At 39.7% G+C, this 285,471-nt stretch overlaps 16 protein-coding genes and 2 non-coding genes across 29 annotated transcripts in view; 12 read left to right on the top strand and 6 right to left on the bottom strand.

The window, feature by feature from the left end:
* Positions 1-17,966, bottom strand: part of LOC144521123 (uncharacterized) — a 26,324-nt gene extending 8,358 nt beyond the window's left edge. Inside the window, exons 1-40 of one of the 2 annotated variants that reach the window (XM_078255454.1) lie at positions 17,678-17,966; positions 15,571-15,777; positions 14,309-14,325; positions 14,118-14,150; positions 13,303-13,335; positions 13,045-13,098; positions 12,583-12,675; positions 11,839-11,916; positions 11,515-11,559; positions 11,328-11,381; positions 10,859-10,912; positions 10,190-10,243; positions 10,032-10,085; positions 9,862-9,915; positions 9,698-9,742; positions 9,487-9,540; positions 9,297-9,341; positions 9,096-9,149; positions 8,552-8,650; positions 8,367-8,411; positions 8,159-8,257; positions 8,002-8,055; positions 7,776-7,883; positions 7,615-7,668; positions 7,366-7,464; positions 7,172-7,225; positions 6,524-6,622; positions 6,235-6,288; positions 6,068-6,121; positions 5,928-5,981; positions 5,663-5,716; positions 4,548-4,592; positions 4,302-4,400; positions 2,927-3,034; positions 2,215-2,268; positions 2,043-2,096; positions 1,900-1,953; positions 651-704; positions 442-549; positions 182-235 (exon numbers count right to left, since the gene is read on the bottom strand). In XM_078255454.1, coding sequence (XP_078111580.1) covers positions 182-235; positions 442-549; positions 651-704; positions 1,900-1,953; positions 2,043-2,096; positions 2,215-2,268; positions 2,927-3,034; positions 4,302-4,400; positions 4,548-4,592; positions 5,663-5,716; positions 5,928-5,981; positions 6,068-6,121; positions 6,235-6,288; positions 6,524-6,622; positions 7,172-7,225; positions 7,366-7,464; positions 7,615-7,668; positions 7,776-7,883; positions 8,002-8,055; positions 8,159-8,257; positions 8,367-8,411; positions 8,552-8,650; positions 9,096-9,149; positions 9,297-9,341; positions 9,487-9,540; positions 9,698-9,742; positions 9,862-9,915; positions 10,032-10,085; positions 10,190-10,243; positions 10,859-10,912; positions 11,328-11,381; positions 11,515-11,559; positions 11,839-11,916; positions 12,583-12,675; positions 13,045-13,098; positions 13,303-13,335; positions 14,118-14,150; positions 14,309-14,325; positions 15,571-15,777; positions 17,678-17,771 — 2,679 coding nt within the window. In that variant the 5' untranslated portion in view covers positions 17,772-17,966. The remainder of the gene's footprint in view (positions 1-181; positions 236-441; positions 550-650; positions 705-1,899; positions 1,954-2,042; positions 2,097-2,214; positions 2,269-2,926; positions 3,035-4,301; positions 4,401-4,547; positions 4,593-5,662; positions 5,717-5,927; positions 5,982-6,067; positions 6,122-6,234; positions 6,289-6,523; positions 6,623-7,171; positions 7,226-7,365; positions 7,465-7,614; positions 7,669-7,775; positions 7,884-8,001; positions 8,056-8,158; positions 8,258-8,366; positions 8,412-8,551; positions 8,651-9,095; positions 9,150-9,296; positions 9,342-9,486; positions 9,541-9,697; positions 9,743-9,861; positions 9,916-10,031; positions 10,086-10,189; positions 10,244-10,858; positions 10,913-11,327; positions 11,382-11,514; positions 11,560-11,838; positions 11,917-12,582; positions 12,676-13,044; positions 13,099-13,302; positions 13,336-14,117; positions 14,151-14,308; positions 14,326-15,570; positions 15,778-17,677) is intronic. The other variant, XM_078255453.1, reaches the window with a different exon arrangement.
* Positions 17,967-25,202: 7,236 nt separating this feature from the next.
* LOC144521125 (glutaminase liver isoform, mitochondrial-like) lies at positions 25,203-39,664 on the top strand. Its single transcript, XM_078255457.1, has 18 exons — positions 25,203-25,476; positions 26,410-26,497; positions 28,726-28,847; positions 30,771-30,900; positions 30,978-31,057; positions 31,192-31,355; positions 31,829-31,887; positions 35,974-36,006; positions 36,101-36,159; positions 36,236-36,302; positions 36,414-36,464; positions 36,912-37,088; positions 37,204-37,335; positions 37,426-37,518; positions 37,659-37,720; positions 38,342-38,418; positions 38,530-38,593; positions 38,723-39,664. Exons 1-18 carry the CDS (start codon positions 25,271-25,273, stop codon positions 38,874-38,876), a joined length of 1,818 nt encoding a protein of 605 aa, XP_078111583.1. The 5' UTR covers positions 25,203-25,270; the 3' UTR covers positions 38,877-39,664.
* Positions 39,665-40,116: 452 nt separating this feature from the next.
* spryd4 (SPRY domain containing 4) lies at positions 40,117-42,949 on the bottom strand. 2 transcript variants are annotated; one of them, XM_078255455.1, is made up of 2 exons: positions 42,793-42,949; positions 40,117-41,272 (listed from the first exon to the last, which is right to left on the bottom strand). In XM_078255455.1, exons 1-2 carry the CDS (start codon positions 42,923-42,925, stop codon positions 40,731-40,733), a joined length of 675 nt encoding a protein of 224 aa, XP_078111581.1. In that variant the 5' UTR covers positions 42,926-42,949; the 3' UTR covers positions 40,117-40,730. The 2 variants fall into 2 exon arrangements, with proteins under 2 accessions (XP_078111581.1, XP_078111582.1); XM_078255456.1 differs by lacking the exon at positions 42,793-42,949 and adding an exon at positions 41,388-42,394.
* Positions 42,950-48,874: 5,925 nt separating this feature from the next.
* Positions 48,875-93,828, top strand: LOC144520337 (acid-sensing ion channel 1-like). The gene is made up of 10 exons (XM_078254008.1): positions 48,875-49,236; positions 56,155-56,350; positions 90,657-90,807; positions 90,988-91,115; positions 91,647-91,797; positions 91,895-91,951; positions 92,122-92,275; positions 92,709-92,800; positions 92,892-92,971; positions 93,715-93,828. The coding sequence occupies exons 1-10, from the start codon at positions 48,875-48,877 to the stop codon at positions 93,826-93,828; spliced, it is 1,485 nt and encodes a 494-aa protein (XP_078110134.1).
* A 7,727-nt stretch (positions 93,829-101,555) lies between these two features.
* On the top strand, positions 101,556-108,897 carry LOC144521122 (glycerol-3-phosphate dehydrogenase [NAD(+)], cytoplasmic). The gene is made up of 8 exons (XM_078255452.1): positions 101,556-101,692; positions 102,960-103,137; positions 103,820-103,960; positions 104,171-104,309; positions 104,830-104,942; positions 106,022-106,258; positions 107,582-107,688; positions 107,801-108,897. The coding sequence occupies exons 1-8, from the start codon at positions 101,649-101,651 to the stop codon at positions 107,895-107,897; spliced, it is 1,056 nt and encodes a 351-aa protein (XP_078111578.1). The 5' UTR covers positions 101,556-101,648; the 3' UTR covers positions 107,898-108,897.
* A 1,046-nt stretch (positions 108,898-109,943) lies between these two features.
* g6pd (glucose-6-phosphate dehydrogenase) lies at positions 109,944-121,001 on the bottom strand. 2 transcript variants are annotated; one of them, XM_078255449.1, is made up of 13 exons: positions 120,934-121,001; positions 118,953-119,074; positions 115,320-115,357; positions 115,084-115,192; positions 114,481-114,698; positions 113,171-113,329; positions 112,578-112,703; positions 112,215-112,308; positions 111,908-112,094; positions 111,574-111,809; positions 111,374-111,450; positions 111,036-111,128; positions 109,944-110,942 (listed from the first exon to the last, which is right to left on the bottom strand). In XM_078255449.1, exons 1-13 carry the CDS (start codon positions 120,977-120,979, stop codon positions 110,852-110,854), a joined length of 1,596 nt encoding a protein of 531 aa, XP_078111575.1. In that variant the 5' UTR covers positions 120,980-121,001; the 3' UTR covers positions 109,944-110,851. The 2 variants fall into 2 exon arrangements, with proteins under 2 accessions (XP_078111575.1, XP_078111577.1); XM_078255451.1 differs by lacking the exon at positions 120,934-121,001 and adding an exon at positions 120,747-120,895.
* Positions 121,002-124,965: 3,964 nt separating this feature from the next.
* spmip11 (sperm microtubule inner protein 11) lies at positions 124,966-129,215 on the top strand. The gene is made up of 4 exons (XM_078255448.1): positions 124,966-125,148; positions 126,059-126,235; positions 126,345-126,468; positions 126,578-129,215. Exons 1-4 carry the CDS (start codon positions 125,058-125,060, stop codon positions 126,624-126,626), a joined length of 441 nt encoding a protein of 146 aa, XP_078111574.1. The 5' UTR covers positions 124,966-125,057; the 3' UTR covers positions 126,627-129,215.
* On the bottom strand, positions 128,269-169,783 carry LOC144521119 (adenylate cyclase type 6-like). Of its 2 annotated transcripts, XM_078255446.1 has the most exons (24): positions 169,693-169,783; positions 165,475-165,743; positions 164,410-165,349; positions 144,367-144,516; positions 141,582-141,703; positions 140,903-141,014; positions 140,473-140,600; positions 140,194-140,352; positions 139,600-139,741; positions 138,016-138,144; positions 137,898-137,926; positions 137,663-137,810; positions 137,083-137,180; positions 134,809-134,896; positions 134,597-134,713; positions 134,343-134,501; positions 134,019-134,194; positions 133,713-133,739; positions 133,563-133,592; positions 133,323-133,455; positions 132,835-133,098; positions 132,523-132,727; positions 132,293-132,417; positions 128,269-131,056 (listed from the first exon to the last, which is right to left on the bottom strand). In XM_078255446.1, the coding sequence occupies exons 2-24, from the start codon at positions 165,492-165,494 to the stop codon at positions 130,928-130,930; spliced, it is 3,630 nt and encodes a 1,209-aa protein (XP_078111572.1). In that variant the 5' UTR covers positions 165,495-165,743; positions 169,693-169,783; the 3' UTR covers positions 128,269-130,927. The 2 variants fall into 2 exon arrangements, with proteins under 2 accessions (XP_078111572.1, XP_078111573.1); XM_078255447.1 differs by lacking the exon at positions 133,713-133,739.
* A 5,531-nt stretch (positions 169,784-175,314) lies between these two features.
* Positions 175,315-194,817, top strand: cacnb3a (calcium channel, voltage-dependent, beta 3a). Its single transcript, XM_078254007.1, has 14 exons — positions 175,315-175,395; positions 176,177-176,269; positions 185,793-185,912; positions 186,589-186,711; positions 186,810-186,925; positions 187,005-187,084; positions 187,200-187,219; positions 187,986-188,063; positions 189,081-189,139; positions 189,244-189,344; positions 189,437-189,588; positions 189,672-189,767; positions 191,512-191,682; positions 194,285-194,817. Exons 1-14 carry the CDS (start codon positions 175,315-175,317, stop codon positions 194,702-194,704), a joined length of 1,710 nt encoding a protein of 569 aa, XP_078110133.1. The 3' UTR covers positions 194,705-194,817.
* A 4,213-nt stretch (positions 194,818-199,030) lies between these two features.
* ddx23 (DEAD (Asp-Glu-Ala-Asp) box polypeptide 23) lies at positions 199,031-206,429 on the bottom strand. The gene is made up of 17 exons (XM_078255445.1): positions 206,291-206,429; positions 205,119-205,270; positions 204,803-204,922; positions 204,274-204,367; positions 204,117-204,182; positions 203,891-204,029; positions 203,674-203,807; positions 202,972-203,084; positions 202,723-202,866; positions 202,314-202,539; positions 201,906-202,051; positions 201,600-201,777; positions 200,726-200,968; positions 200,459-200,610; positions 200,247-200,355; positions 199,732-199,906; positions 199,031-199,564 (listed from the first exon to the last, which is right to left on the bottom strand). The coding sequence occupies exons 2-17, from the start codon at positions 205,268-205,270 to the stop codon at positions 199,341-199,343; spliced, it is 2,415 nt and encodes an 804-aa protein (XP_078111571.1). The 5' UTR covers positions 206,291-206,429; the 3' UTR covers positions 199,031-199,340.
* An 11,420-nt stretch (positions 206,430-217,849) lies between these two features.
* LOC144521117 (rho-related GTP-binding protein Rho6-like) lies at positions 217,850-226,145 on the bottom strand. Its single transcript, XM_078255444.1, has 5 exons — positions 225,821-226,145; positions 224,794-224,881; positions 219,512-219,621; positions 218,773-218,907; positions 217,850-218,636 (listed from the first exon to the last, which is right to left on the bottom strand). The coding sequence occupies exons 1-5, from the start codon at positions 225,938-225,940 to the stop codon at positions 218,391-218,393; spliced, it is 699 nt and encodes a 232-aa protein (XP_078111570.1). The 5' UTR covers positions 225,941-226,145; the 3' UTR covers positions 217,850-218,390.
* A 5,058-nt stretch (positions 226,146-231,203) lies between these two features.
* On the top strand, positions 231,204-236,932 carry prim1 (DNA primase subunit 1). Its single transcript, XM_078255443.1, has 13 exons — positions 231,204-231,430; positions 231,614-231,771; positions 232,025-232,131; positions 232,216-232,289; positions 232,381-232,517; positions 233,275-233,333; positions 233,495-233,606; positions 234,467-234,556; positions 234,676-234,808; positions 234,903-234,972; positions 235,060-235,172; positions 235,563-235,661; positions 236,521-236,932. The coding sequence occupies exons 1-13, from the start codon at positions 231,322-231,324 to the stop codon at positions 236,538-236,540; spliced, it is 1,281 nt and encodes a 426-aa protein (XP_078111569.1). The 5' UTR covers positions 231,204-231,321; the 3' UTR covers positions 236,541-236,932.
* A 968-nt stretch (positions 236,933-237,900) lies between these two features.
* naca (nascent polypeptide associated complex subunit alpha) lies at positions 237,901-246,007 on the top strand. 5 transcript variants are annotated; one of them, XM_078255439.1, is made up of 9 exons: positions 237,901-237,987; positions 238,580-238,654; positions 240,492-241,250; positions 243,782-243,867; positions 244,110-244,187; positions 244,289-244,435; positions 245,281-245,409; positions 245,507-245,629; positions 245,891-246,007. In XM_078255439.1, the coding sequence occupies exons 2-9, from the start codon at positions 238,585-238,587 to the stop codon at positions 245,903-245,905; spliced, it is 1,407 nt and encodes a 468-aa protein (XP_078111565.1). In that variant the 5' UTR covers positions 237,901-237,987; positions 238,580-238,584; the 3' UTR covers positions 245,906-246,007. The 5 variants fall into 5 exon arrangements, with proteins under 5 accessions (XP_078111565.1, XP_078111566.1, XP_078111567.1 ...); XM_078255440.1 differs by lacking the exon at positions 240,492-241,250; XM_078255441.1 differs by lacking the exon at positions 240,492-241,250 and having other exon boundaries at positions 238,577-238,654.
* LOC144521423 (small nucleolar RNA SNORD59) lies at positions 243,942-244,015 on the top strand. Its single transcript, XR_013502322.1, has one exon. It is a non-coding gene; the product is annotated as a small nucleolar RNA SNORD59 (small nucleolar RNA).
* On the top strand, positions 245,744-245,817 carry LOC144521422 (small nucleolar RNA SNORD59). Its single transcript, XR_013502321.1, has one exon. It is a non-coding gene; the product is annotated as a small nucleolar RNA SNORD59 (small nucleolar RNA).
* Positions 246,008-250,225: 4,218 nt separating the features above from the next.
* ptges3b (prostaglandin E synthase 3b (cytosolic)) lies at positions 250,226-254,804 on the top strand. The gene is made up of 8 exons (XM_078255436.1): positions 250,226-250,402; positions 251,819-251,932; positions 252,100-252,169; positions 252,290-252,388; positions 252,558-252,647; positions 253,406-253,474; positions 253,649-253,676; positions 253,783-254,804. Coding segments are annotated over exons 1-8 (492 nt in total). The 5' UTR covers positions 250,226-250,400; the 3' UTR covers positions 253,803-254,804.
* A 2,567-nt stretch (positions 254,805-257,371) lies between these two features.
* baz2a (bromodomain adjacent to zinc finger domain, 2A) lies at positions 257,372-274,938 on the top strand. 4 transcript variants are annotated; one of them, XM_078255435.1, is made up of 31 exons: positions 257,372-257,462; positions 258,804-258,927; positions 259,070-259,957; positions 260,886-262,367; positions 262,476-262,829; positions 263,047-263,316; positions 263,412-263,780; positions 263,918-263,981; positions 264,764-264,872; positions 264,980-265,081; positions 265,256-265,478; positions 265,616-265,677; positions 265,768-265,833; positions 265,944-266,333; positions 266,423-266,677; positions 266,771-266,985; positions 267,088-267,162; positions 267,282-267,456; positions 267,541-267,603; positions 267,689-267,833; positions 267,934-268,544; positions 268,653-268,992; positions 269,245-269,400; positions 269,537-269,697; positions 270,169-270,234; positions 270,372-270,655; positions 270,788-270,923; positions 271,077-271,223; positions 271,686-271,918; positions 272,067-272,210; positions 273,339-274,938. In XM_078255435.1, the coding sequence occupies exons 2-31, from the start codon at positions 258,804-258,806 to the stop codon at positions 273,496-273,498; spliced, it is 7,869 nt and encodes a 2,622-aa protein (XP_078111561.1). In that variant the 5' UTR covers positions 257,372-257,462; the 3' UTR covers positions 273,499-274,938. The 4 variants fall into 4 exon arrangements, with proteins under 4 accessions (XP_078111561.1, XP_078111557.1, XP_078111559.1 ...); XM_078255431.1 differs by having other exon boundaries at positions 260,886-262,829; XM_078255433.1 differs by having other exon boundaries at positions 257,404-257,570; positions 260,886-262,829.
* Positions 274,939-279,891: 4,953 nt separating this feature from the next.
* Positions 279,892-285,318, top strand: LOC144520335 (aquaporin-4). Its single transcript, XM_078254005.1, has 6 exons — positions 279,892-279,906; positions 280,443-280,634; positions 281,883-282,044; positions 282,165-282,329; positions 283,112-283,192; positions 285,103-285,318. The coding sequence occupies exons 1-6, from the start codon at positions 279,892-279,894 to the stop codon at positions 285,316-285,318; spliced, it is 831 nt and encodes a 276-aa protein (XP_078110131.1).
* Positions 285,319-285,471: the final 153 nt, after the last annotated feature.

The following is a 285,471-nucleotide window of genomic DNA, read 5'->3' as shown; positions in this document are numbered from 1 at the left end:
TTATCTTAACTCCTAAATCAAGTCAAGTCAATAGATTAATTAAGGAGTGAGAGACTCAATCAATCAAGGCCCAGGACTCTGAACTGTCTATGTATTGCAATGCGTAGTCTGTATCTGCTTTCAGCAGAAGTATTGTGCGATGGATTATTCACAAGATTGAGTAAAAATAGGAGTTACTTACAGGAGCTCCCTGAGCACCACGTGCTCCTTTAGGTCCAGTCACACCAGTAGGACCCTGAAAAAGAGGAACAACAATTAATCATGTTGATGTTACACTACAGTGACTTTAAAGCACTCTAAAGATCAAGAAATGTGACCTAAGATATATAGACCTGGTTCCAGGACTTTTATATAGTGTTTTATATATAGTGTGTACTTTTATATATGTGTATATATATATATATATATATATATATATATGATAAGAATAAAAGTACCCACCACAGGTCCAGGAGCCCCAGATGGTCCCTGAGGTCCAGAAGAACCAGCTTCTCCCTTCTGTCCAGTCTCACCAAGCTCTCCCTTGGCACCAGGCTGACCATCTGCACCCTGGATATGTTTTAAACCGAATGGTAATATTATTATAATAAATACATTTCATTTTGCAGTTATTTCATTTGAACAAAAGGCACTGTGGTGACTTTACTTACAGGAGGTCCAGCGAAGCCAGCCGGCCCAGGAGGACCACCCTCCCCGCGGTCACCCTGCAGGGGGACACAAGATAATGCTGGTCAGGGCCAGCTCGGGGGGAAGGTATTGATGCTGTTTTTATTATCAGTTATTTTTTTATTTAGAAATGTCTTCTTTGACACTGTTCATTGGTTTTTGTTCATTTAGAATAAGGAGAACACGTTTAAACATATATAAAAATATTAAATATTAATAGGTAATTACAGAGGGGGAAATTAAATGAAAAATTGATAAATAGGATAATGTGATACATAATTAAACAAAAATGTGTGCATCTCCCAAGAACAACCCAGCCACAAGAGTTCTACCTTTTCCAATTAATTAAAAACATTTAAAAAAAAGAATATAATGTGATGTACTTTATGACATGTATATTTTGTGGTAATATTTATTTTATTTAATATGATGTACTATTCGGTACATATATATCATGTAGAATATGTGCTATATACAGTATAATGTTCTACCTCTGTCATTGTCTTGTTCCTGTTCTTATCCTGTCTTAGATGTAGTTTGCTGTGATATTTTGATGTGTGATACATTTTATAGGCTATGTATGTCTGTTTTTAATTTTGAAAAACCAATAATAATAATAATAATAATAATAAAAAAAAGAAAGACCCAGCCAGAAATGAAGTATTGTGCAATCCAGTCATCATCCTATTCTCCCTAAATATTCACAACCATGTAACTCTTGCTGCAATACAAGTGCAGCAAGTGGCATGACAGCAGCAGCTCCAATCTTTGTCTGATTTTAAGCATCAACACAGTCAAGTCCTATACAATTCCTCATTTTAATCTCTTACTATAGAAGTCAGTTTTTCTAAAGCCAAACTGAAAGACCTCTCTTTTTACTGTAGATCAAAAATATAAAGGGACACTTTCAGAGGGAAGCAATGTCTCCAATCAAAAGTCTCTACACTGTCAAAGTTCAGCTTAGTGATCCCCTCTTTTATGTTATTGTTATGTAATGAATGTGTGAGCAGCAGCATTATACTCTGTCCAGGTTAAGGATGCTATACAATTTGAGACTTGATTAGAAAAGACGCAACACATAATGCTCTTTGCACCAGTGTTTCTACCAACGTATACATGGGACATTTTGGAGGAAAGTATTTTTTTAACAGAAGAAGCTTCATTATTTCAAGCCCTGGACAAACACACCAGCTGATCAACTTGTGGTGTATACACACAAAAAGAGGTACTTACAGGAGCACCACGAGCACCAGCAGCACCAGTTTGGCCAGTGGGTCCAGTCTCACCCTGGATAGGAGAAAACCAGTCAAACCAACCAACCAACAAAAACAATTCATCTCAATTGATAACTTTTCAGCTAACCCTGTTATTCTCACCTTGGCGCCGTTGGGTCCAGATGGGCCAGGAGGACCAATGGGACCAGTCAAACCCTGAGGGAAGAAAACAGAATGGGTACAGGTTATAGAGAATAAAGTTTGGGTGGGATTGAATTTTTTTTTGTGATGACACAAGATTTAATCTGAGACCAAGGATTTGTTTTGAACTCACTCTACCACCATCCTTTCCAGGAGCTCCCTCAGGTCCTTTCTGTCCGTTGTCACCCTGTTGGACAAAGAAGAAAGACGCATGTTAATCACACAGGAAACTACAAGGCCTCTGGTCATTACAAGTGCTCTTTTATATGCAGTGGTGGAATGTAACTAAGTTCATTTACTCTTAATACTTAAGTACTTAAGATACTCATACTTTACTTGAGTCTTTTCTTTTCAAGCCACTTTCTACTTCTACTCGACTACATTTCAGAGAGAAATATTCTACTTTGTACTCCACTACATTAATCTGACAGCTTTAGTCACTAGTTACTTTACACATTAAGATTTTTCCACACAATACATGTGTAGTTTATAAATATATGATGTTTTATTAAAAATTAAACTACCCAACAATATAACGGCCTACAAGTAGAGCTGAAATAATTAGACCTTTAAACACACAACTGTTTGGATCGTTTCCAGTTTCTAAAACGTGAGGATTTTTCTGCATTAAGTACTTTTACTTTTAATACTTTAAGTACATTTTCCCGATGATACTTACATACTTTTCCTTAAGTAACATTTTCAATACAGGACTTTTAGTATTTTTACTTAAGTAAATAATCTGAATACTTCTTCCACGACTGATCATATGTACTATTTAACTCGTGAAATAATCCATAATATTAAAATAAAAATCCATTTTGACAAAAGAATCCGCTACTCACTCTGTCTCCCTTGGGTCCTGGGATGCCACCATTTCCTCTCTCTCCGGGCATACCCTGCAGGCCGGGGGGTCCCTGGGGTCCAGCAGCACCAGCTGGTCCAATGGCTCCCTGAATTAGAATTAGGAGATAACTTGTCAGTACAATTCTCTCATGTCTACTAGTTTCCTATGAACTAATTGAACCTGAGTGGGGACCCTAGAAATAGCATCAGAGTAGAACGGACATTGAACTGTTTGCAGTGGTCATTTGACTATTTCCAAAGAAAATTTGCCGTGTGCTCAGCCCTGTGCATTGACCATAGGAATAGAATGAGTTAGCCTGCTACAACAGTCACGGTTCTTTGCGATGGCAATGCTCTGACCATCCTGCTATGGTGATTTGAATTGGAATGTCTGTTCTTCTGTCATTTTATTTCCATGGTGTTAATATGCTGGTCCTCTTTTTCCTGAAAAAGAATATTTTATAAATATTTATTGAAAATATATATTATTTAAATTTCATTATTAATCTAAAATTCCTCATAATTTCTCAAAAAATGAGAACTTGACCAAAGCTGCAGGTTCATGTCCATCATGTCCACCAAGGAATGAATAAAACAGATAGGTTCTCATTACTTTTTCTTAATTCATTTTAAGGAGTAGTTTGATGTTTTGGGAAATACGCTTATTGTTCTCTTGCCGAAAATTAGTTGAGAAGGTTAATACCACTTTTATGTCTGTACGGTAAAATATAAAGCTACAGCCAGCCAGTTAGCTTAGCTTAGCATAAAGACTGGAAACAGGGGGAAACAACTAGCCTGGCAAAACAAAGGTAACAAAATGGACCTACCAGAACCTCTAAAGCTCACTAATTAACATGCTATATTTTGTTTGTTTAATCCCTACAAAATCCAAAGTGTTAAAACAACACATTGCGTTTTACAGGGGGTTATGTGCCGGATGCCATATTTTTTTTCCAAGGATGGTGAAGGTATCACCTGCCCTACTCTGCCTTTGATTGGCTTACCCTGATATTCTAACCCTAACCCCTAACCAATGTCACTCCTCTTGCCTAAACCTAACCAACCCAACCAACAAAGGCAACAAGTACTAGCCAATCAGAGGCAGAGTAGGGCGGGTCATGACTTAGCCATCCTTGGAAAAAGAAAATTGGCATGCTGGACTACTATATGTGTTGGCCGGGCGCAGCAACTTCCTGGAGCCCTGTCTCACTGTGAGGTTGCCAGGCAACCAGCAGAGACTCCAGGAAATCAGCCAGGCATGGTATGGAAGTCCACCTTGAACAAATTTTTTGATACGTTCTTCTGGAATCAGAAACGCCTCAGAGCGCCAATTTGATTCTAAACATAAAAATGGTATCAAAGTCATACACTAACCTTGGGTCCATCTGTTCCAGGTGTTCCAGGAAGTCCACGAGGTCCCTGAAGACCCTGAGCTCCAGCACCACCCCGCTCACCAGGGAAACCACGTTCACCCTGTTAGGAGATAAAGAAACAGAATCAACAGGAGAAACAAGGAATGGTAGCAATAACTCAGAGGAGTGCTTGTTGGGTCAAATGTTGTACCAAAATGATAAAATCCAGGTCTCAATGTATGAATGAAGCTTTAACATGGAAACTCACTCTGGGTCCGACAGCACCAGGAGTTCCAGCCTCTCCAGAAACACCCTGCACAGAGAGAAGACACAGTTTTATTCCTGTTTTTGAAAGTTACACTTATCTAAACTTCTGTATCGTAAAACTTCTGAGTTTTTATTGTTAGTCCTAGTAGAAAAAGCCAAAACAATCAATCACATAGCTAAATATAACTTCAATCGCAAATGTTGCAATGTAATGAAAGTCACTTATCTGGGCTCAAAAAACTGCAGTGAGCAATGAGGCTTTTTACAGAACTGTACTTAAGAGAGGTCCTTATTCACAAACTTTAAAATAAATTGCATTTTCAGCTTTTAGTTTGATTTCCTCTCTATGACAACAGAGCAACTTAGTTATATTCATTTGAAAAAGCGGTGCAGAAATGAAATACAAAAAGTAAGAAATCTTAACTGATTAGATTTAGATGACCAAGATATTTACCTTGGCATATTGTTTTTAGATATTAGAATGCATTGTTACAGCAGTTACACTTCACATAAATCACAAAAACAAATGAGGCAGGTAGGAAAAGGCAACCAGTTGGTGATTAACACTTAGCATTAGCACTGGGATATATCTTTTATATATATATATATATATATATATATATATATATATATATATATATATATATATATATATACACCAAGTTATTTTTACCGTCTTGAACCAGAGACTGTTTTAGCTTGTCTTTTACTCTTTCACTCCCTTCATTTCTACATAATGCTGTTCTTTCCAGGAGTGGGTTGAATACTTAAAAAAACATAATTTGGCATGTGGGTTGTACTATACAAGCTGGTACCTGAACGATACTTTTTTCAATACCAATTTTATAAAATCCATTTTAACAAAAAGCAATTACAAAGCCTTCTTTATGTAAGGTATTCTAGGTATTGGTAGAAGCATGCCGATGCTTATTGGCTCACTGACTGATGAGATTTACTCCTTAGGTATTGAAATTGGGTATGGAATGACGAGGCATTTTTCGATATTCAAGACTTTATAGGCAATTCGGTCTGTGCCTAAAAAGTATTGAATTCGGTACCCAGCCCTACAGATACAACACATCCCAAGTAACAGGTTTGTTAGTAAGTCTCGCTCACCATGTCTCCAGGTTTTCCAGCCTCTCCTGGGGCACCAGATGGTCCAGGCAGACCCTGTCCAACAACAGCAAAAGGATTAGTTATATCATATCTAGATAATTACTTATAAGTCTGCTGTCTTCCTTAATGATTGTCTGTCCAACACTTTAACATGTCCAAAGTTTGAACTCATACTGGAAATGAATCATACTAATATGATACTGATTTTTTTTGTTTTGTTTTCCAGACTGGTGTATGTGGGATTTGATGAGAAAAATAAACTCACCTGGAAGCCAGGGGGTCCAGGCTGTCCTTGCTCTCCTCTCTCTCCAGCAGGTCCCTGTGATAGACCAAACACAGGCAATCAGTCCAAGACTTATCTCACAAGACATATCTCACAACATGTGATCACACTGAAATACTCACAGCAGGGCCAGGAGGTCCAGCAGCACCAGTCTCACCATCTTTTCCAGACAGACCCTGTTCAGAGAGAGAGTATTTCAATTATGAAAAAGTGATCTGGAGACAAAGAAATGATCAATCATCATATAAGTTGTAAGAGTGTAAAGTATTTATGGAGAAAATGTACTCACTCTCAGACCAGGGCGACCCACAAGACCTTTCTCTCCTGTCTTTCCAGCTTCACCCTGTTGGAGAGAAATCACAGTAAATGATCCGTAGTAAGTCTCTCTCGATTGCAGTGCTACAAGGTAAACAACAGTAGTGCTACTGGTAGTGATATTTGGCTACAAAAAAAGCTGGAATACTTATTTGTCTTATCTAGACATGGATGCATTTAGACTGTATATTATCAGGTTTTCATTATGCTGTATGAAGACACCCCTTGTATTCCTACTCTACTCTTATAAAAACAAAACTCACATTGGCTCCCTTTGGTCCAGGGAATCCCATCACACCTGGCTGTCCACGGGCTCCCTGAGGGCCGGGTGGGCCTGGGCGACCGTCCTCACCAGAAGCACCCTGTCAAAGGCACAAGGTAAAAAATCAGCACTGAAACCCAGAGATAACAGATATTAACTTGTGAGTTGAAACTTGTGTGTGCTCATCATATATGCTAAACTTGCACATAATAATATTATTATACTAGGATGCACACAAAAAAAGGCTCAATACAAGGCTTTCATTTCAGAACTTTAGTGTTGTGTGTTTGTTTCTTGTGTTCGTAAGCACATGTGCTGTAGTTTTGTCATATTTCAAAGTACTGTTTTGTTTAAAATGTGGCTGGGAAGCCACTTTGAATGTGTCAACTGCTCTATTTTTTCATTTCAAAGTCTCTAATTATGAAAGTACATTTGTAAAGTACATTTTTACTTTTTGTGCATGTTGCTGTTTATAAAAATGTATACAATTTGTGACGCCAGCATTTCATAACAAAGCAAACTGCTACTAATAAGCATTTTTTTTGCTTGTGATCTTTTAAAATGCCTTGTATTAGTTCAGAACCGAAACACTCGTTACCTTTCATAAGCATGATAGGAAGCACCACCTCAGGATTATTATTGTACTCACAGAGGGTCCAACTTTGCCTTGAGGACCAGCATCTCCGGGACGACCGGTAAGACCCTATGAGAGGCACACACATCATTCAAGAGGTGGGACAAATCTCGACAAAATCAATCAGATCAAAGCAACCACACTAAACATTTGGGGTTTGAGATTTCAGGTTAAGATTGAGATTTCACTGTCTGACTGTTCTGACTCACTCTGGCTCCGGGGAGACCTGACTCTCCTGTGCGTCCAGGGTCTCCAGTAGCACCTTTGGGCCCAGCAGCACCAGGAACACCACGGTCACCAGGGGCACCCTGAAGAAGATAAGACATCAGTCAGTTCAATATCAGTCTGGTAGAAATATGGCAGCTCGTTTTATGACCAAAGCAGCATCTTTCTGGTGCTGCAGTGCTTAGATTAAATCAACATGTTGACGGTGTCAGTGAGCTGAAACCAGGACCCACCTTAGCACCAGCAAGACCATCCTGACCTGGGAAACCACGGTTACCAGGAGCTCCCTGGAAAGAATCACAGAGATATATGTGATTAGATTGAGCATACAATAGCAACAACTACTTCCTAATGTCACTTTTTACCAATGTTATTGTACATCCTGATGACTTACTCTCTCTCCTGGAGGTCCGAGTGGTCCAGCAGTTCCAGGCTCTCCTCTTGCACCTCTCTTTCCTTCTTCACCAGCAGGGCCAGGAGCACCTTGGGGACCAACGGGGCCCTGGGAAAATGAAGATATGTAAGTAAATCTTCTCTGTAGTCTAATTCTAAAAGATGTATTACAGTTGTTATGGAATATATGGTCAAAAATCACTGAAAAACAAGTCAAAACAACTCACAAGCTCTCCCTTTGGTCCAGCTTCACCTTTGAATCCAGGAAGACCAGGGTCTCCCTAGGTATGGCAAGAAAGAAGACAGTCACAACAATGAATAATCATAACACAAACAGAGTATTGAGGTTTTCACAGAGTTTTAGATTATTCCCAAGTGACTTACAGACTGTCCCTTTGGCCCCAGAGGTCCTGTAGCTCCCTGTGGTCCAGGTGGGCCACGGGGGCCGGGGAATCCAGGAGCACCAGCAATACCAGAAGCACCCTTCAAGGAAGAAAGAAACAACAACATATCAGAATAAAGTCAAACTGTAATTTTAATGAATTATAAAGAATCACAAGGTAGTTGAGGACTCTACAGAGAGAGGACTTACAGCAGATCCTTTAGCTCCAGGAATACCATCAGTACCGGGGTTACCCTACACGCACACAGAAGAAGAAGCAATGCGTCACATTGTGTCGACAAAATATTAACAGAAAACAAGCATAGTGTAAAAATGGTACTCTTGTATGAGTAAATTAAAATCTGCATGATTGGGATTAGTGATGGTAAACGAACCGATGCTCCGGCAGGTCCGGGAGATCCTGGGGTACCGCCCTCTCCGCGGGGTCCCTGTGCTCCTTCAGATCCACGGGCTCCAGTAGGACCAGCTTCTCCCTGACAGGACACAATTCATTTACCATTAAAATAGAAAAAAAGGAACATGTGTTCCTTCATATAGCACAGATGTGCTGTATGTTCTTATATGTTCCCATATGTATTTAAGGACAATTACTTTTATTCTAAGTTCAATATGACATAACTATTAATGCATATTTGTCTTTCTTGAGAAGATTGTAGAGTAGTTTGTAGAATATACTCAAATCGATCATTTGTGTATGAAAAACAAGAACCTACAAGAACCAGGCAGGAGTTTGTGTGTCTTTATTCCATGAACCCAGACTGAATAAAAAAAGAGATGTCTAAAAGTACTGAGCGATAAAGTAGAACCTGTAGCTGCAGTTAAATGACAATCACCAGGCTTTTTTGTTGTTGCTCATTTTACTACATAAGGTATGCTACAAAAGAAGTAGTAGTTTATGATAATGTGATGTGCACAAACCTTGGCTCCTGGAGATCCTGGGAAACCGGGAGCTCCAGCAGGACCAACAGGCCCCTGTAGACAGAACAATGATCTGCAGGTTAGGGTGCATGTCTCATCCCTTTGATGCTTGTGTTATCAAAGGCCCAACACCCTAAACAACATTACAAAAGAAAAATCAATTGAATGAATTGGATGCAAAGTGGGAACTATGATACTCACAGGTGGACCAGCGGGACCGGGCAAGCCATCATTTCCACGGGCACCCTGAGGAGTAAAAAGACAGGATAGTCAGTTGTGTAATGAAGAGACCATAACATATGCTTCTTAAAAGTTGTTACAAACATGGTAGAGAAAACTAAAAATATATCGATGCTCAATAGATTGAAGCAGCCATGAGTTTGTTACTCACTGCAGCTCCAGCAGCTCCAGAACGCCCCCTCTCACCAGGCAGACCACGTGGGCCCTACGACAGAAGATACAACTGCTCAGTTTGTCTTGATTATTATGGAACATATAGCTGTAATTTACAAAACAATTATTTATTTTCCCTAGCATCCCATATGGTTACTATTTTATGTTTGAATTAATTTGACAGATAAGATAAAGCCCTGGAGACTCACCATGGGTCCAGGGGCGCCGTTCTCTCCTGCAGAACCAGACTCACCCTGATGGGAACAGAGATCAGAAAAATTAGAAGAAGTGAGCAGAAAACAATTGAAGAAATTGCTAATCAATTAGAATCTGGTTATGTTATTGCAAACAATTATACATGTGGTGGTCTTACCTTGGCTCCTGCAGCACCAGTTTCTCCCTTAGCTCCATCCAGACCAGGATGACCCTACAGGGAAACATAATAGGACTCATCAGGACCTCACACATCAGTCAGTCTTCAGGTGTAATCAATGAGCATGATTTATTCTTCTGCTTCTGTTTAGCTGTGAAGGTTGAACTCACTCTGTGTCCTTTGATTCCAGGAAGTCCAGGAGTTCCAGGGAATCCACGAGCTCCCTGAAAATACAAAACCACCACATTTTTTACATGAAGGAATCTCATCCTCATCTCTATTTTCTTCTCCTGACTTTGACATGTGCTGTAATCCTGAAGTTAGTCACCTGAGGCCCTGCAGGTCCACGCTCACCAGCTTTTCCAGGTTTGCCAGCCTCACCCTAGAAACAAACAGGAAGTGGAATGAGTATTTCTTCAAGCAGTGTACAGCAGCTGCTTGATACGGTGTAGCTGCACTGTACTGCACTGTACAGGGAAGATATGCACACAGCCATTATTCTCACCAGTATTGCTAGGAGATAGAGAGTGCCCCCTAGTGGTACATTTGGTTTAGGGGGTAGGGAGCTTATAAAAAAGTTGTTTATATGTTAGTATAAAAGTAGGGCAATAAAGTAAAATAGTAACATTGTTACTTGGGTCATAAGAGAATAAGTGAAAACATTATAACATGAAATGTTTCACTCTGTTATAAAAAATGTGGTTTACTTTGACCTTTGTGTAGGTTTTGCACTTATGTTTTAATATGCAGTGGGTACAAAGATAATAATACTAATAATAAACTTTATTTATACAGCACTTTACAAAACAAAGTTACATTAGTTAAAACAGGAACAAAAACATTTCAGGAGTGCAAAGACATCAACTCAGACAAACACAACAATGCAAATTAAAATGGAAATACAATACCCAAAAGTAATACAAAAAATAGAAAGCAATAACATTCATAAGATAAGAAAAAGTGGACAATAAAATAATAATGAAGCCTCGACACTTACATCGCTTCCAGGTTTTCCAGAAGGTCCAGGTGGTCCACGAGGTCCCAATGCTCCCTGTCATGAAAACACACACAGATTAACCCTTAGTTGCAGTTATCTAATTGATCCAAAGATAATTACAAAGTTACAGTTACAGACGTGCCGCAAAATGCAAACACTGCCTTTACGCTGTCCAGCCGTTGAACTAAATTTGTGGCTAAATTTGGTGACGGTATCAATGATTTTCACTGTGTGAGAGAAGTCAAACAGCGATAGACTTAAATATGATAAATAGATAGATATTTATGGATGTATTGATTGTGATATGTATTTATTTAAATAGGTTTGTGACACTGTTTATTATGAGCATCTGTTTCTGTGGAAGTAGGTGCAGTTGGTAAACCCTAAACATTACAGCAAATGTGAGCAGTACAGTATGAAATCAGTCTGTTGGACACATAGATGCATTCTGGGATATGTTAATACTTACAGCTGGACCAGGCTCTCCAGCCTCTCCAGGGCTACCTTGGAAACCCTGTGGTCCCTATAGGTACAAATAAAAATGCAAAGAATGTATTCATTTATGCCAACAATTCTCCTCTACATGTTTGTACAGTAGCTGTTTGATTGTAATGATCAATCACATAACGATGTAGTGCTGTAATGAATGTACTTACAGGAGCTCCACTAGGTCCAGGGGGGCCACGAGGACCCATAGGACCCTGAAAGAGAAACACAAGACATTCAGAGAAAGTTTACATAGTGTGACAAATTAATCTAATAGGTAGCTTGAAATCTCTGTGTTGGAGTAAAACTACTGGACCACAAGGTGGCACCATTGCAATGATTATTGTTTATCACTTTACTTCAGCAGCAACTCTGAGACAAGCTAAATGTTATAATGAGGTTTTGTCATTATGAGAGATGAACTGTTTACATACCAAAAACATACACATACACTCATCCTGTAAGATATATTCACTGTACACAGCGCTACGTACCATTGGTCCCTGCATCACACCCATCTGAGCACCTCCGGCCTTCTCATCAAAACCTCCAGCCATCTGAGCAGCAAAATTCTGTAAAACACAAAAAAGACAAACGATTGAGAGTCAGTTAGGGTTATTTATCCTGGCTGAGCTGCTTGGGCTAAGTGGGTCATTACACACAGCAGCAAGTGAAGGACATTAACTGAATTAAATACTTTAATGGTAGTTCAGTTACCATGAAAGAAAATAGGAAGAATACATTTGCCTGCTAAAGTAAGGCACTATTTTCACCCTTCATGATTCTGTGAAAGCATACTATACAAGTATACTGAAGTCCATGTAGGACAGTAGTGTGCCTTCACATTCTTCCCTCTTTCTTCTTTGAATCAAAAATGAATAAATCTATGGACTCATTTTGGGCTGTTTCCTCTATTGATCAAGACAAATATATCAGAAGTGAAGTCTCAAAGGAAGCACAAACATTCATTCATTCATCAATTCAATTCACCCTGTACTTTGCAATAATAGAGAACACAATGGGTTTAGTGATGCTAAAGACAGAAATAATGCTTGTGATTTATATCAACAATTTACCATTAAGTCCTCTCTATATATTTCGACCTCTGTTTTAAATGCTTCTTCCTACCATTGTGTTATGGGAGTAACACTGTGGTGTTTCGACTTAAATCTGAGGAAGAAAAGGTGGTTTTGTTAAACTGTTTATGCCATGTGTTACAGAAGTTCCCTCAGACTCACCCCTCCAAGTCCTGGTGGTCCGGGTGGGCCAGGGGGTCCAGGGTTCCCAGGGGTGCCAGGCTCACCATCTCTTCCACGAGGTCCTGCATTTCCCTAGGGAAAAATAGAGAAGGTGATTTTCTCTAAGTTCATCAGGAGTACTAAAGAAGATTTCAGGTCAGATCTGTTTTTTTTTCATCAATGCCTTTTACAACCAAACATTTACAGAAGAAGTCTCATATCTGTGTCATGATGATTAGATTTAGATGTTCCTACACACGAGTAATTAAAACACTGCAATCTCACACTAAACAGAACTCTGTTAGTTCAATTATTAGAATGATCAGAACTGTTGCTTAAACTAATATTTGCTAGACCGATTCTGAAATCACACATTAATAGGAGACAATTTCTTCTGAATGATATACTGAATAGATCGGTGGAGTAGATGGTGTTTTTTGGACACAGTGTGTTGTCTCTTACCTTATCACCCTTAGCGCCAGCTTCTCCACGGACTCCCTGCTCACCTGGGGGGCCCTGCAAAAACAAATCTATTTGTCTCAGTAAGATTCCCAGGATGGACAAAACTCCTATTCAGAGCAAGAATCATATTATTATCTACCAAAAAACAACCTCATCAAGCAATACTTGGATAAGTGTAGAATTAATATAATAAACAAAGAAATGTCCCCTTTTTTATCTCAGTAAAATGAATAAAAATGTATAATATATAATATTTACCATAGGGCCTGGTGGTCCTTTTGGTCCTACAACCTGCACAAAAGGAACAAAAAAGATTTTGCAAATGACATCTTTATTACAAGACCAATCTTTCATGTTGTGTCCAGTTGTACCCGTTTCTGAACAGCTAAAATTAGAGAACATTCCAGCTTTGTAGGAGGTGGACATCAAGCTAATCTGATGAAGATTAAGTTTGACAGGGCAAGTTTTATTAAAAACATCACCTCCTCTTAACCTCTGGAAATGGACTGACTTTGTTCACCTGACATGTGCACTTGCAGCAAAGTTGCTGATAGGATCTAAGGGGATTTGATAGGGTTCATTATGTCCAAGGAATGTGGGGTCTTTCCTAATGTAATAGAAAGTTCAATGAGGGATTGTTGGACATTGTAGTTAGCCAGCGAGAAACTGCCACTCTAATGATCAAAAATGTTTAAAACTCAATAACAAGTGGGACAATCAATACATAAAAATACTACACTTTTTCAGGGTTTGAGAATAACTTGAAAGGTCAAGAGAGAAATGTCAAATTCAACAAACCAAGAACTTGAGAAATGTGTGTATTGTATAGGTAAGTATTATGTAAATGATTGGGCACAATGAAGGACATATAAAGGTACCAAATAAGAAAACAGAAGTCTGTAATTATTTATTCCAAATAAAAGCAACAGAGAAGAAAAGGTTTTGTTTGATAATTTGTTCTCTGAGCAAAATGAACACTCGGGCAAGTAATGAGTTTGTGTTAAAGCAGTTTAGAGTGGAAGTTTTGTGTACAGCCATGAGACATTACTTCACTGCAGAGGATTTATACTTACATCTGCAATCTCTCCTGGTTCCCCTTTCTGGCCCTGATTGATAACAGAAAGAAGTGATATCAATGGGCTAAACAACTTTACTGAGAAACAAACTACTTCAAGCTTCAGATTTTACAAGAAAATGTTATTGTTTAATGTTTTCATACTGTTACTTGTTGAGTGAATGGATATCAGTCAACCTACTGCCTCACCTTAGCACCAATGGTTTCTGATGTTCAGATGGATGTATGAAGGGGAGGAAAAAGAACAAAACATTAAAAGTGTACAAGTATAAACAACTCAGACACTTGATTGATTTGAATCCTAGTTTGTGATTCTTAGGAAAGGAGACCTGCAAGCAAATCTAACGATGCTGAAGTGATCAAAAACCATTCACCAGACCCAGAGGCAAAGAACCCATCCAGATTATATAAATGGTGAAATGTGATTCCAAGAGGGATGAAGCAGAAGCAAACATGGACTAGGAGATCAGAATGAAGTATTTATATCCAATCATTAAAGCAAAAAAGTGAAAGTAAGTAAAAGGTAAGCAAGCTGCACCAGCCAAGCTTAGCTAATTAAATAAAGCATGGCAGCTAGTGCCAGTAAGCTTTTTGATAATGTTGTATATTGTGTATATTTATATCAAATTTGAGGGAATGAATTTATGTTTAAGTAATCTTAAACGTATTCTATTTCTGATGGCCTGGACAATCCACTACTGAGCAAGAACTCAGATATCAGCAAATGTTGTGATTTGGGTAAATTAACCTCTTTTTAAATATAAAAAAACACCTGTACATGTTGTCTTTTTAACAGCTTTGTATCTATTTGGTTAGATAAATCAGTCAAATCATTGTCATTTTCATATACCAGGAGGTCTCTTAGGACGCCACAAGAATACAGTTGCTCTTGACAAGGCCTTGAACCTTTGGCATGAGGCCTTATTCATAAAAGGTGAGGAAAACTTTGGTCCCTCTCTGAAGACACCTTCATTTTGTAGAAGACGTCCAAATGAGTCAATTAAATCATTGAGTTGAGGCTCAGTGTGGATGTAGGCTTCATCTTAGTCATGAGGTAAAAAAGCAGAAGGTGTCTCTACAGATTTAGGTGAGGACCAGACAACACATCTCAGGATTCATCCAATTCTTCATGGAATAGGCTTTCATTGGGAATAAGAGATCCTGATAATGTGGCTTATATGGTCTCCATCCAAACCAAGCATGTAGAGGGCCACTTTGGAATCGGGAACATCATTAACGTTATTGACTTATTCCAAATCATAAAACAAAAATGTTTTAGAACAGCCAAAACTATTAAATTAAATCAAGAGATCAGTGACTGCTGCTGCTCCAATCAGGCAGACTATTTAGATCCTAAGGCAGTTCCCCATTCAAAAGTGTTAGCCAGGGTGAGATAAATGCAAGCTAAAAGAGTAATTTATTTATGGGTATTTGAATAAATAAATTACAACCAATGGGGGCACTGGCATCAGCAGGGCAGATGGGACAGCACTCTCCAGATGGGATGAGAGGGTTGGCACATTCTTTGATCTCCTCGCAGATTATCTCATCACACAGAACCGCTCCGCTGTCGCACACACAGATACGACACGGCTCGGGCTTCCACACATCCTTATCATTATACTGCTGGCCGTCCTGGATGCAGCCACCTGCCTCCTCTGTAGGTGGCCAGCAGGGGGCGCGTGGCAGGTGGACAGAGAAGGAAGAAAGAGAGGATGGTTCAAGAGAGAATTAGATAGGAAAAGGTATTGTGGTTTATACAGTGTTGAGGGTTGGTAAAGCAGATGTTGTTAAAAAAGAGGGTAGTGGGAGTAAGAGGATGAAAGGGGGTCAAGGGGCACGGCAAGGAAATATGAGGAGTAATAGCATTGTTGGGGTAAGATGGAGGAGTGGTTAGTGAATAAAGGAGGAAGGAGAAAGATAAAAGTTATCCTGTATCAAATAACAGCTATGAACACTTTGTAAAGTAATGCAGGGTACACAAAAAGTCACATTCAAAAAACAGCATAACACGATAAAACATACAAGTGTGATTGCATGATGTTAATGAATAGAAAGTAAGTGGCTTTGTTCCTTTGATGCTGACGAACAGGTGGTGGGTTGACCCAAAAATACACTTGTACAAATCAGTAGTTGTGTACTATAATTTACAAGTTTTAAAAATAACTCATTGAGCAGGCAAGAAAATGCTCCAAGTTATCGTATGGAGAATTTTATAGCAGCATAAAATGTAATGTCAACAAGAGCCACAGTTAACAGTTGTGTCTGAAGCCCTAGTTGAGGTATTTCGCGTCGGTGGCTGAGTATATTTAACCTGCAGGCCTGCTCTCCTGCTCGTATGAATGAACCTCTCTAACAGGAGTACTGTGTCCAATTGACAAGCTGCTGCCTTAAGTAAACACTGGGTCCTTCTAAATTTCTCCATCTGGATCCCATAGCTGTGTCAAGCGCAGTGCAAACACTTAAGAATGGGTGATTTGTTTAATGTATATATAGCTTAGGGCTGGGCCTACTAACTGCTGTTATTTGTTTTTTTAAGCATATTTGTGAAAGTGATACTTAGCCCAAACATGTAACAAGGAGGTTTAGTTCCTGATCAGACATGAGTTTGGCTACTTTCAACTGAAATATTTGCTTTCTACTTCACCACCACTTCTGTTATTACAATATATGACTTCATGTAATGCTAAAAGCTGATTAATGCTATAAGAGAGGGAATTAGAAGCACTAACGTGAAGTCCATCTTGCTATAAATACAACTATATCTCCATCATCTGTTGACTCCCTGCTGTGCCCTCCCTTCTCGCTACCCTTTGAGCCTGCTAGCCTGGGGTCAAGCACTGTCTGAACCTGTCACTTCACATCATCAAACCCCCTGAATCTGCTCCAGCCAAATCATGTGGGTGAGGTTTACGTATATTTTTACATGTCTTAAAAACAGTTAAACTCCCATTTACTTATCAAGAATCATTTTCAAGAAAATCCTGATTTGTCTATCAATCTTCAGACGTTCAGAAGTGTTTCTGCAACCTAATGGTAGAAAAAAGTAATGCAAAGGCATTTGAGGCAGCAATAAGCCTGGTTAAGCAGATTTACTGCTGAAAACTAGGACTACAGAATGAGCAAACATAGCAGTGAAGGCTGAGCAGCAGGACCCAGGTGAGGACAAACAGACACTTGTTCACCTGGTCCTCCATCCCACACAGATGTGCCTTGACAGCCTCACCTTTCCTACAGAAAGAAATGGACTGGCTTATTTGGAAAGACTATTGGTAGCCAGCTTGACATTATGACACTCATATCATTGGAAACAATCAACAACTACATAACTGTAAAAAGCATGTGATGCTGGCCATAGCAAAAAAAAAGAGTTGTGCTCTTCCTGTTCTTCATTTGACATCAAAACACTGGCATTTTATTTACTTCCCACTATTCTTCTGAGACATCAGGTAGAGAAGATTGGGAAGGAACAAGAAGTCGGTAATATCATCAGAATAAAAATCCGCATTTCTTTTTGCAAGTAAAAAGAAAAGAGTCAAGAAAAACTGTGCAACTTACGGTCGTCCTCTTCCTGACATCTGACCACGGATAGTAAAACAACTTGGAATGCTACAAGTAGCAGAACAGTCCTTGAGTCCACAAAGCTGAACATGTCTAAATATTAGACATGCAGTAGCTTGGGTGAGAAGTGAAGGATGAGACCAGGCTTTCAGTCAGTGGTGTGTTAAGTGTGTGTTCCCAGAGACTTATGGCACCATGCAGTCAAACCCTCCAAAATCTAAGTGGAATCCAACGCGGGGCCCCAGCTGGCACTCTGCACCCACCGCGTCAGGGCAAGCACCGCGGTTTTATGTCCACTGTGCCTTGTATGGATCTTCGTATATTCCAAAATACCAGTCCTTCCCCCAGACCCCCTGTCAGGCTGAAACCTGAACCTCATCTCCCTCCCCTTCAATTCAGCAGCATCTACTCTCCCAGGTTTTTTTTTTTTTTTTTTAACTCAAGCCCTCCTTCCTCCCTTGACCTGCTTGGCCTGGCCAGGCCAAGAGTTGCACCTTCACTTTCACATTAGAAAGACAGCTACAAGCAGCAGAGTACAGGTCAAGCTCTGACTCAGCACATGCCATGGTATCAGCTTATTAAAAAATCTCAAAGCTGACTGAAAAAATAGTGATAGAACTTTTGGATGAATTTCAGGGCAAATAATCTGTGTTACAATGACCCAATATGTAATTTACTTTAATGAAAGTAATAGCTTTCTTGTAAACACAAAGTACACATTACTATCACGGTACATACTGAAAGATAAATATGTTATGGTGTACATACATACATACATACATACAATTATGTTACATTTTTAAAGAAAATTGTGATTTACTGCTTGACCATCTGGATCCTGATTAGACCAACTATAGTATTGTCTTCATTAAATGAGCTAAACTATGTTGTAGTCACAAAACTACAACATCTTCTAGGATAGAACTTTATAAACCAAACCAAAAAATAAATAAAAGAGAAATATACAGTACTTGCAGTCTATTTTTTTACTCATAAAATATTAGACACAAAATCATTGTGTGAGGTGTAACTAAACTGGAAATCCTCTCCCAGATGTGTTAATTAACTGAACATTGTGGCTTTTACCTGACTGCTAGATACAGCTAGACATTTTATTTATATATAAGAGGTCTCAAATACTAGCAAAAAAGCAAGGGCGAAAAAATAAATGCTAATTTCTCGAGAATAATGAGGTGCCATGTGCAGTTAAACTCTCAGGTTATGGGAACTCAAAACTGGGTCAGTGGGGTTGTTTGTTTCGGCCTAGTCTCATGGATTATGAATTAATCTGCAGACTTTAGACAACCATAAAGTGTTGAGCTGACTAACCAACAGTGCAGTTATGTCATGTTCACATGGCCGTCAAACTTTCTGAGAGTCTTGTCTGTTTGGACAAAGACCATTGGCAAGAGGTTGTGACATCCATTTAAAAGAACAATCCAACTGTGGCTCACATAGAAGGACATTTTCCTTGAAATATAATTAAAATGTTTCTGCATTCAGCAAATAAATATTATATTCATGTGTAAGTACCACTTCCCCATATGTACTTTAATTGTCCAGTAGGTCTGTAACAGGATTTGTTTACCTTCATAGAAACATTCCTGACAAAATAGCACATAAATGCCAGAATTATCTATTGTGAAGCTGAGCCAGAAGGGTGATGAAACGTCTATGTGATCTTTATCATGTACCTCTCTCTAGATAGCCCAGGTGAGTGGGCTTGAAAGGGGGTCTTTGTCATGAGGAGAGGCACAGTAATTCCAGGGTCACAACCTTCTACTGAGCCCCCCTCATTCCACATACAGGAAAGAACGATTTAAAGCCACTATTTTAGCTCTCTTCTACCAGATCTATGAACTGTTTGGTATATTAGAATTATGTTTAAGTAAGAAGTTGCTATAAAACTGCAGCATGCTTTTACTCCAATTTCTTGCAGTCCTCATCCTCTGTGACTATAAAGAGTGATCATCATAGGACAGATCAGCACAGTACAGTATCGTGGTTTTGTAGGATCTTCTGGTTTTAGTAATCTCAAGATTACCAGGACACTACAACCAGTGATGATAGTGATGAGTCCAGCAACAAAAACATTTCAGGAATTTAAACAGCCACTTACCCAGCTGAATAAATAATCGAAGGCCCTTAGACAATAGAGGGAGTATACAGTGCCATTCTGCACTAACACTGTGTCTAGTTTGCTGTGTCAGGTCAAGTCTTTGTTGCTGGTTCACGTAAAGAAAGATGAAGTTGCAATACTGCTGGAAGGGGCTTTAACTTAGGGAATGACTGAGAGCCTGTTATATTACAGATGTTAACATAGGTACGCTTTAACAGCTCCTCTTGGAAAAAAGGCAGGATTTTAGTACAGTAAAATAGCAAGAGAAACCAAACCACCCTGAAATCATAGCAGAAAAGAAGAAAAACGACTAGAAATAGTAGAGGATTATGCCTCGTCAGAAGAAGCTACTCTGAGGGCAAACAGAAATCGTCATGAATCTTGAGATGCTAAAGACATGACTGCCACCATTTATAACATCCTACAAGTGCCGAGGATGTATAATCTCAAAACAAGAGCACAGCTGTGAGCTGTGGAGCAATCATTCAACATTAATCTCCCACTGCACTCTTTAAAACCATGTTGCAGCAATGTCACTGAATACCAGAGCAACTACAGATCTGTATCAATGTACAGCAGGAATACTGAGTTCATTTCAGCTCTACACATCCTTTTTTCTCTGGTGCTCTGACTGTATACTGCCTTCTGCCGTCTCCCAGCACACACAATAGGCCTCTGTGTGCACGGCCCGCGGAATGCTGCGAGATGGCAGGGCAGTGGGATAGCTGCATGGTGAGGATGGGGGTTGGTGGGTGAGGAAGGGTGTGTAAGCTAGGAGGATGAAGGAGGAGGGGTTGGTTTGAGGGTAGGGGAAGGGGAAGAGATGGCAGTGACGGAAGGAGGGTGGTCATGGGGGGGGGCTGACCTTTCACAACTGTACGGGTGCACAGAGGCTCCAGGGGTCTAGAGGGTGTCTAGGTTTCGGCACAGTGACCGCAGCAGAGAGGTGGCTGAGGTCTTCTGTGTACACACAAACTGGTGACGGGAGGGTAGTCAGCCCCCACCTGGGGGAGAGGAGAGGACAGACAGGCCCTGAGAGCTGACAGCGTCTCACAATGTATCCTGTCCCTCATGAAAAACTGACTGTGTCTTGATGTTCTGGTTGTAATTAACCAAAAGGGAATCATCAGAGGACAGATAACATGCAAGTGCCAACAGCACGCTCAAAGAGACTTGTCAGTGAAATAAAATCACTGCTGCCATGACAAAAGGAAAAGAAGTACCTTTAGAAAATAATACCACATTTTGATGAGAATATTTAAATACTGATTTATTTACCAAATGCAATGAGGCTAAATAGCCATGCCAGCACCCCCATGAGGCTTTAATGCTCATTGCACACCTGAAAGGAAATTGCTTGTTGGATGAAAAGATATGCAAAACATCTTTGCTACTCATGTCTTATTGCTGGGGCAGAAAATGTAAAGTTTGGCCTGAGGATGGGCCAAGTTATAACCTAAATCAAAAGAGTTTATCCTTTGTACAATTGCCTTTTTAAGACATCTCAGACTCAGTTTGTCAGCCTCAGCTTTGTCAGACTGGACTCAACTTTCAGCTCACGTCCTGAAGGAAATATCTGGCTCTTTACCTGCTAAATGCTGCACTATGTTCATCAGCTAGTCTGTCAGCTATTCATTTAGCAGGTAGAGTACAGCAGGTTTTTAGAGCTGTTTCCTTGAAATCAGCTGCCTGCTGCTATGAAAGCAGCGAGAGTGAACCAAACAGTAGTTTTTCTGTCCGGCCTAACAGTAAGATGAAACTCACTATAAAGCTCTCGAATGACCTGAATCTGCAGCTAGCTTTGGAGCTAAGGAGAATTCACTCTGTCATGACACACTGTTATTATGAAAATATTGATGTAGCTGCTTTAGGTCATTTTGGAATTTGTTTATTAGTTTTAAAGGTAGGATTCATCTTCTGGGGGCCATAATTGTCCCCAGACAATGAGATCTGCTAAAGTGTAAAGTGACTGACAAACACTTTGGACTGACTGTGCCAGCATGGCTAAAATAACTTTATTTACTGTAAAAGATTCCTGTAGTAAAAAAGCTGACATACAGTAACAGCATCATGGATGGATGGCTAGATAGATAGATCCACACAACACACATGCATATGCAACATTATCACCTAAAAAGTGACTATAGGAATGGATAGCATAAATGTAAAATATGATTATTAAGGTTAGCTGATGTAGGCTGTGCTGCTGTGTGGATTGCCGATAAATATTATAGTAAACTTAAAAAAAACACAGAACAAAAGTATGCTAATTGTTAATTGTATTTCTTTTGTTTCATTCAAAGGTAGGGCTGTTATGTCATCAGTCTTATTTTCTTCATTGCTGCATAATTGACCGCATTTTTACTGTCACGTGATTTTGATATTTACTGTCATTTCTGATGTTTTGACATGTTTGAAAACATAATAGTTATTAATGTATCAAATAATGATGTAGTTAATGTAAATGTTGCCTCATTTTTTACATGTGATGAAACGCTATTACTGTAAAAATGTACAACTTACGTAAAAATAGAAATGAATACATTTTGCAGCACCTTCTTTAAGGCACCCCAGGTTGGTTGATAGATAGATAGATAGATAGGTATATATGTGTGTGTGTGTGTGTGTGTGTGTGTGTGTGTGTGTGTGTGTGTGTGTGTGTGTGTGTGTGTGTGTGTGCCACTATGTAGGGTGAGGTTCACTTTAGAGAAGAGTTGGAATTCCTTTCCCCCTGGGTGGCGCAGGGATAATGGCCCTTAACCTTTAATTTGAGAGATGTATTAAATGATGCATAAAATCTCTACAAGCATTTAACAGTTTCTAATAAGGAGCTTAGTTTCCCCATGTACTGTTCTTCTTATTTCATGCCTCTATTATTACCATGCAAACAGTCTTACATAGAACAGTGGAGCAGTTTCAGGCTTAACTGAAACTGGAAATGGATTAAATTAAGGTGTTTTAGGCACTTTGTCTCTGTGGTAATAAAACAGTTAGTCCAACATGAGTGGTGTGTGGTAGTCGGAGTAGTGTTTTGAGGCCCTGAGGGGCTTTGAAGAAAAATAAGCATCAATCCTATAAAAAAGGCAAGTTATTGGTGTAATGTGGATACGTTATGTGTCCAAGTGCTTTAAATTGCTTTAGAACTAATGAATATCTCCCTTACTATGTTTATTACCACACATTTTCTAGCATACACTAACTATTCTAAATAAACTGTGAATAACTAATAATTAATTTATAGTTGCCATCTCTTTTTAAGTTCTAAGATGCTGTAAACCAGTCCATATCATATATTTGTTTTTTTATTTATTCATAAAGCTGTTATAATCACATTTCAGCAACTACTACACCCTTTTCTTCCTAAAGTCCCCAAAACTGGTTGTCCAAAGTGGTTTCTAATCCAGGATCCAGACCTCCAGATTACTGAGCCTGAATCAAAGCACCAGACCCGGTATGTTTCTTTTCCTGTGTGAGGTGGAGGGGGGAAGAGGTTAAGTTTGTGCAGGCTTGGTGAGTGCAGCGAGGGGGGCTTTCTCACACAAGAAGGAGGATGAAGGGACAAAGGTGGCATTCATTGGCCCAGGAATGAAAAACATTTTCGACTGAAAACAGAGAAGCTACAACCGGCAGAGGTAGTGCAGAGAGGCCCTGGGTTAGCATGCACCACTTTGGAGAAGTCGCACACCTAGAAATGCAGAGGACACCATCAGAACCTAGTGAGGCCTTGTTTATTTGGTAATGGAGATAATACCATGTCACGCTCTAAAGTCTGATTGGAAATTAATACTGCACAGTCTGCAAGCACTTGAAGGGTAGAATGTGAATGTTTAGCATGTGTGCTGTAAAAGTGAACATGGGTGTGGTGGGCTATTACCAGTATCCTTGATCTCCTATTTGATTCAAATTGCCTTCATAGGAACCGCCTTGAAAAGAGTAGAAGGAAAATGAAAGATAGTTCAAAAAGTAAGATAGCAAAAGATTTAAATTTCCAACCGATTATAATGTTCTAAAATGCTCCATCACAGTCAGCCACTGTTTTCCTGAGGAGCATCTCACACAGCAGCTGACATCAAAGACAAGAAGCCAGGGCTCAATCTCAAGAGATCACAAATTATACAATAAATTGTGTTTGAAGCACCAGGAAACCTGCCAAAAAAAACTCTATGGAGAGGAAAGATCTCAGACACATGACTGTGATGTGTCCTCTCAACAAAACAACAGTCAGAAAACAGAGACCAACCTGAGCATAGGACCCTGGAGTGAGTATGCCACCTAGAGGATAAGATAGTAAGGTTTCAGTGCATCAGTGTGGGAAACTCACCATGGGGTGTCGCCATCTAGCATCAGTTGAAATTATTCTCTAATGTAAACCTGATTAATTACCTGGCTGTTACCAGTATTATTATTTAGCCTACTGGTATTACATTAGCCTACTAGACTAGACAACAACACATGTTTACACCAGTCAATAGTTAGATCAAATGACTAATAACAGATTAAATCTCTTGAATGACAGGTAAAGCTGACACACTGACGTCATAAAGGGTATTATTCCTGTTGTGATACCGACAACTGAAATTATGAAATATATATTCTTCTTAAGAGCTAATAGTAAAAAATATTATCATCATTATTATTACCACCACCACATCATCATCAATAATCATAAAAACAACAACAACAACAACAACAACAACAACAACAACAACAGCAACAACAACAACAGCATAATAATAATAATGTTGTTTTTGTGGTAGTAGTAGTAGTAATAGTTCACAGCAAATACTTTGCAACACTACATAATTAACAGCAGATATCCAGGCTTGAATGGTCTCATTTCTGTGATATGAGTTAAATAAACTTGCACTGGTATATGTCCACTTGTCCAAGGACAGTTTATCTTAAATGATGCAATGTTTGGAGAAGCTTGTTTGTGGATATTAGAGCTCTTCCAGCCTGTTAACCCAATTTAAACTCAGTCTATAATCAAATATGGGCCACAGTTATCACTACAGTAATGTATATATGTATGTTGATACTGTCCAGATTGACATAATCCATCTGTAACTTTTCTTTGAATTTGGAATATAATACACTGCAAGTTTTTTGAAAAAGCACTAAGTGAAAAAAAAGAAAAGAAAAGCTAAGTACCCTATAATCAGAGACTAGACTAAACCAAATCCAAGTAGGAATATAACTTAAGTATGAACGTGTTTCCCCTTGTTAATCAGCAGCTGCAGTAGAAAGTGATACCTAAAATCAAACACCGGTTTGGTTTCAGAAGCTGCTGGTTACTGACCCCACCGTCTGAACAGCCCCGCCCCCGATCCTGTACTTTATCCATTCTGTAACTGACAGCAGCTGCTATTAAAGCTCTGAGGACCAAGGGGCATTGGTCACAAATATCTCTCTAGATCAGCTACTAGGGAAAAAAATACTGAATTATTAAAGATTAAGCCCTACTTATCACAATGCACTGCCTGAAAAGTCTGAGGACAGCTAACCCGGGAATCTTACAGCTATTTAAAAATGCAGGGATCTCCGCCAGAGTTGGAGCTGACAACATTGTTTTGTCCAGGACGCAGCAACCTGTTCCCTGCTGGGCTGCAGCATCACCCCACACCCATAAAGCCTTTCACTACCAGAAAGACCCTGATGTGGCCCAAGGACACCCCAAGTAGGTCACAGACTGTCTCTAGATGAATAAATCACCATTAATTAGCCGAAACATTCCCACATAATATCAATGAGTGAAATGTCAGGTGTATTGTCTGGTTGTAGTGGTCTCATAATTCATGCTAGTAAAGTTAACTAGCTTGAGTAGCTAACTCCTACTATATCATCATCAAACTTTTATAAGTTTGCAGTGAAATCTTAAAGTTTTTTATTATATCTGAATTGCAGCATTATATAATTATAAGTTCAACTTTTTGCCTTGAATATATTGTGGGAAATACTCTTACCGGCCAGAATACCGTTAAGCTAGTTTAGCTCATGGATGTATTAGTAAGTTTAGCAATCAGGCGGAAACAGCTAACGTTAGCATGTTTCTGTCCAAAGGTCCAAAAAAATAAATAATAATTATTATTATATTAAATTATATTATTCACATGGTTATTGAATTACAAGCACACACATAGGGTTTAAGTAAAATAGCTACTGGCAGTAGTTGGCATTTGGGTGTTTCATTCAAACGTTACCAGTTTACATTTTTCAGCGCTTGTTTATTGTTGTTGTTATTAACACAAAATTATTATATTATATTATATTACTAATATTTTGAAGAACATGTTTGTATGTTTAAGGTATGCTAGATCCAAACAGTAAAGCAAGGGGCCTGAGAAAGCATACTGTATACTACTATATAGCTACTGTAGGAACCCTTAATTGTACGATAGTATTTTATTCATGGCTTAGAGGCGATGACCTCTCTCAAATACACACTGAACTGGGTCAATGGCTGGATGTTGGCCAGTATTTGTCACTACTGGCCATGTTGTCAACATAAACGTTGAACCACTGGTCAAGGTTTTGTCTTGATACATTGGAGCCACTCCAAATAAAGTAAAGATCATAACATACCTATTTTGTGTGTTGTTTGTTTTGGCAGGAGTAGGTTCATGTCCAGTATGGAGGATCTACTTTTCTACACTATCACGGAAGGCAAAGAGATGATCCCCCTGTCCCAGTTCATCTCTGTGAGTCAACACCACACTCACACTTCCCCTGTCATGCCATGGACTGTTTTGACTTTCCATGACACATGGACATACAATCACACTCTGCCCTACAGCAGTAGCAGTATTGTATTCCCCAAAAGCACCTAAGAATTTAGTTACATCAACCGTGGAGAGTGATATAGGAGCCCACAACAGGAATCAAGAGTGTTCCCAGCTGAATGCAGGGTAAAGTTTAAAAGGTGTTTAGGGACTTTCTCATGTAATAGAACTAAATATAGTAGGTGTGACAGTGAGGTAATCACCATCAGATAACAACTTGCATTTTTCATATTAAAGTGTAATTATTTTTTTGGGTTAAATTTACAAGAATATCTTAAAATGTTGAGGTTGTATCAGCAAATGTGATGATGAACCTCATTAGATTAAAGGCACTTCATGTACAGAACCTCTGGGCTTATTTAGTGACTTAGGTAGATTATAAGGCACAGATCTCCCTATACATGCCCCCCCACACACACACACACACACACACACACACACACACACACACACACACACACATTACCGAAGAGATGTCAAGCTTCTGCAATTGTGAACCTGTTCCACAGTACAATACAGTTGTACATATCTCAGAAGATGACCATAACAGACTGTGTTTTTTTTGTGCTCTCACACCCACATTTAGCTTCATGTGGTGTGCAACCTTTTAGACAGTTACATAAAAAAAGGCTGACATGGACATCTGGTGACCTCGGTGCCTATGGCAACTCAGTAATTTTAAAAAGGAGCATGCATTTAGGAGAAGAGACTTGTGTCAACACAAGTGGCTTGTTGTCACACCACAGATGACTGGATGTGTTTGTAGAGGTGCCTTGGTGAGGACATAGACGGTGAAAGTGTCAGTATCAATGTGTGTATATCACTGCAAAAACAGTCATCTGAAAAAGCCACTTAGAGTCATGGTCAGCCTACCAGAGTTAGGGTTTGTAATTCCAGTTACTGTTGTTGTAGTAATAGCAAGATAGGATGGGAAATCACTGTACTAGTTTCAGGAAAATGACACTGAATTACAGAAGGTTTTGGAAACAAGTTGGTGAGGTAAGATTATAAATGTGTCTCTTCCGAAACATTCAAAGTGTATGTATTTATATACTATATAGCACGCTAACACACTATAATTGACAATGTAACTGATGATTCATTATGGTCTTGATTAGTTGCAATAAAACATCAGAACATAGTAAAGAAAGAAGTCATTACAACCTCCCAAAGCCCAAGTTTACTTGTTTACTGTAAATTGCTTGTTCGGTCCGACCAACAGTCCAAAACCCAAAAGTATTTAATTTAGGTCACATAAAAGGCTAAGGGCTTTTTCATACCTGAAAGTCTGAACCATGATCTGGACCAAGGTTCATATTTTTGCTGCATTGTATACATTTGATCAGGTTAGTTTTGGTTTTACACTGCAGTTATGCAAGCAAACTAAAGAACTATACGTGACATAATTATGTCCTGTTGTCATCACATACGTGAGCAGCGTCTCCTGATACGTAATTGATTGGTTTGTAGACAGGTTTCCCCGTCCTCTCATATCTTCTCTCTGCTGTCGGAATACTTGTGAGTTTTTTCCAACTGAGATCTACTCTCACCATGCTACCGCAAGCTATCATTCACAAGGCATATCTATGTTTGTTTTGTGTGGTTATACAAAAACGGCTCACAACCCTAAACAGAAATCTTTCAGTTGATGGATAAAACTCTACTATAAGCACACACAAAACTATAAGGCCAGCCCCAACTTAAGCATTTCCTGCCCTGAAGCTAAGAATCACTCACAGACATTCAAGAACAGCAACAGCGAGCGGTTTGCTCACTGAATGAGTTATGAGATGAGATGACTCTGAGGCTGATCTATGGTCTTGTCGGGAGGGTCGTGCACATGATGTCCCCAAAATAGACACACATGGTTCACATTGAATGTCAGCTTGACGTGTGACTTAAGAGAGGTATTCCAGTGATTCAGTCTATGCCTGTATTTCCTCCTAAATCCCATGTAGCAACTTTAGAGGCTTTGAAGTCCCCTAACTATATCCATCTACACATGTTTGATATCCTGCTAATTGACATTACATTAACACTGCTGTCCATGACCCAAAGTGTTTGATAAAGTCTGTCATCTATGACTCCCCTGTTTTTCTCTCTTGTGGATAAATTGCTCAAAACTCCCTCATCTACCTCTTCTCCAGGTTTTGAGAAAAACAGGTTTGTTGACGTCTGACCCTCGGTTGCGTGACTGTGTCCATCAGATGCGACAATCCTCACGTGACTCTCCCGGGCCAGTCATGATGGACCAGAAGCTCTTCAGAAGGTGGTGAAAGCTATGTTAATTTATGGAGAAGTATTCAACTCCCTTTTTGTATTTGTTTAACTAAACACTCAGCTTTATCTGTTGTTAATTCTAATGTTAGTTTTCCTCTTACTTAGAAATTGCATATTGAATGACAGCGTGCAAGGTAAGGTTATGGGTTTTTCATACTTTTTTTGTGGTTAAGTAATAGAGTAAAAGTATGTGGTCAACGCTATTTCAGTCTAAGAGACTGACAGAGACAGGTGTTTTATAGCTGACAGCTGCTACTAACCAAATTCACATGCACACATGGCAGCCAAAGCAGTAAACGGTCCAGAGTGGTCTCTGGGTCTGTTAATGAAAGGGCATCATTCTGGTTGAGCTCCAGACTGTGGTAATAACATTAGTAGACTCAACAGATCTGTAAGCTCCATGCAGATTGCTGTCCAAACGGTATCATTTCAGAAGTGTAATTCACTCAATCTCATCCTTTGGCCTGAAACAGCATGAGGGCAGTCTAGTAGTCCTCATCAAATTTAATTGGCTGTGTTCGTTTTCTTTGATTTGTAAGGTTATACTTTCCTAAAGAACACTCAAGAGGTCACTATAAATATTCTTCAAGAAATAGAGAGAGCTATCTCCTATTTTTTTTTAAGGAAATGACCCATATGAATAATGCAAGTTCTTTTCACTCTCTTCTCCTGGTGTCCTAAAACCTCACGCTATCATCGCCTTGGATTACTGAGGGCTGCAGACCAGATATTTTGGTTCAGACCAGCTTTGACAGAATGCACATACCTTTCCTTGAGAGCATACCACATTGCTGACCTATGATATAACAATGAAAATATATAATAACTACAGTATTAGGATCTGCTGAAATAGGCAGGTGTGTTTGTTTACCCTTTTGCTGGGTATTTATCGGTCCGAAGCAAGTCACTTTAAATGCAGTGTGATGAAAAAAGAAATGATGAAAGCCTAGTGAGGAGTTGAGCATTTAGATATAAATTGATTGGAGCTTCAGTTATACAAACATTTCTCAGGCAGAACCAGTCTCAGTGATTGAGGCCGTAGTGTCTCAGTCAAAGAAGCCTAACTTTTTCGACAAATGTTTGGACAGAATTCTGGAGAAAAAAGGGAAAGTGTAAGTCAGGAGGCTTATATTACAACACCTTTTGTTTTTGCTAATTATTAAAAAAATTATCAGGCATAATAATAATAAAAACAAAATGTTATCTATCCATATAACTACAACTCAGGGTTAACTAGTTAACAACTGTTAGCTTACTTGCAAAGGTTACATTAGCCATACTAGCCCGTAGCTATCTCTATTAGCAAGCCTAACTTTCTCCTATGAAAGGTTTAGTTCACCCAAATTAAAAAAACACCTATGTTCTCACTTATCTCTAGTGTTTTCTGGACATAAAGGTAGCTTTGTTTTTTACCTGTAGAGGATTGAGATATCAGTCTCAGACAGTATTGCCTCCACACTGATGCAATGGATGTGAATGAAATTTGATTTAAAAAATCTACAGCATGATGTCTTTCTGTAAACAGTGTCCCTGTTACTCTGGATAATCCACAAGACACACTGGCAACAGTTATTATGACGACTATTTTTTCAGTAGAAGGTTTAAATTAAAGCTGTATTATTCAAATGAAGGGAAAAGACTTTGAAATGCACATTTTCAACACCGTGAGCACCAAAAATTAAAATGAAATTCTCTTCTCCTGCATCCGAGCGGCGGCAGAGATCTTAGAGGCTGACATCTCAAAACTTAGATGAATAAAACTGCAATTATCTGTGTGGTATATATAGCACTAGGGGTTCCTTGTTTGGTTTGATTTAGTTTGGGTATTTTTGTGGTTGCACTGCAGGATCTGTATTTGAAGTTGTTGGAAATTCTTCTCATGATGTCGGTTTAATAATGTGTCCTCTTGTAGGTGTGTGGGCAACAACATCATGCTGCTGACTAAGGCTTTCAGAAAGAAGTTCATCATTCCAGACTTTGAACAGTTGACCCAGCACATCAATAGGATGTATGACAATGCGCAACAGCAGGAGGCAGGACAAGTAAGTAATAAACAAACAGACATACTGATTCATTGTCTCCTCATTCTTTACAATAACACTCACGTGTCTTCATGCAGGTAGCTGATTACATTCCTCAGCTGGCTAAATTCAGCCCTGATCTCTGGGGTGTCTCTCTGTGCACGATCGATGGGCAGAGGTACAGTAACATCTTCACTTTAACGTGTGTTTCCATTCTGAAAACCTCCACCGTGTGTATTCCCTTACTAACACTCCTCCATTTTATTTTTTATTTTTTTCCTTCCTTCTCCATTACATCCTCATGTCATGCAGACACTCTGTGGGTGACACCAAGGTTCCCTTTTGTCTGCAGTCATGTGTGAAGCCTCTGGAATACGCCATCGCTCTGCATGAGTTTGGCAGTGAGCACGTTCACCAATTTGTGGGCAAAGAGCCCAGCGGATTCAAGTTCAACAAACTGTCACTAAATGACGAAGGTAAGTGATTAGCGCAATCGAGACTTTCGCTCCAGTTATCCTCTCTACACAAGAACAAGCACTGACAATAGTACAGTGACTAATCCTAGTTTTGTAAAAAGTAAAACTACACAAAAGACGTATTTTCCCCTAGTGTGTAATTAATAAATCTTGGCAACTCTTGATCAGTAATTTCAACAGACTGTGGTTGTTGGCAGAACAAAGTTAATGCAAGAACAAGTTCTTATTTTACTGGGGAAAAGAATGATCCAGATGGACTTTTAGCCAAATTGTGTACCATTTTATCACCTTACCTTTATAGCCATTTGCTATTACATACCCTCTTCTGAAGCAAACAAAATTGTACTTTATGTGTTTAGTTTTAGCTGATGTTTCTCTAAGTTCCTCTGATGAAATATCGCCTGTAATCTCAGCAGTTTATTTCTCTTGTGGTTAGGAGCAAGTGAGTAATAACATGCTCGTTTCTTGTGCAGATAAACCACACAACCCGATGGTAAATGCCGGAGCTATCGTCCTCAGTTCTTTAATTAAGGTAAAATCCAAAGGCATGTCAGCAATGAATACATTGATTTAATGGTAGATGCAGAGTTTTTCATTTAGAATTTACAGAAAACATAAAAGACAGTTGTTAATGACAGTTGTACGATTCCAAGTAGGAATTGGTTCTCGATGCCCAACCCTAATGCTGTGTAAGCTGAGGCAGTGTCTCATTCAGGTCAGTGTCCAACATAACAGCAGTAGATCATAAGCTGTCTGAGGCAGAGTAGTAGTTTAACTCCATGTCTCAATAGATGACAGCAGACATAACAGTTGTATGATAAGACAGTGCTGCCTCAAGCGCTCCCATCCAGCCAAGGTCAGGGTAGGGAGTTACACACCTAACATTCATACACACAGAAACTGCAGTAGTGACGCACACATAGAAACACTGGATAGGATGTTCTTTGACCCAGACAGTCACAGATGAATGTGCTGCATGTGATTTGGGGTACCTACAACGTGACTTGTTAGGTAGGTAAGAATAGTTGTAAATTATCCAATAGCATCTTCACTATTTGGTAATCTGTAATCATGGAGGTCCAGCATGAGTTTAAATACACATTCAGGAGGACAGGAACTTGGACAGGAGTTGGGATGGCATTTAATGACACTACACTGTGTTTGGTTGGTACTGCTTAATCCTAACCCTGGATTTCCACCGAATGCGGAACGGCTGCGTGTCGGCTCCGCTGTGTATCGGCTCCGTGCTCTGCCATCCGTCAATACCCACTAGGTCCGGATTTGTTGCGGTACGGCTGCGGCCATGACTGACAGCTGAAGTCACGAGGACCCACTAGATCTCGCGAATTCAGGTAGAATAGAACCACAAAACCAATAACAGTTTGTTTCCATCCAGAGGAGTAGAGGGGAAACAACTCTGTGCTGTGTTTTCAAGGTTTAGTGCAGGGAAATATGATCCGCCGTGAGCACGGTGTATTTTATTTTGAAAATTAACCGGATGTTTTATTTTGTTTCTGTGCTCGACTTCCTGTCCCGCACTATCTGCCGTGTGCTGAATTTCTGCGGAGCTCTCCGGCGTCCGGCAAAAATAGAAGCTCTGCGTATCTGCTCCGGAGGGCTGCGGACCGCCGGAGCTGGGACGGAGTCATAACGCAGCCTTTCCGCAGTCAGTGGAAATACACACGTTGACTTTAATGGAAACCTAATGACTCCTCCGCCGTTTCAGAGTGGATCCGCAGACGTTCCACAACCGTGGAAATTGGGGGTAATTCTCCTTGATCAAGATTCAAAAAAGGCTTCTACATAAGTCATTATAGTCTCTCCTGGAATTTCTTCAGTCTCCAACGATAATCAGCTCTCCAAAATTCTACGACAAACTTCACCGTGTCATCATAATGTCTTTCCAAAACACTTTTCTGGCAAATCTTCAACACCATAATAACTCAGGAACACAGGGGGAGATTGTGACAGTATTTTACATTTGGTCGGATACTGAATAGTGTTTATCTGTGTTTTAAGCCCCCAGGATTAGGCAATGGTTATGCTTAGGGTTAGAGTTAAGGTTAGGGTTAGGTGCCTTGAAGTCAATGGTCTCCACGCTGCCTGGAAGGAGACGTTGGGGGCTTAAAACACCATCGAGCCTTAATAGTTAACACTAAATTTGTGTGCCCACCTTAAAACTGTGGTGATTGTATAGATCTTCTGTGCTGCCGGGTTGAAGATGTGTGTGAAGATTCCATGTTTTGCCAAAAAATACACTTAATATCTTTGATTAAATTCCTTCAAAGTCTTCACTACATATAATATATATGAGTCTTGACAGATATGGATGTAAACTGCAACTTGACTGGTTTGTGGAGGCATACAACTGCAAGGCGGTAATTCTAATTATTTTTTTTTAAACATTGCTCTTCGCTACATCCTCAGTAGAAGCCAGAAGTTGTGCAAAGAATAGTTCAGGGACCTGTTTCAACAATTTAGCAAAATGAAATCTGCGATGTGCAACCTGAGATCACTTCCTTCTTGTGTTAATTTTGACACATTTCACTTACCAAAACAAATATTGTACCTGTGATCAACGCATGAGCAAGTGACAGCCTGGAGCAGTCACAAATAGGGCTTTGACGGTATAGTTTTTTTCTTACCGCGGTGAAGAAGCAACGCGATATGGCGATTAACCGCAACCCCCTTACGAGAGTAGTGTAAGTTAGAGCGAGAATGGCAGGGCGCTTTAAGTGAGTGATGTCAGTGCCTGTGTGGTCGCGCAAGGAGAGCGAGCGGTAACGGAGAGTAGCGTATGAGCGCCGCGGTGAGGAGGAAAAAGAGTTAGCAAAGTTGATGTGAAGTGAGTTAAAAGTGAATAATAAAACAACAAGCTAGAGCTTCTCAAGACACGGTGGCTTTATCTATTGTCAATACTGCCGGTAAAGTAAATGGCGTCACCCCCGAAAAAACATTGGCTTAAACCTTACAACATATAAAAAAGATTGCAGCACAGTGTTTCCATTTCAGCTCAATGTAAGAGTCTTTACTGAGTTTTGCTGTCATTTAGGGCCGCAATGGTTTCTCTCATCTCCGTTGATCCATTCCACAGACAGTTCAGAAAGCTCTTTTGTCAATAAAGTAAAATATAAATAAAATTGTTTGCCGACAATGCCGAGTGCAGCCCGTCTAGCAGCTGAGCAGACAGAGAGCAGATAGAGCGACTCGGCAGTTCGTTTTATCAGGATAAAGCTATAAACAGAAGGAAACTCCGCTAGCTGCAAGGCTAATGTGCAATGGTAAACACTGCAGCTTGCGGTGATGACGGTGACGAGCTCAGACCCGCGGTAGACGTTACGTGACCACGGTAATGCGGTTACCGTCCCAGCCCTAGTCACAAATGTATTCAAAATGTCCTAACAAAAATCTTTATGAAATGTAACACTGCCACGATTTGCAATCTGTGCCACAGCAGTGCTCACAGATTGCTTTTGTCCTGTGAAACATTAAGCTTTCTGGTTTTTGAAGGCCTAACCGATTGCATCGTTGAGTTCCAGCTCAGTGAGAAGCCACAGAAAGCTACGTTTCTTAAAGCTGAAACTATTGGTGGTGTTGTCTAATCACTCATCAATTTATTGGCTGGTCACATGGTGGCCGTAGCAGCTGAACTATGTTCATCACCATCTGACTGACCAGCCATACAACTTATCTGTGAGCTTTGACCTTATTGTAACATAACAACATTTAGGGTTGGAGTTTAGCCATATATGGTTGTGTATTTTTCCTCTGTGGAGTTTTTGTGACGTTTCCCAGCTGACTGAAGAGATACTCTGGACTTTTTATCATATGTGGGTCAGGTTCAGCAGCGAGGGAGGGTCTCTGTGTGTGGGTCAGACTGCAGGGGCGTCTGTGTGCTTCTGGCCAATTACAGCCCCCAGAAAAGAAGTTGTGCAAACCGCCCTCGCTTGTGTGTGAAAGTGTGTGGAGGGGAACAATATTTGGTTCTATATTTGCATATAATTTGTATACATACTGAGGAGGTTATACACTTAAAAGCTTGATTTCTTACACACACGACAAAGAAAATACAAAACCGATAAAAGCAGTTTTGACTTTTTGGCAATATTCATACCCTAGTGGGAACAGCTATACCTGCAAAAGTTTAAATGTCACAAATGTATATGTTTTGTTCAGAGCACCAGAGAGCAGACACCTGAAAAGAAATTCAGCCAAGTAAATTATTGACCATGAGGTTTAGCGTGAGGTCATTTCTTCAACTCACAGTAGTATTTGATATCATCCTTAACCTTATACCTATACCTATAGGTTGAGTCATTAAATATGAATGGGACTATGGTCCCTATTTAGTAACTTTACAACTCCGTAATATCCCTCCCTGGTTCGTGAAATTCAAGCACAGCCATAAACAGCCCCAGGCCACAGTGTGCATATTGCTACATGGACTGTGTGGCAAAGACATCATGTACACGTTATAGCTCTACGCCCACCAAAGACTGGACTAAAAACTGCTTTGGTGTCAAAGTACTCAAACACTGCCATCTATAGGGAGTCACTGACTGTTTGGCGTACTTAAAACTGGCATCAGAATGTAATTTTTTCCCACCTCTCTTGACAGCCTCATTCAAATAAGGCAGAGAGGTTTGACCATGTGAGTAAATGCTTTTCATTTTCAAACTTTTCTTGATTCCACATATTTATTTGATCTTCCTACTGTACCATGTGTAAATATAATGTTATTGCAGGTGATGGAGTTCTTGAAAAGCTTAGCTGGTTCAGAGTATGTGGGCTTTAGCAATGCAACGTAAGTACTGTGCTTAACCTTATTGTCCTGTGTCACATGAAATGCAACTTTCTGAATACCTGTTATCTTCTTGCAGTTTCCAGTCTGAGAGGGATACCGGTGATAGGAATTATGCAATTGGTTATTACCTCAAAGAGAAAAAGGTGAGTTTTGGCAGTTTAATTACAATCACCTTAAGTACTTGTTCAATGCTCAGGTTTTCAGAACAATTAAACGTCCTGACTGTGTGCTGACTCTGATTTTAACCCGTACAGTGCTTTCCTGACAATGCAGATATGACAGCAGCCCTTGACTTCTACTTTCAGGTATGAATCTTTGTCTTTAACATTGTAGTACTCTGTGGATGAACCTTTCAAGGAAAAGTTCTACATTTTGGGGAATAAGTCTATTCTCTTACCAGTCGAGAGTTACATTAGAAGATTTATAGCACTGTCTGAATGATAAATATGAAACTACCGCCGGGACACGGTTAGCTTAGTTAGGCATAAAACGTCCGCTGGTTTCCTCGCAACCTCACGGTTACGACAGGACTCCAGGAAGTCACTGCACCCAGCCAAGAAATAGTCCGGCACATAACCCACAACTTTTGTTTTCACGGTTTTCGTTTTACAGATTTGTTAATTTGCCAGGCTAGCTGTTTTCTACTATTTCCAATCTTTATGCTTTGCTAAGTTAACCAGGCTGCTGGCTGTAGTGTGATTTTTGGTATCGTTTTTCACATCTAACTCTCGGCCAATGAACTGTTTTTTCAGTTGTGCTCCATTGAGGTGACCTGTGAGTCAGGAAGTGTCATAGCTGCCACACTAGCCAATGGGGGTATTTGTCCAATCACAGGTGAGCGTGTGCTGAGCGCTGAAGCTGTTCGCAACACCCTGAGCCTCATGCATTCCTGTGGCATGTACGACTTCTCCGGACAGTTTGCCTTCCATGTGAGTCACCAGGAACTCGAGGATCTGTTTGAATGAGTTGTTTTACTTGTTGCTCCGAGCACTCATGACATGTTGAATCCAGGTTGAGACTTTTCTGTTTTCTCCTCTTGTTCAGGTGGGCTTGCCTGCTAAATCTGGCGTTTCGGGTGCTGTTCTGCTGGTTGTCCCCAACGTCATGGGTATCATGTGTTGGTCTCCACCTTTAGATCGGCTCGGAAACAGTGTTCGTGGCATTCACTTCTGCCAGGTATGCAGTCTCCGTCACAGTTTTATTGATTTTCTTTTCTGTGTCTGCATGCTTCAAATATTCCATCTTAATCAACTTTTGATTCACTAGGAGCTGGTGTCTCATTTCAACTTCCACAATTATGACAACCTGAGGCACTTTACCAAGAAACACGATCCCAGGAATAGATCAGATGAAGATTCAGTAAGTTCATTGTGACAGATGTAGATGCTGCAATTCTCATTCAGGCTAGTAAGAAACATAGATATTTCTTGGGAAGACTTTTTTATGTAAAATGTTTAAGAAACAATCCGTGCAGTAATGTTAGCCTTTTGATCCATTAGAACAAGTCAGTAGTAAACCTGATGTTTGCAGCCTACAGTGGTGACCTCACTGCTCTGAGGAGGTAAGTAAAGACAAAAACATATTTTCATTTTTCATCACTAAGCTCCGACACCAGACGAATACGCCACAGTTGGATGATGCGATCTTAAAGGAACAGTTTGACATTGACATACTTATTCACTTTCTTGTAGAGAGTTAATTTTAGAAGATCAATATCGCTTTCATATCTGTTTAATATGAAGCTGGAGTTAGAAGCAGGTTAGCTTAAAAAAATAAATCTATTATATTTTGGTTGTTTTTAAAAAAAAGTTTAAAATGAAGTTTAAAAGAAATTAATTGAAAAGTTGTGTTTTTCTAAAGTCACAACCTGACCTTTTTGCATTTAATTGAACAAACAAGATATAACATGTTAAATATTAAAGGCGCTTAAAGGTGTTGGTAGGCAGATTTTGTTACCTTTCGGACAGAGCCAGGCTAGCTGTTTAGTCTTTATGCTAAGCTAACCATCTCCCAGCTGTAACTTCATATTTACCATACAGACCTGAGAGTGGGAACTCTTGGCAAGAAAGCGACTAGGCATATTCCTCCAAATATTGAACTATCCTTTTAAGAGTTAATTCTCTGCTTGTTAAAAGATGTCCTTTCCATGTGTGCTCCCTCACTTCTTTTGTTATCCCTGCAGGTTTGCCCTTTCAGCTGTGAACATGGAGCAGAGGGACTACGACTCTCGCACTGCGCTCCACGTTGCTGCTTCAGAAGGTGACACTTCATTATTAGTTCATTCATTCTTCATTAATCTCAGTTTTGATATTCAAGCAATTATGAGTGAAATATGGCATTGGGGGTTGCTCATGCACTGTTGTCTTTCAGGTCATGTAGAAGTTGTTGTCTTCCTAACTGAAATATGTAAAGTGAATCCCCACATGAAAGACAGGTAGGAGTTTCTAACATATACTTCTGATATTAGATTAAAAATGGTAGAATGGTAGAAAAGTATGCCCATCTCCATATTACTAACCATAATAATCCATCCATCTCCATATTACATTGTGGTATCTATTAGATGGGGGAACACACCTCTAGATGACGCCATGCAGTTTGGCCATGATGTTATTGTTTCAGCCTTGCAACAGTACATAGACAGCAACGCACCATGCAACACAGAGGAGCAGAAGACCACACTGGATACGTACAGTACGTTGAAAAGCATCGTCTAAACTAGAGATTGTCCAATACCATTTTTTGCTTCTCGATACCGATACCTGAACTTGATCCTATACCAGTGTGTCATATATTTTATTATGTTTTAACAGCTGTATACTACTATCCCTGTATGGAAGTGATATGAGTGCTGTCTTTGTTGTCAGGTTTAACTCTTTGCGAAACATGAACAAACACAAACAATGAATGCCATAGAACGTATTTTTATTATCCAGTTTGATAGTGAGTCATAACAGGAAAAGAACATTAATAAACTACTTTAACATCTGGGCTAAATTAGGTGGTATCGGATCGGTCCATAAACTCCAGTACTTTCCGATACCGATACCAGCATTTTAGGCAGTATCGGAGGCTTTTCCGATACTGGTATCGGAATACTCTAGTCTAATGGATATAAATCTATTTTTTTTGAGAGGATTGAAAGGACACAGGATTATTGAGAGACCTGTATGAATGATTGAGTGTATCTTTAATATAGTAATATGTTATATATTTAGACTGTTGAGAAGCTATTCAATGCAATATTAAGTTAATATTAACCCTTTTAATGTATTTCTGCAGACTGGAGACATTGTTCAACAATGTAAAGTAGCAACAAAGCACTATATAATCAGGCAATCTGTTGTTTGTGTGGAAATTACATTAAGCCATGATTTGGCTTGTGTTGCAATTTTAATGAACTGTTTTTGTGCTCAGCTTCTGATAGAAAATGCCACTGTGATGTAAATATCTAATATATTGTGCCTATTTATTGTTTAAATGTTGAAATATATTTTGTTTCATCGGTATGATCAGGGGATTTTATGGCCCTGTGTAATAACTGTATATATATATATATATATTCCCAAAGCTGCTATATTAATTATTCTAACTCAATAGGAGGTGATACCGTTGTATTTGTGCCTGTGACAATGGAAGGACTGTTTCATTGTAGTTCATTGAGACTCATAGGTCAGTTTATTCACTGCTGATACCTTGTGTTGATGTGGTTATTGTTTTCTTTATAGCTCTTTTTATTGGTCACTTGTTATTAGAGAAACATCTGCATATTTCAGGAGCTGAGAACAGTGCACATTTGGGTTACTCTAACACAAAATACATAATTCAATATATGTGAATGAGTGTTGCAAACTAGACATACCAATGTGTTTGAAGTTTGACATAGGGAAATTAAAGCTTTTGCTTGTTAGTATGTGTATGCAGTGTACTACTTAGAAACCAGACACAACAAAGCCATGTGATAAAAATGCAATATTCTACAGTTTAATCATCTCAAATGAATGCATTTTATTCACATTATTTTATTTCATTTAACTCAGTAAAAGGCAGTACAATTATTCCTCCACATGACTTAAGCTTTAGTCTATCACTGTAAATGTGTATAATCTTGCTATATGTAATGTAAAAGCTGTTTCAGTGAAGTTATTTTTATTAAACAACATACAGTATGAACATGAGACTAAAAAAGGTTTTGTTGTTGATTTCAGCTTTGTAACGGTGTGGGTAATGTAAGAACACAGCTTAAAAAAAAAAAAAAACTTGGCAGTTAATGTTCCTCTCAAAAACAACCATACATCCTTTTCACATCAGTTAGTCTGAGAGGTAATACATGAGGTACACACAATAACAGCGTATGTGCTATGATTGCCTGAGATAACACACAAAGTATAAACTTGCATTGATAAGATATTCATTACAATGAACCATCTGGACCACAGAAAATGAACCATCATCTGTAATTAAGCTGTAAATGATTACATAGATATTGCTTTCTTTCCTGTTGTGATAAATGCTGCCACGGTACCAAACACAAGCCCATGACCATCACAATCATCACAGCTCATCCTGCTTCACTTCAGGCCTTCAGGCTCCTCCAGACCAGAGTGTGTAATCAGCTCCCCGTCCCAAAGTCCAAACGCCGGGCAGAGGGGAGTCTTGAACTGGACCTTGAGGGTGTGAATGATTGTGGGTTTTTTGATGTCCACCAGCCCCAGAAGGCCCGCTTGGTAGTCAAGCAGGATGCCTATGCGGTCTGGCTTGCCCACTAGCGTCACAGGAACCATCTTGTTGCTGGTCATAGCAAACCACTTGCGCTGAGCATAGCCAAACACCCAGGAGGAGCTGTTGGTTCCCACACAGTCCTCTCTGGACATCAGGGCCTCGGCCACACCCAAACGAAACTCTTGAGACTTTTTGACCGTCACCTCCCAGTAGTGTCGTCCGCTGCTGATCTTCTCATTGCCAAACACAACGGCCCAGTCTCGGAAACGCTCTGGGTTGTCTGGCACGTAGCTGGGGTCCAGACCCAGCATGCGGTAGATGACGGCAGTGTCTTTCTTGAAGAGGTCCAGACTGCTGTGAGCTGTCTGCTCATCAAGCCTGAACTGAAGATCTACAGAGAAAAAGAAGAAAAATGTTTTCATGATGACTTTAGATATTGACATTTGACACGGAAAGCCTCATTGATGTATCGATTAGTAACCAACTCGGTCTATGCTTGTGCTTACCTGCATCTATAAAAATGTTTTCCTTAGGGTTATTCATTTATTTATTTTTTAAATATCATGTCACTCCATTATGTGGATATTAGTTATGATCAGATCAGGTCCCTCAAAAGGTGGTAGAAACGCCCCTCTGTAATTTGATTGGCTATTTGCCGTCTGGTTGTTATCGTTTGCTCGTAGTCGGCAGCAAGTAGTATTTCATTCTCGAGACAATAACTGCGGTCATGAACGACGTAGATTATTATCTAAAGCACACATATAAAAGTATGTCGAACACCTCGGTGCCCACCAGCCGCGGAATATTGTTATATAAACCAAACCGCTGGTATAAAAAAAACAAAAAAAACAAATCTGATTTAACAAGTGGTTCTCCAGGAAAAAATGGCTAACGTTAACGGCTAACTTTACTTGTCAGATAAGACGTTTTGTTTTGCTTCCAGTGTTAATTATTCGGAGGCAATGGTAGGCTGCCTGGTCAAGAATAGGCTTTCAGGATCTGAAGCATATTTCTGAGAGGATTACCAAACATGAAACCAGCAGGACAACGCAGTAAAGTTGGACTTGCTCGGCAGGGCAAACATACCTGTAACGCTAGCGTTAGCCAAATTGACAGCACGTAACGTTACAAACGGGGAACTGAGCAGTAACGGTATGAGCAAATTGAGGAGAACAGGATGTGCTCAGATTATCACCTGGGGTAAACTGTATGGGAAATGTTAAATAACGCTTTATGTCAAATTGTGTAATTTCCTGATTTTGCATCTGTGTAAAGCATAGCTACATGTATTAAGAGAACAAAGTACGTTGTTGCGCCGAGTTTTGCATCCCTGCCCAGAATTGCATCCACCTCGCGGGCAGCAAGTAGCTTATTGGCTCTCTACTAAAACATTGATGATTCTAAACGTTCAAAATTATAGACTTCATATTATTTATCACCATTGATGAACCTGACAAATAATATATTGTTTTAAACAGTTACGGGTAGGATGAAATTCTCGACAGGCATGCAAAACTCGGTCCAACACCCCACCATTTTTCACCAAAAAAGGACACTGTCGTGATAAACTCTAGCTACCTTTGAGCGAAGACACATTCGCGTTTCAGACTACAACGCCAGCTGTAAATCTGACGATCACCCGACGACAAATAAGCAACTTTTGTTTGCTTATTTGTTTTGCCAGGAAGATGTGTTCACGGTTGTTTCGTTACTATGTCTGAATACAGCCCATTACCGAGTTTGTTGTCGTGATAGGATTAAGTTAGGTTATAACGGGAAAAGTCCTATCAATAACAATAACAAACATCTCATTAACTTAGCCGTCAGTAGCTGCGCCTGTCGGGACGCCGACCTCTGAAGCTGCAGCCCAGAAGCTAACTCTTGCTTAACTTTTACAAAACATGTACTCACTGTTCCCTGTCGAGGTCGATATGTAGCATATCCTCGCTGGTCGACTGACAGCCTGCCTGTGTGTGACTGACAGGGAGGTGACAGTCCGTCCTGCCAGGCGACATAGACGGGCTACTTTAGCGACCATCGCCATGTTGGTTTTTCACTGCTGCTGCTAACTTTCTGGTTATCAAAATGTAGCAGCAGCGCGCTCTGCTGCCCCCTGCAGGCCTGGAGAGGATCCTCTAGACCCACCAAAACATCAGCACCAAGGACAGCAGACAGCCTGTCAAAACCATAGACAGTATGGTCAAAACTGCACAGTCTGAACATTTGCAACTGTGTCACTTCTCAGTAAGTATACCTCTTAAAGCCCACTGATCCACAGCCAAATATGTCTGAATTTTGGGGAAATGAGTATACAATTATCAACAAGACATCTAGAATTTGTTGAAACGGTGCAGCCTTAAAAAAAAAAAAAACATGGAGTATTGGGTTTAAATGTTTCTTCAGTTTTAACATTAGGGTTGCAACAAACTGAAAGATAATCTTTTGGTATATTAAACATCATAAATGAGTGAAAAGTGCCCACCACAATGTTTTTCTTGTCTGTTTTGTCCAACCAACAGTCCAAACCCCAGAAACATTCATTTTAAGACAAAAATAAAGCAGCACATTTTCACAATTGAGAAGCTAGGGTTTGGGAATGTTTGTCGTTTTTGCATAGAAAATGGCAAACGATAATAGTCTGTCGATCAACTAACTCAACAAGGTTTCAACGCCACTAAACCTCATGTCTTCAGTAAAGAGCTTGAACAAGCTGAAACAGAATATACAGTATGATACTATAGTATGATACAGACAGTGTGGAATAAGAAGAACAACCTTAAAGCTACTTAATGGGAATTAAAAAGGGAAAATTGGATGTTAAGGGGCTACATTGATCAATCCTCTGGAAATAACAACTTCTTATAAACTCAACTAACTAAAATAACTGTCTGAGAATTAACATTGTTATTATTTTCCCTATAGATAGTATCTTGTGCTCTATGTATGGTGTAGGTGCACAGCTATGCAGACAGCTAAACAGCAGTAAAAGAAAAAATGCACAAAGTCCACAAGCCTGCAAAAGTAAAAAGAGTAAAATACACAACAGTTATCCCGACAGTTATTCAACAGTTACCTAAAATGTTGTTTTAGCATTACAGACAGCTAGGTTACTATAGTAGCTAGCTTGGTTAGCAGTAAACTCATCATATTAAACAAAATACGACTAAATCTCAAATTAACAACCACAGAACAGCTGTAATAAAATAAGTACCTACAGATATTGCTTCAATAAGTGCATTAATGGACTGTAGAGTGTAAACTCCCTCCAGGTTGCTAAAATCCCCCACATTCCCAGAAGAATACTGACCTCATTGATTTCATTAAAAAAAAACTCAATATCACATAGATTTGATGTTTGGCATTTGGCTGTAAACAAAAAAGCAATGGGGATCCATACTAAGTGCCAGCTTTAAAAGAGGGAACTGTGGGTTAGGACAGCTGTTGAATACTTAAACTTCAAACTCATGTTTGGATTCAATAACAAACAGTACAATTTGCTGATATATATCTAGCACTGAGATCATATATCGCAATCAACTCTCTCGCACCACGCAATTCAAAGTACGTATTACAGCTACGGTAGCCTTCACTCTTCGAAAAGCCGGTCTCTTGCTCTTTTCACTATCCTTTTTCTTTTTCTGGGCGAAGACGAAGACTCCTGTTCCTGAAATTTGGATTTTGAATATGTGTGGTCCTCCTTCTTCAAACTTGCCAGGGCCGGGAAGCTACGATACCCATTAGTAGCATTAGCAGCACCTGTGAGTTCATCATGTGACAGCGAAAACGCGAAAGGCGAGCAGTATGTCCTGTATGTCCCTTAACAGCTAACGTATTTCAAGATGGCGCATGAATATGGAGCGTGTACCCCAGTTCATGTGAATGAAAATGTAAAATTTCAAGCCAAAAGGAATACTTGGAATTGATGGTGGTGGTAAATATTCATGAAAAAGGACAAGTTTGTGAACAGGCAACACAGATTTTGATAATGAACAACTAAACACGTTACACACTACACCTTTAAGTAAAAATACAGGACTTGAGTAAATGTCATATGTCTAAAACCATACACCTTTGTGAAAAGTTTTCTTAAGCTTCATAAATATATCAAGTTTAATACACATCTCTGCATTAGTTATAGCTGTTTATGCTGGATTTGAGATAGCAACTGCTCCTGGGCAATGTGGCAAATGTAGTAGTACGGTACTTTAAATGTCACAGATAAGAATCTTATTTTCCTGCTGTTGCATTTAAGATGGCTGATGCATCTTTCATGACATGTAATACATATTTTGATATATTAACAAAGCTTGATTCAGCCTTGTTGCACAGCCAGGTCCATTATTCACACCAGTATCCAGCTGGGGAATAAATGTCATTGTTTATTCATGGTCCAATCTAAATATGGCACATATCATTATTTTTCCTTTGTGGTGCCTGATGATTACTTTGTTTTGGAGAGTAGCTGTAACTTCAGACACCCGCACCTCACACTTCTGAAAGACATGTTGGGTTGCGTAGAGCCTTCTCATTCAAATCTCTTTCTCAAAGTCACATCTGAATTTAATTAATTCAGAATGTAAGCCAAAAAGACAAGTCATGAACAACATACAGCACTACACTACAACATTACTATTCTATATTATAAGGAAAGGAAAAAAAAAACAATAAATCATTAATGTAAAAAAAATGTAAGCAAAGCCAAAGATTCTCTGTTTTCAACTTCTCAAACGTGAATACGTCCTGATTTAAATTTTTTAGTCTTTTTAGTCTATAATAATAAACGGTTTATCTTTAAGTTTTGGACTGTCGGTCACACAAAACAAGCTTTAAATATGTTAACTTAAGCTCTCACTGTTCTTTATAGTCTTTATAGTAATTTCATGGTTCACATTTTATAGATTTTATTTAGACATTTTATAGACCAAACAATTAATTGATTAATCATAAATATATAAAAGATTAATCAATAATTAAAATAATTATCAGTGGTGGTAGTGTATATTACACTTAGGAGCTCAGTACAGTTTCACGTGTTGTTTTTCAATCAGGCTGTGACATGCTCCGAAATACTATGGCAATATTTTTTTTTCCCAAAGTAAATACTGAATTGGTTTTTGGTCTGACAGTGTGTTGAATTTTTGGTATTTGCATTTTATTCTATGTCTTAATACTGTACAGGCTGCAGGCAGTGCTGCTCTGTCTCCATCTCTTATAGTTGGCATATGTTGACGCAGTCTGTTTATTTTGAGTTGCCAGATTTGTCTGGGCAGTGGTCGCTCAGTCTGTATTTGGTTAAAGGCACACTCCACCCACCAATTGTACACATGAGTTTCAGTTTACTCGTCATGACAGGAGCACTCTTCAGCCTGTTGAAGCAGTATATAGTCTTCTGCACACACAAAACTTAGGCACATGCTTAAATTCCTCAGAAAGACAGAGGAAAGAAATGCTGAATGAGAGATCGCATTGACTTACAAAGCTAGTGGAACAGAGGCTATCCCTGGACGTGACCTAATGACTTTGGATGAAATACGTTATCACGTTGCATTATGGGAAATGTAGGACCCATTGTTTTTGGAGCTTGCCTCATATAGGAGCACTAAAGGTCAGGATACCCTGGCCTCTAGTGCTTTGATTTTTGACCTTTCTTTCTTTAATCCATTTCTCCTGAGACCCCTAACTTTATGGAAGCGTGATACTAAATTGCTGCTGTACCCATTTATGTATTGCCAAATTGTCTACCTCTTGGTGTCTGATTTAATCCAAATATATCACAGTAGAGTGTGGCCTAGACATACTGTATCTGTAAAGTGTCCTGAGGTAACTTCTGTTATTATTTGACACTATAAATAAAATTGAATTGAATTGAAATACAAACCCCAAAGTTGGGACGTTGTGTAAAACGTAAATAAAAACAGAATGATTTACAAATCCTTTTAGTATATTCAATTGAATACACTACAAAGACAAGATAGTTAATGTTCAAACTGATAAACTGATGTTTTTTTTTGCAAATATTCACTCATTTTGAATTTGATGCCTGCAACACGTTCCAAAAAAGCTGGGACAGGGGCATGTTTACCACTGTGTTACATCACTTTTTCTTTTAACAACACTCAATAAGCGTTTGGGAACTGAGGACACTAATTGTTGAAGCGTTGTAGGTAGAATTCTTTCCCATTTTTGCTTGATGTACGACTTCAGTTGCTCAACAGTCCGGGATCGCCGTTGTCAAATTTTGCTTCATAATGAGCCACACATTTTCAATGGGAGACAGGTCTGGACTGCAGGCAGGCCAGACTAGTACTACGAAGCCACGCTGTTGTAACACGTGCAGAATGTGGCCATGTCTTTGTCTGAAATAAGCAGGGACGTCCCTGAAAAAGATGTTTCTTGGATGGCAGCATATGTTATCGAAGGTCACGGGCATTCAATGATGGTTTTCAGCCTTGTCGCTTACGTGCAGAGATTTCTCCAGATTTTCTGGATCTTTTGATGATATTATGGACTGATGATGAAATCCCTAAATACCTTGCAATTGTACGTTGAGAAACGTTTTTAAACTGTTGGACTATTTGCTCACGCAGTTGTTCACAATGTTGTGAACTTCACTCCATCCTTGCTTGTGAACGACTGAGCCTTTTTGGGACGCTCCTTTTATACCCAATCATGACACTCACCTGTTTCCAGTTAATCTGTTCACCTGTGAAATGTTCCAAACAGGTATTTTTTGAGCATTCCTCAACTTACCTAGTCTTTTGTTGCTCCTGTCCCAGCTTTTTTGGAACATGTTGCAGGCATCAAATTCAAAATGAGTGAATATTTGCAAAAAGAAATAATAAAGTTTATCAGTTTGAACATTAAATATATTGTCTTTGTAGTGCATTCATTGAATATAGGTTGAAAGGGATTTGCAAATCATTGTATTCTGTTTTATTTACGTTTTACACAATGTCCCAACTTCATTGGAATTAGGGTTTGTAAATTAAACTGAATTGGTGTTCTTTTTCTTTTCTTTGGCTATAATTTGGATTGTTTCTCCATCAATCTTTCTCCCTCTTATGTAAACATATTGCAGAAGGATGCTTTCCAAACAGTCACTACACTAGAAAATAGGTAGTAGCCTAATGTCTACCACATGCTAAGGAGACACACACTCTCTCTCTCTCTCTCTCTCTCTCTCTCTCTCTCTCTGTGTTTTACTCGGACTGCCAACTACAGTAACTCACAGGTGAACAGCAGGCGTCAGTCCACCCTGCTCTCCTCTCCCGTCCACTGCCGCTGCTGCCATGCAGACACAAACACTAGCGGCGGAAAAGCTCACGACTCACCACGAATAACCAACCGTCTGACTCCCAAACACATTTGATTAGAAAAATTCTCTTGACTTGACCCGAAAATCTGCCGATTTAAAAGGACACGAGTAAAGCGCAGCTACAGAGGAACTCTTAATAAATGAGCTGAAGTGTCAAAAGGATTTCTTTCTCTCTTCGGTCTCCGGGTTTCCTCTTGTTGGCGTGCAGGAATGACGCGTGCTTCACTGGACTCGGCCAGCGAATTCGCAAGCTGATGAAACACTTTGCCAATCCCTTTTCTTCGCTTTACTGCAACCCAGCGAGAAACCTGCTAAACATCACAGTAGTGTAGTGGTGATGGACCTTCGTTTTGACATCTTGGTTATGCATGGGTTTCAATTACCATGCTTTTGCATGCCTGCTTTTGTGAAATGCATCACTTCTACTCGCAATTCCTGCTCGTCTGACTTTTTTAAAGAGCGGCGGATGCTCAAAATGTGTCTCCATCTGTCTGCATGAGGGATGGCGACCAAACCGCGCCAAGTCCAAGAGTGGTTATCTACACGTTCGCACCTGTTCGGTTGGATAACGACAGTTTATGCCACAGGTGAATTCATTTCGGCTCAGTTTCTCCTTACAGTGTTTTGAAGCTGTTTTTCTGACTCCGGCATTCTGATCGAGCTTGTTGCACAGTGGCAATGGATCTCAAAGTAGAAACCGAAGAAATGGACACAAATCAACCTCCACCAATAGAAGTTTTTGCGCACAGCTCGACTCTGCACGGAATCTCTCACATTTTCACATACGAGCGGCTCTGCATCAAACGCTGCCTGTGGGTCGTGTTTTTCTTGGGGTCTCTGACCTTCTTGCTGTACGTGTGCGTGGACCGGATCCACCTCTACCTCGAGTACCCGCATGTCACCAAACTGGATGAGGTCACGACCCCGAGCATGACGTTTCCAGCGGTCACCTTTTGCAACCTGAACGCGTTCCGCTTCAGCCAGGTGACGCGCAATGACCTGTATCACGCAGGGGAGCTGCTGGCCCTGCTCAACCATAGGTAACCACTATAACCACACTGTAAATAATTTCCCTGTAAAATAACAGTAAAGAGCTGGCAGCAGGGACGCCAGCAGTATACCGTTATTTTTACGGTATTCATACGTAAAATGACTTTACGGTATATAGTACTATAATATACTATAAAATACTATAATTTACAGTAGAGCTGGCAGCAAAGATGCCAGCAATATACAGTAATTTTATGGTATCCATAGTCTGTAAACCAGAAATACAGTATATTTCTGTATTCACACTGTTAAATGATTTCACAGTCTAATACAGTAAACAAATAAATGCAACATATTTCTGTGATGTTTTGGAAATTACAATAATATTCTGTTTAGGTTTTACTTTAACTTATCACAGTTTACCGTAGACAGGCACAGTAGATAATACAATAACTAAATTGAACAGTTTCCTAAAATATCAGTCTTCATTGCAATCAGTATTGATTCCAATGGACTTCATTATTCTCAGGGCTATAGACAATTGCTTAAGATATGCATTATTGTGAATATTATGCAAAATAAGCAATAAAAACTTCAAAATCAAATACCTTGATTTCAAAGAGCAATGTCAACATGAATACTGCTACTTTCAAAAAATGGAAAAAAAGAAAATAAACCCTGTTGGAAAACGCTGACAAGAGATTTCTAGTAGCAAACAAAAACAGCCTAGTAATGTCTGCTTTAGTCTATGGCATTAAACTTCAATTCTTAAATTGCTTGTCAGAGACTGTCCCAACCCTTACCAACCCTTAAGACAAGTTTGAACATTTACCAAATTCTTGTCATAAGTGATTTATCTTACCTACAGTAACTTAAGCTTTACCTTGAATAACACAATGGGTCTAAGAAAAGGACCAAGGCAACAAATACACATCATTAGCAATATTTGGTAAACTACATTATTAAGACTATTTAAGGAACATTAAGACCTTTTTGATTACACAAGTAAGAACATTCAGCATACAAGCATCTTTGGCACATTTTGGGGGAAAAAATGCCCACAAGCAAGTGTTTTTCCTCTTAAAATAGTCCTGTGAGTTAGATTTAAATGTCCTCAAAAGTCAATTTAAAAGATTTACATATGGAATCTGCAATATATTCTCTGCTGTCTGTAAAAATATACTTTCATAATAACATTTTGAACAAATGCAGAATTGGCAACATTTGGAAAACAAACTTAAGAACATTTGGAAAATGTGCATTAAGGCCATTTTGAAACTATTATAGTACAGTAGAACATTTTGACAATATGCATCAATAATATGCATCAATAAAAACATTTAGGGATGAAACTGTAAGGTAGGCGCCTGTGCCACTGTGTGCTAGACTTGCAGGTTACCTCTTAAAATGGTCCTGTGAGGTAGGCTTGTGTTTTTACGTCTTAGTTCTTGTGGATCCAGGAGAGATGACTAAAACTTTGGTAGCTGCTGTTCCTCTCTGCAGCATTATTCCAGTGTTGCCACTGTCAAACAACAACAAACAATCATAATCATAATAATAAATATTTTTTACAGTTTTTTTTTAGAATTTACAGTGTAATGCTATTTTCCTGCTGCCTCCATCTGCCGATTGGCCTCTCTTACTGGTTAACAAGTGTTGTTCCTTGGATGCAGACGTTCGGCTAATGTTACCAAAATTAAACAAAAAAACACCCAAAAGTAATATTGTTTTGGCTATGAAAATCTAAGCCTCACTGATAAATGACATGTTCAAATCCCAAGCAAGAGAAGCTCCTGAGCATCAGTTTGATATCAAACATTCTTGGCAATATGAATAAGATTTTAATTACCGTTTAATTTGTAGATGCAAGACCCGATGGATGTTGATGAAGAACACTCGATGATGTGTAGCACGTCATCTAAATTGTGCGTCCTCTTCTGGAAAATCTCCTATCCAAATGATGGTTCCTGAGGTCCCTCCAGGAGTTAATAGCAAATGATTTCTGTATTTTTTTTTAAAGAAAATTGACCAAAAGCAGTAGCCTCAATTTAAAAGACTAACGTATCAAACTTCTGACCGTGCTCCAAATTCCCCAGTCAACACTCAGTTTCCAAAAAATACTGTAGTGTCCTGTAATTTAAAATATCAGTATACTGTTTAGGGCCTCTGTCCTGTTGCTCCAAGTTAAGCAGCCCACAATGCATTGCTAACTACAGTACTAAACTGTTTAACATGAAAACAGTATTTTAGTGTTGAAACTTGGCTGTAAATTTACAGCAATTGCTAGCGTAAGGTATTATAATCGGAGAACGGCAGCCGTCTTGTTGGTGCGATTGAGGGCTCTGGATACTGGAGCTGGCAACCTCATCCACTGTATGCACAGGAGGAAAAGATGCAGAGAGTCTGCTTCCTTTGATTACGTCAAAGTGAAATGGCAGATGCTCTGGGTATCTTTGTCAGTTATGCATTTATATCCTCATGTTTCTGTAACCTCAACAGAGCTGTGGAAAACTCCACTCCTGCACATTAAATCCACTTTGTTTCTGAGCTGTCAAAGATTTTACTTCTTTGGATAGTTTAAGTTGATTAAGATCATGCATAGGGCCAAGAGGCAGACGAGAAAGAGGAACGATCTCGGAGAGGGACTGTGACTAATCCTGGCTTTAAAAGTTCTTTGATAAACATGTTGCTCTCCCCCTAGTGTTGTAATATTGTTCCAAATGTCAACAGAGGCAGCGATAATGAAACAAATCAGCAATGGTGTCATTCGCTACATTTAGTGGCCAGTGTCTGTCATTTGAGGGATCAAAAACTCGGCTCAGATGATGTGAACCTCTGACAGGCTGTCAGTTAAAGAGATCAAGGACAGGGCTCAGTAGCATACAGTGCTGAAGACCTCTGGTGGCTTCGCTTTTATGAGGATATACAGCCAACTTCTATCCTAAATCTTTAATGAAGATCCCAGACTGAACGCTAAAATTATCTTTTTTTTCTGTGATGCTGGTGTGACTGATGATCAACATTTGCCATCTGGATTTTTTTTTTTACTTAATACATATACTAATATCACATTTCCAGGCAGTGGTTCACAAAGAAAACTCTTCAAATTGGGAGACCAAAGCATAAATGGGGCTGAGCTTCCTTCTCCATGTACACATCTCAGATCTTACACTCTGAAGTAGCTCATTATCCTGCCTCCCTTGACAAGGTAGAGAGGCGATGCAATGGCACACTTAGCTGTTATACCCCCGGCCAGAAAAGAAAGTGCTTGTGGCATGAAATCCATTTAAAACTGTTCTCCGCCCACTTCCCATGTTTGGAGTCACTGGTCTGGGAAATGTCTTGTGGCATGATATTTAAGCTGCACACATCCTAAAGTGTAAGCCTTCGCTGATCCCGTCGGCTTGTTCTTATGGGATTTTATCTCATAAGTGCCTTCTTGGCTTGTTTGTCCTCTACACAAACAATGGGGAGCGAGGGCCTCTCCTTAATTAAGTTCTCTTTCAGTCAAACAAAAACACTCCCAGCCTCTGCCATAATGAGGCTTAGTCTAATCTTAATGTCACAAAATAATCTATGAACTAATTTACTAAACCTGAATGAGGCTAGTTATTATTGATTTGATGTTTGAATGATTTCAGTTAGAGTGTTAAAAGTCCCTTTGCCCTCAATGAAAATGAAAAACAAAAAGGGTTGCTGCACCTACTTCCAAGTTTTATAACAAATGTAATAGTGACACTGTAATTATACATCATACATTACCAGCTCTTGCTTAAATAAAAGTGCATCTCATTCTTATTCATGTAATGCATAACACATTGCAGCTATAGTATGTTACACAAAATGATCAATAAAAGACCATATTCATACAAGTGTGGCTCCATTCATATGAGAAAATTTCATTTGAGGCAGTGTTCTGAAAAAATCAGCTTTTTGGTGAGTTCAATAAAATGGTGACATTTTTAATAATAGCACAGTGGGAGATCACAGCGAGGGTAGAGGTTGGGTGCATTTACAGCTATTCTGCTCTGTTTTGATACGACGCAGCGTGGCCAGATCTTTGTGAGCACCATTAAAGGAAAGGAAATTTCCCAGTGCCACTGATAACGCTGGGTGGATTTGTGTTGTCTGGCTCCCCACTCAGTTACTCGCAGGTAATTCTTAAAGTAGTAAAAAGAGAGAGAGAGAGAGATATAATGACTACAGCTGATAATACAGACAAAATGAAATGTCACAGAAGTGTAACTGAATACTAAGCCATCAATAATGTGGTGATATCTGGGGCTTATCTGTTATCATGCAAGAAAACCATTGAGAATGTATCATTAGTAATAAGTCCATGATGAAACATGAGGAGACATTCGTGGTTTGTTTCAAAAAACAATCTAATCAATTTATAACATTGTATTACTTCGCTGTTATACAGCCTTTACTGCAAGATCAGGAAAAGGCAACCTAAACAACTCAAAACAACAATATCATATAGCCAATAATACAATGTGGATACCAAATATCAAAAATAAACCTCACAGTTGCTTCTAAAATGTCTTAATTATACACAAACACGACTAACAGTCTACAGCCATGCTAGCTCTGCTAACATGCTGATGTAATTTTTACCATCGTAGTTTAGCATGCTAACATTTGCTAATTAGCTTAAAGCGGCTCTAATCTATATTTTTATCATAACAATGTATTAAATGACGAAAATAATGGGACAGTGTGAAAAGGGTTGATTGAGTTCAGACTTATTAAAAAGCTCTAAAAGCCCAGTGAACACTACCTGCTCAGCACCAAACAGCAGACGTACAGACACAGTTAGCTGGTGAACATAGTAGAGCATTTAGCTGCTAAAGAGCCAGATATTTTCCTGAGGAGTTGGAGACCAATAACAGAGCCAAAAGAGAGTTAATATTGGACTTGCATTCGCCAGGTGGACAGAAACACGACTCCAAATGATATGTTAATGATAATGTTGCTCCGTAATTGCTGGATGTTTAAATAGGCATCTGTAACAAATTCACCATATTAACCTAAAAAGTGATGATATGTCAAAGCATACCTGCCAACATTTGGTTTTCAAAATCCGGGAGATTTGTGTGGGGGATGGCGGCGCAACCGGGCTTAAGTGTACTGTAAGACGAGCTGTGTTTTAATGTGCTGGGTAATGTCATTTTTCCCGCCGTGTGCTACATTAAAATCAATGCGACACACCTTACAAAAAGCGTGGAGGTTGTCGATATGAGGTAAGATGCATGTAAATTGTTGCGCTCAACACTGTTGCTATATTTTGATTTCTTTGCAGGAACACCGCCTTCACCTGCCATTTTTATCGGCTCGCTTTTGGGTCTGAACTTTCCGCGAAGCTTGCGCAGAGCTCAACTGTGCAACTGGGTTATAGGTTGCCAGGTTGAGGTGACAAACAGGTTGAAAATTGTATGGTGTATAGATTGTGTGAATAGGATGCGTTTCATACAAGATCAGGCAACTGGTCACCATTAGACAAACATATTGGTCCGATTATTTATAAAGGAGTTTGGGCCATGCAAATTACGGGAGTTTCCCGGGAGAAATAACAAACCGGGAGGGGTCCGGGAGATAGGGCTAAAAAAACGGGAGAAACCGGGGAAAAACGGGAGTGTTGGCAGGTATGTGTCAACGTTATAGTTACAGCTTTTTTTTTCGCTGCCCCCAAGTGGCCAAAGAAATCAGTAAGTACAGCAGAGGCAAATGGGAATGGTATTAGTTTTGTAGGTACTTGGTCATGAACCAAAGTACTGGACAAAGAAATTTTGACTTTATTATTGCACTAGAGGAAATTAAATTTGGTAAACACCAAGTGATAACTCATCCTGAGGGGGACATGCATGTCTGTACCAGTTCTTGGAGGTTTATGCCTCGACGCGGAGGTCCAGGGTTCAAATCCGACCTGTGACGATTTCCTGCATGTCTTCCCCCACTCTCGCTCCCCTTTCTCAACTAGCTGTCCTGTCAAATAAAGGCGGAAAAGCCCAAAAAATAATCTTTAAAAAAAATAATAATAATAATGGTGGCAGAGGTAACTAAAGGAAAAGTCAAAGCATCATAATAAGAAAACATTGTGTTGGAAACATAAATGTCTGTACAAAATCTTGTGGTAATCCATAATGTAGATATTGAGATATTTCTCAGGATAAGTGAAAACATTGACCTGCTAGTGGCGCTAGAGGAAGAGTCACGTTATTACCAAAGTCTCTAGGATTCTTCATCTGGGGACCATGAATGTTTGTACCAAATCTCATGTCAATCTGTCACGTGGTCAAAGTCAAAAGTAACATGATTCCCAAAAAAGACTTAGAAATTCCCTTTAGTTTTTACCTTTTAATATTTTAGTCAGACTTGCTTTAAAGTTTTAGAATTCATATGACATTTTAACTAAATGTTCTAATGACCAAAACAATCCAAATAAAACATAAACAAACATGTTTCTTCAAGTTAAGCTAGACTGGAGTTGAAATGTAGCCTGAAGCTGCTGCATCAACAGTGAATGGACGACAAGCTTTATGGGCCCGTACAGCTCTTGTCGGAACTTTATTATGTACTGTACAATAAAGCGTTACACTCTGGTAGTGCTATCAGTTCAGAGCCAGAAAATGGCACAGAACAACCATATTGTACATTTTCACTGTCTGTGTTCTGTCTCTTGTGATTCATTCTGGACTGTATTATTTTTAAGCTTTGGCTGAGAGGGGCAAAAGTTCACAGATAAAGACTCATAAACATTCCTGAAGTGTGCCGAAAAAAATCTTCCATGGCTGAAATTCATTTTATATGAAGTCCACTTTATCATCCGGCAATGATTTTTCACTGTGAAGACGTCCTGTTCAAGTAAATTCATCCATTCATACCAACCTACTGGGTATAACATTTGCGCTTGAAAAGTATGAAATATTTCTTTGACCTCTCTTTCTGTCTGTTTGTTTTTTCAGGTATGAGATCAGGGACATACATCTTGTGGAGGAGAGCGTCCTGGAGAGCCTAAAGGTCAAAGCCGATTTCCATAATTTCAAGCCACGACCCTTCAACATGCTAGAATTCTACGACCGCACCGGCCACGATATCAACGACATGCTGCTCGCCTGCCACTTTCATGGCACCGAGTGCAGAGCGGAGGACTTCAAAGTGGTAAGTTGTTTGCCGAGAAGATTCCATCCGATCATGATTAAAGGATAAGTCTGGTGATTGTCAAAAAATCCCGTTGAAGACCAAAACCAACAATGAATTCATCCTGCTAATAAGTATTGCCTGCGTTGCCAAAGCTTGAAATAGCTTGTTCCTCTTATTCCTATTAAATTCAAACTAACATTTGAATTCTTCAAACTTTTTTTACTTTGGCCTCTGAGTGGCGTTTCCCATAGCAACAGATGACTGACATTTGAGAGCCACCATAGCGCTGTAAAGGTTATTCATGACTTTTGCCTTCTTTTTTCAACAAGCTCATGTAACCATCTGAGGTAGTTGAGTGCAGCACTCCATATAAATATAGCAAATTCATATGAGTCTATCCTCTGAATGAACATGCTAGTTATTGAAAGGCTATTGTAAAGTGTAACAAGTAGATGTAATTCATTTTACAAAGCTAAATTAGTCATAAAAGTGCTCCCGGTAAACAAGCTGCGTCTGAGCCGACCGTGACAAGCTAACTGTTACTGACTGACCAGTACGTATAATCTACTCCTATCCAGACAATAAATGACAGCACATAAATAGACGCAGGCCTCCTGTACATCATTTCTCCACCAAACACATCACAATGTTGCTGAACTCCTTAACATCAATTTACACCACTATTGTTGGTAATTTACTGTTAGCGATTTAAGAAATCTGTCCCTCTACAACATGTGGGAGGACTGGTGTCGTACTGTTATTACACGGGGAAAGATGAAGCTAGTTAGCCTATCCTGGTAACGTTAGCACTGATTCCCACTAGACCCTCCGTACGTAAACCCATGTGTTAAAATCACAGACAGGATAAGAAAGAAGTGTCGGTCCAAATCCGGCACTGAAAAAAGTCCTCAACAAAAGCACAATTTAATCCTGTTTGAGTAATGTTTTCTAAAACATTACAGTGCCCAGGTGTTTTAGGATTTTTTTGAAAAACATATTGTTGTGTCCTGTTTTTAAAGATTTGCATCTACAGTGTATTTTATTCTGTGATTGAAGAGTAGAGTAGAGTGCAGACAATGCACACTGTATAAATCATAGGATTATCTATTTATAGTGAGTTAAAGAATGATGAACCCCCCGAAGCAAAGAGAGCAAACCTCTGAGCGAAGTGAAGAAAAAGACATGTAGTTTTCTAACCTGGGGATACCTGCTGTGTTTTTGTCTGTGGATGCTGCTGGTTTCAATCGAAACCCTCTCTGGCATAAATATGTCACAGTAGGTGTTGTTGTGTGAACATGTATGTCTTTTATCAGGGACGTGCACAGACAGGGCAAGGGGAGGGCTCAATGGATATATGCAAATAATTAATAAATAATTATATATTTAAAATATTGTTTAAACAAAACATTAAACATATTAACACAACTTACTTTTAATGACTTCCTTACCAATTGATTTTAATTCCCTGACACTCACGCAACTGTTTCATACTCAACAGATTTCTACAAAATAATCAGTTCACACAGAGGCCTTGACCTTCTTTAGTATTCACCAGGTTTATCACAAGAGCAGGCAACAGCAAAGGAAACTATGCCACAATGTGCATGTTTTCTATGCTACTAGTTTCACGTATATATTCATAAAAACTGACTGCACCAAGGAGAGGGACATAGTTTCACTAATAATTTGTTTAATTAATAACAAAAAATCTAAACTGAAAAAGGCTGTTGCTGGTATTTTGTAAATTTTACAGGAAAAAACACTGCAACAATAATGAAAAAACAATGTTAGTATTATATGGGGAGCCTACAATCAAAATGATCAAGTTACTTTTTAACGCAGGACACTTTTTTCATGTAGTGGTCATTTTTGAAATTTTGTCTATTTTGCTGTCAAGTCTTCTTTAGCTCTAATGGAAAGAAAACTTCCAAAATACACATTTAGATGGTGTTTATTTTAGGCCTACTACCCTCCATCTGTAGATTTCTTCTGAATGAGCCAAACAAGCTAATGTGCATATTTACATTTGGATATAACATTTCAGGGGAAAAGACTCTTGATGTAAGTCATTAACTGGGGAAATTCTGTGGTTATATGTTTTAGTTATTTTCTTTATCCCATTCACCTGCAGTGCCTTGTCAAATGAATGCAATTTTAATTAATGAACGCCTAATTTTCATATCAAAGGGGCGAATGTGATGACATTAGACACAAAATGTACTATATTCACCTGTAGTGTCTCCATTAAGTACAGTCCATTAGCCTGTATGGCTGTGATATGTTGTCTAAGCTAAACCTTAGCTAACGTATTACATTAGCTAGTAGCTTATGCATGTTAGCAAGACACAAGTTAACTATATTTGCCTTTCTTTCGGCCTGTCTGTGTGTCAGATGTTGTGTGCACTCTGCTGCAGGGAGACGCAGAGGGAGAGAGAGGGAGAGGGAGGGAGAGGGAGAGAGAGAGAGAGAGAGAGACAGAGACAGAGACAGAGACAGAGACAGAGACAGAGAGAGAGGGAGGGCATCGGAACTGGACAAAGTCTCATCTCCCGACATGATATTTAAATTTTTTATCTAATAAATATATTTGTTTGGCTCAAACAGGAATATATATATATATATATCCTTTTCATTCATTTAAAAAATAAAAAAAAAACATTGAGAAAAAGGGTACTTTTCAATACAAAATTAGATTTACACGTCTATGATTGATTCTTCTTTTTCTTGTTTTATGATATATGTTTTGAATCTGTGCCGAGAAGTCCTTGTTAAAATGTATGATCAAACATTCTTTTGAGCTTTTCATTTATTTCTTTGGATCCCCACAGCTCTGTGTAAATATTTACATCTACCTTTTCATCTTTTTATTATAATTTTCTACTTACAAAACAAGGCTACATTGTACAGCAATATCCTTTTGAAATTAAATCCTTGTGGAGAAGAGATGTGAAATAATGCATTGGAGCTGGTCAAAGAAATGTGTTTGAAACATTATACAGTATATATGTGTGAGTGACTGATGCTCATGTGCGTTTTCCCTGCAGCAAAAAGCAGAGGCTGTAATGTCTCTGCCATTAAAGCCTGCTGTTGCTGCTGGCGCACCCAAGCACTGTTGCCAGCGGTCACTGACATCAGACATGGTTTTTAATTTGGAGCTGAACATTGATCATTCCACACAGCAGCCTCACTGAAAAGATTGGATTAAGTTTAATGGTCGTTTATCTTTTCCACGGAAGATTCCTGTTCATCTTCAGTGGACATCTGTGGTTGTAGATCCTCTTGTACATATTATAGCATCAAGTGGTTCTTACTGTGATTTAAACAGGAGAGCTGACTAAGAACAGGCTGGCCTAAGAGATTTATTTTTGGTGTTGGAACATTAATACACACATTCATACACCAACAAGGAGCTCTGCATGCAGCCACTTATTGTAGCAGCTGCACTGTTTTGATATTTATGCTTATGCTCAGAACTGGTTGGTTGTAGCTCACTTCAGGCGTAATAAAGGAGGTTTTGAGGTTGTGGCTCCTATAAACTGTTGAACACATGGACACTGTAAATATGTTTAAAGCTCAAGCCCTACCTGTTTACTCTTTCTTTTGTGTATGTAGTTTTTCATACTTGTATCGTGTTCATAATATATGTCAAGTCAATTTTATTTACAGAGCCCAAAAAAACAGTTTTGCCTCAAAGGGCTTTATAATTTGTACACCCTCAATTTTTAGTCGCTCGATTCAATGTCTCTTGTCTTTTTTCTACTAATAAACGTTTTTTGCACCAGACATTTTGACATGTCACAGTAGGAAAAGCACAGGTGTAAATAATAAAATTAATCATGGCCGAACTCCATTTAGCTGCTTCACTTTCAGGGTCCTGCTACTGTGCATGCTGGCTCACTGACTGGGAACGGAGCCATCGTTAATGAGTTGCTCCTGCTATGACAAGTCAAAATGTCTGCTGTGTAAAAGGTCTATTAAGATTACGTGGACCAAGACCACCTTTCAACCCACCCACCAGAAAAACAACAAGGCCTTTAAATTAGTTTGCTGTCTTCAGAATAAGAAGAGACAAGATGAAATCCCTCAAACAGAACAGTCCCTGAGAGGTGAAGATTGTGGTACTCTGGCACTTCAATGATGCAGTAGTTCTTGGCTCTTCTCCTAAACCCAAACATTGCATTGTGACTTTTTCCCCTGATAGGATTTGAGACAGCCTTCTGGTTCTGAGCACATGCTCCCAAACATTTGGTTAGTGCTGCCTCAATAATTCATTCCAGCAGTGGAATATGAAATGCACACATATTAAGCATGTAAATAGTTGTTTATTGTGTGTGTGTGTGTGTGTGTGTGTGTGTGTGTGTGTGTGTGTGTGTGTGTGTGTGTGTGTGTGTGTGTGTGTGTGTGTGTGTGTGTGTGTGTGGTCCTAACACCCACTCAAGCATCTTATTGACCTTTCCCTGTTTTTGTCTACTTTGAGGGGAATGGATAATTCATGAAGTAGTTAATTTATGTGGCTCACAAGTCCAAGACCGCTTCTTAAACTGTCCCCACCTCCTCTGAGCTCTCTGCTGTAATGTAGCAATTTCTCATCTCTTTGAAGAGCAGTGCGGCATTCAGGAAATTGCATCTGGCCAGAACATGGCAGCAGAGAGGTGTTCCCCCTGGAGAGGTTTAAGGCCTTTATTTCTCTCCTCTCAACTAACCCTTTGTTATCAACATCACCGCAGCTCCAGAAAACTGGAAAATGCACTTCCTTTGAAGACCGTCTTTGATGCATTGCATTGTTAATCGTTTCATTGTTTCATTTGCAAAGTGCGTGATGAATAAGAAAAGGGGTATATCCCAACTGACTGTTCTTTGTGCAAAGATCAAAAGAAGAAAAAAAGAGGCTGATAAGAAACTACTTTATTTCAGGCCAGTTTGTGATAAGAATACAGATTCAGCACTCAACTGAATTGACAGAATCATTTTTTTTTAACAATACTTTCATACGTACTACCTCGAGGGTAGACTTTTCCAATCCATGGCACGTACAGAAAGTTGACAATACGTTGTCATCCCCTGTCATAGAATTACAAATGTTCACATTTTTCCGCATCTTCACAGCTAATGTGTCCTCCTCTGCTCAGGTAGTGTTTAATATTGTACCAGTGTGATGAAAAGTAGCCCCCAAAAGGAAATTAGATACAATATTTGTTTGGACAGTTGCATCCAAAAAAAACAACCTACAACCTGATTGTATCCAATTAAAATTACTGCGTTGTCTTCTAAATAATTCTTATTCTTCCTACCAAATGTTTAAACCAGCCTCTCATGGCACTTGGGGAGATGAGAGCAGTAAGAGCAGCTAAAAAAATCAGCTGAACCTTACTAAAAAGCTGCTTAAAGCTGAAAGGGGCTGCAAATTCAGGTGATAATTCTCTGTCGTTTCATCACGCCGAGTGACTCCTTTCACATTGTCATTGTTATCATAGTAAAAATATATATTATAGCTACTCTAATAGTTCAACGCTTTGGAAAAAATAACATTTATTCGCTTTCTGGCAGAGAGTTAAATGAGAAGATTGATACCACTCTTAGACATGAGGGTGGTGTCATTCTTCTCATCTAACTCTCCACCAGAAAGTGAAATCCCCAACATGTTGTTTTTCTCTCATTGATTGTTATTACATGATATTCCTCTGTTGAGTGATTTAATTGTTGTATAAGGCAGTAAAAAAAGAAAACCAATCAGACTTGTGTTCCTTCGCTCAGAGAGCACTTTGAGAAATGGATAAATGGCATTAGCAGTTATTACGGAGTTATCGAAAGCACCCAGCGCTCCCCTTCTGCTCCTCAATAGTTGCAGAGAATCATCCCTGCTAATTGGACTCAGAGGTATTTCTGAAGTAGACGGAACACTGTGCCTATTCAAAAACCCACTCACCAGTGAACTCCAGTAAAGTAGAACAGAGCTAAGAGCCCCACCCGTGACATGTTCCCTTGGTCTGATGCTCGGCCCTCTTTTGTTTGTCAAACTCAGACTTTGACAGCTCTACCCGGGGAATAGCTGTTTCTGCGAGCTCCCAGCACACTGTCGTGACAGTTGTGTTATAATTTCTGTACCCTGATAGCTGCTGTCATGTCTCAAGAAGGCAACATGCATTTGTAGATTTTGTAGACAAAACGTGAGACATGCTTTGCCTCGGAAAAGAGACAAGACAGCTTTGTGGTATGAGAATCACTGCATTTTGTATCACTTATCATTTGCGAGCTGTTCGGTTGTGAATGTATAAGGAATTCTGTTTAAGAAATACAGATATATAACCCGTAAAAGACCATTTCTGCATGTTTTAGCCCGTTCACTATAAATCCTGTATATCTTAATTACACTTCTAACGACCATTTCCCAAAGCATTACAGTTTTAAAAGCATCACTGCTCACAGTTACATATTGCAGCTGAGATAGAGTAACGTTGACAATAAATAAATAAAAACGTAAAGGTGAATAAACATTTGCAGTGATGGAATATTTTTCAAGTTTCAAGAAGTCTATTTTCAAACTGTACTGCCATGAAATGAATCCAATGGCTGTCTGAAAGGTAGACAATCAAAAATGTATGGTATGAAAAATGGTCAGCAGTAATGTAAAATATACCCTAACCCTCTAGGGGTGGATTAAAACATAAAAAAAAAAAAGTAATGGTCTTAAGCCAACCTGAACTCTCTAAAAGCAACCCAGAGGGTGACGATGAGCTCAGATTTCTCTGACAACTCTGGCCGTGTTGGGAGATGGAAAAGAAACAGAGTCCTGGGGGGCAGGGGGAGAAACAGCCCTTCTTTCCTCTGGCAAGAATATACTTAGGCTTGCATTTCCTCTGGGTTTTGTGGCCTGAAGCGACAGATGTGAAGCACAGCCACCACCCACACCGCCCAGTGGCATGTGGGTCAGCACAGCTGCGCTTCACATTCTGGCTCCTGAACTTGTCGCATCCTCCTGCGCTGAGTCAGCAAAGTTATGTCATCCCCTGGTCACAGTGTTTATCCTCATTTTTTTCATCTCTCCCTCCTTTCTCAAGCAATCTTCTGCATTCCCCCTTCGTCTCAACCCCTGTGCAGTACATCCCTCACATCAGTCCTCTTGGGCATGACAATCCTCATTATGTTTTCATCTCTCTCTCTCTCTCTCTCTCTCTCTCTCTCTCTCTCTCTCTCTCTCTCCTCCCATGACATCCCCTTTTCACCCTCCGGCTTAGGAACCCTGAGATTTCAAAAACAAGACAAAAACAAATCTTGATGAAGAGAGAATAAGGTGGAGATATCACGTACATAGGAAATCACTTAAACAGCCTCTTAAATGTATTCCCACTGGGATAAACATATGAACACACTTTGAGGATTAAATTAATATAACACAGTGCTGAACGCGGGGTATTTAGTGCTGACCACTTCTGAAGACTGATTGAGGGGCCGAGTAACCACATTACCCAGATCAGCAGGTGAATACTCAGGGCTCATAATGGAGAGTAATCCTGTACTCAAGCCAACTGTCAGCAGCGAGACTGCCATACGCAGCAGGAGAGCTCAAGCCAACTTTATCGAGCGCATTTTAATATAGGAACTTCAATAAACATTCACCTACCTTACATCCCCGCAGATTAAACCCATCATGCATACACTTCAAAGCTGTTAAAACACAAGTCTGCCAGCATGTAACTTCAGTTATTATGTGAAACCCCAAACTCAGAGAAGACCTCTGTAGTCAAGTTTCCATCCAAATGTTGCACAAATTAAAAAACAAATTCCAGAAATTGTAAATGAATACACGTTTCCATGTTTTTGCCTGCCACTACTTTTCGTCACGATTTATTAGCTAAGCCTGTTTCCATTACACCTAGTCACATTATTTTATTGATACAACAACTTTTCCAACTCAGCCAAGCGTAAAAACAGCAATGTTTTGCCTTTTTCTCCTTCAAAGTTTTAATGTTTTCACTCTGTTTCGCACTTTTTTTTTTAATGTAAAAATTTAAAATGCACATAAAAACTATTGGAAACGCACTACCTGTCTTTTTTTCTCTCTTTTTCAATTTCTGTCTCTTCATCACTTACTTTGTTTCTTCTTGTTTTATGCCATTAGAGAATCCTTTCCCTTAAGACCAGAGAAACTGAGGGTTTAAAGGAACAGTAGGGGGAAGTGTAGTGTCATTAAGTGCAGATAAAAGTAGAAGGAAGGATGGAAGAAGAGGCTTGACGTTTTGTCACAAAAGGCAAAAATTATATCAGCTTTCAGTAGGAGAGGGATGGCCAGATTGATCATCTGCAATCACTGAGCTTCAAAACATCACCAGTTGTTTTAGCATACTAAGATCTGTTGTGTAGGACTAGATGTTGATATCCCTCAATGAATGCGTACTTGAGGCACAGATGAGACTCCGTGGGATGGTCAATTGAGTGATGGCACCCTTTGGGTTGTCAAGTGGCCACCCTCCTTTTTGGGTGTTTCGTTGATAGGCCCACGACACCTCCAGAGGGTTCAGCAGTGAATCCCAGCGTCCCAGGTTCACCCCTAGATGCCATCAACTCACTTGAAGGCCCAGGCGGAGTCCTTTCTTTTTATCCACAACCACTGGCTCCCCTTTTCAGCAGCCCTAGAGAGGTCTTTGACTGCCTGCCGGTGGGACTTCCCTCGCACTCCCATCTCCCTGAGTAGCCTGGATGTTGAGGTGGCTACGAACCCTCTGCAGCCTACTTCCAGTGGGCGTACCTTCGCATTCCAGCCTTGTTGTTGCGCATCGGCAGCCTTTTCCGTTCGTAGGCCTCCTCCACTGCACCCTCCCAGGGCACGGTGAGCTCGATGATGTAGACAAGCTTGAGTGAGGCTGACCATAGAACAAGGTCTGATCACAGGTTGGTAGCTGCGATCTCAGCTGGGAAGCAGAATGTATTGTCCAAGTCTGCCAGCAGCTTCCAGTCCCGTGTTCTGCCCAGCTGCCCAGTGTCTGGTCTTATGGTGGTGAGGCTGGCTTGACCCTCGCCCTCCCGAACAAATGGTGTTGGCTGCCGGGGGAGGAAGGGCATTCACACTTGTCCGTCGACTTTCCAGCACTGCTGCAAGACACTTTAGCACCTGGTTGTGCCGCCAGGTGTAACAGCCTTGGGTGAGGGTGGTCTTGCATCCCACTAAGATGTGCTTCAGTGTTGCTGGACTTGGACATAGAGGGCATGTGGGGTCTTCGGCATACCACAGACTTAGGTTTGCGGGGGAAGGCAGGACATCGTAGGCAGCCCTGATGGTAAAGATTGCCCTGAATGCCTCCATCTCCCACTGCTCCATCTGCTCAGTTGCAGCCAATGGGGTCCTCCCTTTGCCGTAGAGCCCAATGCTGCTGAGGCACCTGGGAAGGCCAAGCCACTTCCTCACATATGAGCTGACCAGTCTCTCCAGCTTTTCCACCTTTGAGAGTGGGACTTCATAGAGGGTTAGCGGCCACAGGAGACGTGGAAGTAGTCTGATAGCCTAATCATTACTTTCAATGCTTAACTCCCACTTTAATAACCCCAAACAAATCTGCAAATTTTAAACCCCCGAGACATCTTATCCCATGTTGTTAAATGCGGACAGCCAAACAGCGTCTCCATGACTCCAGCTGATTTCGAGACGGACCAGTAATGCTGCTCAAGCACGCTCTATTTGCTCGGCCTGAGAGGAGGGAAACACTTTTTTAGAAGACATTTTGGACCGGGGAGAGGGAGGAAGAAAAAAAAAGAAGCACAGCAGGGCTGAAAATAGCTTGGGTTGTCTGCACTGCTCTGCACATGGTTTATTTATCCTGAGGATTAGTGCAGGTGACTTGAGGGCCGGTCTCAGTGTGGGCTAAAGGCAGGCTCACGTAGGACTGGCTGTGACTCACACTGCTGGATGGAGTTCAAGAGGAGGAATGATGCCGCAGTTCAGACCGCCAAGCTCCTCTGTACTCGTCTGACACCAAATCAGTGTGTTTCCAGAGGCTGGCTGGGAGACACAAAAACCTCTGATAAATGTGACAGGGAGGCTGGTAGTCAGTGGTGGAAAGTAACTAAGTACATTTACTAAATGCTGCTATTTGCAAAGGATACAACAGTTGGGTCCTCCGAATTCTGTAAAAGGAGGCCACATTTGTGGACCGCATTTAAAGAAGCCTTCGAAATTTGACTTTTTGGTCTATGACCCCTTACAAAAAAGGTGTCTAGTTCCTTCCTTCACATTACCCCTGTCCTGGCCTCTTTGCACTGGCTACCGGTTAAATTCAGGATCCAATTCAAGATTCTTGTAATTACCTACAGAGCTATCAATGGTCAGGCAACGGCTTACATAAGTGATCTGCTGCACCCTTATGTTGTCAGCAGATCTTTGAGGTCCTCAGATCAGAGCTTATACTGGCTGTTCCTCGTATTAAGCTGAAAACAAAGGTGACAGAGCTTTTGAAACAATCGCTCCTAGACTGTGGAACACTTTGCCACATGTTTTAAGAGTGACTGCATTTGTTGAAATTTTTAGTCCGGCTGACTGTATTATTTTGTATTTACACTTTTGTGTTTTACTTCAATTTATTATGCTTTTTATGACTATTGCCTGTGAAGCACTTTGTGACTCTGTCTGTGATAAGTGCTATACAAATAAACTTTACTTACTTACTTGTTACGTTCAAGATGTCTATGAGTTGTTAGCAGTTTCACCAAAAAGAAATTTCCCCTCTGTACTTCCCAGATGTTTTCATTTAAATAACATAACATAAGGCACAACATGTTAAATTATCCAATATTTGGATGGAGTATATTTACATTGTTGTATGGGTACTTTTACTCAAGTAAAGGATCTGAGTACTTCTTCAGTGCAGTGTGTTTGTATTAGGTGGATCAGGATGGTTAAAATCTTGATGACATGATGCGCTGTGATGTGCAGGCAGTTATTGTTTAAACTCACTGAACTTTATGTTAAATTAAAAACAGGATTGAATGTTTCTACGGTTACCATGTTTGACTCAATCACAACACTTTTTCTTTTTGATGTGAATGCGGCAGCCATGAAAACATGACATACTGGATTTTATTATTTCTGTCACTATGAATGTGATATTGCTTTAATGAAGCGCAGTAACACACAGATGCAGAATATATGAGTATTGTTAAATAGAGTGGAAAAAATGAAGCTACATAACAGGAATTTAATAGAGACAGGAACATTTTTGTGGTTTAAAATAGGTTATCCAGTCAGGTGCACAGGAATGCACACACACACACACACACACACACACACACACACACACACACACACACACACGTTCCTTATAATCCTGTATTGTCAGGAAACATGCACTGTAAACACAGCTGAATGATAGCAGACAAGGGCTAAACCTGTAAACAATCAAATAATCCTGCCACAGTACTAACAACACTGACAGAGACACAAACAAACAGAGAATGCAGAATAACCTGCTTTTATGTCTTTTTTTTTCCTTTTTGTGTAAACTGCACAAAACTGTGTGCAGACCGACGGGGGCTCAGTGTGTGATAAGGTCAGAGAAATGGACGCAGGGCAGGACAAAGTGAGAAGAGACAGATGGGAGCAGTTGTAATGACAGGTGAGGATGTAGACTGTAGTTAGTCACTGTAGGTGTGAAACACGGTGCAGAAATAAACTGAAAGAGGCAAGGACAAACGGATGAAAGAAAGGAAAATGAGCTGGAGGCATGTTATTGAGAACAAAAAATTAGGGTTATAATGAGGAGGTTTTGAATGGAAGGAGAAAGCGGCGGAAGATGGGAACAAGTAGGGAACATGAAGGCTCTCTCTGCATGTCTTACTCTGACACCACTATAATGACTATGTGTATATGTGTGTGTGTGTGTGTGTGTATATATATATATATATATATATACATTTTTTTTTTTACTCTGCTGTGATTGCTGTCTGTAGTTTGGTTTTTGCTAGTTTAGGTTTAGGGAACATGAAGGCTCTCTCTGCATGTCTTACTCTGACACCACTATAATGAATGTGTATGTGTGTGTGTGTGTGTGTGTGTGTGTGTGTGTGTGTGTGTGTGTGTGTGTATATATATATATATATATATATATATATATATATATATATATATATATATATATTTATTTATTTTTATTTATTTTTTTACTCTGCTGTGATTGCTGTCTGTAGTTTGGTTTTTGCTTCTATTGATTTTCAGGGTTTGACTACATTTATTCATGTCTTGGTTAAAATGAAACTCAATAAACACAGTGTTTAAAAAAAAAAAAATGATCCTGCCCAAATTTTCTCTGCTCATATTAAAATTCTTTTTTATTATTGTCTGAGGGAAAGTAGGATATATTAATTTACTTGCCAGTAAGTTCAGACACAGGTGCACACATGCAACACACACACACACACACACACACACACACACACACACACACACACACACACACACACACACACACAAACACAAACCTACACACAGATAAAGAAGAGGCAGTGGCATTCACAACAACAGTCGCGGCCTCCCAGAGAACAGCCGGGAGACTGATTAGTATTTCCTGGATGTGCTTTTGCACTTTTATATCAACCTTAGACTGGCATTTCCAGCGCAATTACTGAGCTAATCAGTTAACCAGCACTGGCCTGCAGCCTAACTTTAGGCAACATTTCTTTCTGCCGGTTTGCCTTTTTAATGTTTCTGTGGGAAATAACGGCACGTCTGCACCACCGTCTCATGGTGTATTGTTGATTGGTTGAGACCTTGGCTCCTCTGGATGCTGCACTTTCCTGAAAAATTATCATTGTGACATTTTGTGATTATTGCACAGCATACAATGCAGACTCACAGGAGAGTTGGGTGACAGATAGAAAGACATTTACAGGCTGACAGGGAGGAGGAAAGGGGAAAGAAAAAGGACAAAATGGCCAGGCAAATACATAGCAATACACCTGCTATGACATAGTTGCATCCTCTAGCAATGCTAGAGTATGCGCATCATTTGCTAACAGCTAGCTATTTGGGACCAGGCTATTTTCGGATACAAAAGAGTTCACTCTGAAACTTAGCATACATTGCTGATTGAAATGTTTGAGATTGCTACAATGTAACCTCTCCGGTCTCTCTTCCTTCATCTGCTCTTGAATGTTCTGAGAGCAACAGAGAGCAGGCTGTATCCAAAATGCCGTTCGGTGGTGTAACAATTATTGGTGGTCCCGTCTCAATACACCACACAGTGTGTACATGACTCACTACTATCAGTGGCGTAGGCAGAAATAGTATTTTGGACGGGCCAGTACAAAAGTGAGTGGGTCACTCACAGATAAGTCATCTTCTTATTTAATGTGGGCAAAATACAAACGCGTTTCAGCTAGAAGCCATCATCAGTGTTCACCATTTCTTACTAAATAGGAAGGTGACTAGGTTAATTAAATAATAATGCAAGAAGCATGAAACACGTTTTACTTTATGTTACCTCTGTGAGGGCCAGCACTCAAACACACTCCTCTCTCGCTGATGGGCTGTCAGCTCCGCTGGGGAAATGTCTGCACATGCTGTAGAAAAGCTTGTCCTTATTTACACTGTATTCCATCCAAGAAAACTGTCCATACCATTTTAAAGAGAAGCCATTGTTGTCGCGGTAACTTTTAGCAGTGCATTGCTTAACACATGCATGGTACATTGTCTAAAAAGCCAGCTAGCTAACATTAGCTGCTCAAGGCAGCCCAGAGAGTCTGCTTGTTACCATAGCAACCAACTACGTCCCAAGGCTTCCTAATTGTTTGATCCTTGTTCTATGTCCGTTTAAACAGTTTCGTTTTAATCAGAAGAGAAGACACATTAAACACACACAACTAGTTCTGTTACTATTTCTTGACGCGCCTGCTGCTAATAAATATGTCCCGTCAACACTGCACTTCCTTTGGTCCTCAGCAATACACCCGCCAAGTGTAAAAGCGATGAGATGAACGGTTGCCGAGAAAATCGAAAGACAGACAGAGACTCCTTCCATTTTAGTTAGATGTCTGAAGTTTAGACCCAATTTAAAGATCTCCCAAGAAGAATTGTTGAATTAAATTTCTTTTTCATTAAGTGCAGCAGAATTCAAAATAAAAGTTAATAATTTTGACCTGATTAAATCACAGACTTATAGGCACTTAGCAGGTGTCCCACACACTCTCAGAAACTTCTGCTGAAAATGTTAGTATTTATTTTCTTTTGTAGCGTGCAAAATTTGTCTTGGTGTATACTGTATTTAGTGTTGTAACAATGTTCTTATGCTGCCCTCTTGGCCGGGTCTCTCTTGAAAAAGAGATTTTGTTTTAATGAGACTTTCTTTTGCTTAAAGCTGCTCCAATCAGTATTTATATGTATAATATGAAAGTGGCTGCTTGTAGTGACAAATCCACCATTTAATTCTGCATTTCATCTCAGCTCTACAGAGCGTCAACATCTCATTGCCCTGCAACTTAGCTGTTTTTGCTCACCTCTCTCATCAAGGTGGTTTTCGGGATGCAGCAGGTGGATGTTTTCAGCAAAAAAGCTTTAAATGCCGACTGTACACTGTCCAGCACCAAACAGCAGACAGACTAGCTGGTGAACATAGTGGAGCATTTAGCAGCTAAAGAGACAGATATTTCCCTCAGGAGTTGGTGGAGAGAAAAATCTGCACTAAAAGAGAGTGAATATTGTACTTACATTAGTCAGGTTGACACAAACGAGACTGCAAATGAATGCTAATGTTGCTTTGTGTCTGCTGGAAGTGAAAATACTGAATCCCTTCAAAAGAACTCGTAACTATGTGTTTTGTAATTCTGCTTGCTGCCATAGAACCTCTTCTTTGGTCATCTATTGATTACTAATCGTCAGACCCCAATGGAATCTGTAGATTTTTTTAACAGTTTTTTTTAGCAGTGATCCAGAATGAAAATCTGCGGAATTTAGACTGTTTTTCTGCTAGGGATTCTGAGTTTTAATTTATTTTATTTGTTAAAAATCTTTGGATTATGCCTCCACAGATTCCGTGTGGCCCTGCTGATCATTACAAGTACTTGTGTGCGTCTTTCAACAGAAAGATTACACCACAATTTATTCCACTTAACCTCCTTCTGTACAAGATTTTAAGAAAAAAAAGAAAAGGTGTACCTTATTAACCCCTTTTTTCACTCCGTAATTACACACACACACACACACACACACACATAAGCCGCCTCCACATGATCCGCAGTAAAACCACGAGGTTACAGAGCAGAGAGGTGAAGCGCAGCACAGATACGCAATCATTGCTTCTGGAATTGGTTGCACCTTGAAAGGTCACAGTTGAAATTATTTGAACTTTAAGCGCAGCGTTCAACGACAATTTTCTCTCCCCATAGGAAAACAATAGAATGGCCAGCGCATAGCGGTTTTACCGCAGATCATGTGTAGGTTAGCCTACAAATCTAGATGCACCCTAGCGGCAGCAAATGTAATTTGCAGCCAGGGTCAGTCTAGCAACTCTCCGTTGGCTTGCGAGCTGGAAAAACTAAATTCTGGTCAGGCCAGTCACATCGTGTGTAGAGTTGCTGCTGCTGGCGAACAGCGGTCTTTTGAATCGGCTTTGGCGGCGACTCTGGAAGACTTTGAGTTAAGCACTGAAGTCATTCTTAAAAACCTAGCGTTGCTCTGGTTGGCTATGAGTGCAGAGGGAATTTGAAAGACAACCGTTTATCCCGCCCATTGGCTTGCGCCCTGCCAATGGTGAGTTCCCAGACCCAACATCTTGATGTGGGTCTGGCTTGTTAGGCTATGTGTATGTGGCTTTAGGCCCAAAATACACACATGCACACACAGCACATATAGACATGAATTATTGTTATACTGTAGAGAGATGTCGAAGTGATGTGGCTGCCATAGTCAGGCGCTCCGAGCAGTTCGGGGTTGGTGCCTTGCTCAAGGGTAAGAGGTGAACTGGCACCTCTCCAGCTTCCAGTCCACACTTCATTCTTGGTCCGAATGGTCCGAACAGGCCACCCTTCCGGTCCCCCAAGCCAAGTCCCTATAGACTATATTTTTCATTATTCTTCACTTTATACACTACTGGTGTCAGATGTTGAAATGCCTCTGGATTGAAACTGAGGACAAATATGTGGGCTCATCAGAGATGTAAAACAACTGCTTCTTTCATCAAGGTGAGATACATACAGAGAGATGAGAAATAATTTGTCCTTTTTATCTCTGAATAACAAACATCGTTGGCATGAATGAACATTTTTTCTCTGTTTACCTCCCACACAGTCACAGTAAATATGATGCAACTGTCCTCTTTATATAATGAAATGAAATTAAACACATCCCTCATGCCACCATGCATTGACATTAGGTAAAACAGGCATTACCACTTAGTGAGTGATGCTCAGACAACCACCCAGAATAGAGGACATCAGTCTCTGCAGTGAGGAGAATGACAGGTATATCTGGAAAAGTAAATTGGCTTTGCTTTCATTGTTTACTCTCTGCTGGTCATTGTTTCTCTGCTGCTCTGATAAGTGGAGCGGAGCTGATGTTGAGGCCGAGTGGTCAGGCGTGCTGTCTCGTCCGGCTCTCTCTCTCTCTCTCTCTCTCTCTCTCTCGGTGTCCTCTGGTTGACAGGGACACACTTGTTTAAAGTAAGAGCAGCAGAAACTTATTATGCTCGTCCAGTCGTCAGTCCTCGCTGGGTGCAGATGCTGCTGTCTGCCTTGCAGGACCAGCTACTCTCCGTCCTCTCCACCTCAATGATACTTTAGTGCCCAATTAAGGGATCAGCAATATGTTTTCATGTTTTCAGTAGGAACAGCAGAAAAGATAGTTGATGGAACGGTGCGTGACACTTCTTAGACAGCCTCAGGTTGTAATTTTGTTTCTAACCTCTGACATGACTCAGAGCTTCTGCCTTTTAAATCTTGTAAGCAGCCTTCAAAGCCCAGTAAGTTTCCCAAGATCTCTAATTTCTTCTCTTTCATTGGCCTTTCTGAAAAAATTAAGCTTGTTGTTCCTGGGGTTTACTTTCCATATTCTAAGACAAATCCACTGCAGCAGTTGCTTTCAGAAGTTAAAACCTTTGTTTAACGTTGTTGAACTGTTTTACTCACAGGGTGGCAGTGCTGTTAGCTGTAATGTCTGCGTCTAAACCTTCCCCAGCATTCAGATCTCTCTGTGTTAGCTGGTAATCCAGACATGTCTGAGCTGTTGTTGACTATTTTTCTGTCGAGCAGTGACATTTAACCCGCAATGGTCTAGGGCTTATGAGAAATGCTGTTCATTAAAGGCAGCTAAAAAAAACAGGAATATTAAATAAACAATTATTATAGGTATTACATTACCATTCTTATCTAACCACATGGGATTAACTACCCAGCATACTGTTGAGTAAGGTTAGGCCTGATGTCTAGCTTTTAGTATTTAACGGTGTCATTGGGATTTTAAATTAGTTTTTCTTTCTCTGGAATAGAACTAATAAAATCACTTGGGCTCTTCAAAGCTGCAGCCTGCATTAACTGATTTTTTTGGGACAGCAGAAACAAACTATGAACACACTAATATATCAGTGAACTTTTTTACAGTTGTCTATTTACACATTCAGCAGTTACAGAGCAACATCAGCATTCATTTGGAGTCGTGTTTCTGTCAACCTGATGATATAAGTCCAATATTTCCTCTTCTTTTTTGCTCTATTTTGCTTTACACTAACTCCTGAACCAAATATCTGGCTATTTACCTTCTAAATGTTCCACTGTGTTCACTAGCTAGTCGCTAACTTTGTCTGTTTGCCGTTTGGTGCTGAGCAGGCAGTGTACAGTTGGTTTAGAGAGTTTTTTCGTTAAAACAGCTGCCCACTGCACCTAAAAAACGATGCTATGAGAGTTTTGAGAGTGAACCAAAACAGTAAGGAGACCAAAACAATGAGCTGAAAGACACTAAAAAGCTCCTTAAAGCTGAGAGTCATGCTATGTCATTACGAGCGACCCCTTTTGTAGTCACATCATCCTTTGTTAATAAAAAAAATATTGATAATAGCACTTTATATAAAGCATAAGAATAGCTTAAAAATAAAACTTTCTAACCATCATTTGAAATTAGCTACAGCATAATGTAAAGTATGCTTAAGAGAAATTATGTGTGTGTGTGAGCCGGAGGTTTATTAAAATAGTAAATAACTAAGGACAATAACCTACTTATGGAAGGCCACTTGGAAATTAATTTTTGGCCTGGTGGTCTTTCTCATAAATCTATTGTTGCTTGGAGGGAGTAATTGGGTGCATGCATGTGTGTCTTTAAAGAGTTAGCGCCCTGCGTTATCACCTCTGACACCTTATTAAGGACACTGTTGTTTTAATTATACACTGATATCAGCGAGGGGAGATAAATTTGAGTGGCGTTCATTATGTGTTGTATTAGCTTTCAAAGACAGACAAATGAGTTCCACTTTGTGAAAGTGGGCTGCACAGGTTCAGATAGGAAAAGGGAGAAAGGATTGCATAATAAATAGTAGAGGACGACAGAGAGACATCGGGAGAAAGAGGGGAAAAAAGAGAGAGAGGTGAGAGGGGAGAAAAGGTCAGATGGTCCCTGCTGTAAGATGCCGTTTCTACCTTTTAAATAATAAAAGTTGTTTTTCTCTCAGATTCGTGAAAGAGCACACTGGTGAATTTCTTTATTTTTTATTGTTTTCGAACAAAAAAATGAAACAAAGTGTTACAAATAATATGTTCAATCTGTCCAAAAAGTAGCGGGTTGAAGCCGAAGCTTGTTATTTGTCCCCCGCCCCCATTCAACTGTAAATAGTTCTTGTATATATTATATATGTTGTATAGCAAGATAACAAATATACACAAAAAACCTATAATTCTAAACACATACCAAACATTTTGCACCAAACAACCCATCACTCTAATCACCCATCCCAGTACAGTCAGTATACTAACCCACCCTCACAATCATCACTCTTCATCCTCTTAATACTCTTAATAAAGTGTTTTTATACAACTTTTTAAACTTTATTATGTTTGTACAGTGTTTCAGCACCTGGTCCAAACCATTCCACAAACTCACCCCACAGATCGTGATGCACATACTTTTTAGAGTTGTTCTTATTTTGAGCTTTTTAAAGTTTAGTTCTCCTCTCTTAGAGCTGTAAACATAAACTGCAGGTGCTAACAGGCTAACAAAAACGTTAAATTTAACAGCTTCTTATTAAACACTTCCGTCATTAATCTCACTGTCACTGTCCTTTACAATCAAGGGGGTAAGCCAGCTTCCACAAAGCGTACCTCCTATGGCGCCATTTTGATGCTACCTAGCACTCACCCGCCGTTAGCATTCCATTGACTGCCATTCATTTTATGTCACTTTGACAGTGAATAACTTTACATCTGAATTGTTTAAAGACTTTATTTTTCCATTGTTTGTTTCTAAAGAAACACGACAATGTATAAAAGGGTCCATTACCTTGTATCTCACGTTATGGCTACGTAGCAGACGTTTTTGTAAAAATAGGCTAACGATTGTGTCATAACCACGCAACTTACTGTCACATAATAGAGGAATTGCCGTATAGTACAGGAGAAGCTCGCAGGCAGTTTCAACTTACATTAGCTGTTTAAGTTTAATTACTAATGTTAACTAGCATTTTAGTTAGAAATATTTAGCCTGTGCCCATATTATCTCCTTACATATACCTACGCTCTCTGTCTCTGCAAGCATAGGAATGATTGAGATTTCTCTTGGCACAGCTACCAGAAGACTTCCAACTTTCAGACAGGTTGCTCACGTCACATCTACGTCTTCGAGCTCAGTTGGAGGCTGCGCAGTAACGCTCAGCCCTCACCGGAAAAGTAAAAAATAATCTTTTAATGATATCTTAATTGTTGCACACGGGGCTATAGATACCAAAATCATCCAAAATTGACCCATAATCTGAAAGTCAATTTATTTAACATGCAGACTCCTCAGTTTTCTCCCATAAAGTAATCTTTACTTCCAACCAGGTGACCCTAGTGGGGAAAGAGGCACGTAAAAGACTTTTAAGCTCAGTGATTGTATGTTCCTTACCAAAATGCACCTTGGCAGTCGTAACCTTTCATTTTTTAGGTACACAGAAGTAGATATTTTCTGATTCAGTTGATCATCTTCTGTACTGATGATTCCCCAAATGTGAGTCACCAAACATTGTCTATAAAGAAAATGAATTGGACTTCCAGAACCGGAGGTGCCCAAAATATCCCACTCGGCAATTCTATAAGTAGATGGGGTCTGATGTCCTTATGTCACAGCCGGAACAGGTGAAAACATCTGTGTAGGTGTGCAGGGCCTTTAAATTTAAATATTAAGGATTAAAATGAAGGTTAACAGTACCTGAACAATCCTGTATATCCCTTTTTTATACCATCTTATTCTTATTCAGGGTCATAGAAGGGACAGGACATCCCAGCATGCACTGGGATACCCTTAGGACCTTCTTTTTTTTTTTTTTTTTTAAGAAAGAAAGGTTTCCGGTTTCCTTTCAGTTTCTGTAAACAACCAGTCAGATCAGCTCATGATGACCAAAGGTTTAAATGTAATACTGTGATAATGTGATACTGTGCACTGTACCTCTCGAACACTCAGAGAATGTCAATGTGGTAAAAGTGAACAGCAGTTAAGGGAGGAGCCAGTTGTGGCTATGCTGAGGGGAGTTTGAATATGTATTATAGTTTATATGCAGCCAGGCCTATAAAATCACTGATGGTCAACAAATATGTTTCCAACATCTCTCTTCTTTCCTCCTTTTCCCTCAAGAGAACTCATCCAATCATCAGCAGTACTGAGCTTGTTTTCACGCTGCTGCTATTAACAGTATTGGATCCTGATGTTTTCAATAAAAGTTGAATTCAAACTTCCCCTCTATTTCAAACATGCCTCAGTTTAACAGGCAGTTGCAAATTGTCAATATGCAGATGCTGTGTGTTTCTGCCTTCTCTCTGATTTATGCAGCAGCGAGGCGCTCATCAAGTCACCATTTGATTGCATCGTGCATTTCGATAAAAAAAGATGCCATCGCCTTGAATGATGCCTCTCATTACTTGCTCTTCAGACCTGGGCTGTTCCTCCAGAAAAGGAAGACGACTGCAGTATTTGTTTTTCTTGTCTTTCTGTCCCTGTAGGATACCCTGAAAAGATCTTTACTCACAGAAAATGAACAAATAAACACATAGGCTATATGCACTCTCACAATAATCTGACACCTGTTGTAGGATCGGTGAATAGGTTTACAGTGAATCTCTGTCTAAATGAGCTTTTAGCCTCCCCTTAGCTCCTTTTTAGGTCACCATGGCAACCTCAGCCTGTTAAGAGCCTGCACAGACCTGACCCTCTACTTTCACTGGCACTACTCACTTGCTGTAAGCTCAGTGGGATTTCTAAAATGAACCAGTAAAAATGAAAAAAAGTAAAGCACCGCAGCTGAAAGCATTTTTTCATTCACCATTTTTAACTGATAAGAAAAGAATTGAAATCCTTAATAACCATTTGAGGGAGAAAAATAAGGAGAAATAATTTATAAGAGACAATCGTTTACAGATGCAAATCAGTTTCATATCCATTTGTCACAGATTGGTATGCCTCTAATTGCTCCCTGTTCTGCCATTTCCCTCACATCCGCAGTGTTTTTCTGTTTTTTTTAACTTCCTGTCTTGTTAGTGTGACTTCTACATCAGGGTTTGTTTCCAGCTTTAAGCCAAACAACTTTTTTGACTTGCTTTGTGACTCATTTGACAGTGCAGTTGTGATTGTTAGCCTGAATGCACGGCCTTCTATATGTGTGAACTGGTTGTGCTTATTTAAAGTCCAACGCAAATTGAATGTGATCTGCTACAGCAGCATACATATCTGCTCTGTAAATCACTTGTCCTGTGTTCTCCTTTACTTTATGCATTATGCAACATTATGTGCTGATTACGGCTCTGTGACTACCTCCGCTGCCGGCTTAAAAGCGCAACAACTCTGCTCCCCCATTCCGCCTTTGTAACTTTCACATGGATTAAATGCGTTCCGCCGCCTTGAACAGGCTGTTTAAAAGGGGCTACTGACTAACGGACCGCATCCTGCTATACGACACAAGAGGAAGTTACTCATGTTGGTCTGTTTAGATGCTGGTGTGGTCCTTACTCTTCAATACCTCTGCTACACTGTCTGCCCATGGCTTGTAAACTACAACAAGTTTGATAACTTCTTCTGTGCTCCCCTGCTGGTGCTTTGCCTGCCAGCTGCTGTCAATTAAACACAGATACCGACACGCCCCTTCAGCCAATTGAGACGGAAAAAATAGCATTTCAGATATTTCCCCAACAACCTTTTTTTCTTTAAAAATAAAAAACTATTAACTGTACATAAAAAAAAAACATGTTGACATTATTTTGACTGCGGAAAGGGATGAATAAATGTGATTTCAGTTGGACTGAAAGTGTGTGTAGTAAATGTTTGCTGTTTGTGTCTTTGCCTGCTGTCCTTCTCTGACAGGACACAGCAGGGTGGCCTATTCCACCTCTCTGAGTGTTTATTTCCCAACAAAGAAACACATGCAGCGTGAGGCAAATAAAAAAGGATTGATTCTTTGAAACGCTGTGCACAACACAAAAATGAATGGCTAAACTATGGCTTGTACCTCTTGAAAGTAAAACATATTTTCTTCCAGTTCCCTTCAAAATAGAAATAGCTAAAATCATAGGTGGCCAGAGGGTTTTTAAAAATTTAATTGATAAAAGACTCATAGATGGCATAGCATATAGTTATATATGCTGTTTAATGATTGCTGCAACTGCAGTAATGTATTAAAAAATGGTACATTATTGCAATAATTGTTTTGTTCTTTTGGCCACTTGGGGGCAGCGGAAACAAGTTGTGAACACAACATTATATTATCACTTTTAAGTTGATGTGGCGAACATGTAAGCAAACTGTTGCAGGAATGTACTGCATACAGGATTCTTTTGATTTTGTGCGACGTGTTGACCTTTGTGTATGCTGACTGTTATCTTGCCTCCCAGCTAGAATCTTCCCTTGTTGTCACTTTGAGATTGGGCAGGTAGTGACGGCATGAACGTTGCGTGTTTGGGAGTCTGAGTTGCTTACATGCACCATCTGCGAAATGAATTAATCTCTCGGTATTCAGCAACAGCATGTGACAGGCTGGGAAATCTAAAGCCTCAGCGGATTTCTCTCAGCAGAGTGTGAAATTTGTCACACAGAGGAGGTTCACTCCAGGGGAAGAGCTGCAGGGCCTTTTTTCCACCCTGACAGTTTTCCCGCCCTCTAAACTGCACCAAAAAATTACAGGAGACCCGTAATGAATGCATTCATTATTGAGGTTCGTCCCACCTTTGCTGGGTGGTATTTTGGGAATAGCAAAATGAAAGACAGTTGATGGAGAGGGGTTTGTTAGCTGCAAAGAAGCAGAAAGGTGCTCTGCACCAGCAGCACCTCTATCTGTCTTCTGATATTTTCTAACTAATGAGGGTGATGGCTTCCTCCTCATCCTCTGTTGGGATGCAGTCCCCGTTGATCAAAGTGGCCAGTCAACAAAAGCTTGGGGCTACAGTGACTCTTCCTGTGCAGTTTCCATCCCTGGGCATATCTACTGTACGAGCTGGTCCCAGCTAAATCCCCCTGAGGAGCTCAACTACTTCTTCACATCCACTCAGATGTTGCATCATAGCGCTATTTCTAAAATAAATCTATGAGTACTCTATTGTGCAACTGAACTATGTGTGGGTTTTTTTACGAGGGGTTTCCAGAGGGAATGGAGAACATGTATGTCACGCATTATCCATCAGCGCGTCCCCAACGTGCATCTCTGCATGTATGTGTGCTGTTACCCTTTGACATATTACCATATGTCCATACGTACTTACGCTCTTCATCTCACCATAGAAGATATTGTGTTTTACTTATTTATGTGGCTATTTCCGAGGAAGCCGTCTGACTGTTTCACAGCGTGTCTTAAAGGAAGGTTTCCATTTTGTCAAGCTCTCACAGCACACATTAGGAGCACAATGGCATCACTGCAGCTCAGCAGCACTGTGAGAAAAGTGATCTTGGACTTTTGTGAAGCGGACTTGACTTAACTACTTTTGTCTGCTTCAGATGACATAGACAAAAGTAGTTAACAGTCATTTTAAGCATGATTTACAATTTAATTAAGCGAGTGAAGATGGTATCGATTTAAGTTGGTGTAAATTATGAGAATGTCAGGATGAATGTGCAAAGTGAAACATGCAATTTCAAGAGCCTTCTGGGGCCATTAGAGAGTTCAAGCCAGGTGTTAGGTGAAATGCTCAGTGACAGCCTTTTTGGCTTTCCTAAATGAATTTTCCTCCATCCTGCTAGAAGGTGATTATGGCTCATTATTATACAATGCATATTATTAGACATGCACCAAGGAGACATGCACACAAAATTTAAATATTCAAATGATCGCAATTATAGAGACAGACAGACTGACTGATACAGTATACACACACACATACTGTACCTACCAACAAACATCTACCCATTCTAAGCCAGAAATATATCAGCCCCGTATTACAGCTAATAATATGTCATCACAGATGACCTTTTGTCTTGGGCTCTGCAGCCATACGGACATGCAATCATCTGACTCTAGAGACTGCAAGTGTGCTTTAATGGACCTTTTACCAGCGATTTTGTCTCTGAACTTTCAGTAGTCAAAAGTCTCACTCCTGATTGGTTCACAGCCCTATATTATTAATTACTCAAAGTTACAAACACGTTCACATTTTTGAGGTGATATGATGTGACACCACCACATCCATCACAGATATTAAAAAAATTATTTCGGATTGTCTGTTCGTACATCTGTCCCATTCTCATGAACATGATATCTTAGGAGCGCCTTAAGGGACTGTCTCCAGACAGACATGGATGTAAACTGCAACTTGACTGGTTGGCAGAGGCATACAACCACAAGGCGGTAATTGTAGTTTATAATATAATTTGGAAAAATTAGCGTGTTACTCAATAATGAGCCCATGTCCTAGAAAATGTCAAGCTAGAGGCCTTTTTACAGTCGCCGTTCCCGACCTGTCGTGCGACAATGTGACGTCAAAATGACGTAGATCTCGCTGGCGCGCCAGGATTTAAACCACTCTATTTTTTTCAGCGGCGCACCATAAAGTGGAAACAGGAAGCATGGACGAGTTCGAGGGCAAGCTTCTCAGAGTGACTGCAAGTCTCTCCTGTAAACTTACTGGGTTAAGATGAGCTCTTTTATGGTGAATGAAAGGCTTGATCCGACGAAGTAGGTCATCGAATCGTTGTGCAGACATTCTGAAGTATTCAAAGTGCTTCTCTTCATCTATCATCCTCATTTGTTTCACGAGGATATTGAACTCACCATATTTATGTCTGCCGTTATTCAAAGGACGAACATTCCACCTTCTTTTTCTTCTTTTCCTTGCAAGCAGGCTCAAAAGCAGCTGTTCTTCGACTCCAATATCATCTTAGCCACTGTTGACATTGACATCAATGCTGCTGCCAGTTCTGCCATTGTTTACCTTTTTCTTCTTCTTCTAGTCTGTAGAAATAGCAAAAGTCGGTAGCCTTTCCTCAGTTGCGACCACCACGCGCGAGTATAGTTAGGGCGCTCCCATGACGTCACACTGTCGCGCGCCAGGTCGGGAAAGGCGAGTATACTGAACGTTTTAGAGAGGCAGAGGAGAAGTTTCTTTCCTCAGACTGGCAGACATCTTTACATGGACCTTCCATAGAGACCGTATGTTTAGCCACAATATCAGGTCATCTTTATTCAAATACATTTTTTTGTCCCCTCGGCCAGAATGCATCCAATGTGTATGTTTACGTATATCCCCCATTTCATTTTCAGATTTCATGTTCATTATCACCTCATTTATGATCATCATATTGTCGTGTTCAGTCTCAAATTCATGTTATCATGTCTCATTCATTCTTCATTTGGTGCTACTATGAAGAATTCATTTCTTGCTTTATTTTAAACTCTATTATATTCTATTAATGCCTTTGTTTGCATTGCACATACTCATACTACATTTTGTATACATATTTCTTCTTGCATAAGATACACATTGCACACATAAGGATTTAAACCTAGTTAACCCTGCTGTCTGCTTAAAGTGCCCTCAGCCCCTTTGACTGGGCCCGGGGCTATTGATGTTTACTCAGCTATGCATGACGAGGGGGCGGTGCACATTAGAGTTATAGGGCAGCTACTGTAGCTGCTGCTGTGATGGTCTCTCTGCCTGGGTTCTGCACACGACTGGCACAAGCAGGCAGGCAGGAGATTTGTAGGCGACGGTGACGATTGAGACATGGAGAGGAGGTTTTAGCATCCCATATGGAGAGATGGAGAGAGAGGAAGGAGAGTGGGTGATGATGCTGAGATGAATGTCACAATTTGCAAGCAGTGCAAGTACTTTTAAACTGCCATTTCATTTTATATATAATTATATCATTAAAATGAACTGTATAACTGCATCGCATAACTGGCTGATAGTGAATGTTTTCGTCCTCCAAAGCAACCATTTACCATCTCACTCTACTTTTGCTCACTTGGGAGAGAATAAAAGGGAGGCTGCTAACTGCAAGAGCCTCTATAGAAAATTGAACAGCTCTGAATGAATGTGAACTGACAATTCTAAGACATTTACTGTATGTCCCCCATCCAAATTCACAAGACCATTTCCATTATTCACCAAGAGGCTTCTGCACTGGAGGAATTTGAAAGTATCATGTCACTCGCTCTTCATTTTGGTGAATAGAAGGTGGGAGAAATCCTTCGGGGCATTATTTCCTCTCAGTGTGTGGTGCCACTGCACATCCATCTGCCATAGAGACCAGGGATTGCATTAAACCAACAATTAGTTGTCCTCAGAGACAAATAGTGGCCCTGCAGGTTCTGATCGGCTATTATGTTGTGAATCTTCTGTTTTCCTCAGCAAGGGCCTCTCTTTAATTCTCTGCTGATTTGGTTCCCAGTGTGCAACATCCATCTAAATTATATGAAAAACTGGTGTCACATTCTGATATTATCAGATTATTTTCATTGCTAATTAATCTGCCTATTATTTTCTGGATTTATTCATTAATCATTTGGTCTATAAAAGGCCAGAAATGGTGCAAAATGCTCATTGCAGTTTCTCAGAGCTAAAAGGTGACGTCTTCAAACAGTCTAAAACCCAAAGATGTTAAATTTAATATCACAGAAGAAAAATAACTTCAGCAATTTATCAAAATAGTTGCAGATTAATTTTCTGACGATTGACTAACTAATTTAACTAATTGTTCCCGCTCTAAATGGGTCATATGTTGTTACTAATGAAACAACCTCTTCATCTCTTCTCTCACCTGCTGGATGTTGCAGTTTTACATTATGACACCTGCCTGGTTTAACCCCATCTTAAATTCACTCTGCTATGATAGTGCTAAAGTCAGCACAGTCCTGATTTTTAGATAGAGGCAGTTCTCTGAGGCATATATAACTTTACTGAATACACACTTCCATATTTCTTCATACGATATGCTCCCTGCTCTCCTCCGGTCACCTGAGGTGCTCCTTACACGGCGTTATGATACTATCGTCTCTGAAGGTGTACTGAGAGCCCGGACGGTGTCTGAGAATAGGATGAGAGAGGAGGAGGACTGTCTCTACTGGCCTGTGAAATATTCATCAAATGAAGCAGGGGCGGGTAGGGAAGTGGGGCAGGAGATGGAGAAGAGTCCACAGGGGAAAGAACATCATAGTTCAGGAGACACTAGGGAGGGAAGAGCGCTGCAGACCAGGGAGGAAGGAAATGTAGGAGGGAAAGAAATATTTCTATTGTGTGGGAGCTGGTGGTTGAAATCCCAAATATGATAGATAGAAAATCCCCTCACAACAGTGGAGGAGGTGTTTATGATATTTCATCTATAAAGCAGTGGGTAAATCATGATAGAGACTGATAATGGTTTCCTAGAAATATTCAATTCTGACATTCAAACTGATTTCAGACTCATTTTCCTGAAGCACTGGAAAGGTTTAGGTAACATCATGTCCCCGGTTTTCTCCTCCGTTGTCAATAAGGTCAGGAGGACCGGCCGTCCGAACTGATTAGGTGATCATTACACTGCCCTGCCCTGCAGCCTGCACCGCCCCAAGGTGTCACCCAACAGTCATTGCTCTGGACTTGATGGTCTTTATTTGCATGATCAATTCTCACTCTGACTATTCTGACTTTGACCTCCAGAAAATAATACAATTGTTCTCTTCACTTCACAGTTCTGCAGAACTGGTCAAATATTTGAAGGATAAATTGGCTGTGTAGACAAAGCTTCACTTTTAAAAATAATTCCCAACAAATACACTATACTCCTGTTTGGCTACGTTTGCTAAAAACAGCTAAGCAAAAAGCAGTTTTTTATAGCTGAAATTTTTGTGAAGACATTTATGTTAAGCGGAGTAATCCTAATGACTTTGGTAATCCTTTGAAATTTCCCCTGGCACCACCATGAGGTTGACATTTGTGAAAATTTGTGTTTGGTAGATTATTTCTCTGTGGTAACAATGCTTTTTGGCAATAAAACTTATACCGTTGGAAAGCCTGTTTAGTTCCCTTTCAAATGGGCCCCATTTGTAAGGAACATGCATTTGTGGGATGAGCAGCAGCGCTGAGTATGTGGGTTGCACCCATGAAAAATTTGCCAAATCTTCTCTGCCAATGCCAAACAGCTTATTCTGCCATCGACTCGTCGGTGTTTGGTGGATTGGATGATTGAAGTTTGAAGAAACAAGACATATTGGCAATTTAACAATGTATTCATTTCACAAACAGGAGCCTCAGTAGCGTGTGGAAGAACCATACACAGCCACAACAGCCTGGCACCTCCTCCTCATGCTGGTCACCAGCCTGGTCACACACTGCTGTGGGATGGCATCCCATTCTTCGACCAGCATTTGTCGCAAGTCAGTCAACGTGGTTGTGTTGGTCACTCTGGCACGAACAGTACGCCCAAGCTGATCCAAGTGTTCAATGGGGTTGAGGTCAGGACTGCTGGCAGGCCATTCCATCCTCTCCACTCCCACATTCTGGAGGTAGTCTCTGATAAACCCTGCCCTGTGGGGGCGAGCGTTGTCATCTTGGAGGACAGAGTTCGGTCCCAGACTGTGGAGATATGGGATTTCCACTGGTTGCAGAATCTCATCTCTATATCTCTCTGCATTGAGATTGCCTCCAATGATGACAAGCCTCGTTTTTCCAGTGAGGGAGATGCCGCCCTACACATCACACTGCCTCCATCAAAAGGTGTTATTCTATCGGTGCAGTGTTCTCCGCGTCTTCTCGACACTTTGAACCTATGATCCAACTGCCGTAGGCAGAATCATCCAATCCACCAAACACCAAACGAGTCAATGGCAGAATAAGCAGTTTGGCATTGGCAGAGAAGATTTGGAAATTTTTCATGGGCGCAACCCACATACTCAGCGCTGCTGCTCATCCCACAAATTGCATAGCAATATGGAGACATTTAAATAAAACAAAAATGGAAAAGTCAGGGGATCACCACAGTCACTGAGCTTCATCCTCTGGGGACCATGAATGTATGTACAGAAATTCATGGCAATCAGTCCAATAGTTGTTGAGATATTTCAGTCTGGTCCAAAGTGTTGGACTAACCGTTCAACAGACCGACAGCCATCCTTAGAGCTACTCTGCTAATGAAGCTAAAAAAAAAACATAAACATAAAAGATATGACTGTAATGCCATTTATAAACCTACAAAGTCATTTGTAGGTTTTCACTTTCGTGACCATTTTGAAGCTACAGGCACAAAGATGGCAGATATTCATGCAGCTGTTACCTCAGTAGTGTTTTGTCAGTACAGGAGGGCCTTTGGTTTTCTCTCTCTAATTAAGAGATAGAGCTTCTGTATAAAGCCTTTTAGTTATCCATACTCCCCGAGGAGCCCTGTGGTCCACTTCTACCTATTCTTGTGTGCGTCTTGTCTTGACTTCTTTATTTTGACAACCAGTGACTCAGGGTCTGATTCCATGATCAGGGCATCATTATTACACACACACATACACACACACACACACACACACACACACACACACACACACACACACACAAACCCCACTGTGCCTCTGGCTTTCAATCCTCTGCCTATAGTTTATTTTCTCTTTGGAGAGGCTCTTTGTTACCACGCAAGACTGTTTAATAGCGTGGTGAGTCAGCTATTAATTCAGAATTAAACAGAGGAGGGAAATGCTTTGGCTCTGATGCTTTTATTCTTTAATTATTTTTACCTTTGTGCTGCAAACGTAAGTGATCTGACTCCAAAATCACCCATCATAAAGAGTGTAAACTGCAATCAGTCACCAGTCTACGCTGGCTATGTTGGCTTGTAGCTTTGCTGAATTCCTTTGGTTTTAACACTCACGGCAGGCTATCTGAAAAATCATGCTGTCAGTTGTTGACTGAAGTATCTCAACAAATATAGGATGGATTGCCATGAAGTTTTGTACAAACATTCATGGTTCCCAGAGACTTCAGTGATCCCCTGAATTTTCCTCTAGCACCATCACGAGGATGACATTTTTGGTTTTCAGTGAAATCGGATGGATTGCCATGAAATTTGGTACAGATATTAAAAAATCTGATCAGGAGGAGGAGGATAAGGGTTTAAGTGAATAAATAAGACCTCAAGCACACTCTTTGGAAATGTAAACAAAAGTTTTTGTTAGCAGATATCCAAATTCACACCTGCAACTATGATATTGCTCATGTGAGGTTTTACATCATTAAAACATCACCATATTAGCATGTGATTGTCAGCATGTAAGCATGCTGACATTTCTCTTTCTTAAGAACAGCCCCACAGAGCCTCTGGCATGGCCGTAAACTCAACTCTTAGTCTTATTAATATTAATCCCTTTATTTATTTCATAAAGTTTATGCATGTGTAAAGGCACCCAGTACAGTTTTTCCAGGTTAAATTACACAAGCGGCACAATAGAATGCAACAAATGTGGATGTACTTTAGTGCTGGTCACCGTGGGCTGCTGTCTGCTCGCTGTTGCATTTAAATAGCATTTTCCCAGTGATAGCTGTTTAAGCGTACGGCATAATAACAGTGAAAGTGTTGGCACTTAACGGAGACGACTTTAAAGTCTTTGAAAACAATCCCATAAAACAACAGAGCACTAATGGATTGAACTTGCCCTGCTGAGACATCTTTTAGCAGCTCAAGGATTGCAAGACTTTGCTAAGTGGATGGGAAAGTGCACAGATTTGTGATTTAGAGATTCTTTCAAATCTGATGTGGCTCTTAAAACGGATATGTATAATTATATGCATAATGATTAATTACAGCAGAGCTTTGTTGAGTGCTTTTCAATACATGGGGAAATTGTGTGTGAGTGACAGCTTTATTTATCATAGAGCTTTAAAGATTATAGCCTGTGTAAACTGCAGTCAGTAAGTAATGTATTAAATTCCGTGGAATACCTTAATAATGGTAAAAGCGTAAACATGTTACAATTATCAACAGGTAAAGTAAACTTTCACTTTTCAGAAGTCAGAATTTCTCTTTGTCGTAACACAAATCTTCCCTCATGTTCCATATGATCTTTGCTGCAGAAAACCTTTTTCATATGTGCACAATCATTTATTCATTCCTCATCATAACAAGCAGCCGCAATATGCATGCTGTGCAGACTTTGTGCATTATGCATGTTTGATGTTTTCATTCTTGCCACCTCTGTCACATCAGCTATTCAACCCGAGGCAGAGAACAAGTGTCACCTCACTTATGTGTATCGATCAAGATGCTGGGGAACATCATGCTTGTGTCATACACATGGATTTTACATTTATGTAATGATTAATTTATTTATGAAGTACAGTAAGTGCAGCCGCTGTATGATCTGACACATTTATGCTTTCATTTGTGGAGAAAGGGCAGAGCCTCTGTGACAGCTGGGTTAGCTCTTACAGCTGTTTAACAAGCCAGCAGAGTTCACAGATCAATAAGTGTGAATGAATATGCAGTGAAGGCCACCTACAGCAGGTTGATGAAAGAAGAGAAGAAAAGAGGGGCGCCCTGGTGGCTCGCCTGGTTGAGCGTGTGCCCCATACCAAGGCTCAGTCCTTAACGCAGCAGCCCGGGTTCGTCTCCCCTCTCTCTCCTCCCTTTCATATCTACAGCTTTCCTATCAATTAAAGGCAAAAAGCCCCAAACAAATAATCCTAGAAGATAAGAAAAGGAAGAATGGACGGTTTAACCAAGAGTGTAATTACTGGATGATTGTTAGCCATGCTAGCTGCTTAGCTCTAGGAATGGCAAAGTCGTTCTGTCGGCCGGTCGGTCCACCAATTTGCTCCAAACCAAATTATCTTGACAACTACTGAATGGATTGCTATTAAATTTCATTCATGGTCCTCAGAGGATGAATCGTAATGACTTTGGCGATCCTCTGACTTTTAATCTATTGCCACTATGAGGTTCACATTTGTGGTTTGGAGTTAAATATATCAACAGCTATCAGATGGATTGCCATGAAATTTGATGCAGACATACATGTCCCCCTCAAGATGAATTATAAACAAAAATGTTGGTGATTCCATGACTTAATCTTGCACTGGCATCAGGTCAACATTTTAATTTGTCTTTGGTTTATAAAACACTTTGGTTTATGACCAAATATCCCCAGCTATACTTTTGTGTTTAGTGCAATTAGCAAATGCTAAATAGTGGGTAAAATTACCGTAGTTTAAATACTGTAGTGGGTTACCGTCGCACATTTTCAGACAGTCTCTGTGGAAGACATTCACAGTGTTGCCATCAGTTGTTCACATGGGAAATGACAATGATATACAGTAGTTGTGTAACAAATGAAAAAAGAGAGCTTAAGTGACAAGTTCAAACCCTGACTCCTTTCTCACCTCCACACAGCTGGCCAATCATGGTGTGAAGTGGGTGTGAATGTTTGATTGTTGGTTTTGGAAAGTTACAGAAATGGTTGGACACAGCCCCCCCTAATTCTGACGTTGGAAAGGGGGGGATTAAGCCTCACAACGCTGCTACCATACCTGTAGACTCTTAATACAGCACCTTAGTGCTTTTTTGTACAGCATTTTGGTCAGCTTAAACTGTGTTTAAATGTGCTCTAGAAATAAACTTTACTTACTTACTTTACAAGAGACAGGGTTTAGAGAGCAATTCTCAACAAAGTAAACGGAAGTACATAACCCTTGTGTTGTCCTCCGGTGACCCGGTTAAGTCTCGTTCACGTGAAACAAACAATTCCTCTCTAAGAAACACTCACCTACAGGTTCGTCAGTATGTGTCTATATGTGTGCACACATTGTTTGTGGCTTGCCTTGCATTTCATTTGCCATTCTTGATGGTGCTGAATGTTTTTTCCCACTCAGATTGATGTCTTGCTTCTAGAACCAGCAGTCTCTCACTGACTTTACAACATGATAGATAGCCGAAATGTTTAAATTGCCCTTGGCAGGACCCAAACTCTTTCTCAACAATTACTTGGTTGGTTTGTTCTTTCTAATCATAGATATGTCATTCCGTACCATAACACTGAACAATAGCCTGCTCCGAGCGTTAGCAGCTAAACTCCCCCTCTCTCTCCCCCTCTCTCTTTCTGTCTCTTTCACTTTACATCCCTGCTCTCCTTTGCTCCTTGCTCTCCCACTCTCTCCCTGCATGGGCTATGTGACTCATGTGACACTAAATACTCTAATGCAAGATTAACTCTTTGCCAAAGAAAGCTCATTATTCATCCATCTATTAACTATCGTGCACTCATGGCTGTTTAAACATGCTATGTGGGCTTTTGCTGATATCTCACACAGCTTTCAATCTAACATCTGCGTCTTGGCTTTTCTTAAAAATTAAGGCTACATTATTTTTGGCTGGAATGCTTGGTCTCCATGGTAACATCATGTCCATTATAAAGTGCCATAAAGAGGGAATGTTAAATCACCAGTCTGCCGGTCTCCATCACCTCACTGGGTTGCTTGTGTAACCCACAAACCTCACAGGAAGACCTCCTTTTCCCCTCTTCTTTCTGTTTTTTTCTCTTTCACTCTCCTCCTTTAACCTCTTTCTCCTTCTGTCACACATCCTCCTTTTCTCTCATACTCTCTCTGTCGTATACACACATGTTCACACACATATCATAAATAAAGTCAAACACTGACCCCCAGTGGAAAAGCATTGTTAAGAAACCTTTTTGGAGTATTGCAGAGCTAATAAAAAAAAAATCTCTCTTATGATTTCTCTCAGGTCTTCACTCGCTACGGGAAGTGTTACACCTTTAACGCCGGTGGTGATGGACGCCCTCCCCTAATCACCAACAAGGGAGGTATGGGTAATGGACTCGAGCTCATGCTGGACATTCAGCAGGATGAATACCTGCCTATCTGGGGAGAAACAGGTGAGAGGGACATCATTCTCTTCATTCAGAGGCTGGCAAATCTGTCACAGTGTGTTTGGGCAGGTGTTAATGTAGAGTGTGGAACTCAAGAGACAAAACTCTGCTAAGTGTCTGGATTCATTAGTGAGACGCATTTTCCCGATGTGTTTCTCTGATTCAACATTCTTTGACTTCCTGCAGATGAGACTTCATTTGAAGCTGGGGTCAAAGTTCAGATCCACAGTCAGGACGAGCCGTCCTTCATTGACCAGCTTGGGTTTGGAGTGGCGCCCGGGTTTCAGACGTTTGTTTCCTGCCAAGAACAGAGGGTAAAGACTGTTCATCATCTTTATACATGTATATTTGTTAAATAGGTTTACCCAACAGTCTAAAGCCTGTATGATTGGCTGACTGCTTGTGTGTCTTGCCCTGTTGGACTTTTTTTTAGCAACATTGCTTTGTTTCTAGATCTCAGGAATTAACTTGGTGAATAATTTATTTTTTTACTGAGAGGAATAAATAGCCAATACGAAAAATGAGAATGAGCTAAGATAAACCACAATTATCCTTAAAGTCATTTTAAATAGAATACAACTTATTCTTGTATTTGCATGATTTATTTTTTTATTTTTACTGGCAGTATCCTGTTTTTGATTCATGGATGTTTGTTCCTTATTTGCTTTAATTTACTTTTAAACTCCTTCATTTTCAGTTTTTAAAACAACAGTATGCATGTATTTATTTTTTAATTGAATTGAAGTTGAATTATTTTCAACGTAATTTACTTACTAAAAAGTGTCAGTAATACTATATAGAAGTGTGAAAACTGCTTGTGTTTAAGTCATGTGTGTTTGTTGCAGCTGATATATCTTCCCCCTCCCTGGGGAGACTGTAAGGTGACGGCCATGGATTCAGACTTCTTTGACAGTTACAGCATCACAGCCTGTCGCATCGACTGTGAAACACGCTACCTGGTGGACAACTGCAACTGTCGCATGGTGCACATGCCTGGTAGGAACTGCTTTACTTACTGTGTGTTGTATCAGAGTTACATCAGCGATGTTGTGTAAAATGACTGTACTGTGACTGTGTGTTGCTTTGGCTGCAGGCGATGCTCCCTACTGCACCCCCGAGCTGTACAAAGAATGTGCTGACCCAGCTCTTGGTAAGAAAAAGGCTTCGTCCACGTCTGGTCTGGATCTTTAAGGAACAGATACAAAACACACACACACACACACACACACACACACACACGCACACATATATCATCCTATGACATCAGCCGCATTGATCTGTTCAAAAGGTCAAACTGAGCTCTGGTTTTCTTCCCTGCAGACTTCCTGGTGGAGAGAGACAATGATTTCTGTGTGTGTGAGACGCCGTGCAACATGACCAGATACAGCAAAGAGCTGTCTTTTGTCAAGATCCCCAGCAAGGCCTCCGCTAAATATCTGGCCAAAAAATACAACAAATCTGAGCATTATATTAAGTACGTATCAACCAACTGCATTTTTGTAAAATGCAAACGATGCTCTTAAGTATTTATTTTTTAGATACATAAATATAATTTATCGCAAGATTTAGTTAAGTTAAGTTTCCACTTTTTTACATAGCATTATTTCTGTAACCTTATTATATTTATGCAATATATATTTTGATTTAAAGGAATTAAAGAACCATATAAAAGAAAAAAAATTCCCCATACATATTATATATTTAATTCATACAATATATATATATATATATATATATATATATATTTTATTTTTATTTTTTTTTTAAAGGGAACATACTAATAATGCAACAACAATACATTCATTAATCACAGCAAATTTAACTTTAAAGTCTTCTATCATTAGGATAGGGTAAATGTTAACTACAATGGAATATTAATGTTTTGATTTGCTTGCTTGTCTTCACAGAGAGAATATTCTGGTTTTAGACATCTATTTTGAGGCTCTCAACTATGAAACTATTGAACAGAAGAAGGCTTATGAAGTGGCTGGACTTTTAGGTACATTAGTTCCATTATATATGTAGACGGATTATCTTTCTATCTTTATGGTAGATGATGTTTTTCATCAGCTTGCATCTTATTATTCCAGGTGATATCGGTGGTCAGATGGGACTTTTTATCGGAGCAAGCATCCTCACCATTCTGGAGCTTTTTGACTACCTTTATGAGGTGAGGCTTCTTCCGGAAAGTGATTAGATAGAAGACTAATCAGTTATACTTTACTTGAAGGTATCTACATAAGAGTGACATGACAGTCATGCAAACATTTTAAACAAGTCATAAATGTTTATGACATAACGCTTCTTTCAGTTTTTGTCATGACAAGTTATGGTTAGGGTTGGATTAGGGTTCATGTGTCATGACTGTGTCATGACAGTGTCATGTCACTCTTATGTAGATACCTTCAAGTAAAGTGTTACCAAATAATCCTGCTGCATGTAAGTATTTACTTCATGCAGAGCAGTAGCTGCTGGGTCATTAAGGATGCTGAGTTCATGTAGTCTGTATTTTGTCTGGGAATGTGAGTGTTTTCGCAGCTTTAGGGGAGCTATAAAATGAACACGTGGTCATATTTTATAGGCAGATTCCACCAGTTTTAGATGTGACTAGATGTAGACCAACAAAAATAGAGAAACATGGAGGAGACAGTTTTTTTTCCCCAGCAAAGTTGTTTCCTTTGGCTTTGAAACAGCATTTAGACATTCATTTTGGGAAATAAAACTTTCAGAAAATATAATTAAATGCTTAATTGAATAAAATGTGAAAAATCCAAATAATTAGAAACATTTTAAATTGCATTGTGGATACTTGACCTCAATATTTCTATCAGAAACCATGTATCACTCTTTTCCTTTGTTAGGCCATTAAAGGCAGGCTGTCGTGGTGATCTGCTCTGTTTTTAACCCTCTCAGGTGATAAAGTACAAGTTGTGTCGCTGCTCCGATAAGAAGCACAACAACAACAACGACCAGGGGACGGTCCTGAGCTTAGACGACGTCAAGTGTCACGTCAGTAACTTTCATTAGGCCTCTGTAGCCGCGAAGAGGGAGCCGCTGCACTCTCTCGTCTCTGAGCGCTTTTATCGACTTTGTGCGTTGCAGTTTTTCAGACTGCAGGAGCAAACAGAGCAAAGTGTCTTCAACTGTGCCTGGTAACGGTTTGTGAAAACAGCATGTGGCTGAAGTGAGGAGAAGCCACACAGACAGCAGGACAGCAGAACGTGATGAATTCATAAATGTCAGAATAAGTGCATGGTCATCTGTAAACAGCTTCTCAAGACTAAGTAACAGATACAGTAAATGGGGGAATTAACTGAACTGAGGTTTATATGTGTTCAGTAAATCAGCATTAGAAATCCCAGCTGTGTGGTGGTGTTCGTCATTTGTCAATATGAAGGATGTCTTTGTAAAATAATTGATGTGAAAGTTTGTTGTTTTTTTTACTCACAAAATGTTATTTATTATTTTAGTTTTTTAGTATTTGAATGTCAGTGCTGCACATTCTTTTCACTTTTGCATTTGAGGTTTGCTTTCATCACCCTTTTGTTCTCGACTTTTCCACCAACTTTCCATTTTTATATTCATGTCATCCGACTTTATCCATGTCTTTTCTTGTTAAAACCTGAGCATTTTGCCAATATACTGTACTACCTCATCTTGCAGGGGAACAGCACCCTTAATAATTTATAAGCCAAGCAAATTATTAATAAAAAAAAAGGTAATTTCCATGTTTAGAAATGAGCAGAATAGGTTGGAAAAAAACATCTGGCCTTAAAGCGAGTCCACATAACAGTTGCTGAGCAGCAGTCATAGGTCTTTTTAACAGAAGCCATTTTGACATGTCACAGTAGGAATATCAAAGGTGTAAATAATTAAATTAAAGATGGCTGAATTTCATTTAGCTGCTTCAGTTGCAGGGTCCTGTTAATGTGTATGCCAGCTCGCTGTCACACTGTCACAACTTTTACTGGGGCGTAGCACAAAATTCTGGGCCCTGTAGAAAGGCATTTTCTATGGGCCCCTCCCCGCATCCACAGCTATTCATTCTAGCATCATTTTGGGCCCTCCTCACATGAGGGCCATGGGTACTCAGTCCCATTTTTCCCCCCCGACGCCCCTGACTGGGACACTTGAATAGAACAGAGCTATTATTAATTAATTATTATTAATTAATTAATTGTGTTAATAATAACTGTTTTTCTCCTGCTACGACAAGTCAAAATGTCTGCTGAGAAAAGGCCACAATGAAAGGACATGTCCAGGATAATAGTAAATGCTAGTATGTAGTGTAGTGCAGCAGTATCTAACTCAAGTTTGCTAACATTAGCCACCATAAGCTACTAACTATAAGATACCAGATCAAGTCAGGCTGTAGCAGCAAAATCCCTGAGTGTACTAAACTGAATTAAGAAGAGTTTGACTTTTGGGAAATTAGCTTATTAGCTTTCTGGCAGAGAGATGAGAAGATTGATAGCACTCTCATAAAAGAGCGGTATCAATCGTCTCATCTGTCTCCACTAGAGAGCAAAAGGATGTATTTCCCAAAATGTTGAACTTTTGCTTTAAACACTTAGTATTATGAAGAACCTAAAGTTAAATGAGCTACAACAAACTTTAAGATGAAAAAGATGGATGGATACACAGCAACAAAAGTAAATGCACAAAACCCATATCATAAACAAATGTTTTAAAAGCCCTTTTTCCATGTGGTGCTACATACTAACTAATTTGCCTTCAAATTCCCTTATAAAGACAACCACTGTCCCTCATGTATTTACTGACAAGAGTTAAAGGATATTATTTAAGGGACCATCGTACATTTGTTCATGTACGTAGATGCTGTTCATCACATTTAAGGGAATTTACATTCGGTAAGATAAAATAAATGAGAATGTTGAATCTGTTTTGCCATCTTCTGGGGCTCTAAGTTGCATGTATAGTAGCACTAGTAGGTGTCTTAAATGTGGTCCATCGATGAACAAGTTAATCTGCAGTTTGTGTCATCATCTGTCTGTGAGTTTGGTTGAATCCTGTGAGCATGTATTTATTTGTGTCGTGTGTGTGCACCAAATTCAGAAGCTGATGAAAGAAAAATTCAAAATTCTGCCCTCATATCCAAAACACTGTATTTGTTATCAGTGAGTCTGTAAACATGTCGGCTCTGGCGGTGCATGTTTATTCCGTCTCTGATTTGACTCTGTTGACAGAAATCAAACAATATTCTGTTGGCGTTAATCTACTTGCACTTATTCCCATTGAGCTCAATGATATTCTTAGCAGGAAATGGGAATTGTATAGCGTAGCTGTGAAGTGTTATTATCAAGCACAGTCATACCATCAAATGTAATGTAATGTAAATATTGGATAATAATCTTATGATATTAGCATAGTCTGATCTGTGTAATGTTGTACTTGTATTTAGCTGTGTCTCTTTTTCTGTACATATGATTGTAGGTTTATTTATCAAAAGTATATTTATCAAAAATGTAATTATGAGGCTATTTCTATTTTGTTTGTATTGATACAGTCACAACTGCTTCTACTGTATTTGTCAGTAAATAAAAATTAACAGCTGGAGTGTTTTCCAGCGTCCACTGCATGAGCTCATGCATCTCAATATAAGTCCTCTGGCCGCCTTGCTTTCAGGTTTTGTTTTATTTTTGCCTCCATTTTTAAATTTAAATTTAAATTTTGATGTATGAAAGGATGATTATTTTAGTCTGGTGATGTATCAATAAGTAATGAACTTAAAGGAGTTGTTATATTAGAGATTAAATGCTAACTTTACGTTACTTTTATGTCATCATTTATACTCGAGATTAAAGCTAGAAGTATTTTTCTTTTCAATGGATATCATTTCCTGTACAGATATCCACCTGTTTATTATTTTCAGCAACGCTAGCACTTGGCTTTGGGGATGACTGTAATTCCGACATTCCAATTGAAATATTGCAACAACTTTTTGATCAATTTTCATATTTTGTACAGATATTCATGGTTCACAGATAATGTACGGTACTGACTTTGGTGATTCTCTGACATTTGATATTTGTGGATTTGAGTAAAATGTCTCAACTTTTGGAAGGACGTAAGCAGGATTTTAGAAACGACTGCTGAATGTGGAGTTTTGTTTCTTCCTACTCCCCTGGTGATCCAGCTCTTATGCAACAAGTTCCCCTTTTGTTTCAGTCCTCCAGACCAAATCATTTCTACCACAGTGAACTTTCTGTGATGGCTCTCGTGACTTTTAATGTGCTAATTTTTGCACAGTGAAAATCCAACACACCCTAGTGCACTGTGGAGAAAGCAGGGAGAAGACATGATATAGGAAGGCGTGTAGCCGTGTAGGGCATTAGTCAGGCATAGCCACAGTGCAGACGTATTCTGGTCCTTTATTTAAGTAAGTAGCAATACAATACAATAAAATACTGCATTACAAGTAAAAGTCCTGCATTCAAAATTTTACTTAAGCAGTATATTATCAGCAAAATGTCCTTAAAGCATCAAAAGTACTTTTTATGCAGAATGTTCCATTCCATTATAATTATTGAGCTGGTAAAAGTGGAGTTCATTTTAATACTTTACACAGCTAGCATGATTTCCCCATAGGGATCAATCAAATCTTAACCTTTAAATTAATAATACATCACAATGTATTAGTTCATTATATTTTCTATCATTGTGTGAATGCTGATTCAGCAGCATTCTCAGTATTGTTATCCGATTCTTCCATGCGATTTCGGTCGCCTACTACTTCTGCATACTTTCAGCTACAAAAACCATTCAAATATTGAAATGTCGATAAAGTGATGAAACAGTCATAGTATAGTATGTAAATTCCAGCTGGGAGATCCAGGCCTTTCTTATTACCACACTAAACCAACAAGGCTGTCGGTTCCAAGACGGATGTGGGACTTGGAGGTGTCTTCCCCCCACTTCTCACCACCATCACAGACCAACCCCTGCACAGAACCCCTGCATTGATTTATCGTCATAAATCAGGCCAGGCTTTGATTGTATCAGCAAGTCATGCAATCAATCAATTAGTCAGGACCGAGCAGCCCTCACTCTTTCTAAAGAAAGAAGAATGCTCCACCACATCATCCATTTGGTTGTCCATTTACCCATCAAACACGGCTGCTGTTGACTCCCAAGCCTAACCTGCATCCTTTTATCGATTTCTGCAGATTAAACTTGCAAAGTAATCAAAGGACACTTAACTAACTCACCTTTTTCATTTGTAGTGAAGTGTGTTCTGAGCTCTCATTTGATAGTGTTGCCTCATATCAGCATAAAAACAAAGTGTAAACATTAAAATCCAGAATATAGAGCTCCTATGAGTGATCCAGCAGAGTGAAGTAAAGATACAGAGGATAATACTTAAAAGTAACTGGACCCACTCTGAGAAAAATGGGGCTCAATGGGACAAATCATGGATTATTATGAACCAGCCCTACCCAGGTTTATGCTGCAAGGCAAAGGGGAGCGAGGGGAACGTACTATACTATAACTTCTTTATCACTTTTTTGACGTGCTATATACTATGGCTTTTTTATGGCTTTTTTGGACATACTATACTATGACATTTTTAGATATAATATACTGTGACTTCTTTCGACATACTATAGAATACTATGTATACTTTTTTTCGATATACTATATTATGATTTTTTTAACATGCTATATTATGACTTTTTTTGAAGTACTATACTATGACTTTTTTATCACTCTTTGACATACTATACTATGACTTTTTTAGATATACTATACTATGATTTTTTTTAACATACTATACTATGACCTTTTTCAACATACTATTCTATGACTTTTTCCTCACTGTTTTCGACATACTATATTATGACTTTTTTTTATCACTTTTGGTCCATTCTACACTATATTATGACCATTTTATACATACTATTATACTATGACTTTTTAAGCACTTTTTTCGACATACTATACTATGACGTTTTTTGCACTTTTTGACCATTCTATACTATAATATGACCATTTGGGGTGGCAGTAGCTCAGTCAGTAGGGAGTTGGGTGGGGAACCAGAGAGTCGCTGGTTCAAGTCCCCATACGGACCAAAGTATGGTGGTGGACTGGTAGCTGGAGTGGTGTGTTACTACCCAAGTTGAGTGCACATGTGAGTTGTGAATGTGTCACTTTGCAACAAGTGCAGATGTGAGTTGCGCATGCGACAAGTAGCCTACAAGATGCTAATGAGAGACTTCAGTAATGTTAATACAATAAAAACATCACTTGAATAGTGTTTTGAGCTAATGTTAGCAATCAAACAATCATAGATAGCTAAAATGTTTTTGAAATGATTTCCATCTTCTGTTATTGTTTGTAATGAGAAAAGTTTATTATTTTATGGATTTCATAAATTTCAGTATGACACGTTATACTATAAACCGTTTAAATCTGAGCATGCGCAACTCACATCTGCACTCGACTCACATTGGGTAGTGACAAGGTGCCAGTTCACCTCCTGGGCACTGCCAATGTGCTCTTGAGCAAGGCACCGAACCCCCAACTGCTCGGGGTGCCTTTCCATGGGCAGCTCCCTCACTCTGATATCTCTCCATTAATGCATGTAGCATGTGTGTGTAATTCAGGCCTGTGTGTAATGTGTGTAATAACAACAGAGTGAAAACATTGTAATTTCCCCTTGCGGGATTAATAAAGTATAAAAAAAATTAGACATTTTATACTATGACTTTTTAAGCACTTTTTTCGACATACTATATTATGACTTTTTGATCACTTTTTCAACATACTATACTATGACTATTTTTGACTTACTACACTTTGACAATGTTCGACATATTGTGATAAACTATGACTTTTTTCAACATACTATACACTTACTTTTTCATCACTTTTTTCAAAATACCATAGTCTGACTTTTTTCGATGTACTATTAGCAAATAGGAACTGCAGACTCGCCCCAGGTTTGAGTCCCAGTAAGACTTTTTTCAACATGGCTTTTAAATGGCTTTTTTTCAACATAGTACATATACTATGACTTTTTAATGTCTTTTTTTGACATACTTTACTATAACTGTTTTCAACACTTTTTCAACATACTATACTGTGACTTTTTCCATCACTTTTTCGACATACTATACTGTAATATGACTATATTTGACATATTATAGTATTACTTTTTTATCACTTTTATCAACATACTACACTATGACTTTTTAGCACTTTATTGACAAAAAGTCATGGTATAGTATACCATGACTTTTTCATTACTTTTTCGACATACTATACTAAGCTATGACTATTTTCGACATACTATACTAAGACTTTTTTATCACTTTTATCGACATACTACACTATGATAATACTTTTTTTGACATACATATAGCTTTTGTATGACTTTGTCTTTTATGTCTTTTTCGACATACTATATTAAGACCTTTTTCGACATAGTATACTATGACTTTTTTATCACTTTTTTTGACATACTATACTAGGACTTTTTCGATATATTATACTATGACTTTTTTATCACTTTTTTTCAACATACTATGACTTTTTAATGGCTTTTTTTTGACCTACTATGCTGTAACTGTTTTTAATATCTTCTATTTGGTATGAGTGGCTCAGTGGTTAACACTGCTCCAAATAGCACCAGCAAGTACGAACTGCAGATTCTGACTAGGTTCAATTCCCAGTAAGGCTTTTTTGATATACTATACCATCACCTTTTCATCTCTTTTTCAACATACTATACCATGACTTTTTCATCACTTTTTCAACATACTTTACTGTAATATGACTATATTTGACATATTATAATAAGACTTTTTTATCACTTTTATCGACATACTACACTATGACTTTTTTAGCACTTTATTGACATACTATAACATGACTTTTGTATCACTTTTTTCGACATACTATACTACGACTTTTTTTATCACTTTATTCGACATACTATACTATGACTTTTTTGATATACTAGCCTATACTATGACTTTTTCCGATATACTATACTATGACTTTTTTTATAATTTTTTTCTACATACTAGGACTTTTTCGACATACTATACTATCACTTTTTTTCAACAAACCTTCTATATATATTATGACTTTTTATCACTTATTTCGACATACTATACTATGCCTTTTTCGATACACTAGCTATACTTTGACTTTTATATAACTGTTTTCGATATACTATGACTTTTCGACATACCTAGCTATACTATGACTTTTCTTTTTTTTTTTTATTAAAATATTCCACTTTTGTTTAATACTTGATATTATTCAACATTTCAATGAAATTCATACTAATTAAAACCATTCCCACTTTTCCAACTATTTTCACTACTTCACCTTCTGGAATAAAAATCACAATATTTGTATCGGTAGTAACGTTAGTATAAAGTAGCAGAAAATGGAAAAACTCAGTAAAGTACCTCATATTAGTACTTAAGTAGAGTACAGTAGGCTACTTCCCACCACTGTGTATGGTTAATAAGATAACTGGAGCAGCCTCAATAACTTCCCAGGTTGTTTTCTTGTATTTGCACACACCGTGATCACGCTATGAAGCCGATCTTTACACCATAAAATGTTAAGCAATGTCTGCTAGCTAGTTCACATAGAGACTTTTGTCCGATTTACTTTGAGCCTGATAACCTCTAATCAGCTAGATGAATGAATGACCAGATTGGCCCTTCTTTTAAAGGGCGGTTCAGTGTCTCCCCTCTGACAGACCAATAAAACAGAAGTGCTGCTTGCACCTCGCTCGGTTGCATAACCATACTGAGGCAAGTCCACAATCAGTCAGCGTCGGTTCCTATTCATCGATTTACCTCTTAAGAATGGCAGCTCCGAAGAAAGTCTGCATCATTGGCTCTGGAAATTGGCAAGTTCATGTGTTAATGTAGTCAACTATAAACTGTTTAACATGGCTAACTTTAGAGTTCGTTGGCATCTTTGTGTGTTACCAATTGCTTGTTAACCCAGCGAACCGTTGCTAGCCAACTTAACGTTAGCATCACTGAGCAACGTTAGCATCACCGGGCAACCATCCATGGCAACCATCCAGCTAACGTTAACTAGCAGTTAGCCGCATTTTCCATGGTGACGTTAGAGAAGTTTGACTTATACCATTATCTAATTTGTAACATTTAGCTAGCGTTAGTTAGCTAGCTGGTACAAAAGCCAGTTTTAGCCTTGAGTAGTGCTAATAAATCGGCTGAGTATACAGAAAACTGGCCATATGTCAGTCACGATTACGTTAACGTTACTGGGATTTTGCCTGTCAGCCAACAGAAATACTACGTTATATGTTAGATGAAACTCTTCTCAGTACCTCTACAGTAGAAATAGGTTGTTGTTATTTTACAGCCACCATCTAATCACCCATCATCTAATCACCCATCTACAATGTGCATGGTTTTATATTCTTGCCAACAGAAGCCTCCAAAGGGTGGTTTTCTTTGGGTAACGCCAAACGCCATTCAACTGTCTTGTAACCTTGTCTACTTCAAAATCTCAGCGTGCTAAAACATAATTTTAAACCGTGGATGAATCTTAAGTATGTCCTCTAGTAAATTCGGCATACAGCTTTAGTTAGTTTATCAACCAAACAGATTTACTTTAGTTAAAATCTTTGTTTTATACACAACGGGTTGGAAATGAATCACGTTTAAAGTTTAATAAGCTCATTGATGTATTGTCTTTAATTTATGTATTGGCTCCGAATTATTAGACGACTGCCTCAATATCATGTTTAACCCCTATGTAACACTATGGTAACAAACATAAATTCATCAAAGTTTTTTGTCTATGGGGTAGATTAACCACATATTTCATCTTATCTTGAGTACAGCCTTCCAGGTCATTATCTCCAGAAAACGGAAGTTGGTGATTAAAGAGCAGCAACTTCAAAGGGAACTAGTAAAAAACACAGGAGGAGCCATGATTATTAATGACCTGATGATCAAGACTTAAAAGGCAAAATCACTGGATGTTGGATCATTTCAAGCCCCTCTGCTTATATGGACCCACACTGACTGTTTTCCTTCCATTTTACTGTCAATATTCACTGATTTTTTAAATGCAATGTGAATTTTATCAAACATGTTTTATGTAAATGAATAACTAACTTGTAACTATTACCAATACAGGGGTTCTGCAATTGCCAAGATAGTGGGTGCCAATGCTGTTCAGAATTCAAATTTTGACACCACCGTAAAAATGTGGGTGTTTGAGGAGACAGTTAATGGGCGTAAACTGACTGAAATTATCAACACCGACCATGAAAATGTGAAGTACCTCCCTGGTCACAAGCTGCCAGCAAATGTGGTAAGAAACTGTTAGATTCTCACCATTCAAATGTAATTCAGTTTTCTGCCTGTTGCTTTGCTACCTATTCAGTGCATGGATGTAATGGTTATTTTGGTTCCTTGAGGCATTATTTGTACAGACTAGGCCTGAACAATATATTGTATCAACATTGCTATCCCAATGTGAGCACATGCAATAGTGACATCGCGGAGGACGAAATGTGAGTCATGGTGTGAATATGCTCATCATTCAGGTCACGCTGAAGAAATGTTAGCTGCTTAGTAAAACAAAAGTTTGCATTCACCACATCGACTCCTTGTCTGGTAATTTTGACAACATTAAGTCTCATTTATTGGTTTCCTGGTTACACCTGTGCTAAACGCTGGTCCTGTTCTTTAAATTGCAATATACTGTATATCGCAAACAACAAAAGAATCACAATATCAAATGTTTCCAATATGACGTTCAGGCTTAATACAGACACATTATGCCTTGTATCTGCATTTGTTCTTGTTTCCCTAAATAGCTTCCTCTTTCACAATAGAATATTATTAGTCTTTTTATATATATATATATATATATATATATGCATTTATAATATCAGTTTTCTGAATGTGCTCCTAAAGCAGGTCGTTAAACCAGACTTTAATGTATGTCATATCTCTTACAACATCCTCCTCACCCTCCTTTTCCTCCTCAGCTGGCCGTCCCAGACCTGGTGGAGGCGTCCAGTGACGCAGACATTTTGGTGTTTGTGATCCCACACCAGTTTGTTGGGAAAGTGTGTGACACCATAAAGGGCAAGATAAAGACTGATGCACTAGGGATATCCCTCATTAAGGTTGGAAATAGCTCTTTTAATTTGGTCACCTTTTGTCTCTGAATTTATTTTTTGACGCTACTTCATGTTGTATGATGCATACAGTCTGTGTCCAGGTTAAAGCAGCCGTAAAACCAGTTGTGCAGTGTGGTCTTTGACCCAAATACCAGCTAGAGATGGTTTAAAGTAAATACAAATACACTGCTTGTGTATTTGTTTATTTTCCTCTAGGGCGTAGACGAGGGACCTGATGGACTTAAACTCATCTCTGATGTGATCCAGGAGAAGCTCGATATCGCCATGAGTGTACTGATGGGGGCCAACATTGCTAATGAGGTTGCTGATGAGAAGTTTTGTGAGACCACAATTGGTTAGTCTGATTACTGGCTTTCATGTTTTTTTATTTCTTGCTTTTATTTTGTGATTGCTTAGCATTGGGTTGTTGCTTAATTAGGACAAAGTTGAACTTCGCAATCAGCAAGTTTTAGTCTTGATGCAGGAAGTATGTTTGTTATGGTTTGTGTTCCAGCTTTCCGTAACGTCAGCACGAGGGTCACAGTTTAATCTGCTTTGTACGGTAGTCGCTGTGTAAATGGCAGAGTGGGCTGGTTCAGTTTGACATTTGCTTTCTTTACATCTTTGTATGCAGCATATGACTGCATGCTTCATGGGATTTCCTTTAGTGTGTGACAGAATTAATATTTGTTGGATCAGTGCTGGCAAATGTAACTTCTTTGAGGAATTGGAGCTTTACAGCTGTACTCTAAAAGATGCAAAATCACTGTGATTTAATCATGACTCTTAATAAAAGTCTAGCAATGTAAGTGGTGGTGACAACAAGTCATCTTGTAGAGATCCCAAAAGATAACTATGTTTCCTCTTGCTTGCAGGGTGTAAGAATAAAAACCACGGGGCTCTCCTGAAGGAACTCATGCAGACCAACAACTTCCGAGTCACTGTGGTAGAGGAGTATGATGTGGTGGAAATCTGTGGAGCTCTGAAGGTGAGCTTTTATTACGAAACACAGCTGCGTGCAGCAAAAGTGGAGTTCATGGTTGTGTTCAAAATCGTGTACTAACGTATTGCATACTACATACTCAGTCTGTATGTACTGCCTACTGAATTAACGGTTAAGTATGCCATTATGGTGCCATTACATGACCATATTGATTATATTGATATGTTTATCACAAATGTAAATCAACATTACCTCTTCCAATCAATTTAATATTTTCCAGTATTATTTTAAAGGGGAGATATCATGCTCATTTTCAGGTCCATACTTGTATTTTGGGTTTCTACTAAAACATGTTTACGTGGTTTAATGGTCTAATGGGGAGGGGGGCAAGGGGGGTTCTGCAAGTGACATAGGAAGGGGAGCCAAATCTGAATGGCTTGTTGAATCCCATGTTTTCTGATCTAGGCAGCCCACATACTATGCAGTCAACACCCTACATACTCAATTTGATGTCATTGTTAGTATGAGTAGTATGTTAGTATGTGATTTTAAACAGAGCCCATGCCATTTCAGTCTTCTGCTAAATTACCATTATGCAACATGACAGCTGCAAAACTCTCTGCAGCTCTGTGTTTGTACACTGAGCAGAAGTTAGACAAAAAACTAATGTATGTAGTTACATTCCAGCATTGCGGTCCTGTCAAATATAATGTATCTTTGAAAACTACTTTATAATATACACACAGACTATACTGCCAATAAAAGAATGCTGACAAATCACAGAAATTGACATTTAGTTTTGCCTCTAAGCAGCAACTGACTGAATAAATCTTCCCCTGGGATACACTCCAAATGTTTAATGAAACACTGTTTACATTTTTTAAAGGCCCAGCATTTGCAGATTTATAATGAATATATTTTTATTTATACTGCTTTTCTCTGTTTTGACATTATTGTAAATGGAATATCTTGATTGTTTCTGACTGTATGTCAAACAGTACAAGACATTTGAAGGCGTTATGTTAGGTTTAGATTCAGAGTCTGCATCCTGTCCAAGGTATCCAGGTGCGTCTTCAGCTCTTTTACCTGCAGTCTTTGCTAACACTTGCTCATCCGTCCTTCAGAACATTGTTGCGGTCGGAGCAGGTTTCTGTGACGGTCTGGGCTTCGGAGACAACACAAAGGCAGCAGTGATCAGGTTGGGCCTGATGGAGATGATTGCCTTTGCCCGTATTTTCTGCACTGCTGGTCCCGTGTCCTCGGCAACCTTCCTAGAGAGCTGCGGAGTGGCTGACCTCATCACAACCTGCTACGGCGGCCGCAACCGCAAAGTAGCCGAAGCTTTTGTGAAGACGGGGAAGGTGAGTGCTCAGATTTTGAAATATTTGTACCCTTTTTTGAGAAAAGGAAAAAAGTCCAGCTTGTTTGGATTTTAAGAATATTCAGCAGCCAAAGCTGATGATTGCTTTCGATTGGTTGGCAAATGCTAGAAAAGGTTGATATTGTGCACAGAGGCAGCTACCATTTTATCACCATAAAACATAAGAAAATTGTACGAAATAATATATGAAATTCAGCTTTAACCTACTTAGTTTAAACATGATTCACCTTTATATATACTGCAGTTTCTGTACTACACACTTATTAATAATTAGTGCGCGCCATTTCTTGAGACTAGCAAATCCATATTGTGGTGAATTACACATACCAACTTTCAAACTCAGTTAAACTATAGAAATACATTATGTTAATATTAACTACAATATGAAACGAAATACTGACAAGCCTTGTGCCATTATTAGCCAAGGACTAAATAAGGAAAAAGTACATTTTCCGTTGTTTTGAACATGCACTTTTACCAAGACACTCCTGCTGTTTCGAGGCGTTTTTCACTTTCCATCAAAATTTTCAATATTTTTTTTAACTAATAATATAACACAATACAAAGACATTAGACAAAGATGTACAATTAAGACCAGACATAACGAAAACCACAACCAGGTGTTTGTATTGTGTAACTGAATTACTGTTAAAGGAGCTCTAAGTGATGTCACGCATTTTTTAGGCTACAACATTTTTTTTGTCGCATACAGAAAACATCTCCTCACTGTCCGCGAGCTGCCTGTCCCCTGAACACACTGTAAAAAAACGCGGTCTCTGTAGACAGCCCAGGCTCCTAAGCGGCAACAAAAATAAACTGCGCCCACCTGCACCACGAAACATAACAAACAGTGTTCCAGCCAATAACCGACAAGAAGGAGTTGGGGGGTGGGGGGTTGGGGGGGGTTAGTGCGTGGAAGCACGGAAGGGAGGGGACGGATGAGGAGGAGGGAGGGAGGGAGGGGTGAGCTAACCTCAGCTTTGTTTGACAATACTTCGAACGTCAACAAGAAGTGACGTCACCCGACATCGCTTAGAGCACCTTTAAATAAAAAATATTGAAAAATGAAAACAAAATCTTCAGCCTTTTTATATAATACCGAAAGGGAAAAATAACTCATCCTTCAGAAAATACTTAACGTAAAAAAAATATATATATATTTAAGCATGGTGGTCCATAAAGTTAATTTGACTTTTTTTTTTTTAATATAATTTTAAGTGAGAGTAAAATTGAGTGCGTGGACCCATCTCTTTTATCATTTAAAAAAATACTTTACATTTCTGCATGTCATGTTTCTTCTCAGTCCATTGAGGAGCTGGAGAAAGAGATGCTGAACGGTCAGAAGCTGCAGGGACCAGCAACAGCAGCCGAGGTCTATCTCATCCTCAAGCACAAAAAACTAATTGACAAGTAAGTTAGGCAGCAACACAACACATTCATAATCATGTGCGCTGGTTAAAAAGTAGGTCATAGATCACCAGCATTATTTTTGCACTCAACAATACCTCCTCCTTCCTCCCAGGTTCCCACTGTTCAATGCAGTGTATCAGATCTGCTATCAGGGCCATCCAGTCACAGAGTTCATAAGCTGTTTGCAGAACCACCCAGAGCACATGTGAAAAACAACAAACTGACCAAGTGCCTTCTAAGTGGAAACCATTACCAGTTCTCACCTGTTACCCATCAGAAATAGACGGGGGATGACCAGTCACTCCACAGCTGTCATGCAACTAAAAGGGCTCCAGCCAGTTGGAGTTGGAGAGGTTGCATAACATCTGTGCGTTCAGCTCTCGTTTTACCACTTTGTCCTTAACACTGGGTTTCTTTTAAGTGCTTTCTTTCATTTCCTGACATTTACATGAAACTTGAAGGATAATTTTTGAAGGATTTGCTTTCCCCATGTGATGGTCAGATAGCTGTTTTTGCCTGAGATATATATATATATATATATATATATATATATTTCAAAATCTGAATGCATGGTGTCACTTTTTTAGACCGTAGCAGAATTTAAAACACTAAAGTAATCCAGACTTTACTGGATGTCAAAATGATCATAATTCAATATCAGTTTTTAAAAACGTTTGACTCCTGTTTTAGTCAACCCTTGACTGCCATTCAGTTAGTAACATTTGTACAATGTTTTTATGGCACTTCATCATGCATTCAGATTTTGGCAGAGCCAACCACTCAGGGCAAAGAAACAGCTTTCTGTAGAGGGACTTCTCAGTTTCTAACATTGTTGTCGTCTAGTGAATGCTCGTCCAGCATGATAAGTTCTTTAATTAAGTAATACCTCACTTAATTTTTTGTGTGTGCTCTAAAGTGTCTTACAAAATTCACCATGGTTTTTCTTGTCCTGTACAGTACTAACATACTGTTGATTGCACAGCTACAGTTTTTAACAAAAAGTAATGCAAGTGCCTTAGAATGCACGGTTGCTAAGTCTAGCCATTGTCTTTTCTGGTCAAACCAAAGACTTAACTACTTAACATCCGTCCACTATTCCATATGTTGTTGTGACCCTGACTGACATCGTTTTCACTCAGTTATGGCTAATGTGTTAAATAATGTTTGTAAACATTTGTCTGTGAATAAACTAATTCTGTTGTCAAATCATCGCTGGAATCCTTTTTTAATCTTGCATTAGAGGCAATGATTTAAATACACAGCACTGCAGTGGGAATTTTGGTTGAAAAAAAAAATACAGCCAGAATATCGTTTTATGTACGTGACAAAACCTTAAATAAAGAGACTGAATAACAGTAAACTGTTGCAGTGGTAGGAGGATGAAAGTTACATTTATTGATCTAATATTAGAGAAAGCTCTTTTCCCTTATTCAGAGAAAGGTTAAAATGTGGAAGAGTTATTGGAGGAAATACTGGCCTTTTAGCTTTACCCCTATGACATTTACAAAAGCTGTCAAAATAAAAACTTGCTGTAACATCAGTTTGTTTTGTGGCTGGATGTGAAATATGCTTGACATTTTAAACCGCAATACAGTAGGTATTTTACAGCAGACTCTACTATTCAGTGTGTGCTTACCCTTTTAGGACCGACAACTACTAGAGACAACTGACATCTTTGTAGCATTGCAACATTTACGACATTTTGTGTTGGATGACAATATTTTTGCCACTCGTGTCTGTATGCTAAATTTGAAGCTAGAGCTAGCAGGCAATTAGCTTAGCATAAAAATGGGAAACAACTAGCCTAAGTGTATATCTAATTAATCATTAATCGACATGTACCTCAGTTGTTTAATCTTTACAAAAACCGAAATGACAATTTGTGGTTTTACGGGACATCGGCCTAGAAATAGCTTAATGACGCCATAAACCCACAAATTGTTTTCAACTTTGTTTTTTGTACAAATTAAAGATCCTAGATACATGTTAATATGTGAGGTTGAGAGGCGTTTGCATTTTCTTTGCTAGTTGTTTCCTCCTGCTTCAGGTTTTTAATGCTAAGCTAAGCTCCTGCTGGCCTCACATTTAGCGTACATACATGAGTGGTGTTGATCCTCCCATCTAATTCTGAAAAAGAAAGCCAATTGTCAAAACTATTTCTTTAAGATTTTCATGTAAATGCTGATACGCTTATCACAACATAATTTAGTGACTTCAGTGCTTGAAGCAATAAAACTCACAAAGCATGAGACACGTTACCAGAGAAGCAAAAAGTTTATTACAAGTAGTGGGAATGGAGCAAGCTTCACATACGAGTGTGCAGTTAACAGCAGTATTCAGTACGTCATTACAAAGACATTCACTGTTGACCTGTGGTAGACACTGCTGCTGTCTGAATACTTTGAAATATGGAATGAACTTCAGTAACTTAAACTCTTAACTTAAACATGTAAACAAAAAGGGAATGAAGCTCAGTTGGAGGCTACTAACCAAGACAGAGAGCTTGTTTTGTTTGTCCATGAGACACTTAAGACTAGAAGTATGAATGCTTTGCCCTTTGCAAACAACAGTGGCTATTTATCTTAAAGAGGAGGCATAAAAATAAATTACACTAAGTGTAATTAATAACTGCAGTCAAAGCATAATAGTATTACAATCACAATGGTTATTAATCATTCCTGTTGTTTCTCGTCTCTGCGGTGTTCAGTTCCCATCTTTGGTACAGTGCTGAGTAAGCATGACTCAGCTGAGTGTTTTGTTGTTGCTCTGCTCTTGTTACTCAGTCATCCTGACAAATTAAGACCTAATTAATAGAGACAGGGACATGGAGCTAGTTCATCAGACAGTTATTTTGTTCACAAAAACCATCAGATTTTTTGTTGTTGTTCCCTCTCCGAGTGACTTGGTCCCACCTCAAAAAGAAAACTGAAGAGAAAAAAAAAAAAACTACCACAAAAGCTGGTATATGCCCATGATGACCACATAAAGTCACATGAATTCTCTTTGGAATGTCTGATGAACTGGCTCCGAGGAATAATTGCCATACCTGAGTAAAAAAAGCTTGTTTCTGCTACTCTCCAGTATTGGATAATGAGACGGCTCACTTACCCTGCTGCACTCCTCCTACTATCATACCTCTACTCCTCCCTCATCTCACCAAAATTCACAGTCTGTGAGGATTGACCCATTTATAAGTGCCTTCATAGCGAAATCCAACTCTCTTTGCAAGCTCGTCTGCTTCTGTTGGGCCACGGCTAAGAAGAAAAGAAAAATAAACAATCACAAACACTCTGTATCAACTCCTCTTCAAACTTGGGGGGGGGGGGGTAATGAATAACATTTCCTACCTTCCGTATTTGTAAGGAAGAGGTTTGGGCTTCTCTCTGTCTATGTGATGAAGAAGAGGTGTGAAGATCCTCCATGCTTCCTTTAGTTCATCACTGCAGTGACAAACAATTCATCATGTGGTGGAGGACATAACAACAAAGTCAAGGAGTGTCATGTAAAATCTAAAATAACTAAGGTTTTTACTACGCATGTTTCCTTCTGTCTGAGGCAGAGAAAAGATGCACTATGTCGCCATCTAGTGTGAAGAACTTGTAGCTCGCATGAAGCAACATGCTATTTTAGCAGCTAGTTTACAAGTAGTAACATGAGACAACAGTAGTGAAAAACTAAGACAGACCTGCGTACAAAGTGCATCTGACTCCCACAGAAGACGTCCAGGATGAGACGTTCGTAAGCGTCTGGAAGCTTCACATCCTGAAAACAAAAAGCACATTTTGTGTTATTTTTCATTTTTTTAAATTAGAAAACTATGGTTAAGAAATTGAATAGCTTAGTTATCTTTCCTTTGTCCTGTTGTTTAAATCAACTTGAACCTGCCTTGTATCTGCTCTTGTAGGTGAGGTCCAGCTCAGTTTCCTCAGGGCTAAAGTAGACGCCAGGTTTCTTGCTCATCATCTTGGCGTAGACGGCCTCGTTGGGCTGCACACGCACCACTAGCTCATTCCTGCGGCACTGATTTCCAAAAATGTCCCCTGGGACATCTGTGAACTGAAGCCGCACCTCAGCTTTCCTCTCATTCAGAGCTTTGCCACAGCGAAGAATGAAAGGGACACCTAAGGAGTGAAACATTTGAATGCCAATGCATTATAAAAGAGCAGGGGGAAATGTGAGCTCAGTAGGATTTGTTTTGTAAAGGGCATGGCGTGTTTACCATCCCAGCGTTCGTTGTGCACATAGAGTACAGCGGTGGTGAAGGTGGCCTGAGTTGACCCTTTAGGAACTGTGGGATCATCAAGATAACCCAGTTTGGCGTCTCCCTCACCCTCTGGATCCCCGACATACTGACCCAGCACCACATCTGATATGGACACTGGAGCGATGCACTTCAGCACCTTCACCTACAAGAGGGAACACAAGAGAACAGAATCCCTCCATTAGAAACCCAAACCATAACATATCGCTCCATAATGGTAGTGGTGTTTGAGTGGCGTCGGGCTCTCTGGGAGACGATTTTGCACCTTTTCATCCCTGACGTCATCAGAGCTGGTGGAGGCTGGTTTCTCCATGGCAACCAGGCAGAGCATTTGGAGCAAGTGGTTCTGCATGACATCACTGATCAGGACAAAAAGCACAGTTGGTCACACAAAAGACAATGTGATGGCGGTTCCTTAAAATTATAACTTATGTGTTAAAACTGGTAAAATCTTTCCATTGTCTAAAAGGAAGCTACCAATGATTATTTACTAATGAAAAGTAGTTAAGTATAGACGCTCCTGGTACTACTCTGTTCATTCCTATATAACTTCACTTTAAACCTGGTCTATTAACTTTAAAATTAGCGTACAAAGAGAAACTTTCGGGATTTCCCCCCCCCCCCTCACCGGATGATGCCAAAATCATCAAAGTAGCCCCCTCGGCCCTGAGTGCCAAACGGTTCTTTGAAAGTTAGAACAACACAGGCCAAGCTGTCCCTGTTCCAGATTGGCCCGAAGATTCGGTTCCCAAACCTGCAATGAACATCACAAAATCGTTCTCGGCTCAGTGGCAACACACGCGCACAGCGCGAAAAGACGGCTGTTTGTGACAGAAGCGTTTCTAAACCTAACCAAATTACCTTAACATTTAAAAAAGACAAAATGATCTTTGCCCACACAACGGATTACAAAGCTCAGGGAGAAATACCAACAACTCTAAGAAGAAAGATATATATTTCTGGTGATATAGTTTAATTAAGCCCATTCTCCCAACTGATAAGGTATATTTTATTTTCACTCTATTGGATATTGTTATTTTATAACCCATGAGTGGGTGTAGCTCCTTTACGTTTACCGCTTAATTAAAAAAAGCCAGTCAGGCTTATACAGTATGTTTACCAGCAATGTTATCCTATTTGACAATCATAATCTTTACGAGGCATCAGATGATAAATAAATGCACGTAAAAAAGGCCCCTAATCTGAAGATGGTTCTCTCACCTGAGCACCATGAGGTTCTGCACCATCTCCTTGCCCAGATAGTGATCTATACGGTAGATTTGTTCTTCAGTGAAGAGGGAGGAGAGGTGAGTGGACAGCTCCTCAGAGCTCTGAAGGTCATGTCCAAACGGCTTCTCTACGATCACCCTGTTCCAGCCTCTACACACACACACACACACACACACACACACTTCAAGTTCTGTCCACTTTGATTGCTCTCATAGTCTCGCATTGCAAGACCTATCTCCACAGCGCTGAGGAGTAAGGTCTGGCTACGCCACACATACATTCCATGATTGGAGAAAAAAAATGCATTTCTTTAAACCAATCATAGTTGTCCTGGGCGGCGCTAAGCTCCGGACGCAGCGACACTGGCTCTGCAAAATGGTCTCGTTAAGGAACTTGTTTTGGGTGGAACATTTGCAGCCCGCAACTGCTCACACAATACAGCAATGTCAGCTAATTAAATTAGCTGGATACATGGGTAAATGTAATTTGCTCATGATCACAATGACACATTAGTGGAACACAACTGGGTTTCCACTTAAATTCAATTAAAAGTATGTAAGGCAAAACAACAAATACTAAGAAACCAGAGAACACTGATGATAGAAGCTGTTGAGGATCACTTTTCCCTCCATCAGACCTACTTATGAAGAAACCAGATGAGAACAAAAGGGAACGTTTTTCTCTTAGGCGTCATATACATCATATTTTAGCTAGGTGTACCTAATAAACTGGTAACTATTTCTCTTTATAATGTTCAGTGTTTGTTGAAACTATTGTAGAGAGGTGTTGATTTAACTATATGACCATTCTGGAGGATGTAGGTTGCAGTGCTAAAACTGTATTGCATTAAACAGAGATGTTGTTCAGCCTACTCTCATTGGTATAAATGGAGTGGACACAATAATACCAGTGTATGGCTGCACCTATGAAAGCACCCAAAACTTCCAGTGACGCTGGTAATGTTCCAGTCACCAAATGTACACCTCTGAACCATGGTATTAGTGCCGTCTTATGGGGACATAAAATCTTTAATCACATTTTAGGGATTTCTTTGTATGCACTAACATGCAGTAAAACAACGCTTTGAATTAAAAGGGTAAGGTTTTGGTACATATTTTCAAAGAATGGCTGAATAGTACAACAAGGGACATCATTGGAGCTTTAAGACATACCACTCACTGTTGAATTTCAGTCCAGTGTGTAAATAGTACAGACTTTCAGACAGATAGCAGGCAGATAGCAGGCCAAACAACAAGTAAACAGTGTGACGAAGGAGCAGTTAGTAAGAGAAGTGTACTGACTTTGTGCTCATACAGCAATGCTTGATGTTCTTGGTAACATCGTGGTAGACGGTAGGAGGCAGCGCCAGGTAGAAGAGACGGTTTGCCTCTGGTCCTCCGGGCAGAGACAGGATGTGTGTGTTGAGTTTGGAGAAGGAACTCTCATCTGCATATTTCCCACTGATGTACGAGTTCCTGCTGAAGAAGGCTGACAACCGCTCTGCCTCTTTATCGGTCACCTGCGTCAGAGAGTAGTAACATTTACACATGAATGGATTTCATAACAATTTTGAAAAATGGAGTCGTGTGTGAAAAAAAATGGTTTCATCCAGAGTCACCAGGACCTGAGGACTAGACAATACATGAAATGGAAAGATGTATTGTATTTCTAAAAATATAAATTGACTTATTATATAACTCCACTGGGAGCTTAGTTTAGCCACTTGGGGGCAGCAGAAACAAGCTGTAAAAACAACACTGACATGTCATCTTTTAAGTTGACATGGCAAACTTGTTAGCAGGTTTTTAGACCTTCTACTATCTGCTGTAAATTTCCACTCAAAAAAATATATGAATCTGTTAAAAGATTATATGGAGTTGCATTTCAAAAGGCTCAGTTTTTACCTTCAGGTATGGCATGGAAGAAGTCCGAATGTCATCAACCGTCAAGTCAGAGCGAGCAAAGCCCACAAAATACGTCTGCTCAGGGAGGAGGCCGTCTCTGAACAACCACCTGGGAGAGAACAGAGAGACATAGGGTTCAAACTTCAGAAGCTTCAGTCCAGATTAGAAGTATCCTTCCCCTGACTCTGCTGTGCTACGGATGCAAAAGCCTTCACTGGGGTCAGAGGTTCACTCACCATAGCGTTGGATAGATTTTCTTCTTTGCCAGATCCCCCTACAGGTGCAAACACAAAATCAGAAATATGATTCCCCCTTAAAAATGTAGGTCACAAACACAATCATCAAGTTACTGTGCAGTGTATTTAACTAGTGCCAAAGTGGTCATTATTTTCCATCTCCGACTCAATATGCTGCAGCACTACAGGTCACACCGTCTGGCAACAGGTAAGCAGGTTGCTTTAGCCATTTAAGAATTATGCAACCTTAGTAATCCCACTGAAAGCAATTGCTAAACCACCGACAGACAGTGTGGAGACAAAAAACTGTTGTGGTGCTAACTGAAATCATGCTGAAGAACCTCTTGCTTAGTGGTTTAACTATAAGAGCTAACCAATTGAACTTTTGATAGTGGTTAACATGTTTCACACGACAACACAAAGGCTTTACTGTATACTACTACTACTACTACTACGTCCTGAGGCAAACTTCAAATCAATACAAGGACAAGACAGACTTAATTAAAAGTATTTCCCATAACACCCTCCTGCTGGCCTAAATCACAATCTAACATCTGCCTTTAATACAGTATTGCTCAGCTGGGAATTCAACTCATGTTAACCCTGCTTCTTTGTTTAAGATGGTGTGTTTAAAATAACTGATAAATGATGAGAGGAACTGAACAGAAATCTGCCTTTAATGTCACACTTAAAAACTTGGCTATGCATATGAACTTATATGTACAAATGCCCTACAACATAAGCAAAGGACAAACCTTTCATGTCATCATGAAGCTGAACACCTATAACTATTAGAATTAGAGGCAGCAAGTGAAGGTTTGAAAATGTCTGTGACTGTATGTATTCACTTTGTGATAAACATGAAAAAGACGCTTGCAGTGCAGCCATTTATATAACAGCTGGAGCAACACACACATATCTATAAAAACAAGTAACCAGAGTGAGCTTGCACACAGCCCAGCCCTTCCTGACCTGCCTGGGTATGACATTGAAAGAAAAACGCTGACCGTCAGTGACACTGCAAAAATCTGCAACAGCGCCACTCTATTCTCCCAAGAGCAAACCGTGCAAGAGACAGGCAGACACAGCCAATGAATGACTGTAGCCTGACGAGATGTTCAAAAACCTGAAAAAAATGTTTTTCACACGTGATGGAAACAAAAAAAGTTGCAAAAAACGGTTCTTTAGAAAATACGGTTTGAGCAGTAAAAGCAAAGTTTACATTTTTATCATAGATGCAACCATGTTTCTGTAAAATTGTGTCTTCATTTACAACAGTGTTAGGCATGTCTTATTTAGATCATAGAAACAAATGAATGAGAAAGAGACATGTAGATAGATTGAAGCCCTGGTAGAGAAGGAGAAGGCAAAGAGAGAAACACTGAGAAATGAGGAAACTGGCCAAAAAGATTTCAGAATGCCTGAAATGGTTTTTAGTTCCTGAACTCGACACCTGCTCAGTATGAGGAAATAGTAAAACAGTGAAAAGAGGACATTTATCATATTCAGATAGATCAACTTATTGAGGGTTTTTTTTTAGCAGTAAAAGAAATGACCTTTGATTATGATTAGGCATGTGCATTAAACGCCAATATTTTTCTAGTAACAATCAAATTGAGTCTGTGACATTGATTTTCACAAACTGTAAACTGCACTGTGCTATTTTATGCTTGGTTGGATTGTTAAGATTGGTTTACTTATTCTTTGAAAAATGGCACAATTTTAAATAGGGATTTTAATGATTAATCTATGGATCGATATAAAGATATAAAAAGGACAATTCCGGCAGAAAATGAACCTAGGGGTTAATAACATGTGTACCGAGTTGACTGTTCTCTGGGACATGTTTTCATGCTAATCGAATGTGTCTCTAGCTTGAAACAAGCTACTGCAAACTGGGGGTTAGCTGCTAACGCTAGCTTTCAGGGCAGAGGGTAAATCGCTATTTTATACCACTAACAAGGCTCAAAATAGCACCACACTTCAATGGTAGCATAATGAGGGTCCCTACATGTAAACCGAAGCGTTGAGAACTTGTATATAATGAACGCTGTGTTTGAGCTATGTTACTGGTTACACGGCGTTCGTCGTTTGACTGGTCATGACTGTTTTCCAAGATGGCGCCCGCATGTAAACATGAACGCTACCGTCTTTATAATAAACTTTCTGTACACTTATAAGGTTCTCAATGCTTCGGAAATTTTACTTTGAAAATTAACTGGATGTTTTATTTTGTTTCTGTGCTCGACTTCCTGTCCCGCACTATCTGCCGTGTGCTGAATTGTTGCGGAGCTCTCCGGCGTCCGGCAAAGATAGAAGCTCTGCGTATCTGCTCATCCCGAGCTGGGACGCAGTCGGAACGCAGATGTTCCGCAGTCAGTGGAAATACACACATTGCCTTTAATGGAAACCTAATGACTCCGCCGACGTTCCGGAGCGGATCCGCAACCGTTACGCATCCAGTGGAAATTGCCGGTGAGGCAGTCCTGTTGATGAACTCTGAAGCAAAAAGTTGTGAAAATTCCACAGAGTTGTTGGTGGTGGCTGTGCGGTTTAGCTATCTGAGGCTCAAGCTTAAGCATCTTGAACAGAAGCAGCTTCTCGGTAACGCAGGCTGAGAGCTTAGTATCAGACAGGACAGACTACTTAAGCCGCCTACAGATGATCCACGTTAAACCTCCCTGCGCTGGCTGTTCCATTCTTTTTCTACGTGGGGGGGCGGAGCCCTACCCTTGGCGCCGCGGACTGCTCGGAATTGCCGAGTTACTCAAAGTTTATCATTCAAGTAACTTCGAGTTTACTTGTTCTTTTAACTCTGAATGTAGCCTACTCTGATTTTGGGTCAAACATAGGTTATGTCAGTAGTTAAAAAAAAAAAAAAACGGTTTTCCAGTAGAAAAACGTCCAACTCATTTCATAAATTATTAATGATTAATCGATTGTTAAGGCAGCCGACTATCGGTTAAAGAAATGGCTTAAGATTTGCATACCTACATTTTAAATGTTTTTACCACTGTATTTCATGTAAGCAAAGTTGTTATATAAATGTTTGTGTTGATACAATAACTAAAAATTATGCATTTAGGGTGTGTTTGACTTAATTCATTAAATGAAGACAAAAAGGTGTCTGCAAGAAATATGTTTATGCTAGAAAAAGTAAGCTTTTAAAAAGAATATTTATGTCACAGGACCAAAACTCAGGTCTCACATTGATGCTGGTTTTTGAATGACACCGAGTCTGAGGCGATACACAATATTGAAATGATAAGCAAAGAGGAACCTTGAGGTTTTACTGTCTCAATTTTAGGCTTTTGAAAGCTCGGATGACTCTGTGGTGCTTGTTTGCATAAGCTTGGTGAAATCAGTTTCAACATTTCCTTATTCACATTATGTGCAATTATTGCAGTATTTCTAAAGGTTTCAACACACTCTTTGAAATTATGGCATACAATTCTTGTGTAAGTGGCCTACTCTGCATGTGCCAAAACTAATAAGGCAACACAGAGCAAAGGTACATGCTGGTTGGTCCTAACAGCTTTTCTGAATCACACAGTAAATTGTGTGTCATCCAGATCATTAGCTCTTACTTATAAAATCACTGTCTAGATTATGACGCCCCTCCCCTGCTCTCACCGATGCCCCCATGATGATGAAGATGTGAGCATCGGACTGATGGAACTCCACATCTTCATGCAGCTCCTTCCTCAGCTCCCCAAACACCTCAGAGCGAGAGAGGGGGATGTTGTTCATTTTCTCTAAAAAGCAGACAAAAAGATAATCCAGTAAATAAAAATGTAACAATGTTTTTTGACATGTTAAAGAAACCATCAACCAACAAATATAGAATGCATCCTAGTTAACATGAATGTACCAGGCCTGCATAACAATTAGTATGCAGCCAATGATTTAATAAAAAAGAATAATGTGAGAAGAAAGTTTGTGAGTCCTCGCCTAATATGTGAATTCAATGGACTTCTGCTCTGGGCTGGTAGCACCCTAAATAACTTTATATAATCACTGCAGACTTTTTTTGAAAATGTAATATCTTTGGGTTGTGGATTATTGGACACACAAACAAGACATTTTCCAACATTACATTCTTAGAATTTGGCTATGTTCTTCATCATAATCCTAAAACATCAAACATAATACTAAAAACAACAACAAAAACCATAATAATTGACAAAGAAGAATTGACCGATTAACCTAGAGTTGTCCCTACCGATCAACAGTAAGTACGTATACTTTATGGTTTTCTCTGTAGATCAGCATCATTGACTAAATATCTTGTAAACAAGCTTAGTAAAAGTGTTTGATTTTAATTCAACCCTGATTTCTTTTTAGTTTAAAGGGTATGATTTAAATTTTGTTCACATTTATTCTCATTATCTGCTCAAGATCTTTCTAGTTGTCAGTGTTTTGGTTCATTTTGTAAAAAGAAAGTTGAAAATCTTAGGAACTGAGGTAAAAAATAAATAATGAAACACCATGGTATGGTTTACATGTTGTACTACCTTGTAATCTGCAAGTGCCTTTATCAATGTAAGTGTCATTTAAAAAATAAATGTAATTTCGAGTAATTTTGATATGCAATTATCATTTTAGTCATACGTTTAGAAAAATACCGAAATTGTCTGGTTCTGGCACTGTTCCTTTACTTCCTCAATTATCCAACTTTCAAAGATAGGGACCAACATATTTGAGAGAGAGGACAAACTAAGATTTCCGTGTGACTCATTTAATTTGGTAAATGAGCTAAATCAGGAAGTACTTTTTGTCATTTATTTCACCACAGACTTCTTTATTTTACCCATAACTAGACCTGCAGACTGCGTTGACAATGAACAATCTTAAACGCATTTCTAAAAAGCTAGCAATCGACAAACTTAAAAACTCACATCATCCCTGACATAAAATCCCTCACATAAAAACAACACTCAGAGGGGCAGCAGTGGATTTCTGTTGATGGTGATTGTGAGATCGTTACTAGCTCCCATACTTAGCCTGTCACACAACAAACTATAATGATATTAGTCAAATCCTCCACCAAATCCCGTATTTAGAGGGCTAAGCGTCACTGCAGAACACCGTGATAAAGCTGAATACATTTCGGCTAACACATCAAGAGAACGCGAGCTGACATCTTGTTGCTCATGGACAGTTAGCTAGCTACTGACATCCAGGCGAAACCAGCTCAGATTATGCTGCTATTAAACTGCTACACATCTTGTCTAACTGAAAACCGCCCTGTCATCAGCCCTTAGCTTCAAATGCTGTTGCGCAAACACGAGTTGACAAGCAACAAATCCCTAAATTGCCGCTTTACAGCTAGCAAACAGCAACTAGCTTACATCTAGCTAGCTAACGTACGTGCAACAATAAACACTGTTAAATTAGCGCTACAGAAGTTAAACTACTGCTACTCACACGTCCGTAAACGAGATGATAACTTGGCAGTTAAAACCCTGAACCAAACCCGACGACAGGGTACGGGCTTTACACACACTCACAGCTGACAACAGTCGAGGAGGTGTGTGGTGCGAGTCCTACCTACTTCCCTATTCAAGTGATAAAGAAGAAATTGAGAGGTTTTTATTGGTTTGGAGAAACATACCAGCGCTCGCTCGAGTTCCCATCACTGTCGAATCCAGTGACGCCATCGACTATGCCGGTGGGCGTGGTTTAACAGTACACCCAACCCCCCCCCACACACACACACATACTCCCGCCGCGCACGCACTCACTCACACACGCACGCACGCACGCACGCACACACACACACACACACACACACACACACACACACACACACACACACACACACACACACACACACTACACAAGTGTAGGAGTGTAGTTCAGTCTTCCCAGCAATGTGGTTGAGGAAACAGGAAGAAATTAGGAAGAAAAAAAAACGAGAAACAATTGATTATTTTTTCAGAAATACAATACCATTATTGACTCTTTTCCTTTACAAAAACATTTAAAACAAGAATTATACCACTGTATATAGATGAATAGGCCTACCTCTGCCAACCAGTCAAGTTGCAGTTTATATCCATGTATGTCCAGACTCATATATATATATATAGTAGCGAAGATTTTTTAGAAATTTCAAAGAAGATATTAAGTGTATTTTTTGGTGAAAAGTGGATGCTTCACACACATCTTCAATCTGGCAGCACAGACGATGTATACAACCACCACAGTTGGTAGCTTATGAGATGTGTGTGGAGCTGTGAGATTGTTTTATAATTCTGTTATGGCCCAAAACGTGTTTTGTGAGGTCACAGGGACCTTAGCCTGTATCCACGACGTTCCACTTCCGGGATTGCTCCGTTGCCGCCGGAAATTCCGCCGGATGTCCGGTACCTTCCACTTTCTTTGTGTTAGGATTTTAAACTCCGGTCGATTTATGATGACTGGTTTACTGCTCTTCAGATCTAGCCTGACCCTCCTCCGCAGCGCTGTGAAGGAAGGTCTGGCAATGCGAGACTACAGGGGCCTTGACCTTTGACCTCCAAAATCCAATCAGTTCATCCATGAGTCCCACTGGACATTTGGGCCAAATTTTGTAGAAATTTCCTTAAGGCGTTCCAGAGATATCGCATTCATAAGAATGGGACGGACGGGCAGACGGACAACCCGAAAAGTTCACAGTATATATAATGTGTGCAGTGGTCAAGGATAATATTCCAGAATGTGTGTTAATGTAATGTATAGTGACTGGGTGGGGGGGGGTTACGAATCTGTCAGTGGGGGTCCTGGGCCTTGTTGATGAGGCCCACCGCAGTCAGAAAGAAAGTGGAGGGACGGAAGATTGCAGCCAATCACCTTCTCAGCAGAGTGAATCATACGCTGCAGTCTGCCCTTGTCGGTGGCAGCAGCTTACCAAATGGTGATGGAGCAGGTGAGGATGGACTCAATGATGCCAGTGTAGAAGTGCACCATCATTGTCTTGGGCAGGTGGACATGACATACAGGCTTAGTAACTTACAGCTGGGCACTGAAGTTTTTAGCAAACGTTACTCAAACAAGTGTAAATAGTACATTTGTTGGGCACTTTTTCCATCTGTGGATTAATTTGGTGCTCTAGTGAGTGTATGTGGAATTGACTTAAAATAAACTACACTGTGTGTGTATTTATGGAAATGAAAGAAAGAATGTCTCCCAGTCTAACCGTGTTTTTAGTAGTTATTAGACAACAGTGGAGCTCTATAGCACGAGGAATAAGATAATCAGGCTTTGACACAGTCAATACAAGATATCAGTAGCAGGAGGCTCATTGTTGATTTTGGTCTTTTGGATTTGTTAACCATTAGAAAAATATAAAACATCACCAGACATATCCTTTAATTGAATACTCAAATGCCCAAATGTACATTAAAAGCAAGAGTTATTGGTCACTGGGATGATTCCTCTTGTTGATACTGGCCGTAAAGAGATGTCCTCCTAGTGCAACTCCTGTGCAAAAATGCCTTATGAATGAAAGGTCAGCCCAAGCTAATATGAGTTAACCAAATCCAGAGGGTATTTTCCATATAGCCTACAGTCACAAAATGTCCTTCTTGTATTTAAACACAGTCACAGTTTGAGAGTTCACACTAGAAATACATAACACTAAAAGCCAGGAACAAACACAGATAACCAGACACTGAAATAGGAGAACAAAAGGGGGTGGTAATGAGGGACAGGGTGACATGAGGGCTGACAAGGAACAGGTGAAACATGTCAGGGCGGGGCAGACAATCACAAAGACAAGGCAGGAAGTAAAACAAGATATGACACATGAGAAAAACCTCAAAATAAAACTGGAAACTAAACTAAAACCAGGATCATGACATGTTTCTGGGTTGCGGCAGAGGGATATTAAGCCAAAGAGGGAACTTTGTGCTAAAAAGACCAGAACTTTGTCAGATATCACTTGATTTGGTTAACTCAGACTGCTGAAGGCTCATTTTAGCTTCGGCTGAACTTTAACAGGCCCAGTCTTTTACATTTGAGTTGCACCGGGAGGGATTCCTTCATGGACAGGGGGAACAATTATACAAACAAATAACTCTTTGAATTTTCATAAGGACATGTGAGAATTGTATTAAGATGGATTTTTTTTTATATCTGAAGTTAAATGTCAACATATACAAATCCATGACTAGAGTCAGATGAAGGCCCAGTTTTGGCTGACTCGGGGGGATTTGCAGGTAGTCACAATCACTTTTCCTTCTAATACTGTCAAACACTTGCCCGGTGATGGGTTCTTCAGATGGTTTTGCTGAAAACAACAACAATGTAAACTGTAAGTGACAAGAAAGAGGAAATGGAACAGTATTTCCCTGTGCAGCTTGGGGCATTGTTGTAAGATGAGTTGCTGCAGAGTATGAGGTGATGTAGAAATACCTGTTGTACCTGTGTGAAGATCCACACTTGCTCAGGCGCTGATGTGGTTACTTTTCCCTTCAATTGACAGAGTTTAAGAGACACCACATCTCTTCCAGGGGTTGCATGTAAACACGACTCAATGCCGATGCTGAGCTGTAGGCCTACCTCTTGCCTGGATGTGTACTCAAAATACTACAAAGTCACACAGAACAATGTTATTTTTAAGATGGTAAATATAATGGAAAAAATAATCCCTAACTGCATTACCATCAATACATTCTAAATAATCTAACTCAGTGATTCCCAACCTTTTTGGCTTGTGAGCCCATAAAATGAAGAAAACTTTTGACCCGTCATCACAGGTTATGAACTAAGTGTGGCAACAATTCCACCAGAGTGATTTTTCCTTTTTAGATTTCTGCAGTTGAAGGATTTTTAAAGTCACGAAGAGTGCAAAAAGAAAAACATAACCATTTGGATCCATCTTTGCGTGTAGCACCGTGAAGACACTCACCATCCGTGCTGGCATCATCCACCAGTAAGATCTCTGTGAGCAGGGCTGCAGGAGCTGTGTACAAGACACTGTAGACCGTCCTAAGCAGAGTGGACCAGGCCTCGTTATGAAACACTACGATAACGCTGGTGGTTGGGAGGCCGGGACAACGCCGAAACTTCTGTTCCAAGCAACTGTCAGAGCCAAACTGAAAGTTAACAGATGTCAAATTTGTAATGTAATGTGATGTACACTACCGTTCAAAAGTTTGGAATCGCCTGCAACAAAAGCTTGATTTATTACAGTCAGATGGGTATGTGGATTACTCTATATTTCTTAGTAGTCTTCATGCTTTTAGGTTGTAGAAATCCCTATTTACAAACCCTTATATACAGGGTTTAAAAAAGTAGTCACGCGGTCATGAAGAGAAATCTGCTTCTGGTGTTCATATGAACCTGTACAGCCCAATTGGTGTGGTTCCAACCAACACAGTCAAGAACAGCAATATGCTCAAACCGATCTAAAGATGATAGCCTATTCACATTAATGGTTCCAAGTGGCAGCCAAACCAGAAATATCATCCTGAGAGAAATCAGTGTTAGCACAATCTATCACATTTGCTCTTGAGTCACAGAAAGCTGTAGGAAAGAAGAAGAAAAAATGTTTTATTAGTTGGTTTGTTTGTTTATTTATTTATTTATTTCTAGTTTAGTTCAACGTTTCCCCCACGAGACAATTCGGATGGGCGGGGCTTGCTGCCATGGTTACGCCTAAACCAAAAGTTGTGATTTATTTACAGGCTATCTGTCTCGTCTGTCTCTCGGTTGCAAGCTCGTTTATCGGCTCGGGGCTAACTTTGCCGCATTATGGCCTTCTTCGGTTTAACACATCTGGGTTATCAAAACCCAATAGGCGATAAAATGATAGTGAATCCCAGAGGAGCGTCTCAATTCCGGGGTAAGAGGAGCTTGACATCGATCGCTTCTCGATTGTATTTCGTCTAACTAACTTGAAGTTAACTGTCGCTACCCACAGTGAAAACAGAGCCTTTAGCTTGCTGGTAGCTAACAAGAACACTTTTTTTTTAATTCTCTAAACGTCTTCAGGCTTCAAAAAAACAGCAAGCTACATATAGCGCTAACATTAACGTTAACAAGTAGCTTGATAGTCCAGAGCACGATCATGTTTGCTTATAGGAGCTAGCAAGTTGTTGTTTTTTTTGCCCTGGAGGGCCTTAATTTACAACACGTGGACGGCTTTAATCCAGGTAAAACGTTAATTATAATATTTAACTTTATTTAATCAGCTAACGTTAGTCTCGGAGAACAATAACCATTTATAGTCAGACAACAAGCATACAAGCAGTGCTGGAATGTAATTAAGCAACGGCACCACGTTAATTGATAGCTTTAGTTACTAACGTTAGTTACTTTGCAGATGTTGATTATTAATAAAAATCTCAATATCAATTAAATAATAAATAATGATATATCATTATAGGTTAAGCTACCCAGCAGTATATAAAGTATTTATAATTAGCCCCTCCTTTACCAGCTGCCACATTAAAGTGATGTACACACATTAATGCATCACTAATTATAATCCAGTAGTGTAATATATAATATATGTGACTCTAAAATGGTCCATTCTGCATAACGTATTATTCCAACAATTAAGCGAAAAAAGAGGGGGGGCCTTGATGCTGTATTATTTGCTGCATTTTTATGAAATCTCAAGCAATACATCCATGGTAAAATACAAGTTAAACATTAACTTGAGTATCTTGTGTCTTTCATAATAGCCAGAGGTTTATTATTGTAATCGAATGATGGCTCAGTGTATACTATAGTAACGTATCTCTTTACAGATGGTGAGATTAACACCAGAGCAGGACTGCCTCCATCTCTTCAAGGAGAACAGGGACCCCTCAGATGTAATGACACATGCAGCGTTTACCACCAGCCTCTTCCCTACAGCGCTGACATACACCATGGGAGCCATGAGCGATACAAAGAGATGGTCAAACGGGTTCAAACACCCAGGGGTGAGGAGACATAGAAAGACTAGACATTAAGGGTCCGATGGGCTATGTTGGATCTATATCACAGCTGTATTCCTGCCTGGTAAAAGTGTCGCTCTCCTCTCTTCTGCAGCCCCTAACCAGCTGTACATAGTGCCTCTAACGGACAGCCAGCAGTATGGATGGATGATATCCAGGAGTCCTGAACCATGGATCCAAGTCAAACGCTTTCCCCGAAAGAACAGTGAGATGACAAAGTAGGTAACATTACCAAATCTAATATGGCTTCCTTTTTTTTTTTTTTTTTTCTTTTTTTTACATGTAAAATAGATCTCTGTAAATGTAATCCACTTGTTACTTTCACAGGTTTGTTAAAGAAATGTCAGCAACAGACCCGGAGTTCAGCCTGTTCTGACAGCCTTTCTTCTTCAGTTATGTCTCTCACACACACACACACACACACACACACACACACACACACACACACACACACAAAGCAGCATCAGTTTTGATGTGCATTACGGAGATTAAATTGATAGCAGATCCACTTTTTTGACATTTTTCATGCTTCATTTGGATTCTTTCACTACTGTTTTTTTTTTTTTTTTGCAATCCAAAATCTGTTTTTATGGTAAGCTATTTTTTACACGAGCTATGAGTAACTAACTACCTCTCTAAAACAATATTTCTTAACCCTTTTAGCTCCCAACTTTTATAAAAGAAGTCTGAAGGTAGTCCGAAGAAATTTAGAGCATTTTTTCAGTGTTAAATAAGCAATAAAAATGTACCAACTACCACATTTGTATTTTACAAGTCAAGATCAAGCGTCCAGACCTGCAGGTTCAAAGGCACCACTGGAGTGGTTCATATAGAGAGTGAGATTCTACTGCCCTCTAGAGGAAACGAAAATAACTACTTCTGAATTTTGGGAGATGGTCTTCAGGCGAGTATTCAAAACAGACTTCTTTACCAGATGCACAGCAGGTGCACTGATTGTCTAAAATAGAGAGACAGTTTGCAGATTGTTGATGTTCAAGAAGTGTTGAGCTGTTCAGGAGCATTTGACCACACAAAAAAAACTTTTTACATTATTCCGCCTGAAGAAATATTTCACTGATAGTGCAGTGCAGAAGAATTGAATCCTGAAGAGATAATGATGGACACAGGCATGTTTTCTCAGGTCATCAGGGATACACAGGAAGTCAAAGGATATCAGGGCATTCTCAGGCTGGATTTAAACAATTACCCCCTCCAAAGGCATTACATATCCCAAAAATGACTTCTTGGACTTAATTCAGTACCACGAAAGGGGCAGATTAGTGTGTCAAAATTCCAAAGGCTGTTTCTTACCATAACTAGCCTTTAGATGGTGCAAAGTGGCATGTGTTTATCAGTGGTACTGCTGGTCCTGCAGCTCTGCAACTGGACAATATTGGTTTGGTGCTTTTCATCAGTGACAGTGTCCTTATATGGGTGGTCTATTCATGTGGCAACTGGTCCAACCTCCCACAAATCCAAACAAAGTGGTGACTTTGCCAGAAAGCCTTAAGTATTCCTAACCAAAATGTTTATTTCACAGTAAAAATGGCGACTGATGAACAAGGCATCTCTTTTTTATGTTTCTTACAATTACTGTCATCTAACTTTGAGAATATCTTTGTTTGCAGGCTTGTGTTGTCTAATATGCGTTATAATGATGCTGTTAAGGTTTGATTCTGTGATTGAAGCTTTGTGGCCTGTGTGGGTAACTCTAAACACATCCAAAACAGGGATATTGTTTAATTATATGTTCATTGGATAGTCAGTATTATAATGTAAAATTAAAGTCAGCACACAGAGAATATCTGTGGATGCTTTTAAAATGCATAAGAATCTATATATGATATAAGTATGTGAATGACAAGTAAACCACTTTCTAGTACTGTAAAATAACTATAATGACATTACCACAACTATTAAGTTAATGTAAGACGAACCTCTGTTCCTACAAGCCACAGGGAAGATATAATTGCAGTACATCCAACAACATTAGTGAATATATGAACATGCAAAACAGCCATTGATTTATTTATTTATTTTTTTCTTCAAGGGGAAATGTTATTTTTCTCTTTGTCATAGTCCTCAACTCTTCTTGTCCTTTAACTTTGCAAAAAGACTCCCCTTTCAACTCCTCCAACTCAGGGAAAATACAAATGAAACAAAAACAAATGCGGAAGGATTCATCAGGCCTGAGCAAAACACTGTTTCAGTAGTATGGGGTCAACCTTCCTCCCCTCTCTTGTTCCCCCCAAAACATCCCAAGAGTTAACAATCAACACAAGTCTATGGACAGCCAATAGAAATAGAATACATACAATGCACATTTTATAAACTCATGTCCATTCTATAAACTCTTTGCTTATATGAATCACTCTTCATTGGTCACAGTTCACTTGATAGTTGGTGATTACATTACTGTCCTCTGGTGCTCCCAACACACCCCAAGGCCAAATATCATTGCACAGGAGGGACCAATAGCACAAGTCTGCGTGAGCTGGCTTTGGTACAAACATGATCAACTGTTGGTTGCCATTGTTGAGTGTGGCGGAAGAGCTAAATCAGGACTGATTCTTTCAATTAACAAACGTTGAAGCTGGAAAGACCAAGTTAATTGCATTGATGAGAATGTTTACTAGAAATTATTCTCGACAAGCCCCTCCCTTTCTCTCTGTCCAAACATCAGCATCCAGGCACTGTTCCTGTTAAGTGTTATTCTATGATTTGTTTTATATTAACTTAAGGCAATCAAACTCAGCTATTAGTACTTCTACTGAGTGGAGGAATAATACAATAAATATGTTTATGTGTATTCATTCTGTCCTCTTCCTATAGTGTGACACCAGGGATGTCAAGTTTTTACTGCTGAGAAGTGAATGTGTGGGAGGGAGAGGTCACCTTAAAGCCTGACTGAGATTTACAATACTGCAGTAGTGGCATAAATAAAATAAAAGCACAGTGAATCATCTGTATGTGTGTGTGTTTACTGCTATGCTTATGTGAGCATACATCACTCAGGTTCTGCTGCAAAGGCAGCTAATGGTTATTACTTACTATACATGATCACACCTATTGCCAGTTGAAATACTGTATTGTACATTAGGATTCAACAGCAGAATTCATTGGCTGCAGTTGATCAGTTGGTACCAGTGAGCTTGAGCTTTACAACTGGCATTTTACAAGAAAGCGTGCTGGTCTTTGATCCTTTTCATTGGAATGGAATCATCATAATAAGCATAATAATTCATCAGAATCATAATAATAATAATAATAATAATAATAACATTAAGAATATACAAATGATGAATACAGAAGTGATACAAAATACCCTACGTTAAAACAAACAAATGAAAACTAGATACCACAATCAGACATGCTTCAAAGCAGTTATGTTTGGCAAGAAAGCAGTTTTTGTTGTATCATAAAAACCTCACAGTGAAAATAGTTATGCCCCTTCAGGATTACAAAGCACAGTATTCAGTCAAAATCAATATATATTTCTTTCTTTCATCTATTTCTCCTTCATAGAAGAATCAGGCTGTGTGGTACCACTGCGTTGATATCCAAGGTTTTCCCCCCTGATGCCTCTGGATCTAAGTTCCTTCATTTCCTTTTGCACCAACAAATACTTCTCTAAAAGGGAAGGAGCAGTCGATGACAATATACTGTGAAGGCTGACACCAGCTGCACACTGGCTGCTCAAGCTCTAAGGAACCTATCTGACATGATATGAAGGATGAAGAGGATCCTATTCCCAGCTGGGGCTACTTCTAGTCCTCAGAGATTAAAAATATAGATTTCAGATATCACCTTCTAATACCATCCTTAGTCGTCTTTACTCATTTTGTTTAGAGGTTGAGGGCAACATTATAGTTTAGAGTTAAAGTGATCGGCTCTTTGCTGCCTGAATGACAAAATAAATGTATTGTACATATTTTATGAAAAAAAAATGAAACAGGCTGTGCTGCCAGCAGTTGGCCAAAAAGACAGAGGGTTCAGGCCTCCTGCCTAAAAAACAGAGGCGGTGATCGTTGCTGACTTTAGCGAGAACATATCAAACATGTCTTGCCTTGCTTTTAGTAAATACTTTAGTCTTTGGTCAATATATTCCTCCTCAGTTTATACATATATTCATACACACACAAATATGCATGTACATACACACTTATTAACGTGTAATAAACTGGATATTTGTGCACGTATGTATTCACACTTTTTCATAAAGGACCTTTTGCACAAAACTTCGAGATCAAAATAAATAATTAATTCAAAAACAAAATATGAGTACCTGTTCATAATTCATGTGAAATAAAAAAAAATTACCGGAAAAAAACTAAAACAAAACAAAGTAAAAATATGAAGTAGCCTTATGTACAGCGTTTATCTTCTTTTGACACAGGCTAAAAGGCGTTGTTTTAAATAAACAGACTTTGCATCTTTCAAGAAGCCTGAGAGAGAGGCTAGACATGAGAAAAACATGTGTCCTTCAACTTGATGTGAGCCAAAATGGCTGTCAAACGAGAACATTTCCTTTCATCAAGAACACTTTTCTTTTGAAGTCTTAAGTTTTTTTCCTCCTTACTTGGGATTCAAGCCATTCTCTCACACTGTGAGTCCTCACTCAGTGGTGCTGTGTCCTTGTAGTGGGGAACATCCCAACATGTGCTGCTGCCACGGTTGCTAACTGTTGGGCGGGCCATCGTTCAGGAAGTAGGTTGTCATTTCGCCTTTCCCTTTGACCTTGACCACCCCACGATACTCCAACACATACCCTTTGTTTGCAAGCACCTGGTAGAGGTCTGTAGTCACCTGAGAGCAGAATGGAAAAGATAGATTTATATAAGGCTGTATAAATACTTACCTGATCAAATTAAGGAGCACGATGCATTTTTTCAAAATGTAGATGATAATATGAATCCACAGTCTGACTGAACCAGAGACTGTACATTATTTAGAATTTTTTAGTTCCCTCATCTTCATTTAAAATGTGCAGGTGGAAGGTTACTTATTTCAGCTCTTATGAGGCTACCGTTTCTAATGTTTGTTGGGGTAGAAAAGTAACCATTATTCCAAAATAATGACAGTAAACATTTTCATTTAAAGCTGCTCTAATCCTCAGCTGCTGGTTGCTCAATATTTTTGGAATCAGCTTGCTGTGTGGTTAATGGTGGTAAATGATCTCAGCTGTAAGGTTTAGTAATCAACAGTGACACTATGAGACACATGAGCTCTTACAGTAATCTACCAGGTATTTATTATACACTCACTGGCCACTTTATTAGGTACACCTGTACAATCTAAGCAGTTCTGTCATGAAGTCTACTTTTTGATTGTCAAAACCTGAAAGTCGTTTGACATCCTCCCGGATCCATATTCTTCATATATGTTTACATTCTATGTAAACTTTTGTCATCCTGAATGTCTATACTGTCATTGTATTATGTTGGTCTATTCTGTTCACATTACATCTATTGCACATCTGTCCATCCAGCAAGAGGGATTCCTTCCACAGTTGCGCTTCCGTAAGTTTCTTTGCCGTTTCTTTTGGGGACAGTTTCCTTCAAGCGAGGGTCTAAGGACAGAGGGTGTCATCCACATTGTAAAGCCCCAAATTTGTGATATTATCTAAATAAAATGGACTTGACTTGTATAATCCCTATAACATTCAGTTTTTGTTGACACTGTCATAGAGGTGTTTATTAAATTATATGTTTTAGAACTAAGGTCATAGTAACTGTGGTGGTGTTGTACTGGAATGTATTGTATTCAGAAGCATTTGTAATATTGGGCCTCTCTCAATATAATATACCACCTTTAACTTATGACCTCAGCAATAAGCTGAAATAAACTGAATTTACAGATTTCCGACAATCAACAAAAACTTAACATTACAAACTTCATAAAGATAGACTTTATGGCAGAGCTGCTGTATTGAATTGCCATACAATGTACAGGTATAGCTAATAAAGTGGCAACTGAATGTAACATGTTTCATGAGTATTGCAGAAGAAACCTGAATTTGAATAGTTGTTACATGACACCTACCTGTATGCAGTCAGGTACACCTGTACTGTCCATACGACTGGCCACATTGACTGTGTTTCCCCAAATATCATATTGAGGCTTCCGTGCACCAATAACCCCTGCTACCACTGGTCCAATGTTCAGACCTGGGAATTAAAGACAAAAACATTTCACCGCATCAACAAAGCTGCTACTGTTAACATATTAGAAAAGAAAAACTATTGTTTTCAATGTAACTTCTGCTTAGTTACCTATCTTCATCTGGAAGTTGTTGAAGGAATGCTCATTGATGTACTTCATCTGCTCCCTCAGTCTCATGGCGTAGTCAGCCAGTGCAATAATGTGTGAACGGCCCTCCTTGTCGTAAGTGGAGTCATTGAGACCGGAGGCCGCCATGTAGGTGGAACCAATGGTCTTGATCTTCTCTAGCTGTCTGTACTTCTCTTCACTGATGATCTGAGAACAGACAGTGATTACATTTGAGCAACTTTTAAAATTAGCTGTAACCAAAGGTCAAAGGGATGACCCACTGAGCTTTACAAACATGCCTCAACCAAGTTTACCTCATCAAAGTCAGCAATGATCTCGTTGAGCAGCCGGAGACACTCCACTCCCTCGTTGTTGGCCTCCAGCTCCACGTAGAATTCAGAGAAATTGCTGATGGAGGCGAACATGACGGCCACACACTCACAGGACTGGTAGTATAGCTCGTCGTTACGCCGCTCACGTGCCAAAAAGTGAGCGGCTACGTCCTTAGGCAGAATATTATGGAGGAGGCGACGATTGTAGGCTTGCAGTTCCTCCATCTCCTCTTTCTCCTCTGTGGCCTGGGAGTGAATGCTCTTTATTAGATATATTTAGCTTTTATGAATGCTGTAATAAAATGTCTGGCAGGGTCGAGGTGTAGACTAGACTGCAGATGTTCTATTATCAGACACTAATAAACTGTGAGACAACTCAATCATCTTCATCAGCTTTTGCAGAAAAGTGAAGAGATTGTGTTTGTAGTTCATGTGGTTAGATGACGCCCTCTAGGGGATGCTGCACATACCTGTAATTTCCACAGGAAGTCTAGGCGTGCAGTAGATTCAACCTGCTGGGCATGCAGATACAGTGCCAGGACAAAGACTGTGAGGATCACTGGAGTCATGACCCTCAGGGACACTTTTGTCACAACAAATGGGCTGCAAAGTGACAGACACATGGTGACATTAATGGGAAAAAAGCTTTGAAATTATAGGAAAGGAGATTAAAAACCTTCAAAAGTACACTGAATGTGCTGTAATCTTACCACTGGTTTGTAGTTTCATTGAAACTGGACCTAAAAATACAAACGCAAAAATGCATTCTGGTCAATACAAATAAAGAAAATAATCATTTAATATTAATTTATTTAAAGTGTTTCTAAAGTGTGAGTCCACATACAAATTAAAATTCTTACCATTGAGCGCTAGTTTCATTTAAATCACTAAAAAATAAAATAATGACCATTAGAACAATAGTGAAATATACAAAATATTGTAATTAATTGTTGTAATTAATGGCGAAAATGGGTACAACACAATCGTATGGTTTCAAAATGTTTGATATTGGTGCCAATATGATACTTCAGTTTCGGTATAGATATCAAAACAATACTTTTTTTTTTATACCTTAGTTTGGGGAATATAAGCATGCTAAAACCCTTTTGTTTCATTTAACAAAATATGCCCCCTCTGCATTAGCATGCACAACCTGTACCACTTACATGGCATTGGAGGTGACAAAGAGGTCTGCGTTGTCGAAAAGTGCTACTTGTGGCCACTCCACCAGCAGCAGGAAGGTGAGCTGGATGAGCAGCATGAGGGCCAGCTTCCCTATGCTGCTGATCTGCAGGAACACTGAGCAAGCCAGCAGTGTCAGCAGCACACTGTAGCTGAAGTACTGGAGAGCAGCATCACAAAGAGGTATTATCAACAACAGATCTCAGAAAAAACCACAAATGTAAATGTGACATTTTCATTATCGAAATGGTTCGACCAGTTGCGTAGAGAACACAAACAGTGAAGTGGTGACATAACAATGAACTCACCTCAGGAAAAGGGCAGGAGGGGCCTTCGCTAGAACAGATCTCCAGACCCCCTTCAATGGACACATTCAAGGTGCGGATCAAACAAGGCGTCACCAGCGCTGCAGAGGTGTTCAGCTTCTCGGCTACGCATTGTGCCAAGCTCTTGGTGTCACAGGCAAACTGCAGTGAGGCCGAACATACACACCCATGTATTCAGCATGATTTTCAACATGTATGGTTTGTGTACTGTATGGCTATGCTGACTGTAATCATACCATATTAACAAAGGCAGAGATGAAGACGAGGATAATGGTAAATACTCCAACCAGGGTGCTGTTGGTGCGCGACTGGACAATCTTCTTTGAAACAGTCTGCATTGCAGCTGGAAAGAGCTTCAAGAGGAGGGGAGGGAAAAAATAAATGATTTACGCATACACAATGAATGACATTTTAGCAAAATATCTGTTTGTGCGTTTTGAAAAGCTACCTTGATGCACGAATATATGGCACAGATGAAAAGGATGTTGGCGAGTATGACAAAGATACTAATGTAGATTCCCAGCATGACTGGGGTGCTGCAAGGGAGAATACATAAACATAGTTATAGAGAAACATTTAAACACAGTTATAGAGAAACATTTAAAGTGCTTTCACATCTAAACTGTTTGGTGTGAACGCTGTCAATCAAACCCTTTTGTGTGCGACTGTGTTAGAACTTTTTTTTTTAGCATGAATTCAAAAGCTTAACTTACTGTTGTGTTCAAAATAATAGCAGTCCAACATCACTAACCTCATATATCACATGTTAGAAGTGATATTTCTACATGGCAAATAGTAAGTGTAAGTGTAAACTAGTAAGTGTTGTAGAGTCATAGAAAACCAACAGACCCAACAGTCATGACATGCATGCTGCTGATTCTGTGTAAGTGAATCTGTAATTGAAAGGGGCATGTTCAAAATAATAGCAGTGTTGTGTTCAATTAGTGAGGTGATTGATTCTGTGAAGAAACAGGTGTCAATTATGGCCCATATTTAAGGAAGGAAGGAAGCAAATGTTATAAATGGTTATAATGCATTTCACACTGAAATACTCAGCAAAATGGGTCGTTCCAGACATTGCTCTGAGGAACAGCGGACTTTGATTAAAAAGTTGATTGGAGAGGGGAAAACATATGAAGAAGTGCAGAAAATTATAGGCTGTTCAGCCAAAATGATTTCAAATGCCTTGAAATGGCATCCAAAGCCTAAACGACTTGGGAAAAAAATGGTCAACTACCATTTGAATGGATCGAAGAATAGCCAAAATGGCAAAGGCTCAACCAATGATCAGCTCCAGGAAAACCAAAGAAGACTTAAAGTTACCTGTGAGTACTGTTATGATCAGAAGAAGGCTATGTGAAGCAAAGCTATCAACTAGAAGCCCCCGCAAAGTCCCATTGCTGAAAAAAAGACATGTACTGAATAGGTTGAAATTTGCCAAAGGACACATTAACTGGCCAAAGGAGAAATGGGGCAACATTCTGTGGACTGATGAGAGCAAAATTGTTCTTTTTGGGTCTAGGGGCCGCAGACGGTTTGTCCGACGACCCCCATGCACTGAATTCAAGCCACAGTACACTGTGAAGACAGTAAAGCATGGTGGTGCAAAAATCATGTTATGGGGATGTTTCTCATACTGTGGTGTTGGGCCTATTTATCGCACACCAGGGATCATGGATCAGTTTCAATACATCAAAATACTTGAAGAGGTCATGTTGCCTTATGCTGAAGAGGAAATGCCTTTGAAATGGGTCTTTCAACAAGACAATGACCCAAAACACACCAGTAAGCAAGCAAAGTCTTGGTTCCAGATGAACAAGATTGATGTTATGGAGTGGCCAGCCCAATCCCCAGACCTCAATCCCATAGAAAACTTGTGGAGTGACATCAAAAATGCTGTTTTTGAGGCAAAACCCAGTAATGCAGAGGAATTATGGAATGTAGTTCAATCGTCCTGGGCTGGAATACCTGTTCACAGGTGCCAGAAGTTGGTCGACTCCATGCAACACAGATGTGAAGCAGTTCTCAGAAATAACGGTTATGCAACTAAATATTAGTGCAGTGATTCAAAGTAAAGCAAACCCTTGAGACATTTTTCAGTTTATACAGTAAATGTTTGAGTTTGTAAAGAAAAATGCAAATACTGCTATTTTTTTTAACACAACTGTATATTTACCCATCTGCTGATTGTGAAATGTTAAGATCTTGTAAGTTTTCGATACAAGTGATGAACTGTGTATATTTATGCAAAAATAATTTGCTGAAAGTGAAAAGGAGTTAAAACAGGTATGTTGAGCTAGTGTCATAAACTGTATTTTAGCATTTCATTAATAAAACGTGACACATCCAAACAGTAACTTTCCACCTGTAATATTATGGAACAAGACTCAGTTTTTGTGCTGTTTGTACGAGAACATACGCATATATAGTTTTGTTGCAGTCTGGACTAATACTTCTCATAATGCATTTTATTAGGTAACTTTTTGAAAATAAATAAACACACAAGGTTTACAATTTGATTTCCCCACATGGAGTAAAGGTCACCAAAACCGTTCCGCTCTTGGTTTTTCTTTTAATAACTCAGTGTGAACACAAAGGCATCAATCTATATTGTTTCTACTCAGTCCAGACCAAACAAACCAAACTACAGGTGTGAAGCAACCCTAAAAACACACAGTACATATGGGAGGATCTACAGTATGTGAATTTAGGAAGTACTCACTGTGGAAAGATAACAATCTGTATGAAGGATATGAAGCAGAATACTAGTAGAGTACACGCAACATAGCCTCCAAAACGATCATCCACCTTCTTGGAATACTGCAAGAGGAAACAGCAGAAGAAGAAAAAGATATGAGCAGCAGCTAGTGTTGGGCGATATGGAGAAAATCAAATATCACGATATTTTTGACCAAATACCTCAATATCGATACTGCAACGATATTGTAGTGTTGACTATTGGTGCTTTCACAAAATATTTATTTGATAAATAATCATCAGTAATGTGGATATAATGACTAAGTGGGTAAAGGCAAATAATAGAACAGCTAGAACAGTCTGGTAAGTTCAGAAAATTACATAAATTTACTGTAATGCAGCCTTTAAAACCAGGAAGACAACACTTATGCCATATTACGATATTACGATATCCAAAATCTAAGATGATATCTAGTCTCATATCACGATATCGATATAATATCGATATATTGCCCAGCTCTAGCAGCAGCCAGCTCCCTCCTCCATACATGTATTATATTTAAGTTGAAGAAGCAAAGATGATAATCAGGGATATTAGGATGAACCTTTTTCTCCAGGCTAGATGTCTGGAAGGTGAGTAGGAACTTCTTAACGTGATCTTTTCTTAGCTGGTCAATGCTACGAGCGTCAATAGCTCGCCCCAAAAATTCATCCACCTCATCCTCTGGGTTCATCGCCTCCTGAACACAACGGCTGCAAAAAGATAAAGGTTCTTAATGACATCCAGTAAAGCACTGCAGCAGTCTTCATATGTATTAAGCATCAAGAGTCAGTACTCACTTGTCTTTACTGGAGGTCTCATCAATCCCCTGAAGAAAAAACAGACACAAAATATGACTCTCAGAGAAAAGCTGCCGCCCAGCTACCCATGAAGGTGTGTGTTGGTGTTGATTCTTACCATTTGTCTAAAGACTTTAGAGTCTTTGGTCCTGGAGAAGGTTCTGTCGGGGACCCAGCGTGGCATCAGCCCCTCATTAGAGTTGGCTCTCGTCCTCTGCATCTTAGCCATCACCGCCTTCTCCTCCTTCTGCTCAGAGGGAAGAACATGAAGGCTTGATCAGCTGTTCTCATACAACACAGTCAATGACAATATAAGTGACTAAATACACTAGAAGAGGTCTTTTTTATTCATTTATTACGCCTACAAGGAAATGTGTACAGTCAGTTCAGGATCTAGAAAGATTACTTCATTCACAAATCTGTCCACTCTCATCTGTTAAGATTATGCCTCCTTCACAGCTTTTTATGTTACAGTTATTCCACTTGTCACTGTTGACTTGCAGCTTAAAACACATAGACATATACTGTATATGTCCAGCTTAAAGCTTCTAGACACTGCTGAGTTACCCAATGGTGATGTATCAGTTTGGGTCCAGTTAGCCTTGTTAACTATGACATGCAGCTCGGGAAATTATTTTGGACAAATTTAAATGGACTGAAAGTCTAAGGACAAAGATAACTTGATACTAAAGAAATGAAAGTGTGAGAACATTGATGAAATAAGAACATTGTTATCCAACTTGAAACGTAACATAATGACTGGATTGTATTTGCTGATGCATAAGTACAGAGAAATTACTTTACACTTGGGGAAATCCTCTGTTAACAGTGAAAGTTTTGTATATCCATTCATTAAAAGTATTTCCTCTTTAGGTTGATTGAATAATCTGTGTGGTAGTCTTAGTCTTGCAAGTCTTTGATTACATATCAGAAAAAAAGATGGGGTCATCACTGGATTTAAACAAATATGCTTCAGTCTGTTTTCTCATATACAGTATATATATATTATATATATATATATTCTCTTTTATTCTATATTCAAGTTTTCCATTCAAAGATTCTAAGATGTATTTGTCCATAATCAAATATTATGGACAAATACATAATCCAATGATAGACTTACTGGCCTATAGGTAAGGTAGTCACAAAGGTAGCCATCCACAGATACAGTTCATCCTAAGGATTCACTGTGCCACATGTATTTTTAATATTAAAAGATGATTTATAAAATCATGCCAACAATTATTATTATTTAATAATAATAAAAGTATTATGCACTAAAAGTAATGTACTGTATAAAGGCTTTAGGCCGCTCTACACGTTATTGTAGGCCCAGTTTTACATGCAACTTAATTTTGTCCCTGTTCCATCTCTCTTTCAGTTAAAGAATCCTTGGCTTAAAAAAACGTTGAAAACCCCTGGTCTAAAGGATGTGCAAAAAGGCTAATGTTGTGCAATAATAATAATTAAAATAAGGGTAACAAATAAGGATTAGATAAAAGGAAATAAACATTTCAAAGTAAAAAAAACATTTTAAAGTTTAAAAAATATAAATGTATGTAATATATGTATTTAAATGCATATTTTCAATATAGGGAAAATGTAAAATATTTGAATGTCTTAAATAATATTTTACCTAAACGGCATGCTATCATAAACCTATAATATCTTTATTGAGTTGTGTGCGTTTTTGTGCACTGACCCGTTTCTGGCTGCAGCCGAGAACCAGGAAGGTCTCGATGCTGTTGTCCTTCAGATACGCGTTCCTCTCACCTCCAAAACCTGGTTCCACCTCATAGTCTCCATTAAGATACTGCAAGGTGGCCTTAGTGATGTGGATCCGCCTACAAATAGACAAGGAATTTTTATATAAAACCTGCATATGTGTGTGTGTCCATATTTGAGTGTGCAAATGGGTGTGTGCTTTATTTCTTTATTGGTATATGCAGAACTTGGGAATGCCAGACACACTTCTGAACATACACGGCATCTCTGGAATTATTGTATAACATAGGTCAGAGAAATGATCTACATGAATTATAGCAAAAAATAATCAACTGTTCTTCAAATGTTGTATATTTACAGATGAGTTAGTTACATTGAGAAAGGTTATGCAATATTTTAAGTGAACCTCCTTCACTTAATTGGTTATAAAGAATCTTAAAGGGTCGTTTTTATCAAAGAAAATTCTGTTGACCACTGTAAATAGTGTTGGGTTGATAGCTATTCTACATTGGGATGTTTTTTATAATATGCAAACTGTACGTGTGTGTGCACCTGTGTTTATTTCCCTCACCCTGCTTTGCCTCCCGCCTCCATGTGGTTGGCCAGCGTGACATCATTTGACCACACGTCAAACTGCCACTTCCTGAGACCAAGCACACCACAGTGCACACGCCCACTGTGAATCCCAACGCGCATGTTAACGTTGACCCCTGTCACCTCGCGCACCAGCCTGCAGACACACACAGCCCAGACGATCAGTGTCTCCGACAGGACAACACTTTGCAAAAGACAGCAAACAAACTAACTCCAAACACACATGCAAACATATGCAAACACTATTTCTACTCACGAGATCGCCTCTATCATGTCGACACCCATCTCCACACAGCAGTGGGCGTGGTCAGCCCGGGGTTCAGGCAGTCCAGACACACAATAGTAACAATCACCCAAAATTTTAATACGTAGACAGTGGTTCTCCTGAAAAAGGGAGGAAAAAAGGATGAAAAGAAACAAATGAGGTTGATAAGTTGAAGGTTTCCGAGGACAAAAAAAAAGAAGGAATAGTTTAACATTTTAGGAACTGTCATATCTGTCAGTTAAGAATGACTTTACAGCCAGGATTAGCTGAGTGTAAAGACTGAAAGAGAGGGGAAACAGTTAACCTGGACAAGAAAACAACATAACAAAATCATCCCCTCTAAAGCTATGTCCCAGAATGTCAAACTACTCCTTTAAGAAAACACAACAGACATAGGAGAAAGGACGCTGTGGAACCTTACCGATGCCAGCTTGTCAAAACGGGCAAAGAGTTCATTGAGTGTCATGACCAGCTCCTGAGCCGTGCATTGAGAGGCCAGGCTGGTGAAACCCTCGATGTCTGCAAAAAGAATACTGAGGACGAGAAAAAGGGGTGGAAAGACAGAAGAAAACCACTTTGAATCTTTGAATAAACCTATCAAGCATCCTCATTTTGGTTCAGTGTTGAAATTTTAGCAAATGATTATATTTTCATCACTACACAGCAGCAGCAGCAGTAGTACAGTTTGTTGCAGTATGTTACTATGTGCTGACCTTGAGAGAGGCAGAAATGTTTGGCCCTAAAGTCTTCTGAAGAAGATCTGTGCCAGTGTGTGTTTGTGTGTGTGTGCGAGTGTGTGAGTGAGGGACAGAGGGACTGTGTGCAGTGTGTTTGCTCAGTGCTGTAATTGAATGCGCGCTGAAGCTCTTTATCTTTGGGGATTATATTATCTTGGCTGCTGGTGATTAAGTATTCCCTCACTAGTGTTAATTAGCCTCCACTGCCAAATCACCCTACCCTCTTATGACTCTGTGAGCGTGCTTGTGTGTGTGTGTGTGTGTGTGTGTGTGTGTGTGTGTGTGTGTGTGATAGAGTAAGTGAAATTTGAATTCATGGGTAAAACATGAAATAAAGCACTGAAGCCAAGTGTCCCGGCTGACCTGACATTGTCGTGTTTCTGGATATAGATTTTATGGAACATCATGTTTTCCTTCTTGGCATTGATGTCAGCCTTCATCTCCATGGCAACGTGCCTTGGCAACACTGAAAGCAACAGACGTTCCTGAAAAACAAAAATACACAAAAAGAAACAAATTGCAGATTGTATCATTCACAATATAGTTGTCTACAGTATGTGCAAAATGGACTGATTAGTTAGAATTAGGATGAGGTTTAGTTTTAGGCAGAAGTTAAAAGGTTAAGTCTGGTGATATTCTTTATTTCTACTATTGTCAACAAATCCCATGAAAGGATTAAAAAAAAACAATGTGACCAATTTTCAAAGATTTACTTTTTCTGTAGGAATGAATGGGCTTCAGAGGAACAGACAGGGATGGGAAGTCAAAAAGTATTGAGAAAGCAAACATATATTTGGTCATTTCATGGGATTTGTTGACAATAAAAATGTAAGAATAATGAATTATATGACTGATGATGTAGCCTCAATTTCTGAGTCCACTGTGCTTTTTGATCGTGTTATTTCTTGTTCATGTTTTTAAGTATTTTTGGGTGCATTTTTGTGTCTTTATTTGACACCAACAGTAGAGAGGTACAGTGTTGGAATATTGGTACACAGATCCTTTACTTAAGTAAAAGTACCAATACAATAGTGCGAAAATGTCTTTATTAGTAAGTAAAACTAAGTATTTAAGTAGGTAAGTAAAAGTCTTGCATTACAATGTTACATTTTTATATAAGTGAAAGTACAAGATTTAATTATCAGCAAAAACAAAAGTGTGGCCCCTTTACCAGTATCATATTATACAATATTGAATTATTATTATTATTGATATATTAACATGTAAGCAGCATTTTAATACAGCAGTTCAAGGTAAATGCATCCTATTTTATAAGCTCATCAGTTGTTTTGTATGTAAAACCATTAGTATGCAGAATAACTTGTAACTATAGCTGTCATATAAATGTATTGGAGTAGTAAAAAGTAAAATGGAGATACTCAAGTATAGTACTTTACTACACAGAGAGAAAGCCATCACAGAAATGCAAAGCCAATGCCAAACAATTACTGCTGTGCTGTAAAGAAATGTTTCCAAGTGAGTTGACTAACTAGGGTTGGGTATCGTTTGGGTTTTTTCCGATACCGGTGCTAAAACGATACTTTTAAAACGGTGCCGGTGCCTAAACGGTGCCTGAACTGAAATATATATAATATATTTATAATATTAGTATAGTACATAATATAAAATATAAAAAAAGGAGCACAAAACGACAGTTGGCGACATTAAAGAACGGCTTGTTTATTGCTAAGGCCATATGGTCAAAATTAAATGATTGATTAATAATGTAATAACAATAACTTACAATGACTTATTTCACCAGTAAATTGCTGGTAAACGACAAAAACAAGCACCAGATGGGAAAAGGGTATTTTACAATAACTTTGAATGCACCACAAGGCTGGCGAGTTTCAAGTAAACGCACCGTCTGTGTTGTTTTTCCGACAATGGCAGCTGCAGTCAGACTGTTACGTCCCAGTGTTGAAATCCTCTACAGGGTAATACAGTCACATTTTATACCGCTTAACGTAAGCTGTCAGCATTTTAACCATTGTGTTTAATCCAGCTACAAGCTAACGGAAACTTAGCGTCCCGTGCAGCGATGCCTCTGAAAAAAAAGAGTCAGGCACTGAAATGAGGCACCGAAATTTTCGTTCATATTCAGTCTCGTTACTACCGTTTACGTCGGTACCCAACCCTATGACTGACTGAAAGGGACACTGATTTTAAATTTGGGGGAAAAAAGGAGCAGTACTTGGTACTTGGCAGATCGTCTGAATTTTGATATCTGGAGAAAATATATACAAAGACTAGACTATATTTATAGACTATATTTGTTCTGGAAATAATGTTTGGAAAAGTGACTGGTGGGACATATACTTTTTCACAACGTCAGATCTTTTTGAAGGGAGATAGTACTGGTGTAACTGAGGCTTCTACAGAGTGTATTGCAATATGGGTTGTTTTTAGCCTTAATATTGTTAAACTAGCTAGTTAATTCAAGTCCTTTTATATTGTCTTTTAAAGTTGATCCAGTTCAACCTACGAGAGTTTTTGACAGCTTGTGCTCATGTTTTGCTTCCAGGAAGAGAATGCCTAATATCTTTACTACAGAAACAGACAAGGGGACGAATCATCTGTCCAAATAGCCCAAAATATATCACTGCATGTAATGATGGAGCACTAAAACAGACACAAAGCTAACTGGCAGTAACTTCCGCCAAGAGCTTGACAGCAGAGTGTGTGAATATGAGACTGATGTTCAATTCAGTCACTTTATTATTTCAGATGGGAAAGTTGATGCAGTCAGTAGTACACAATAAAAAACACATGTACAAATAAACGAAAGGAAAACAATACAAAAACATAAAGCGCAAAAAAATGTTTCCTGTACATACAATATACAGAACATAATTTTACACAATACTCCAGCAGCAATCTCTGAATAAATTCTAATTTAAATGTGCAAATTAAGCTGGCTTATTGCACAGGCAATGAATGTGAAGTATTTGCTTTACTTGAAAACATATTTGGACAATCTGGGAGTCACATTCTGCTTTAATAGAAGTATTTCAAGTTTTATTTTTACGAGTGAAAAGACTTCAAGGTTGAGGCCATTTTTTTCTCCAAAAAAAGGTCTTATATTCTGGCCAATGTGGTCATTATATACATATAGACAAATGTGTATAGCATTTGTGTGCAGGCCTACCTGTTGTTGATTCTCCCTCTGCAGGTGTAGTCTGGCCTGGATGTATCCTCTTGTCTCCTGGAAGGCTTGTCTCTGGGAAACCTCAGCGGGGTAGTGGGTACAGATACCAATTATGTTAGTGCACAGGAAGATCAGGACATTAGCGCTCACCTGGAGAGATGAGAGAGGAGGGAGGAAGGACAAAGGAAGTGAATGAATCATGATTTAAACATAAAAGTAAGCAGGTATAAATTCATTTCTCATATACCAGTGTTGTTTTTATTGCTTCTGGGACAAAATGGTTTCATGAATCAAAAACCTCAGTCTTTCACATGATGTACACTTTTAAATAGTGTAAAAAGGATGTCTATTTTTCTGTGGGTTTAATCTTAAATCATAGTAAAACCGGTCATAGTAAAAAAAGTCTGGTTGACTGGTTTCATTGACAGTGAGAGCAACAGTGATATTTGACAGAGACAGTACATCTCAAGTGCTTGACTTTACCGGAAGATCTTAACAGACATAAAAAGACAGAACTAAAATGGTGAAAGGCTTTTATTGCACTCTTTGTAAGGGTTAAATTATGATACTAGTGGCATGAGTTTTATTCCCCTGTCTACCTCTTTCCTCAAACATTTCTTTCCTGTCTCTCTCAAGAGACTCGAGACAAACTATATACATTAAGGACCCTTCACACGGTGTGATTTCAGGCTGTCTGAGACAAAAGTTGATAATCGTGAGAGAAACGTGGTAAAATCTTTGGTCGTCAGTCCAAGTCTGGTCCTAGATCCCATTGTGAGACATGTCCACCAACGACCGTTTTTCTCACAATGTGACTGCTGCTATAATCCACCACTACAAACCAACCAATCAGAATGCAACGTAAAACAACACAGAATACACTGGTCGGTGTGACATTTCGTAAGAGACATTCTGAATAGATTTTAGAGGAGAAAACACCAAAATGATGGAAACAAAATGAAAAAGAATTAGTGGCATTTTGGCCAAACTTCATTTATTGTTTGCTGCATTTTCAGATGGATAACGCGAGATGATGACGTGCCTCAGCTCTCTTACTATTTAATATTTACATGGTAGCTCTACGATTCACCACAAAGTTGTCTGACATAACTCAAATTGATATCGTACAGTCTGACACAGACTTCTACCAAAATGTTATTAGACCCATCTCATACAGTGTGACACGTAATAAACGTACATGATGGTTGTTGTTATTGCACACTCTAAAGGCCTTCAAACCACTTCGACAGAATTAGAAGACAATGTATTCACAAGATATATATTCAGCTCAGTTAATGAAATGAAAACAGAAACATGTTTGTCTAAATATTTGTGTCAAAGCTTTCTATAAATATGAAATATTATTTATTCTTTTAAACACACAAGTTTAATTTAGCTTTGCCCCAAACTAATCTATGTATTTGTTAATAATCTATTGAACTCACAATAGTCAATAATTACATTGAGTGTGCACCAGAAGGAAGCCCAGAAATGATACATCTTGTATCAAACATGAATAAGAAGCAAAGAAAAGGGGTTCAGGTCTAACTTGAAGCCCAGTTCCACCAAACTCTCTCTGTATTTCTCAGTATGGCTATGTTTACAAAATGGTGCTGTCCGGTGACTTTTGCACGCAGAAGCTTGAGTGATGCGTTTTACGTCATCGCTGAGAAAGGGCAACAGTTAACGATCAGCTTTGGAGACGAAGAGGACATAAAAACTACGAGATAATTACCTCTCTAGAGTCGATCATGTTTTTTAATCCACCGTTTCCTCCTTGAGCTAGCAACTGGTGTGGGAGGGGTGTGGGTGGGGCGCCGACCACCGAAGGCTTGCGTCATGTGGGCAGTGTTGTTGTCATTACTTAGAATTCCTCATGGGGACGACAGAAACTACGCACTATAGCTTTAACCATTTTCATTAAAAAAATCCTAGCTGTATATGGCATAAATGATGGTTTGGTTGTCATTTATTTTGAAAGATACATTTCTTGGAGAAATGCAACAGGAGTACTTAACTTTAATGGGCCTTCCTAATTGTTACATTTTTAATTTCAATTATTCATGTCAACATATCTTTAAATCAGAAATATCAATTGAGGGGCTTTGTTAAAAACATGTATATTTTGAATCAAAAAGGTGAATACTGGAGGGATTGTTGCTGCCTTTAATATAAATAAAAATAATAAAGGAAACACAGTAAAACCTCTGAAATGGAGAAACGTATCAAGTCTTAAAGGCTGTGGGAAACTATTTTCTTTTTCCAGCCCCAAAAAAAAAGAAAAAAGAAAAAGCCATCCCAAGCAGCCCATGTTGAATATACAATACTTCAAACATTTTTGGTAGGCCTAGCAAAAACGACGTTTTCTTCTGCTTTTCCCCCCCAAATCATCCAACTGGGTTTCCAGGATATAACACCCTTTTCAGCACGATCCAGATCACTTTGGGTTACTCAAGTACCTTTCATTGTTAAGATAGAATGTTCTTCTTCGTCACTGCAGATCCGCAAGTGTTTTGATCACCATGTTTCCTTCACTATTTAAAATTTCCCTGGAAAGTTTATGTAAAGGTGTATAAAAGCAGTCTAAATGTTATTGTTGGTTTATGTTGTTTCAGAATATTGGGGCTTCAGTTTTAAAATGATCTGTGTGTATCTTTACATAAGCTCCACTTTGTGTTTGAACCTTTGTTCAGCAGATTTCCTGCACTTTTACTTTATTGTGCCATAATCACTTTCTCAAATGTAAATCAATCTTACTGATAATATTGTGTTCACGGTAGAACAAGAGATGAAACATTTAATATAATTCCTGAACAACATTGAAATTACCCATGACCAGAGCTTTTCTTCTGTCCTAAAACAAAAGAAACACGTTGAAAGAGAACTTACATGTAAACAGGAGAGCATGAATAAATGGGAATATATATACAGTGGCTACAAAAAGAATAATGAAAATAGCAATAGAGGATAAAGGTGACCCAGGGTGACATAGTTTCCAGAGTATAACAGACACAAGAATAGAAGCAGATGGGTATGGACAGATGAGTTGAAAAAGAAAGCAAACTAATAAGGCGGGGGTAAAAAATAGACCAACAGCATAATAGACAACACAGATAAAATGGTAGACTGACAGATGTTGGGGGTCGGAAGGAAATAAGTCGAAAGAAGCAGGATGAGGAAGGAAAAAGACAATGTAAGGTCGACAAGAGTAAGAAGAGTATGAGATAGTAAGCTCTGGAGCAAGAGAGAGAGAGAGAGAAAGAGAGAGAGCAGGACAGATATGGGCCACAGTGACATTAGGCAGATGGCTCAGAGCGCACAGCTCTGTTTGCATTACTCTCACTGATCAAGCAAAAACAGCCACGAGACAAAAGTGAAACCTGCAGCATGATGTGTGTTTGCAGGTGAATGCCTCCTGTCAGTCTATATGTGTGTGCAGTCAAGACTTTACTCTGTGTTTTATTTCCAAATGCAATGAGCTGCAGCTACTGTAAGTATTTATCGGTTGAGATTCACTCAACGTGCGTATCACACTCCATGCGTCTGAGCTCACAGACTCAAACTAATTGCTTGCTTTTCTCAAGAGGGCAAGGGCTAGTGGGTTTACAGAGTACACATTAAGGTCCTGTGTTTACGCAACAGCACTCCACCTCTTTAGTAGCTCTGCTTGGCAGCGTTTACCTGCTACCTGTACACGCCGCCACGCTCCCAGTGCAGGGCCAGTGCACCTGCTCCTCTGTGCTCAACAACACACTCATTTATCTAAACTCATCACATATTACCATATCCTGCCCAGTCTCTCCTGTGCTGGTTTGGTCCAGTACTATTATAATCATACCACTAATCATTATGATCTGCATTACTCGCTTCCTGTCAAGTAGAGTTCATGACTGAGTTACCAATATGATTACGGCCTACTAAAAGGGTTATGTTCGTTTTGTGGAGACTAAAATAAACCAGGAATTGAACATCACGTCACTGGAACATCACATAGTTTGTTTGTTTTTTGCCATAAAAGCAGTCGTCATTTCCCCGAGGGCTGATATGATGGAAGCAGCCAGCCAGTCTGTGGAGAGGACCTCGGCCTAATCCCGGGATATCAAAATGGCATTATGTAAGAGCTGTTCTGATCAAGACAGGACAGGCAAAACATCAGTACACACAACATAGATTAAAATGTATTTTTCCACAAAAACACCCCAACAGCTTAGGGAGGATATGCAGGCTTAATCAATAAATGATCAACATTGCTCTATGGATCCATTGCTGAATAAATGACTTCCTCTGTGCTTAACAAGTATGTCTGCTGCATACCTAAAATAACTCCACAATCAAGTTAAAGTGTGTACTCAATTTTGCCACAAACAAAATCCAACCCCTACCCCAACTTTTTTTTCTAATATTCACGATACGATTATAAGATACTTTAATAATAATAATAATTATATTATTTATTTATTATTATATTATTTCTATATACCATGGCATTACAACTATGATTTGTATCTCATAATTATGTTGAAACAAGGCTGTATGGCTGTTCTTAGGCCCAGCTGTGCTTTGAGCTTGAGCTACATGGTGATATTTAGCAGGTATGTTCATCTTGTTCATCATCTTAGTTTAGTTTGTTAGCATGCTAACACTTGGTAGTTACCACAAAACAAGTTTTGCAGGTATTATTTGGCCATAAACCAAAGTATGATGGTGCTTGAGGAAAAGTCGGAGGATTACCAAAGTTATTGCAATTTATCCTGAGGGCGAGATGGTTTGTACAAAATTTCACAGCGATCCAGTCAATATTCATAACCACGTCAACCTCATAGTGGAGCTAGAAAAAAAGGCAGGGATTACCAAAATCAGTAAGATTCATCCTCTGGGGACCATAAATGTCTGTACAAGATTTCAGGGCAATCCACCCAATAGTTGAGCTATTTTAGTCTGAACCAACGTGGTGGACCGCAAATGCAACGATGACATTCACACACTATACACCTTTCCTCCACATCCAAACACAACACTCATCACCACTCTACACCTAATGAAGCCTCTTTGAAGCTACCGTCTCAGAGTTGGACAAGCAGGCGAGGATGAGAGGGGCGCTAATGGAACATTCACAAACTTTATTTATAATTTTTCTCCTCCTTTATGACGGATTTAGCACAGCAGCTATTTACTTTAGCAGGAAGCCTCTGGTCCTGACAGTGAGTCTATAAACATTGACTTTTAAGGCAAGTAGGCCCCTTTTCAGACGTGAGGAGAGAGCAATGCGGGTGAACGTGTCAAAATGGGACATTTAACAGCATCCTATAAGATGGAGACAAATGTAATGTACCTGGATTTGATTATTTAAAGCAGCTAAAATCTATATTTTTATATCAACAATTGTATGGCTACTTGTTTGTGAAAGGGGCCGCAGCAATAAACCCACAGAGAATTATCACCAAACTCTGCAGCTTCCCTCAGCTCTACAGAGGTTTATAGCATCTTTTAATGTTGCTCTGTAACTGCTGGATGTGTAAATATGTAACTGTTTGCTAACACCAAATCAACAAAGTTGATTCTATGTCAATGTTGTGTTCTCAACTTTGTTTCTGCTGCCCCCAAGTGGTACAAAAATGTGCAATTATTGCAGGTTAAAGGGCTAACATAAATATAGTCTGTCAATGTGCAATGAAGTAATTAAATTAAAGAACCCTCTCCAAAACCGACAGTAGGATGTGACTAATAGTCAGCACTAACAAGCCGGTTGCATTTCAAACCAAACAATCTCATCAACTGGCTGGGGTTTCCGGATACAGTCCTTCTTGCAGAATGTCAGCCAAGTATCTCTTTTTCTTTTTCTCAGCATGTTCTCACAGAAGTAAGGGACCTGACCCCTCCTTTATTCCCTCCATCCTGCTCTCCATTTCACTTAACAATACTCAGCCAACACCCACCCAGCACTTACCACAGGAAGGTATGTGTATGTGTGCACACATACGAATGCACAAAATTAGCAGGTCAGGGAAGATCCTAACATTTTCCCCCAGACGCCTAGTATTACTACTGTACTGCAGACCCCTTACACGTCAGTTGACAGAATGAAAAGTTCAGAGGCTTAAAAATGAAATAAAATTAATATGCAGAACAAAAGGTCTTTCAGAACATGCAATTTACACTTTAAATCCCTTTTATCAGATACATTTCCCACAGACACATGCTTTGTCTCTTCAATCAGTCAGCAAGTCAGTTTAGAAGTTATTGATATGCAAAAGCAAGCTTTGCTATAATGTACTGTATATGCAGGTATTATGTTCACTTTCCTGAATAAATATTCCTGTTAGAGAGCTCATTTTGAAGCCAGCAGTCATTATAGACCTCTTATGCGTGGAAGATGGAGATGTGATAATTTTATATATAACTCAATGTTGTTAAAGTCTCTCTCTCTCTCTCTCTTTGTGCTTCTTTCTCAGTCTTGTGAAAGGTTCTGCTTAGTTTTGGCCCAAAACTCACACCCACGGAGACTGTGAATGATCAGAGATGGCAGCGCAGCTTTCACTTAGCAACTATCACCCACATTCCACAGCCTCCCTCCAAAGACCTGCATTCACCCACCCAGGTTCAGGGAGGGTGCAGTGTGGGGACCAGCTGGGGAGGAGGAGGGGGATCGGGCTAATGACTTTGTTTTACAGGTTGTTTACGCCGACATACCACAGTCAGAACATGCTGTATTCTCAGTACGTCCGGACTCTGGTTTGCCCCTTACCAACTAATTGTTTTCACAAGCAACAAATACATAATAATATTTTAAATGTCACATATACAGTAAAAACGTCCAAGTTAACAGAGCCCAAATTCCAACAAATCAATTCAGTGTTCATTGCTACCCCTGTCAATCTTTTTGCTCTTGCACAGCTCATATGTAGATTACAATGACAACGATGGAAGATTTACCATATAAACTCTTTTTGATTCAAGACAGAGGCAGACAAAACTGGCTTCTCATTTCAAGCCAATAAAGCTTGGGTAGGCAGTATTGTTTTGGCGTCATTGGGCAAAAAACAAAAACAATAATAACCTTTCATCATACTGTAATTCAAGTGGTCTGAGAGAAAACTAGACTTCTGTACATCCTCTTGGCTCTGTTTTCAGGCTTTAGAAAAACTAGCCCAATGTCGGGCTATTCAAGCATTGTCAACAACTGCCTACACTGCTATCAAAAAGACTCTACTCTATAAAAGAGTCTATAGTAAAACGATAAACGCAATAAACACGTGTCAATATTGGAGAAGCGTTTTAGAGATGATGAGTTAATGTTGCTAACAGTGTTAGGCAGGAATCCATTACTTAGTAATATATTACTATATATTATTACTTTCAACAGTAACAAAGGATTACAATTTCCAAAACAGTAATTATATTACAGTTACTAACCTAAGTAACGCTGCTTTACTGTGTTACATGAATGTGATTTTTTTTTTGTCCAAGGTAGGCTTTCTTATATGATGACGTGACATATACGCATGTCGTAATTTAGAATGAGGCAGGTCAGGACCAAGGCAGGTCACGTCACGTCGGCAACTTACAAAAAAGCTAAACGAAGGATGACAGAGAGAGTTGGATGACGGAGAGAGGAATACTTTCAACAGCTGAAAGTCTTATCCTTATAAAAAGACAGTGGGAACATCGATGACATCCAACATGTCACTGTGAGCAGAGCAGGGCAGCGTCCTTCTCCTCTCTCGTCTTGTGCACGCAGGCACAACGAGTTACTATGGTTATGGGAATCTGTGTCGCCTAAGTGAAACTCATCAAAAAATGTAATAGGCCTATATAAATGTGCGATAATCTTCGTAACATACAGTAACAGCCTGAATGCAGAATGTTTGTAGTTATGCAGTTTGGCTGATTGTTGACTCCTCCTGTAAGGTTAATTATTGTTCCAAATAAAGTAGAATGTGTTATAAAGGAGCTGTTTTTTTTTGGGGGGGGCGTGCGAAAGTAATATAGTAATATAACGAGTAACATAACTAGTTACTTTTGATACTAAAGTAATATTATTACTTTTTTAAGGAGTAATAAGTAAAGAGTAACATATTACACTTCCTGAGTAACTTGCCCAACACTGGTTGCTAATAGTTTAGCCTTCGAATGAATATGCTAACTCTTGGCCTTGGAAGTAGCCCTCAATTACTACTGTAACAAGTAAGCTAGTTCGTTGAACATGCTAACGTTTGCAGACGTTTGTCACACTTTGGTTCTTGTGTTTTTGGTTTTGGAAAGGTTATAAAAAGACATTCCACCTTCAAAACTCTTTAAATGTCCAATATCGCTCATACTAAAGCCCCATGAACACGTGGAGAAATCCAAAACTTTACAGGCCTGCCGTGCCTAGTTGTAGTTGCTAAACTATGACTGGACAATTGTTGTTCTGACAATTAAATCGACTAATCCTTTCAGCACTGCTTTTACTTCAAATGGTATGGAGTTGTCTTGGACTACTGGAGAAAATAATTGTCCAGAAAACTGTGTGGAGAACAAGATGCTGATTTACAAGACCTTTTCCCAGAGGGAGCAATGACTGATGGGATATTGTTGTTGAAACGGGGCCAGCAAGAGTACAAGTCAGAGCTCATCGACCTTTGAGGAGCATTTGGAACTCGTTAGAACATCTGTGTTAGATCAGGCTCTGTAAAACACACTCCCAAACATAATGACGGTGCTTTACTCGTGACAAAACATAAGAGTCTCCCCCATAAGTTGCACCTTATCTTTCCTTGAAAGCGTTGGTTATTTATTTCCATATTCTATCATTTCATTTGTTTTTTCCGACCTCCTCCCGCTCTGACTAGCGCTCACTTTCACTTTTAGCCTTTGTGAAAGAGTGTGTGTGTGTGTGCGGTGCCAGGCAGCTGCTGGGTTTGTGTACTCAGCCTGAACCTCATGTCTACACACAGCTCGCACTGCCCTTATCTGAAATGACCAGAACCACATCAACAGATAAAGAGTCAAGCCCCGCCTGCTCACTCTCCCGGGTGGTCTATACACTGCCTGGAGGTGAGCGTCGCCCGACTGCAGCTAACTGAGACGCACTACAATCAAACATTTGTGTCTTACAGTGGAAACACTTTAAAAAAAAAAAAATCTTTTAAGCTACAGATAAAAAGATATTTTGGAGCACAATCATCTGTACAGTGTTGTCATTTCTGCAATTTGTGATGAACAGTAGGGAAGAGTTTTGTCCTTTATCAGGAAATCATTTTCAGGACAACACCAATCAAACTATAGCTATTCTTAGTTTCTTAAATCTGTCATCATTGAGAGTGACATGAAGCAGTGTCATTTAAACTAAACTGAAACACTGTGATGTGTGAGGCCACAAAATGTAATCATTTTTTTATTTAGTAGTTCTTAGTTCTTCAATTTCACCTTTTTTTTGTTTCCACTGCAGTAAATCTTTTGATTTACAAGAAAAATGTTGACTTAACGGATAAATATCACAAATATATTGATATATTTCACATGGTGAAACATGTAAACTAGCCAAAGGCTAACTCTGGTGCAATTCATCAAATGGTCACATTTATGTTTTAATTGCACATTGTCCCTTTTATAAATAAACTGAAATTGAAATTGAATGGAAAAATTGTGACAGGTCCACTCCACACACCCGTGTTTTTACTTATTTCTGGTAAAACAACAAAACAAATTAAGAAGAAGGTTAACATGGAAACTTGTCATTACATTGCTCAGATCCGCCCCTCATTCACTATTTCCTGTAATAAACACTCAATAGTTCAATCTGTACAACAGTTTACTCTATACTGAGCAGTAAATTGAGATTTTGCATTGTGGGATTTTTAGCAGAAAATACTTTTTTCATTCCATCATGGGAATTTTTAAAAGGCACTATATGGAGCACAAAGTTCACCTTCAGACAGACAGCAAATATAGTGCACTGTAGAGTAAATACAGAGTGATTTCAGTGACATTTTCACTTATTATTGTAGATCCAGAAATAATTTAAAATAGTAGACAGTAATAGATCTTGATTTTTTTTCTTGTCAACTCATATACTAGATGCAGTTTACTGTAAATTACATTAGTAGTTAGAATTGTGCAATCTGGTAAGGAAGTAGTGCATTTTGTGTGTATTTAAGTATGTTAGGCATAAGATAAATCACAAAAGAGCAGGAATTGGGTGGCTGATATTGTATCTATGTTCCTTTAAAACAGGAAATGGTGCAAATGTTCCCCAAAGTGTAATTAATTCAGAAAGCCAGTCACAATATATTTTATTACAAACATTACAAACAAACATGTTTTTTTAGCTAAAAAATCCCACTGATTACACTGCCATTGTAACTCTTTCCCCCTGTCATCCCTTGTATTTGTGAAGAAATTTATTTTTCTATCTATCAAGATGAAAGTATTACTGATGACCCAAAGACTTCCATAAATAGTTCTATTTGTTGGCTTTTCTGCATTTCCTTCCGTTGTTTATACATCTTTGGGTATTTTAGAGGCTGTGAAACACAAGACCACATTGCATAAATGATGTTACAGCCGTGTCTGTAACAATTACCTGTAATATAAAGCCAGTTATTTCAATTTTATTGGCCATGTTTAAACTCTCTTTCATGTTTCTGTAAACATGGACAGGGACATGCTGGGGGTCCTAACACTGGAAAACTACACACCACACAGTTCTGCTGGCAACCGGACGGGTGTGACTTCTATGGAGAGAGTGTGACTATTAGTATTTTGGCATTGGAGTTGCAAAAGTGTTTTTATTTAAAGAACAACAGAATCTGCACAAAAAAAAAAAACGTCAAGAATTTTTTTCTGGAAACGCATTGGACACCTGCAAGGACGCTGGTCCTTACATGCTTAGAGGAGTTATGTCACCATTACAGAAATGTAAAGGCAATGAGAAAAGAGAAGAAAAAGAAAATTAGCAATAAAAACAATTATCTGTGCCAGAAAAAGAAACTCATGAATAACAGAACCATTCAAGCTATAGAGCTTTCTTTAAAAATTGTGTATCTTCGAGTCCTAAAAACACATCCTGAATAGAGGCTGGTGACATGCACAGTCATTGCGAGCTGACCAGAGATAAGCTTCCCTGAACCACACAACTGGCAAACAACATCCTGTGCGTCCCTCCCTCTCGACTCCTCACCACCTCTACACATATGACCTCTCCTCTGTCATCGCCATGTATAATTATGGACCGTCTCATTTCGACAGCAGGGGGGAGGAAAACAAAGCACGACTCTATCCAAGCAGCCAAACAGCAGCGTGTTTAGAAAGCTTGGACCCCTCCATCATCAAGGTCCGCAAGCTTTCAGATTCTCAGAAGGAGAAAGTGAACAGCAGAAATCAATTTTGACCTGATTTTTACTTAAAGCAACGGTTACCAAACTGTACACCAGCAGGCTGAACTGGGTCTGCTGGCTGCTTGAGTCGTAGTTGTTTCCATGGCAACCACTGGACCAACTGAACACAAGCACTGAGGGAGACACTTAGCAATGCTGTTTATTCCCCATCATTCTCAGAAGTGATGCTAAACTAATTACTAATTTTTCCAGTGCTCTCATTGGTCCACAGATTAAATCTGTATTCATGTAATTTCTCATACAAGTAAATACAAACAAGTGAAATGTATTGAATGGGATCATATCACATTCAGGAGTATCAATGCTTACATTTTGATACACTGCAACCTCTCTGGAGTCTTGTGGTGTGTGTGTGTGTGTGTGTGTGTGTGTGTGTGTGTGTGTGTGTGTGTGTGTGTGTGTGTGTGTGTGTGTGTGTCATCCCATCGGTCAGCACCCATCCTGGTCGTGAGCAAAGTATACATGTGACAGGTATCCTTGTTAAAATGCTGCTGCCGCGTTAAACACACAAATTATTTATCAAGGAGGCTGTGAAAAGGACTGTGTGGGGAGAATATCGAATTCTCCTCCGATCACACCGCCTCGCTGCCTTCTCCTATACTTATACTGGGTGTCTTATTTTATAGCTGCAGCTTTGCACAGGTGATTGTCACAGGCTGACACTTCCTCCACTGGGATCCAAGTACAAGGTTATTCAGGCACCGGGAGCTGATGTTAAACTGTGAACAGCTGATACGGTGTGAGATTTGCTCTGATTAAAATGTTTTTTTTTTCTCTGTGTAACATCCTGGTAATTTCAAAATTGAGTAAACAGCCATTTGGAAAGTTTGACGTGAGACCAAAGTGGATAAGCGCATTACTACACATTGTAGAACATTATTATTTCAACTCTATTCCCTTATCTTATTTACTGACTAAAAACACTTAGTGGGAGCTTGACAAAGAGACCTGTGAAACATATTGACTAGACGCATGATTTGCCCTCTGTGGTATTTAATGAGCTTTTAGGGGCTTAACACACCATATCTGCAGTGGTCAAAGATCCATCCCAAAATGCATTATCTTATGCTTCATTAATGCACAGCAGAAAAAGATAAAGAAATCGTTGTTCTATCTGTGACTATACAGTATCAGCCTTCAGGGTATGTGTAAATGCAGGCCCATATGTATGCAGAGAAAAGGGGGTTAGAGTGACATGCCTGTTGCTCTGACACAGGCTCTGATAAGACTGTCCCATGTGACGCAACAGTTAGCAGAAACGCCAAAGGCTGGGTATTTTTAGGAACCAGTCTTTGACCTCTCACAGCATTTGTCAACAACATCCAAACAACAATGCTAGCCTTTGCCAGGGACCATAAAGCAAATAACGCTGGGATGACAATAATGAGGAGTTTCAATGACAAAATAAAAAAAAAATGTAATTGACAAACTGTTCTGCACTGATCAGTGTGCGTGAAAAGCAGCAGAGTGGCGTTTGAGTAGTGTTTACTGGTGCATTTTTCTGATTTAATCCTGGACAGAAGCAGGCACTATTCATGTCAGTGTTCACACACACACATACAGGCAGGACAATAGTTTTGTGATGTTGCTTCCCAAAAAAAAACAAACAGCAGCAATTCTGACAAACATTCAATAGAGACTAGAAGGGAAGTTTGACAACCATAACAAAGCACTGGATGGTGTGTGTGTGTGTGTGTGTGTGTGTGTGTGTGTGTGTGTGTGTGTGTGTGTGTGTGTGTGTGTGTGTGTGTGTGTGTGTGTGTGTGTGTGTGTGTGTGTGCGTGTGTGTGTGTGTGTGTGTGTATTGATGGGTGGGACATGCACAAGTGTATGAACTGTTCTGCTATGGCTAATTGATTTTAGCTGAGGAGTCTGAGGATCACAGAGACAAAACAACATGAGCAGTTACAACAGAGTGAAGCTCACATGTAACAGGACGTCTGTTAAAGCTTTGATAGATTGATTGTTAGTTTTGAAAGCAGACCTGTGTATAACAAGGTTCAAATATACTGTAGTTCATGGTGTGAGCGTGTACAATAAGATGCTCAAAGTGAAGCTAAGAACAGACACTCTTCAATTCTACTGTATGCAAGTGTAAAAACACACATCCCAAACAATGCCAAGAGCAATACAGGAAACATCCAGATGGACTGCATGTGTTTACAAAGTTTTGAAGGGATTAACGGGCCATATATTTCAAGAGACAAACATGAAATACCTCTCATGTAGCCGGCAGACACCATCGAGACGTCTGCTAGAGCCTCAGATTACTCTGGTCTTACACAATAAGAATAAAAACAGGATAACAACCCTGAAAACAATTTAAAAAAAATTGTATGGACAGATTTGTGTGATCATACTATGGTATATTTTGGCCAAGAAAATATGATAATGGTATTTTGAAAAGTTCAAAAGTAAACTATTTTTACTACTGTTCTGTTTTCAGGTCACATTCTTTGTGGATGTCTTGAATTAAGTTGGTATTTTCTTTTGTGTTTTGAAAGACTGTATGGTAATAAATGTCCTGTTAAGCCATTCTGTCAAGACTTATTATTTTTATGATTGTCTTTCTTGTCTCTGATTTGGAGCACTTGTTTTGGACTTCATACTGCGAGTCACCGACAATGTAATTTAGTAGATTATCTTTCATAGGGCAGCTTTCTTGTCAAAAGGTCAGTTTATATAGATACAGTAAGTGTGTATGGCTTCGCTCTTCAAGCAAGTTGTAATGTTTTGAACAGAATTTAAGAGATTGTATTACAAAGTAAATACACACAATATAAATTTAATGCTATGTTGCAAAACAATTAGAACCTAATTGTTCACAAAAAAGCTAGATCATATGAAGGTCTTTTTCATCTTTAAAGCCCATGCTTTCTGAACAAGCTGTCCATAAATGATATGTATTTATGAATGTTTAAGTGTTTTGTGTGTGATCCTCATGTCTCAGATATTTCAGCTCTTAGTGTATACGAACTATGTTTAAAATAAATAGGAAAATACATGATTTTGGGAAGGGGCATTTAAAAACCACACATTGCTGGTCACTGATTTAACTCAGCAATCCCCTTAAGTCATGAAACTACAGTCTGATATACAAATGGGACAAATATAACTCACTGCATGGATGATAGATTAATCAGCTACTCCTACTTTTTCAAAAATCAACTTGCACTCATGATAGAGGAGAAACCCAACTCAACGGCACAGATTCCTTCTCAATTCCCCGTTTAAATCTGCAATGCCAGCAAACAGAAGTTGGCAACAAAAAGACAGAAAAGAGGATCTGCATTTACATAATTCCTCATACACAACTTCATCATTATCTGTGAGGTTAATGAGTTATTGGAGAAAGAGGAAATACTTGCACACAACCGTGAAGCAGTGATTGATGACACTGTTTTACTGTGTCACATATAGTACACAGGTGACCTTAGAAATAAACAGCATTGCCGGGCCACAGCTATCTCATGGCATTCATTCAGTTAATGACGGCAAACAACGTTGGAGCCTGTGATGGATTATACTATGGTATATCATGCATGATGTTACAGAGCAGACAGCAGTTACTGAGTTCCCACGAATGCCTAACCTAGTCCTGTACTTCTGTTATTAATTTATAATAAGGATCACAATACTATAACAAAGTGATTTGTCTTTAAGTGACTTGTGTGGGTTGTTGTAGTCCGGCTAACACGTGAGAGGATATGTTACTGAACCTTACAGTTATGGCAGAAACATTACAGTGACAATCAGTGATTCGTCATTAAGTCCTATATCCCTCTATTGTTTTCATGTAATGGCCTTCCTATTATGTTTTTCATAACTTTCCCCCAGGGAGACGGCAGTTGTGAAACAGCTATGGATATATGGCTGTCTTCCCCCCCACCACCAGTCTGCCTCATCCTTGTCACCCCACCCTTGGAGAAAAGTACAAAGCGTCCCCTGTGTGAGAGCACAGAGACCAGAGTGATACTGCTTTATATCATGGTATTCTCCCACTGTCACACAAGAGCACACACTCGCACACACAAACAGCCATCCAGCCGGGACGGTTCATTCAGCCAGCTGACCTTCAGCAAGCCCCTAGGTCCTTGGCATGACGCACAAACAACACACTGTACAAAAGACCAATAAGCTGCAGAATACATGTAAATACACAAATGAAAACACAGTAGCGCAATCTATGACTGCAACTGATGGTTACTTTACTTTAATTTTGATTATTTTCTCGATCAATCGATTAGTTGTTTGGTCTATAAAATGTCAGAAAATGGTCAAAAAACGTTGATCAGTGTTTTCCAAAGTCCAAGATGACGTCCTCAAATGTCTTGTTTTGTCCACAACTCAAAGATATTCAGTTTACTGTCATAGAGGAGTGAAGTACTAGAAAATATTCACATTTAAAGAGCTGGAATCAGAGAATTTTTACCTTTATCTATAAAAAATAACTTGATTATCAAAATAGTTGGCGATTAATTTAATAGTTGACAACTAATTGATTCATCTTTGCAGCTCTATAGCAACCTATACACTGCATCCGCTGTGTTGCCAGTTCACGTGGCATAACACCACCCTATCATAAACATCGTGACATTGGAGACATTTTAACATGACACGTTTCGTCTTACGTTGCGACGTAACAATGTGTCCAGTTCAGTCAGACTACAGTAATGATTTATCACTATATCACAATTTTTAGTTTTCTGATTTAATTACTTCTTAAACCTCAATGTTTTCAATTTTCCACTTAAAGTAGCTTCAAATTTTGATGAAACATTTTTTTAGGCCTGCATCTAACAATTATTTTAATCTGCTGATTATTTTCGCGTTTCGTCAATGAATCGTTTGATCTGTAGAATGCCAGAAAATGTTAATAACAAATGCCCGCCACAATTTAATAAAGCCCAACATAAGGTCTTCAAATGACTTGTTTTGTCTGACCAAGCAGCAAATCCTCATAACTGAGGAGCTTACAGTAAGCAATGTTTAGTATTTTTGCTTAAAGATGACTGAAATGATGAACAGAGTGAAGGATTTAGCAGCTAAAGAGCCAAATATTTCCCTCAGGAGTTGGCGGAGACCAAAATCAAGCTATAGAGCTCAACAGTCCCGCCCCTCCTCTGAGAGACCTTGAGTTCCGGAAGTAAATTTCTCATTCATTTCTCCCATTGACGTCTGGAAAAATCCGTATATAAAGAGTTTTAAACCATGCCTTAGGCTAACCAGGTGGTACGTGACTCATAAGCATACAACGTATCATTTCGAGTAAAAAAACAAACCAGAAAAGTCAAAGGTACAAGACTGTGTACATATCGTCATCTCAGAGCGAAGGAACTACTCCTCCCATAAACCACTGAACAAAGGAAGCTAACGTTAGTTTAGCTAACAGCTAATTTGGCTAACCGCTAGCTGAGACAGCATGTAATGACTTTAAAAGACCCTCAAAATAAAACCTGAAAATAACCGTTAACATATATAACGGCAGTTACGTCAGCTGTAGACGCCTTTACCCAGTGTTAAGTTTGAGTTAACGTTATTTTAGACTGAATCAAGCTGCCAGCTAGCGGTTAGCCGAATTAGCTGTTAGCTAAACTAAGGTTAGCTTCCCGGCAGAGGCTAACGTCAGAAGCGTGGAACAGATCGTGATTCGTGCAGTGTCGTAAATCCTCATGACGGATCGTGCAGGCAGCAGAGATCGGGTACTGACACCCCCCCCTCCTCACCAGCATGAGTTCTACCAATCAGAGGCATCACTGTGGGATTGTTCAGGATTGTGGGTAATGAAGTACTTATCCAAGACATCGCGACTAAAAGACATTTATCTCAAAACAAGGGTAGTGCCCCAATTTTTTGTGATGTCTATATGAGCATATACAATCGCTGAGTCATGTTGGCATACTGGTTTTAAATCTACCATCGACGGTTACAATTTTATGGCTTATACTCCAATTTGTCAATGGAGAAATTGCATTGTATTTTTACTTCTGGAACCCGCTGTGGGCGGGACTGTTGAGCTCTATAAGGAGAGCGGGTGGCCACAAAGACAACAGATGCTAATGTAGTTTGTCTGCTGGATGTTTAATGACTGAATCATATAGACCAAAGATCTTCAACAGGGGGTCTGGGGCCCCTAGGGGGTCCTCAGAGTCACTGCAGGGGGGCCTCCAAATTATTGTTATTTTTTAAAAGTTTTTTCAAAAATTGAAATGTCTTAACATGAATCCAACACATTATTAGCCAATATAAATCCCCACTGATGATAGGCTTACTGGCGTATAGGTAAGGTAGTCACTAAGCTATCCCCAGATACAGTTCATCCTAAGGATTCACAACATTAAAAGATGATTTATAAAATCATGCTGACAATTATTATTTTAATAGCTTAGTATACACATCATTTTAGGCCCAGTTTAATATGCAACTTCATTTTATACAATATTAGTAGTAGGGGGTCCCTGCTCCGTCTCTCTTTCAGTTAAGGGGTCCTTGGCAAACATCAAAAACATTGAAGACCCCTGATATAGACCAAATGGAGAGAACTTGTTTTCTATCATTCTATCAATTGTGAAGATGATGGACTCACCAAAGGGTCTGTGAGTTAGGAGGTGAAACATATAACTTGATCAGAGTAAACTAAACTTCATTCATTAACTTAAACTATGAAACAAAATGCTGATATATACTGTCCGAGCGATACATAACATAACCGAAAGAAAAATGATTGTAGAACTGTCAAAATAGATTCCACCCTGCAGAGGTGGAAAGTAATGAAATACATTTACTCATGTTACTGTATTGAGTAGTTTTGTTGTGTATTTTGCATTTTTCAAGTAGTTTTTAAAATCGGTAATTTAAAACGTACTTGATTACGTTTTGAGTGAAGTATTGTATTTCGCTACATTACAAATCCCATCCGTTACTGAGTGAAAAAAAAACAACTAACGAAAACCGAAAGGAAGAAAAAAACAATTGAGCCCGGAAGGATTGGCTAATCGGGAGCACCGGGAGAATTCCCGGTGGGCCGGTCTGGTTTTTTGGTTGTGAGGGCCGGGTTGAAATCATAGTTGAATATCATATATGCTATCCCTAGGCTGCCTGCACTCGCAGCCCATTCTTTGTATTTACAGTATTTATTTTTTCTTGCAGCCCACCGTTCTCCACATTCATGCAGCCCACTCACAGAGTGCAGCCTGGTCAATGATGACGTATTTATGTTTTGAGTCCTCCGACGGTGGCACCTTGCTAAAAAAACTAACAAACCGTCCGCATAGACTTCACTCACTGGTGCTTGTTGGAGGATGCCACCGCGAGCAAAAATAAGCTGTTTTAAACGGGTAATAGAAAGCGCAAAACAGCACTGAAAAGGCGACAATTTAAAAAGGAGAGCTCTAGAAAGTGACACGACCAGATTAACTTTTTCTTTTTTTAGCGAAACCCCAAATGAAGACGATGAGATGGATAAGCTAAATTAGTTAGGAGAAGTGGAGGATGCTAGCGGTCTTGCAAAACAATACAACGTTGCCTGTAAACCAGCATTTATGTTTATGAATCAAACTTTTTCTTGTAGCTCCGCAGCAGCAGCTACTAGTCCAGTTTGCTGCTAACGCTGGACACTTTATTAGTCTTTCTACATGGGTTTAGTTAATGATCGGGCTATAATAAGACCACGTCGGCTATGTAATCGCTGACAACCGGGACAATTTCATAATGGTTGGTGTAAACAGGGACATTTTAGCGTCCCGACAGGCTTTTGTCGGGACTCGGGACAAGCAACTCAAAATCGGCTTAGTCAACCCGGGATGTCTGGTCACCCTATGCTAACAGTGACAATGAAGAGCCAGTAACGTTACCAAGCACAAGCTATACGAGCCCATAACTCCAGTTTGGGCAGGTAGGGTTGCTCATTGACTGAATATTATAAGAATTAATAAGAGTGTGGTGTAGACCTGCTCTATATGAAAAATGCCCTGGGATAATTAATGATGCCAGATGATTCGGCACCACCATAATGAAACTGACTTGACTTGATCAGAAAGCTTTGTAAAAAGGAGAGATTTGTGCTGAGAATTATGACAATTTATAAAATGTGATTTAGTGTCAGAAGCAGAGCCAGTAGTGTGCATTAGGGATAGCTGCTGTGAGTGTGGAAGGCACATCTACTGTAAGCTGTTGTATCACAGTGTGTGAACAAGCAAACATGATCAGATTAGTTACAATATAATCACTTTTTATGCCCAAATATTACTTGTGACCCATTATGCCTTTATCCTTGAAATTATGATAGTATATACAAAGCCCATGACTGAAAGGGAAGAGAAAGTTATATGAAACACTATTCAAAGGAAAAAATAGATTATGGTGTCATTAGAAAGTGCAATACAATGTATCTTGTTCTTTATTTAATTTCAAGTTTTGGATATCTGTGATTACTTATTTGCACAGAAAATAGATTCTGATATTGTTGAACATCATTGGGTTGTTGTTAATATGTTAACTTTACTAATAAATCTACATTATGAAGCAACACTTGGAAATAGTATTGGTACTTTTACTTGAGTACAATATTTTAGTACTTTTTCCACCTCTGCCACCCTGTTCACTGTAACCGTCAGTTGAGGTCACCCATAAACAGTCAAACATTCAGACGTCAACCTTCTCTTACCTGTTTCCAGAGGAACTGGTCTTCCTGATTGATCTGCCAGGTGGTGACCACGTGTATGATGGACAGCACTGCTCCACTTAGCACCGCCGCTCTCATCCTCACAGGTAGCAGAGTGTAGATGATGTAGATGAAAAACACAGACCACCAGATGCCTTCTGAGGCGCTCCTGGGTGCCACCATGAGCACCCCGAACACCTGTACAGACAGCAAGACTCCAATCACCAGGTAACTGACCATCCACATGTAGTCCTGGTGGAAGCCGTTGCGGTTGCACACTACCATAAGAGCCATGAAGAGCGCCATCGCAACTGACAGGGCTGACGAATAAGCCACGTGAGGGGCGGCATGGACACAGTGGAAGGTCAGCATGATGCCGCACACGATCACAAGTACCCCCATGAGCATGGTCAAGGAGCTCTGGTTCAGCCTGAAGAAGTAACGCTGGTATAGGCGCTCCAGTTTGCGGGACTGGAATTTTTTTGACTGGAACACCTGCACTACCCTGAGCCAGCAGTCTGCAGCCGTCACCACCCCTGTTGCCCCATTGGACCCGTCATCGCCCATGTCACCGCTTCCTCCATTACATCCCCCTTTCCTCCCTTTTAACGCGGAATCCTCAAAGCCCAAGTTGACCGATTTCAGCCCCACCCCTTCCCCGGGAGCCCCTACTCTTTTGCCGTAGTGGTCCTCCTGCCATCCGCAACGGACGCCGAAGTTGCCCCCGCCTCCCAGGGCCCCAGTCACCCCTCCGCGGTGGTGCTGATGGAGGGGCGCTCCAGAGGGGGGCTCCATAGCATCTGGGTCCCGCAGACAGCTCATGTAACGCGGGTTGCAGAGAGATGAGCCTCCTTTCCGTTTGGACTTCTTGCCATTGCGCTCCCCCCACGCAGTCTTGCGGTCGTCCACTCTTGCGACTAGGAAACCACTGAACCAGGACATTCTGTGTGAGCAGAGAGAGGAATGTTTAGTACAGCATCAGATGAAAGACAGATAACAGCTATAACACTGATACCACATGGGAGGACCATGTCCTCCTTTGACTACCTGTAGGAGTTGTTAATTTACCTGTTGGGGTTCTGGTACATGTCCCAGCCCTTTTCCTTGCAGCCGGTTCACTCATTTATCCCCGTGGACAAAATTTTGAAGTAGTGAGGAGGGGTTTGTAGAGGCCACACTGCAGGGCCACAGGGTGGGAGTGACTAGATGGGGTCAAAAGGCGCACCAGTCACTTCACAATGCTTCAGATGTTTGGGCCAGGGTCAGTGATCAGAGACCAAGGTTAGTGAGAAGATCAATCTCTGTGGCCAGGTCTATCTCCACGGCTTCTGCTGGGTCTAGAGGAAAAATCAAACACAGTAGATTTTATACAGTAGACTGTATAAAAGCCAATCCACAAATAGATCTGGGATGGTGTCATGGCTCAAATGTAAGCAGTAAGCAGATGTTTCAGGTGAGAAACATCAGATCATGATAGTAATGTGGATGTCTCGTACAGTCTATCACTGATGCCAACAGGCCTGACACACATTAAAATAGCTTGTTCACATATATCTACTTTATCCCAAATCTGACAGGAAATAAAATGCATCATTGTCCGCTAAATGCACAAAAATCCCATTTCCTGGATAACCGGACACACTTGAGATTTCGTCTCATAATGACAGACAGATTAATAGGAGAAGAACAAGCTACTTCCAAAACTATGAGGGAGGATATGACCCAAAATAGCTTGAAAGCTTGGGTTTCTTTAAGGTGAACAAGAACTTGCTCGATTTGACCCCCGTACAAAAACACACCCTCTAGTATAAACAGACAGCAGCATTTTGGAGTCAGTTGGGCTGAAGATAAAGAGTGACTCCTTCAAGCTCTGTCTATTATCACAATCAATGATAAAAGATGAGTAATAAATACACATAAATGCCACTGGACAACAGAACACTGTCAAGACAAATATCAAGACAGTCATGGGAAACACAGCATGACAGGATCTGTGGGCCCTGCAGCATTAAACCAAAACTTGTTGTAGAAATTACTAGAAAATCAAGCTCCTTCCCTTTTAGCAATATATAACATGTATCACAGAGATGTATGTAATTGTAGCAGTCGGTTGTTGCTGGATGAAATCTATGTGTAAAGATGCCCTGTGAGCACTGTGAATGAATTGAGTTTTATATTCTACTGTCCATTTTATCATAATCTTTAAATTAAACTTTTCCTAAAAACGTCTGCTGGACATTCCTGTCTGTTTGATATTGTAGACGGTGTTTGACTTTTTACTTTAGTTTTTTAAGGATACCATCAATGTATGAAAGTTTATATCTGATGGTATGTTTTATGGATATTGATTGTTAGGGGTGTACGATTCAGAAAATGTCACGATTCGATTCAATTCCAATTTTTAGGCTCACGATTCGATTCAATATCGATTTTTGATTTAAAAAACAATTCACAGTATGTAAATGTAGTTACTTTTCCCATGTGTGTGTGTATATATATATATATATATATATATATATATATATATATATATATATATATATATATATCTTCTACATCCCTTAGTACATTCATGTGGATTTATTTAGTATCTTTTATTGTCCATATTATTCATGTGGATTTGTTTATTTGTTATTTTAACATCCTGTTATGATGTATGTGTATGTTGTGTGTGATGTCTGTAAGCTACTGGGACCTTGAATTTCCTTGGGGATCAATAAAGTATCTATCTGTGGCCAGGTTGGCTCAGTGGGTAGAGCAGGTGCACATATACTAAGAGGCTTATGCCTCGACGCAGAGGTCCAGGATTCGAGTCCAACCTAAGACGATTTCCTGCATGTCTCCCTTTCTCACCTAGCTGTCCTATCAATTAAAGGTGGAAAAGCCCAAAAAATAATCTTTAAAAAAAATAAAGTATCTATCTATATATCATGTGATTGCAGGAGACATATAATTAAAAAAATATATATATATATATATGAATCGATTTTGAATCGGTAGAGCTTGAATCACGATTTGAATACGAATCGATTGTTTTGCACACCCCTATTGATTGTTATCTCTTGCCATTGTATGTGTAAGTAATATTGTAAGCCTGTGTGGATTGGATACCTTTGAGTGTATGACATCCGTTTGTGTATGATGAGTAGGGATGCACTTAGCCGATACTGCCCTTATTAACTGGACTGGGTTTCAACCAAATGAGACTGATCTACATTAAATACAGTTCTTTTGTATTTCTATTATGAGTTACATTAATTCAGTCATGGTGTGCCGCTGACTATACATTTGTAGTGCCATGGCAAACCTGCCTTCATGTTAACTCACAAGAGAAAGATGCCAATGAGTTTCACACAGCGAGGTATACAGATTGCAAAGTTGTGAAAAAGAGAGCACTGGTATTGGACTGGGATACGGTATCTGCAGATAACCTGAGTTGAGGTATCATATCGGGAGAGAAAAAATCAGATGGTGCATTCCATTTATGAGGCTACATTGTGGTTGACAGAAAATAATTAAAATATTCCCCTATTGGTATCTAGGGACTTACTTTCTTTGATATTCAATTGAAGGTGTATGCTGACATGGTCACATTTTATAGTATATATGTCTCCAATAGTAGGCTACTATAACGACCATACAGCTTTTTCATAATAGTAGTTAATATAATAATAGTAAGGTAGTGTGGTCTTTTTCGTCCTGATTGAATTAATCATCGACATAAGCCTGAGCAACTGCTACCAGCTGATCTTACCAGGCCTCCACACACCCTGAGCGCCACACAGTGCAGAGACACACAAACGCAACGCAGCCGCTGCAGTCGCTTCTGCCGCCGCCGCCTCCTCGACCTGCATTTTCGCCAGAGGCATGTTGTTGAAGCAAAAATAGCATTTCCTCGCTATATCTTGCCTGCATGCGTCTTCTCTGGCACGTATACCCCCCCCCCCCCACACACACACACACACACACACACACCTCCCCTCTTTCTCCTCGTCCCTGACTCCCCTGCACAAGGTCGACCAGCGTGTACCCATTTGCAAACGTCGCGGTGTTGCCACTCGCTTGGTGTGTGTGTTTGCATGGTACTTGGCTGTACTCTCCAGTTCCACCCACTAGCGTTGGGAGAAGGGAGGGGAAGCTGAGAAGGGAAGGCGGGGGTTACTGACTATTCCTAGGGGACATTTTCAACCGGACAGCCGCTACACTGGAGTTGCAGCCACAGACAGCGAACATAAAGTAATTCATTGTGGGCTTGATGTTAGACAAGTCCGAAGCTGTGTATATGCATCCATCTCTCTCTGTGGCTCAGTTGTCATCCAGATGATACATATGCGAAAATAAATCAAGCAATTCAAAATCAAAAAGGTAGGCTATGCATCGCGCTGTATGGGCATTTTTTTCATTTCATTGCATTATGTGCGGATGATATCTTTGCGATCCAGTGTATTAATGCCATGCACAGGCAGGCCGTGTGTAAGGGCCCGCATTCAAACAGCGCAGGCTTCTTGTTACATAATACCATGGCCTATGTGACAACCATAGCGGGGACCATAAAACCATTCCGTTGAGTCCGATAGTCCAGATTAAGACACAAATACGCCTCTGTCAGCGATGTATTTTTGTGCAAATGTCCTTCAGCCTGCAGCAAAGCAAATGCTCACAGTTTACGTGTAGCCTATTGACAAACATCAGTCTTGGGTAAATAAACAGATATAAACACGTTATTGCTGCTGCTGCTGCACATTCCTCAGCATCAATTGATGGAGGACTAGCGGTGAATAATACTCTAAACCCCATCATTCACAAAGCCAATGGGTTCGTATAGTGGTAAGACATGGAGATGTTTAAGTTTGAAGTGATGTTATGAAAAATTATCTGCGGCTGATGTGAATCATCATGAGCATCAGATGCAACCTGCAAACGGCTCCAGTCTCTTAATGTAGCCAATTAACACCCCCAGGACCGTCAGCTGTAATAAGAAACATAATGATGCAGCTCATCCTTCTCTCTCCCCCCCCCACAAAGATATGTTGTAATTGGCCGCCAGTGGAATGCATGTAGCCTACTGGCCATGTATCCTTTGCCACCAGCACCAGTGTGAAGCAGAGGCCTTACAGCAACTGTTGCCAGCTATGTCATTCACTCCGACAGACATGGTTGACAGAGTGGCAGATGCGTCTACGGTTCAGTGCAACAGCGTTTGAGACATTTGTGTGACAGGAGAACATATATTATATGTCGGCCTGCAGTGTGCAGCAGCAGTTACAGTCAGAAAAACGGACTCACCGTGTTCATCTTCTTTTTCTATTCCCCGACAGGACCGCAGCAGACAATCCGATTCGGTGTGGTTCTCGGTCGGAGCGGCCAGGGTGGAGGACCATAGCCTAACGTTAGCTGTCCAAGGATGGTCCGGTTAAATTGGTCACCCTGTGGTGGTGGATCTCCTCCTGTCGTCTTCTCGCTCCACTCCCTTTCCTCTCCTCCCCCTGACCCTCTCGGCTCCAAGCACCACTGTCAAGACGGGGGAAATACAAACATCACACTTCCGGTTATTCGGTTTTCAAATTAAAACCCTTCCAACCAGCAGTAGTGACGGAAGTGGACTATTCGCAACCCAACAAGCAATCACCTAAAGAAATCGTTAATGAAAAGATCAATACGTCCATATCTGCCCCCATGTCAAACGGCGGGAGCCTGAGCCACATAACCTCCTCACCAAAGATTAAAGATAATGTTGGCTTGTATTGCCTTTATTGATAGGACAGATTAATTCAGGAAAGTGGGAGAGAGAGGGGGATAACATGCAGCAAAGGGCCACAGGTCGGAACCAAACCCGCATCTGCTGCGACAAGGACTGGTGAGCTAACCAGACGCCCATGGTTAAATGTCTATTTCTAGTTATTTTTTCCTGTAAACTGTTCTTCTAACTGTGTGTAAGTGCATTCAGAGTCAATTTCCTTGTATGTGTACCAATAAAGCCGATTCTGATGAGAAATAAAAATGTGCAGGTCTACTCCACACAGCCATATCATTTAAAAATCTTAATATTTCCGTGTTACAGCAGGGCTTTCTCTCAGTATGTAATCAAACGATTGCATCGACCATATTGTGTTGCTTGTGGTGCTGTTCACCTCAATAGCCTTAATATTTCGGCTTTTAGTTTGAAATCAAATTCGACTTAGTTCCGGTGTCACGCTATTTAACTTTGGGTGAATTGACGCAACTCACCTCAGCCCAGGCGCGCCGTTGCTCACAGTCACACCACTCTCTCACTCTCTCATTCCCACTTTTGATCAGCACTCCCTCTAGAGGTGAAGCCGTGTCTGCAGCGAGCCCCTCATGTGGAGGAGGGACCAGTCAGCTGACACCTTCATTCTTTTTTACCTAGCCAAATTAAGTATTTAAACCTTGTTAGGCTGACATACAGCAGCAGTGAACTAAGTACTCAGATACTTTACTTAAGTAAAAGTAACAGTGTAAACGTACTCAATATGTAAATGGCCCCAGAGTGTTACATGTAAGGTCTCAAAAGATGATATGTGCCTCAAGCCTATTCGTGGGCTCAGTTGCTTAGTTTTGTCCATTTCCCTAGCCAGATAACTGATTAACATGTTGATACAATTTTAGTTTAAAAATCGAAATATTATAAGTCTATAATAATAATAATAATAATAATAATATAATAACCGCAGTGAATTTGTTAAATTAAACCAGACTCATTACAGGATCTGGTTTATAAGAAAAGTCTTATTTATTGTCAGTGTCTGCACTAAATCAGACATGATCGGGCCATGTTTACAAAAGGTGACAGGTGATAAGGGCCCTCTTAAAAACTGTGTTATACAAACAGAAATTAACAGATTACAGTGAAAAGGTTACAATGGACAAAAAATAGATAATAGTAATCAGGTGACCATCAGCGGAAGGCAGGGTGGTCAACATTAGCAATGAGGAATATCACAAACTAGAGTCAACCTGTGAGGCAGGTCAAAGGTGAATAACCTGTCTGCTTGAAAGGGCCAGGGGACTGGTGAGACAGGCTGGACTGCTCAGGAAAAGCAGTTTGGGAACTGGAGGCAGGTCCATTCAGGGGTCTGCCCAGATGCTGAAGCAACAGGTGAGGTTACTCAGGAAGATGGCACAAAGGTAGTCTGGCTCAATAGATGTACATTGCTGCGATATAGCCTGACATTGACGCGTCTCTCATACACGGATTACCCTCTCCATCTGCTATCTCCGCTATCTATTTTGCAAGGGCACCGTTACTGCATCCGGTTCTTGGCGCTGCCCAGGATGGTTGTGGCAATGCAAGACTAGGACAAAGGTAACCTGGCTCGAGACCTCTGAATCATCGGCCACATCTCCAATTTGTTGAGTAATTCAGATAGATAAATTGAGTTAACTTGATAGGCTGAATGAACAGAACAGAGTGGCAATTCAGCCTGATTACCAGAGCTGGTTAATGTGGCTCGGAAAAGGGAAGTTTGGGGTCCCCCCGGATAAGCGGACAAAGATGGACGGATGGATACCAGACAAGCACAAAGGAGGCAGACACCATGACTACAGAAATCCCAAAAAACTTTCTGGCACTTAAACCAGGCAATGTAGAAATCACAGAAAGCAGCAATCTTGACAGGGAGGCTGATGCTGACCACACTGACCAAAAACTGGATGGTGCTGGACCAACTGAACCAACTCCAAGCTTTGTTGCTTGTCATGCCCCCTTTCTCCCCTTTTCAGTCTGCCACTGCAGACTGTCATACACTCTTTATCTGTCCAATAAAAGCAAAAATGCCCAAAAAATGTTGATAGTGATAGTGTACTACTGTAGTCCGTTTTAGAGTTATATATAATATAACTCTAAAACGGATATATAATAATAATTTGGAGTAGGTGTTGAAGAAGTGTAAATGCAGTGGTGGAACGTAACTAAGTACACTTACTCATGTACTGTACTTAAGCACAATATATACTTCTACTCCACTACAATTCAGTGGCAAATGTTGTACTTTTTAACTCCACATTTAATACTTTAGTTACTTTGCAGATTCAGATTATTAATACAAAATATAATCAACAAATAAATGATGTATTAATATAATAATAATATAATAATAACAAAGGCTAAGATAAGACTTTATTGATTCACTTGGGAGGAAATTCACAAGCTAAAGTAATCAAAAGTAGCCCCACCTTGCATCCGCAACATTTAAATGATGTACAAATGCATCCATAATGTAATAATTAAATAATATACATTATTCTAAAATGGGCCAGTCAGCACAATGAGCCCTTTAATTTTGTTACTTTAAGTAGATTTTGATGCTAATACTTTTTACTTGAAAAGTAAGTAAGTTAGTAAGTTAAGACACATTTTGAATGCATGACTTTTACTTGAAACAGAGTATTTCGACTATTGCTCCTTCTTCCACCACGGGGAAAATGTTAACAGCTGACCCTACACAACATAAGGGTAAAGAAAGCACTCCGAGATTTAATGAAATGTGCGTAAATGCTCTCTTTAACACAGTGATTATTAATATTGTCCAAAAGGTCTGTGACGTGTAACGTTAACCCATATAATATTTACGGGTATAGCCTAGCTTAACTGTTTTGACTTAGCATAAATACTGGAATAGTGGAGAGATAGCTATCGTTAGCACTGTCAAAACTACAGCAGCAACAACAACTCTAATTTACATATGTATTTACATGTATTTTTAGGTGAAGAAATGGAAAACCTTGTAAATTAGTTTGAAGAACAGTTCATGTTAGTTAGCTTACTGCTTACCCACCGGAATTATTTCCTGACCAACTAGGTAAGTTAACGTTATGGCTGCAGTGGGGTCGTGTTTGCTAGCTAACAAACAAGTAAGTCTACGCAAAGTTAAATAACACCATTTTGGAGTTGGAAGTTGTATTTTTCACTTTATAACGTTCCACAGCCTAACTGCATACAGTCTCACTTAACTTAACACGTTTGGCCACTAGGGGCATCGGAGTGTCAAACCAACAGACACCTTCCTGGCTTATTTACGTTAGCCTTAAAAGTTGGTATGCTAACGTGTCAGCACCATTGACTGTAAAATTAATATTACAGTCTATGGTCAGCACATAGCGAACTGCCTAACGTTACTTACATCCAACAACAGACCCGACCGGAGCAACATCCCCATCGTGTTTCTAGGCACCTGATGAATGTAATGTTAGTGAAGTCCAAAATTCACAATCCTTTCAACTCCAATAACACCTGAGAAAATACCTGGGTCTTTTTTTCTTTAGCAGCTAGCTAGTTGCTAACTTAGGACAGCTCACACAAGTGTTGTCACAAATGTCTGATTAGGCCTCTAAGGACGGAGGTGGGAGTGTGTGCAGAGATCAGCTCACTCTCCTGGTAGTTTTGTTGCACCTGCTACTGACTATTTACAATATATCATTGTAATTAGTTTCTAGCAGTATGTGCTGTTTTTTCTTAAATATTTAAGTCTTTATTATGGACATGTACTACATTCCCAAGTGTACAATTTTGAGATACTTTACTTGAGTATTTCCATTTTATGTTACTTTATAGTTCTACTCCACTACATTTTGGAGGCAAATATTAGAGGCAAGTACTGTACATTTAGTACTGTACTAGTTACTTTGCAGATTCCGACTGTACAAAACACAAATCAACTAAGTTATGATTAAATAGGCTATTATAAATTAAGCTACCCAGCAGTATTTAAAGGAGCTGAAACTAACTATCTTTACCATTTGCAATATTAGTGATGCACACATTAATGCATCACTAATTATAATCCAATAATATATTTATTTCTTTTCTAAATGGAGCCATTTTGCATTATGGGTACCTTTTCTTTTTGAATAATACGTATGTAGCCTACTTTTAATCGAGCAAGATTTCTTACACTTTGGGCTATGATAACTTGTGATTGACATTTCTCACTATCTTCAGACTTTTTACAAACCAAACAATCAAGTAATCTAGAAACTCATCAGCAGATTTGTCCAATAATGTAATAATCATTAGTTGCAGACCATGTTGCAGACCTATACAAAGTTTTTTTTTTAAATAAATAATAGCTCCACCTCAACCAACTACAACAGTCACAGGGGGTATTTTTCTGCATTACTGCAGTACTTTTACTTTTAATACTAATACTAAAGTATATGTTCCTAATTATATGCAGGACTTGTAGGCAATTTGTAAGTGTAGAGTATCTTTACAATGCGACTGTGGTATTGCTACTTTTCCTTAAATAAAATATCTGAATACTTTTTCTTCCACCCCTCTTAAATGTTAAAAGAAAAGTGTTTTAATGATTATTGTATGTTTATCTGTTACCAAAAATCTCCCCTGTATTATGAATTCAAAGATCCACTCTTTGAAGAGCCCATACATATTTGACTGTGGTTGTTTGAATCCTCCTTTAACAAACAAATATTACACAAAAAGGGAACAGGGAACACGGTGATTATATAAACCAACATATTTAAAAAGAAAAAGAAAGTAGAAAGAAAAAAAATGGTATACTTGTCCCCTCTTGAATAGATTTTTGCGCCAGCTAAACCAACCTTGACACCCCCGGCAGAGACCACACATAGTACGGACCTGTATGGTTGTTCGAGCGATGACGCTCCAGTCTAATGGTTTATTTTAGCTCCGGCATTTTTCCTGCTCCCTTTACATTTTTACCCCCGATGTAGATTATTATTTTGTTTACCCTAGCTAGCTTTTTTATATCAGCTGGGCTCGGATACTAATCGCTTTTTTCCCCTCCTCCATATTTTCCGCTCATGCCGCTTCCCCCGCTGTCTTTACTGCATTTTAGATGTATTTTGTGTCCCTTGTTTCCTCCAATAACCCATGTCTGTGTGCATCCCGCCTCCCTGCGCTCTCAATAGATGGTGCAACTCAAAATGTCCAAATCGCTCGTAGATCCACTGTCTGCTGTGGAAACAGGCTCTCAATCGCACTATTTTCAGGTAAAAACACCACACTTATTACTCCTTTATTCACACATCTAACGAGTAAAGTGCGGGTGGGGAAAATGTTAAGCTAATGTCTTGCTACTTGTTGTTGAAATTGATGCGTTGCGATTTGGCAGCGAGCTACTTTTTAAAATATATTTATTTATTTGTTTTACCTCCGCCTTCACTGAAACTGCAGATTGATGCTTGATCGATGAAAGGCCAGTGGGTACGATCATCAAGTAGGCTCGCATATGGTTATTATGCCTCTCATACATAAACACACACACAGGATAAAATCTCCTTACATGTTGATACATTTGCTGCTTAAGTCTGATCAGGTCTTTTAATTCATTTTTATTATTTATTCCAATGCATTTATTTACACTAATATAGGAAACCAGCACATATCAGTAACATGAATAGCCTATATGTTTTATTTTATTGGCGTAAAGGTACAGGCTGAACATGACTCTGACTCACCTGTAGCCTAAATCTGCAGGGCCTGTCAGCACTCTCACTGCAACATCCACGCTGTCTTATTAATGGTTTGTGTCACAAGAGGCCTATAGGGAAAACCTGTCTCCTCTGTGCAGCTAGATTCATTTAGTCCTGAATTATATGTGATATTGGCAAAGCTACAGCTGATTTTACACAATTTCTCCCAAAATGTAGGCTTTTATTTTGTTAATATTACAAGAAAAAGCCTTAATCAGCATAGTGCAAACTGTTATCATGCTATCTTTCTATGTATCTTTCCTTATTCTTTCCCCCTTGTGTGTCTCTTTCATCACAGCTGCCCAGGAAGTTACCTAAACGCAAGAGCCGCTTCAAACGCTCAGATGGCAGCACGTCTTCTGACACAACATCCAGCTTCGTCAAACGGCAGGTAAAACAAAAGCTCCCGGAGCCATTTGTTGGCTTTCTTTTTCCTTATTTATGCATGCATTGTAGGCTACATCATGCAGTGGTACATCACAGTCACAGGCTGATTACCACACTGATTTGTCAGTGGGAGGGAAGAGCTGTTGCTTCTATGGAAAATGTAGGCCATGTTGTACTCTAAAGTCTGAATAAACCTGTAAGAGTTTAAGATGCTTTTTCAACGGAACAGGTGTCTCTGCATTGTTTTGTTGGCATTGGTGCAGCGCCTATGTATTTTTCTCAGGTTTAAACTATTGCTGGGGAATCAAGGATCCTCTTTTGAACTCACAATAGTTACAAAAATACATGTGTAGGTCGGTATTTATTATCGTGTTATACAATACATGAATTTTTCTGCTCTGCAGTTTTATCCAAAGAGCTGCCTCCTTAGTTTCAGTTGTTTTTTTTGCCCAGTAGAGAGCAGCAAAATACTTGAAAAATGGCAGTGAGTTACATCAAAATCCCAACACATGAGATTTGATGGTATCTGAGACAAAACTCTAACAGATATCTGAGCCTCATGGTGTAACTGCAGGACAAGACAGTTTAAATGTACCTCTATGTGTTTGTTTCTGAAGATGTATTTGATTTGATTTGGGTGTCAGGCTTTTAGTGTCACGGAGAGTCTAGCAGAGGGGAGAACTTGATCCCTGTACAAATTAGTTTGTGAGAAATCAAGAGATTTCACCGGGCCACAGAAGGACTGTGCATGCAGAGCTTATCCCAAACTGCTGCTAGATCCCGAGGTTCACGAGCCTCGACACATCAAAGAGGGAAAGTCAGGAGTTTGGAAGGAATCAAATATCCCTCCTCAAAAGGAGCCTGATGTTTCCTGCAGGCTTTTACAACGTCTGTAGAATATGTCTCAAGTATCCATTGAGTCTGGATCAGTTCATCTAGAGCTGAAACGATTAGAGCAGAATAGATTAGAATAGAATAAAACTTTATTGTTCAGCACTGTGGAATATTGTCTTTGGCCTGTCTGGCAGTTCATTAAAACATTAAAGCACACACACACACACACACACACACACACACACACACACACACACACACACACGTCACATAACACGATTGACAGTATGATATAGTTGATTAATCAATTAGTTAATAGACAGAAAATGAATCTGCAACTATTTTGATAATTAATTAATAATTTTAGGTCATTTTTCAAGTAAAAATATAAAAACCCTTCTTAGTTGTGAGGATTTGCAGACTTTTGTTTTACAAAACAAGTGATTTAACGTCAACCTGGACTCATGGAAAGAGTCAATTTTTGTAAGCCAAACATTATTTTTTATTTAAAGGTAATTTTTTGGGGGCTTTTCCCTTTATTTTGAAAGTGGATAGACATGAAAGGGGGAGAGAGATGGGGGGTGACATGCAGCAAAGGGCAGCAGGTCGGATTCGAACCCTGCGTTGCTGCAGGACTATTACTAGGTGAGCTAGAGGTCACCCCTTAAACCAAACATTGAATCGATTTTTTAAGAAAGTAATTATCAGATTAATCAATAATGAAAATAGATGTTAGTTGCAGCGTTTAAACTAGGGATGCACCAACACCGATATCGGATATCAGGCCGATACTGACTCAAGTAGCTGGATCGGCTATCGTGACAATGGGGCCAATCTATTCCATTCAATTCTTTATTATTATTTTATTAATAATACATTTATATCTATGCAATAATTTACTACATTTTGTTTTACAAAGTTAGGAAAGCGTTGTTTAAGTCAAGCCTGATGTTTGCTTACACACAGAATGATCACAGTCACTTCCACACAGTGAGGCATAAAGCTTATTAATTAAACCAGTGTTTCCCACACATAGACTAATTTGTGGTCACACACAATCAACACCGGCCGCCAAATATTGCGTTTCATTATTATTATTTTTTAAAGCTATTTAAAACACGCAGTGTATTCGTTCAGCTGCATGTCCTTTCACTGCTCTCCTCTGTCTCTCTGTCACTTTCACATAGGCTACACACACACACACACACACACACACACACAGCCCCTCCCCTCCGTGCACACAGCGTCTGTCTCCATGAAAACGAGAGAAAACGGCTGGCGAAATTCACAAGTTCACGAAAGGTTGGTAGCTTGTGAACACCTTTACACAATCACACATTAAAAAGTGCTATAAAAATATTTTATATTCTAAATACAATGTTGTCAGTGTGTTAATGTTGGAGTCCCGACCCGACTCTTAGCAAGCTTGCGCCTGCTTTAGAAAGTTAACTAGTCACAAGTTTGCGGTAAAATACAGTTGCATTGTCGAGGTCAAAACACTATATGTAGCAGCTGTGAATCAAATAATTTGCTTTAAATCTCATTTGATTATCGATTAATCATTTAAAGTGAGAATGTGTAACTTTTGAAAAAAGAAATAATTCAATCCTCCTCTTACAAATAAAAAGGTAAACTCATAAGCTCTGTTCCGCACACTCAGATGTTCACAAGGGCCCAATGTGATATCTTTGTATTGCTTGTTTTTTCACTTTATACTGTAGACCAAGCAGATATCGGCCAATTAGTTGATAATGAAAATAATTGTTAGATGCACCTTAATATCAACTGTTGCAGTTATATTCAATATGTCAATTTATATTCGAAATAAGAAAAAAGCTTAGCAAGCCTGCTGTTCAACATTCAAAACTGATGCATATTAAATAAATAATCTTAGTGAAATAACATTTAAACAGTTTGTTTAATGTTTTGTCCACTGCAACCAATGATTATTTTAATTATTATTATTTTCATCCCCTTGATTAATTGTTTAGTCTATAAAATGTTATGTGGAAAAGTCGTGAAAAACGGCCATCACAACTTCCCAAAACCCAAAGTGACGTCCTTGAATTGTTTGTTTTTAGTGGCCAACTGTCCAAAACCATAAAATAATTAATTTACTATCATATATGATACAAATCCTCATATTTGAGAAGCTAGAACCAGCAATTGTGCTTAAAAAATGACTCAAAATTATCAATTTTCTTGTTTTTGCAGCTCAAATCAAAATGTAGTTGAGAATTATGTGTGAAATGATGTAAAAGTAGTTGAAACACTTTATGATCAAAATAAAGTTCCACATTAAAATTCACTCATCAGGTTTTAAGGACTAGAGGCATGATATTTCTTTTCTTATCAGAACGAGTCCTTGCAAGCATTATGAAAAATACCTCAGTTTCATGCTTACTGTAGCACCATTAGTGTGATGGAATGTGGAGCAGTCTAACTGAGAGATGTTAGTGAGAAGGAGGAGGGAAAAAAAAGGGCTGAGCAGACATCTTCTTCAGGCGGGGACATTAGTTATCCTGATCGGGGAGCTTAATGACAATCTCCAGATTTCCTGAGAATATTGCACGGCTTAAAATATTCATGAAGCTCATTTTGAGGGCCTCAGGCGATGTGATGTGTGGGTTTATTGTTCACACAAGCACCTTTTAGTTTCTTTTCTATCATTATACCTTCTCTCTCTGCACGCAAAACAGGCACCCTGCACCCCAAAGGTGATATGATAAAGTGTTTCATGCAGAAGGAGTAGATTTGTGATAGGGGTGGGGTGTCTATGGAGGTGCAGTGGAGTATGACTCATTTCTGCAGCAGGATACAATAAGCAGTATGCTGCCATAAGTGTGGATATATGTACTATATGTAGGACATGAGGGGTTGAAACAGGAGGACAAATCTTGAGCTGTGTGTTGTGATTATGTCAGCTTTTGTTTTCTTTTCCACCTGTGCATGTTAAATTGGACTTAATAACCAAGAATGGGATGTAAATTTAGAGAGGGGGTTTGATCAAGTGACGCAAAAAGCTGCGTTGGTTGTGTGTGTGTGTGTGTGTGTGTGTGTGTGTGTGTGTGTGTGTGTGTGTGTGTGTGTGTGAGGATGGGATGAGGTGGGGTAAGAATAGAAAAGAGGTGTTGCCCGGCTCCAGTGCAGGTCGTCCCTGGTTAGGGGATGGGACACAGGACAGTCTGTCTGCATTTTACAGCATGTAGTGTATAGAGAGAGGGAGGGACGGACAGCAGCATCACCACATTAACTGAGTAAGTACAAATGACTCTCAACACAGTCAGCGCCTTCTTCGCCCCGTATGAAACCCCTTCTCTTCCCGTCTCCCTCGTTCATCTCTTTGTAGCATTTCCATCGTATTGTCGCCGCTCCTCTCTGTGTCTTTTCTTTGTCTTCCTCGCCTCCCCCTTTTCAAAAAAGCTTTTGTTTCTTTCATTTCTTTACCTGCTTTACTTTTTGATTGCCATGATCCTGTGTGTGCGCTCTTCACAGTTCCTCGCTGACTCTCGTGATTGATCTATTTGACACACAGTATGCCTGATCTTGACTTTGATATTGATGTAACCACAGAGTGATTCATTGCATTGTGTATCAGAGAGCTCTGTGTATATGTAACTTGCTGACATTGAATTATGACCGCAAAGTTAATCGAACACCTTTTGAAATGGGATATTTGGCTACTGGATTTCCAAATCACTGGAGCTTGCAGGGTTTTTTTGTGTTTCAGCCTCCTGAATAATGTATTCTGCTGTTGTGCAGAATCTCCTTCCTGCAAATAAAGCCAGAGAACTTTGGTTTTAGCATTAGCATGCACATGATTTCAAATAACATACTGTTTTGTGCATTTTAAATCCATTTATTGCGAATAATATATATTCAACATTACATCATTTTGAGTTGTGTCTTTCCTGCTATTTAGGTACCCATTGTTGTTGGCCATGCTAGCATTGTAGCTCCAGGCATGGCAACATTGATCTGGCGGTCAGTTTACCACTTTGGTCCAGACTGAAATATCTCAACTATATGATGTTCTATACAGACATTCATGAATCCCAGACAATGAATTGTAATAACTTTGGTGATCCTGTAATTGTTCATTCAGCGCCATCATCAGGTCAAACGTTCAATTTCTCCAATACTTTGGTTTATGAGCAATGCTAAACAATGCTAAGCTAGTACAGTGAACATGGTAAACATTATACCTGCTAAACATCAGCATGTTAGTATTGTCATTGTGAGCATATTAGCATCCATAGCATGCATTCATTTAGCTGAAAGCACCAGTGTGCCTAAAGTGGCCAGTATGCTTCAACAGAACTGCTTGTCGGACCGTTGAACATCTTCAACCAGTTAGTCTGTTCGTATAGTCTCGCATTGCCAGCCCTTTCTCTACAGCGCTGTGGAGTAAGGTCTGGCTACACAACATATACATTCCGTTATAGGAGAAAAAAACACTCAGTTTGCATTTTTTTAAACCAATCAAAATGGTCTTGGGCGGCGCTAAGCTCCACGCAGCAACGGTGGCTCTGCAAAATGGTCTTGGGAAGGAACTTGTTTTGGTGGAACATTTGCACCCCGCAAAAGAAAATGCCACATACAATATTAAATGTTCACATATAGTGAACATACTGTAGTTAACTGTTCACACAATACAGTAACGTGAGCTATTTAAATTAGCTGGATACATGGTTAAACGTAATTTGCTCTTACCAGTGTATCGCCGTGTGTATTTTGTCCATAGCAAATCCCCACCAATCTGTCCCTAAATGTCCCAGTTAGATAGTAAATGCCGTAAATATATTCTTTGTAAATCTTTACAATCATGCCCTTAGAGAACCAAGCAGGCCTGCCTTGTTGCATGATCCAAATGTTCTTCAAAACTTGCCATTTTCAGCGTGTAGCTGGCTAGCACAAAGTTTGTTTTTTCCCGAAGGGAACGGAGTTTGATGTTTGACAGTTTTGTTGTTGATCCAGACTAGGGTTTGTATAATGTCTACTCTGTACTGTTAGGAGGGTAGACTGGTTATTGGTTCACCAGTATTATCAGCTGATACTTAAAAAAACAGATGTACGATATGGACAAACTTTTAGCTGATAAGGCTCTAGTTAATTACGTATATATGACAATGACAGAAAGGGCAATAAGTATCTGGAGTATTCCATAGTTTGACATTACCTAGAACTGGTGTGGCCCTTGACCAACAAGCACTTTGTAAGCTGAGCTGTGCTTTTATTTAAACTTATTGTTTATAAAGCAGACACACTCCAGTTTTTTCCTTCTTTTAAATTATCTAAAAGTTGTCTAGAAAGACGTGCTGCTGGCACTACAAAGTAGAGGACTTAAAAACACTAATCTCCATGTAATGCTGCATGACTGTCAGACCTAACTTTAGTGAGCTTAAAGCAAGTGAATGACAACAAGTCAACCCAACCCTGTCAACATCAGCTCCCTTTGGTCCAGTAGAGCTTTCCTTAAATATCCAATAAGTAATTTTTGGACTATAACAATTGGAGGTACTTACATATATAACTGAGTAGTTAAAGTTATAAATAAAAGGGTTCAAAAACATTATTGATATAAACTAATGTAACTTAAAGTGGTGATTTATATTAAGAATGGATGAAATTTGGATTTTGGACACAACAGGCAGTTGTACACTACCCGCTCAGCACCAAACAGCAGACAGACACAGTTAGTGGCTAGCTGGTGAACATAGTGGAGCATTTAGCAGCTAAAGAGCCAGATGTTTCCCTCAGGAGTTGGTGGAGAGCAAACCAGAGCTAAAAGGAGAAAGAATATTGAACTTCTTGACTTGGATTCATCAGGTTGACACAAACACCACTCCAAATGAATGCTAAAGTTGCTCCATGTCTGCTGGATCTCTACAAACTGTTAAACCAGTGAACAATGTATCAGTAAGATCATAGAAATCCCCTGCTGTTCTGTCCCAAGATTAGGATGACTTGGTCCTCTCGAGGACTCGACTAGCTGGATGACACACTTCCTTGTTGGCCCCTCCCTGTGGAGTTGAGGCCATCAGTGTTGCAGTGTGTAAAGAATAATCACAGAATAGGAAGGAACAGAGTTAAATTTAGCCCCCAGGCGGGGACATTAGCTGTAAAAAAAAAAAACACTAAAAGAAAACTAAAAAACAAGACATCCTCAGAGCAGACGATAAAGATGTACTCAAATCATTACACTCTGCATTGCAGCTCAGCTTCACCTGCAAAATACACTGTTTTCTGTTCAGTTACATTTGTGGTAACACTGTTTTGTTTTAGTATTTGACAAGTAGCCAGTGTGCAGCAAAGGTCCACAGCCTCATGTCCAAACATTAATAATGAACAGCAATCACAGCCCAGGAAGCTCTCTGTGTTCTAACATCATGAAACAGCTCTCTGACATAACGCCTTTCACTTGCACCCACCACCATATTTATTCCACTTTTATGTCTGTGTGTGTTTGAGCGCGTTCCCAGTGAAGACAGGGAAACCGTCACAGTGAGAAACATTCTGATTCATGTCTTTATCAGGCTCTAGCGCCGTCCTCTTTATCAGCCAGGTATGCAACTCTCTGACCGCCTCTATCTGTGTGTCTCTGTCTTCTCGTGCCCCCATCACCGCCTCCCTCCTGCTGTGTTTTCCCTCTTTTCTTCTATCTGCGATGAGGATAGATATCTAGGTCTCACTCCACTCCTTCATAGCATTTTATTATGTTCTAATCTCATCTTCCCCTCGAGATAGCCTCGCTTTATCTTGTCGTATAAATCGTTTATACACTCTCTCGTCTCTCCATCACTCAGTCACTCTCCGTCCTCGTAAACATCCTTCTCTTTTCAGTATATCTTGTCAACGATATTCAACAACCCCCCACACACACACACACACACACACACACACACACACACACATACACACACACACACACACACACACACACACACACACACACACACACACACACACACACACACACACACACACACACACACACACACACACACACCACCACCACCTCTTCTTTCTATCTTTCCCGTTCTTCCTCACCCTCCTTTTCTCTCTCGGTGCTGCTCTGGCACTGGTGCAGTGTTGCCTTGCAGAGCTTCTGAGTGCTAGAAATCAGATCTAGTTATCTAACATAGACACACACACACACACACAGGAAAAAAATAAACGAGGAGAGGTGTTCGCTTGCCATTTCTCTGGGGCTTGAAGTGGTAAAAATTATTTTGGATTATATGTATGCATTCTGAAGTGCAGAGAAAGCTAAAGGTGGTGGTTGTTTTTCATGTCTGGGCACTTCTTTTTTTCCGTATTTTGAGCCTGAATTTCCTTTTGTTGTGCCGTTTGCTAATTGGTCCTCCAGAGGATTCGTTTGTATATGTTGGCAAGATGGATGACCAGGACTAAATCTCTGCACTCTGGAGGAGAGGACAACCAAAGTGAAAACTGTATTATGTGCTGTTTTTTAGTTTCTTTACACCTTGCTTTATTTGCAAGAATATGTTAGTTACCTTTATCTGAGTGTTTTCTCGTCTGTCTCATTCATCACTTTTATTCTTTTTCTTTCTTGTTTGTCTCCTGTCTCACCTCTCGCTCACTCTCTCTCTGTTGCCTGACTTGGGTTTGTTTTTGCTGCAGCAGTACTCTTTACTGACAGATTCAAGACTGAATTGCTTCAGAGAAGCCAAATAGATACCAAATATAGGAGAGATCACACACCAAACTAGAACACCACTTCATATTCTTCTCCTTTTCATGTTCTTCTCTTTAGAAATCAGCATCATGGTTACTGTCTTATTCTCACTATTGATTGAGTATTTGTTTTGGCTACAAAATGCCTATAATAATTTACCAAAGTCCATGGTGTTATTTTCAAATATCTTGTTTTTTCTTGTTAACCGTCAAAAACCTAAAGACATTTAGGTTACCTTTTATTTAAGACAAATAAAGGCGAAATGACTTCACATTTGAAATGCTGGAACCAGTGATATTCTGCCATTTTTGCTTCAGAAAAGATTTGAACGATTATGAGAGTCAATTAAATAACTAATCGATTCAGCTCTACAGCTTCTGACACAGACATTTAAGTAAATAACCACAGGAAACTTAAATAAAAGGTAGCAGCAGCACCTACGAAGCGATCTTCACCATTTTACTTTGTGTAAAATGTCTCTTTGTGTGCTTTTATCTGTCGCTTTTAAGCATACCGTGCTAGCCATCCCTGGGATGTGTCCTTAAACCTCTTACAATGAAAAATGATAAGCAGCATATATTTTGCTAATGAGGAGCTGTCCTTGGAGAATAAACATGGGGAACAGAGGATGTATATGTGCTGCACTGTGGGGGATGATGGAATGGATTGGGGCCAAGAAGGAGAGAAGAGGAAGCAGTTGCCTCCTTTGTGCTATATTTGGTCTACCAGAGGATGGCTGGTGTGGGAGAGCAACGCATTGTGTTGTAGATACATGAATCTGTTCATGAATACAGACACGTATTTGCATGCACACCTGCACACAAAGACTACAGAACAGAAAGACAGATGAAATCATGAACAGCGACAGTAGATCTACCTATGTAACCTCATAGTTGTATGCCTCAGTCATCTTCACATGACTAGATGGTCCTAATGTAAGAAATGATTAATTACGGTACAAATAATATTTCCACCTCCGACTCTCTCCTGACAGGGGTCGGCTGATTCGTACACCAGTAGACCGTCGGATTCAGACCTGTCAGCAGAGGAGGACCGCGAGGCGTATCGGCGTGAAGCCGAGCGCCAGGCACAACTGCAGCTCGACAGAGCTAAGGTACGTCATACAGGGATTTACACTACTACAAACTGTAGTGTTTTAACTGTTTTATAAGTCAAAATATGGAGAGGTGAAGTCTGGAGTCACGTGTAGGCCTCTACTGCTCCAGAAGAACTTTCATACATGTCTCATACCTCCCGAATGTACGAAATATGGAAAATTGTCTCCCAGTGTTTGTCACTGTTACACACTACAGGATGATCCAGTCTCAGTCACAAAGACCAGTAGAGTTGCTGTGAACTGACCTCTACTCTAAACTTACTATCTGTAAAGAATTATGAACCAAAGACATAATTTAGTCAAACAAAAGAGTTTAAATCTACAGTACATCAACAGCCAAAATGCTGTTTTTAGTGTAAACCAGAGGTGGGAAACAAATTGTTTTGCAAATCTCAAGTAAATCTCAGATCTTGGCTATAAAGTCCAAGTGCAGATCAACAGGTCCCATGTCAAGTCCAAGTCAGAGTGGATCAAAGTATATGTGTTGTCAGAAAAATAATGAGTTGATTAGCTGCACTCTTTTTAGTTAGTGTAATTTTTCATCTTTGGGCTTAGGGCAGATATCAAGTCAAATCAGAAGTCTAAAGTCAGCAGATTCATGACTGAAGTCCAAACCACATGTTTGTACTGCAGTTTCCAACACTGACAAGTGTTTTTCGTATTGTTTGTACAGTCCAAACCTGTAGCGTTTGCAGTAAAGACGAATGTGAGTTACTGCGGAGCTCTGGATGAGGACTGTCCTGTCCAAGGAGCTGCAGTCAATTTTGATGCCAAAGACTTCCTGCACATCAAAGAAGTGAGTGATTATCTGTTGTTATTGGTGATGCACACCTTCATTACATTAAAACAAGATATATGTGACATGGTTCTGTTTTGTCGTATTGAACTTAACAGAAGTATAATAATGACTGGTGGATCGGCCGGCTAGTAAAAGAGGGAGCAGACATCACCTTCATCCCCAGCCCTCTACGACTGGAGGCGATGAGACTTAAGCAGGAGCAGAAACAAAGGTCAGTTAATAGTATCAAACGTCTCAGAGGACTCATTTCCACAATATAAGTTTGATCATTTAGTGTGTTGTTGTTGCAGGAAAACAGGGGGTAACTCCTCGAGTTTAGGGGACATGGTGACTGGGAGTTGGAGGACCACACCGCCATCTGCAGGTGAATGTAAGTATTACAAGTCTTTCTCTTATTTATGCTGGAACAAAGGACAGACTTTTTCCTCTGCTGTCTTCTTCTTTCGTATTTCTTTTATTGATTGTTATTTCCTTGTTTTCACAAGCCAAACAGAAGCAAAAACAGGTAGGTTTTGATACTTTAAGATGACAGCATCATCAGTTATAAATACACAGTTTTTGCCTTTTTTACTTTGAGGGGCGTTTCAGGGTATCTGCAGGTCTTGAAAAGTCTTGAATATTTGTCTTGCCTGCTATAGACTAACATTAGTTATATATTTCATGAACAAGCTGTTGGGAGACATTATACCTATATATTACTTCTTATACAGTATATCTATAAACTACAAGTGTGACGGTGGATTGTGCATGTGCAAGGCTGTTTAACCGTTAACCGTTATTATGTATTATTATTATTTTGTTATTACTGCTAGTCACAGTAGCTAGGAAGCTCATCGTCTCATAATAGGCAAGTATCCATTTAGCAAATAAATGGCATACTGTGAATCAGTCGATTAGTTTTTCTGCCACTTATCTGGGTCCAGGTCAAGTTAGTGGATTAATAATATTACTAAGAATCATATACAGCTAGAATGTACTGACATACATGTGATATAAATGTTGATCAATTCATGTACTTATTAAATAAGTATAGGCCTTATTGCCCCTACTGGTTTTACATCATTTGTTGACTGTTACGACCGTGAAAAGGTTATTACATTTAATTCTAAGTGGTACTTAAAAGTCCTCAATCTAATTTGATTAACTCTGCTGAAACCCTGATAAATTCTGTTTTAGCTTTTCACAACAAACAAACCCAACCCCCATCATTTCTAACACCCGCGCTCTCTGTTCTTCATCCCCCTCCCCTCGTGGTCCCCTATTTCTGGCAGGAACACGTTCCTCCCTACGACGTGGTGCCCTCTATGAGGCCGGTGGTCCTCGTGGGACCATCGCTGAAGGGCTATGAGGTCAGCCTCCCCCATTTCACCTCCAGCAGACAGAGAATGACTCTCACTCTTTTCGCTGATAAAACTGTTCCTGCATTGCTGCAATTTGTTGTCTGAGATACTAAGGCAGAGATATATATATAATTTTTGGGCATTTTAGGCCTTTATTTATATAGGACAGCTGAAGATGAAAGGAGAGAGAGAGAGGGGGGGAATGACATGCAGCAAAGTGCCGCAGGTTGGAGTTGAACCTGCAGCCGCTGCATCTAGGATGAAGTATATACATATATATATATATATATATATATATATATATATATATATATATATATATATATATATACCAGGTGAGCTAGCCAGGCACTCAGGCAGAGATATTTTACTTCTGGAACCTGTTCATTACATATTCTATTAATCTTAAAATTGTACCTATTATTTAACTTATTGTCTTCTTATCTCTGTAAAGGGCCGAGCCCTCAAAGAGGAAAGTTTTAATACAGCATACTCTTTCTCGGGTATATTTTGATAGAAAAATGAATACTTCTACAACTTTACATTTGCATACAATTTGCAATTGTCCCACTACATTTATTAATTAATTTGTTATCATACAGATCATTTATGATAGATTTTAGATATAAAGATTAAGACTAGAAATGATGTCCTGGAAAATGCTTAACTTATTATCCAATCAGAAAATTAGGATATGAATTTATTTGATCAGAGATTGATTACAAATACAGCATACATACATACAAAACATGCATTGTGTTTTCAGTGGATACTTTAGTACTCTTACTCAAGTAATTCTTTTCATGCCTACTTGTACCTTTTCTCAAGTTCTTGTTTTTATAAAGTAACAATACTTTTACTTGAGTACACTTTTTGAGTATTCTACCAATGTACTGTCATACATTGAAAGAAGATTGTCTTTTATCTGGTTGTTTTGGTATCCTGACGTTAAATCAAAGCAAACCATAATTTATTTTGGAGTTCTGTTTAAAAAGTCTGTCTCTTACCTCTCATCTTCCCACCTAGGTGACGGATATGATGCAGAAAGCTCTTTTTGACTTCCTGAAACACAGATTTGAGGGAAGGTCAGTAAAATGGAGTGATTAGAGAATAATCTCCGTAGACGTAGAATGTTGGGCCTTCAATAAATCTGATCACAGCATATTTTTCCTCTCTATATTTGCGGCAGAATCTCAATCACACGTGTAACTGCTGACCTGTCTTTAGCCAAGAGATCTGTCCTCAACAAAAGACCCATAATGGAGAGATCCAACACTCGCTCCAGCCTAGGTGACTAATGTCAGCATGAAAACTCCTGAAATCTTTGGGAAGAAAGAAGCAATGAGTTTAAACTAAAAATCTAACGTGTCTTGTCTGTGCAGCGGAGGTTCAGAGTGAGATCGAGAGGATATTTGAACTCGCCAAAACCCTGCAGCTGGTGATTCTGGACGCGGACACCATCAACCATCCCGCACAGCTAGCCAAAACCTCCCTCGCACCCATCATAGTCTATGTGAAAGTTTCCTCACCAAAGGTACAGTAAGTTACTTCACTTATGGATTTTAGCTGCCTCATCTTCCTCAACCTTTAACGATATCTTTACCTTTTTTCTCTCAGGTGCTCCAGAGGCTGGTCAAATCCAGGGGAAAGTCTCAGAGCAAGCACCTGAATGTGCAGATGATGGCTGCAGACAAACTCTCTCAGTGCCCCCCGGTGAGTCCAGGGTGTCTTTCTAGTGCTGTACTGTTTGGTTGTTCCTAATCAACCTGGGCAATATGAATATCTTTTATGAACATACTTAGTTAGTTGATGAATAGGAAGAAGGAAGGTCCAGATTGAAGAATGAATAGTGAATAGTCCAGAAAACCATTAGATGCCATTAAATTGTATGTAGCCATTAAGGGAGCCCATAGGATTAAGCCTACTGACTTCGGTGATCCCCTGACTTTTTCTCCAGCACCACCATACAGTTGACATTTTTGGTCTTTATTAAAATACCTCAACAACTATTGGATGGATTGCCATAAAATGTGGTATATGCATTGTCAAAGGGGTGAGTGTGAGGCAGCAATGGAAGGACCTAAATGCAGACAATGCAGACCAACAGCAACAGTAAAAGTTCAGGGCGTTATCGCAAAAAATAAAAGTACATGAGTTCACTGGCATGGGTAGAAAAGTACAAACAGAAGTTGTATTGAGTCCATGGGACAGCAGGAATGGTGCAAGGAAAAGCGCAGGCAGGTAGGTACAGACAGGGTTCAGATACAGGTCCAGGTAACCGGGTATCGGATACAGGTACAGGTCTAGGTAGTCTCGCTTTGCCAGACCCTCCTCCAAAACGCGCTGAAGGAGGGTCTGGCTACTCCACATAGCATTCAGGGATGGGAGGGAAACGTGCTCTGGTTTAATCAGATTGGACAGATAGTCTAGCTAGCTGTCTCAATTTACCCTGCAGAGATCTGTGGAGCAGTTAACAATAGTCATCATAAATCCACCCAATTTAAAATTCCAACACAAAGAAAGCGAAAGGAAACGGAAAATACATACATCCGGCGGAATTTCCTACAGCACCGGAGCAATATAGACCAAGATCTAGGTAACAGAGGCTCGAAAGCAATGACCCTACCTAAGCCATAAAACCACATTAAGTGAATGTCACTTCCCTTAAATTGCATCCCCGGTTCCTCCACTTGCTTCCCTTCCTCGCGTCTTAGTCCATCCCACCAAGGAAGAATGAGAGAGACGGAGGAAATCATGGGAGGAGAGAGGAAACGAGGAAATGTGTTTTTAGAGGGATGAGACGTCCTTTCCTCTGGAGCGTCACGTCAATTTGTCAGCTGTATGGGCAGAGTTAGCAATGTCCATCTGCACGGATTCCGGGAAGGCTGCTCTCGTGTGCCATCGCTCCTCGGGGTAGAAATAAGGGCTTTAAGAAGGCCTCCACGAAGGAGGGACAGAGCCACGTCCCGTTTGACCGAGGAGCTATCACATAAGGGAAATGAGGTGCACCTACGGATGATCGGACAGGAAATGAGTGGAAATGGGCAGGTTCACTACTGCAGAGCTGATGAGGGAAGGTAGAAAAGTCTGAGGGCATCTGGTGGACAGGTAAAAAATGACAGTTTAGTTAGGGTAGTGGGAATGTGGCTGGAGGGATTGAGGCAGAATGTGACACACATTCATTTCCCCCAGAGAATGAATTATAATAATTTTGATCCGCTGACCTTTTTATCCAGCTTTCTATCTTTTTTTTTTCTGACCGATCTGGTCAGATAGTGTAACAATAATATGATCTTTACAAACATGATAAAAAAAATACTACTTCCGTGGATATATTTGCCATTACATAATACGCTGTTTGCCAAGCTGTACACCTTTACAGTGAACTTTTGTACCACACAATGTTGGCAGCTGCTTGAGGTGAAATTATTTCATTTTTCTTTTTGTTTATTTGCAGGATATGTTTGATGTCATTTTGGATGAAAACCAGCTAGAAGATGCATGTGAGCATTTGGCTGAATACCTGGAGATCTACTGGCGTGCCACTCACCTCCCAGGCAACACCCCTCTTAACCCCTTATTGGAGAAGAGTCTAATGACCCCGCCTTCTGCCATCTCGAGTCTACAGGTGAGTTTGTCTAAATCTGTTTAAAAAGCACTGTTTAAATACTGTTTTAAGACTCTTTAAGTAGGAATCCTGTTTTGAACATGTTGAATGGTGTCACTGTCTTTACCAGCTCTTCCCATCTCAGATTCTCACTCCTTTGTTTTGATTTGATTGTCTCCGGTTGTCTTGTCTGTCCTGTCACTCATCCATGCTTAACATTTTTGCAGTTTTCTGAAACACAGGAATTAATTGAGTGACCGCTTACAAAATGGGGTGAGTAGTAGGGTTTATATATGTATGTATATATATATATATATATATATATATATATATATATATATATATATATATATATATATATATATATATATTTATATTTGCACTCTAAACCCCAACAATCCCCTCTTACGCACCTGTACACAACACAGCGGCTGAGACAGTGAATGAACAGCATTTTATTCATTCAGATCTCACCACAGAAAAGATTATGTTTTTTCGTCATGCATCCTGCCTCCTTTCCTTTAGTTGATGGTCTCAGGTGAATCACTGCTCCACAAGGAAGGAGGAAATTCACAAAGCAGCTCCAATTTAATACCATAACTGAGAACGTCATGTCTGAAAATTAGAAAACGTTTGTATGAATTGTCGAAAATCGGACCATTGTTCTCTATTTTCAATCGGGGTTGATCCTTTTCCAAGCATGCTTTGTGAATAATGCCCCCGCTCACAGTGGCGCATAACCCTATCTTGAATGACAATGCTAATTAAAAGCATATGATGATGATGTATTCACTGGAACTAAATGCAATTTACACAACAATAAACTGAGACCATAACATCAGCACAGAAACATTTTATGTTCTGTAATAACTTCCTAACCATTCATTCAACTGTTTCACTGGCATTTCTTTTGTTCGGTGTCTGTAGTATTAATCTGTGTACATGCAGACAAAACACCATAAACTAAAAAGGACTTTGAAGAGACTTTGCAAACACTGCTGCATGCCAATTATTCAAAGGGATAGTTTGGATTTTTTAAAGTGTGGTTGTATGAGCTACTTATCCATAGTCATTTTATTACGTACAGTCGGCACACGCCCAGTTTGTAGAAGCAGGCAGGAGTCCCAGCATGAAAGTTAAACAATGTACTGCTGTGGATGGGGGCAGCAGCTAAATGTATTTTAGCCACCTAAAAAAGAGCCATCTTGTGGCCGGGTTGGTTCAGTGGTAGAGCAGGCGCACATGTGTGTACACTGAGAGGTTTATGCCTCGACGCAGAGGTCCAGGGTTTGAATCCGACCTGTGACAATTTCCTGCATGTCTTCCCTTTCTCACCTAGCTCTCCTGTCAAAAATGAAAGGTGGAAAGCCCCAAAAAATAAACTTAAAAAAAAAAAGACCCATCTTAAAAAATAATATCAGTTTAAAGCAACACTATGTAACTTTTCTCTCTTCGGTCCCCCTACAGGTTGTCTCATTGGAACTACAGCCACGCGAGCTGTAGTTCCAATGAGACAACCTGTAGGGGGACCGAAGAGGGAAAAGTTACATAGTGTTGCTTTAAGTGTACACTATATTTAGAATATTTTCACCATTTTACCTTGCTGTCAGACAGCCCTGGTTAAGTTGACGTGGGGGGGGGAACTGAAGCCGTTCTACGCTCTCGTCAAAGCCACCAGAATCCATTGATAAAAACCGTAAATTTACCTCGCAGAACACGAGAGTTGCTGGTCTACACCTGTCTCAATCAGTCAGTTTGTTGTGTTATTGTGTGGCTTTGGTGTTTTAAAAGGGTTAGGATCTAACAAACCTAACAAATGATCGAGGCAGCGGTAGACCATCAACTCCCGTGTTCTGCAAGGGGGAAAAAAAAAATCAGTTTTTTGTCAATGGAGTCTGGTGGCTTTGGCGAGAGTATAGAACAGCTTCAGTTACCCCCACATTAACTTAAACAAGGCTGCCTGACAGCAAAGTAAAATGTATGTCTTGAAACACTGACATGCCCATATCTAGGTTGAAACAGTTACTGGTCACTGGGATTATTCCTGCTGGTTGTACTGGGTGTAAAGAGATTTCTTCCTAAAGCGACTCCAATGTAAAAGATGGTAAACAAAAATGTTTATGAAATGAATGATCAAATTAAATATTTGGTTAAATATCTTTCTCCGCTGCAGCTCAGCAAGAAAGCACTGTCTGTAAAAACACAACAACAGATTATTTATTTTACCAATTAACTTTAGCTGAAGCCTCATTTTAGTTTCAGCTGAATTTTGAACTTCTCCTACATTGCAAATAAAAAAAACCTTTAGGAAGTTGATGTGTTTGCAGCCAGTGTGGACAAGAGGAACAATTGCAGCAACCGATAACTTTTGTAATGTACATATGGGCATGTGAATGTTATTTTAAGATTAAGATTTCCTTCAAAGTTCAAAGTCCTTGATGTAGTGTTTGCATTATTTTGTCTACCCTCTGTGTGTTTGCCGTCTATGAAAACTGTCTACGATGTTCTGTTAACAGAAAGTCTGAAGCTGCTTTGAGATGTTGTCCTGTTTTCGGGAGCTTTCTTTTGACTCTCTTTCTCCCTCCCCCCCTCCCCCCCTTCCATGGTGACTCAAATCCTCCAGAACAAGAACCAGCCGCAGCCCTGTGAGGCCGTGGGCTTGGAGGGTGAGGAGGAGGAGGCGGTTGAGGAGGCCCACTCCCCCCTGGAGCAGGACAGTCTTATGCCGTCTGACGAGGCCAGCGACTCCCTGTCTCGTGGCCGGAGGGGGAGCCCGTGCCACAGGGGGGGTGCGGAGGATGAAGAGGAGGAGGAAGAAGAAGAAGAAGAGGAGGAGGAAGAGGAGGAGGATGAGTTTGCCTCCCCCTGCCATGCTCGCACATACAGGGACATGTACCCCCCTCACCGTGGGCACACTGGCAGTGCCCACAGTGCCAATGGGCACGAGTCACAGGACAGGCTGCTCCAACGTGAAGCTCAGCAAGGTCACAACCAGAGGAACAACCGCCAGCGCAGCCGCCCCTGGCCCCGAGACACCTACTGAGGAACACGCCCCCCCCCCCCCCCCCCCAGGCCCTCCGACTGTCCTACGTTCCCAAACAAACAATTTAGAGATGAAAAAACTTGCACCAAAATTAGCTCCAAATCAGAAACAGATGCCCCGTTATTAAGTAGACAACTTTAGGTCTATTTTTTAAGAATTTCGAGTCACTCTCTTCCAGACTCCAAGTTATAATTTATCTTTAGGGGATGCACTGACTTCTCCAGGGTCATGTAATTCAGATTAAAGTCAACAGGGCTACTCACCTCTGCAATGGAAATGTTTCAGGCTACCAACTGTAGGCAAACTCAAACTTTAGCTGCTTTGCCTAAGGTTTCTCTATTGTAGGATGTCTCATATACTGGCCTTAAAATTCCTAAGACTTTTAACTATCTTTACTATTGCATGTATGAGTATAATTATTTTAAAACTATTTGCACATTAACGTCAGAACAGGAACAGAATGATCTTTACGGATAAACTAATGTAGGAATGTCTACTGTTGAATCCATTTATGGGAAATAGTAATGCATTTGATCACAATGTATATACTGAATGGGCACCTGGTTTTGTTTCATTGCTACTATATTTGTTTGATTTTGTTAATATGGACATGTTTGTTGTTTCAGAAAAACGTTGCCACCCATGTGTTCACTCATTATACTCTGAAGACGGTGAATGGAGACACACACACACACACATCAGACTGTTTTGAGTAAGCGGTATGAAGCTGCAGTACAGCGTCAGTGTCCCCTACAGTACAGTGTGTTCTGGGCATCACTCGCCTTTGCTGTTGCACAATCACTTAAACACCTCGAAAAAAAGAAAGGGGAATGTTATCTTTTAAAGGGTGAATTATTTGCCAAACTTTGCTTGTTTACATTGAATCCTTCACATATTATTAAGCACATGCTGCACATGCTGCAGCTCCTCTTCAAATCTTCAGAGAATGTAAGCTTGCATGCCTTTTTGCACCTCCAACACCACCCGGTGTCTCCAAACCCAACCGATCGCCCTGTAATTCGATTGTAGCACGTTATTGATTGTAGCATCCACAGTTTCTACACTTAATCTCACTCCCCTTGTATGTCTTTGCCAAACATTGCGTCACGTACTGCAGTTTGATTTGATTTTTATCAAAGCAGATCCTCAGGTGTAAGTCCTACACACTCCTCGCGCTCAACTCCACGTAACGAATGTGTCGTGCTCCCGAAGGACTCGTAGCACCCGTGACACGATGTCATTCTGTTTCTGCACCATCATTAGTCCATGAGCCGATGAGGAGTTGGACGTGATGCAGACGAGCAGCGACCCGCTTCATGAAATGGGGTCGATACTGTTAACAGCCGGCTCTAGGAATTACTGGTTTACTGCTTCCATGTCTCACAGGTATCTCTATCTAGTGTTCTGTATATTTTGAAGAAAAAAAAAAAAATCAGCATGATTGAAAAAAAAGAAAAGAAAAAAAATCTATGCAAGTGTTGCATGAAATCTGATTGTTTCTTTTTACAATTAAGTATTTCAGTAATGCATTGATTCTGATTCTCCTCATTGTCTTGTAGTGATAGTCTTGTCTTTGGGGCTACTCACTCCTCACACACTAACAACACTATTACTAAAAAAGAAAAAAGAAATGCATCACTTTATTTATCCACAAACATTAATATTGGGGAATTTTTTTTTTCTATCCACAATATTGGGTGGACACTGGTTGACGCACTTTTAAAACTCACTCACTTAAAATTTGTCCGGTCCAAGATCAGGCCTACAATTTTTTAATTTGTGATAAAAATGAATGAGTGAATTATTAAAGCCCTGCATGTTTTAGTTCACCAATTAGCTATTTTCATTATATTTTGGCAGAGTATGTTTTTCAAAGCGGACCAATTTAGCAACTGATGAAGCAGTTGAAGTTTTTCAATTTATGAAGCACAATTTTTACAATTTAGTTTCCTCTGTCTTATTCTGTATGCAATACTAAGCCTAAACATTGAAAAACTTTAAACGCCTTAGACCATCTGGACTTCCTCTTTTTGTGTGAGTAGAAAAAAAAATTGCACTACTTTTCTTTGGGATGGTTGCTTTGTAATGCAATAACTGCACTAAATATAACCGTGTATCCACCAGACTACCACAGCGTGCTAGCGTGATCCAACACGCCTCTTCCCTCTATTTATCAAAAGAGACAGCAGATGTGTAAAAAGTGAGACATTTCCTGCCTGATGCTGTATAGAATGCTTTCTATTTGAAAATAGATTCACAATGCTAAGTAAAATATGACTTAAAATAAACATGACATTTTATGTACTTTTAATTGTGTGGGTGCTTTTTTTTTTTTGTTTCACTATAATGCACTCTATTACGCTTTATTAGAGCCATGGACTTTTGTACAGATATTGATTGTCCCCAGAGTTGAACTTTTCCTCTAGCGCCACCATGAGGTTGATACTTGTGGCTTTTATGTGAACAGCTATTGGATGGATTGCCACAAAATTTTGGTGCAGATATACACTACCGGTCAAAAGTTTGGGGTCACTTAGCAATTTCCATTCCACTCCATTCCAGACAGAATACCAGCTGAGATCAGTTGCATTGTTTTTTTAACCAGGGCAGCAGTTTTCAGATTACATTTTGTGCTTACATAATTGCAAAAGGGTTCTCCAATGTTTTCTCAGTTAGCCTCTTAAAATAATATCAGATTAGTAAACAGAATGTGCCTTTGGAACATTGGATGAATGGTTGCTGATAATGGGCAATGTAGACATTGCATTAAAGATCAGCCACTTCTTTCTACAACATTGGAGAACCCTTTTGCAATTATGTAAGCACATAATGTAATCTGAAAACTGCTGCCCTGGTTAAAAAAACAATGCAACTGATCTCAGCTGGTATTCTGTCTGGAATGGAAATTTACCCCAAACTTTTGACCGGTAGTGTACAATGTTCCTTTTTAAGATTAATCAGAATAAGTTTGATGATCCTCTGACTTTTTATGTGTAAGTACCATAGACTGTATAAAACTGGCCCCATAACTGTCATCACAGCTGGATTCAAACTGTTGCTAAACTCTCGATTGCTGCACAGAAATACTTGACATCACAATTTTCCAAATGAGGTTGTCAAAATGAGTGAGAAACATTTTGGCCGAACATATAGTGTTAATGTAGGGCCTCATCGTCCACAGTCAATAATAAAATGTTTTCAGGGCCTTTAAACAAAGATGTTGGTTGGCAGCTGTTGTCTATGAAATTCAGAGATAATCTGACTGTTATTCAGAGGTAAACACTTTTAAACATAAGAGCAAACTTCAGGCACTCACGTTGAGGAGTAACGTTAGTGTTTTAAGTCTTTATTGGTTACATGGCTTGCTCGTAATTAATTAGAATTAATCATCCTCAGCAGGTAACTTAAAAACATACTGTACATGGATACCATGTTACCCTTTATTCTGAATTATTGCCTTTTAGAATGTTTCTGACATTGTTTTCTTTGATTTGTTAATTTTGGGTTCATATTTCTGAATAAGTCATCACTATCACACACACACACATTTGTTTCACTATCTTTGTGGGGACCAGTCATTGACATAATGCATTCCCTAGCCCCTTACCCTAACCATCACAACTAAATGCCTAACCTTAACCCTTACCATAACCTAATTCTAACCCTTTAATTTAATTAATTCTAAACAGCCCTTTAACCTTGTAGGGTCCAGCATTTTGGGCCCCACAAGGCTGTGCAGACCCCACAAGTATACTGTATTCCCCGGTTTCTCTCTCTCTCACACTCACAACCAGATCAAAACCATTTTCAAAAATTGTTTAATGAACAAGTCATGTAAACTCAACAAATCAAAACTCAACATGACTCCTGCACCACTTTGTTTGAGTTCTTTAAGTTTGCTCTTTTGTACATGTTTGAACATTTCAACCCTTTATTCTGCATCCCAAGATCCACCCACTGAGCACTATCAAACTATCGAAAATACTTCTTGCCAAAGATAGAAGTCTTTCTCGTAAGTTTTTAGACAGTTATGAGCCAGACGTCACTCAAATTTGCTGTATTCACTACGTACAAATGTTTCTATTTAAAACGATGAAATGCAGAATGCATTTGAACGAAATGGCTGGGACTTCTGGCATTGGTCTCTTAAACAAACAGTCAGGAAACTCAAATTATGGTTAACAGAGAAGTAATCAAGGATAGCACTTACTACTCATCTACACTCACATCATGGTTGGTGTTTCTTACATTTGATAACTGAAGAGCAAGTTCAGTTACATTATCACATCTGGGTTATAGAAGAAAAACAAAACAACGAACGCTGACTTCACATTTACACATCTTTGAATGAGTAGAAATATTCAAATTACATACACATCGATGTGGTGTGTGTGTGTGGTGATGATGATGATTTTTGCACCAGTGAAAGACAACTGCCTGGCTGAAAAAGACAAAAACAGACCAACAGCAAAAGAGAAAAAGAACCAAAGAAAGGGGCATAAAAAATACCTTGATACCAAATCCTGAAGGTAAAACAGAGAAATTCTGTGCAGATACAACATGATGAAACACGAGACACTGATGAGTGTGTGTTTGGCGTATAAAGTCCGGTTCGTATGGAAACATCCGGGATAAATCAGGCAAAGATGGTCTCCTCGCGTCTCTTCTTGGTCAGGATGGTTCCAGGTTTGTGCTGAGCTTCCGGGTGGTTGGTCAGCTCTGGAGGGCAGGTGGAGACCGGGCTTTCCAGGATGGCCTGCTTCAGGTCGTAGAAAACTGCAGAGTCCTCTTTGGTAAGGAAAGTCAAGGCCATACCACTCTTACCGGCACGACCCGTACGACCTATACGATGGATGTAATCTGCAGGAGGAGGAAGACACCAACATGGCTTAGTAAATACTTTTTTTATTTATTTATTTATTTATATATGTATTTTATGTTACGAATTCTTACGTTTCACCAAATAAATATCAACTTACGATGTTACAGACAAGGAAAAGACAAATAGTGAGAATGAGGCTTCTTACCTTCAATGTTCTTAGCCATGTCATAGTTAAGGACCATGGAGACGTCATGGATATCGATACCTCGACCAGCAACGTCGGTGGCCACCAGGATATCTTTGGCTCCTGCCTTGAGGTTGGAGAGCGCAAACTCTCTCTGCTCCTGGCCTTTGCCACCGTGCAGCGTGCAAGCATTGTACTGAGTGAAGAAAAGACAACTGAGGTTATATTTTGAATGCTAACACAATGTTGTTTAGCAGGTTTAGCAACATGAATCAGCACTAAACACAAAAGTACAGCTGAGGCTCATGGGAATGCCACTAGTTTTGCTGGTATTTAGTTATAAACCCAAGTATCGGACAATATAACAACATTAGAAAATGTTACCATGTTTGTACCAATCGTCACCTTCAAACTTATTTGATTGTTGCTTGTTTAGTGGACACGAACATTAAATGTTACAAAGAAAAACGTAACCTAATAGTTTTCAGGTGATAAAAAAGACATTTTGGACCCACTGGTCCAGTCCAGTGACTTACCCCCATCTTCTCCAGAGACTTAGCCAGCACGTCACAACCCTTCTTCTGGTTGACGAAGATGATGATGGGAGGCTCGAAGCCACGCGACAACACCTCCAGCAGCTTCTTCCTGCACCACACACAATCCAAAACCACTCAGTAAGACACCTTGACATAAATAAACGAGACATTTGATTTTTACAGTTGTATTTATACGTTTGTGTCCGTCTCACCTCTTCTCTCCCTCTGACATTAGCAACACCTTCTGTTCGACTCTCTCGTGAGGTTTGCCAGCAGAGCCAATGTACACCACAGCAGGACGTCTCAAGTAGCTCCTGGCCAGTCTCTCTACAGCTGCAGGCATAGTGGCTGTGAACATGACCGTCTGAAAGGTGCAAAAGAAATTACAAAATAGAGCTTGAAAACACAAATAACAGTGAGAGCAGCTGGCACCTACACAACAGTCTTGTTTATAATTTATGTTTGAGCGATAAACATACTTGTCTGTATTTATGTTTTCCAGATTCAAAGTTCAGCATCATTTTCTCAGGGTCCTCTGCTTCGTCGGTGTCTGGTTTCTGATTGGTCACTGGGATGTACTCCAGAATCTTCTGGACGTCGGGCTCGAAGCCCATGTCAATCATACGATCGGCCTCATCGAGGACCACATAGGTGCAGCGGCCCAGAACCAGGTACCGGTTCTCCAGCACATCGATCAGACGGCCGGGGGTGGCGATCACAATCTGTTAGAGAAGGAAAACTCAGTTGGTGAATATACGTAGCATTGTTACCTTATGACATTAGACATTTTTAGACATTATATGTCTACATGTTTACATTGTCTGAAATTGTTTTTGTTAAAAGGTCTGGTAAACCAAATAAAAAGCTGCTAAGAATCACACCAACCAAAATACATTCTACCACATTTTCGCCTCCATTTTTAGGCCTTTATTTGTGTACATTTTGGCAAATGTGTACCATTAAAAAGGTATATGGAATTATCCATTAGCAGTTCTTGTATCGCTGGATAACTTCCAAACGTGATGATTATCAGGCAAGATCTGAAGCGTCTTTTTTCTATGATTTCTAGGCAGATTTATGGACGTTTATCTGTGACAGACAACAGAGACATTTTTAAATCCTCAAAGAGTAAATGTTGCGCTGGATTGATTGATTGAATTAATATTTAAAGGCTTTGTGTTAGAAAATATAATGAAGAATTACTTATTTATTCAACTTTTTTTTTTAAGACTGATTAAACACAGTGCTACAGAACAGACTTTTGTGCTTTTTGGGTGATAACTTTAGACACTTAGATTATCTAGTTACAGTTTCCTGGCTTTTCCACACAGGTGTAAATGCTAAATGTTTCACCTCACAGCCCATTCTGAGACGGAAGCCCTGGTCCTCTCTGGAGATTCCTCCAATCACAGCCACTGTGCGGATGCCAAGCGGTTTACCAAACTTTATGGTCTCCTCTTCAATCTGCTGCGCCAACTCACGAGTCGGAGCCAGGATCACAGCATAAGGACCCTGGTCTGAGTCTTCAATCCTGCATGTACAGCCAAGAGAGCAGAGCAACGTCATAGACCATTATGTCAGTAAAAAAATGCCAACGGAAAAATGCAGCGGGACATTGTTAGTTGGTTTACTTGAGATTATTTGAGCATGGGCTGTTACCTGTCAATCTTTGGCAGGGTGGTGATCCAGACAAGCAGCGGAATCAGGAAAGCAGCCGTTTTACCGCTACCTGTTTCGGCCACACCAATGATGTCACGGTTCTGTAAACCAATAGGAATGGCTTGCCTCTGAATAGGTGTCGGATCCTGGAATTTAAAAGAGAACAGTCATTATCAGTGATACAATTTAAATGAATCAGTGAAAACAAGTGAGGATATATCAGTTTTTAGGTCAATTAGAAGAAAATAGAAAAGGTAAAATAAATCAAATGAACTGTAACTATTACAATCATGAGCTTTTTACCTAACTAAAACTGAAACTAAAATAACAGCATTATTGGCTTGTGAAAGTTACAAAAACACATATTCCTCTTATGAAAACTTCAACATGGAGTCTCAGTGCACCGACCTTGTAACCACACTTTTCGATGACCTCCAGGATGTGATCGGGCATTGAATACTCCTTCCAGTTCCTGATGGGGTTCGGGATCTTTCCTCCCTTGGTGGTGATGCTGTAGTCCTCTCTAAAGATTCGCCAGTCTCTGTCCGTCATCTCGTCCAGCTTCTTCTGAGACCAATGTCTGTCGTCCCAGCGCTGCTTCGCTTCCTTCTTACGCATCTTCTTCAGTCTTGTCCTGAGAGGAGAGAAGAAAGATACTGCCATTAAGTTGTTGAGTCAGTACAAATTGTGTATACTAGTTACTATTAGACTGATTTTCGAGTCCGTTTTTTAATTAGGTTTTTTTAGTTGCTTTTTAAAAACCACCAGTATCCTCTTTTAAACCAGAACAAGACCTGATCATCTCTATTTTACTCACTCTTCCTGCTCCTTCTCTTCCAGCGTGCGCCTTCTCTCCATTAGGTCACCATAGAAATGTGACTGGTCTCTTTTCTGCTGCTTCAAGTCGATGCCAGCGATGAAGCCTCGTCCGTACAGCTGCACGTGGTGCTTTTCTTTGTAACTGGGAGACAGATTGGGAACATGTTGTTCAGACTGGTACACATTCTGACAAAACAAAAGACCTGCTTCAATTCGTGAGTGATACAACTGGTTCATGTTTACTCACATTGGGTTGTAATCGACTGAGGTGTCTTCAGAAGCGTCCCACTCAAACACAAATTTCCTGTCGTTCAGGTGACGAGTTCTCCGGCGTTTCTTGAGCCCACCCAGGTAACGCTCCTGTCAAGATCAGATATGTAATTTAGTTCATTACATCATTCAAAGGTTGAATTTTAATGCAGTTTGATCATGTTTTAGAAGGTCAACATACTTAAGTTTGCGATGCTTGAATACCAAAAGTTAACAGGTTAACAACAAATAACAGTCAAGTCACATTTTTTATATAGCCCAATATCATTAATCAGAAATCTGCCTCATGGGGCTTTACAATCTGTACAGCATGACACCCTCTGTCCTTAATTCAGTTAGGACAAAGAATACGTTATATTGTTGGCTTCATCTGTATAAGTGATGGCTTTTCAGGCAGAGGTGTCTGTTACATAAATCTTTGTTATGGTTCTATTCAAGGATGAAAAGAGTCACAACGCTAATTTGATATTTGGTACCTGCTGCTACCGAGAACAGCAGTGACTTGATGTGTATTTTGCCGTTGAAGCATTTACAAGGACATTGCTCCGGACAGGATTTAAAATACAAAAGAACCAGTGATTTGGCGGTCAGAATGGGGCTTCAGACTTTATGCAACATTTAACATTGCCGGTCACAGCCATCATTTCATGTGCTCTACGCAATTTCTCATGAGACTAACCTTGATGGCGTGGAGTTCTTTGCTTTTATCTTTCTCCTCTCTGAGCTTTTGTCTTCCATCATCGTCTTCATTCCCGTTGTTTTCTCTCTCCATTCGCTCTCTTCGCTCTCGTCTCTCTCTTTCCTGGGGGTCCTCTGTAAACACACAGTCTCAGTTACGATCATTATGCTTTTATAAACAGCATGCAGTACCGAATGAACCAGAGGCTGATACACACCCATCATTTTTCTCCCCATGTCCTGGAACATCCTTCTCTTCTTCCTCTCATCTTCCAATAATCTCCTCCTTTCCTCCGTCTGTTGCTCCCTCCGTTTTAGAGCCTCTGCTTCTCGCTCTGCCTTGGAGAGGAACTTGGGCTAAAAAGAAGAGAAAAAGAAGTAAGGAAAGAATCCTCTTGGGTTTAAAAATAAAAGGACAAATGTGAACCTCAGGAAACTTCTCACCTTTGCCTCTGCTTCCTCTTCTGCCTTCTTCTTGGCGAGAAGCTCTTCCAAAGATAAAGGTTGGACCTGGACAGAAGCAACACAGGTCAAACACGCAAAATAACAACCTAAGAAACAATGTAACGCTATGAAAGATTCAGCCAAACCAGATTTGTACCTTTTCTTTTTTCTTTTTTTCATCTTCTTCCTCTTCTGTTTTTATATCCCTCTCTCTCTTTGATTTGGCATCCTTCGACTTGGGTGAGAGACTTCTACAATGGAAAGTTAAATTTTAACAGATGTAATCAACCTCTTTCAAAATAACAATCACTTTTGAAAACACTCACCTAAATACAAATAAACAACATAAATACAAAAGGTTTGCCATTTGAATGACGTAAGGCATCCACGTAGTATGTTTGGCACTTCTGCATTACCAAGTGCCAAGTCGAATATATGAGAACTGTCAGTTTACCAGTTATAATTACAACTTGGCCATTGGCATGAATGTTGTTTACAAGTTGGAAACTGGTAATTACAATAACTCTGATATAACATGAACGCAGCATAAATGTGAATGATTATACAGTTGTTTGAGAATCTTTAGAGTTGTAGGCAAAACATCTTTTTGCTTTTGCCGGAAGAATGTGAATCAACATTCACATGTGATCCTTCTCACAAAGCTGTGTATTTTAGCATTCACATACCTGGATCTCTTACTGCGATCTTTATCACGTCGATGGCCTTCTCTGTCCTTACGGCCCCTCTCTCTGTCCTTATCTCTGTCACGCTCCTTGTCTCTATCCTTGTCTTTCATGCGTCGGTCTCTGTTATTATAATACAAATCATATACAATGTTTAATTTCTTTTTAATTTCAACAACAGACAAACTGAAGCTTATTTATGCAACAACAAAACAACAAAAATAAGACAAATGCTATGTGTGTAATTATGCAGAAATGATAACAATTAGAACTCTAATATATTGTTAAAGACAGGGCTGTGCTCTTGCATTTTAGTTACCTTTCTGCAGACTTAGAGCGATTTCGTTCACGAGAACGATTGCGCTTGCGTGTAGGCGAGAGTTTACGTTCTCGTGAACGGCTGCGTTTCCTCTCTCTGTCTTTGGTCCCTGAGGATTCAGCATCCTTCTTGTCTGTGGAGTCGGCTGCCATCTGTAAACAGAAAGAGCATGTTACTGTTAAAATCAGTTATTGGATATTCACTTGGGTAGGTTTTTGATAAAGAAATGTACTACTACTACTTTTGAAAGGACATGAATTAATGAACAGCTTACAGTTACACTGTTATTACATTGTAAGGTAGACATTGCATTTAAATTTGCTTTAACAGTTTTTCCTCACAAGGTAATATAGCATCTTTGAGTAAACCTTTTACAGATAAGACACTACGAAGTAAACACCTCAAAGTAACCAGGTGGATAATTGAGAGCCAATCATAAAAATCTAAATATGCAACACAAAACGATACAGGCATGGTCACTAACCATGTGCCAACTACATCATTCTTTGACATGAATTGCTGAATGAGTTTTAGCATGTTTTACATAATTTTATAATACAAAATATGCATTTAGTTCCTCTGTTACTTCACTGCAAAACAAAGTTCACCTTGGGGACAATAAAACTGAAATTAAAGATGCAAATTTGAAGTTGAATTTAGTCTAGTGTTGTTTGTAGACAATAGACAACACAGTTTTTCAAATACAAAATAAATGAAATATTGAATGAATCCACGGTTTAAGACACATTCATGTCAGCCCTTATCCATAAGGTTGTTGGCTTGTCCGCTTTTATTTTGCATTACTGATAATGTAATTATCCTGCGAGTATCTGACGGTAAATATAAGTCCTCCGCTAAAAGATTCAGGCTTATTTTAGTATAATATCAAAGGTTACCATTGATGTTAAGAACACCTAACGAGTCACAACGGACGTAAACAATGAGATAAAATTAAGTAACGTTGACGTTACGTTTACTCTGCAAAATGAATGCAGATAGTGCGAACAAGCTAGCTAGCTTCTGACGTTAGCTAACAACTTAACGTTAGAAAAAGGCAAAGTATCTTCAATAAACTGCCCAAACATGCAACACTGAAACCTAACTCAAGTCAAACGTTTACACTTTATAAACACAACAGGGGAAATGTGAAGTGCACGACATTTAAAACGTACCTTAATAATTTGTCCACAAAACACTTAGCTAAATTGCGATTTATGTAGCCAGCTACGCTTCAAGAAGACGCCATATCGCTCGACACGAGCGAACGCCAGCAAGGGTTTGTGGGAGTCGTAGTACTGAAAGTTCCGTACAGAGTGCAGCAAACGACTGTTTATACTACATTTTCCATGGCTGACATTTCCAAGCAAAGTTGATGTTGTCAGGGCCCCGATTGTTTGGCACATGAACACCTAAGCGCCTGACTAGAAAAAAAAAAAGAAGAAAAAAAAACGTATGCCATTTTAGGCACAAGGTGGCAACCGTGTTACACGTTAGCACAACGCTGATTTTTGTTACATTAAATCTAGAAGAATTTGATAATACATGATAGGTCTAGATTTTTACAAATGAAACAGAATAACCGTCAATTTACACTGCGTATGTTAGGCTTTTAACGGCTAAAAGTTAAACGTTGTTGGTGCATTTTACAGTTTAAAGTATGGAGAACTTAACGTTGTGCTTTAGGTTTAAGGATGATTTTTTCTTTACCTTTGACTGTTTCCGTCTGAAGTAACTGCATTACTCAAGCTTAGTCCATTAAAATCCCACTCCCCTTTATCCTGTAGTAGCCTATCTATCTATCTATCTATTTTTCTATCTATCTATCTATCTATCTATCTATCTATCTATTTTTTCTATCTATCTATCTATCTATCTATCTATCTATCTATCTATCTATCTATCTATTTTTCTATCTATCTATCTATCTGTCATATAACAATAAGAAGAGAATAATTAATAGCACTTATGTTGAAGCTCTACAGAAAGACTGAAATTTTAAGACAATGAAAATTGTGAAATGCAATCATAAGAAAAAGATTAAAAGGCCCATCAGTCCATTGTTGACCATTGACTATAGTGCAGCCATGATGAAATAGCTCTGTCTATTCAGTACGATTTAAAATCACTATCCTCTGCAGCAGATCTTATTGCAGAGACCAGACCGTTTTTTTCTCTAATCTAAACCGTCCTTTGGTGTGTAGGTGTGTACATGTTCCTGAAGACAGATACAAGATATATATAATAAAAGATGCCTGACTATAGTCTGGATTGGCCCGATGCTGATTCATATTCAGGACTGGCCTTTTCATCTATGGGGAGATCAAGAGAGATTCATGGAGCCCTTCTGAAGGTGAAACTGTTTCAGTAAAAACAGATCAAAGTTGATTGTATAAAAAAAAGAAAAAGAAAAACACAAAGTAGAAAGATAGAGGGGAAGAAAACAATAAACTGGTAAGACAGTAAAAGTCAGATTTGTATTTTTTTTATACTGCACTGTGGTCTTTAGCATTTCTTTGTTTTCCCTTATAACATTTTTGGTTAAAAGTCTGAGGATGAAAGCTGCACAAGAAATAAATATCAATCAATCAATAAATCATTAAATCAATCAGACTTTATTTGTATAGCACTTATATAAAATGTAACACAAAGTGCTTCACAGACACCACACAAAGCAATAATGATTATGAATCCCCTATGCCTCATACAGTAACTACTATGCATACTATGCAAAGGGATATTCCATTCTTTAAGGTTTCAGGGTTACTCTCAGCACTGGTGTAACTAATGACATTAACAATGGCTCTGTTCCATTTAGGTGTCCAAGTAAGCCATGTCAGTGAACCTGCATGCATAATATCATAGCCCTGAAACTTGAACACCTAAATGTCATGCAGCCATGATTAATGTTATTCGTTATACCTGTGCTTTTATTAATATTGCATGCCAAAATCTCAGCCATGAAGGGTTAATTCTGTGAATCCTTAATATGTTTTCTTCATTTCACTGGATAAACTGTAAACTGATAAACTGTCATTGTAGATAAAGCACAGGTGTTACTAATAACATTAACAATGCCTTCGCTCTATTCAAGTGTCCCAGTAAGCCCTGACAGTGTGACAGTGAGCCAGCATGCATAATCCCAGGACCCTGAAACAGAAGCTGCTAAATGGAATTCAGCCATTATCTCTTTTTATTATTTACATCTGCTGCTTTTCCTACTGTGACACTGTGAACATGTCTTCTGTGAAAACATCCTATAAGCAAAGGCAGGCAGAACAGAACTGTAGGCAAACTGCAAGGATTAGGGGCTCAATATATACTCGCATTAATTTGGTAACAAGGAGCAGGTGTGCAGGCAGGTAATTAGTCAATTGATGAGTAGATGGGAGAACTCAGCGCAGATAACTGGTGGGTTAACATTGTAACGAGAAGCAGAATCAGATGTAGATGAGAGGATGAGGCCATCATGACACTTTGTCGCTGATTAGTCATGTTTTTTATGTTTTCATAATGTATCATCAGTACAGTGCCCGTTTAAAATGTGCCTGCTTTCAGCTTTCTCCAAAACCATTGTACCCTGAAATAACTTACAGAGGCCCCCAAAGCACCAACCCAACTGTATACAAATACTTTCTTACTTCTACTTCTGAGGAAAACATTGTACTACTATATTTACCTGACAAAAAATGTTACTGTTACGTTGCAGATTCAGATTTTACTCACAAAATATCACAATTAAAATATGATGCATTAATATTATATCCAGCATTATATTGGAATTGAAAGCCTCATCTTGAACAGAAGTTAAGTGAGTGCAATTACATTGTGCTGATAATGTTGCTCTTTGACTCTTCACTTAGGTGCTGTACTGTGTGCATGTATGTCATATATGGTGCTAACTCTCTCATACAGAACGAGTAATGTATAACATTTGTACAGAGGTAGCAGTTATCATGTAAACAAAATACAGACACATTGTTCATTAATATAGTGTAAAAAGTGAATTCATTACCATATTCTTATAGATGTATTATTATTCCTTCATCACAGTAGTAGTAGTACAGTAGTAGTAAGTAGGTTAAATTGTCACCGGGATGCAGAGCAAGAGTTCTGTAGGGTGACAGCCGCAGGAAAGAAGAAGCGTCCTCTGAACCTGCTGGTACGAGTGCGGAGAGACCTGAGACGTCTCCTGGATGGGAGTGGGGTGAATAGTCTGTGGTTGGGGTGAGAACAGTCTTTGATGATGCTGCACGCCTTACCCAAGCATCGCTTTCCCTGGATGGTCTCGATCCTCGAACCAGTGATGTAGTTTTCACCACCCTCTGCAGTGCTTTCCGGTCATGGGCAGAGCAGTTGCCATACCAAACTGTGACACAGTTGGTGAGGATGCTCTCGATGGTGCAGCAGTAGAAGTTCACCAGGATCTGAGGAGACATGTGGACCTTCTTGAGTCTCCTCAGAAAGAAGAGATGCTGGTGAGCCTTCTTGATCAGGGTAGAGGTGTTGAGGGTCCAAGAGAGGTCCTCAGAGACACCCAGAAACTTGAAGCTGGTGACACGCTACACCTCAGTCCCGTTGACGAGGATGGGGGTGTGTGTGCCAGCTTTAGACTTCCTGAAGTCCACAATGAGCTCTTTGGTCTTCTTGGTGTTATTAACTACTCATTTTCCTTTTGCTTTATTTTCGCTGTTTCTAATTTAAGCAGTGGTACAGTGACAAAAAGCCGGAAGATGAGAAGAGACAGGACATGAGATAAACCCATGCAGGTACAATTAATTGAAGATGTATGACTACTTTGTTATTTATCTTCAAATTGATGTCATTAATTTGCGTGTGGAGAACATTTAGGATTGAAAGCAAAGGAAAATGTCTTATAAGGGGAGAAATAACAGATCATTTCTGTAAACAGGCAAAAATAATCAAATTTTACCCCCTTTTTGAATGCATTTCTTTACCATGGCTCTGCATGTTTTGTTTGTTTCACGGCCAGTTAATGATTCTTCAGGTCAGGAAGCTGGACTGCGTTGGGTTTATAATGTGGATATTTGCAGTTTTGAAGCCCGACAGACTTGCTGGGGTCTCATGATTGGATGGCAAAGATATGAGCGTGAATAGCTGTTATCCAGATGTGCACATCGCATGTCTGACTGTAAATCTCCTAACTACAGTCAACCCCCATCCCAAGCACCTCATGTGCCCCAGCCTTTGCTCCCTTCCCCCCATATTCCCCGATGCCAGGCGTGATTGTCTAATTAAACCGCTGGAAGAGCAGTGACTCTTGACATGCCCTCAGGATGTGCCACACGGGGCAAGTGGGCATGAAGAGGGGGGTTAGATCTGGTGAAGGTGAGCAGTGTGGGTAAATAGGGGTTTCTGGGGGTGTCATAATATGCCAGATGAGGGGAGGGGGGTGAGATAGTTATACCAGGGGAGCCCATTTACCTCTATCAGGAAAACAAGGGGTCTTATCATTCCAGCAGACCTGAGCTGAGCGCCGGTGTGTGTGTTGAACCTGGCTCACCTCGCTGCACTTGGGGAACGAGAAAATATGCAGAGCGGATGAGATAAACTGCTTAGTATACACAGCACATACTGACACACATTCATACACCAATTCACATGTACATCGTCACGCATGGATGCCCTTAGCCTCAAATACAGTACCCAGAGAAAAACACACGAACAGGCACAATTTAGTACTAACACAAACAAGACAAAGGAACTTGGTTGAATGTATTTACAGCGTTTACAGCATTACAGCATTTAATTTTTAATCACAGATAAAGTGTCATATCTTTTGAATATTTGATTTGGTTTTCATGGCACTATGCACTGTATGCAAATGTTAATACAGCTTAACATGGTTAATATTAATGAGTCAGTCCTTCAGGGCTATAGAAAGGCTGTGGTGTCTGCTGTCTGGTGATGTCTGTGTGCCTCATTGAGTCGCCCAAAGCACAGACATACACAGGCTGAGAGCTGCCCTGCTGCCTGAACCTGTCATATTACAACAGCTTTGGACTGAGCAATCAGACAGAGAGGGACAGATTGATTGAAAGAAACTTTACTTCAATAAATCTGGTACAATCAGAGAAATTCAGCTTTGATTTTTGTTATTTTGGTGCCAGTTCTGACTGCTATAGTCTGGCCTTGAGAGATGTGACAGAGCAATTCAGACACTTGCAATTTGAAAAGCAAAATAGGATGTTTAAAGGAATAGTTCTACATTTTTGGAAATATGCTTATTTATTTTCTTACCTAGAGTTAGATGAGCAGCTCAATATTGTATCTGTCAGCAGCTAGTTAACTTGGCTAAGAATAAAGACTTGAGACTAGAGGGAAGCAGTTAGCCTGCTCTGTCTAAAGGAAAAGAAAATCCTATCTGTAAGCTCACTAATCAACACACTAGCTCATGACCGAAGAAATAGTCAGGCACATAATCCCCTGTACCACAGCTTGTCTTTTACACTTTGCTTTTCGAATGGGATTAAAATACAAGACATAATGTGTTTGTTTGTGAGCTTTAGAGGTGCTGGTAGTTCACCTTCCGACAGAGCCATGCTAGCTGTGCCACTCGTTTACAAGCTTTTGCTAAGCTAACCAGCTGCTGGCCGTAGCCAAATATAAACCGTAAACGAGAGAGCGGTATCAATCTTCTCATCTTACTCTCTGCAAGAAAGCAAAAATACGTACAGTATTTCCCAAAATGTCATACAATTGCTTTACAGTACATTGATTATGCACACAGTGGGAACATTTTTACAAAAACAATATGTGGGAAGACATCATAGTGGCCATGTCTGCTGGACAGAACCACAGAGAGGCCAATGCCCTAATGGGACACTGGAGAATGTCACTCCTCACCCAGCTGAGCCTTTGACATACAACCCCATTTTCCATCCAGAGACAGGAGTTATGACACTGTCAGAGCAGCTGTGGCAAAGCTCACTGTTATAGTGCCTTGGGTGTGGGGGAGGGGGGGGTGTTTGGTGTGCTCGGGCATATAAGGGAATGTAACCTATATGTCAGTCTGCAGATAGCTCATCAGTAACCAGGCAGCATAGCTTTGCTTCCTTTTCTGCCGCTGTGGTGCTGGAGATGTCTGATAGGTTGATTGTGCGAATGTGTATGAGCTTGCATCATGTGTGTTTTTTTATGTGTCTGAGCTGCCTGTCTGATAGATGATGTGCTTATGTGGTAATGAGCCACGCTACACTGCAACCATTTTCTCTGACTCCCTGAGAGGGTTATAGATGGCAGCACTCTTCCCTAAATCATCCTCCCTCTGGTTCCTAATCCTGATCCTGAACGGTCTCACCGTCTTGGCTGCAGGCACCTATCCATCTAGGAAGGAAGGGACAAATGTCAAGACTACATAGATCACTTGCTGCTGACCTGTTCATTAGTTTACATCAAATGTGTCAGTGTCATACATGTGTCTTTGTTGGCCTATACAAATCTATTTTCAAGCATCAACAGATTTTTTTAAATTCTCCTGGACATGGAGGTAATATTTTTCAACAAAATCAGCAGTGCAGCCTCCTATTGTTTTCCTGTAATTACATTTTTTTATATACACACTCAAGTTAAAAGATTTTTTTTTTTATAAAGTATATACAAACAATAACACAATCATATAACATCTAATTACAAAATCATAGCAAAATCGGTATCAATCTTCCAATCTCACTCTTAACAAGAAAGCAAATAAGTGTATTTCCCAAATTGTTAAGCTATTCCTATAACTGGATAGCCATGGTATTGTATGTCATATGCCAAAGAACAACTTTAAGGGAATAGTTTAACATTTTGGAAACTACACCTAATCGGTTTGTTGCCAAGAGTTGGATAAAAAGATCAATACAAATGTAACGGTAAGTAAAGCTACAGCCAGCAGCCATTTAGCCTAGCTTAGCATAAAGACTGGAAACAGGGACAGCTTAGCTAAGCTAAGATAAGCTAAATGGTTGTTGGCTGTAGCTGTATAATAACAATACAGCAATGGGAGTTGTATATTTAAAAAAAAAAGTTGAACTATCCCTTTAAACACAGTCTGCAGCAGAACCAGCACAAAAAGCTGAAAAGCATAATCCAAAAAGGTGCAGTCTTTGTCAAAGGCAGTGCACACTATGGTCGTACAGTATAATCATGCCTTGGAGAAACATGCCATGGATGACAAGCTTAAAGTGCTCATATTATGCTCATTTTCAAGTTCATAATTGTATTAAAAGGTTGTACCAGAATAAAAAAAACACCATATTTTTGTTGTACTGCACATTGCTGCAGCTCCTCTTTTCACCCTTTGTGTTGAGCTCTCTGTTTTAGCTACAGAGTGAGGCATTTCACTTCTGTTCCATCTTTGCTGGGAGTCGCACATACGCAGTACCTAGGTGAGGACTACCAGCCAGTCAGAAGCAGAGTATGAGGGCGTGCCATGCTAGCAGCTAGGCGAGCATTATAACGTGTTACAAAGTGACGCACATTCGTCACGGAAGTAAAGGCTGGACTATAATAGAGCTGTTTGGAGCAGTTTGTGAACAGTGTTTTCTGTTGGAGATGGTAAGTCCCTTTGTAAACCTATAACATGCACAAACAAGATATATAACACAATAAAGGAAAGGGGAAAAGCCAAAAAGCATAATATGAGCACTTTAATACACCTTTGTCAAAGATTAAACTGATTTTTACAATTAATGTACATAGGCCCATTTTTGATAAATGAGCGTATGTATCTGTGTGAGAGAGACAGGCAGAAACTGTACAAAAAGATAAGAATGAGGAGCGTCGTAGACAGACAGGCTGGCAGCCGTGTTTATCCAAAAGACGATCAAACCACTAGTCCATTTCCAGCTGCAGAAAATCAATGTTGTAGCAGACAAGAGATGGAATTTATCTGAGACTAGTGATGCAGAGTATATTCTCACAATTTCCTTGTCTTCTATTGTACAACAGTAATGGATAAGGAGGTCATGAGTCCCTGCCATATCCTGTGTGTGATAGTTCAGGAATGGCAAACATTCAGCTACTTCATCCATGTTGTATCATTAGTGGGCAGCGTGACAGCAGGACACAGCCACCGAGATCCTGATAAGAGCCAATATCAGTCAAGGGAAAGACTAAACAAATACAGTAATGGAGGTCAGGGAGGATGGCTGGTTACAAGAAAAAGCAAGAGAAAGGGAATGGCAAAAACAGCAATAGCAGTGGAGAGAAAAGGAAAGTTTTGATATCTTTGTTGGTAGTCTTTGTTCAAATCTTATTTTTTAAAGTCTATGGTTCAAATTAGCCTCGTCATGTCTCAAGTATTTAATATGTGGAGTGTAACATTCATGTCTTTAACAAATAAAGTCATACATACAGATTGGCAGTTAATATAAGTTATATATAAAATGGAGTTTTATATATAATTTGCCCTCCTAAAAAATATTTTTTGGAGGTATAACTTATGATTCTAGGTAATACACATTACATCTTTAGCTAAGGCATTTCTCAAGTTTTAAAGGTGTAACACAATTGTTATCAAGTAACAACTGTTTCTTGCCGTTAGCTAACTGAAATACCTAACTGATAAAACTAATGTTACATTAACCAGTTTAGATTGACGAATACTAGCGGTAGGTATCGACACTTCCTGACACTTGATCAAAATACTGTTTAATAATTATATAAACTCAGAAGACTTAAATTACATTTCCCAAAAAACACAATATACTTCAAACGACTAAACAATATGTCCAAATAATGTTGCAGGATTTCCCTCTCATTGTACACTGAAGAATAAAGCAAAGTCAAACACACAGCTTGGCAGTTTATTTTGATATAGTTTTATATTTTGTCCTAAAAAATATGTTTAGAGGTATATCTCGCGATGCTATTTACTACACATTACGTCTTTAACTAAGGCATTTCTAGTCTAAAGTTCTAAAGGTGCAACACAATAACATAGTATAGTATATCACACTGTTACTTAGGGTGAGATACCAACAGAACAAACGTTAGCTTGCTGCTAGGCTAACGTTACATTAACCAGTTTAGATTGACGAATAAAAGGTAGAGTATGGTCAACACTTACCTGACACTTAATCAAGATGCTGTTTAATAATGATATAAACTGGGAAGACTTTAAATGACATTTAAGAAAAAAACACAATATTTCAAACGACTAACCTTATGCCCAAATAACGTTAGCTTAATCGGATTTCCCTCTCACTGTATACTAAAGAATACTAACAAGCACATATATAAAGCAAATCATACCTATAGATTGGCAGTTTTACTATGCATTATTTAAGGATTTAGCTAAGACACTTCTTGGTGCAACACAATTTCCTAAATAGGTTAGTTATAATAAGACCTTAGGAAGGACCTTAAACAAACTTTGTGAAGGATTTACGAATATTTGGTGCAAGCCAATCCTGGGCTGCTCAAGTAGGACAACGTGGTAATCCAACAAGAAGTCCCCTTTTTTCCAAACAAAACAATACAAAGTGGCAAGTTTTCTAAACTAATCATGTATGTAACATGACGTATGCATGTAGCATTGGACATGTGGATGTATGTGCGTTGGGGGGGAAGGGTTGATCGCTTAAGGTTGTGTTCATGCTTCAGTGGTATAACATCTGCAGGCTTGTGTTGACACCATACTGTGTAGCTGCCGTCATCATCTAATTGTAGGCCACACAGTCCTTAGGGACTGAACAAAAAAGTTGATTTGATATCCAGAATTATAAATGAATACAAACCTAACTGCACTTAATTTTTAAAACTAAGCTAAAACTAGAGTCATTTGTGTAATTCTGTAGAGCTACATGTAATATACACTGGAAATGTAGTCAGTATCAGTTGGCCTTTCATTAACACATACAGTAGAATAATGTTATCTTTATCATGGATTTATTAGTGTGAAGTGAACTACTATGCCCTTATCAATATCAATCACAAGACAAAATAGACAATGTGCTGCCAAGCTATCCGTCTTTCTTTCTCTAGTGGAGCCTTGAATTTGATCTTTGATTTCATCTACTGTACATGAAAAGTGCTGTTTGTTAAACATGAATAGAGCAATAAAGAAATCACTTAAATGGACTTAAAGGATACACACAAAACTGCCCTCCCAAATGTTTATCTTGTTTGAAAGTGTGCAATATATAGTGCTGATATACATTTTTATACCATTTCCCTTTCAGTTCTTGTGGTATTTCCCTAATAATGTGTATTTCTATATAATCAGGGATCAGTACATTCACCAAATGTTCAAAGGTCTATTTATAATGGATTTAATGCAGAAATAAACACTGACTTGTAAATGAACATCAGACATATTTATTTGAATAAAGATTTAAAGAAAGGAGCATGACAATAACAAATACAGAATTCAGTCAATCATTTAAAGCCATAATAACAGGCAACTTGACACAAACATTTTGTTTTGCTTCATTAACATTCTTTTTAGGGATTTCTAATAAACAGTTTTATTAGAAAGGATATGTACAACAAATGAAAGTCTCTCCGTCAAAAAAACGAACAAAAGAGAAATAGTTAAACGACGGCTGTATATTGAACTAAATGGAGTTCAATATATGGAGTTTGAAATAACGACTAAAGCAGAGCTACAGAGACATGTTTTAGACGCCATGTGGAGATCATGAGCAGTCCGTCGCTCCCTGAAATGTCCAGCCGCCCCCTTCACAGTGGCTTCTGTCTAATGCTACAAATAAAAGGTGAGGCGCCCGCTTGGAGAGCCATCCCTCCCTCTCTCTCTCTCTGTGAGGCAGGAACCCCGCTCACGCCTGCCCCTGCTCACACTGTTGCTAGGCAACACGTAAAATTCCAGTGTTCCGTACATCCAGAGAACTCTGGGCTTCTCGGTGCAGACCTACAAATCATCAAGTCCTCCATTAGCTGAGCTGTCAACAGCAGCTAATGCTAGAAGACTCAAGTAAATACAAGAACAACATCAACAGCCACAAAACAAAACAAAGACAGTCACAAGCAAGTAGAAACATCCAGACAAAAAAAAACTATTTAATAAATGGAAAAGGTCAAGAATGCTTTTCAGGGAAGTTGAAAAATAAAATGAAAATATTTTTTAAGCATAAAAACGAAAGAAAATTCTTTCTTCAGACAGGACCAGCCTGTTTTTATTTGCGATTCAAATCAACCTTCCCACCTATCATCTCAGGGAAATTTAGTGTTAATGCTAACTATCCAGGTTGGAAAAAGTTTGGCTTGTGTGAAAAGAAATTAGTTTTTTCTTTAAAAGAAAAAAAAATAAATAGTTTTTGTTGGAACAAAAGCTGATATCCATTAAGCAGCTCTTAAAGTATCAGGGGACAGTGAGAAGATGCATTATTAATGTAACATCTCTAAAATCAAGCCTTGTGATAAATAACTGAACAATTAATACTGCTGTGGTGATGGGTAATAAAAGGGGATCTGACAAAAACATGCTCCGACGGTCTTTACATGGCCTAGGATTTTGTGTTTGTTATGTCACAGCAAGTCCACCTCTAGACTGTTTTATAGCTCATGTGAGTGCTGAGTCACACTGGCTCCTTCAGACGTGCGCTCAGTTCATCCTCCAACTGCCTTTGCAAATGAACACTGCTTTGCCAAATCGCTCCCTTCTCTCCCCTTTTTCCCCCACTGTCAGCTTTTATTTCCAAACGAAATACTGTGAGGGGTCATTGGGGGAATAATTTATACAAGAACTGCTGTTTGTTTTTGCCGCATTTCTGTAGGTACCACTTCCTGTCACTGTCAGATTTTACATTTCATCTCGTCACCTCAGCCCATATCGTGACCTTAAAGAGACATTCGGATAAAGAGATAGATGGGAAAGGACAGCGCTAACAACATTTCAAATAAGTTTTATCAGGGTAATGTAGTCAAATGCAGTGTTTACAACCACTTGGGAAAGAGGAGTCACTGACCTTATTTAAGCTCTCACAGCAACCTTTATGTAAGGAATCAAACAGGTCTTAAAATGCCTGTTATGCTCTATTTGTACATGTTGTAATATTTTCAACATCAAACACTTTTTTCACTCTTTCTCTGCACTGGTATGCTGGTGATCAAAAGTCCAGTGTCAGAGTTGAATATAGAGAGTGTAGCAAGTGTAATTCTTTTCAGTGGCTGACGAGGAGGATGCTGTAAAGGAGAGAAATGCATTGTAGAAATCATTCCTTTCTTTCCCTTGCACACCATTGGGCCCCCTGCTGAATCACCTACTTGTCCTTGCTTTCTTTTCTCCCCAGCATACTCCCACAGTGTTCACATGATGGAGCAACTCTTGGACTTGTCCTTGCTGAAGGTGGAGGAGAGCAGCTCTGTCTTGCTGGGCAGGTGGAGGAGTCTCTTGGAGAGGCGGCGGACGGGACTGGGTTTATTGGCAGGCTGGAGTTTGTTCATGCAGGCCAGAGCCGCAGTACGGAAAACACTGTGGATGCTCTTCTCGGATGTGAAGGCTGAGCACTCCAGGTAAGCCTCTGCTCCAAGCTGCTTGGCCAGGGACGAACCCTACAATGTGAAAGAAAAATATACGTTGAGCTCGGGGAGATTAAAACAAAGTTGGATTTCTACGACTACCTAGTGTCAACGGGAGACAGAAACCTAAATAGATGCACAGAGAAAGAAAAAAGTAGTCACGGCAAACCTGTTCATGGGAGATGGGAGTCTGTTTCTGACTGGACAGCTCCATGCGCGTGCATACGTCTGTGCGCAGGTCTGTCTTGCAGCCTATTAGTAGGATCCGTGTGCTGGGACAGAAGTCCTGGATCTCTGCTTTCCACTGCAAGGAGAAGAGAAACAGGTATCAAGAGATTGTCACTTGAAAGTGTAATTAGTAAACAACACAACATGTAAAGAGTGAATATGGGGGAGGGCAGATTATTGATCAAGGTGGGGCTACCACCTGCAAACAACGAGTAAAATTAAGTTGTAAGATTGTAGTGAGGTCAGGCTAGGGGTGGGAATCAACAGAGGCCTCACGATACGATATCATCACGATACTTTTGTCATGATACAATATAATTGCGATTTTAAACATATTGCGATATTCTGCGACATATTGCAATTTATTACCTTTTTTCCCCAATTTCAAATTTTTCCCAATTTAAATCATGTCCCCAAAAAGAAACTATTTACTGTATCTATCTAAAAAGATACATTTCTCTGTTTGTTCATCTCACTTCATTTTTACTAATATATAATAAAATAAATAGCAAAATAAAATAGTCAAGCAGACAAACTGACCAACACATATATAATAATGGATGGATACTTGGCGTCCGTGTATCAATACAGTATTGCCACCTAAAATATTGCGATACTATGCTGTATCGATTTGTTCCCCCACCCCTAGTTCACACTGCAGCAGGTAATAATATTAATACCTTCTTCAGCACACTGTCTACTGTGTCTGGTCGGCTGATGTCAAAGCATAAGAGCACTGCATCTGAGTCGCTGTAGCAGAGGGGTCTGACGTTGTCGTAGTATGGAGAACCTGGAGAGACAAAGTCACACTTAGGAATACACACTTAGGTCTTATGCAACAACATACAATTTTATTGATATGATTTAGGAAGGTGAGCACTTAGCTCAAAACAACATCTTTGAAAACCTTTAGTAAAGTTTTTGACACTGACATTATAATGTTCTATGACAACCATCCTCCTCACTTTCACGCAGTACAAACACAAACAGTCACATACACTCCAGCCAAACTGATAAAAGAGCAAATAATGTCACTAAGCTTGACACCTTCACACTTACAGGAATTCTTCCAGTGAGTAAACTAACTCACTGAGTTACAGTCAGTGCAACTCTGCACCAATCACGTCTTTCCATTATTAGTCAATATCAAACTTTATTTACCCAACTTTTGTTTGAGTGAAGAAGAAGGAAAAAAAAAAAAAGATTTCCTGTGAAAGAAAATTATCATCATATTGTAGGATAAACTTTCCAAGGTTTTCTGTCTGGCTTACAGGTTCAGTATCTGATAAAGTGCCAAAAATGCAAACACTGTCTGAGCAAAATAAAGTATTCTTCAAGGAAAAGTTTTAACATTATGGGAAACACTGCTTTCTAGTGTAGAGTTAAATATGAAGCTATGACCGGTTAGCTTATCTTAGCACAAAGGAAGCTAACATGGCTCTGTCCAACGGTTAGATAACCCCCAATTACAATTTGCTGTTTTACGGCGAGAAAGCTAATTTATTTATTTAGAATACAAAACTTATTTTACCGAAAATCAAACTATTTCTTTAAACAACAACATAATGCTGTTATTAACAAACAAAGTAGCACTAAAATGGGCATTTTCTTCAGAATGTGTGTGTGATTGCTGCCAGCTGCTGCTACTGGAAGAGTTGCAGCAAGACTTTCCATTGTTTCAAACGTCAAACATTTGAATCGGAACTGCAGCGCTGGCCATAGGCCAATCACTCCCAAACTTTACACCGTATTCTGAGATCCACTGTTGCAAATAGTTAGTTAGTTAGTTAGATTTTGTGCTGCTGAGCATTTAATCTTGTCAAGGTGATGCTTTATTAACCAGCAGCCACTTTACTTTACCAACAAATCTCTACTGAGCCACTAATAAACCAATCCTCAAAATGATATCAAACACTATTCATCAACTCACTCAGACAGTCTACTCTGATTGTTGACTCATAAATACAACACCTTAGTTATGAGAATGGGAATTACAGTGTGAAGGAAACACATTTTCCCCACATTTCTATAAACAACACAGCTATATCTAGAAACCTTTCCTTTAACTCTCAGGAAGGCTCCTGTGCTAAAAACAGACTGACAGGATGTCCGCTCTCTATTGTCATTCCTCTGCCACCTAATCACTCCCCACACCAACACTTAGATTTAATTTCCTACTCCTGTCCTCAGGGGCCAAATGTGCACCAGAATGAATGAATGAATTGAATGAATTTTTATTGGTCATAACCAAAGGGTAGGGTCAGAAGCTTCAGCTTGGCCCCCCTGTGACAAGGCCCCCCCTTGTCACATTTTTAAGGAAATAAAATCGACAAGACAAAAAAAGATAAAAGAAATTTACGGAAAGAAAAAAATAAAAATAAAAAACATGCCTACATCATACCTACGTACATACCTACATACATACATACACACCTACATATACCCATTTAGGGTCAGTGCTTTTATACATTGCACTTGCCACCTTAAGGTAAATATCATAATTAATGATGACAACCATAATGGTAATGATGCTTATTATCATCAACATGATCATCCACCTTCGCACACAATAATTACTCAATTTCTATACTTATCTAGTATCATATCTTTGAACCCTTTTTTAAATTTAAAAACATTCCCGATATGTTTTAATTCCCTTGGCGATGCGTTCCATAACTTCACGCCACAGACAGAACTACACCTGCTTTTCATTACTGTGTTACAGGTAGGTTGTTTCCAATTTAGGTCGCCTCTGAGGGCGTAACCCCCTTCTCTTTCTCTAAACATGGTTTGAATGTTGGGGGGGGGAAGTAGATTATTTCGGGCCTTATATAGAACTAACGTAGTATTTTGGTTCACCAGGTCCATGAATTTCAGTGTGTTTGACTTAAGAAATAAAGAATTAGTATGATAATTGAAGTCGACATTATTCACAATTCGTATAGCTCTTTTCTGAACTGTGCACACTGTCTGTAGAGTGGTTTTACAGGCATTGCCCCAAATCTCAACACAGTACGTTAAATATGGTAGTATCAGTGTTCTGTAGAGAGTGGTCATAGATCTATAATTTAGGAAGTGTCTGATTTTACTCAACACCCCAATGCTTCTGGAATTGTTGGATCTTACATGGTTTACTTGTGATTTCCAACTGATTTTATGGTCAATTATTACTCCTAGAAAGGTGTGTTCATAAACTCTCTCTAACTCTTCAGTTTCTATCCTTAAGCTTACATGAGTTGTTAAATGTGTTTTGTGATTTCCAAAAATCATAAACTTTGTTTTTTTCAAATTTAGAGAAGCTTTCCTTTCAAATAAAAGAGGATAAAATTATATCAAGAATAGAAATTTCGAATAAGCAACTAACTAACAATCATGTTGTCTTAATGAACTCTCTCCTAAGACCTTAATGAAAATGTTTTTACAACAATATTCCAACAACAAAGCGTGCTGCCATTCAAAAGGCCCTTCTGGTTAACTCAGTCTGTCAGAATGTTTGACTTAAATGTGCAAAGTAGGACAACTTATACAACTACAATCTATCAATAACATTTTATTTTAGAGGGAATCAAAGCGCTCGTCACATAACTATTCAGGGTGATGTACAGTAAGGCTTGAGAAAGAGGAGGCAGAGAGATCTAAAGAGGACACAACTTCCACTCCCACATATTAGCAGCCCCCTGCCTGGACACACAAACACACAAACCCAACACATACACCGTTTCAGTTGAGCAAACATTAGTTTATGTAATGAAACTGCCCTCTCTACTCTCAAAGAAAGAAAACGAATGGAAGGATTTGGACTCAAAAGACAGGATAAGACAGTGTGTCTTGATAAAAGAGGCAACGTGAACTGAACAAATATGCTTCTGAGCCTTTTTATTGTTAAAGCGTGTGGTACACATACTGTAGAACTAGGTGAAATGTGTCTTCTCACATCTGTTTTGTATGTAAAAGATCATATTATATCAGAGTAATTCACCTAAAGCGGTGTTTTTTATTCAATTCATCGATCGGCAGGAAATTAATTGACTATTTTAATAACCAATTGTTTGTTTGTAAGTCATTTTTTAAGCAGAAATGCCAAACATTCTCTAGTTTCAGCATGATTTGCAGCTTTGTGTGATGTGAAGATTGTTAACTGAATATAGTTGAGTGTGGACTGTTGGGCTGACAAAACAAGACGTGTGAAAAATGTCAACTTTGGCTTTAGAAGAATGTGATTTGAATTTTTGTTTGACTTTTCAATAGTTTCTTAAAAACCAAATTAATCGATATAAATATAGATAATAAAGACGGAGAATGGAAAGAAACATACATAAAGAGTGACAGGAACTGCATTTGTGTGTGTTGAGTAAATAGGTCTTATGCAATGTTTTCCTCTGGAAAGGGTGACTGTCCAGAAAGTTTTTACTTCGTGGGAGATAAACACACAAACCTACATTAGTTCAGTGCTGGTTTCAGTTACATAAGACCTTTTTTTAGGCGGCTAACACCATAAGGCAGTGAGGAGGTCATGCATATCTTTTTGCTTAGTATCATTCGCTTGTGCCTTCTGTTCACAGTGACTGTATGCAACACACAGTTGCACACATAGTAAAACAAGACACACGCATGCACACGTGCACACACACACACACACACACACTTCCACCCCCTGCATGGACGAGGCATCCCCCTCTCCCCTGTGAAACAACCCCTCTGCAGGCCAACTGGCACTGCTCAACTTCCTCTGAACACAATGCCTCAGCCAATGCTATTATGAAATAAATCTATACTGTAGTGGATTGGTTATTGATACTATTTACATAATTTCCCCATATGTTTAAGGTAATTACTGTATGATGTCAGTTAGGCCACCAATGCTTCTCTGAATTGTATGTATTAGGGCTGCAACTAAGATTATTTTCTTGATTCACAACACTTTTTGTCTATAAAATGTCCGGAAATTGTGAAAAATACAGATTGTCATTTTAACAGAAGAAAAAAAAGCAGCAAATCCTTACGTTAGAGAAGGTGGAATCAAGAACCCTTTGGCATTTTTACCTAAATGAGTGTTGCTGTATAATGTTTTTGTCAATGGACGATGTTCACGTAATGCCTCTGACCACTGAGAGGAAGAAGTCACGTTATCAAATATCACAAAAGAGAGTCGTATATTATATCCAAGAAAGTTGGTTTTAAAGCGCTACAAACATATGTTCTAACAAAGGGTAAAACAAAAGTAGGTTAATCATGAGATAAACCTTTTTCAGTCCCCTTTATCATAAATACATACTAGAGCTGCAACGATTAGCTGATTAATTGATTGGCAGAAAAATGAATCAGTAACTATTTTGACCACCAAAAAGATAAACTGCTCAAAGCTACAATAATGCTGTTAACAGTTTAATTTTCAAAATCTTACAGATGAGATTGAAATACTATATAGCTAACTTGGTAGCCATAGAGATTTTGCATTCCTTGAAATAGATCAGTTGTATTTCTCAAACTGGGGCCTCTGTTGGTCTTTGATTGTGGGTCCTTTTTTTGCATTGTATGTTTTTCCATGCAAAACTGTAGACTTTGGTCCTAACTTACTTAGACAGGCCTGTTGCTCAGGTGTGTCGTTCATTGCCCCACTGAATCAATTGCACCAATCCACCAAGGAAGAACTCTTAATGGATTTCACACCAGTCAAATCAAAACAGGATTGGCAGATAGTGATGTCTGGTTAAATAGCAACAACACTGTTTGTAAAACAACTAATGAGATGGAGCTTCATTAACAGTCGCTACTCGACTCCAGGCCGACTGTGTTGTTGTTGGGAGGGTAAACAAGTTCCACAAATCAGCCCATGAATACAGAAACTGACTGCTTAGCTCATTGCTCAACAAACATGAAAGCTTGGGGATAATTTTAAAACGGCAGTGAGTCAGATTTATTAAACTGTGGTAATAATAAAAAACCCAAGCGTAATCCTCACCTGATGTGTCCCAAAGGCTGAGTTCAACACGCTGGTCTTCAAGCTCCAGACAGGCGGTGTAGTTTTCAAACACAGTGGGGACATAAGTCTAGAAATGGACAAAAAGAAAAAGGTTTAGGGAGCATTAATTACAAATTTACATGGAAACGTTTAAACAAATTCATCATTTAGACAAAAAAAAGGAATAAATGCCCATCAAGTTACTAGGGAATCAACTAATGAGGCAACAGCAAAACATATTACATAATTATATAAAATAAAAGACAAACAGATCTTTACATTTGTGAAGCATTGTGATTTTTAAATGACTAAAACAATCATTTTGGCAAAATTAGCAGTGATTAACTTGGATTTTAAATCAATTCATTGGTTCAGCAGTGCTCAAACATACAGTATATCACCTATCATTACCAATGTAAAGGGTTTTATGTAGCCCTGTCTAAATTACTAAACTAAACCTATAAAAAATACAGCATATAATCAAATATCCTTTACTACACATGCATGCCAATCAAATAATACCATAAGCTATATGACACCATTGGAGTTTTAGAACTAAGGTAAGGAGAGAGGAGAGGAGACATTTGGTTGTTGCAGCAGTACAAGGACATAAATAAGTACAAATAAATAGAGTAAAAAAAGAAATGAAAGAATAAATAATAAAAAGTATAGGCTACAAAAATAGAAACTACAAGAGCAACAAATAAAGACAAAATTAAGAGGTAAAGTGACAGTGGTGTGATTAATAATAATAATAATAATAATAATAATAAGCCTCTAAGAATAAATAAGATAACTTATTTAAATATAAATTAAGTACTACTGGCATACGTAAAGTAGCTTAATACAGTCAAGGAAAACTCTTCCAGTCCAGTCTTCTGGTCCATATGGGAGTATTTGGGTAATATTTGTTCTTCCTTGCGGTAGAAAATGAATACCAAAATCATCAGTATATTTTCAGTCTCAATAGAAACGCATCCGAAAAAGAACTGTTGACGTTATTGTAAAAGATATCTCGTAACGTTACCTCTGGATAGCAGTCCTTTGCCAGGACTTGTAGCATCGCTGTTTTACCGCATTGGACGTCCCCGACCAGCACGAGTTTACACCTCGCTACAAAAGGTTGCGTGAGTCTTCTTTCCTTCATGGTGCAGATGAATTAAACGGGCAGACTATTACAAAGAAATAAGATTGGGAATAATAACGATAAAGTTTTGTAAATCCTCTCTGTAACCGGCTGTGTTTCTACCCTTCTTCCTCAGTCAGTCAGTCAGCCAGCCAGTGAGCGAGTGAGGCAGAGCAGCAGTCAATGAGGGAATCACTGCGGAACTTTATATTGTCGCGCCAACCAATGAGTGCTGCGCAGTGCACGAGGTCTCATCTTGTTTGGTGGTAATGGTGGATGGTGAACTGCAGAGCCACAGCCGGGATTTAAGAAATACTGACGTCCCCTCAATGCACCACGTAAACCACCCTGAACCTCTCATTTGTATATAACACTACGCAGATACTTAATGGCTAATAACAGTAGAAATACCATAGTTTAAAACTACTACATTACAAGTAAAAGTCCTGAATTAAAAATGTAAAAGTACAAAAGTGTTATTATCAGCAACATGTAACCTAGTAGCCTATAAGTAAAAGTGCTCATTATGCAGAATGGCTCCTTTCAAAGTGTTATTAGTGTTTTAGTGTTATTATAGAATATTACAGTATTCAGTTTGTATCACTAACAATACATGTAAGAGCATTTTAATGTTGTAGTTTGTTAATGTGGAGCCAATTTTAGATAGATACGTTGTATAGGCTACTACTAGATTAGTAGTATAGTATTGCATCATACCATATGTAAAAAGTAACTAGTAACTATAGCGTGTCAAAGAAATGGAGTAGTGGAGAAAAAAAGTGCAATATTTACCTCTGAAATGTAATGAATAAGTGTCAAAATTTGACTTACAGTACATGAGTACATGTACTTAGTTACACTCTACCACTGGTAGTTGAAACCCACAAAATGGGAATTATGGCAGTAGTGGAATGTAACTAAGTACATCTACTCACACTGTAGTTATTTACAATTTTGAGGTACTTGCACTTGAGTATTTACATTTTATGCTACTTTACAGTACTTCTACTCCACTACATTTCAGAAGGAAATATTTTACTTTTTACTTTCTATTAAGTTAACACTATAGGAACCTGATGGCGTGTGTACACAAGTTAACGGGGAATTTTGTCCTCTCATGTCCTCTGTGGAAAACCCCTGGTTATAGTACTCCATCCACCATCCATCTTCGTCCGCTTATCCGGGGTCGGGTCGCGGGGGTAGCAGCTCCAGCAGGGATGGTTATAGTACTAACATCTAATTTTGTTTGAGTATTGTGTGTGCATAATAGTCACAAGGAGTCATCAGAAGTATTTCATCTGTTATCTGACTCGTGTCAATAGTGTGTGCTGGTCATAGATTAACAAATGTTTTGGAGTGTTATGACCTCAAAGTCTTTTAGTATCTCAGTTCAGAGGTCGGAGCTTCATCATTTTGATCAAATAAATGGTAAAAAATGTAAAGGCTATGAAAAGGTTCAAAGGTGGATATTACGCAGAAATTTAGCTAATCAGAATTTCTTTAAATGTTGTCTCAATGTCTGTTTTAATGTGATTTTTTGTTGTGTTTATCCTTCAGACCAACTGTGGGATACAGCCATGTGAGGATGCATGCAATTATTTTTCCATGAAACATATGAGTGACTGTAAGTGTACATATGTCTATATAACACGTAGCGCTGTCTCCCATCCCTGAATAGATGACAGATGGCTCCATCAATCTGAAGTATAACAGAGAATTCAAGAGTGCCAGCCATTTGGAGAGGAAGTGGAGCATGGCTAGTTGTTCAGAACATAAATGGAAACAACTGTTACAGAGGGCTCTTTGATGCCTTAATGTACAGCATGAAACTCTAAATGGGGACATGAATTGCACCTGCTGCCTGGTGCGGCGTGAAACAAGGTAAACTATGTCCCTCTTTGTTTTGCTTCATTGGATTTCTATCTTTGTGCTCTCAAACGTATGTACCATATACTTATAACATGCAAACAACTACTTGATCATAATACTTCACTCCCTCATGCTCCATTTATCCCTTTTAGTGGTTTTATTGTATCGCTATCAGATTTTCTTTATATGAAACTTACTTATTTAATTGTTTGCAGAATAAACCACCTTTAAACGTTGTCCCTTATTAACATAGGATAGACGAGAGGGGTGAGTTTCAAGTTCAACATTTTGGGAAATACTGACTTTTTTGAGAGTTATCTGCCATTTTTTTGGGAGGGTACTGAAATATCTCAACAACTGTTGGATGGATAACTTTTATACAAACATTCAAGGTCCCCAGTGGATGTATCTGACTTCGTGAAACCCTGACTTTTTAATGTAACGCCACCACATTTGTATTTTTGAGTGAAATGTCTCAACAACTGTTGGATGGATTGCCATGCAATTTGGTACAAACATTCATGTCCCCATCAGTATGAATTATAATGACTTTGGTGATCCCTTAACTTTTTAAATCAAGCGCTATCATCAATGTATTGTTAATTTGCACTTTGGTTTATTACTAAATACCTGCAAAACTAATTACCATTTAAATCAGCCTCAGCTGTATGTGTTTAGGGCTAATTAGCAAATGTAAGCATGCTAACACACTAAACTAAGATGGTGAACATGGTAAACATTAGACCTGCTAAACATCAGCATGTTAAACCTGTAAACATGTAAGCATGCTGATGCATGTAGCTCAAAGAGTCATGCTCACAGAGTCGCTAGCATGGCTGTAGACTTGTTACATCATGTACAGATTAAAACAAACAATTGACATGTTAATTAATTAATTTAAGTTCTAGTAGGGATGTTTTAGATTGTTGGAGTGAGTTATGCTGTTTATAGTCTTTATGTTAGCTTTTCATCTCACTCTTGGAAAGAAAGTGAATATGCATATTTTCCAAAATGTCAAACTATTCCTTTAAGGATAATCTCACACCATAAGGACGTTCCTGATGATGGAACAAATAGAGTTTAGACATTAGCACCATCAAACGCAACGTTTGGTAACGTGATCATTGCAGACTGTGGTTGAGAGAATTTCTAATGTGTGTCCCCAATGTTTTCCTGATGAAAGGCGACAACACTCTGAAACTGTGGCACGCTTTGGTCATCTGAGGATGCAGTGACTTTTATATCAACTCCAAACTATGACTCCTTGTGTAGGCCTACAGCTAACACAATGACCTACAGTGCTGGCCAACATGCCATGGCCACCTGATGTATGTCTGACCTATTTATCAGAGACACAGCTGAAAGTTACATTTTCACCCCTTGTTTCACCTTATATCTAACTCAACCCACTGACATTTAGTTTAGTTGTGTGTGTGTGTGTGTGTGTGTGTGTGTGTGTGTGTGTGTGTGTGTGTGTGTGTGTCAGTGGATGTTCGTAAGCACTAAGTATCTGTTTTGTCTACTACTATATATAATGTGCATTCATTTGCATACATACAGTGGTAGTGTCAGTAGAGACAGACAGTGTTAATCCCAAATCCATTTCAAATAATTTCTAAGAAAGATCTAACCACATCCCCTATGGCTTGCAGTGAAATAATTTGCATAATTCAAGTAAGACGTGGTTGAAAGCTTTTGCATTATGTAAATCAGGATATGATTAAAGAATATTACCATAAAAACAAGTGCAATCATCAAGTGGAAATGTATTGGCATGCTTGTCTATTAATTGCTCTTGAAAGTGGCACAGTTCAGTGATGCTGCAAAGGAGAAAGTAGTTCATTACCATTAATTTAGTGCACAGATATTTCACATATTGTAGCATATTATGCTAACACAGCTGTCTAATTGCAAATGTGGAACGTAAGACTCACTGTCAGCGTCTACATGTCTTACAACTGTTAAAAAAGTATATGGATTAAATAAGAATGCATACAAATGGAGGATTCTTGGTTAGCAGGTGCACTACAAAATATGTGAAAATACTGATTTTATTTCTTAAAAGCTTCATATTCACATGATGTCAGTAACGTATGATGTAATAGGAGGATTTAATACATTTGATGGCAGCTGCACTGTATTTAAAAAGGTTTGTATTTCCATTTTGTTTGAAATAAAGACAAAATGACAGAGGCATGGAAGGAAAAAGTCAGGAGATGAGATGAGACAGAATGAAAAACAAATTCAATGGCCGACTGTTATTTAATATCAGAAGTACAATAAATGACGAGAGCTCTTATCGCTGCACAGCCCTTAACCTTCAGTGTGAACAGCGCCACTTCAGTCCAGTGAGTTTGAGACTGGCTAAAAATACAACAGTGGAAAAAAAAACATCAATATTAAGCAATCAGTGTTAGACTATGTGATTAGTGGGTAGGACAAAAAGGGGCACCACCATTGCCCCTTTTTGTCTTGAATTCAAAAGTGCCCTTTTCAAATGTCAAAGCAAATGTTGTCCTTGTACATATAGTATGTACCTACAAGTGTCTCTGACTAAAGAGAGAATGACATTAGAGAAATCTATCCAAAACAAAAGAGGACAGTTGTGTGAAAACACAAGCACATCTCGACCCTGCATCCCAGGCTATCTCTAAAACCAAGGCAAGTGTCCTTTTTGTTTTCCACCGCTTTCCTGAGAGCATCTGTGTATCTTCATTAATTTTTCATTTTGACTGTTTCCATAGTCTTTCTGCAAGAAAATAAATGTCCATAGTGTTTTAGTAGGCTACCATTTATCTGCCATGATGAAAATTACTATTGCGTTCCCTGAAATGGGGCTCTGGGTAGCAACCCTGTAAAAGTTTCTTTCTCATGAAACTGTACTGCCCTCTAAAGGTGTACAAAAGAAATTAAAATCTAAACAAAGTCATTAAATCACAACACATTCAACAGGATTCAGTAATCGTTTTGTTGCTGGAGTGATTATAGAATACGTTTCTTTCGTACATTGCATTATTTTATCTATTTTCGCTTTAGCTATTTATTCATTCATTTTCTTATTATTATTTGTTTTTATTTGTTGCATTTATTTCATTTTTTCAGCAGAGTCAAATTACTACACGTCCCATGAGCCTCTGTTCGCCCGGCGACACTTCCGCCTTCACTTCCGTTGAAGGACGAATATTACAAGGTGGGGTCAAGCTTTGAGAACATCAACTAACGTAGCCTATTATATGGCGCCGTGATCAAATTAAACTCTTTCCTAACTAATTGGCTTTACTTTTTCTTGCTGGCGGATCTAACACAGAAGCTAATTGGGGGGAAATATCGATTATTTAGGAAAACAATTTCCGCGTTTCGATGACGTCATTGTCTAATCCTTGTCTCATTGGTTTTCTCCTCCGCGTAAGAGTTTTCCCGCGCTACACTCGGTGTAAGACAACACACCGAACTGTCAGTCAGGTAGCAAGCGTCTTGCTGACAATTTAACGTAATTTTACAACGGTCCTGTAGCTGTTACTATATTGTCACTAATGTCGTCCTCAAATTACGACTCGGCCTGTTTACCGGACTTATTACCGCTGTATTACCGACGTCTGTTCCCCTTCTCCCAGTATTATCGCTGGCTGAACTATGGAGGAGGTGAGTAACGTTACAGGCCGGTAAAGCCAGCAAAAACCAATGCTAGCATGTTATGTTAACCAATGTTATTTGCGATTTAGCTGCCTGCATGTGTTATATGTCCTCTATTCCCTCCCATGCCTGATAGTCAAAGAGTCAACACTGTCGGGGACTAATGTGTTATTTTTGCGTCTACAACCTCAGTGCAGAAGAACTACTTTCAGAACCGAGAGTTCTCCTTCACGCTCAAAGATGACATCTATGTCCGCTACCAGTCGTTCAGCACACAGACCGAGCTGGAGAAGGAAATGCAGAAGATGAACCCTTACAAGATTGACATTGGAGCCATATACAGTCACAGGGTGAGACTGCATACATCTACTTTTGCTTTTCACTTGCTTTTTTGTGTCACTGCAGACATTATATTGATAAAGTTGAATCTCTTTGTACATAACCATAGTTGTCAATTGTTTATGTATAACTTGTTCAGCTTTGTTGTCCTTGTTTTTAGCCGTATGTCTATTTCTGTATGAGCAACAAACAGCCAGAGTCACATTCCCTGTATGCGTTTACAATTATCTGGCCATTAAAACTGATTCTGATTCTGACCCACAGCCCAATCAGCACAACACAGTGAAGTCGGGGACCTTCCAGGCCCTGGAGAAGGAGCTAGTGTTTGATATTGATATGACAGATTATGATGATGTCAGAAGCTGTTGCAGGTGAACTGATTATGGGGTTTATCTTGTTTGATTCATAATATATTGACAGTCACATCACTGAGATAACACAAACTCTCATTTTAGTGCCGCAGACATTTGCTGCAAGTGCTGGACCCTGATGACCATCGCCATTCACATCCTGGATAGAGCTCTTCGAGGTTTGTTTGTCATTGATTTTGTGTCATGCTATCTTTGATTTTTGGCAGAATAAGCATCAAACACTTATTTTCGGCGTATGTGATCTTCTAGAGGACTTTGGTTTCCAGCACCTGCTGTGGGTTTATTCTGGCAGAAGAGGAGTGCATTGCTGGGTGTGTGATGAAGCTGCCAGGAAGCTCTCTGTAGCAGCACGCTCTGCAGTTGCAGAATACCTCAGCCTGGTTAAGGTAACAGCTTTCATTAGATGATTAGAACATGTGTATTTATTAGCAGCAGGGTGTTGTGTTCAGCATTGTGTGTGTATCAGTGTGTTTCTCTCAGTTAAAATAGTGCCCAAACAATAAATAGTCCATTTTATCTCTGGTATAGTTAAGACCCGGGCAGGTTTCATAGAGCGCTAGTCTAGCACACGTAAGAAGCACTGTAATCTTTCAATATATCACACTATTATTGGTCTGTTATATTTGTTTAGTGTGGCAGGAAGGTATTCACTGAAGCAGATTTGCAAAGATGAATTCATAAGTTAATCAACAGAAAATGAATCGGCAACCATTTTAATAATGAATCGTAGTCATTTTGTAAGCAAAAATGCAAAACCAATTTCCTTGTGCCAGCTTTTCAATTGTGAGGATCTGATGCTTTTTTTTGTCATATATTATGATGGTAAACTGAATATCTTTAAGTTTTGGACATTTGGTCGCATAAAACTAACTATATGAATACATCACCTTGGGCTGTAAGAAATTAAAAGCATTTTTCGCTATTTTGTGACATTTTATATACCAAGCTATTGATCGATTTAACGCTAAAATTATAGTCAAATTAATCCATAACGAAAACATCGTTAGTTGCAGCCCTACACGGAACACAAGAATATTCCTACATTTTCTTTCACTTCAACTAGATATGTTTTTGTTTTTTTCCTATCTGTATAAAACCAATTAGTTAATTTTTTTTGATGTTCTATTCACTGCTGTTTTATAGGGAGGTGAAGAGACGCTGAAGAAAGTTGTGCTCACAGATCCAATTCATCCTTTTATCAGGTAAGAATCAGAGTATTTTATTAGCGAAGCTCAGTATGGAGCTGTAGCTGTTTGTTCAGTTATGATGTTTGTGTCTAATTGCACCGACTGTTATTGAGGTCTTTGCCTTTGACGGATGTTGCGGCTTCAGCTGTTTAAGAGTGTACCTGTGATCTCAACAGAGAGTCTTTGGCGGTGGTGGAGCGATACTTCCCTCGGTACGCACTACAGGAACAGGACATACTGGGACGCAAGGAATCTGTAGACAAAGTGCTGGCGCTCATGCCTGAAGATATCCTTTTTACAATATGCAGTAGAGCTAAGAAAAAAAACCCTGTATTTTCTTTATCTCAAATATGAGAGTGTGGTCTCTTTTTCTGTTTGGTTAAAGGAACACGCCGACTTATTGGGACTTTAACTTATTCACCGTAACCCCCAGTGTTAGATAAGTCCATACATACCCTTCTCATCTCCGTGCGTGTTGTAACTCTGACGGCTCCACCGGTAGCTTAGCCTAGCACGGATCCTGAAGGTAATCGGTTCCAACTAGCCTGCTGTTCCGAATAAGTGACAAAATAACGCTAACATGTTCCTATTTACATGTTGTGATTTGTATAGTCACAGAGTGTACAAATAACAAGGTCACATGAGACACAGCCGTCTTCTAACCATATATAAACTGGGAACTATATTCTCAGAAAGGCGAAGCACTGCTACTTCTGCTACTTGGGTGGAGTGATATGCTTTGCAACACCTGAGAAGCCCTGAGCAGATCAACAATGCTTCGCCTTTCTGAGAATATAGTTCCCAGTTTATATACGGTTAGAAGATGGCTGTGTCTCATGTGACCTTATTTGTACACGCTGTGACTATACAAATCACAACCTGTAAATAGGAACATGTTGGCATTATTTTGTCACTTATTCGGAGCAGTAGGCTAGTTGGAACCGATTACCTTCAGGATCCGTGCTAGGCTAAGCTACCGGTGGAAACGTCGGACAGAGTTACAACACGCACGGAGATGAGAAGGGTATGTATGGACTTATCTAACTCTGGGGGTTACGGTGAGTAAGCTAAAGTCCCAATAAGTCGCCGTGTTCCTTTAAAACCTTTGTGAAAATAACTGGCCTTGACCTTAACTCCAGCTTTTACATGTAAGAAAAGAATTACAGCAGGACTTCCAAAACGAGAAGAAACCTGATAACCGTTGGAAACTGGTGAAGGAACAAGCCAATAGGAAAAAGGTTGGTAATTCTGCCTGTATTACATAATGGCGGTTGTTTAACCTAGAATTGATTTTTAAATATTACAGCAAGAGCGCTTATAATAAACAGACACAATGGCATAATCTTTCCTTCTCCAGGGCACTGCCAAAAGAGGCCAATACTTTGAGAAAGAAATCATGCTGCAGTATTGTTACCCACGGCTCGATGTGAACGTCAGTAAAGGGGTGAACCATTTGCTGAAAAGCCCCTTCAGTGTCCATCCCAAAACAGGTGAGCATAGATCTAAGGAGGTTTAATCAAGATGGCGTGGTAAATACACCAGCAACAGTCTCACCGTGACTTCTCTCTTTTGAACTCTGGCCAGGGCGTATTTCTGTTCCCATGGACCTCAAAGAATTAGAAACGTTTGATCCTTTTGCTGTGCCCACAATCAGGTAAGCGATAATTTAATGTCTCGTGCTCTGTTGTGTGCGGCGTTTGATATTCAACAGAGCTAATGTCATAACTTTTAATTTTTGTAGTCAGATCTGTGAGGAGCTGGATCGACCCAGGACCGGCGAAGAAGAAGAGAAGTCAGAGGACACCAAGGAGAAGGAAAACGAGAAGGACGCAGCAGAGAGACGAAAGATCAGAGGTGAGATTCTGAAATCAGAATTTCAAGCTTATGGTATCACACACATGAGCTGTATTTTTTTTTTTTTAAGTTATAAGCAGGCCAAGTTAACCTGGTATTTTTTTCCTGGCTCAAATGAGACAAATGTGATACATCAACTTTGACACGCTGAACCTCAATTTATTTTTCCTCAATATCAAAATAAATTCAAACATATAGCAGGTACTGAAGAAATGTGGGGCCTCTCCTATTGTAGGATAGGAATCACTGAATTATTGTCCCTGTTTTATTATAATTTTGATCATTAATGATGATGATTTTTTTACATGATGAGATACGCTAACTTTCAATGAGAACCCATGGAGCTTTAGTTTATTCTAAATAATCTGAGTAACTGATTACTTTTGACAGATTACAAAAGAACAAGCCTGGCGAAATATGTGAAATACTTTGATCAGTTTCTGGATAAGATGGCTCGCTCATGGAAAGGAGAACTTCTCAAAAAAAGTGGTAAGTTTTCTCGCTTTTTGCTCGCAGGTTTCTCTATAGAGCTCCACCTACAGCTTCAGAATAGATATTTGGCAACGCTGTCGTAAAAACTCGTTGGCGACTCTCTTCCCCCCCCCCCCCCCTCATTCATTATTCAACATTCAACCCAACATTATTCTTTTTTCCTACAATGGCCTTAGAACGCTGTCGGAGCAGAAGCAACTTGCGTTTGCCAACATCAAGCTGACAAGAAATTCTCTGGCAGATAAAGTTTCTGATCAAAGATACTTACAAGTACAACCGCAAGAACGCCAGGTCGGCATCGGATTTGCAGGCTTCTGTTTGTCTCAGTTCTTCTCGCCATTCTGAAAACGCAGGTCTGATGTGTACTCGTGTCTGACTCCTCGCTCGGTCAGTCTGCCGTTTCGTCTTTCTCTGTTCCTCCGACAATGCTTTCCTAGCTTTCTGCTTCTTTTTTGCCGGCTCAGCCATGACGATAGTATGAAAAACTCCATCGTTACCTTGTTCTTATAACTAGCCGGGTGGTTTTTCCGCTCACAGGCGCTCAACCCGAAAAAAAGTTATATAACCATTCCAATGACTGTTCAGTTAAGGTAAATTAAACAAAAAAAAACTGCATAGTTCGCCTTTAAGAAGTTGGTTTTATATATATGTTTTGCTTTTTTGCCTTTTTATATAGTACAGCTAAATATTTGACTGGAAAGGGAGGGAGAGACAGGGGCGACATGCAGCAAAGGGCCGGGGGACAGAGTCAAACCCAGGCCTTAGTATATGGGGTGCACACTCAACCAGGTGAGCTACCAGGGCGCCACAGAAGTTGGTTCTTTCATGTAATATATATTTTGTTCCTTTCTTTTAGATCTTCAGAAAGACTTCTGAACTGGATCAACAATCAGGAAGTGATACAGAAGTGGAACTGTTAATAGCTCCCTGTTACTTAATGTGGGTGATGATGCAAACTGTCCTGTTTTGAGGGCTTCATGTTGTGGTAAAAAAATTGACATTTTTCTGATGAACAATTAAACGAAATCAAAAACCGAATAATTTTCATCCAAATCAGTTTTATTACACTCTTATGAAACTCTGTAATAATACATTCATAAACAAAACACAAGTAAATGATGTCCTTACTGTAGGCTTGTACGTATGTTGTTTGTCTGCTCTCTGCCAACATTTTTCTATTGTACAGTCATTTGTGAAAATAAATGTGAGATTTCAATTTTTTTTAAATCTTGTATTCCTGTTACTTTTAATAAAAACATAAGAATGTTTGCAGATTTTTTTTATTTATTTATTTATCTTGAATAGCAAACAGTTAAGTAAGTTAGTTAATTTGACATTTATTCTAAGTACATATGAGAAATTGTATACCAACACTCTTATTCCATTACTCACCAGAGGGAACTGTTGTTACACATCATAATTAAACAACCATATATATATAATTAGATTATTACAGATGAATTCATGTATAAGCAATATTTTACTGTGGTAGTTGTGTTGAGATAATTTTAACTACTTTGTAAACTTTGATTTAATAATTCATTTCTTTTTTAGATTTTAATATTGAATTTAAACATGAACATTTTACAATTTATCATATTTAATATGCTGATCATATATGTATGTAAAGTCTTTATCTGTATCAGTAAAATATAGCTGTCAGATAAATGTAGTGGAGTAAATAATATTTCCCTTTAATATGTAATGGAGTAATAATAAGAGTAACATTTATATATTCACAATTAGCAATCTATGGCCAGACATTTGTTGAGTTGGCTCAGCTGGTTTGGATGTTTTATTATTTATTTTGACTGACATTTGTAAAAGTAGAAGTATAAAGTAGCATAAAATTAAAATAGGCAAGTACAAATAATCAAAATTGTACTTGAGTAAAATTAAGTTTTTTTTTAACAGGTGACAGTTATTTTAACAGACATTTGTAGAAGTATAAGGTGGCATACAACTAAAAAAATACAATTACAAATACTCACAATTTTTCCTTAAACATTGTTCTTGAGTAAAATACAGCTTTTTCTAGTAACCTAACAGTTATACAAGCATAAAATGAAAATACAAAAGTTACGTTACAAATATTTAAAATTGTAACGTAATTTTGGTTTAGTAAAATGCGTTTTTCTCTAGAAGTTAAACTCCTTTATTATGTGCTGTATGTGGATCTGAGTATAATTTATATGGTAAACATATCACTCATTGTGCCTTTAAACAACCCGGAAGAAGAAGACCGCTCTGAACAGGATATTACCGTGAAACTGAGGTCAGAATTTCTCTCTCACAGCCATCTTGGATATAACGTCCCGAGTCGGTGAGTGTCTCCGTTGAAAATCCAACATCATCCAGCCGTTTTTCACTTATTACCGTCTGTATTAAACGTTTCATGCCTTAAAGTAAAGTAGTGTCATCAAGCTGGTACAGATATTGGTTCTTTTTTGTCCCTCTCTTCAGTGATATATGTGCCGTTGTACCACCGATTACCTGCTCAAAATGGGGGAACATGACTTCCAGTTTACTAGCAGCCTGTCAGGGCCGCAGTGAGCTGACAAGTGGTGTTAGGTTGATCTGTGTGACAACTTTAAATTTGAGTAAAAAGCGATGGTGTGACTCTTGTCGTTAGCTTTCCTCTGTTGAGGCTGTCAGACGCAGTTAGTTAAATGTTTCTTCACAAGAGAGTAACGTTAAAGACTAGGCTAAAGCATGGGCTCCGTCACCTGTTCAACTTACGTTAGCTATAACGTTAACAACTGCAAGTCAGTGTCTGAATCGGCTAACTAGTCCCTGCTAACGTCAGTGATCCATTAAGTGTCCCACGTCTTGCCTAAATTAGTTTTACACCACTAGCCAGTAACGTTAGTTTTTAAGACTTAGCTTAAGCTAATAAACTGCCTTTTCCTCAGCAGCAACCATGCCTGGTGAAGCTACAGAAACTGTCCCAGTCACAGAGCAGGAGATGCAGCAGCCTCAAGTGGAGACCGGTTCGTATATTTTACCTTACATAAATGTGCATGCAATAATGCATATTAAACAATGGGGTCCTGGAACTCAAGGAATGTAAAAATATTTTCCTTGCTGGAACTCAAAGAATGGGTGAATTGTTAAGCAAATTTCCTTCGGGATGAATGAAGTATCTATCCATCTATATCTATCTATGGAAGGGAATTTTTAAGTAAGGGACAATATTGATGATTGGACAATTATTTGGCTCAGGGAGTTGTCTCAGCTGGCTGGACATTGAGTTGATGTAACAGGTGATGGTTGTTTTGACTGTCCCCAGCCTTGTGTTGGGACGTTTGTCACCATAGTTTACCCACTGCAGGATCTGCAGTGGTGGTGTTGCGTGCCTTGATTTGAAAAGAGTAATCCAGGACCCCCCTCTTTTTATTTACACAAACTCACAATGGTATGTGCGATGACTTGCACTGACAACTGGATTTAGCCCACGATGCATGGTGTTGAGTGGTTTTCCCTGTGCACACTAAATGCCTTGAAAACCCACTTTATGTAGATTTGTTGTCTGGCACAGATCATTGTGTTGCATGTTTATTTTAGCCTGACGGTAACATCTTATTGTAGGATAATTATTACCTTTTTTAGGGATTTAATTTAAACGCAAGCTATGTTTTTAGGGTAATAATGCTTGTAAGTACTTTTCTCAAGTTTGGTTATACTGGCATGTAAATATAGTTTAATGAAAATGTACATCTTTTGATCAGTTAGCATGTTGTACATGGGGCTCTTTTGACCCAAAATGAGACGATATCTGGTTAATAAAGTGAAAAATGGATTTCTCTGAAGCACGGATTGTCATATCCTGGATGTGTTGCATTTGTCAGAGCGGGTGTTGCATAAACATTTAATTTGTATTAAACAGTGGCTCATAACTACTATTCAGCATAATTCTCCAATTGTGTACTACACAGGTTTTTATACTTTTTTGTCACTTTTCACCAGTCTATGTAAACAAGTGTTTTCCTCCAGAAATAGGTCTGTATGTGGGTGATGTGCTTGCTCAGGGTTGGGGCAGGGACTTTTATACCAACAGATTAGTTGCAGCAGTGGAACTTGTTTGCACTTATTTTGGACTTAACATCACATTATCCATAAACGAACTCCATGGCCAAAAAAAACCCCCCAGAGCAGTTCAGATGACATCTGAGAAGGAAAGATGTCTCATTTCAATGAATGCCTTTCCTTGATGACAAAGGTAGGGGCAAATACTAATGCAGCATCAACCGCAGATGAGTCCGTACCAACACTACTCGAAATAAGGGCAAGTGTTGGGTCATTATTTCATAGGGATTGAGTTTGTGTTGGCATTTTCTCACACTACTCTATTAATGCTGACAAATGCTCTCATTTTGAAAAAAAGGTCTTTTGAAATGGATTGCAATGTGAATCCATAGATTTCACCACAAAGCAGTATAATAATATAATATACACATACTGTACTGTCTAATTCAAGGTTTTAGTTAGTCGATAGATTTCTTATTTTCATACATAGCTGTGCATAGATCCTCTAGTGTTTATTTCACATATGGACACTGCATGAAGTTTGAGACATGGGGTTATTTCTTTCTTTTACGTAATGCACCAAACACTTTCCCTTCTTTTACTTTGGTAAAACGCAAGCCAAGCGACATTAAACTTCTCACACTCGTATTTTCTGTTCACGTGTGGAGCACGTTTTCTTTTCCACTTCACGGTGTAGTCATGAAGCTCTTAAAATTTGCGTTGAAGTAGAATTGCTCGCCAAACTACTACTGTGATTGCCCTTCCCCCTGTTACTCTTGTTGCTTAATCTTCCTTAATCAGCTGTAGGAGTAGTGAATTCTTCTGCTCCTACTGAGGTGGCTGTTCCTGAGATGGCCATTCCTGCGAGCAAGGCAATCCCACTGGAGAATCCTCCAGAAACCTCTGTTCCAGCTCAAGAGATAGTCTCCCCTGAAGAAGCTAGCATTCAGACTACTGGTGATCAAGCAAATGGTGTAGCTGCTGGTCAAATGACCATGCAAACTAAAGAGACTGGGTTGGCGGCAACATCTGTCTCAGAGCAAGAGGCAACTGCTGACCCAGCCGGTGCTTCAGTTGACACGCCAGTTCCTCTAGAGTCAGTGCCTTCTGGTGAGACTCCCATTGTTTCCTCAGAAGGACCACCCACTCATGAAGAAGCCGTTTCGTCTGTGAAGGTACAAAGTCAGGAGTCTGTTGCTGCTGAGGAATCAGACAGCCAAGAGGTTGAGCAGATTTCTGTTGAAGTGGAGGCCTCTGGAGGCAAGCCCAGTGCAGTGCTAGAAGAAATTCCCAATGATCCGAAACCATCTGCTGACGAAGACGTCGTTGCAAACTGTGAAGATGTGAAGGCCACTAATGCCCCAAAGACTGAGGTAGAAAACTTAAAGAATCTTTGCCTGGTCGCAGCTCAAGACGAAGTATTGCCTGGTGATAATGTCGCCGTGGGTACTCAAAATGAAGAACTTGACAAGAAAGCTGTTAGACTTCTCTCCAAGGCCATTCAGTCAAAGGAGTCCTCCAAATGTGGAGGCCCACCTCTTTCAACTCGCCACCTGTCAGGTTGGTTTATCCTGAAAAGCAGGCGCACCCCTCTCCCCACTTTGTCGCGATCATTTGAATGCACCTTTTTTTAACTGGGTTGGGCATATGTATTCGCAGGTGGTAACATGAGTGGATATTTGTATCCATTCTTATATTGATTTAGACATATTTCAGAGGAAATGCCTAATTGTACTTGAGTTTAATTGTACAGGAAGTTTATTTTTCTCAGCCAGGTGTCAGGTCAGTTCTACCTTGAAGCACCAGTTCAGTGATAGCTGGTGCATTTATGCACTAGCTAATGTGCAAGGGCGGTATTTCGTGATGTGCATTGCAAATATGATTTTCCCTTTTTGTCCTAAGTGCATTCTCACTAAATTTAGAATGTGGTTTTCTGTGTGGAAGTAAGTAGTATGGTCTGCATTTTGAGTGTTTTGCATCAAACTAAAGCTAGGCAGGTGTGTCTTCTTCCTAACCCTAAGCAAGGAGATTGAGTCTTGGTTTGGTCATAATTTAATCCGCATGAGTAAGACTTCGCCTTCTCCTGTCAAAAGATTTAAAAGTGATTTTTCTATTCAGCTACACCTCCTGCCCCAGCTTCCACCCAGAAACCTCAGGCAGCTTCTGGCCCTGCAAAGCCCAAAGGCAAAGATGCCAAGAATGTGCAGGGTTCCTCTGCCCCAAAGGCTGTTCCTGGCAGAAGAAAACGTTCCTCCATGTCTGCCTCTTCCTCTTCTCCCACCTCACCAAAATCTACTTCTTCCACTACCCCCCTTTCACCTGTGCCATCTCCCTTAGCTACCTCACCTGGCCTCGCTGGTCAGGCAAACCGCTTCACTCCGAAAGTTGTCAAGGCTGGCAAACAAGGAAAAGCTAAGAAAGGAGAGGCATTTGTGACTGCTCCTGCTCCTTTGGAGTGCAAGGTCACACTAGCAAATGAAAACCAGGTAGAGGCTAGCCCTAAGCAAACTGTAGTTGAAGCTAAATCTGCCCCAGTTGAGCCAAACAAACCCCCAGCAGCTGCTTCAACTCCTGTTGCAGCACCAGCTGCTTTTAAAGTTACCTCAGTGCCTCCTTTGGCAGCTCCCGTTTCGTTTTCCAATGCTCTTACCTCTAGCCCTCTTGCATCAGTTGAAGTTAAGACCGCTCAATCAAAAGCTGCTCCGGTTATTGCAGCTGCTGATGATGATCTCCCTCCACTTATCCCACCTGAGAAGCCAATTAAAATGCCAGAACCTGTACCCACTGTAGAGGTGAAGGTAACATCCAAGCCCAAGATGGATATTGAGCCTGTTAAGGTTGTCGCAGCAGCGATGGTTAAATCTGCACCTGTTGAAAGTGCTAAAGTTGTTGCTGAAGCCTCAACTGCAGCTGTTGAGGCTGCTAAACCAGCTCACATTGAAGCTCCTAAAACAGCCCCAGCCAAAATTGAGGCTGTTAAGGCCCCCCAAAGCAAACCTTCTCATGAGCCAGCTGCTGTGGCAAAACCTGCTCATGTGGAGACTGCTAAGCCAGCTGATGTGGCAAAACCTGCTCATGTGGAGGCTGCTAAGCCAGCTGATGTGGCAAAACCTGCTCTTGTGGAGGCTGCTAAGCCAGCTGCTGTGGCAAAACCTCCTCCTGTGGAGGCTGCTAAGCCAGCTGCTGTGGCAAAACCTGCTCCTGTGGAGGCTCCCAAGCCAGCTGCTGTGGCAAAACCTGCTCCTGTGGAGGCTCCCAAGCCAGTAGCAGAACCTAAACCAGCTACCGCTGAGGTTACCAAGCCAGCCCCTGTGTTAGGTGCTAAGCCAGTCATTGAGGCTGAATTGTTTAAGGCAGCACCAGCCCCAGCTCCCTTTAAACTCACATTTGCTGAGGCAGTTGCAAAACCTGCCCCTGTTAAACCTGAGGTTGAGGTAATCGGTAAAACCCCTTCTGAATCCGTCTCAACACCCAAACCTGTCCCCACACCTGCTAAAGCCCCAGTCAAGGTGGAGCCTGTGATCAAGAACGACAAGGGTATTTTCTTTCTTTCTTTTGTGCAATCTGTTTTTTCAACTCTCACTGCGTTGCAACTGGGAACTGCTCAGAGGCTTAAATATGTTGTTCTCTTAAAAAGCCATGGTTGTGAGGTATACGTTAATTTGAAACTATCTTTTCTTAAAGATGCAACCTAGTTAACATGAACGCTCCTATTTTTGGAAACCGTTTTCTTGCATATGGTCAGCATTGTTGTGCAGTTTCATGTGTGAAATGATAGGGATTTTTTTAGTCCGTGAAGATGTCTAGTGGCGGTCTAGTCAATGTGGCATTGGATAGGAGGGTATCGTTGTCAACATAATTTAGAGTACACATCAGTTAAGATTTGAAGTTAAATAGCTCTGCAAGTTTTCAACAGGTTTGGTGGGTGTATGTTCATCTCAGGTCACAACAAACCTACTGTATTTGGAATCTCTATTACTTGCCTATTTTTATTCCCCAGGATTGATGCCACACATTTTCATAATGACTTGCAAGCATACATGTATGTAATAGTTTGCATGTTGTGACTAACTTGATTTCTGGTTCTGTAGGATCCGGTACAGAGTCAGACAGCGATGACTCAGTCCCTGAGCTGGAGGAACAGGACTCTGCACAGACACAGACACAGCAAGCTCAGGTGAGAGTTCAGTCTGGTCTTGAATACCGTCTACTTGAACCGAAACCCTTTTTGAAGGGAGGTTTGTCTTTTACTCTTCAGTGATGATTTATACAGTGACTTTCGTTCTTCTGAGCCTACTGAAGCCAGCCTTTCTGTCCTGAGAAGAGAGAGTGTCTGCACAATGACGAAAACCTAAAAGTCTAAAATTCCTCAGCCTACATTTATTGTTGACATATGGATGAATATTCTGTGTCTTGCAGCTTGCGGCAGCTGCCGAAATAGACGAGGAACCTGTCAGCAAAGCCAAACAGAGCCGCAGTGAAAAGAAAGCACGAAAGGTAATGCTCTTACAGTGTTATGGTAATAACACTATAAGGTAATTTGCTTCCTTTTGAAGGTCAAAATTGGCCACATTTGTAAAATGACTTGTTTAATGCAGGCGATGTCGAAGCTTGGTCTCAGGCAGGTAACGGGGGTCACCAGGGTCACCATTCGCAAGTCAAAGAACATCTTGTTTGTCATTACCAAACCAGACGTCTACAAGAGCCCTGCATCAGACACATACATCGTCTTCGGTGAAGCTAAGGTATGTAGCAAACAACTATACTAGTCATCAAGTATAGTAATTACACTTGTCTTACTGTCCTGTCTAGTCTTAACTTGTTATAAAGGCCCAGACACACAGAGCCAACAGCCAAAGTCAGCAGAAAAGGCAGTTGGGTTGGGCTGATCAGTCTCCCCAAAATGGTCAAAAAAGTGCCTCGGAACACACCAAAGCAACAAGATGTAATACGTCTCCATAACAGCAGGCGGCGCTAATCTGTATTGTCGCCCAAAAATGAAAACCGGCAGCTGACGTGGGTCTTGTTTCTCCGGAAATTCAAAGACAGACTGTCATGGCGGCTTGTTCAGAATATGATCTCATATTGTACTAAAATAGTTCACCGGATCGTGTTTGTGAAAACATTTTAAGCGAGAAATAGGCCATGCAGTTGCTGAATCTGTCTTCATTTCAGATCAACAAAGGTCAGTTTAAAAGACTTTCGTCAGATTTTGAGAGATTCTAGTCACACTCATTCCGCTCCCCGTTTCCGGGTTAGCACTCTACCAATCAGATGGGTCATTTGAGTCCAACTGCTGACAGTGCCCGTCCCGCCGATTTATATATGTCAAATCGGACAAAATGAAGGATGACGGCCCTTTGGACGGACAACGGCACGGAACACACCGAGCAGACTCCAGTCACTGACCTCGCCAGACTGTCCGACGGCCGATTATCGGCTCGGTGTGTCTGGGCCTTAAGGCAGCAGGCTACTGATTAAAAGATCCAAGTAATGATAACGTGAATCATCAAAATGGTACAAAATACTCTCAATTGAAAATTTTCTGCCCAATAATGTATTAATATCTTATTTTACTCTTGTTTCCTAGATCGAAGATCTTTCCCAGCAAGCCCAGCTGGCTGCCGCAGAAAAATTCAAGGTACAGGGAGAAGCTGTATCAAACATCCAGGAAAACACACAGACGCCAACAGTACAGGAGGAGAGCGAAGAAGAAGAGGTAAGATGCAGTTTTAATCAAGTGAAGATGGACACTTGCAAATATGCAGTTTTAACGTGTGAGAGATAAAAATTCACTACCCCCCTTTTTTTAATAGGTGGATGAGACCGGAGTTGAGGTCAAGGACATCGAACTCGTCATGTCACAAGCCAACGTGTCGCGGGCGAAGGCTGTACGCGCCCTGAAAAACAACAACAACGACATTGTCAATGCTATTATGGTAAGATTTCAGAAACTGAAAACTATAAATGGTAGTAAAATGGTTTGGAGTCTGTTCAATGGGCCATTTTAAATGGTTTGCTCAGATCTCTGTAGATACATGTGTATGTAAAACTCTTCAGTGATGAATAATACAGTGACTTTCGTTCTTCTGAATTTACTGAAGCCAACATTTCTGTCCTGAGAAGAGAGAAATTGTTTAAATTGTAGGAAAAAGCTCTTAAAAAATATCTTAACAAACCTTTTTTTGTTCCTTTTGCAGGAGTTGACAATGTAATGGGACCCTGGCAATAAAGGGTTGAAGAAAGGTTGCTGATTTAAGCTCGTTTATACAATTTATACCCAAGATGGAAATAAAGTTGTGGCTTGATAAAATGAATTCTCTGTTTTTGCACTTCATTGGGAAATGGGGCAGAGGGGTAGGGCAGGTGTCCCTTCAGGAGACTGAAATTACTAGAAATATTGAGAACCTTCCATATTTCCTTTTTTATAGGGGGTCACCATCCCAGCCTTCCATTGGACAGAACACCAGCTCATACAAAGTCCCAAGATTCAGACTAATGCTGAGATTTAAGCCTGTGATGGTGCTAAACACTGATTCACCATGATACCCTGTTAACACCTTAATCAATATGATTTCCATTGCCTTGAGCTAAACTTGACCATGAACACACTTGTCAGTGAATAGACATGTCTTCATCCAAAGTTGATCAGTTTTTAGAAAAGAATGAGGTATCTGTAACAGACAGCAGGTCACATCTCAATTTTCTCTTTTAAATAAATTAATAAATCTGAAAGGCCTTGAGATGGTTAGGAGTATGAAAAAGGACTGCTACACAAGTTTTTTTTTGGACTTGTCTATAATCTTTTTGTGTACAATTTTGGAAAGATTGACCTGGATTCAGTAAGTATTTATATGAAACCATAGAGTTTCAGGAGAGGTCTTTGAGCTTATATATATATATATATTTTTTTTTATATAGAGGTCCCACGTCAAAGGTTTTGAATGGGAGCCACAGGTTTGTGGTTAAGCCCTCTTTACAGTCGCCGTTCCCGACCTGTCGCGCACCAATGTGACGTCAAAATGACATAGATCTCGCTGGCGCGGCCACTATTTTTTTTCAGTAACGCACGACAAAGTGGAAACGGGAAGCGCGACAGGTCGGGCGCCATGAGAGTGCCGTAACTATTTATACTCGTGCGTGGTGGTTGCGACACTAGTTGCAGTCTTCTCCTGAACAGAGGTGGCGCAACTGAGGAAAGGCTACCGACGGACTAGAAGGGGAAAAAAAGGTAAACAATGGCGAAGAGAAGCACTTTGAACACTTCAGAATGTCTGCACAACGATTCGATGACCTACTTTGTCGGATCAAGCCTTTGATTCACCATAGAAGAACTCATCTTAACCCAGTAAGTTTACAAGAGAGACTTTCAATCACTCTGAGAATCCTGGCATCCGGTTGCCCTCGAACTCGTCTATGTTTCCGCTTTGTCGTGCGCACTTTAAATCCTGGCGCGCCAACGAGATCTACGTCATTTTGACGTCACATTGGCGCGCGACAGGTCGGGAACGGCGACTGTACAAAGGCCTTTAGGGTTAGGTGCCTTGAAGTCGACGGTGGCAGCGCTTCCTTGAAGTCGACGTTGGGGGCTTAAAATACCATCAAGCGGGTGACTCATAGTCCTACCAAGGTGCTGCACTATTCCACTGATCAACAGGTGGCTGTAACACCCCAAGATATGCAGCAATGTGCCAGTAAACGCAGGGAAGAAGACTGCAAGCTGGTAAACATGGATGTAAAACGTGCTGGGTTTAAACTGCTTTAAAAATACGCTTTGCAAATGTTTTATGAGGAAGTATTTTATTTCCACACCACTTTATACTTGGACTCCACTACATCTCGAGGGAAATATTGTACATTAAACTCCACTATGTTTGACAGCTTTAGTTACTTTACAAATTATTTATTTTTTGCACACAAAACATTTAGAAATAGTTCAAAAATGTCCCCGAATTGGCCCTCTGGTTTAATATGTCTATTTCATTCATAAAATAACTTTACAATGCGCAATGTGGTTGTACGTCAGTAGGCAACATTGAATTACGTCCCCCTTCCATTTAGCGCAGATGTTTTATTTTTTAGTCTGTGTTTATGTTGGCCTACTATTTTCTTTTTCCTTTTCCCCCTGTACTTGTGTAAAGCATTCTTGGGTTTCATGAAATGCGCTATATAAATCTAAGTTATTATTACATTAGTTGCTACAACAATCTGTTCATGCTTTAGCTCGTGACACAGTGACAGTGATACCCGGTTTAGCTCACAATACTTCCAAAGTAGGCTAAGTTACCGTATGCAACACTTGAAATGCAGCAATGCATCTGTAACATATTCTCTTATTGTAAATGAATGATTTTCTGTCTGACCAAAATATTCATTGCGACTATATGACCTCCTGGTAATACTAACTCAGTAATCTACAGTGGGTAATAAAGCACCGTAAGACCTTTATGACAGCAGGTATGATAAAAACACTACCACTTTTGTCCAAAGTGGCAGCTATAATCAACACAACTGAAAGTTACACATAGCCACTTTAAAGTGCTCATATTATGCTTTTTTGGATTTTTCCTTTCCCTTTATTGTGTTATATATCTTGTTTGTGCATGTTATAGGTTTACAAAGTGAAAAAGCCCAAAGGGACTTACCATCTCCAACAGAAAACACTGTTCACAAACTGCTCCAAACAGCTCTATTGTAGTCCAGTCTTTACTTCCGTGACAAATGTGCGGCACTTTGTAACACACGTTATAATGCTCGCCTAGCTGCTAGCGTGGCACGCCCTCATACTCTGCTTCTGACTGGCTAGTAGTCCTTACCTAGCTACTGCACATGTGCGACTCCTAACAAAGACGGAACAGAAGTGTGATGCCTCACTCTGTAGCTAAAACAAAGAACTCAACACACAGGGTGAAAAGAGGAGCTGCAGTAATGTGTAGTACAACAGAAATATGGTGTTTTTTGAAAATTAAGCCATGTAAACCTATTCTGATATAACCTCTAAATACAATTATGAACCTGAAAATGAGCATAATATGAGCACTTTAAGTAGGATCAGAATACTTCCTCCACCACTGGGTATAAGTAGCCCTTGTTTTTTAGTAGCCTACGTTGTGTGAACAAGCTCATCAAAAGTTAATTCTGTTGAAAGAGGGCGGCTGCACTAACTCCAAATTGTGAAAGGGATAAGTGTGGACAGCCATTTTGTTTCACAATCCTCTGATGTTGAGTCACTCTGTTAGAGAGATTGAGTCAAATTTCCACCATTGATGCAGCAGGGCCAAAGATACCCTGATTTTTAGTCCCTATTATATTGAGCTAAAAAAATGTATCCTTCTGTTTATGAGAGCCTCCTACATTTTTTTTAACCTCCACTCCCACAAGTGTGTAACACTGGCTATCAGTTAAAATCTGTAATCCCAAAATCCACGTTTTGGTGGTAAATCTAATCTCTTTGGGACTGTTGGTTGGACAAAACTAATGGAAAATCACATATTTGTCTTTTAACATATCTTACTATTGACTTGCTTTTTTTTTTTTTTTTTGATTTTATGGACTCTAATTGCCTAACTTTAAGTTCTTCTGTTTATCTAAAGTGCAGAGACTGGGTTTTCTCTACCTCCCATTTCGGTCCCAGATTTGGAGGTCAGATGGACTGATAGTCAGAAGGGTTAGTAGGCTAATTCACCCCCTCCCTCTTGCTGTCAGCTTCTTAGAGGGTTAATAAGCAAGTGATTCTACTCTGTTCATTCTCTCAGACTCTCATGATGAACTGAACCTTCTTTGCGCAAAGAATAAATACCTAAACTTTGTTGAGTGAAGCCTTATTTCAGATCTCACCTAGCCTAGGTACACACGATATTTGAATATGTCAGTTTGGTTTTTCACTATTTTTCTTACATTTTATATTAACCAAATGATTAATCCAGAAAATACTCGGCGGATTAATGTGGAGATGAATGATAATAAATATGACCAACATCGTCTTGCTTGCCTTTGTATTCTGTCTATAATTTTTCCAGTATAGTTTCTATTTTATTTCTATTCTTATTTTAGTTTTATATAACTCTTATTATTTATTTTATACTTTCTGAATTTTATTATGTCCTTGTGCTGCTGTGCCGAACTTCTCTTCAGGGGATCCACAAAGGCGTATCTAAACTTTTCTTTTCTATTTTCCATTCTTTTGTGTAATTATTTGAGATATGTTTAGGTGTTTCTTTGTCACGCCCTGGTAAATGCACTATTGATTGTACAAAAAAAATATATTATAAAGCCTTTTTATTGTTATTTTTCAAAGATTGCGTGCACAGCTGTCGTAAATATGTGTATTTCTTCTAACCTGAAATACTACCAGTTTCATCTGTAAATTGCTCTCATGATTCAGGTCATTTGAGGCGATCATACTGGGTGGTACGGAAACCATAGCAAATAAATTAATGTGTTTCACATCACGATTATACGGTGCCTCCTCCACATCACCCGCAGCTGTGGCTGAAAACTCTAGAAACGTCTAGTAGGTACGTACGCTCCAACTGCGTCAGTACTGTCATTCTCATCCTGGGATCCGCAAGAAGATCCGGAGTAGAGTACACAGGCTAGAGGCGTTTACATTGCTTGTTTGTGGACAGCATCCCTTATTTTTGCAGGCATCACCTTTCTTTTCAAGAGACTGTTTTACCTACGAAAAAGAAGCTCACTTCACGTCCAGACATGTAAGTTGTGGAAGGTAGCATGAGTGTACAACGGAGGGAAAGTGCGATAGCACAACCTGCTTTGCTAGTTAGCTAACGTTAGCCTTGCTTTTTACAATTGAAACATGCTTTTTCAAAGGCGGGAGGTTGGCCTTGCCTCAATGGACTATAAGCTAACGGCAACTCGCTACCTAGCTTGAATCTAGTAAATAACACAATGTTACATCGCAGTTATTGTGGCAGACCCGGTGTCCCCGCATTAGCTTAAAAAAACTGCTACTAATACTTAATGTATAGCATGGAGCAGTCGCACCGCATGGCTTAACTAACAGCGTTGTTAGCATGGCTAGCCAAGCTAATAGTGTTCATTGAACGACTTCGTCTAGAAGGCTATCACTAGATTAGCATCAGGTCTGTGTTGGAAGTCATGATTTCAGCATTATAAAGAAAACGCAGGATCTGCATGTCGATCTGCATGTTTGCAATTTAATTGCGAAGTTGTGAAGGGAGTGAGCAACGTTAAATCAACATTTTATATATAACGCACTGCCTTGATTAGTCCACGCTAATGTGTAAGAGGATTTGGCTCAGTTCAATGCCAGGAGAAATACCGTGTCGTTAAATATACAGAAGAAGAAATTGCTACCACTCATGTAGTTCACGGAAAAGAAATATTAACTTATCAATAAACAGAAGTCACTGAGTCGTTATTGATTAATGTTGTACAACTGACCTGTATCTGTGCTGGAAGTCTCTCATTAACCACACATCATTTAATACGTTTTTTTTTTTTTTTATCTTTTGTGCAGTGGGGTAAAAAACAATGGATTCTTCCATGTTCTTCTCTTGTAACTACTCCTGTATAATTAGACTGAGCTTGAATTGAGCAATAATTATTTGATGGTGAACTTGGGATATTAGTCTCACCCAGGATTTTAATTAATTGAGCATGCTTATGTTTGCAGCTACAAGGTAAAACTATTACAATATGCAACAATATTCATCATATGAAGGGAAATCTGAGCCGAACCCACCAAAAACATCTTCTTAATTTAGCTTTTCATGTTTTAGCATGTGCAGATGTTTCACTTTTGAGGGTTTTTGATACAGGAGCACACAGTAACTGGATGCTGTGTGGCAACCTGATACATAGGCTTTTTGATGCCTAAAGACTAACTCCCACCTGTCACCAGCACTGGTGACATGTATTATGTATTTTTTATGCAAGTTGTGGGTCTGATAAGCTGTACTGCCATGCAAATAGGACCGGTTAGGCATTGTTTTTAACCGGATCCTAACATTTTGTTCAAAGCTCAGAAGGTATCAAGAGTTGTACTTTGAATGGGTTTTGTGAATTACAACTGGCTACACAATTTGTCAGAACTATTTAGACTGTTTACACATGTTGATGTTTTGATGACCTCCGTTTCTTTACAGGCATCCAGCAACTGCCAAGTGGTACGATAGGAGGGATGCCGTTTTTATAGAGTTCTGTGTGGCAGACAGCAAAGACCTTAAAATCAATTTTGATAAAGCAAAGTGTGGTTTCAGGTATGTTTTTTTTTGTCTCTTGTTGGTTGTCCGTAAAGCCCTCAAGTTGTATTTAAACATGAATTTCTTGTTAAATGTATTGTTGGTTCTGCTTTGTATTTTTGGTGAGTAACGTGGTTGTATTTTATTTCCCCCAAAATAAGTGTCATTTATTTTTTTCCACACAGTTGTGTTGGAGGAACAGACAACGTCAAACATGAGAATGAAATAGACCTTTTTGAAGCCATCGACGAAAATGTAAGTTACACTGAATCGTTGCAGTGATTAATATTACTTTCGAACCGTATTGCAAATTGCATTGTACAAAATGCAGACTAAAACTTCTTACATATTTATTTTCTTTCCACCTCAACGCAGGAATCCAAACATAAACGCACAGATCGCTCAGTGTTGTGCTATTTACGAAAAGCACAGCCAGGGAAGCCATGGCCGAGGTTAACAAAAGAGAAGGCTAAGGTCAGTTAAACACAAACACGGTCATTTAATGTAAAGGACAGTTTGTATCCTACATTTATTTGAAATGCTAACCGTTAATAGTATGATACAGTTAACAGTACGATACAGTTAATGTATGCACAATTTTAGAATGTCCTAAATGAGAAATCACTGTTTTGTGTGTTCACAGCTGAGTTGGCTCAGTGTCGACTTCAACAACTGGAAAGACTGGGAGGATGACTCGGATGAGGAGATGGGCAACTTCGATCAATTCTCAGATGTAAGCAATAAACATTGATAAGTATGGGGGAAGTAATTCATAATTTGCTCTGAAGAGGTACATTTTAGGAATTAAAAGGGTTTTCTAAATAGTTTTCTCAGCTTTTAATACCATCAGTCAAAGTCACAAACACGCCCACCTAAAGAAACTACACATGGCATTTTGCCAAGGCCCAAAATGTATGCTTTAAAGAATGTGGGCAGAAGTCCTAATTCAATTCAATGTGATATTTGTATTTTTTAATATAACTTAATAATTCACCATTGGTATAAAAGTTAAGTACAGATTTCAGGGTAAAAAAATAAATGGCAGCATCCCTGGTTCCTGAAACATGGTTGCATGTCATTCCCCACCTTTCTACTCCCTCATCTTCTGTCTTCTTTTCACTGGTCACCCTCTGTTGAAGGCATACAATACCCCTAAAATAATTATTAGGAAAAAAAAGAGGGGGGAAATGCCAGTGGTGTTGAATTGGTACTTGCTATTGGCCAATAATAGAAATACCGTAATAGGAGAGGAAAAAGTGAGATTGACGTATCTCTACAATCTAGTGTTTGCCAGTTCTTATACTTATTTATAGAAAAATGTAATTCACAGTACAGCTCTGTAATTTAATCATTCTGTGTGCCAGTTTGACTTATGAACCAAACTTAAACTGAGAAAGATTCAAAAGATTTTCCAGATTGATGTCTTTTGCAGTAGCATCATTTTGTTTAATAATTAACTCCTTAATATTTAATTTTGGTTAAATATTACAGATGATGAACAACATGGGAGGGGAGGATGACCTGCCTGATCTAGACGGTGCAGATGACGGTGCAGATGATGTAAGAATCCTTTTTTATTTCTAAGCATTAATCTTCTATTCAGCAATAATAATAAAAAACAAAACAAAAAACTGATCATCAATCAGATGTTAATCAGTGTCGGTAAGGCTGTCATGTTATTGTGAACAATTAAATCAGTTATAGTGTGTAACATTTTTCAACCTTATCTTCTAGGATGAGTCTGCAGATAGCGATGATGAGAGTAAGTATTTATGAGCCAATTACATATGTAAATGAGCCCTTCCATTTTTGATAAGTTTGTTGTGATGTAAGGTTTAATGTTATTTCTGTTCCACTTTACTCTTTAGAAATGCCAGATTTGGAATAGAAGACTGTAAGACTCTGGAAAGAAAATGGAAGAACATAGGGCAAGAGGAATCATAACAAATGTATATCTTGAAATTGAAGGCAGTGACCAACAACTGTACATATGAGTCAGTAGCCATATTTAAATCCATAGCCTCAGCTCAAAACTCTTGACTGATCAGTACACTGAAGATTGATATGCATGGTATTGTACAGAGCAGCTATCTCCACTTCCATTTGCTGTACTGCACCTTTTTGGGTATCTTGTTTTACTGTTAAATATTACAAGTAAGCACACATCATTTGTTGGAAAAGCTGTCTAGTTGTCCTAAACTGAGCAATACGTGTTAACAGGTTTACAATTTGTTTTCAAATAAATTGTGGTTTAAAATGATTAGGCCCACCCATTCCCAATGTTGTGGTTTTCAGTAAGTCAACCGGTGTCGTTTCTCTTGATTTTAAAAAGACACTAGCTATGTACATCATACAAATTGGATGCATTTACTGATTGGGTTCCTCTAAAGCCTTCCATGTCCCGTGAATTGGATATCCAGGGAGCCAGTCTTTTGTTTCTGTGGCTTAACCTTCCAGCCTACATGTTTCCCTTTACTTGTTTTAATGTTTATGAAATTGGAATATTCTGAAATCATTGCAGCATCTTCCCAGTTTATAACCTACTTTGTTAATCTGAATGGATTCCACATATTTAGTATCTTTACAGTTCCTCCACACCCTCCTAACATGCACACTCATGTTAAACTGCAGAAGTAAGGTGAAATGTTTTGCAACTGATAACGTGGCTTGAAGCTTGGTTGGTCCTTAGCATCATGTGGTTTGTTGCTATTCCCCGGGTTATTTCCGTTTGTTCTTCTAGAATGATCCCCCTCTCGGTGAGGGCTTGTTGAACGATATGGTGACGTGTAATGACCAAATTACATTTGCACTGTCAATAAAATGTAAGGGGAGACCAATGTTGAATTTTTTTTTATTGTCTACATCTTTCTAATAAACTGTTTAAGAATCATTTTAAATGCCTTTTTTCTTAGATGACATTTGACTTGTTTTATTAATTTTACATTAATACAAAGTGTGCTTATGTTTTGAAAATTGGTAATTTTTGACAGAATATATCATTATTGGGGGGAGTTGTGGGAGCAAGTTCAGCTTCTAACCTGGCTATTGTGGCAATATCCCACAAACACCCTCATCAGTACATTTATTTCCAATAAAATATTTTGGCTAAAATATTAACCATTAAAAAGGCAACCGAAGCAGCCTACAGTCATGCTTTATTGACACTTTAGCTTGAACCTTGTTCTCTTGTAATATTTGAGAATTGTTTTAAGATTGGTTACCATCAGAGAATATTACTGAATTGTACAGAGATAGTTTGGTATGGCATACAGTAGTGCTCATAAATTTATAAACCCATGCTAAAGTTGACTAAAAACTGGAATAAAAAAAAATCATCTTTTGGAAATTGATCTTATTTCCTTAATTAAAAAAAATTAGGAAAAATCCAACCTTTAAGGACACCAATTTTCTTTGTGAATGAATAATGTATCGTAAATAAATGTTCTTCTTAAAATACAGGGGGACATAAGTAAGTACACCCCTATGTTAAATTCCCATAGAGGCAGGCAGGTTTTTATTTTTAAAGGCCAGTTATTTCATGGATCCAGGATACTATGATCCTGAAGTTCCCTTGGCCTTTGGAATTAAAATAGCCCCACCAGCTATTAGGCTAACTGAAATAAAACCATGCCAATCTCTAGGTATGGTGAACGGTATGTGATGATGTGGAACTATTTTAATTCCAAAGGCCAAGGGAACTTTATCAGGATGCATAGTATCCTGGATCCATGAAATAACTGGCCTTTAAAAATAAAAATCTGCCTGCCTCTATGGGAATTTAACATAGGGGTGTACTTACTTATGTCCCCCTGTACTTATTTATATGTTGATTATGATTATTCATTCACAAAGAAAATTGTGTCCTTGGATTTTTCCAATTTTTTTTAATTAAGGCATTAAGATCAATTTCCAAAAGATGATTTTTTTATTGCTCTTTTTAGTCAACTTAAGCATGGGTTCATGAACTTATAAACACCACTGTATTGATAATGAAATTGTTTTCATACAATACTGCCCCTATTTATGTTAAAAATCAAAAGTAGTTTTTAAACTTGTATTTAATAGAGTAATATACTTATAATACAGTTTTTCTGCTTGAGTACTATCTGTGTTGTAACTTTAACACTCCTATTTCGGTGCTAGGACCTAGAAACATGCAGGTCTGCATGCTCCTCGGCCCAGAATATAAGTGTACTTCCTATTCAGGACCGATTTCCTCACTGTCATTTCCGAGAAGGTGACTGTAATTTGCAATACTAGTTTCCTGCCTGTACCCATTAAAATAAAAGCGTAGAGTTGACGGTCGTTTTGTACCTTTAAGAGTACTGACTGTGGAATGGATTTTCACTACTTTATTTAAACCTGCTTCCATAACTATAATCAAACCTGGTAAGAATAAAATACGTTTTTTGGAAGAAGAAAAAAAAAATCCCTAACTGGTAATTTAAAAAAGGTACATCAAATACAGATTTGAAATTAGCTGACTAGCTATAAACTCACATCAGTGTTAACATTAGCCATTAACCACTTTTGTTACTGTTTAACAGCGGTGAAAAGTAACTAAATATATCTACTCAAGTACTTTAAGGAATACTTCACCCTCAAAATGATCTTTGTATATTAGTTACTCACCCCATGTTACCTTGAATTCTTAAAAAAGAATCAAAAAAGTGATAGTAGGTGAAGCAATTGGGGGCCACGACAAGATTTTTTTTTCTTCAGTTTTTGGATCCGTTAACCGTGGGGGCATGTGAGAAAAAACATTTTCATTCAAGAATTCACAGGATGAGTAATTGATATGAATGATCATTTTGAGGGTGAAGTATTCCTTTAAATATAGTTCTACGGTATTAGTATTGTAGGCTAATTCACACGAGTATTTTATTGTTATGCTACTATGCTACTATGCTGCTAAAAATGTACTCGACATTTCAGATACTGTTGTACTCCACTACTGTATTTGACAGTTGTTACTTACGTATATTAATATATAATAAGCATAATGATAACGTTTTTAATAAAGTAAATACCTAACATTATATATAACAGGTAGGTACCACGTTAAAGTTACATATTAATGCATTAGTAATAAGAATGCAATAATAATATAATAATAAAATGACTGAGGCAATTTGTAACTTGATAGTTAAATAACTTTTCTTTGAGGATACTTTTACTATTAATATCAAAAAGTAATGTAAGATTCTTATTATTCTTATTATTAAAACTATTAACGTTAGTACATGATTCTGGTTATTGTTATTAGGACTAGTATTATTAAAACTAAAATAATAACGTTAGTACACGATTCTGGTTATTGTTATTAGGACTATTATTATTAATAAAATAAAATTAACGTTAGTGCATGATTCTGGTTATTGTTATTTTGATTATTATTGGGGACTTTATTGTGAAGTTCCGTTAAGAAATGTTACCGGATGTGTATATGCTTATTGTTGGGAAGTTTACACTGCTGCCGTTTGCTCTGTTCTGTGATCATGGCTGCACTGGATCACACCAGCCATGTTTGCTAATTTAAAACCCAAAGGTTAGGGAATAGTTGTTTATTATTTACCGCTGTGCCGTCTTCAGCGGCATATCTGTTTTTCCGAGGGTTTTAGAGGCATCTGCGCCTTCAAAATCCAAGGACTAAAAGGTTGGATAGCTTTAACTAAAATATAAGCGAAAGTTTTGATGGTGGCAGTGTGGGAGGATGATGCTCTGCAAAAATTGTCTGTGTGCGTGCAGCGTAAACAATGTAACTTATCTGGCTGCTAGCTAACGTTAGCCCGTGAACAAAAGGGAGCACGCCTCCCATCTGTTAACAAGCGAATCTGAGTAAGTTAACGTTAGTCGTTATTAACAGACCAGTTGATATTTATTTTCATCCGCGGGACTCTATCGCTGATGGGCATCATGGACTCACACCAGCGTGGTTGCGGTACCTTCTACCTGGCTATTAGCTAACATCGCAGCTTACGTGCCGTACTTGCTCTGGGTAAACGTTGATGATGCTATCAGTTAGCTATCCTGCTAACCGTGTGTTAGCTTGGTTCTATTGTGATGATTTAGCTGAATAACCTTGGAGCTGGAGCAAGGAATATTTTTTCTTCAATGTTTCACGGCAAAGTAAACGGTAACGTTATGTCCAACCTATTAATGAGTTGAACTCATATCTAACGTTTACGGTATCGGTTGTTAGCTCAGCTGACTAGCAGCGCTTTAAAGCAAATTGTTCGTGCGAGAACGCAGCTAGCGCGGCTTAGCAAACGCGGTGCCTGCTTTGGCAACGGCCTTTTTGAATTAGGAAATCAAGCATCCATAGAGGGCTACTTTTGTATTACGAGGACATGGAATGAGTGCCTCAGGCCTTGGAGTGACTGTTAGATATTATCGCTAATCCCTTCATTGTTACTTGGCCGAGGCCACCAGGTCTTGGATACTGTTTGTGTGGCTATGCCTGTCTGGGCCGTACATTTATCATGGTTACGTTACATTAAAGAGGATGTGCTCACATTAGCAGCGCCTCATCAGCGGTAGTGATGAGCTTCTATCGTTTGTGGCCTGGCATCTGCTGTTGCTGGCTGCGACATTTTGATGGTTGTTATTGTTGGTACGAAATGGTGCTGTCACAAGCTGTAGTTGCCAAAATCAGTTATGATTTGACATTTTGTACATATTACGTAATGTCTTCAAAGCTGCATGGAAATTAAGGAATACATTTGTGATTCATATGTGGTGATGCATATCGGGCACATGCATCTTAGCCCCATTAAGCAATTGCTACCACTTTTATACATTTACATGTCATATAGTTTCTACTGAATGGACTTTGAATATTATAGTGTAAATCTGAGTATTTCTTTTTTTTGTTATTTTTGTTTTCTAGATGGAGTCAAATAATCATTTCAACTATGGCACCCACTCCTCACCAAACTCAGGACTGAAACTCTCCTCAGGGGATTCTCTTTACACTAACGGGTCCTCCATGAGTTTTCCTCAGCAGGGGAAAAGTGAGTATTTTCAGCCTTATGCCCTGTATCAAAATACAAATGAAATGAGCCTTATTGTGAAAATTGGTGTCATTTCATGTACTTTATAGAGCCAGACTTCTTTTTCACTTTTAAACTTGACCAATGTTTTTTTGTCTAACAGATATGAATGGCGAAATGAATGTGAATGGCGTCACTACTGTACTCGGTTCCGGTGTGCCTGGTTCCCACCCACCAACTGCTCCTTACCCACACATGAGCAACCACCACCAGAGCAGCATGGGCTATGACTACTTGTGGGGAGGACACCCTCAGTATGGTCCAGCCATGGGCACCTCTCCTGGGCACGGGATGCACCAGAAGCAGCCTACACCTGGGATGGTGCAGCCTCAGTCACAGCACCACTTCCAGGGTCATGGGCAGTACCAGCTGAATGGGGGTGTTGAAAGCTCCCACCAGCCCCCTGTGGCAGGCCCACCAAACATGCCTCTTACTGGGAGTCAGTACTGGAACAGGAGTAACCCTGGTCCACAGCAGATAAGTTACAATTCCCCCAGTATGTATGGGACCTACCAGAGTCAGGCACATCCTGGAATTACACCATCACAACATCACCAGCAGCAGTCCCTACAACCGCCCCCACATCAACCGTCGCAGCAACACATTCACTCCCATCATCACCCACACCACCACCACCAACAGCACCAGCAACCACAGCATTATGGCCTGATGCCTAAAGGGATGCCCTACTACCAGCATCAACCCCAACACCCATCCTTGCCGTCTCCCCAGCAACAGCCATCGCAGCAGTCTCAGCCCCAAGGCCAGGCTCAGATGATGCCCACAGCTGCCCAGAATTTTACTCCTCCACGTGGCAGCCCACAGCCCCACAGTTTAGGCAGAGGGGGCACTAGCAGCCCTCTTCTGGCAGGGATGTCCTCAACACCAATGATGTCACCGTCAACAGCACAGGATAGTGGATCACCCAAGGGCCACAGCAGGGAACGGAGCCCCCATGCTAGCAATGTGGGAATATCTACTGTCATGCAAGGTGACCACTTTACACTTTTACCTTTTTATAGATGTGTTTGTGGAACTTTTTGACTCATTTGATCCCATCAGTCCTTTTGTGTTCCATTAAAAGTAATTACTATTACATTTGTGCCTGGAATTGGTCAGTTCTACATTTTGACACTACTGGTATCGCTCAAACCTTTTCTCCAAATTTCCTCATAAATGAAACTGTCGTCTCTACTATACATTTACTTCTTTAAAGCCACCAGTTGAGTGATACTTGTATAGTCATGTGGTATTCTTCCTCTTTAACCCCTACTTGGCTTAGCCATCCCAGCTGCTGATCATATTAAAACATGGCACTCACTGGTGGCTTTAGTTTTCAATGGCATCTGTATAGAATAGTATTGTTTGTTATTGGTTAATCATTTTAGTCATGTTTTAATCAGAAATGCCAAACATTTCTGGTTCCAGCTTCTTAAATGTGAAGATTTTCCTTTTTCATTAATTATTGTAATTATTGTTATTTTATTCATCTATTTAGTCTTACGTGATACTAAACTGAATATCTTTGGGTTTTGCACTTTTCGTTGGAGAAAACAGGACACTTGAATGGCTCACTTTCTGCTCTGGGAAATTGTGATGGCCACTTTTCACTGTATTTATAGACAAAATGATTAGTTGAGAAAGTAGTCAGCAAATTAATCGATAATTAAAATGATGTTTCAGTCTTACTAGTTGTTGTTTTTTTGCACATGAATGTCTGGTATCGGGCCAGTCTCACTGGCCGTGCTCAGCGGTGGGATAGTGCCAAAATTCAACCAGCAGATGCCACTGTTTGATTATGTAAAACAGTGACCATCAAATGCTTCAATACATAATTCACTCACTGTGAATTCATCATTGAAAAACACTTACCAACGTTATTTTTTTTTGACTATTTTGTTTATTCTTTTCTCTTTCAGGGCATACGAGAGAAGCTGTCAAGGAGGTAGACACAAGCTATAATGGCATGGAAAGGGTACCTGTTGCCCATAGACTACCCAAAAGTGTGGCTCATGAGGGACCAGATTACCGTCAGCATTCTGAACAGCCAGCAGCTCAGTGTCCAGAAATGGCTTCCTCAGTCAGAGAGACAGCTGTTAATGCGCCTCCCCTGTCTGTGTCATCGCAGCTCTCTGAATCTACCAAGGCCTCAACACCTCCTCGGATCTCTACGGGTCCTGCTGTCTCTGAGTGTCCCACATCTGCCCCTGGGCCCCTTATAGAATCATCCCCTGGCGTAGAATCTACTCCACCACAAATCTCAATGCCCCCCAATGTGTCCTCTGCTCCATCTCCAGCTGCTCCTCCCAGACGTTCCTCACCTCCTCTAATGAAGCAAGGCCCCAGGCCCCCCACTTCTGCTGTGACTGAGACATCCCTTGCTGGATCCAAGCATCTGTCAGTGGGGCCCTCTTCCTCCTCCCTGCCTGCATCACCTAAAAAGTTGTCTACACCTCTTGCTTCGATTGATAGTGTGTCTAGATGTGCAGCAGTTTCTTCAGCCCCTCCAGTCTCTTCTTCATCGGATTCTGTCGGAAAGTCTGGACCCCCAAAATTAATACCTGCTGCTTCATCAGTGGGCGCAAAATCCTCATCCGCTGGTGTGGCTCCACCTCTGTCAGCATCAGGATCTTCAACCTCAACACCACCTGGCTCTTGTTTAGCAACTCCTGCATCTCCCATGTCTCTGTCAAAGGCTTCTTCAGTTGGCTGTAAACCTTGTGACCCAGCGCCCAAACCCCAGCGTCAGACAAACACTTCTCCAGCTGCTGACTCTGGTCTTTCCACTGGGTCTGCAGCGGCATCACCACCAGGAGCGGTGAACTTACCCTCTCCAGCAGCCAATGAAAGTCTTACAGTCCGACCTCTGTCTACCCTACCTCTTCTAACCACTCAAGCCTCCAGGACTGCACCAGTGTCCGCCCCTCCTGCCTTGGTGTCTGTCCCCTCTGCAACGGAGTCTGGAGTGGTCCAAAGTTCTGACTCTGAGCAGCATCCTCCTAACACCACTCCTCTTCATGCGCTGAAACAGCCGTCTCCCAGAACAGAGCACTATAGTCATAATGAGGATAGAAAAACGTTGGCTAACAAAAGAAATGGAAAACCAGAGGGACACATCTCTCAGCTTGATACGGGCACGATAAGGACATCACAGAAGGTGGGAGCTACTGAAACTAATAAACCTGAAATTTGCTCACCCAAGTCCCTCACAGATCTTCCTGGGAAGCCCTTGCAGACTACAGTCGCCCCTGATCAAAAGCCCAAGAATAAACAGACAGCTTCTGAAAAGCACCACATGCAAAGCAGTATCTGTGAGGCAGAGGACTCCTTGGTGGAGCAGACTCCACTCAGAAAGTCTTCACATCTCCACAGCACAAGGATAGAACATCTGACTGATGAAGGTTTTGATAACTCTTTACACTCAGTTTCTCACTTTGATGGCAATTCAGCGTTTAACAGCCCCTCTAGGATTGACGTCAGCTCTGTCTTTGAAAATACCTCTCTTCTAGACGGTGATAGCTCAGTCGTAGACGACTCCACTCACTTTGACAGCAGCTTTCACCTGAGAAAGGACACTTCTCAGTTTGACAGCACTTCCCATGCAGATGACGAACCATCTACTGCATTTGACACCACTAGAGATAGCAGCTATTTTGTGGAAGACTCCAGAGATGACACGTTAGACTCCTCCAGGGAAGGGGAAACGTCTGAGGCAGGAGAGACCAAGGACAGCTGTCAAATCACAGGAGAATCCATGCTAGAGTCTTCCCTGAACACCACCTCTCAGATGGAAGAGCCTTCTGTCCACTCAAGTGACTCGTCCAACTCGCACTCATTTGTGTCATCTCATCCATGTCATCAAGGTACATTCTAAATAGTTAACGGAAACTATTATCTCTTTCCCTCCCATTTAAAAAAAAGAAAAAAAAAAGTAATTTAGTCCATTAGAAATTGCTTTCATTGTCACCGAATAGAGATGTATTTCCAATACAGATTACTTGTCTTTCTGTTTTGTATGTAATTATCCTGTTTTTCTGAATTCTGCTAACACAATTTAATGTTCTTGTTGTTTCATCTCAGGACCTGAAGCAGAGTGGGGCCCCAGAGGACATGATACACCAGACTCGGCTGGACGCATTAAGACCACAGTTAATGAGACAATGACTCCCCCGAGTTTCAAGATGAGAGATGAGAACTTCATCGCCTTCAGTACCCCAGCAGAGGGCCCTGCTGTACACCCACTCCAACCAGTAACTGATCCGATTGTGACAGCTGCTGGAGGGCAGCAGAAAACCCCAGGGAAACCACGCAAACCTCGAGATCCAAAGGCAACATGGATTAAAACCCCAGGTATTCAACATTCTTATTTCACCAAAATGTTAAATGTAAATATTAAAATATTAGATTTGATTTAAAACATTTTTTTCCCCCTTTTTTATTCTAAGTTCCTGAGAAGGCCCAGCGGAAGCCTCGGGTTAGAACCCCTAAAGTGGATAAGATGAAGACTGATGAAAAGGGAGGCAATAAAGAGGAGGTAGCCAAGGGCAGAAAGAGGAAGAAGTCTCTCAAGGTGGAGGTTAAATGTGGGGAGGCTGGGCCTCCCACAGGAGAGGTTGATTCCATCACAGCCACAATTGAAGCTGTTCTGGCCAACGTTTCAGCTAATAACGCAGCAGTCGACAAACCCAAGAAGGCGAAAAGGGTCAAGAAACAAGACCAAGAAGGAAACGTGGCAAAAACATCTAAACAAGATGCTGAAACAACAACTGCTGCTGATGTTGATGACAATGATGATGCTGATAGCTCCACTGCAGGTAATGAAGAAGGTTAATTGTTTTTGTTTTTTTTTGTGAGGGGGTTCCACATCATGTAATGGGATTTTGTTGAAGCATGATATCACAATTCGACTAAATCTAATGCTTATCCCAATTGTGTGCGTTTTCTTGAACAGGTGAATCTAACAGACAGAGGAGGGTTGCAACTGAGGAGCAGGTTCAGGTCCCAATGCGGCATGGGTAATGTTCCCTTGTGGAGTTTTCTTTGTCTTGTTGTTGTTGTTGTTATTGTTATTATTATTATTCCAATCGTAACTTTACCAAAAAAGCCTTCCTATGCCATTACACTTTAGATAGTCTCGCTTAGTCAGACCCTCCTCCAAAGCGTTCTGAAGGAGGGTCTCCGATTGGACAGATAGTCTAGCTAGCTGTCTCAATTTACCCTGCAGAGACCTGAGGAGCAGTTAAAAATAGTCCTCATTAAGCCACAATTCCAACACAAAGAGAGCGCAAGGAAACGGGAAATGCGATCGTCCGGTGGAATTTTCAAGAACGTCTAGGATATAGACTACACTTTAGATGAAAGTTACTGTTAGCGAATGTAAAAACATTTTTAATAGCATGCCGGGTTGTCAGAAGACTGTCATAACCCAAAATCTTTGTCTGTACAGTTGAGTATTTTTTTTCTTAAAATATTAAATAAATCCAGAACCATTAACCAAAACATGCACAGCAAGCATGGTTTCTGACTTGGTTAACTGTCAAGACTAAACCCTAGTTTATACAGATCATTTGGTAATCCTTCACTGTGATTAGATACATTTCAATGTGCTGGCCATGTTCATCGATCAGTTGATTCTGGTGGGGGAAAAAAAACATGCATGTTAACAATAGTACATTTGTGAATTGCTAAAGAAGAGCTTTAAGAGGTTTTCAAATGTGTGCAGTGTTTGTATATTTTAACTCCAACTCCAGTTTGATCGCTATGCTCCTGTTGTAATAATGAACTCTCTTCACTGAAGTTGGAAGAGGGAGATTCGTGTGAAGAAAATGGAGAACCGCATGAAGGGCGAAACCTGGTACTACACACCTTGTGGAAGAAGGATGAAGCAGTTCCCTGAAATAATAAAGGTACATTTCCTGGCTATTAAACAAAACCATAAATATCTTTTTAAGTTATTAAAATCATAGTCTTTTAAGGCAATAATGTCAATGTTTCTTTCTATTGCTTCTTCCAGTACTTGAAGAGACACACAGACAGTGTGGTCAGCAGAGAACACTTCAGCTTCAGCCCACGCATGCCTGTTGGAGATTTTTATGAAGAAAAAGAAACTCCTGAGGTCTGTATATTTTTTTTCTGAGTACTACTCTATTTTTTTTATTTTTCAATGTGAGAAGAAAGTAAAATCATTGACAGATTGAAAGGATTAGGATACAACTCATGGTTTTACAAACCTGTCAGAAATGTGTTGAAGACGGATTTGGGGACTCATCATTCTCTACATGTGTTACAGGGCAAGCAGTGGGTCCTCTTGGCTAATGAGGAGGTTCCATCTATGATCATGGCCATCACTGGCCGGCGAGGTCGACCTCCAAACCCTGATAAAGAGAAACCACGCAGGGTTCGTGGCCTGAAGGGAGGGCAGGCCCGTCGCCCTGGTAGACCTCCCAAACCCAAGATGATTGATCTCCTTAGCAAAGTTGACGCCAAGCTTTTGAAGCAACTTGAAGCCAAGGGTGAGTGGATGTCGACTGGAGGAGTGTACAGGGATGTGTTTTAGCTATTAAGACTTGGCATACATGAGTCTTGAAACCAGATGACTTGCACATAACAAGTTTGTACTGAGCTAATTTTTTGTATTCCCGTTTTATAGAAGCTCTCACCGAGGAAGAAAAGGAGAAACTTGCAAAAATCAAAAAGAAAATGAAAAAAAAGGTATGTAGTTCAGTTCATGTAGTTCCTAATGTTGAGCGGTTGTGCTTTTGACATCTCCTCCTGATTCTGTTGCTGCTGTTTATTATTTAGGCAAGAATGAAGAGAAGGGAGGAAACAAAGATTAAGAAGATGAAAGCGGAAAAAAAGAAAGCCAAGGTACAGACAAAACACTCCACACAAACACCCAATGATTAATCAGCTTTTTTTCCTCCACACCATCTCTTCCTCACCTCCAACTCTTCTTTCTTTCCCTTTTGTCGGTTCAGCTTGAGCAAGCCAAGGACCTAGAGCTGAAGGCTCTACCAACAGACCCGACAGCCCCACAGGCCACACAGCCTGCATCACGGTCTGCTGCAGAGCCCAAGAAGCCTGGCCTCAGGAGGTCAGTCAAGGTTGAGGCTCCCCCACCAGTACAGCAGACTGATGAGGAGCGCATAGCCCAGGGTAAGAGGGTGCTGGGTGCTCGGAGTAAAGCCAAGGCTCTGGCTAAAGCCCAGGCAGAGGCAGAGGCGGCAGCTCAGGCTGCGCTGGCAGCTAAGAGGGCAGCAGAGAGGAGAGCGCAAGCCCAGAGACGCTTGGAGGAGCGGAGGAGACAGCAGTTGATCGCAGAAGAACTGAAAAAGCCCACAGAGGACATGTGTCTCACTGACCACAAAGTGAGTTTTGTAATTCCTTTAGTCTACTCTAATGGCACTGTGATTGCAGATGATATTAATCATGGCCTTTTGAACTTTGTCTCCATCAGCCCCTGCCAGAGCTGTCCCATATACCTGGTGTGGTTCTCTCTGGCAAAGCCTTTGCACACTGTCTGACTGTGGTTGAGTTCCTACATGGCTATGGAAAGATGATTGGTCTCAATATACCCAAGGACGTCCCCAGCCTTGCTACCCTGCAGGAGGGCCTCTTAGGCATGGGTGACAGCCAAGTAGAGGTTCAGAACCTACTGATAAAGCTGGTGGAGGCTGCACTCCATGATCCAGGCCTGCCATCATTTTACCAGGTGTGTGATACAGTTTGAGCATTTTCTCCATTAATGCCATCCCTGAGTGATAAACCTTTTACTCTATATTTTTCTCCTCATCCCAACCTTCAGTCAGTAAAGATCCTTGGGGAAAAGCTGGTTGAGTCGGAGCTGACCCGCAGCACAGTCTCAGAAGTACTACGCGTCTTTTTGGAATCTCATGATTATGAGACAGAAGTGTGCAACACACTGAGGACCAAAACATTTCATGCCCTGCCTCCTGACACCAAGGCAGCCATCCTGGGTTTCCTGGTGGACGAGCTCAACAGCAGCAACGTTGTGACGAGGTCAGAACAAGATCTCATTTATCCTGTAGGATACTCTTGAACCTAAAAGTTTGTTACTACCACATTTTTGTAACTTTATTAATGTGTGCATTTATATTTCAGTGACATTGACAACACATTAGAAAACATGGCAACTTACAGGAAGAACAAGTGGATCATTGAGGGGAAGTTGCGCAAGTAAGATCATGATTTTCTCTCTTCAAATACAGAAAACTTGACAGTTTACTCAGATCTTTTTTGTAATTAAAGCACAGAGCCGTAGGACATGTTGATCCTGATTGTTTTCTCCCTTGCAGACTGAAGGCGGCACTAGGGCGTCGTACAGGACGATCAGAGGAAGAGCTCGGTTTTGAGGAGAGGAGGCGGAGTGCCAGAGTGGCCGAGGAAGAGAACCTCAGTATGGAGGAGAGTGGCCTAGTCTCGGAGAGAAGCAGCCGCCGTGCACGCAAAGAAGAGCCCAAACTCAGTGATGTACGTGTCTGCTGTTGTGTTTTTTTCTTTCAGTATTACAAATTGATTTTTCCTGCATTTAATTTTGTATTTGTTCTGTTACAGAGCGAGAGCCCTACCAATGCCAGCATTCCAGAACTTGAACGGCAGATAGATAAGCTAGCCAAGGTAAGCCTGCTGCTACACACAATGAGTTCTTTATACATTTATGTTGCTTTATATTGAATATTCCTCTACTTTTGGATTTCCGCAGCGGCAAGCGTTTTTCCGTAAAAAGCTGCTACAGTCATCTCATTCCATGCGGGCCGTATTGCTGGGCCAGGACCGTTACCAGCGCAGATACTTGGCCCTACCCCACCTTGGAGGAGTTCTGGTCGAGGGGCCAGAGGAGCTGTTGAGTGAGTCTGAGAATAAATCTGAAAGAAATGTTATCACTCGCATTTTTAGACTTTACAACCCCTTGGCTTGTCAATCTAAACTTATATTTCTATTATGCAGCTTCTGGAGAAGTCCTTGTAGCTGAAGTTCCTGTCACCTTCCTCAAAAAGGAGCCCAAAGTTGAGGAGACCGCTATGCCTACCACTCCCCCTCCTACTCTGCCTACTTCTTTTTCCTCTGCTGCCCCTGCCCAGGCCCAGACCTCGTCCCCGGAGGAGGACCCCCTCCCTGGCACTGCATCCCTCATGAGCAGGCCAAGAGGACGAGGACGCCCCCGAAAAATCAAACTAGAAGTGGAGCTTCACCTCCGCACTGCAAAGATTCGCCGCCGGCGTCGAAGTAGCGCCAGGTCGGGGGGTGAAGAAGGGCCAGGATCACCGAACAGTGGCACACTTGACCTCACACAGACTGCTTTCAAGAGCTGGCTCAGCCAATCACAGGAAGCAGTGACCAACGGCACATGCTCAGCAGCAGGGGATGCTCCGGAGGGCAACCGACCAGAGGAGAGTGTGAAGGAGATTGCAGAGAAACGGGGACAGTGGTTCAACCTGCTCCCCAAACAACCATGTGACGATAACTCTCTGACCAAGCCCCAGATACCCAGCTCACCCCCTAAACTCCTCCCTCAGATCCTGAGTGCTCTGCCCGCACTCACTGCTCCACTCGTGCAGGTTTGCCACCACAATCCTAACTATAAATACATTTTAATTTTGCTATAACTATGCACGTTGAGACTTCGGTGTGATGTATAAATAAATAATCTCTCCCTACCCCTCCAGCCGGACCCGCTCTTGCCTGGCCTGACTCCTGCTGACCCTGTGACCACAGCAACGCCACAGGGCATTGCCTCTACACTACCTGCCTCTGCTGTTCCCGTTTGTGCCCCAGTACCACCTCTTCCTGAGCTTCTTCCAGCTCCCATTCCTCCTGCCACGCCTACTCCAACTACCCCCCCGAGGCCAAGTCGCAGGCGAAGGAGAGGTAGCAGAGGCAGCAGTCCTGCACGCAGAGGGCTGAGAGGAGCTGCAGCCAAGCGTCGTGGCCGCCCTCCCAACTCTGTGTTCCAAGAGCTTGAGCAGCAGTACTTCACACAACTGGTGGTCAAGCCCATACCAGCATGTATGTAGTATCTGGTTAAAAAAAAGTCTTGTTTTCTGAGATGTTTTTCTTTCAAATTCTTTTGACTGCTACCAAATTCAACAATTCCTGAACTATATGACTGAGCTAATCCAAGGATGTAAGACAGCTAGTGTCCAAAAATGTACAAAAAATATAAATCATGGTCATTTATTGTTCTCTGTGAAAAACACAACTAGTGTATTTGTCTTATTTGTAATGTGTACTATAATGCATACATGTTTTCTTTTCCAGCTATGGTGCGTGGCTGGTGGTGGATCAAGGATCCAGAGGAACTGTATAGCACCTTACAGGCCCTCCATCCAAGGGGCATCAGGGAGAGGGTGCTCCATAAGCATTTGGCCAAACACATGGAGAGCTTGGCTGAGATGTGCACCAAACCTATCGACGGTGAGTATTGTTGGTAAATGGATCATCTCAGTTGTGTTGTGAAATTTGTTACACAGCTTACATGATTGTGCTAAAAGTCGTTCTGCATATCGCCCTGCGCTATCCTTACAACTGTTCTTGGGTTCTTTCCGGCTAGACCCTATATTTAAGTCGAAGGTAGAGGAGAAGGATGTGCTAATAGAGGCTCTGCAGCAGCCCTGGCAAGTGCAGGAGAAGACAATGGAGACTGACATCAGCGCCCTACAGTGGGTGGAGGACCTGGAGCAGCGGGTCATTGCCGCTGACCTCCATCTCAAGGTAAGAAATATCATGTCGCTTTTTGTGTGTCTTTAATCTGCATTGTCTGATTTAAACAAAACAACAGCTACAACTCCAGTTGAGTTAACAAAGTAAAATGAATAGTTTGAGGATTTTTTACAACTACAATACCATGATAAATGATGAGTGGCTTTTTTATGATTCTAAGAGATATGTGCAGAACAAATAATATTGGGACTACAGCCCTGTGGAGACCCTACCCACTTTGAGTCTGTCATTCAACATTTCGCTCCTCTTATTTACTGTGATCTCCCTGCTTTCAAAATCTCTAATAGACTAAAAATTATTAAATAAAATGTTTTATAACATTTTCAAAAACAAATCACAGAATACTAACATATTTGGGTTATGCTGTGGCCATGTGCTGAGAGCTGTGTGTTCCATTCACAACACTATGAAAACATCTGGGAAGTAGTAAAACCTCATATCTGCTTGTTGTGTTCTTACAAGGCGGCACCGCACAGTGCAATGAATGATGCTGAGTCCAACACGGAGACACCAATGCCAGAATTTCAGGTAACCATTAAAAGTCATAATAAAACCATTCCTCAATTCTTTAGTTTTGGAAAAATGAAGTTCTATATACTTCTGTTTAGTTATCTCCCTCACTGATACTTAAACTCTCCGTGTCTCGACTCTGCCTCTATTTTAAGCCCTACACAATCCCAGATCCAGACTCCACACGTGATGACCTCCAATACTATGAACATGACGCCGACCCACGTGATGACTGGATTGTGCGAACTAAGAAGGAGTGGTCTGGCCTTCCACGCATCGCCACACACCCGCTGGACTTGGCCGTGCTGCGGTTGGCTAACCTTGAGCGAAATATTGAGAGACGCTACCTGAAGGAGCCGCTCTGGAACCCAGCCGAAGTGATGCGCCTCGCTCCTCTCACCCCTACCCCAGGAGAAGAGCATCCCATGGATGCCATCAGGTGAGAAGAAGAGGCTTTCTCTGGAGCGCAGGGGAAGAGTTTGTTTTGTTATATATATATATATATATATATATATATATATATATATATATATATATAAAATCTATTTTCTCATAATTTTATTCTGTCCAGTCTGGAAAGTGAGATCACGTCTCGACTACGAACATGGCGACAGGCTCTGGATCGCTGCCGCAGCGCTCCCCAGGTCTGTCTGTGTTTACTTCAGCTGGAGAAGGCCATTGCTTGGGAGAGATCTGTGACGAAAGTGGTAAATAACTTTACCTTGCAAGATTGTTCTTAGACTCTGGTGTTCTTACTTGTTTGTGTTATTTTGTGAGTTGCGCTTTCAAAAAAAGGTAACACCAAATTCAAATGTGTTGTCATTATATCAATAAGGAATTCTTCTCTGCTTTTTATCCAGACTTGCCAGGTTTGCAGGAAGGGAGACAACGATGATTGCCTGTTGCTGTGTGACGGCTGTGATCGTGGCTGTCACATGTACTGCCTGAGGCCCAAAATCACCCAGGTGCCAGAGGGAGACTGGTTTTGTCCCACCTGCGTTGCCAAGGTCAGAACCCTTCCTGTGATTCTTGACTAAAAAAACTTCAACACAATTTACAGGAAAAAATCTTTTGAATCTGGAGCTTTTTGTAGTAATTGTTTCCTTTTTTGAAGTAATTTCGTCTCTGCTACACCAGAGCCAGGTTTATTGCCAAGCAAGTTTTCATATACAAGCTTTGACTTGGTATTGGTGCATATTAAGAAGCAAGTACCACAAAAGTAAAGAATCAAATAAAAAGGAAATTTAAAATATATATATATATATATATATATATATATATATATATATATATATATATATATATATATATATATATATATATATATTATTTATTTATTTATTTATTTATTTATTTATTTATTATTATTATATTTTTTATTTTTTTATTTATGAAAAATATTTAAAAATGATAAGAACTGGACAGTCCCTCACCAGCTCAACCTGCTTCTTATTCACTCTGTCTCTCAGGAGGACTGCGATTCACCACGCTCGTCCAAAAAGAGAACCAGGGTGAAAAAGAGAAGATATGAAGACGACAGCTCTGAAGATGAGACGACAACCCGACGCAAAAGTGGCGGCATGGCAACGCGGTACAAGGAGACCGTGACACCCCCCTCATCTTCCCGTCACTCTGGAGAAGGAAGCGCAGCTAAACGCCGTCGCATGACAACCCGCAACCAGCCTGACCTCACCTTCTGCGAGTAAGTCCCGCCTTCATCGCTATCGAGCTACTTACAGGCAGAAAGATCGAGCTGATGTTACACAACAGGATTTGAGTCTACAGGGTGACATTTTGTTTTGACAGTTATCTTGTCGTGGATTTGTGTTAATTATTTAATTTCCTGCCAGGATCATTCTAATGGAGATGGAGGCTCATGCAGACGCCTGGCCGTTCCTTGAACCCGTCAACCCCCGACTGGTGCCAGGCTACCGCCGCATCATCAAGAACCCCATGGACTTCCTCACCATGAGAGAGAGATTGCTACAGGGAGGGTGAGAGCGGATCATGCTTCACCTTTCATCAGTACTACTTTTATTCATTAGCTCACATGCACAATAGTTAAATGTTCACTTATCAAGGGTCATTGAGGAGCATTCTCCTCAACTTACTCAATGAAATTTAAAAACAATTTCAGTGGCTATTAGGAAATAGGACTAACAAGTTTGCAAACAATTATTCGACAGAAAAGAGGTTAATATTGACTATACAACTGTCGTAGAAATACGAAACATAAATATCAAAAGTACAAAACAGTCAAATATGTTACACTGAAACCATTAATAGATAATATTAATTATAAAAATGCCAATAAATGGAACAAAATCAATTAAATTTTTGTGTCAAATCATAACAGGAATTATCTCATGACACTTTACAGATAGAGTAGGTCTAGACCACACTCTATAATTTACAAGGACCCAACAATTCCAGTGATTCCCCCAAGAGCATGCATGAATGCGTAAGTGCGACAGTGGCAAGGAAAAACTCCCTTTTAGGAAGAAAATAAAGATAGTCACAATAAAGATAATGACTGGAAGTAGTAGTTGTAATAGTTCATGGTGTCGTAGAGCACAGCAGGGCGTAACAGGGCGTGGCAGGGCGTTGGCTGGACATAGCAAGTCGAAGCTGGGCATTGCAGTGCGTAGCAGGGTGTAATAGGGCACAGCAGGGCGTAGGGCAGGACCACGGCAACTGCTGCCACCATGATTGAGGTGCCATCATGATCCAAGATGATGATGCTGGGCGGAAAAAGAACATAAGGACTCCGGGGAATAAGCTCCCCGGAGCTATGTTAGTAACAAGCATTTCTGGGACATGAATACACACAGATGGAAAGAGAGAGGAGAGAGATGCTCAGTGTGTTAAAGGAGGTACCCCGGTAGTCTAGAACTATAACCGCATAACTAAGAGCTGCAGAGAAGGGGAGATAGGGAGGCTGTGTTCCGTGATTGTGGTTACACACCTGCCCCCGCCGGTCTAGGCTAACGCTGCGACTCATTACTCCCTAAGTATATGTAAGCTTTCATCCAGTCTGGGAAAGGAGGCTCTCCAGGAATATTTTGTCTGTCTCTGGTACTTTTTAACATCATTCTTTTCCCTCCTCTGTTTCCTTGTCTCAGGTACTGCAGCTGCGAGGAGTTTGCAGCAGACGCAGAGCTCGTCTTCAACAACTGTGAGCAGTTCAACGAGGACACGTCAGAGGTGGGAATGGCTGGACACACCATGAGGCGTTTCTTTGAGAGCCGCTGGGCGGAGTTCTACTCAAATAAGGACAAATAGATGCCTACAACGTTCCCCCCCTGATGGTGGGGCTATAGACTGTTGGTGCTGTCACCGTCCCAGTCACACGCTCTCCATTACTGCTAAGACTGTATGGAGTTTTTTCCAGCTATGTGTATTCTCTCATGTATAGGTATATATGTATAGATTTTGGCTATTTGTCTGTTATTTTTTCCTCTACTGGCCACATCTTTTTCAGGCCCGGAGCTGAACTGGCTTGAACTTGTACCCATTCCCCATTACAGAGAGTGAGAACACGTCTCTCTTCACTTTTACTTCCTCCTTTTGGTGTCACCTCAGCACCCCATCTCCTGTTTGCGTTCTCCTGTCACGTCCTTTCACAAGCCCTATGTCGTAGCGAGGCCTTCGGTCAAGCCTTGCTTGTGGGGTGATGACAGTCTCAGGCCAGGTCAGAGTATTTTGGCACTCAGACTCCTACTGAAAGTCAGGGACTGTAAACACTTTTGCAGCCTAACGGCTACATACTGGACCTGCTTAGCACCGCTCAACGACAAAATGGATCAAACCTCTTCACTGAGCTCGGCCCATTTCTTACCTGTTCAATGGAAATGTAATGTAATGTGGTCTTATTGCTCTATATTTTTATTATATATTCTATATATAAATATATATAAAGATTACAATAGCTGGGATTATTTAATAGCAATAGCTCGTAGTTAATGTGTACAGATTACCTTATAGAGATGTCTAGACGATTCTGAAAAGGCCAGTTAAACTAAAAGGAATCTGTTCTTGGACTGTCACAAGTAGATGTTGTATAACCTCCACTTAAAGTCTCGCACGCCACACATACACCCTTTTTACCAACACACACATTAACATGCACACAATTTCACACACAAAATACCCACCACCTGCTGCTGTGGGAAATACACTGGTTTCTGAAACTGGGGGACTTTTTTAGTGTTGGTCAGTCAGTCTTATATTTCACTGTCTGTCTTGTTAAGAGTAAATTATCAGCTAGTTGCACCTGAACTGTGTCACAGGCTGTATACAACTGCAAGAATGCTACTGCAACACATGGCTCACACTGACCAGACAAGATAGTGTTTGCAGCTTTAAAACTGCAACTGATTAGTGTTGAAAATGTACTTCTGTTTGTCTGTAACTCGTCTGACCATGCAAAAACATCAAAAAGTAGTTGCGTACGAGGCTAAAACCCTCATCCCATTTTAAAGACTAGAATTGCAAAGGAGCTTTGAGGTATTGGGCACATTCCTGCCTGGTTTTCTGTCTTAACATTCCTTTTTAATGTTTTTTTTTTTTTTGTCTTTATAAGGGCCAATGTATGATGTTGCTTGGCATGGTTGGTGTGCTATGAAGGCGACTGGATGACTCCACACTCTGGTTTTTATTTAAACGTGTTTCTTACACTGAACTCAAATCCGTTGATAGGAAAATAAACTTTGTTGTCCCTTATTACACTTAAAGAGACGGACGTTTTTTCAAAAAAAAGAAAAAAAAGACATGAAAACCAAATGTGGTGTTGAGTGAATTTTTAATAATGTACAGTTTTGGTGACTTTAAATTTGTTCCTTTATATTTTTAGGACCAATTCGTCATTTTTAAGAGATATTACAAGACTGTGTTGTATTAAGGTGATGTAACACGTGTGCATCTGTAGAATGTACTGTGAGTTGAATAAAAACCACATCTAGTAGAGTATCTAGTAGTTTTTTTCTCGGTCCTATCTGAGTCATCTGTGTGTTCTCCATGTTTCTCTTATAATTGGGGTTTCCGTCGTGTGTTCTTGTTTCCTCTCACAGTCCTAAGACATGCAGGTTAGGTCAACACCCATAACTAGATGTTTTCTCAATCTTAGTGTGTATGAAAGACTGGCGACCTGTTTGGGCCCGGTGCATGCTGGGATAGGCTTCAGCCCCTCCCAGCTCCTGAAATAGATGGATATACTGCACATGGCTAATAAACCAACATGAGCAGATCTAGTGCCTTTGAGAGGTTTAGTATATGTTTTAAGTGTTCTGTGTTTAAAGTTGTTTTCTTGGGACTTTTTGCAGACTAAACAATCAAGAAAATAATATTCAGTAATACAAATGCAGCCCTGAGACTCTAGTATTTGTAAAATATCTATGAGACTGAAGTTTATAGTGTGCTGAAAGGTTCTTTAATATTACTGATTGTGTAATTGCAATAAATACAACAACAGCATACCTGAAAAGAATGTGGCACTGTTAAATACCTCTGGTTTTATTGGCAGATAAGCATTTTCCAAATAGTCAAATTTTTTACACACCGCCTGCTCACCTCATACCTCTACTAAAACTCATTGTATATCACAAGGCAAGCACACAGCAATATGTCACATTAAAGAGTGAAAAAGAAAGGCCAACCATGATGGAAATATGCTGAAGTGTTTGGGCGGGGCTCTGCAGTTCTGTGGAGAGTCCTGTCTGAGGCACATGCTGCTGGGAACGTCCTGCCGTCACTCCCAGCTGCTCTACAGAGGTAGACTCAAGTTCATTCACTACACAACCACTTATATTCTAACACCTTACATTTACAGAACACCTAAAAAAGTAAAACATAAGGATATATGGAGGGATATATAAAATAGGTCTACTGTCTTTTAGTGCATCTCTCCATCCCTATTTGCCTATATCACTCTCTCAAATCCCTGTGCTGGCACTTTGTGTGTGTGTGAAATTGTGTCAGTGTCAGCACTCTGGGAGGAGGGGGCTGAAAACTCCCCACGCCAGCGGGTTCCACTGTGCCCCCCACCCGTCCCGCTCCACACAGTTAGGCTTAGCCCCACAAAAGGGGGGATAACAGTTTAACAGTTGCCGTGGAGAAGAGGGGGTAATCCACGACATAATGGGGCACGCCAGCAGCGCCCCCAACCCCCGCTCTACCAACCAACCAGTTCATTCTGGACTCCGTCTGCCAGATTGATGGCCCATGATGCCTGGAGGGTCAGGAGAATCAGATTGAACTCCAAACATCTCCACATCATGGAAGCTGCCTCTATTCTGCTGCTAAAACATACACATTGTAGTAAATGAAGAAATAATAACGCATTTAAAAATGTCAATATTCAGATGGTGCAAAGCAGCATCACAGATGCAATATTCTCACGTTTTAGTTAAACAGAGGAATTCTGTGGTGTGTGTTTGTTTGATATCAAAGAGTGAAAATGAAAAGCCTGCACAGATGCTGCATCACAATAGGGTCTATGGCAACAGCATCATGAAAGAGTTTGTCCCCATGGTGATCAGAGCAGTAAGTAATTTCTGGAAGGGAGAAAAAAAGGTGGGTGGGAGGAGGTCTTTGGGTTTAGTCTCCACATAACATAACAGTTACATTGACAAAAAAAACATAAGAAAAAAACAGAGGACACAAAGAAGAGTCATATTTATCTGATGCTGAAATGCATCAATGTAGACTATTACCCAATAGACAATTTCACAGCAGAGGATGTGGTCTGTTCTTGTTGCTCTGGTCCTCTGCTCACTAATGGTCCCTTTCTCCTATAATTGATATGAAAATCAGGCTGAGCAGCAGTAATGGTTGCCAGGTGCTCAGGACACGCCAACACAGGAGACAACAGGACAAGCCACAAACACCTTTATATTATGTTCATGTTGTACTCTTGTATGTATGTAGTTCATAGTTTTGTTATTGTCAACAAATTCAATGAAAAGACCAAAACCAACAATACATTGGTCTGTCTCTCAATACATCTCGGTTTGACCACCCTGTCTACAACCCTCAAACACGCTGATTCTGTTCATTCCTACTGAAGAAGTAAAATATTTAATGAGATTATGACTCCACAGCCATGCTAGTGGCTCTGTGAGGCTGCACTTAGGCATAGCGGTGCTTTGAGCTAAATGCTAATGTTAGCATGCTAACATGATCACACAATGACAATGCTAACATGTTGATTTTTAGCATGTATGTTTGGAATGTTCGTCATGTTTGTTTCATGTGTTAGCATGCTAACATTTTCTAATTAGCACTAAACACAAAGTACAGCTGAGGCTGATTTGAATGTCATTTTGCAAATAGTCAGTTATAAAGCTGGGCAGTGTAGTTTTTAGCAACCACTACTCAAAAAGGAGTAAATCGTACATATGTTGGGAATATGTGGATTTGTACACGTGTTGCTCTGTTTACAGCAGAAGGACGGTGTATATGTGGCTCAAAATAAACTACTGTGCCCATGCAGGTTCATGGAAGGAACATGTGAGCCAGTTAGGGCTGTCAAACGATTATTTGTTTTTAATCGCGATTAATCGCTGAAGTTCTATAGTTAATCGCAATTAATCGCATATTTTATCATATGTTTAAAATTCTATTATTTTGCATTTCAGAACAGTTTTTAAGTACATATTAACAATCGAAAGCAATTTTTACCAGTGTATCTTGATTGGGAATCAAATGAATGCAAAGAAAGTTACTTTATGAACTTGATTTTAAGATTTGTAATTATTTATTTACTGTAAACAAAAGAAAAATGTGTGAATCTGTCATTATTGCACAATTCCTCCAAGTACCTAACTAAAAAACTAAAAATCCCTATCCTTACCAGAGTCAATATAGTGTTTAGTAACTCCTAAATAATGTTGATTATTACTGGTTAATGAGCAGCTCATTTCTGCACAAGTCTGTGTTAACACAGCCCATCTCCACTCTTACCCGGCGACAGAGAAACAGGCCGGATAGTCCGGTACACTGTTGTTTCCACAACAACAAAAACACAGCAGTCTCTGAACTTGCGTTGGGAGTTTCGTTGAAGTTGGACGTAGTCCAGTTTTTGGCTAATGAGCGGACACTTGCAAGCAGGATTGATGGAACAGGTGGCCGGCTATTGTTAGCTTTCCACCTAGCTAGGTTATACTCCAGCCCCCGTTCGCGTTTCACCACTGAGGATGTCCCCCCGTGAACGCCCGCTCCAGCCGCTGCCCGCTACGGCCGCTGCAGCTGCTTGCTCCGGCCACCGCTGCTGCCCGCTCCGGCCACCGCTGCTGCCCGCTGGTCAAACTAACCTGTACGGCGGGCCACAGCAACCTCTTATTTCCGAACATTCATCTCTCCCCCGCCCCCCGAGGGCCGGTGGTCTAGTATCACGTTAACTGTACTACTATGCTTAGCTCCGTAGGTGGTAGCTCGAGCTTGACGTGCTTCGGTTATATTTTAATTCGGCTTTACACAATGTGCATATGGCTTTTGACTTGTCTACGAGCCGTCCGGGAGTTTTGGAAAATAAAAAGCTCCATTCAGGATTTCATTGCTGCTGTCTTTCTCCATCATGCCTGCAGCCTGCAGCAGCAGGATGTGTTACGAGGAAGTGGCAGCTTGATGATAAGTAACGGTGCTGCAAAGGGTCAAAATAGTAGCCTGTTAGGCACGACGCAAAGCCGACTGAAGTGTAAAATAAATTAATAAATGCCGGCATGCGATTAAAAAAAATTAATCGCGTCGCGTCGGCCCTTAATCGCATCGCGATTAACCCGTTAACGCTGACAGCCCTAGAGCCAGTGCAACAATGTGGCTCAGTAATGTGTTTTTAAAGAGTTTTTGGACAACAATGGAGCTCTATGGCACAGAGGAATAAAATATAAAAGTATCCAAATAGGTTTTTGGTCTTTTCACGGGATTTGTTGACAAGAACAAAAATAGAAAATATCAATAGACTTAACATACTGTGTAGCTGGCAGCATTGGTGATAAATAATAAATATAGGTAGACAAAATAATGTAAACACTTTAAACTATTTTGGAGATAGTCACATTGCTCCTCCAGACTATTCCATTTGATAAAAAAAGCTGGTAAATAAAAAAAATTGGAAACTTCAGTCTTTAGTGAGCCTTGATTTTTTTGTATTAAAATACTAACTGGCAACATTTGAAGCTGACAAATACAACTAACTGGCATTCAACCTCAATTTTAAATGACCCACTTTTGCTGCATTGTTAATAATTGTGATTTCAGTCATGGTTATATCATCTTATGTCATCGCTGCACCCTCTGAAGTGGCCACAATCACTTCAATTTGAAGATAAATGAAAGGATCCTCATAGTTCCCTGAACAGGTATACAATTGCTCAAGGTCGGTAGAATGAGTTGGATGAAGATTGGGAGGGTTAGAGTGTTATATGTGCAATTGTGCATGCATTGTTTCCATGGCTTGCACTGACTGTTTGTGCACAGGCCTGAGGTGTAGGGTAAGGAGAGGGTGAGTAGAGAGACTGGGAGGGGGCAGGCTGCTCTCATCAAAGGACCTCTCAGACTCTACAAGTTAATGACGGATGTAGCAGAGACCCTGAAGCCCTCAGACCCCGACAGCTACACACATACAGACGGACAGCCAGAGAGACAGACCGACATACAGCGGAAAAAAAAGTGTTTGAAATGACGTGGCGTGAGGTAAGCATCTTATTTAATTTCCTTTGTGTTAAAATCCCTCATGATTTGAAAACACAAACAGCTAATTTAACCAACATTGCTTTCACAAAGGAGTGTTTTTGTATTTGTATTTCATGGCAGTTTGAACTGTTCCAGCAAAAGCAGCACTTTGTTATAGGCCAGATGGTTATGAAGTGTTTGGGACAAATTATGCATTTTTTAAAATCAATTTTTATAAAGAGAATGTGTTACAGTGTTGAAATACAGGTTACTGACATGGGGTTGACTTGTTTGTGTAAAATATAGTGATGGAATAAAGTGTTGTTTATGTCTCAGTGTTTTAACACCACTTGTGTCATTTTTGACATTTCTTACAGCTTTTGATAGTAATATAACTGTCAGTCATATAATATACATGTGGCTAAATCAATAAGCTCAATATATTTTTTGATCATGGATCCCAGCACTAGTTAGGGTTTGAGCAAGATTCCAGATAAAAAGATGTTTGGTAAACTAAATATAGGCCACCTTTGTTTATGTCCCCTTTCTACGAGGAGCTACGTAGTAAGCAGTTCTGGCGCGCCATTCTTGCAGAGCTACTCGGCACCCTGGTTTTAGTGAGCGCCGTGCTGGGTGCATCTGTGCCAGGCCCTGGAGAGGCCCCCACGGGACCCCTGTACCCAGCAGTGGCAGTGGGTGTGACGATTGTTGCACTGGGATACTGTTTTGGAGAAATAAGCGGGGCACAGGTGAATGTCCAACACATCCTCATACCTAAACATCATTATAGGTAGATTTCCAAAGATTCCTAAAATGACACATACGACCGTTCTATTTACTGCTGCATGGTGGTGGTTTAATCATGTGACCATAATCATGTGACCATTCTATTTAACGTAACAAGCGCAGATTTATACACTTATATATATAAACGGAACTAGATTAGTTAGATTAGTTTAGATAACAAAAATACGTAGGGTTAGTAAAACATCAGGGATTGGCTTAAAATGAGTCACGTAAAACTGCTAAAATAAGGACGTAACGTGACGTCACATACGTCATTGCGTCAAGGACTAAAACTTGGTTAATTTCAAAATAACAGTTGACTTTTGACTTCACACAGGACACAATATCCAGGCTCCTGAGTGAAAGTTCTGTGTTTGTTGTTGTCGTTATGAGCTGCTTGCATAATCGACCTATACAAATGTTTTCTGGGTGAGGATGGGCTGGAATGTCTTAGTCACTCATTTTAAAGTTGTAGTTTTCTTTCGCTGATCAACTCTTTGAAACTCTTAGCTGGTGGTAACATGGGAGTTGAAGTACTCAGATCCTTACCACAATGTACAAATACTCAATTTCAAGTAAAAGTCCTGCATTTAAAATACAAAATAAGTAAAAGTACAGTTATTATTATTAGCTTAATGTACTTAAAGTATCACAAATAAAAGCACTACAAATGGCCCCTGTGAGAGATATATTATCATATATGACATTTTTAGATTGTTAATACTGATGCATCACTGTGTAAGCAGCATTTTACTGTTAGTTTAAACTACTTTATACAGTCAGGTAGTTTAGTCCAGTGGTTCCAAACCGAGGGGTCAGGCCCCTCCAAAGGATCACAAGATAAATCTGAGGGGTTGTGAGAGGATTAATGGGGCAAAGTGTTGTTTTCTCCAAATATGCAACCATTCATCTTCTGTAATATTCATACCAAGTTATTTTCCCCATTTCAGCTTTACATATAATTTGTTTCCTATTCTCTCCGTTGTGTGCTAATATAATGTTGATATCATTCTGTATTTCTTTGAATTGTAAACTCCAATTATGGTTCTAATTATTCGATTTTGATATACATTTACATTGTGCTTTATTTATCAGTCATAAAAGCCTCTTAAAATAGCATATGTTTTATGGCAGCTTTTATGTTATTTAATTGTTTTTCAATATTTGTAACATTGTTTATATGTAAGTGCGTGTTTGTGCTCTCTGATCAGGTGAACCCTGCAGTGACTTTGGCTCTGTTGGCCACTCGGAAGCTGGAAGTTGTCAGAGCTGTTGTTTACATGGCTGCACAGTGTTTGGGGGCCTCTTTAGGAGCCGGGGCCCTCTACTTGGCCCTGCCAGTCAAAACCACTGCAGACCACTTCGTCAACAGGGTCAGTCCTCAGCTTATTAGTGGGTTACCTTTTGAAGCTTTAGAGACATTACATATTTTCAGAATATTCCTTCTTTTCCTGCTCCTCTTTCTCTTATATACTCCTGTTTACCTTACTCAGGTTCCTATAGAGTTAAATGCAGCCCAGGCTCTGGGCATGGAGGTTTTGTGCACCTTCCAGATGGTCTTCACTGTGTTCTCAGTAGAGGATCAGCGGCGGAGGGAAAGCCCAGAACCAGGAAACCTGGCCATTGGATTAGCACACACTGCTGGAGTGCTAATAGGGGTAAGAGGAGCTTTTCTACAGAACGATTGCACATTTTTTTCAAATATGTTCTGAAATGGTTCCTCAACTACAAAACACAAGTTAACAGAACTTTCTCACTTTGTAACGAATCACTAACATTTAATGTTATCTGGACTCCACCACTTTTATTGTAGCAAAAGGCAAGAAGAGAAACTGAAATGTTTTCCTTAAATGCTGATAATATCTTTCTAAGTATTAACAATGTTTATAAAACGGGTAGCTCAAATTAGGCATGTGATTGGTTCATAGCCATTATATAATAACCATATACAATGGCTATGACATCTTATTCCTTTCCACCAGTATATCCTACAAAAGTTTGACAAAATAAGTGAATTAGTAAGGCACACAAAAAATGGCACAACGCTGTACATAGAAAATAAATGGGAATCAGTGCTAGATATCGAAACTTTAGATGAAGAATGATACAAAACGTGCATGAGACAAGCAACCATGTTGGCTCTGTAGTTTTCTGGAGTTGCACTAGGCAAGGCAAGTTTATTTAATTAGCACATTTCAGCAATAAGCAAACACATTACAAACGGGCATTTAAGTACAATTTAAATTTTGTAACGTTAAGGAGGCTATGAAGAGAAAGATACCCTGCAAAAATGGAATGGAAAATTGACCTCCCTGCTGAGAGTTTAAAGAAATATTTTTTTAAAGGAATTTGGAAAAGTGGATTGTTTACATGAAACATGATGAGTCTATATAAATGTATATAAAAGTATATTATTAAAAGTATCTTATTTTTCTGTCAGGGGCGGTTTTCTGGTGCTAGTATGAACCCCGCACGTTCTCTGGGTCCAGCCATCATCACTGGATTCTGGGAAAACCACTGGGTAAGAGAGAGAGCCTCAACATCAAAATCTGTCTCCATGGAAACACTAGTCTAAGAGTTTTCTAATGCGTTTTTATAATTGTTGTCCAATTATAGTCATCGTTTATATGATAATAATAATCAAAGCAATAACATTTATTGAGTATCAAATTCATGGCTGTACAGCTGAAGGCTCTCCATCCCTTGGTTGCTAAGAGGGCAGGAGGTGTGGTGAGGACAGTGGTGGAATGTAACTAAGTACAATCACTCAAGTACTGTACTTAAGTACAAATTTGAGGTACTTTACTTGAGTCTTTTCTTTTCATTTCACTTTCTACTTCTACTCCGCTACATTTCAGAGACAAATATTGTACTTTTTACTCCACTACATTAATCTGACAGCTTTAGTTACTAGTTACTTTACAAATTAGGATTTTTGCACACACAACACACGTAGTTTTATAAAATACAAGGTTTTATTATTAATGAAACTACCCAACAATATATAGACCTAGAAGTCCAGCTGAAATGATAACTTAGTTGATTAACAGAACTATTTTGATTTTCTAAAATGTGAGGATTGTTCTGCATTGAGTACATTTACTTTTAATACTTACTTATGTACATTTTCCTGATAATACTTACATACTTTTACTAAAGTAACATTTTCAATGCAGGACTTTTACTTGTAACAGAGTATTTTTACAGTGTGGTAGGATCTGAATACTTCTTGGTGATGATCCGGGAAGCTGAGTTCTGGGAGTTTATGGAGAAGTTTGTGAGGTAGACCAGAGAGGAGAGAGCCCTATAAAATACGATGGGATCGAGTTGGGGCTCCTTGTCACATTTCAGTGGCTATGAGTTGTTTTTGTAAACTTCCAAGGCCCAAAGAGGTCAAATTATGCAATATAAAAAATCAATTAGGGAAACGTCTAAAAAATGCATATAAATGTGTGAAACTGAAATTGTTTGTTTTCTCTCCCATTAATCATCACGCCACCTGTCAGATTGATCTCGTGACCCTTTGGAGGGGCCCGACCTCTAGGTTGGAAACCACTTAACCACTTAAGTCTCACTTTGCCAGACCCTCCTCCAAAGCCCGCTGGAGGAGGGTCTGGCTACTCTAAATAGCATTCGGGGATGGGAAGAAAACATGCTCTGGTTTATTGGCATTTCTTTAAACCAATCACAATCGTCTGCTAAGCATCGGAGAAAAGCTGCGGTGCCGCTGCAAAATAGGCTCGGAAGGAATTTGTTTTGGTGGAACATGTACGTTTAAAAGTTGTTTTAGTCGTGCAAGAGAAAACTCAGATTGGACAGATAGTCTATCTAGCTGTCTGGATTTACCCTGCAGAGATCTGAGAAAAGGTTAACCATAGCCCTCATAAATCAACCGGAGTTTAAAATGTTAACACAAAGGAAGCCCAAGGCAAGGGATATCCGGCCTAAATTAGTGAAATCCGGCGGATTTTCTGGCGGCAACGGCACACTCCCAGAAGTGGAACGTCAAGGATATAGAGGAACCACTGGACTGAACTCTATACAAAGAGGTTAAAAATAGCTCCACCTTGAGCAGCTATAACAGTTAAATGCTGCTTACACACAGATGCATCAGTATCTAATAATGTCATAATAATATATCAATCACAGGTGCAATTTTTTTTGATACTTTAAGTGCACATAGCTGCTTATACTTTCATTTTGAAAGACTTCTACTTATAATGGAGTACATTTATATTATTGTATTTACCATAAATAAAGGGTTCATATATTGTTCCAACACTGCATTAACATTGCCTCAGTTGTAAGTCTCAGCTGATTATTCAGGTGATAATAAGCCATATATTTGTTTTCCAGATAAAGTGAAAACATTCATCTATACACATCTCTTAAATCTCATTATAACCTGTTTCTCTTTTTGCCCACCTTCAGGTTTATTTGATCGGACCAGTGATCGGTGCTATACTGGCTGGAGTGTCCCATGAGTTCTTCTTTGCACAAAGCGCCTCTCGCCAGAAGCTGGTGGCTTGTCTGACCTGTAAGGACATAGAGATTGTGGAGACGACCAGCATGACGGGATCATCTCTGTCCACAGTCACACCGAATGCCATGAGAGCCAAGCAGGTCAACAAACAAGAAAACAACTGAGGACACATGCATAAACAAACACATAGAAACACAATATTACAGTGATTTTTATGAAGATGCATAGTGTATCAATCGTGCAGATCTGGCTTGACGGTGGGATTTATCCTACATTCAATATTACTGTTTCGAGTTCTGAAGCACTTTATGAATGAA

This window comes from Sander vitreus, chromosome 7 (genome assembly GCF_031162955.1).
Source record: "Sander vitreus isolate 19-12246 chromosome 7, sanVit1, whole genome shotgun sequence".
NCBI classification, from domain to species: domain Eukaryota; kingdom Metazoa; phylum Chordata; class Actinopteri; order Perciformes; family Percidae; genus Sander; species Sander vitreus.
The sequence above is the reverse complement of the archived record's forward strand: the minus strand, read 5'-3'. Positions and strand labels throughout refer to the sequence as shown.

What these genes read in the sequence shown, in the direction of transcription:
- LOC144521125 (XM_078255457.1), top strand. Translation starts at nt 25,271, where the DNA reads ATGCACTGCCTGAAAAGTCTGAGGACAGCTAACCCGGGAATCTTACAG. An exon ending in CCCTGTCCCAGTTCATCTCT is followed by an intron (nt 26,498 to 28,725) that starts GTGAGTCAACAC and finishes CCTCTTCTCCAG; the next exon opens with GTTTTGAGAAAAACAGGTTT. An exon ending in GTGGCATTCACTTCTGCCAG is followed by an intron (nt 37,336 to 37,425) that starts GTATGCAGTCTC and finishes TTGATTCACTAG; the next exon opens with GAGCTGGTGTCTCATTTCAA.
- spryd4 (XM_078255455.1), bottom strand. Translation starts at nt 42,925, where the DNA reads ATGGCGATGGTCGCTAAAGTAGCCCGTCTATGTCGCCTGGCAGGACGG. An exon ending in ATCGACCTCGACAGGGAACA is followed by an intron (nt 41,273 to 42,792) that starts GTGAGTACATGT and finishes TTTTCTCTGTAG; the next exon opens with ATCTTCAGTTCAGGCTTGAT.
- LOC144520337 (XM_078254008.1), top strand. Translation starts at nt 48,875, where the DNA reads ATGGATCTCAAAGTAGAAACCGAAGAAATGGACACAAATCAACCTCCA. An exon ending in CTGGCCCTGCTCAACCATAG is followed by an intron (nt 49,237 to 56,154) that starts GTAACCACTATA and finishes TTGTTTTTTCAG; the next exon opens with GTATGAGATCAGGGACATAC. An exon ending in TCGCATGGTGCACATGCCTG is followed by an intron (nt 91,798 to 91,894) that starts GTAGGAACTGCT and finishes CTTTGGCTGCAG; the next exon opens with GCGATGCTCCCTACTGCACC.
- LOC144521122 (XM_078255452.1), top strand. Translation starts at nt 101,649, where the DNA reads ATGGCAGCTCCGAAGAAAGTCTGCATCATTGGCTCTGGAAATTG. An exon ending in GTTTTGTGAGACCACAATTG is followed by an intron (nt 104,310 to 104,829) that starts GTTAGTCTGATT and finishes TCTTGCTTGCAG; the next exon opens with GGTGTAAGAATAAAAACCAC. An exon ending in CACAAAAAACTAATTGACAA is followed by an intron (nt 107,689 to 107,800) that starts GTAAGTTAGGCA and finishes CCTTCCTCCCAG; the next exon opens with GTTCCCACTGTTCAATGCAG.
- g6pd (XM_078255449.1), bottom strand. Translation starts at nt 120,979, where the DNA reads ATGGCGTCACTGGATTCGACAGTGATGGGAACTCGAGCGAGCGCTG. An exon ending in GGGAACTCGAGCGAGCGCTG is followed by an intron (nt 119,075 to 120,933) that starts GTATGTTTCTCC and finishes TCTGCTTTTTAG; the next exon opens with AGAAAATGAACAACATCCCC. An exon ending in CAGATGCACTTTGTACGCAG is followed by an intron (nt 111,129 to 111,373) that starts GTCTGTCTTAGT and finishes TTGTCACTGCAG; the next exon opens with TGATGAACTAAAGGAAGCAT.
- spmip11 (XM_078255448.1), top strand. Translation starts at nt 125,058, where the DNA reads ATGGCCTTCTTCGGTTTAACACATCTGGGTTATCAAAACCCAATAGGC. An exon ending in ACGGGTTCAAACACCCAGGG is followed by an intron (nt 126,236 to 126,344) that starts GTGAGGAGACAT and finishes TCTCTTCTGCAG; the next exon opens with CCCCTAACCAGCTGTACATA. An exon ending in AAGAACAGTGAGATGACAAA is followed by an intron (nt 126,469 to 126,577) that starts GTAGGTAACATT and finishes TTACTTTCACAG; the next exon opens with GTTTGTTAAAGAAATGTCAG.
- LOC144521119 (XM_078255446.1), bottom strand. Translation starts at nt 165,494, where the DNA reads ATGTACCAGAACCCCAACAG. An exon ending in TCGGCTGCAGCCAGAAACGG is followed by an intron (nt 138,145 to 139,599) that starts GTCAGTGCACAA and finishes CCCTCTGAGCAG; the next exon opens with AAGGAGGAGAAGGCGGTGAT. An exon ending in GTGTACCTGACTGCATACAG is followed by an intron (nt 131,057 to 132,292) that starts GTAGGTGTCATG and finishes TTCTGCTCTCAG; the next exon opens with GTGACTACAGACCTCTACCA.
- cacnb3a (XM_078254007.1), top strand. Translation starts at nt 175,315, where the DNA reads ATGGTGCAACTCAAAATGTCCAAATCGCTCGTAGATCCACTGTCTGCT. An exon ending in CTCAATCGCACTATTTTCAG is followed by an intron (nt 175,396 to 176,176) that starts GTAAAAACACCA and finishes CTTTCATCACAG; the next exon opens with CTGCCCAGGAAGTTACCTAA. An exon ending in TGCAGCTCGACAGAGCTAAG is followed by an intron (nt 185,913 to 186,588) that starts GTACGTCATACA and finishes TTGTTTGTACAG; the next exon opens with TCCAAACCTGTAGCGTTTGC.
- ddx23 (XM_078255445.1), bottom strand. Translation starts at nt 205,270, where the DNA reads ATGGCAGCCGACTCCACAGACAAGAAGGATGCTGAATCCTCAGGGACC. An exon ending in AAAAAAAGAAAAAAGAAAAG is followed by an intron (nt 204,183 to 204,273) that starts GTACAAATCTGG and finishes GCTTCTGTCCAG; the next exon opens with GTCCAACCTTTATCTTTGGA. An exon ending in ATGTCAGAGGGAGAGAAGAG is followed by an intron (nt 200,356 to 200,458) that starts GTGAGACGGACA and finishes TGTGTGGTGCAG; the next exon opens with GAAGAAGCTGCTGGAGGTGT.
- LOC144521117 (XM_078255444.1), bottom strand. Translation starts at nt 225,940, where the DNA reads ATGAAGGAAAGAAGACTCACGCAACCTTTTGTAGCGAGGTGTAAACTC. An exon ending in TAGACAGTGTGCTGAAGAAG is followed by an intron (nt 218,908 to 219,511) that starts GTATTAATATTA and finishes TTCTCCTTGCAG; the next exon opens with TGGAAAGCAGAGATCCAGGA. An exon ending in CTCCCATCTCCCATGAACAG is followed by an intron (nt 218,637 to 218,772) that starts GTTTGCCGTGAC and finishes TTCACATTGTAG; the next exon opens with GGTTCGTCCCTGGCCAAGCA.
- prim1 (XM_078255443.1), top strand. Translation starts at nt 231,322, where the DNA reads ATGTCGTCCTCAAATTACGACTCGGCCTGTTTACCGGACTTATTACCG. An exon ending in AACAAGCCAATAGGAAAAAG is followed by an intron (nt 234,557 to 234,675) that starts GTTGGTAATTCT and finishes TTCCTTCTCCAG; the next exon opens with GGCACTGCCAAAAGAGGCCA. An exon ending in AGAGAGACGAAAGATCAGAG is followed by an intron (nt 235,173 to 235,562) that starts GTGAGATTCTGA and finishes TACTTTTGACAG; the next exon opens with ATTACAAAAGAACAAGCCTG.
- naca (XM_078255437.1), top strand. Translation starts at nt 238,585, where the DNA reads ATGCCTGGTGAAGCTACAGAAACTGTCCCAGTCACAGAGCAGGAGATG. An exon ending in GCAGCCTCAAGTGGAGACCG is followed by an intron (nt 238,655 to 240,491) that starts GTTCGTATATTT and finishes TTCCTTAATCAG; the next exon opens with CTGTAGGAGTAGTGAATTCT. An exon ending in TTCAACTCGCCACCTGTCAG is followed by an intron (nt 241,251 to 241,808) that starts GTTGGTTTATCC and finishes TTTTCTATTCAG; the next exon opens with CTACACCTCCTGCCCCAGCT.
- ptges3b (XM_078255436.1), top strand. An exon ending in TAACAAAAGAGAAGGCTAAG is followed by an intron (nt 252,389 to 252,557) that starts GTCAGTTAAACA and finishes GTGTGTTCACAG; the next exon opens with CTGAGTTGGCTCAGTGTCGA. An exon ending in CAGATGACGGTGCAGATGAT is followed by an intron (nt 253,475 to 253,648) that starts GTAAGAATCCTT and finishes CTTATCTTCTAG; the next exon opens with GATGAGTCTGCAGATAGCGA.
- baz2a (XM_078255431.1), top strand. Translation starts at nt 258,804, where the DNA reads ATGGAGTCAAATAATCATTTCAACTATGGCACCCACTCCTCACCAAAC. An exon ending in AGAGATCTGTGACGAAAGTG is followed by an intron (nt 270,924 to 271,076) that starts GTAAATAACTTT and finishes CTTTTTATCCAG; the next exon opens with ACTTGCCAGGTTTGCAGGAA. An exon ending in CCTGACCTCACCTTCTGCGA is followed by an intron (nt 271,919 to 272,066) that starts GTAAGTCCCGCC and finishes ATTTCCTGCCAG; the next exon opens with GATCATTCTAATGGAGATGG.
- LOC144520335 (XM_078254005.1), top strand. An exon ending in GAGAAATAAGCGGGGCACAG is followed by an intron (nt 280,635 to 281,882) that starts GTGAATGTCCAA and finishes CTCTCTGATCAG; the next exon opens with GTGAACCCTGCAGTGACTTT. An exon ending in CTGCTGGAGTGCTAATAGGG is followed by an intron (nt 282,330 to 283,111) that starts GTAAGAGGAGCT and finishes TTTTTCTGTCAG; the next exon opens with GGGCGGTTTTCTGGTGCTAG.